This window comes from Serinus canaria, chromosome 5 (assembly GCF_022539315.1).
Source record: "Serinus canaria isolate serCan28SL12 chromosome 5, serCan2020, whole genome shotgun sequence".
NCBI classification, from domain to species: Eukaryota; Metazoa; Chordata; class Aves; order Passeriformes; family Fringillidae; genus Serinus; species Serinus canaria.
Window position 1 is genome coordinate 44,642,119 of NC_066319.1, and position 267,704 is coordinate 44,909,822.

The window sequence follows — 267,704 nt, forward strand, 5'->3', positions numbered from 1 at the left end:
CATTTGTAGCCCCTAAGGTAGGCTGCTCCATTGTGGTGACAGCACAGTTTCTAACCAACAAGATGCTCTAATAATGTCCTTTGATGCACAACTTCTGGTGTCTGAGCACCAGGGAGAGGCAGCAGCCCCAGGCCACAGCCTGGAATAAGTAGAAATAGCAATGGAGAATGAATGTTAAAGAGAATACAGGAAGAAAGGACTGGCAAAAGGGAAATTGTTACTAATTCCATCATTTAAAGTGAGACCTATTATTGGCTAGAGCACAGGTGCAGTGTAGAGATTCAGGTGCCACTTGTTAACATTGGCCTTCAAATGTATTTTACCTTTCAATGTGTACCTAATGCATAATACCACCTTTGTATCATAGCACTTGTATTTGAGGCCTAAAAATTTATGCAAAGGGGAAAAAAATACAAAATTGGAACTCAAGGTCTACTTCAGAAAGCTATGGGAAAGTCCGGTATCCCACTTTAATTTCTGACCATCCAAGACAGGACCATACACTGATATGCAACTGCAGGGCACTGCAGCTGTATGATGTCTCCAAAGCATCATTTTTTCTCTGGCACTTCCCAGGCACTTTCCCTGCTGTTCTCAAGAGCTGACACCTGGTATGTACACAGATTACAAGGAACAGAACAGCAACGAGCGATTTTATAAAAATTCTTTCTCACTCTCCAAGACAACCAAACCAGATAAAAGTAATCCAATCTTCCTGTTTCCTTTAGTGAAATCTGCTTAATTCAGAAACAACCACCTTCAGTTTGTATTCCACTAGTAAAGCGAGTGATATGCAAACAGGTGAGCAGTAAATAAATCTGCCCCAGCCATTGCCCCAGCACGGGTCAGAGCCAGTCAAAGGATCCAGTTTCAAAACCTGTAGCAGGTCGTGGGCCAGCAGAAGTTGAACATGTCACAGGGATGAAGCATCACTGGGAAGGGAAAAAGAAGAAACAGCAGTTGCCACTGGCTCGACAAATCATCCATAGATTATCTCCATTTTAAAGCCTAGGAGAAATCCAATGTGTCAGGCAGTTGAGGAGTAGCTACATTAATTCAAGTGAAGGGTACCAAAATTAAGGATGAAGTACTGTGCATGGGACTTTCTGTTCTCTGTAGAAAGTCTCCAGAATAGCTGGGTTCCTAATGGTACCTTTTAGCTCGCCCACTAAGCTAATTCTAGCTGACAGCAAAGGCCAGGAGGTGTGCCCAACAGCCAGGTGACAACACACAAAACTTCACTTGCATTCATCTTTGAAGCCGTGACACTGGCCTGCAAAAAGCACAGGCTCTCAACCCAGCACCATGTTTTAGGCTGGAGGAACGCCAGACATCCCCACAGGCACCAGCCCAGGCTGCTGCTGTGCCCTTGCTGCTCTTGTAGATCACAGGCTTTAGCACACACAGGTTCCCCTGCAATCTTTCCAGCCCTACTGCATTGGGGGAATGAAAGTGGACCTTGAGAAGGGCAAGGAAAGGCTACACAAATGGAGTAGGGAGCCCTCTGAAACGTGAGAGAGAGACTCCAACAGAGCCTCAGGCTGGCAGGCAACAGGGCTGTGCTGTCCCATTCTCATAGAGGACAGGCAGCATGATCTGTAGCACGAGGTGCAGAGCTCTCTGCAGCTATCCCAAGAATTCAGCAAGCCTGTAGGACTCCCCTTACAGTATCTGTGTGAGGGCTGCAGCATAGCTTTCATCTCACAGCAGCCAGAGACTGGTTGCAGATGAGTAACACATCTATGAGGTGACCCCAGCTCTTCCCAGTATCCATTTCTCTCACTCATAAGCATGCTCACATGCCAAAGAAGTGAAGCAACGTGTTAAAGGCCATCAGCTCTCCTGTCAGCCTGAGAATTCGTTGCAGGACCTCAGAGGTGCAGCCTCTCCAATCAGAAATTCAGCTCAGAGGCATTTGGCATCCTGCTTTTTCCCAGTGTTTGACACAAGTGAAACCAGAGATCCCACAGACAGCACCTTCCCTTCCCCAGACACAAGCTTACATAATGGCTACTCCCATCCCACGCTGACAGCCTGTAGCCTTATACAGGGAGTTCCAGCCTAAGCATCAGTCTATAAAGGCCCTTGCTATGGCTTTCTCTAGGATGTGTTTTCCCCATGGCTCCTCCTCACTATTTGAACAGCCTAGAGTCTCTGTTCAATCCACTTTACAGTCCTATCTGATCTCCCCAAAGGATTCCTGGGCACATCTCCCCAGCCAGCTCCTTGTTCCTCCCTGTAGCTGAGGAAGCAGCTGGCAAGTGGGAGCACAGCCCTGCCATGAGACACCCGTGTTGCAGTCTCAGGTACACTCCAGTAACAGTGCTGAGGGGCAGGTGAGTGGTAGGCTGGGCCAAAGTTACCTTCCCAAATAGCAGAAAATTCAACCTGTAGTATTTGTGAAGCATTTCCAAAATGTCCATTACTCTCAGCTCTGCTTATTTGTCATTATTTAAACACCAGCCCTGTGCAGAAGGATAAGGCTGAGCTTTTGTCCTGGAAACAGGCTCAAATGGAGCGTTGTATTTCCAGCTTGATGGCATATATATACTGAAATGCTAAACTCACAATGGCAGCCCTCCTAACACCATGGCACGAGGGACAAATTTGCTCTGACTGCAGGGAGTGCATACACTCAGCAATGCTCCTTTTTTGGGTAGATTGAATTTTTCTGCAGTGCATCAAAGCTACTGCATCTGATACCTGTCATACCTAGTGTTCTTCAGGTGTTCTTCTAGAAACTTCTCTCATCAGCTCCCTTAAGTTTCTCTTGTAGCAAGTCCTGGAGCTCTTGCCCAAGAAAGCTTCTGAAGTGCCAGATGTGCCAAATCCAAGCATCTAGTCACGTCCCTGTCAACCAACTCTGACTGCCAGAAGTCTCTAATGGGGATTTTACAGTGGCTGGAAAATAACAACTGCAGTTTAAAACCATCTGGATTTAGAGGAAATTTAGGTTTCTGAAGATACCTTTGCCAGAGGTCTAAAACCAGTATAAATAATAAGTGTGATAAAACTGCTGAATGCTTCACTATGAGGCATTCATAGCATTCATCCTCAGGTCCTAGGAAGTCTCATTTCCCTCTTCTGATTTTGAATCCAGGTCTAATAAAAGAGCTTCGCTTACAATGAGCATCACACAGGACATTGCCCAGGACTTGGGAACTGCTCTGACAATTACAGATGTATCTATGGTTTGTAACTGTCTTACCTTAAGCTGATTAATGCCTTCAAACTGAGTGCACCTAGGAGACAAAATTTAGTTAAAAGCTTGATTGTTTCAGATGGAGCTAGGCAGACAACACCCTAGACATTTAGCAAAGACAAGGGAAATGCACTTGTCCAGTGTGGAGCTATAATATCCAGTGTGCAATTCTTGTATTCACCTCACAAAGCCTCATGCTGTACCAGGTGTGTAGAGCAAGCTGCTGCATCATCTCCCTTTTTAACTCAATGCCCATTCTAGAATGAAAAAAACTTCAGTGCTTGTTGTTGGCAGCAGCTCCAACCATAGTAAGCATACAATCAACTGTTTCTTCTCTCACATGCTTTTGGAAAGGGTTCTCCAACCTTCAAAAGTTTTTAATCCCTCCTACACTTAAGTGTTAGAGGGAAACTGGAAGTTCAGTACCAAAAACAGCTTTAGAAAATGCAAAACATTGTGAAAAAATATGACAGAGAAGCAAGCACAAGATTTTCCTGCCACAAAGAGGACACCAATTAGTACTTGACACAAATTTTATACCCAGTACTTGCAGCACATAGAAGAGGGATCACACCTTTGTGAACTAAAGGCAAAGTCCCAGCTTAGGATTACAGTAAGTTCTTATATTTTTCCTTTAATAATTGAACTATAAAAACTCATGATTGCTTCAAATATTTATTTCCATGGCAAAAATAGACTATAATATATTCATTTCACATATATTACATTCAGTAATACAAGCTTTTTTGTCTATGAAATACAATTTATACATTGTTTTACAAACCAATTTCAGTTTTACAAGAATTAAAGCTGGTTCGATTATACATTTTTACAGTATTGGTGGCAAGACAGCAAAAAATAAACATGTTAACCACTAGCTTAGTACTAGAAAATAATACTTCATGTTTGCTACTTTTAAACAAAGTCCCATTTAAACCCTTGCACACTGGCTCAAGTGAAAACCAAAGGAAATGGAGCCAGATCCTGTGTTCCTCTGACACTAAGGACTCAATCCTACAAAACTGCGGATGGGATTTCAAACACCCGTTTGCTTTTAATGAATGAAGATCTCAGCAGTGTGCAGGAGTGTACATACTTGCTGATTTGCCAGGTAAAGCCTCTTGAATTTCCATCCAAGTGCCCCCCAAAAAGCCACAGAGGACAGATAACTTGGGTATTTCAAAGCAACTCAAGCAAGTATCTTTGTAAAGAGCATACACACCTTGCCTGTCAGAATTATCCAGCAAGGTGACAGACTGGAGGATTTTACAGAGGTGTTCTCCATCAAATTTCCTACCATTCTAAAAATTAATGGCATTTGCAATGTCTTTAAAGTATTAAAGTATTAAAAGAAAGCCTCCTAATTTTACCTAAGTATTTCCAAATGGAAAAACAGCATTTAATTCCCTTTGTAAAAGTTAGGCACCTTCTGAAACTGCTCATAAAATTAATTATTTGGTAGTTTTGATTGCTGCATATCTGAACCAAAAGAGCATTACAGTATCCGCAGTTTTGCTCTTTGACTTGCCACAGGCTGAATGTGTCGTAAACTCTGTTCATTAGAGTCTTTACATTTGATTTCTATCTTCGTTCCCTAATTAAAGCTGAAGAATAGACTTCAACAAAACAAACACCCTGGAGGTTATTCTTCACCACTGAACACAGCATGATGTGGAAAATAGCAAAGAATAGAACCAAAGGCTATTTAGCAACAGTTTTTTGAAATGCTCATTGAAGTTAACAAACCCTTTTTTTTCAGCCCAGTTAGACCTTAAAGTAACATGTGATGCCAACAGAGTGCACCAAGTTAGCTGGTCCCAAGCAAGATCATAGTAAGAATATTTTTTTTCTTTAACTTCTCTTTTTACAGACTCATTTGCAACAGCAGTTTAAGATTTTTTCCCCTTACCTTAGCACAGTGTTACAGTGTTTTAATGTCACTGCGTTGCAAATGCTGCACTGCAACAGAACTAAGAACATGGTAAATTCCACATTTCAAGAGTTTCATTGCTAGCCCAGCCTTAACTTGGTGCAACTCACACCAACTGTAAACACCTGGCTTCATTCAAAACATAGTTAGAATTTTGAATCATCTTACCTGCATCCATTAGAAATTATCACTGCAAAATTGCAAGTATGCCTATTCCCCCTGCATTTTGTATCTGTAAAACCAGAGACTGTAGTTTGAAAAATCTGACCTTTAATAAGTAAACAGAAATTAAGCTGACAAATTGCATCAATACATTTGGAAAGGAAGATATGTAAAAATAACAGAGCCTCTGAAAAAGTATTTGGAGTTTAAAAAATCACATTTTAAAAAGCCAGTAAAAATAACACCTATGACTACATTCACTTACCCTACCATGCCATGAAAAACATACCATATGACTCAAACCCTGCTAGCAGCTCTACTTTGGATACAAAACATTCCAAATCTTCCTCCAAATGCCTTCTGCAATGCCTCACATCCTCCCTCTCTATATCCAAAATTTTTTACTTGCACAAGAGAATTTCTTTTGAACTCTCATCTACTTTTCCTTTGCATGCTGTACTTTCCTGTATGCACATTCCTGCTGCATTCTTTTGGTTAATTCTTGTAATCTGTATTTAAATTTAAAGCAGACATGTGTATTCATGCTTCAAGGGCTCAAGCTTTCATTGGCAGTAAGCTCATGTTAATTCCTACAGAATCATGAAGAACTGCAGGAATTTTGCATCTTGCAGGGCTGGACTCTGGCTTTCCACGACTTTGCACTATCAGAAAAAACCAACCCTAAACACTAAAGCACTGAGTTCTTAGCAACTGAAGCACTGATTCTTTTAAATTGATAATTTGAACTATTGAAATAGAGTGATGTTTTTAAATCCCAGGGATTTAGTAATGCTATTGATATTAAAACTGAGGTTTCATTACACAGCTATGATAAACAACCCTGCAGTTTCCATGTTTGGTCCAGAAGCCATCCAGATCTATGAGCCACTCAACTTTAACAGCTGCTCCAACACAAAATATGCAGCAGCAGCTGGAGCAGCAGCCTCAGTCTTACTTATTAAATTTAAAGGAGCCATTTTGGAGAAAATTGCTCCAAGTGTTGCCCACTTCAAAAAGAGATACAAAGGATTCCAAAAGAAGCCAAATATAAAATGTCAAGAATCTTTTCCACTTCAGTAAAAATTTATTTTACCATTATTTGTTATTACTGTATATTACTTTTTTTCTAGATGTTGGTGATAACTTAGAGCAGCTTTTCATCCATGGAAATACAGGAACACCGCCTTGGTCATCTTATTTTAATTCCAAGTATTTCTACAAATAAACCATAGCATCCTGCATGTTGTGTGAAAGGTATTCCAAATATAAGGCATAAAACTTTTCCTGCTCTTCCTGGGGGACAGCAGAAAAGGAGAGCATTGCTGTGCAGGCTGCAGAGGCTGTGCAGAACTCCCCTGTGCACCTCAGAGCTCCTCCCTCACCACAGAGGGCCAGGAGGGACTGCAGCCTAAAGCTAACCCAGCTAAGTCAGTGACATCTTTGTATTGGACAGGGCTCTGCCAGCTTCTTAGAGAAGAGGTTTTAGCCCAAGACTACAAAGATTCACTGGCCAAAAAGAAAAAATCTCATCAGAGCAACAAGAAAGAAACCAAGTATGCAGATGTCCTTACTACAGTTTGTGTGTTCTTCTCCTGTCTCTTCATATAATTTGATCCTAGAAAGCATCTTCTACCTAGTCAACAAAAGACCATCAAGTCTGTCTCCTGACAGTATATAGCACCTTTATTTGTCCCTGAGAGCTCTGACATCCCTAGAGATAATCATCTTTGCCATTTGCTGCAAGAATTCTTCCTACAACTTTTCTTACTAAACAAACTCTGTTCAAATCTTGCTTAATCATCTGATTTCATCCCCACAAAAACAGATATACATTTGGCAAAACTGGACAGGCTTTTAGAGAAATTTTAAGTTTTTTGACAAATACATCCACCTCTGACTCACACTGTGACTGGATTTGGACAGTGGATATTGTTATAACATCCAAAACTTCATGAAGCACCCAGCACCACTACATGTAAAAATGTATCCCTTTTCAAGGCTCAGAACAAAAGTGCTAAAAACTGAATTGTCTTTTATAAGTTAACTGAAAATCTAAACAATGGTTTAAAAATCATTTTTTTAAGAAGGTTGTGAAGTTTAATTTCATTTGGTATCTAGAAGAGAAACTGCTCATTTTCAATGCCCACTCAGAGCCATGTGCTCACAAACAAAAGCAATCCTACGGTGCTCAGTAGAAAAACTCACATAAAGTCAAGTCTAATAAGGCCAAGTCTATCGCTGCAAAAACAGACTGCTGATGGACAGAACTGGAGGCTGAAGGGGAGGAGGTAGCAGTGATACACTGAGAAAACCAAGACTGTGACTACCAGGTTTGAGCAGAACCACCTCTAAAAGTGAACACAATTTCTTTTAGCTAAACAGAAAAATAAGCCAAAAGACAAACATTTCCTCACCCACTTCAGATACATCCCATAAACACTGGATTAAATTGCTTGTTATTACTGTTCCTTTTAGTGCCTCACAGCTGATGTTCTGCCTCAGAAACTGCTGCTTGAGGTTCTGGCTGTCCATTGTGTCATTAAAACTGCATCTATCAGGTGATGAAAATCACAGTGCTAAGTTAAGAAATAGAAAAGGTACAAGCTACATTTTAGAGCCTGCCCTCCCATTCCATAACATTTCTGCAGTGAGAAGTGAACTGCAAAAGTTAACAATGTTTTTAAAACCAAGTATGTTAAAAATAGCTAACTATGTTTGTTTCTTTCAATACTTCTGTCAACATAGATATGTCAATTTGGTATGTTTGCAAGGTTTATGTATAAAGAATCTGTCTTCAGCAACTGGTTTCCTCTGGACTTCCAGTTTTATGTCTGGCAATTAACAATTCCTAGGCATTCTATATTTCTTTTCCCTAGTCTGAAATATTCCATCTGACTTATACTGAGAGTACAACAAATCAGACTGCTTCCAAGCAGACCTGGAAGCACCAGATCAATATTGTGTACCTAAAAGTAATATCTTTTGTATAAAATGACATATTATCTCAATGTCATTTGGACCATATGTTTTACTTCATGGAAGCAGCTCATTACAAAGGAAATTGAGACAACCTATTTATAATTCTTAATTCATGTTCTGGGACACGACTATTGTTTTGAAGGGGGTTCAGTAGTTTCAAACCCTTGTTAGAGCTCAGAAAAACAACAATTCAGCACTAATAAACCTGACTTTTACTTTCATTTCATTTCACTGAGTAGGTATCAAGGAAAATGTACACTTAACCATGCCTGCAGACTGGTCTACTATACAGGGTTTTTTTTTTAAATTAAACCAGATATCCAAAAAATATAGCTCAATTTGGAATAGGGATTTTCAACTCAGCATCTCAAAACACTTGGAAAGGCAGCTAAAACCACACTGTCCCCACGGAAAACCACAGAGGATTATTTAGGGATATCATCATTTGACCAGTAGGCTGTACCTGTAACTACTTCAGGTCCACACCACAGCCACTGACTCAGCCACTCACACAGCTACTAAATTACCCCCATCTCCAGTGCTTCCTCTAAGAGCTCTTTTTCTGCAATTTCTCAGTTGTTCTTCATTGCAACGCTGCACAGCATTAGTAAAATTTGCCCTAGCACTAACAAAATCATCTGGAGGATTCTACAGAAACTTCCAGTGCTATTGGCTTTCTTGGCTGGGAACATTAACATTTTTTTAAGGTCATCTTTGCACTGTGTAAACCAGCAATCATAGCTGCCACACCTCCTCCATTACGCTTCAGACAATCATTTCCACTTCACCACTCTGCACCTTCCTACTCCCATTTTGGTTCTCTCACTTCACCAACTTAAAAAGCTCTTCTTAAAATAACAGGTTAGTAATGGTATATTACCAAATGAAACAATGCATGATTATAGTCTCTATATTTAGCTACATAAATAACAGAGCAAAAAAAAGTGCTTAAAACATTTGCATCCACTTTGATTTCAGCCAGTAAAATCAAACTGTCTTCTAAATATATGAATAATACTGAATATGTATTTTCTCTCATCTATTTGTTTCCAATAACCTCACAGATACTTAAAATATTTTTCTCCTGCCCATTGCAGGTAAACATGCCTCCTCTCAAATGAAAGTTATCAGCAGTTACCATTATCTTTCACTTGTCTGTTCTAGTACATGGCACTACAGCTAACTACCAACAGCTTCCTTAGGACTTTCTGCATGATTTTTGAAAAGTTGGTTCAAACATTGTCAGTCTTCTCCTCTGAAAATATCGTTATGTTTAAAAAGTTTTCTGTTGTGGTCATTTGTTTTCTTTTAAATTTAAAAATCCAGAATATAAAAATAACAGTTCTTAAAGCAACAGCTTAAAATATCTTTAAGAGCTGCTAATTTTGCTAAGTAAGCCAGAGGAAACCAAATGTTCATTTTAAATAATACAGATGTATTGTTCTAAATATAAAATTGAAAGCAGAATCAAACTGCATAAGACCTTGACATTCCCAAGGGGCAGGTTTCTGACCCCATGTGCACCTACAGATTTTAGCTTTTGCACAGTCAACAATTATGTTTCAAAACATAATGTCAGTAAAATTGTACTATATACCTCCATTCTATAAGATGCTCCTTTTTCTCAGAGTAACACCACTCTAAAGAACATGTGCAAGTACCACAAACCAGGACAAGTAAAATCATTCCTTAATGTGACTGTGGCTGAATGTGGGAAGAATTCAGTCCAGCAAAGATCCTGCTGTGCAGAGACTGTTACACTGACTCACATTTAACAGTCCCATGGCAGCCCTAAATGGTAACTCTGGGATTCATCAAATGAGGAAAACACCAGTGAGAGCAGGTCTGGACAACTCCAATTTTCTTTCTGTCAACTCTTTCAGGGTCTCTTAGGAAGTGGCAGGGGTTAGATAAGTCTAGAACTTTTGAGAAACTGAATGAGAACTCCATAGACGAAAGTGTACTGCGAAAGAGTCTGCACCATCATCATTCTCTGCTGCCTCAACATATCCAGCACTCGTGGGATGTCCAGCATCTGGAAAAAAGGAACAAAACATTACAAGTGACTGGTGAGCAAGGAAACTGGCTTGCATTTTCCCAGCAAGAGGTTCAGAGCAGTACCTTAGTGATCTAAGGACAGAGTCAGCTGTTCTGATTTCAGCTCTGACTATTCATTGCCCCTGAGTGCAGTATGGACTGAGCTACACCACTGATCATTTGGGAAATATGCATAATGGTAAAGTTACCTATCTCATGGGGTATTGGTCTTCACAAATCTAATGGCTGAAAAAGTCTGTTATAGTGTTAGGAGAGGGATGCACAATGAACTAAGAAGTTTGTTGAGTTTCAGTTGACATATTATATTATTAATGAACATTTTACAGCCGTCCGCTTCTGGCTAGAAGTCGATAGGACTGATATTATTCTATTAAACTACCACTTTGTCCTCTACTGAGACTGATACTGCAAATACACTGCACTTAGGAACAAAATAATAACAAGAACAGAGACTGGCTACAAAGGCAAAGAGCAGTAAAGTCAGGATGAAATCCTGACATATGCTCAGTGGCCTAGGGCATACCTTGCTCCACTCAATGACTCAACATCTTAGGGAGTCAAGAATCCAAATGAGCATTCTAGTGCCTGATGTGCATGTGGGCAGCTCTAGAAGATTATTAACTTCTGTTGAATTCCCAAGAGCCATTTCAAGCACAGCTGTAATGAACAGCCATAACACATTCTAGGCAGGTTATTGCCTCCTCCAGTACCTAACAAGATTCAAACCCAAGAAGAAGAAGAGCTCACCTCATTGTGTTCCAAGCAGGCGATCATGATCTCTGCCAGTATGACCACGCCGGTGCGCCCCACGCCGGCGCTGCAGTGCACCAGCAGCGGGGGGTTGGCGCTCCTGGGCTCGGCCGTGCTGTTGGTGTGGCGCCGCACCGACTGGATCTCCTCCAGGTACGCTGCCGCGTTCAACAGGACAAGAAGCGTTCATTCAGGAGATGAAGCCACATAAGCCACATGCTATTATGCCATACGACCACCAGAAAGTAGCAATTTAACAGTGGGCATGCCACGGAAAAAGGATACATTGTACAAATCACAAACCCTCACCCCAGTTCTATCGTCAGCCATTTGAAGATGCACAAAATGAAAAGAGACTGCAACACCACAGAAGTAGGAGCTCATTGTGAGTTACATCTCCCCCATATTAGATGCAGAAGTCATACCCCAACCACAGCAATACCGATCTACAAGGATCATCTAGCTTTTGTAAGGATTTCCTTTCCTTGTTCTCCTATTCCTACTAAAGACAGCTACTGTTGCAACATACTCAAATGCCTAGTATGTGGTGCAATTGTGTTTTATTCTATATGGACTTCTGGTAAATTATTTGCTTTAGACAGAAGGAGTCACTTTAATAAACTGGTATATTCCTGCAAAAGATATAATTCAGTATCTCTTGCTGGTGTGAAGAAACCTTTTACAATGGAATGCTTGGCTTACTTGTCAAAAGTTACTTCATATATAGCAGCCATTTCAGAAGGTATTAATAGAACACCACAAACCACACCCCAAAACAAAGCTATTAAATACAACTTACATAAAAATCCCTTTAAATCTTCTGGACAGCCATGCTCTGGCCAGTCAGTGTACTGCAAATGCCAAACCGTTCTCTCCTGTCCTGTGAGAAGATGTTTAATCTTCAAACCTGTAGTTGCATAGCAGCCTGAGTCGGTACGGAATCGCGTGGTAATCTTAAATCTTCCATATGTCACAGTGTTGTGTCTTGAACCAAGACGTGGCCAGTATCTGAAGCTTTTTTCTCTCCCACTTTCCTTAAAAGCAGAACACTTGCTTAACAAGAAACCTAAGAACATTCATACATAACTAATGTTCCTGTAGTAACAACTGTATCTCTCCTCTGCTAAGCAGTACTAGCATGTTACAGCCTCTTACTGGGAAAACCAAGTTTTCAACAAAAAGAGTTTGCAAATCCATTTTTCTGCCAAAGGAATCGAGACAGAAAGGGGTCACCAGAAACTTATCTTCAATCAGTCTAGTTGTTAAAGCAAATATCCCCCTCCTCTAACAGATTATAAAAAAATCATTGTGGAATTTCTGAGAGGAATCTGACTCCATTTATACTCACTTCCTCTGCCGTCACCATAGCTATGATGGCAATCCCTTGTTCCCAGATCATCTGCCAGAAATCCTGACATGTGTTTTGCAAAGGGCCCTGCGTGGCAATGTAATCCCACTCTATGCCGCCAACAGAGATCTGTAAAAACAAAGACATTAGATTAGTAATTACTGGAAACCCTCTCTCCAGTTCTAACATCAGACATTTGAAGGTGCACAAAATGAAAAAAGACTGCAACACCACAGAAGTAGGAGTCCATTGTGAGTCACATCTCCCCCATTTTTTAGCTGCATCTTGTCACATTAGATACAGAAGAGACACAATTGTACAGACTCATAGCTAAAAAAATGTATTTTATATCACAAGCATCACGTAAAACTGAGAAAACAAAATTGTATTTCTCCTTTGTGAATTTAAGGTATTTTAGCAAATTCAAGTTTCAAGAAGATTTCACATTCTGGTGATGTAAATATTATAGCACTAGTTGTTATTTCCTGAAAAAATATTATCTTGCTTGAGAAGGGTCAACATTTGTGAATAAAGCAGAGAAACTATGATACCATATCAGTATACAAACAGCTTTATTAAAAAAAGACAGCAACAAAAGACCTGCTTTGACAATCTCAACTCTTTTCAGAAAAAACATGAAGCCAACTGTAGTCGCACTTAGAGCAGATAAATGTACTGAAAAATGAACTGCCTTCAAGGTTCTTGAAGGCATTCTTCAAATTCTTTTAAACAGAGCTCAAAGAGTTAAGGATGGGGAAAGAAGGCAGCTGAAGGGTTTGAAAAAGTCAGTTTCCCCCTGGCTCTGGCTCTAACCATCCAAAAAAGCTTAATCTAGGAGCTAGCTTACTGCCCATTGTGAATACAGTCTGAGAGTACAGAAAAGGAAGAAACAATGATTGTCACTGCAACTCAGAAACATCACAGTCATTGCAGAGATCCCAGTTTGCTTTAAACCTATTTGCCTCCTTAGCTCTGGGCAGAATGGACATGCCTTCTGTTAGCAGCAATCCCCACAGGGGGAACACAGAAAAGCAACAGTAGATCAAATCAACACAGAAGCAAAATGCAGAAGATCCCTCCAATAATTAACCCTCCTTTATTCTAGGTGATTAGGAAAACAGGTTCCTGCTTTCCCCAAAGAAACCTCTGGAGAAGAAAAGAAAGAGAGAGAGACAGAGGGATTGTCACTGATCTCACCATACCAAAAACTGATAGCCAAAAGCATTTTCACTTAGCACGTGAACTGGGAAACTTTTCTCCGAGAGCATTTCTCTCACCTTGATATGAGATGCATTGATGTAACCTGTGTTATTTTCTTTGGTTGGGACCAGCTCCACTCTGGTATCATCATAAGGAAGGACATCCTGGAAGCGGTTCCGCTCGGCGTTCTCCGGCAGCCGAGCTATGGAGCACTCACCATCCAGCAGCCTTTTCTTCTGGATGCGCTCGTACTCCGTGAACACCATCCCCTGCTCCAGCCGCTGCTCCAGGGCTCTGCACTGCAACACAGGACACAGACAGCCTGCAAAGTCACATTCTGACCTTAAATTAAATTGTCTGTTTAAACAGAGAACTCATGAAGGATGAAATGTATGTATTTTCTTCTTTTCCATACTTCTTCAATCCTAACCAGCAGGAATTTTGTTCAAGTGAATACTAAGCAGCCTGTTATACTTCACTAGGTCACAAAGATTTATTTGGATACTGCTGGTAAAGGAAAAATTACTTCACAGTTTCTGTAAAGACAGCCCATCTAGGGAGAAAAAAATTGGCCAACCAGCCAGCTATGCCATACTGCATACTGCTTCAAATACCTTTGATTCACCTGCTCAATATAGCAGCTAGATGACATCATTTGAAAGGTCTCTTTTAACCTTATAATAAACCCCAAAATAATAATAAAAAACCTCACAAACTTGGTTGTTCGGATGGAGAAAAACTAAATTTTGCTTACAGCAGGAAAGCTGCCTTAGAAACTTGTTGCAGTTAAAGCACAAACACAGAATTTTTTCTAATAGTATAATTCAATCTTTTTTATTTCATAAACTACTCCCTCCTCCCCTTAATTCTTTTGAAACCAAGTTGTTTCTAAATCATAAGACACTTCTGGAATTTCTGCATCGCTTTGCCAACAATAAGGAGGAATAATACGTAAGATTTCAGCCAGAAAATTTCATCTATGTCACATGTCCCCAAATTCTTACAGCAACTGCTCTGTGGTATCAGGTCATAGAAGTGTCTTATATCAAGTAAGTATGCCAAATGTTACAGAGGAAGGTGTAAACTTCCCTCATATGCAATTTGCACGACAATACATCAACTGCACAAACTCATTTATTATCTTTAGGCTAAACTCACATATTTAAACTGACAATAGCATAAAGCTGAGCAATGAAACAGGCACTGAATCAACACTAAACTTATCTTCTAAAATACCTGCACTCTGGGCTTCCTTTTATGTCACATGCCTACTTTGCATTGGCTCTTCTCAGCTGTTTTAGGAACTACTCCTGTTTCACGGTATTCATTCTACCTCTGCCTGAAGAGAAAGTGTAGTGACACGACTTTGTCATAACTTGACTTCATGGTTTCTTCTTTGCCACGACACTTTGGGCAGAGCTAGATGAATATAAACACAGCTGAATCCAGTAAGGGTCAACCCAGAACAAGATGATGGCTCTAGGTAAGAGGAAATAACCAGCACAGGATTCTAAACCTGTATCTCAGTAGCACAATTTTTGTCCCTTAGCGTCTTAAGCAATGCTCAACACATATTTAGCAAGAGTTCAACACATTTATTACCGAGTGATTTGCAATTAATTTTCTTGGTCTGTTCATTTAAACTGCACCCGGTGAGAGCAGGACTATTCCTTCAGGTTCTAATCTCTAGATTAGATTCTGAGTCACTAGAAACAAAACTGAGCTGAGGGTGCCCAAGCATGCTCAGAATCAGATTCTATAGAGACCACCGGTTGCAGAATGGGCAATAATCACTGTGGAATTTGGTGTATCTAGTTGCTCCCTGGTCAGATGTGTGATGGCAGCACTGTTCTTCATAGCCTGTCACAGCCTGAATATTGACTGTACTTCACTTTCCTGCACTTCTTTAATGGTACATGAGACAGGCTGAAGCAGATTTACTCGTGCTTTTTATCCTGACACAAGCTGGATGGAGTCTTATATTTCTCAAAGAATGAGAAATTCTCAGACTCTAGAACCTGATGTCCTCTCATTGATCTGACATCCTTTACAGAGTTAAAAATTTCAGCAGATCAAACAAGTTCCATCTATATTTTATGGGCTCTACCTGAACAAAACAGATAAATACAATCTGCATAAGTTGTATTCTGGGGATGCAATTTAACTGCAAAACTTACTCTAAACACCATATGAATTACTAATAATTGCAAATAAAATCAGTCTCACACTCAGAATTTTAAATTCGACATTTTTTCACTCTGGAAAACCCAAACCTGAGAGAAAACAGTATGAGTTGCACAAAAATATATCAGTAGGTAGTAGTTAATTCACTTCCTGTATGTTCAAAGGGTAAACTATAGCTGAATCACTGTCATGCTAAAGAAAAATCTGAGCTACACCCAGTACTTCTAGCAATGACTAGTCAATCTGGAATCTTTTTATTTTGTTTCCATTCTCAGCATTTGAGTTGCCTTAATCTGAAGCATTTTCCAGTCAATAAAATGTACCATTCATAATCATGTAATTTTGAAAAATTGCTTGTGTAAATCAAAGATTAAAAAACTTCAACATACTCGTTCATCATTTGTTGCTCTTGTTGATTCTTCCTTCCCCTCATCTGGCAGAGGCATCCTCGTCAATGCCAGTCCATTTAGGGCAGCTAGCTTCAGAGGCCCCATTTTTTTTGCATCATTTTTATTCTTTTTCATACCCTGCAAAAGAAAAGTTAAAACTTGTAATTATTCTTAAATATCTGATGAAGTTATAAAGCAGAAACCAGATGAGTTCAACTAAGCAACAGATACTTCTCTGGCCCCTTCTGTGAACAGCTCTGACCTTTTTCTTTGATAAGCTCTGCAGTGAGAGATTAGGGTGGTGGGACTACATTCCTCCAAGGACAAAACACAGGTCTGTCTTCATTCCAGACAGGTTAATGAAACTGCATGAGAATGACAAATATTGTTCTCTACAAAGCTCACCACGAGGGTGTGAGGTGGCAACTGCAGATACTTAACATTCTTGAACAGGCCAGGGATCATTTCCCAAACCCAGAAATACATAACAATGATTCCTTACTAGACTATTCAGATTGCAGGCACTTTTCTTCCCTGCAATCAGGCAATGACCATATACCTTTAAGATATTTGGATACAGTTAAATGTTTTACTACGGTTGCACAAACTTGACATACAAAACATGAACACAGAACTGCAGACAGATTTGAGTCTTGGACTAAGCCATGAATCTAAATTATGGAATTACCATCCATTATTTGATGCAAAAAGTGAAAGGGGGATTTCTATGAAAGAATTAATTCAAATTATTCTTTTAAAAAGGGTAAGAGGAAACTTCGTCATTCCTGAAATTGCTAAGTTTAATTGTTAACAAAAATACACTCAAAAAATGAGCACATATGCTGCTTAAATGATAATCAATGCTTTCAAAAGTTAAATGGTGGTAACAAATTGGAAGACAAAGCTAGGAGGATGAGACTGCATTTAAAAGTGAAGTGAACACAAACACAACAATAAAAGTTCATTGAAAAGCAAAATGTGCAAGCATTGGTTGGGGCCAGCTTTGTAACTGGGATATTCACTTCAATTGTGAATACAGAAAGGTGATGTTCTGTATTATGCAACAACACTTAAATGTTTCTGAACCAGAAACTATGTTACAAACACTTCCAATGAAAAAGTTGTAATATTAATTTAATTTAAAGGTTGACAGGAAAATGTCATAACTAAGGTCAAAAGGAAAAGGAGGGTATGATTTTGATAGATACATTACTGTCTGAAAATGTATCTTTTGGAGAACAAATAGTAACTATTTCAATACATAGCTTTTGCACAGCTTAGTTTTTGCAGTATCTGCTGTTACCATAGCAGTACAAGTTATATAGCAGTTCCCTTACTGTTTAATTTGTGCAGAGAGCTATTTGACACTAACTCAGGTATCAACCAATTTTAAAAGGCAAAATAATAATATAAAATGGTTTTCCTCTATTAGCACCTGAAATCTGCCACTACATAAAACTGAACAAAATTTTAAAGCAAAGTGGGCACTAAGAAGTGCCAGTGATATTATGCATTCTACACAGACCTTGATGTTTCTATGAGGTGGGAATTATGGGAAAGGTGAAACTTGCAGTTTTCCACGATTTACAGTGTCCTAAGATCGGAGTAGGAGAAAGAGATATGGCGAGAAAGAAATACCTTCAGTGAGATAAAAACAGTTTGGAAAAGAAGGCAAAAGGGAGAGGATATGAAAAAAGGAAGGCATGAAGTAAAGAAGAAAATGCAAGGAAAGAATTTATTCCTTAAGATGTCAAGTTCCCTCTTAGGTCAGAAGAAGCAGGTAAACAATTTTTTTTTAAAGTAAACATTTCAGCTATATATCATTTTTCAGTGAGAGAAAGATAAGAAAGTTGAATGGAAAGAGTTGCTTCTGCTCCAGATAAGAAGTAGGGCAGAATAGGTATCTAGACCTGATTTTAAATTAGCTCCTTCTAAAGTTCCTACCAGGTTAGGTTTTCAGATGGATGGACACTTCACAGATGGATTTGTGTGGGTAGACTGAACAAACAGAACTCAGACATGGCAGAGAAGGGGATAAAAGATAGCTAAGCAAAGTTAACCAGGGAAATGTAGAAATATAAAGGTCAAGCTTAAGGTAGCTTTAATTCAAATATTTTAAAAGCATCTCAGACTGACAAAAAGAACACCAACCTCAAACAAAAACAAAAATCAACTGCTACAGACAACCCAAAACAAGACAAATAGTATCCACTTACACCTAGAGGGGGAAGGCCTTCCACAATATTCTTCTTCCCAGACAAAAGATCAGACACAGGTCTCTTCTTTACTGAATCTTTCCTTACTCTGTATCTCCCTGATGTTGTAAGATCAGATTCTGACATAGATGGAGTAAGCAGTCCTTCCCCTCTTCTCTGTACCTGGCTTTCTACTAGCAAATGAACAGGGCTCATATCTTTCATTCTCTTTTCTGCCTCTGTGATATGTAATTTAGGCTCAAGAATATGCAAAGGGCCAGCAGATGAAGCAACAGAGCTATAAGGGTAGTTTAGTACTGAATCATGAGAATAACCTCCCATAACAGATGAAAGCTGGGTTTGATCTTCAGGGAGAGGAGAGAGACTTGTACTGGCCTTATTCTCTTCTTCAAATTCTTCTTCTTCCTCACTACTGTGAATCAGCATAGTGGCATCTGAAAGGGTTTTCTTGTGATCACAGTTCATGCATTCTTCTTGCTCACCTTCTTTTTGCTTCGTTCTCTCCATCAGAATGTTGGGCTGCGATCCTTCTGAGATAACTCTTGGAGGAGCCACATCTGCTGCAGAAGCTGACATAGTCCTCTCTTTAATTCTTATTCCTTCAAAGCTGGGAGCCAAGCCTGCTATTTCAATACTGTTCCTTTTCTGCAGCTGAGCATGGCGTGCCAATGTCAGAGGTTCACTGACCTCCTGAAGAGAATGAGCCACAGGCAGGCTGTCTTCCTGAAACGTCTGGACAGAGTGGTGCACTCGCCTCGTGATGAGATCTGGGTTGCTGCTGCTGATGTAGATGTGCCGGGAAAGGTCTGGAGTACTGTTGGCAGGCCTGGGGTACGGGTATGGGGGAGGCGGTCGGTAGACTTGAGTCTTCATTATATTGGGTGCTGGGTAATCCTGAGACTGGAGCTGCACATTTGTCAGCTCAGGCACACTGACTGCCCCAACAACTGGGCGCTTTTCAGCAGGATAGGGGTAGGGGGATTGGCTATGGAAGCTGTAGTTCAGGTTAAATGGATAATGGTTGGACTGCGGGGCAGCAAAGTGAGCATGCTCTCGAATTTCAGGCTGACTGTAAACTAAGGCATCAGGCCTGCTGTAAGCATATGTGTTGCTGATGTTAAGATTTCTCATTGAATGACTCTGCCTATCTGTGTGCACCATCCCCCTGTTGAGCTGTCTCATCACAGTCTCATAGTCTGGTGTGGGACGATAAGAAGGAGGTATTAGTGCACTATGTCTGTGTGATGGGACATAATCAGTTCTGAGCACATCACTTCCAGTAATGCTTGGGTTAGAGGACATGGGGGATGGCTGCAAGTAATGCTGTGGATTGTTCAAGGAGTTTGTGCTGTGTGCACTATAGACACTCCCATTGCGGATCCGACCACTGTAGTCATGAGGGGCTCTATCCAAGCTAGTCTGAGAGTGACAGTAGTATCCGTTCTGATTGCTCACAAAGAGGTTATCTGAAAGCAAAGTTTAAGAACAATCTTTATGTCCAGGACATCAAACAAAGTTATCCTCTATTAAGATATAGCTAAGGCAATGTTTGAGATTTTTAAAACCTCCATTATTTTTAGCTATGTATTGAAATGGGAAGGAAAAAACCCCAAACCTAAATCCCAGCTTTTCAGTTGTTGTTGATACCCAAGGTATATACACCTGAATAATGTATTATATTTATTTCAGTCATATAAATCCCTATGAGAAAACACCATCTGTTTATGAACTACTTTCTTCTCTTTAGGATAGGCTTCCTAAGTTTCAGTCCAAGATAAACAAAGTCCATATCAATCTTAAGCTACGCCACTGAAAAAAATTAATGTCTACACTAGGATTTGCACTAATGTAATCAGTTTGAACAGCAAAGAAAGAAAAAAAAACACAACAAAAAACCAAACCAAACCAAAAATACCACCAAAACCCTAAGAACAGCCCCATAACAAGCAAACAAAACCCCTTGCTCTTCTCTCTTCTACTCCTTCAGGACATATGAAGATATAGCATCACAAGACCTCAAAAAAATTAACTTTTCTCCAGAAATTTTGGAGGCAGTTTAAACTACCACCATATATTGTTCACATGTATATATATACCTACACTGTAAAGAAAATGTTCCAACTGTTTATACATCCAAGACATATTTAATCATTTTAATTACTACTTCATTGGATGTACAATTTGCCAGATTCCAGATTCAGTCATTGCTGATGATGTCTTCATGATTTAACTGTTTGGCTTCACCAAAATAATTGCCACACATATGTTAATGAATTCGCTGAAAACCAAAAATTGTTTTATGAAAAAATGTTCAAAAATAGAACACTTGCAGTAGCAAGCACCCAGCTTGAAGGTATTTACAATACTAAACTGCAAAGAATTCAGTTACTTTCTGAATGTACCTGAATACCTGTATTTCATTCAGATCTGTGTAACTCTGTTTTGATAGAAAATGTGCTTATTCTCTTTCTTTTCTTAGTACTATAAAAGGCCAGTGAGCTGGCCTTTTACAGTACTATTTATCCAGCAGATTTGTAGGTCTAGAAAGTTCCTACCAAACTTGAGGAGACTTTGCATAAGATTAGATTCAGCCCTTCGGGGCAGCAACTTTGTTAATTAAAGACACAATGTGCAACAATCAAAATAATGAGAGCAAGCAGCCATGACTCCACTGTAAAGTGCTAAGATAAGGAGTCTACATTGCTTGAGAATATTAGTTAGGGTTTGCTTGGGTTTTTTTCTTTCTTTGTTTCAATCAAATATATACCAAGTCCATAATCTGCAAACTTCTTTATCCTTTGAATTCCTCAACACTTTGTAGTTGAGGAATTCAAAGGGTAAAGACAACTTAGACAAATGTCTCTCTTCCTGCATTCTGGATTTTTTTTTTTTTTTCTTTGTGAATAGTCTTGGGGCAATCTCTTTGCAGCTATTAAGCCCAATATTGACAAGGATCTCACAATGCCTTAACAGACCAGTTTGATACACGGACCAAGAAAAGCAATGGTCAGCTTAAACTCACACAAGACACCTCAGTCTACAGTTGCTGTACATGCTATCCTAACTAGAATTGCTCATCTCCCATAGGAGAGGATATGGAGGAGGAACAGTGGAGGAAACTGGGGTTGTTTAGCCTGGACAAAAAGAGGCTCAGGGAGAACCCTACTGCTCTCTACAGCTATCTGAAAGGAGGTTGCACTGAGGTGTGTTTGTCCTCCCAGGTAACAAGCGGCAGGACAAGAAGAATGGCCTCAGGGAAGTTGCATCAGGGGAGGTTTAGATTGGATATTAGGAAATTTCTTCTTGGAAAGAGTGGTGAAGCATTGGAACAGGCTTGTCCAGGGAAGAGGTGGAGTCACCATCCCTGGAGGAATTTAACAGACCTGTAGATGTGGCACCTGGGGACATGATTTAGTGATGGATTTGAGAGTGCTGTGTTGATGGCTGGAACTTGGTGATCCTAAAGGTCCTTTCCAACCCAAACAATTCTGTAATTCCATGGTACAGGTATTTCACATCACCTGTATTTCACCTAGAGTGTCTAGAGTAGCAGCAAGCACTTCAATGACTGTTCTGGTACAAGCCTACCCGGTGTTTACCTATTAATTTATTCAGCTATAGCTAAAGTAGCTACACATATAAATTAAGTTTTTACCTTTGAAAATTGTGTAGTGTGGCCATAGATTTAATGAGCTTACCTTGGGAAGTTGCATATGGTTCACTATAATGACCATTGTAATGCAGCTGAGGTGGTGGAGGCATCATATAAGGCTGAGGCTTGGGCTAAGAAAGTAAATATCTTAATGTTAATTAAAAACTGATTATTCATTTTAAAAATAGTTATTGAAGTTTTAGTGTTCAAACTGAAACCAGAAGTGTTTAAAATATTTTTCACTGCAGTTGTTTTAATTTCACTATTTAGATATTACATAGCAGCTCTCCTTCAAGTTAAAAACAGTTCCTCACATACTAGACTCATCTTTTTCACTGCTCATTTCATTTCACTGAAGGGCAGTTATATTTGATTCAAAGTCACCTGAAGTCCATAAAAATGCAAACTTAAAATCTATTTGCTTTCCTTACCATGGACATCCTGGATGAAGATCGTCTTCTAACAGGATTCACTGTAACTGGCTGAGTTTGACTACAGAAGGAATTTAATGACAAGAAATTATTCTCAAAAATAGCATGACCTATTTCAAAAATCAGAAAGCACTCCCAAGTTCAATTAAAAATCACTCTTAAATCACATTTCCAGGGGCCAGGCCTGTGTTAGTCTTCCACACGAGCCTCAAAAGGAAAGAGCTCTGTGCATTAGCCACCATCAGAAAGCAAAACCAAAAACCCAAGATCAAAATATTTCAGTTAATCTCCGGTTCTACAGTTGCCTGTTCTAAAAGTCAGACATTAAACTTTTCGGGAACTGTAACATTACAGATGTTCCAGGATCTGTAAAGCATTACTATAATGTGTTAGCATTTATGTGTTCTAATATTGATCCAATGGTAATGAATTTTCATAATTTGTTCGATTGGCTCCAGGACATAAAGTTCAGAAGTCTTAAGCTCCTCTTCCCACCACCCTGTGCTCTGCATCTCATAGCAAGACAAGTCAAAAGACAGCATGATACAAATGCAGGAACAGGTATTTTTTAGTGAGAAAGATGTTTTTAAGCTCACCCTTTGGGAAGTGAAGGACGAGAAAGGATTGGAAAGCGTGGAAGGGAAAGAATGAGGGAAGATTTCTGAGAGCCCTCCTCAGGTGGAGAGTCCAAGGAGTCTCTAAAGACAAGGTATGTACAGATTTAGGAAAAAATCTCTTGAAGTTGATACAGGCATGCAAAAGGCAGTTTTCAGCTACAGGACCAGATGACAAGAAATCTTAAGTGAAGAAATAACCAGAAAAGTTTTTTTGAGGACTTAACCTGATGGAAAACCATATTGTGGTTACAATACGTAATCCTAGGGACAGACATTTAATATGGAACTACAGATCTGACGTTATTTAGATAGAAATGCACAAGTCCCATGAACACACTACTTCTACCAATGCTTCTTATCACTCTCAAAAGACAGACAAGTTTACAAGCTTTGAGGTATGAGGTTTACTCTATTTCAAATTTATCTTACTTCTCAAATAAATAAGCATTAAACACGCTAATGAGTCACCTGTGGCACAAAATGCTTAATTATCTTTTCACTGGCCTCAGCAGATATCAAACATCTATCTTCTCATATAGGAAGAGGAGTGAAACACATGGGAATCATGCATTTCCAATGATAGACTATTCACTGTGTCTAATTCTCTATTCTTTGACTGAAGAAACTTAACTGAAGGAAAGCTGTTCCAGTAAAGTAGCTCAAATTCCAGCCATTGATTTACAAGTTGGAGACCAGCCCATTTAAATTTAATTTGATGAATTGTATTAAATTTGCTCTGCACTGGTGCTACTTGAGCTATACAGATTCCATGGATATCTAAAGAACCACATACCTCTTAGCTGTCAATCCAGCACATTTCAGGAGTGCTTCACATACACTGCCCGCCCTTTTAAAGCCTCTAGTGTCCTTTCAGAGCAGTTCACCCAAACACAGGCCAAAACCCTGCTGGTTCCAGTAGCTCACAAGCTATAGCAATATTAGACCCCAAAGCAACTGTAGTCTCCCACAGCACTGTGATCCAGAAGCAAAGGCCAAACATTATCAGTTATGGTAAGATTTCAGCACTTAATATTGTCCTCTGTTATAAAGCAGTATGTACCTCAAAAACTGGTGGTAACTATTTTCTCAAAAAAGATTAAGAAAATTAACCCAAGTCATCTAAAAAGGACAGTAAAGACTTTACAGAGGGAGTGGGAGGTTTCACTTCCCAATGGAAGCTGCAAGGGCACCAAGAGTTTTGCCAATGTACTCTACTTACAGGCTGCATTTATTTAGTCTGTAAAATTTGTGTCTAGCCACACACATCCTCCACACGTATTTTGCTGTTTCCATATCTTCCTGCCAAAAAAACAAAACCCAATATTTGCATTAAGTCAAACATTCATACCTTTCACTTGCTTTCAGACAAGCCACTGAAATTTTTAAGATTAAATTACCATTGACCGATTTAATTTTAACTTTAAATTTTTTAACTGTAACTTTATTAATGTCACCAGGTTTTCCCTAAAACTCAACTTTGCAGACTCAAATATACACTCTAGTCTATCAATTTTCTTAGACTTATGAAATTTGAAAGTAGAAGCCTTTTGCTCAAGACACTTATCAGCTGTAACACAATTACAGATAAGATCACCATAAGATTGTCAACAGCTGCCTTTTGACAAAAGCAACTGGTAGATGCTGAATAAAACGAATTCTGCAAGGAATGCAATGGCTCACTCTAGCAAAGCTCTAAGGCTATATTTATATTTAATTGCCACTGATTCAAGTCAAAAAAACATGCTAGAAATTTTACTGGAATGGATGAAAATTTTTATGACCACATAACCAAATACTTCAATGTACTCAACATAAAAGGTCCAATTTTTAATGCCTTCCCATGGAAAGCTGGCCAAAGACAGCATTATTACATTTGACTCACTCATGCAGCTCAAAGCTGCTAAATATATAGATAGTAGGTTTTAACCTTTGAGTTAAATTATCAGTCTTAATTTGTTTTTATTTACTGATGACTTAGTGAAAAAAATAAAAATGTACTCACAGTTTGGAACTGAATTGTCTCTTCTTTGTTTGCCAATTCTAATGCGAAAAAGGATTTATTGTGGGACATGTTGGCAATATCATGCCACCTGCAGGCAAAAGGGACAGGATATAACTGGACAAGCTCTGATTTTCAAACCTCAAAAAATGCAACTGTAAACCAGAACCACCATCAAGAATGTGGATAAAGAATATCTCCATGAGGGGAAGAGGAGGGGCAGACACTGATCTCTCCCATCCCCTGACCAGTGACTGGACTGAGGGAATGCCCTACAGCTGAGTCAGGGGAGGTTTAAGTTGGATATCAGGAAAAAGTGCTTCACCCAGAGGGTGGCTGGGCACAGGGACAGACTCCCCAGGGAAGTGGGCACAGCACCAGCCTGACAGAGCTCAAGAAGCATTTGGACAATGCTCTAGGACACAGGGTGTGACTCCTGGCATGTCCTGTGCAGGGCCAGGAGTTGAACTCCATGGCCCTGATGGGTCCCTCTCAAGACAGTATGTGCTATAAGTTTATGATTTTGTTAAATACTATTTTGTGATTCTATGAAAAAGTTCATTAATCTATCTGAACAAGTTGTAGACCATCACTTCCCTACCATTAATGGCTGCTGAAAAGAAAACATGTATGCGACTAACTCTTGGGAAGATGTACAATATGTACAGTAAGATGATTACTTGTCTTCCATTTGAAATTCTTCCAATTATTGAAAAAAAAATCAAATTTATACAAATTTAGTCATCAGTAAATTATAACATCCCATCTGCCCGAAAGCAAACCCTACATTCCAGGGAAAAAAAATTAAACCTCCACCAAACAAAGCCTTTCAGGCATTATTATGCATATTTTCTAGAACTCTAACACATTGACAGATGAAAAAAATTTAGATTGCATAAAATATATTTATTCATCTTCTTTTTAAATACAAATTTGAATCATTAGTATTATGCTAGTGTAAATAAAGCCTGTATCATAGATTTATTAAAAGAATATTCTGCAGTACACAAACACATGGAAAAAGGCATGACGTGAATACAGGGCTGTCTCTAAAGGTGTTTATATGACTCCCATTTTCATTACACAGAGGTGTCTGTTAGCATTTTGCACAGCTATTGCCCCATGTATATGAGGTAGAGAAGCATTAATGTCCCATTCTGATATAGAACAAAAATCCCTCAAATTTAAGGCCCTGGTTCATAAGCCTTTGTGGGCGCAACTATGAAATTACCTGAACCAATCTCAAGCATAATCCAGTCTTTATAATCATATAAATCATACCAATGGGTCATTTGTCTATGCTTTATTGCCACCCAAATAACATGATATTACTATCCATGATGGAATTGCCCATAGTCATACAACAAACAAGCAAAAGAGCAGAAAACTGGATCCTGAAATTGGAATATAAATACTTTCTGATGCTTCCCAATGTGCAACCTTTTTCCTATGTTTACAGACACTGCATGCACAATTCCTTGAGAATTTATGTGAAATGCATGTACAAAGCTTTATTCCTCTCCCTTTAGTAAGTACAGCTGTTGTTTAATGCTGTAGGAAAGCAGAACAGGGCCCTTTGATGGCACCAGACAATCAAAAGAGCGCAGCATCAGCTCTCCTATCACAACTAAGACAGAAATTTTTAAGAAGGACATTTAATAGTTGTGTATTTCTAAATCCTGTTAAACAAAACTACTGATAGAAAGAAGCAAAGCTGGCTACTTTCTCTAGTCCCAGAAAATCACCAGCAGTGAAGTTTCAGTAACTGCTGGACCACAGGACTTCATGATTTCTGTTCATATTCAGACAAAAATTCAATTCTAGAAGATTAAAGTTCACTAAGAATAAACTCTTACTTGCTTTAATAAAAACGAAATTGCTGAGACTCATTTTATAAAAAAACTCAATTTTTTTTTTTAATTTATTCTGAATTCTGCCCAAAGATGCCCAAGCAACATATCCTAAAGTCAGAGGGAAGCCATTTCATGTGAAGACTGAATTTTAAGTGTTTAGGTAAGTCAGAGCTCAGTCTACAATTTATAAGAACATTCAATAATAAACTAAAACAAAAAAATAATAAAACATTATCATGTAACTCTCCACATATAATATACAAAAGGAACTTCTGGACAATCTTACAAGTGAATATTTCTGTATGAATTGATGCGACAGTCTCAGGATTTAAGATGCCCTCTGTGCAGAGAGTTGCTCCTTTTTGATTCAATAAATATTTTGCAATGCAACTGTATATTAAATATTCATGTCTTATAATTAATCTGTCTTAAAGAGATTCATTCTGAAGTTACTGCATTGAGAGATTTTCACTGGCTTCAGTATTCACTGTGCCATGGTGACTACAAGACTATGTTCAGGTTTATCAAATGCAGAAATGCAAATCGTATCTAAGAGTCATTGATGCTTGTGAGAAACAGACCTAAAATGTGAAGTTCATTAAGATGTTTTATGGAAGAACAATACTAACCTAAATACAACAGGAGGGCGACCATTTTTGTGTTTCACAAAGATACCATCAAGACATGCTCCAATGAATATGTCACTTCCTTGGCTGTCCTGTAAAAAGTTGCAAAAAATTTCGCAAGTAAAGGAAAAAGTCTTCAAAAGCAAAGTTACCTGAGAAACAACTGCTTTTATAAATTCTGGAGCAGAAAATTATGGGTGGTTTGGGGTTTGGGTTTTATTTACTTTTGGCAGGATGTAGCCAGTCTAAGCAGGGAAAAAAGGGCAATTAGACAAAGATCAAAACCTCATTTACCTTTGCAGGATAGGTCTCTTCACCATAGCCCTCCATTCTTTCCACTTCTTGCATATATAACATTTCTGCATCAGGAGGAGTAAGGCCTCTACAAATAAAACAACAATCAGCTAATACTGCCAATAAAAAAAAGTCATCTTTGTTCTACTCTGAAGGACACTGTCAAAGCTTGAAAAGCATCCCCAGGACACCCAGGCAACCATCAAATCATGGTGTTTCTATCTGTGTTAATGGCTGATACATTTGGCTCAGCCTTTACACTTTGATTCTAATAACTTCTTTCTCTCTGGCATCTTTAGGGGTAAATGGCAACAAAGACTAGTTAATATTACCATCTCTACTAATGGCAGACAATTATCACATTCTTGATAAAATCCAGCACTGTCTCCACATCTCCTCACTTTACCAGAGGCACACATGTTCAAGACATGAATGTCTTCTATATTGCTATAGGGGAAATAGGAAGTTGCATTTTTCATTTCAGAAAAGACAGTTTCATTCTAAATTATGTCAATTTTACTGTAATACTTTGAAAGCATGAGGACAAGATCTGTAGGTAAAGGTAGAATTCTTTATAATTAGACCAACTGACAAAGGCAGCTTTCTCACAGACTTGCAGCAATATCACAGAGCTTAAAATCTTGTGTTTACCCACCCACCAACATACTTCAGTTACCTCATAAAAGACATTATTTCTACCTGAAAAATCCTGTCATGCTGATTTTTATGACTCTCAATACTTTTTTAATCATGAATCTCCCAATTTCTTCACGTTTTCCTAATGTCATGAAGATTAAGTTTTCTTTGCTGAACTGGAACCATGCAATCTTGTTACAAGTGCACTTCAAAGATAAGTGCAACTGCAATTTTAAAAGTGTTGTTTTAAAACAATACAGGGGAAAATATTCAGTATTACTCACATAGTCACAAACAATTTTCACTAATGAACTGATACAGAAAACACAACTTTCTTTTGCCCTGGACTATTGCACCTTAGCCCCCTTCTACCTAAGGTCATAAGAATTCTGGCACAGTTACTGTCTCTGCATTTCTCCTGCCTTTAATACCTCCCAATGTTGTTTATCAAGAAACATCCTTACTGGGGTCAGAACTTCACATGAACAAGAGTCAGAAACATGATACAGGTGAAGTCACACTATTTAATTGTGTCCCATATTCTTTTCAAGCTGAATCCTCTAATTTATTTTACTGAATATTCTGTTCTCTTTTTCACTTTCATTCAGCAAAAGCACTTGTAACTTTAATACAGATGTACTAGAGAAAAGACTCATTTAAATGAGAAGTGAAATTAGTCCAACTGCATTTCAAGATTTACAACTTTCTGAGCTACAGAAGCTACTGAAGACCAAAATTAAACATTGAAGAGTTTTAGACATGTTACCTGTACTTCTGATGTAGCAAGGCAACTTTCTGTGTTGCTTCTTCCAATATTTTTTCTTCTTGTAGCCAACCCTTAAGGTAAAATAGCATTTGTGGAATGAAATGCAAAAAAAATCTACAAAATCAAATGTTTATAGTCTCTTTACACATGCAAATCAACCCTTGACTCTAGCCTTGGAGCTTAAATGCTGTAATATGCACAAATAAACCCCAAAAGCATAAACACTGTTTTGAAGTGGTTTTACTTACTCTCCCATTTGTACCTCAACCTTCTTTTCAGTGTAATATAAAATAAAATTGAAAAGATCTTACTAAATCTTTGTTTCTGTGTAATATAAGGTGTCATTTCTCACTCCAATCTCAAAGAAAACGTTTAGTTAAATTTGACAGCCTAGGGAGCAGTAAGAAAAATGGATCATAGAAGTTTCCTAAAAATTATCTGCATTTACCAATTTTAAGAAGGATTTAAATTTGTCAATTTAGTAATTTAAATGCACCAATTTAAAGTTAGTACTTACCACTGGAAATAAAGCAAATCTTTGCAGAAACTCCTGAGATTCATACTGATCATAGTCTCCAAAATCCGCTAAAAAATACAAAAAAATCTTGGATTCAAACACTTTTAACAAAATTATTCAAAACCTAATTAATTGAAGCAGGATCTCCAAGTAGCAAATCTCCATCCTACTGAACTACAAACATAAAGCAAAACAACAGAGCAAACCAACCTATTACTAATGCTTATAAAGAGAAAAGGTAAAAAACTCCCATATTTTTACCTTGTTCAGAATGACTGGTAACACTCCTTGTGGATTGAGAAGAAGAAATTATAAAATACTTAATATGGAAGTTATTCCTATGAAAGGAGAGCATGTCTGACACACTACACCAATACAGCTCTTGAGATAAAGCAGTGTTTAGAATTAACCTATTCTACTGATTTTAAATACAGATCATCCTTGAAACCAGTTGACTTGAAAGAGCAAGCACTGCTTCTGCTCATTCACCTGCTAAAATTACTAACCTACCTGGTATAAGCTACTTTAGTCATTGGAGCATATCAATTTAGAACCTGTGCTTTTTTTGAGGGTTTTTTTCACTGTGTTATCAACATATACAGTTCATCTCTTATACAGGAATAAGAAATGAAGGTGAAAGCTAAAAGGATGAATATTTTCCATCTGGAAAGGAGGTTATATTGAAAGATTTCTATAAACAACTCACTTGAGCAGAGAGATGTTTACACTGTCCAAATACATACAAATAACAAAACAAGATTTTTTTGTTGAAGGCCATTAGAACCCGGCTTGGATTAAACAGATTCACTGTTATATAAACAAGTTATTAATACAATTTATCCTACTCCACTGGTAACCACATTTTCAAGAAAACATAATAATCATCTTTATTGTGATACAACCAATGTATATAACTAAATAATTTTTTTTTTAATCCTTGTATATATGTTGTATATACTGCCAGTGATTTTAAGTCCTGTTCAATTTTGGCAGATTTACAATTGCTGTTAGATGTACTGAAGTGGCATTCACTGTGAATGATATACAAATAACAATATGCAAACACAGCTGTTGCCATTACAAACTTTTGAGAGATTTAGTATCAGACAAGCACGTTGCAAGGAACATGGAACATGATCAGTGCACAGAGCCTCAGGACTGGTGTATACTCTATCCCATCTGGCCCTAGCTAGGAAAAAATAAGCTACCTTTTCATACAGGTATCACAGACACATGTTTTCCGGAGTGATTTGAACACAAGAACTGCTAACAGTCTTGTGCACTAACTTGAAATAATCTTATGTGATGGGAAATTTTGGATAAACAGTGGAAATATAAGTACATTCAAAGTTGCTTATTTATGAAGATATGTCAGAATAAAGAGTCTTCATTAACAGAAACAGAGGAAGGGTCTGTTGATGTAGGCAGACAACTGAAGCCTTTACCCCCAAAGGAACTCCAATGTCTAATTCAAATCCAGCTCCTGAACTATGTGTTAGATTCCCAGGTACACCTCTGAGGACTGCACAGAAGTTCAAGGCCACTGATCCAATCGCTGCTCTCCTCAGCCCATATGGCAAAGCCCCTTTCATAACTTAATGAATTGGGTCTCTTGAGTGACATAAAGAAAACAGGCAATAAAAAATATATCATCGAAGTTTCTGATGTAACATTAGCTACATTAGTTTGGTACAGTTTCCTACTTACCCTGAACTGCCAAACCAGCCAGATGTATTGCTTGTTCCAGTGTGCAAGGAATGTTGCCCTCCAAGATATCTTTCTTTAATTGCAAGTAATACTGATACCTACAGGGAAAAAAAAAAAAAGAAAGAAAAAGCTAACATGGGCTTGTTAATTTTTAAGAGAGAGTAGAAGACTATGCCTGCATTTCCTATTCCTCTCTGCATTCCCCAGTCTGACTAGAGGGTAGTATTCCTCATCATTTGGACCCACTAATTCAAGGCCTTTTAAAACTTCTGCCTCCGTTAACTTTCACATATCATTCTAGAATCAGTGATCTTAAAGAACTTCTACAATTTCTATCCACTACCAAACCTTCTTTTCTGTTTTTTTTTTCCTTCCTTCCTTACAATTGTTGTTATTGCCTCTTTACAACATTCAGTAAACTGCTGCTGGTTGCTGCATTCTCTTCCAATAAAACTAACAATGTACATTCCCTCAATCCCAGTAGGGATTTTCATTTCTGCATTACAACTTATGAGTACATTTTGTTCTCACTTTCAAAGCACCTTTGTTTTTTAATCTATGCTTTTCCTGCATCGTCTCTTGTACATGCAGCCACAACTTCCTGTACTGTTTGTCTACAGTCTGAGCCATTATGTGGCTGAATTCCTCTGCCCCTTTCAGCCACCCACAGAACTTTCTATCTGGAGCCCAAAACACCTCAAAATTGCCAGTACAGCTACACCAATTTGGCCACAGAGGACATTTGTCTTCTATAAATCTAGTTTCAAAAACTTCTTCCTCAAATTGTGTGTTAACTCTGGTGAACTAAGGTTATTAATACTGAGGCCATGGAAGTATGTGCTGTAATTCATCCAGTGATTAGAAAGGTCAGGTAAAATCCATATAAATTTTATTCATGTTAATGGACAGGTCTCTTCCATCACTGTTACTGCCCTGTTAAATACACTGATAATTTATAAATATTGTTTAGACTCTTGGAGATCCTACTACAAAAACCCAGTATATCATATGACAGTACACAACATCCCTATACAACACACACAAGAACAGCTGGGACTAAACTCAGACCTTCAAAAAATGGAAAAGTAAAAGACCAAGGCATTTGGGGAATGAGTCCTCCCAGTCAAGAAGCAGAAGGTAAGCTCGTTCTATAGAACTGCTATTGAAAGTAAACTTATAGAGAAAGAATCTTAACACTACCTCAACAGAGCACATCTCTTTTCACCTATAGCATTTCCTGGTGTACATTATACATACAATTTGCTTGAACATGTTCAGTCTCATTTACATCAAACAGGCATGAAAAAAATCCACAGATTTCTGAGACTAACCCAGACTCTTACTATCAAAGTAAGTACCATCTTCTAAGACACAAGCATAAGACTGGCACAATAATTCCTGCTTTCTATCAGGCAGCACACTGCCAAATTTTTTTAAAGCTCCAGCATAAACACCATATTCTTTAAATAAATGCCAGAAATGACTATTTAAAGTTTTTCAGGCAATTTAGCTTCCCAATGCAACACCTCGATACTTATCTTATTCTAATGTATACTACTACACAACACAGAAGCAGAACCAGAGATTTTTGAGCCACTAAAATTACCAAGAAATAGCAAAAAACTTCAGAGTTTAAAAAAAAATCCTTTAGAAATTATACATAAGCCCAAAAACTAAAGCTGCCAAGCATTGAGCAGTACACAACAATACCAGTGTCTGCACCAAGAGGTCTCTACCTGGTGACCCTGAAAATCTTTCACATCACAATTAGCAGGAAAGGTGTCTGGCAGGGTATTTTAGGAACAGAGACAGTTTCATGTAACCACAGATTAAATTAAGATGAAAAGGACCTCTGAGTGATCATCTGCTTCAACTCCCCACTCAAAGCAGAGCCAACTTAAAGTTTTTAGCTTAAATGGGTTAGCTAATACAAGTACATATTTTTGAAATAACAATACATGTTTGTAATCCAGCTATGGGTTTTGTACCCAATTGCCAATTTAAAATAATCATTAAATCAGAACTCTACACATTAAGCCATTAGAAGCCAATATACAGGCCCATAGGAATAACTGGCTAGTATCTATGCTCAATTTTACTTTTCCCCCTGCAGTCAGCAACGATTATGTGATGTTCCACAGTTTCACAGTAGAAATATACACAAAATAGCAGAACTAACATCTATATTTATAGCTCAGTGATAAAAAAAAAAAAAAAGAAAGAAATCACAAGCCAAAGTAGTCTGTAGCTTGCCAATGTATTGTACTAAAAGAACAGAAAGTACTGAAAGCAAAACAAAGAAAGCATAGCTTAAGAAAATCTGCAAGTGCTTTGTGCAGGATAGATGTCCATGAAAGCAACACATGGATCTTCAAAACAAACAAACAAAAACAAACAAACAAATTTAAAAGTCAAGCAAATTCAAAACAAATTCAAAAATCCAAAAAGGAACTAAAACAATCAAAAGACTGACCATGCAGTTATACCTGTTACTTAAAACAGGTTTCAGCAGATTCCTAAGATCACAAAAAAGTTAGTTGCTTGCTTAGTTTATCACATATTTAATTATTCCAAAGATAAATTAGCATATAGTTTGAACATAAATTCTGCCTAAAATAGTTTTCAGTTCTATAAAGGTAGGGGAGTGGAAAGCAGACAACTTTTAAATAAACTATACATTTCAGAATGCTGAGAGCAAATTTATAAACACATAGAAGTTTATACTATGAGGTTTACCTGGTAATCTCCTGCTGAAGCTGAGAAACAGTAGGCACATAGAACACTACTCCAAAATACACAGTTGGCTCCAAGGCATATTTGTCCAGCTGCTTTTTCAGAGGCTTGTCCAAATCTACCCATCTGCGCTGATTCTGCTTATTATAATACCAGAGACTGAAATATGTAATCTGAAAAAGAAGTGTTTCAATTATGAAAAAAGTTAATATTGTGATATTAGATAAAATATACTGTATGAAAGTCTTGCTGCTTAGAAATAAACATTTTAAAGCACTGAGTAAGGCTATGGGTTATTGAAAACTTCAGGAACTGCAGAGACATTTACCATAAAAAGCAGACATTACATCCACATAACCAACTCAGGTACATAAGGTCCCCCAACTAAAACTGTACCAGAACTACTCTTTATTTGGAAACAGTTCATAACTCATAACTCTGTTGTGGCCATTCACAGATGCTAGCAGTAGGCATTCATGTGTGACAGGAAATCTAAGGGAAGTGGGGAAGGCAAATGGAAAATGACATGGGACAGTAGTAGGGCAAAGCTTGGCTCCTCTGGGGACCTGGTAGGCAGGATCACAGGGGATGCTGAAGGACAAAAGAGCACAGGACAGCTGCCTAGCAAAAGCTGAGCTCATTAAGCATATGCATTGCTCACTGCATGAGCAGGAAAAGGAGCAGATACAGCAAAGTAGGAAGATATCTTGCCTGAGTGGGCCACTCCTGACCAAGCCAAAACACAAAATACAGCGTGTACTGGAACAGACCACCTAGAGAGAGGCTCAGGGATGTCACCCTTGGAAGGTCAAAATCCCACTGGAGAGCATCTTGAGCAACACAATCTCATTTTTATTAGATCCTCTCCCAGAAGGAGTCTGGATCAGAGTATTTTTCTATTGCTCCACAGTACAGTTCTAAATCCATACTGCAGAGTCACCCACAAAAATTTAAATTTCTCCACTATGTTTAAACTGACTAAAATCTGCTCCCACAGTACTTATTTTGTTCAGTTCTGGATCAGCAAACAGATATAGACTGGAAAATATTCACATCATTAGCATAGCCAAACCAGACATAGTAAATAAAAGTGTTTTAACCAAAGGAGAGAGATAAGTGAGTGTTAAAAATTACTAATTCTTAGGTAATTGTATAAGGTAAATCTGTAGGTATTTATATGAAAATTCTCCAAGTCCTTGCTACATAAAATTTATGTACTGAAATTGTAGAAATGCCAACACCTTTAATCCAATATTTTTCCTTCCATATTTTCAGACATTTCAAAGTTACACAAAATAAAGCTTTTAAAGTTGGAGTTTTATAAAGCAGAGGGAATATTTATCATTTCTCTAAATCAATACTTTCTGAGAACATCTCATGGAAAAATTGTCCCCCTAGTAAAAAAAAAGTATTTACTGTTGTTTTCTCAAAAGCTCTAGCATTTTGATATTGTGGAGAACAGATTTGAAATTCATTGGGGAGCAACAGCTCTTAGGAGAAAAAGGCCACTTCAGTACATTCATGCAAAAACTAGCCCCTATACACATTTGAAAATTCTTATACACACATCTTGGTTTCCAGTCTAAACAGGATGAAGAGTCCACTCATGGGATTCCAGATTTTCCTTACAGGTCTGACAGGGTGACTGTGTGTGCAACAACCACAGCACGGGCACATACACCCCATCCCAAACTTCCTGGGACTGCACCAGTGCTCTATATCAGCACAGACCATCAAGTAATTCAAGGCACAAAAGTCAAGGTGCAGCATTAAATTAATAAAACTATCTATTTCATAAAACCATTTTGTCTGGGATATTAGCAAAAATAGGAAATTAGAGCCCAGTTCTAAGGCATAGTGTTCCTTTGGCATTGCATACTGGTAAAAAGTACTTCTTTGCTCCTCTCTAAATGGGCAAAAACACAGTGTTAAGTGATTATTGGTGGTTTTGGTGTTTGGGGGCTTTTTAACCACACAGTTTAAAGAAAATTATTGAAGTTAAAATTAGTGCTAGCTGCCATGTATTTGCAAAATTAGTATTAATAAGATAAAAAAAATCAGACAAAATCTGCCTAGTTAACCTTTCTATAAATTTTAAAACAACTCTGGCCCTCTGATAAAAAGACAGCCTATAGTACAGAAAGTCAATTGAATTAGAACACTTCATAGAAGAAAAAAGCAGTTTTTTCTGTATAGAGGAAGATATCTAGAGCAAGTGAAAAATGGGAAAGTTTAAAAATCACAATATAAAACCAGACTATTCCCAAATCAGAAAGAGGGTTCTCTGTAAAGCAAATCCTACAAACCAAATTTTTCTCAGGTGGACACTGTGTGCTCATGACTTCTAAAGTCTGAAAGCCAAGAGTCAAATTTAGAAAGTCATTAATAGTTTGAGTTTCAAGAGGAAAAAAGAATTATGGCTTTGAATATAAGTAATATAAACAACATATTTGTCATTTCCCAGTCCAGGCACACAAAGTTTGCTGATACCTTAAACAACATTGTATTTCTATTCTTCAATCCCCCAATCATAAAGTGACCACCACCACACCACAAGGATATTGTGAAGATAGTATCTTAAATTCCATAAGGTGCTAGGGAAAAAATCCCCCAGAGCAGTACGACAGAAACACCATTACAAAAGAAAGATCATGTTCACTGCAATATCACATGCTAAAAAGGATAAAATGTACTGAATGACTGACTCCTCCTTAATCCTTCCTGCAGCCTGAGTAAGGAAAGGAATGTGTGTAAAAAGGTGTGTTTCTCTTTCATCCCAAGACTGTAACAGCATTCATGCAGTCACAGGAACCAAAGTCAGACCATGATGCTGACATTCTGCTCTGACCCAGCCCAATTCTCTGACAGGACAACCACATCAGCCTCGGGCTGAGCACTAAAATGTGGAACCACAACATTCTGGGCAAGGGCAATGGCCATGGCAGAGACTGAAAGCAAAGGGTAAGAGCTACAGCTGAAAGATTTCTATAAATCATATCACACAAACACATTTGTAAATCAACTGAAAATACACCCAAAAACAAGTACAGTGATTGTTTGAATAAACTCACTTGCAGCCTTGGTGGACTTAAACCTCCGCACAGATGTATAACAGAGATGATGCAAAGAGACCACAAACACTGCCACTCTTTCAAACTCTCAGATGTAAAACACTCCTGGCTCTAAACCCTTAATTTAAACTGAATGTATAGACTGTTTTTAAGGCATGAGGATCACTTGAGTAGATCTATTTCTTGGAAACACTGACCACTTTTGCTTGCCTACACACAACTGAGCATAACAGACTAAAAAAAAATGTTTCCACACTTTAAAATATCCTCTGGAATCCAGCACATCTTTAAACAAGCCATGCAAAATACTACAGACCAAAGCTGGTCTTCTGACTTCTATGCAAACCTTCCACTTCACTTCAAGGGCAGAATTTGATCCTGTGAGTTTTCAGAGGAGCTTATGCACCCTGGAATATTCGCACTGATTAAAATAGAACCCACTTTTATTCATTGCTAAAACATTTTATTATTAGCAGCTCAGGACAACATCCAGTGCTAAAAAGAATGTCATGACATAATTCTTAAAATATGTTAAGCTGTTAAGATTAACACTACTTTGAGGTTCGTTTATTTTAGTGACTTATTCATGACCCAACCTCTCTGAAGAAAATCAAATAGAAATAAAAGGAACATATAATTTCTGCACAGTTAATTTCTACCTACTTGCTTTCTGACACTGGAGAGAGTAAATATTTTTGCCTAAAATTTCAAGAGCTATCAAGAACACAAAAGTACCAAAAGCCCCATGCATTATTTACACCTCACAAGCTGGTGGGAGTGACTTCATCATTGAAGTCATCGAGACTTCCTAAGCGAAGCAGAGGAGTTTCACCAGGTATGAGTGCCACAAAACTACATTACTGCAGGTGACTGTGTTAGATCCTCTGGCATGACGTACAGCAAAAGTCAGAGAAGTGGGGCTGATCAGCCTGAGAAGAGACAAAGTAAAATCTTACTGTGGACTTCAATTGCTTAAGAGCAGGACACAGACAGAGAAGATAGAGCCAGAGTCTTCTTGGAAGCAACCACGGCAAGTATGAGAAGCACTGGGGACAAACTGCAATGTGGGAAATTCCAATTAGATCAGGAAAAAAATTTCACAACAAGACTAGCCAAACACTGGAACAGATAGCCCAAAGAGGTGTCAAATCTCTATCTTTGGAGGCACCTGGGTGGTAAACCCAGGCAGCCCCTGAAGCACCTGATTCTCCTGAGCAGAGTGTAGGACCACGCAATTTTCCAGTTAATTTCCATATCCTGTACTATAAATCTTACAAAATATGTCATAGATTACAAAGAGGCTGGAAAGGAAAATTGTTTTCTAATGGTTAATACAGTGCCTTCTAATTAAAGCATTTGGCTACCTCCCTCAAGGGTACCTGAGGAATTCCCATCCTAAGATCTGAGGCAAAAAATCAGAAAAGATAAAACAATAGCAGAAGAATGCAGTCAAAATATATTTTCAGGCTTTTCCTCTTTTACACTGGTACATACAAATAAAACAAACTGTAATACATCCCTGATCAGAATGCTGAAAACTCCTTTTCTTATTGAAGGATAAGCACTGCAGTCAAACTCATGAAATCCCAGCTAGCCCAAGGGCTCCACCACATCTAGCTTTATTATATGCTTGGATACAGAACAGCTCCTGTTATCAGGATAGCACAGTTGAAATAAACCACATGCAGGAGAACTGGGTCAATAATCTTGTACTAAGCACAACTGGCAGATACCAAATGAAAGTTTTTCCCTACGCCCAGTGTTAAGAGCTACAGTAGGAGACAGCAGGCCTTGAAAATTCTCCAGAAAATCCATTCTTATCACAAGAGACAACCTCCTCCACAAAACTTCCCAATCTCTAGCTGAGAAAGGACTTTAAGCAGCCTGGACTAGCCAGTGTACAATATCCAAGACTTCCTGGAAGTGGTGGAGGAAAAAACCTCCCATCATGTACCAGCCACCAAGTAGAAAGTTGCACTTCTCTATTTACTACCATGACCAATTCTTGCAGAAATAGGAGGATCACTGACATAAATCCCTCCCTTTCCCCCCATGGTGAAGCTATTTACTGTAGGTACTTTTGTCTATGCTTTTTTTTGTTGTTCTAGCCCTGAGAAGCTCTTCAACTGTAGTAGCAGGAAGGAATATTTAGCAGAGTAGCTACATGAACAAAGAGACAATTTATTCTTAAATCTTAGTCATTTCATAATGGAAACATTTTTTTCCAACACTCTCACAATTATTTTCTCCTAACTACTCTAATATGGATTTCACAAATGCTATTTAAACAAATTGCCAACTATAGTTTAAAGCAAAACAGAAGGGATAAAAAAAAAAAAGCAAATCAATATGTTGCAAGGTAATCTGATGTATTCTAATTTATTTGAATGAAACACTGTGCAAATCACAGTGCACTGTGTTTCACACCCTTCAAATATCTTGAATAAACAATCCTCTAACAGGCAAGGAAGATTCTACTCATCAGGACATTTGACAAAGGTAAGCTGACTAATTTGCAAGCTAAAGATCCATACCTTCATATTGCACAGAAAACATTATGTCCAAGATATATTTTAACCTCTGGCAGAGATAGGTCAGTTATCAACATGATCCAGAAATGCAGAAATATACTTTTTTTGAAAAAAATCATGTTACTTTTTCCCACCGCTGATCAAGGCTCTGAGAAGGATGAACTCACATAACTGCTTTTGACTTCACCTTACACATCACTGACACTAAAAGAAGAATCATGTTCCCATTCAGCAGAGGCTTAAGTTCTGATTGCTTTACTAAAGGGAAAAAATTCAAAGTCTAAAATACTAAACAATAAGCTAATGCCTTCTCTTCAGAAGTAAAGAAAACCTCTTCTGTCAAAATTGGTATAAAACTGTACAGCAATTCACTGACATGATGGTAAACAAAATGCAATTAAGTGGTATTAAATTGTGACTTAACTTTATAAAAATGCAAAATAAATCAGGTGCAGGGCTTCCTAATTGCCACTATTGTTTTCATGGAAAAACCTTTATTTTGTGCTGCTCAGTATGAGACTGACTGAAAACCCTTTACCAGGATGTATATCCTTTTTTCTTCAGAGGAAGGAAGAGCTACAAGAATTGAACTGAGGCAGTTACTGATTTTTGCCTAATGCTCTACCCTTCCATTTACCTTGGTTCCTAAATTAGAATTATCACACTCTTATAATTAATATTTATTTTAGATGGATTCAAATTTGCTTTTCAATAAAGCAACATCTTTTAAGCTAATCAGATTACACATGGAAGACTGGCATTCTTTTACACATTCCTCCATGTCAATTACTCCTTTCCTAATTATAAGGAAAATTTGGTTGAGAGAGCCAACCACAGAAGTTCAACTACGAGCACTGCTTCTCCTCTAATTTCTACAAGCATCAGCCAAAATGTTGTCAGACTTTTACACAAGACATAAACATAATTAATGATCCCTCTGTCATGATGTGGCCCTACTCTTATTTGTCAGTCAATATGGTTACTGATACATACAGACATAAGAATATTTATGGTTCACTTGGTCTGATTTTAAAAACACTCTTTTCATATGCAAAACACATTTAAGAAACGACCACAATGAATTAAAGGTATTTTTTTGTGTTTTCTCCAAAGAAGAGCTGATGTTTTAGAATGCAGAGCAAAGTTTTACAGCATAGTTCAAGCATTTCCAAGGCATGTTTCAGAACTTTGAAGTTATTCAGGATCCAGATAACCTTGGTTCCTTTTCCTCTGCGTATCCAAAACAAACACAGGAACTTCCATATGCACAACACATACACTCCACAGAAGTTCCCTGCCATTGGTTCTTATTCTTGTGCTCTACCACATATCTGCAGTTAAGTCAGACTCTACTTGTACACAGTAGCAGAATTTGCCCCTTCTCTCTGGTTTAGAAGTGCTGTGTATAAAACAACAACATCAACAAATCGACAAGAGGAAGACACCAGTTTTAACATCTCCTGCCAAACCTAGCTAGCTAATGTACTAATGTACCTTGTAGCTATATTACAATGTTTTAAAAAATCTCTATATTTTCAAGGATTTCATTTGCATACTCGTGCCTCAGATGCAAGATTAGCACTGTTGTACATAATTTTTAAGGTAGTTAACCAGCAGAGATCTCAGCATTTTTTCAAAATTTGTGATTCCAGATTGGTTTTCTGTATCACCTTTTAGCATAAATCATGTTTGGTTATAGTTCTCTCATGGGATAAAAGACAGACTGTTCTACAAAGGTAAGTAACTTATGTTCACTATTCCCTTTGGCTTCTTTCCCCAGTTCCTCAGTTTAAGAGAGCTGGATTACATACTCATGCCAGATGAGTCACATTCTAGGAATACCAGAAGATACTCAGTTTAATGAATTCATTTCACTTTTCTAAAAGTTTACCATTCTGTAAAAAAATTAAATTGTCAACATATGTAAATCTTCCTAAATGCTAACTATGTGTTCATACTAGTATACAACTTGGAAATTGAGAAGTACTAACTGGAAAATCAAAAGAAAAACAGTGTTTAGCCATGCAATACATAATTTGAAGGTTACTCATTTAGATAAAGATCTGTTAAAACAAATATCTTAAAAGATGGCACACCATTAAAAATAGTTCAGTTCAACTGTCCAAATTCAGTAATTCCAAACCACACCAGGGAGAAAGAGGTATTTACAAATGTTACCACTGAATGTGTAAAAAATGGTAGAGATTCCCCTAATGCCTCATGCAGTAAACTGTTTTGAAGATGCTTGGGAACTGCTTGTCCTAGCTTGTAGGCCATATACAGTAATCTGAAACTGATACCTTGGATGTGAGAATGGTCCCCAGTCTCAGTATTTAAATCAACAGTCATACTTTCATGTTGAACACTTAGAATTTAACTTCATGCTATAAGGCTGCTCAGTGAAATAAAAATAGGCAACTTTCTAGAGAAATACTTTGTATTTTACTGTATCAAAGACTAAAGTAGTTTTTGCAGGTTTAATGAAAGTGCTGAACACATTTTTCTTTCTGAAAACTTTCTACTAAGCAAGCCACCAGGACTGATTCAGTATCTGCTTGGCAAATCTGACTATTTAAAGGCAGAACAAGCTTTTCTGAATGCAAGCTCTGGAAAGTAATTTATATCCCTATTTTCCATTCCCTTTTATTGCAACACATTTTCCTGCCAAAATAATCCATGCAAGAATGCATGACTGAAGGAATCTGCTCAGAGTTCAATAGTGTACTGTCAACTCCCTTATTCTGATATATGACCCTTAATCGAGGGAATTACATTTCTTGCTCCCCTTTTTTTTTTTTTTTTTTTTTTGGTTTTGTTTTTAAAAAGATATTTAGGAGTGGTTCCAAAGAACGAGATAATGAAGAATAGCTGGAAAAACTGCATTTCCAGCACTCTGTTACTGGTTCAATAGAAGCTAGTAGTCATCATTCAGGAAGACAAAGACTTTGCATTATGCAAACAGTAAAAATTCTAGACTTTCTATGACTAAGAAGTTACATCTGAAAGTAGACAGATATAATTGACAAACTCCATTCACACAACAATAACTGAATTCTAAATATATGATATCTGATGTGTTCTAAGGAAACACTAAGGCTACAAGCATAGCTAGATTCTCCTTTTGTTAGAAGGAGAAAGATTAAAAAAAGAAGGCATATCCTTGCAAAGAATTGCATTTTCCAAAATAACTGTACACTAAAAAATACTTGGAGACTCTACAAGAATGCATATTGCAAGTGAAAACAACCACAATAAACAAACCCTTACGGCTTCATGTCTATTTCATTTTTTATTATTCTTTAAACAGAAATAATAAAAAAGCATTTTTGAAAATAAATTACTATATATAACATTTCCCACTGAGGAATCTTACAGTAATGCATGCTTGTAAAGTAATAATGTTTGCAGGATTGAGTTCTAAATATATTTGCTCAATATTTGAGCAAAGTTACCAACAGTTACCATTGCTTGACAATAAAAAGATATTTCAAAAGATCATAGTTACAAATGCAAATATTTATTACTAATTATTTTCCCAATTACTTATATTTTGGTTACCTAAATCCAGGGTTTTCATCCTTTATTTGAATTCCATAATCAAAAGGTCATTCTATGGCAGACCACATAACAGAACAAAAGGGTACTTTTCAGAACAATGTTAGCAACCCTAGACTTGTATCACTAGTTTCTCTCTCCTGCCCACCAGAAGTGCACATGCTGTCATTGTTCAATGACTCCAAAATCAACTAAAGTAAACCTTTCAGACTCTAGGGGAAATGTCAGTTCACCCAGGACTGAGAGCATCAAAAAACTGCATTCAAATCACCTGTGCTCAACAATTTTTTTAAAATAATGACATTGGTTCATATGTTGGTCATCTATGTAGATTTCTATTAACATTTCAAAGATTAGCATTTCAGAAGGAATTCACTCAACACAGAAGATGTAGAAATAAATTACTAAATGTGTAGAAGACCAAATTTCAGTTCCAAAAGAATCCTTCAAAATACCAAGTAAGGAGATTTTGGGGGAAAACCAGGTTGAACAGATATTTACATATTCAACTAGCACAAACCAAGTCTCTCCATAAGGCCAGCGCTCAATCTATATGACTAAGTAAGAACTCCAAGACAATGTCTGCAAATATATTTGTGGTATGTAAACAAGCAAGACAAACAGTTGGTAACTGGTACACTTATCACATTTTGTGCTTTAGATTCTTTTTACAGCACTAATCCATCAGAAAAAAAAAATACACACACACAAATAAAATACTGTCATATGACTGAAGTCTTGCTGTAGTTTTTAACCATGTTGCTTAGGTTGCTTAGGTAGAAATTATTTTCTTCCTTTGTGGGTTTTTTTAAGTAGAATTTTCAGCAATGTCATGCTTAAAAAACATTTACTTTGTTTTTGCTGCATTCTAAGCTTTTATTCACTGATACTTCTGACATTTCCTCCCCCTGGACATTCCCTAAACTCTGTAACAAGTTTAGAAACTGTTTAGGAGCAATCCAAATCCCCATAAAGACCAGAAGGTGAAGAAACAATGGGAAGACAGGATAGCTGCTCCAGTAGCTGATCACCCTCCATGGCAAGGAGTTACCACATAGGTCATCTAGCACCAAAAACTAAAGTTACACCTTCATTTGACGACTCACCTCCCGCAATTCAAGCCTCTGAGCCACTGCTTCCAGACTTTCCTGGCCTGTGCTTTCCACTGACAGTGTGAACTCCACAAATTCATTGTTGAGCAGCTGGATACGAGCCACCAAGCAACTCTTGCTGGATACTGTGTAACGTCGAGTTCGTTTCAATTTTAACCCAAAAGGTAGAGGCATCTTCTTTTTCCCCCGGAGATGGCTAGTGATAAATAGCTACTACCACTGAGACCTTGAGAGGTGACCAGAAGGCACCTTCTCTCAAAAGGTAAGGAGCTGTAAAGTCTCCAGAGATCAACCAGCAGCAGCAGTATCCATTAAAGCCAAGCAAGTTTTCCACCACGAGACAAGAAGAGACATCCACTGGAGTCCTAGTAAAGGAACGAAAGAGAAGAAATACAAGAATCAGAAGTATTTTGACTGAAAAGGGAATGGTAACATGGGAAAAAACACATGTATCTTTTTTTCTAAATCTAAATAATCAGTCTACCTCTCCATAATGCAGGGCTGTTATGTATTCAAATAATGAAACAAGTACCAGAGTTTCTGGTTTTTCCACAAATGACATTGGGTTTTGGCAAGTTGCTCTTTTTTTTAAACTCACAAGTGAATAATGAATCTTAATCATGTGTGACTGCAGTGTCTTAAAATAAGTATTTATAAACTAAATTGGTATTTAAATAAAATATGTTTATGAAATCTAAGTTGCCTAAGGTATTTGTAATACGAAAAAAGATGTTTTGTTTATGAGCAAATCCAGCAACCTGGCTTGTTTTTCAGAGCCTTCTGCAGCCTCAGCCACTATCTGCTGTTGGATTGAACACTAAACCAAGCCCCATAAATGATAAAGGGGAAAAAAAGAAAGGCAAAGAAGGCCCTAAAACTCACACCTTAGCCATTTCCTACCAGACAATTAAAGTGCAATTCCTTTAATCTTCCATAGATTACAGCAAGTCGTACCATTATTCCTTATGCTAAATCGCTGTATGATGCTTCAGGTTATGCTTTGCCTCACCAAGAGAATATGCAAATTCTGAGAACCATTTATTTTCTAATTTTTCCTTGAAAAACATACTCTTACCCAGACTACAGGTAGCCACCCATCTCCCCACTTTTTGCAAACACCTTCACGCCTCTTCTCCTGTCAACTCTATTCCATGCTTTGCCTTCCTCCTTTTCCAAATGTTTTCTTAGCGCACGCACCCCAGTCTGTGAAATTTGTCACAGAGTCACGGAAAGGCCTGGGCTGCAAGGTTCCTTAGAGATCCCCCCCTTGCACGCCGCTGCCCTGGCTCAGGAATGCCATTCCCTAGGCGAGGTTGCTCTGCCTGGGCTGGGCTGGGCTGCGCGGGGCGGCGGCGGGAGCGCCCCCGGAGCCGCGCCCGGGCCGGGCAGCGCTGCCCGGCCCCGCCGCGCTGCTGCCTCCGGCCGCGGGCAGGAGCTCTGCCCCTGCACCTCTAGCGGCAGGGCCACCCCGACGGAAGGGGAAAGAAAACAAACGCCTACTTTTCTTCTTGATTTTTTTTTTCCCCAGGCTGGCATGTATTAGTAGCATATATTAAAAAGGCACAATTTGATTTCTGAGGAGTCTTAGGATGACCAGACAGGAGGAACGCGAGGATATGAGTTTCTTTGGAATGGAGGAACCAGAAGAAGCAGTCTTCCTAGCACATCTGCTTTTAAACTCAAAGGTATAGCTGGAAACAAACAAATACCACACTCTCCTCGGACATTGATATACCCACCTAGAAACTTATCCAACATAACCACAAACTCTTTAAGCTAAAAACCCCATATCACACTCCTACTCCGCAGCAACAGCACTGCAAAGAAGGAAGGTGGAAAGACATGAAAGGCCTACAATGGGGAGAAAAAGGAGGTGCCACGGCATTTTTTCTCAATGACATCTTTGCAGCCCTACTCCAAAGAATGACCAGAAGCATATTTCATGACCTTGTCTGTGATAATCTTGAAGCAGTTCTACCATTCTACAAAATCACCATCCTCAACATCTACCACCTAAAAGCTGAATGAGAAAACAATCCTCACCCAAACACCAACAAATTTGGTTTTGGTGTAGCTGTAGAATAAGTAACAACAAATAGCAACAGGTTTCCCTGAAAAATTTAGGGATACAGAGGGAATCCTCAAGTTATTACTCCCTCTGCACTTTGATCCTCCAAATCCAGCCCTGCTTGAACAGCATGCAGGGAATGCTCTACAGACAGAAGCTTTTAGTCCCCTGTCCACTGCCAGCAGAATCTTGCACTGAGTTTATTCTGGACAGAGTAACTTTTAGCTGGCTGACCTTAGCTCCTCTCCCTGAGGTCCATTTTCCAATACATTCTTTGCACAGTTAGGTGTCTTTGGTGCTACAGCAACAAGAGAAACCAATTTACTCCTCTCTGAAAGCTAAAGTCAGAAATGCAGAAGTGTTTTAATCTCAGGTTTTATGGAGTACCACTGAGTATGAAAGACTTTCAATATTTTATGTCCATATCAAGGGTTAGAAAAATATTCTAAGAGCATGGGGAAAAAAAAACCAGAAAAAAATCACTAACCAGATGCTAACCTGACAGGTGAAATTTCCAAACCATCTAATGCTGACATGAGGCAGCTTCAGACTCTCAGTTATTTCACTATGCAAACAGGTAGCAATGCAAACATAGGAAGGAATTTTAGAGCTGAATTTTCAGAATGTGCCAGTCAGGAACATTCTCCAGGTTATGATCTGTTGTTTACACTGAATGCTCCACTGAGCCTTTACCCTAAATTATTTCATTTTTGTATGCCTGACATAATCTTCACGACTTCTGAAACCCATCTATAACAAGAAAAACTCAAATAATTAACTTCCAGACCATGTCACAAAAGACCAACTAAAAAAAGATTCCTAACATATAATATGTATTGTAGAATTAAGGCAAGTTGGCTGAGTAACAACAGGGTATCATTCAGTATCTTCTACTGCTAGCCATGTGTAGTTCTCGCAAACATCGCTGTGCTGGTTTTATTCAGCAGCTGTGCACTCTGCAGTCCTAGGTGCTCTCAAATTTGCCTACTACATTGCTTTAAATTCAGACGTACCTGAATTGTTTTAAGCTACTTTAGCAAAACTCATGGCTACATAGTGCCAGGAGTTAAAAATCCAACTGATGACCTTTACAATAACAAGTCTTTATTTACCAAGCCTGGAATTTTCATGCAATAGCTAACAATATCTTTAGTGGCCAAACTTTGTACCTTTATACTTCAACAGCAACCTGTAGCTTCAAAAATGCTATATGAGAATTTCAGCAACATGGCCATTACTAATGTGTGATTACTGAGCACTGTGGTATCTTTCTCCTTTACCTTCACCTCCTACTCCCCCCTCAATTATTTGCATTTGACTTTACTTTCTCTTTTTTTTTTTTTTTTCCTTAAATAAAACATCAATATATCATGGTGAAAAAGGGCTCCTATTACTTCACATTCTTGAAATACATATATTTTTATTTCAGAAATATTTGGGCAGCCAAAAAAGTAATCAAAATACTCCACCCTCTCCTTGTTTTACCAGTTAATCTTTGACATAACTCTCCGACTGAGAGAGCAGCAGTAAGTGCATATCTCAAACTTAGTCCACTTCCAGAAGCACAGTCCCACAACCATTTACTTTTCAAAACGTAAGTGGTTTAAACTCCTCAGCCTTACAGTACACAGCAGAGAAGATCACCCGCTATGTGTTTACTGTGCCCGCTGTTTTCCCCTTACCTTGCACAGCGATCCAGAGACACCGGGTCTCCTTTCACATACGTGTAGCCGAAAGAAACCCCGAGCGCTCCAAGGCTTCTTCTCCCGGAGCCATCTCATCTGTATTCCTCGGGAACTGACTTACTGTGTTCCTCTCGTCCGAAACAGCTGCTATCTCGGCTAACCCACCTTCTTCTCAGATCACTCATAGTGAAAACATTCCTCACTTCCTGTCTCAAAAAACTTGCTCTGGATATCATTCCACTGGGTAAAGAGCTGGGGGGTGGAAGAAAATACTACAACAAAATAAACCTGTGCCAGCCAGCTCTTCAGGCGGCCTCTCTCATGTGACGCTGTGCCGCATGAGCGCAAATTGCGTTCTCAGAAATATTTTCGAATCGGCCGTCCCTGTGTACCTCTGTGTGTGTGCATTTAATTTCTTTTCCTGGAGGCGTTCCCCTCGCTCTATCCATGCGGAAGGATACGCTGAAAGAATTAAAGCGAAGGCCCGTATGCTTGTAGCCCATTACCTCAGAGAGTTGGAATGCCTGGCAGGGAGAATGTCAGCAATGAACAGCTGCTTCTCTGGCTACAGGGGCACTACAGAAATAGGGGTTACAACAAATAGCAGGCAATCCTTGCTTTTTTAATCATATGATCATTTATTTTAAGCCTTTCCAATTAAGGCAAATACCTTACCAAAATTCTGTTGGTCTTGTTTTCATGCAGCTTGGAAATGTTTTCAAGGTTTAATCCCTATGTGCTTTACCAAATGACCTATGCACGCACATTTATGTCCTTGCAAAGTTTCAGCTGTTAGCGAGATACACAGAAAAAAAATGCAGACTAAAGGCTGATCTTTCAGCCTGTCTGGACTTAAAAACTTCCAAAGGTGTCACTAGAAATTATACCCTTAATAACAACTGTCATAGCAAGCTTTAAATGCATATAAAATCAGGAATATTTAAAGTGTTTAACTAATGCAAACACAAGAGGGGCTGTGCTCCAGTCTCGCAAGTATATGAAGATCTCCATGTGTTTGTGTGCATGTGAAATCAACAATTGTTGTGTGCAATTTGGAATATTGGCTCTCCACATTGAGTGAACCGGGCAAAAATTTATACAAACTTGGAACCAGTCAGGGATGAGGAAAAAGGTAAGTGAGTATGTGAACACTGACTAATAACTGTAAAACCTAGAAAGTGTTTTGGTAATGTGAAGTGCACAAACATGCTACTGTCTGAGCAGGTTTAACCTGCATGTCAACTATGCAAACAGCAAGTTGCTCATGAGGACACTAATCTTAGCTGAAATATGTAGGTAACTTTGTACTAGAATGAATTTTTTCTGAGATATTTCTTCTAGACACAATCATCTTCCCTGAGATCAGAGTATCTCTTTTTTATTCCCCTCCATACATCAGTCATAATTATTGTGAGCAGTCCATAAGCAATGTACAAAACCTTAGTTGGGGGAATCTTCTGTTGAGTAAAATAAAATAAGCTTGAACTAGCCTAAAGAGATACTCTTTTCTAAAGGTGTCTGCTGGAAGACAGAACTGCAGTTACTTGCTGGAAAAAACTGACTGATACAATGTATGAAAAATCCAAGCCATGAAAATTCAGGTTTACAGAGGCAACCCCGCCTATTTCTAAACAATTCACACTGGAAAAAAATTCTCAATTCACTTATCTGTCACATTTCCTATTCTAATTTTTCATCACACCCTTTTCCTGCCAGATTCCCTGCCTAGAAATTGCATTTATTAGACTTTCCTTGCTTTCCATAGTTAGTTCTTGCTGCATTTTCCTTATTTTCATTTACATTGAAGACACCTCATCTGAAATGAGACAGCTATGACATTGTCTATATGTTCCTTTGCAGCTTACATCTCCTTTTGAATCTCATCACATTTGTATTCACAAATAATTTTTTTCTTCTGCTTTTTCCTTCTTATAACCCCAGTTTGTGCCCAAACTTTGTGGTTTTCCACACTTTCTCCAGATTGCCCCACCTCATTTGTTTTTATCTCACCACCCCTATGTTACTTGCTTGCTCCAACTCTCAACCCTAATAAAAGGGACAGAGACAAAGGCATCCATGAACATGTGATGGACTCTGGTAAAGACACATCGGTAAGAGGTAGAGTGATTGCCTGAGGGCACAGTACTGAGCTTCTGCTTCCCTCTTTAAGCCCTGGCCAACACTCACAACATTCAGGGTTCTTGACCTCATCTTCGCCGTACTCTTTATTCTGTTTTTGAAGTTTATGTGAGGAAATTAATAATATCCCAGAGCTGAATTTTGCACCCTTTGTTCTATAGATACAAGGGAAGTTTCTGTCCACTGGATTAAATATGGCCTGCCCATAGTGGAATAGGGATAAACCTTTTTTTTTTTTTTCTCAGAAAAAGGGAGACCACTTCTGAGACAGGTTTTTGGAGGGTTGGTTTGGTTTGGTTTTTTTTTCATCTTCGTTTAACTTTGTGATTGCAGTTTGAATGTATCAGCCAATCAGTGGAAGCTGATGCAAATATTCACCTTATTTCAATTCCACAGGAACTCTCCAGCATCTGGTCTTTGTATTGACTAAAGCTAAAACAGAAAGTTGGAAGCAAGCCAAACGGGAGGAAGATTTAGGCACCCTCCAGGCAGAAAAGTGATATGCAAGTATATACTTCTCAGCCTAGTGGAAAGTTACCCATCTGTGATAAAATAACAGGCAGAATAACTTGGAAACTGCTAGTTAAAGGGGCTTTCCCACAGTGCTGAAACAATCAAGAAGTCATGTGGAAAAATATCTTAACTTTTACACCATGCAAAATAGTAATGTCATGAACTGAAAAGTCAGAATACCTCTAATTCTAAATCTGAAAGCTGTTCTCTATACAAATTCACTTTATTCATCATGTTTTGGCTCTGAAGCCTTCCTCTTTTTTCATCATTCTATTTCTTATTTGCGAGAAAGGAAGAGATGGCTGTGTCTTTATGCATCATTATATATTATTGATGGTAGTAGAGAGGACTGCTAGAAAAATGACCATACCATATGTCTATTACATGCTCGAGACCTGCAATTTCATGTGTACAAGATTCATTTTTACTTAGAAGGCACTGTAAAGTGTTAAACATGTTCTACTAAGTAACTAATTAATTTATAGATTTTTCCTATTAGAAGAAAACAGTCAGTTTTCATACTCAGAATATAGTGCTGAACGTGACAAAATGAGGTCCTGCTATTATTCACAAAGAAGCTTTTTCTAAAGTAAGTCCTTTACTTATGAAATAAATTTAATTCTTGTTTATGTACTGCAATTATTTTTAAGAATTATTTTTCTTTTTCCAATACTACAACACAGTACAACATAATTGAAATCTTAAGAAAGCAAAATGTGTCTCTTAAAGGTTAAAATGGAATGTAATTAAACTGATTTGTTATTGGTTCTCTCTCACTGTAACAGCAATATATTATAAGCGGAATCAGGCAAACAGCTCAGATCATTAGCAATAATTAGTCTAAGCTATCTCTGTATGATGTTTGATTTATATTAGGAACAGTGATTCAGAAAGGGATTAATACAGCTGTTAACTACAATGCCTAGAGTTTATTTTAATCAGTGGCATTTATTGGAAAAGACCCTTTATCTGTAGGCTGGGCTTTCTATAATATGACTATTCACTAAAGCAGCTGAAGTGAATCCAGGGCATTGGTGCAAAAGATAAACTGTTTGCCTCAAACATTACTTTTTTTTTGCTTACTATTATGCTTACCTTGTCATCACATCATTCTTCCTCCCTCTGCAACTAATCCCTTGTAGCAGTAAGAGATGCTTGTACTGGGTGTAGATGCTTGTACTGGGTGTGTGTGGCCGGTTTTGGCAGTGGAGGGGCTTCAGGGATGACTTCTGTGAGAAGCTCCTGGAAGCTTCCTCTGTGTCTGATAAGGAAAATGCCATCCAGCTCCAGGATGGACCCTCTGCTGGCCAAGGCCAAGCCCATCACTGGCCCTGGTAGCGCCTCTGGGATGACATTTTTAAGAAGGGTAGAAAAGTTGTTGCACACAAGCGAATTTCAGCCCGAGAGAGGAATGAAAATATGCAATAGGAACAGCTCTGCAGGAGCCAAGGTCAGTGCAGAAGGAGGGGCAGGAGCTGCTCCAGAGACTGGAGCTGAGATTCCCCTGCAGCCCGTGGTGAAGACCATGGTGAGGCGGCCGTGCCCCTGCACCCTTTGCAGGCCAACAGGAGAGCAGAGATCCACCTGCAGCCCGCTGAAGACCCCACGCTGGAGCACATGGATGCCTGGAGACTGTGGATGTGTGGGAAACCCGTGCTGGAGCTGGCTCCTAGCAGGACCCATGGCCTCGTGAGAGATGAGCCCACGCTGGAGCAGGTTTGCCACTGGGACTAGTGACCCTGTGGGGACCTGCACTGGGACAGCCTGTTCCTGAAGGACAGACTGACTGTAGCCCATGGAAGGGACCTGTGGCAAGGCAGTTTGTGAGGAACTGCAGCCCGTGAAGAGGATTCACATTGCCGCAGTGAGTATGCAGTCTGTGTGGCAGTCTGCTTCTGCTGGGAGCGGGGAGAAGGAAACAGCATCAGAGAAAAGAGGTGATGAGCTGATGGTAACCTCCATTCCCTGGTCTTGGGGGGAGACAGGCAGGGAATCAGGAATAAAATTAAACCCAGGAAGAAGGAAGGGGTGTGGGGAAGGTGCTTTAAGATTTGGGTTTATTTCTCATTGTCCTACTCTGATTTCATTGTTAATTAAACTAATTGCCCCAACTCTGTTTTATCCATGACAGTAATCAGTGAGTGAGGTCTCCTGTTCCTGTTCTCAACACATGAGGCTTTTTGTTATATTTTTCGTCTCCTACCCTGATGAGAAAAGGAGGTGACAAAGAGGTTGTGGTGGGCACCAGGAAACCTATATAGCTGCAGTGTGGCATTAAAAGTTACTTGAGTACTTTGTGTACAGCTGTATCATAATTTTTTTTTTAACAGATAGCAGAGTATTCAATTTGTGTAGTTCCCGAGAAAGAGCATTAACACTGAAATAACCCCGCAGTTGTGGTTCTAGCATTCAGAGTTACGCGGTTCCGCGACAGGCGGCCAGGAGCAGGCCGTGCGTCCCACGTCCCTCAGCCACGGGCCCGCCCGCCGCTCCTCCCTCGGCCCCGCTCGCTGTGGCGGTGCGGCCGCCGCCCGGCAGGGGGCGGTGCGGGCGGAGGCCGCGCGCTGAGCCCGAGCGGCGCTCGGTACCCGCGCGGGCGGCGGTGGGAGCCGGGCCCAGGGCCGCGGGGAACGGGCCGGGACGGGGGAGGCTCGGCGCGGCCATGGAGATCGGCACCGAGATCAGCCGCAAGATCCGGGTGAGACAGAAGCAGCCGGGTCGCTCCCTCCGCCCGCGGCAGGAGGCCGGGCCCGCATGTGGGGGCAGGCCCAGCCGGCGGCTGAGGCACCGGGCTCCGGCCGGCCCCCCCGCCACAGCAGCCGGCGGCGGGGTCCTTCGGCCTCGGGACTCCCCGGGGAGGGCGGGAGCAGGAGAGACGTTTTTGTGGGAAGCGGAGTCGGGGCATCCCTGTTCCCCCACGGGCAGCTGCCAGGTGCCGTCTGTGTCCCGGGGCTGCCACTGTCGCCCTGCAGAGCCCACCCGGCCCGGGGGCTGCTCGGGGGGCCCGCAGTTTGGCCGGGTGGGAGCCCTCGGTACCGGCAGGGCCTGTCAGCCGCTCCCACTCGGCGGTCACAGTTTGGAAATCCCGGCAGGTTTCTGTTTCCTGTTGAGCTAGGAATTACCTTTTATCAAACTATCTTAGCTTCGTTTTCTTTGCACCTTATGAGTCCGGGTGGTCTCTGCTTTTAAAAGGACAGCTGGGACTTGGAAGTTGGATGGTGGCGCAGGAACTGGTCTATCGGAAATACGGTAGAGAGAGTGAGATTCCGTTAGTCTGCTGTCAGCCCCTCGCTATTAGAACGTTCCTATCCTGAGAGTAGGAGAAGTTTAACATGTTAAATCAATGTGCTCAAAGAGTAAATGAGAGAAACTTTGCTCCCACCTCTTTGCAGTTAGAAATACTTTGTTGATCCATCCCTTAAATAATATTTCATTATTTTTTAGGGTGCTATTAAAGGAAAGTTACAGGAGCTGGGGGCTTATGTTGGTAAGTTTTGCCATGTGTTCAGCAATCTTCTCTAGATAATTTTTGTTATTTAGAAAAAAACCCAGCTTAGCTAATGGAACTTACTGTTACCTGTGTTATTGCATACAGAAGCTGTAAGCATGAGAAGAAATACCTGAAGTGCTGGACTATTAAAAAAGAAAGAGATATACCTCACAAAATATTATAGTAAGGATAAGAGGAAGTAGTATGTGAACATCTGTAAATGAAGAGCTAAAAGAAAACAGCTAAGAAATCAGTCTAATAGTCTTCCCCTTTAGAAATGGTGGCAAGGGATTTGAAAGAAAAACAAACCATGATGGAAAGGAAATTTCTTTAAAGCATTAGGAGAAACATTATATAAAGCAAGAGCCTTGGAAATACAGCAGCAGTTAGCTGTGACCACTCTGAGATGGAATCAGTCTTTCTTACACATATTTTTAACAGCTCTTGAATTCAGGGTGAGGCATCTGTCAAAATTAGGAGAGAGGACAAAAATGAGTGAGTGGCTTAGGAAATTAAAAGGCCAGGTCAGAAACTTTATGTGGGACAAACCTTTAAAATGAAAGAGCTACATTGAGCTAATGATCATGAAATACATGTGTCTGAATCTTGGAGGCAGGGGGAGATCTTATTTTCGTTTGTGGCAGGAGGGTGAGCCATGTGAACATCTGTGGTTTATGGATTTGTTTGTTTTTTCTGAACCCAGGAAGAAATGGGTATTGCACTTCAGACTAGCTCTTTTCTGCAGCAGTAGAAGTTGGTAACTTAACACAGCATTCTGCTGGAAACAAAATACCTCAGTCCTGAAACTGCATTGTTGTTGTCTGTGATGCTTCTTGGATTTCAGGTGAAGAAAAGGAATTGAAAGCATAATTTAGTGATCCTGTGAGTTGCAGGGCCAAGTTCAAAGTTTGTTTGAGCCCAAATTCGTCTTCTTTCCTATTTCAAGGGAAGCATTGTATTTATGGAAAACTGTATTGGCTCCATAGAAGGGAGTTACCTATGAGCTGACATTCTGAACTCAGTTGTTGCCTAGGAGCCATGTTTAGAACTTTTTAATTGTAAAATCATCTTTTTCACCATCTCAAAGCTTGTCTTTTTAAGTAACTCATTTTGTGTTGTTTGTTTGGTTGGGGGTTTTACCATCATTCCAGGTTTCAGTTTCTCAGTCCTTGATTCTTTGCTTTCTCCTGTGCTTCTGAAATAAAAGTCTTTCTTGTCTCTAATAGTCAGATTATGGTAGAATACTGGCCATCTTTGATTCCAGCTATGACTGTTCTTTCTTTGTTTGCCTTCTGTCTCTGTATTTAGAAGACAGGTTTCCTGTATGCCCAGGATCAGCAGACAGTGTATACAGTTTCTTCTCTGTCAGCTTCTGAACTTTAAATAACTTTGTATTCTTTATTGCTAAGTCTATCTTGCCTTGGCCTCCTTTTTCTTTTTAAACCACCATTTCCAAATTTCTGTGATTTTTCAGGTTTCTTTTCTTGACTAGAGTATTTTGGGCAACTTTTAAAGTAATCTCTTTCAAAAATTCTCCCTTTCTTCTTTCAGGTAACTAGTAAAAAATTGGTTCTTCCTCGTTCTAGCCTCTGCACAAGAACTTTTCTTTCTGTAACTGCTAATTCTTTTCTCTTGAAAACTTTTTTACAAGAAGATATTTTGAAACTAACTTGTTGTGTAGAGCTTACAAAGGAAATACTCATATATTTGAAGCAAGATGAAGTCAGTTACTTATTCATCAGCTAGGAAATTTTTCAAAAGGCTGTAGTTCCACATGCAGTTTAAGTTGGTATAAGCCAACTAAGTTACTAAGAAAGTTTCTACAGTTACTAAGAAAGTTTCTTTCCTTCTTCTATCCTGCTGTTACAGGTAATTGTGCTAACTTATGCTTTTATCTGTACTTAAAATATCTTCTTTACTTTATCATATGTTAACCAAGAGCTTATCATGTTTCAAAGCCGGGCTGATAAATAAAATTCATTCTAAAGTCCTAGGTCTGAATATTGGTCCATCTTGTGCAGCTTGTAGTTTGCAGTGAAAAAGAAACCCAAACACAAAGCAGCAACAACAAAAACTGAAACAAACAAAAAGCCACCAAAAAGAAATGAGGGTTTAAATTCGGAATGGGTTATGTTCAGCCAGTTGAGTAGTGGTAGTGCTGGTACAATGTGTGAATGGTATTTTTGTAGTCTAGGGGAGAGAGAACTTATTTACAGTGTACATAGGTGTAGAAGAAAGGCAGTTGCTTTCATTTGGATTTTGATTTGCGTTTTTCATTTTTTAGGTCTTTTTAGTGTTGTGTACTATCTTAGCTTGATTAAATAAGCACAGCTGTATCAGTATCTTGATTCAGATTCATAATTTGAGGCATTTCCCAGCTCTTTGCACTTATTGTTTTTATGTTCATGTCATGCCATGCAGTGGGATTGGAGAACATGAGGTGTTTGATTAAGCTACATTGAAGTCAGTGCTCAAGAAGCACAACTAATGCCTTTGAGCAACAATCGTGCCAGTCAGTCCTTCAGCAGAGGCCAGAGCTAGGCGAAAGCGAAATGCCAAACACCAAACTCCCCAAACCATAATGTGGTTATGTTGGGCTCTAAGCATCTTCCTATGCATTCTGAGGAGTGGGAGTACCTTTATGCAAGGGAATGGGTTTCTCTGTGTGTGAAATTGCATGCATTGCAGTATAGAAATTCAGTCAGGAGGTTGCTGGGATTTGTTTTATTTTTGTAGGTAGAAAATCTGGACGTTGATACAGTTTTGATTTGTTCAGTGCACATATCAGAAATATATTTTATTTATCTGTTTAGTTTTTGTAACTAAGGAACTTTACCAAGGATAAGGTGCTGTATTTGGCAATATTTGAGGTGATGAATATTGTAGATGTTTGCTAGTATTCAAGAAAAAGAATATAGGCAGCAGAGTGGCTTTCTTTTATTTTGTCCTTCTTTCCGTTCTGTTTACTCTCCTTATAAATACACTGATCTTCAGCTTGTGCTCTTGTGAAGTTGAGGATCTTTTATTCCTTGCTTGTAGATGAGACTTGTATTGAACCTCAAAGGAAATGGAAGTCTTTGTTAATTTGCTTACCTAATCCTTTGCCTGCACAGTCTTTATAGTAAGAGAAAAAAAAAATTGGTTACTTGTTTAAAGATGTTTGCTATGTCTTCCATGATTTATTATACTTTAAAACAACGTATTTCTCTTTCTATTAGATGAAGAGCTCCCTGATTATATTATGGTTATGGTGGCCAATAAGAAGAGTCAAGAGCAGATGACAGAAGACCTTTCCCTTTTCCTTGGAAACAATACTGTCAGGTTTACTGTCTGGTATGTTTGCAAGCTACTTATCACACTTCTTATTAGTTGTGCAGGACTGCTTTCTATAAGTGACACCTGACATTTAAAAAAAGTTATTTATGTTCCTATTATGTAATTTGCATTAATAAAAACTTCTAGTTTGCATGCCTAATAAGTACATTAGTTTTAGTCTGTCAGCAGTTAGGCTTTCAAGGTGACAGATGGCAAAGGACTGGAGGACGTATTTGTTTATAAGCCAGTCAAATTTGTAAATAAAGTGCTCAGAGAGTGGGGGCTGTATCTTGACATAAAATTACTCCTGCAAAAGCCCCTGTGAGCATGAGAGCATTGTTCACTGCAGTTAGGTGTGAAGGACCAATCTGTTTGCTTTTATGCTAGCAGTGCTTTAGGTTGCTGTGCATGGGAATTACTATATCAGGGCAGATGAGCAGTGGATCTAATTCTGTGTACTGTCTTTGACAAGGCTTAGCACCAAATGCTTAGGTATTCCCACCTCTCAGGCTATTTATTTATTACCACCACCCAACTCCAAAAATCAAAAGTAGAACCTCAGAATTATTGTGAACAGGACAAGTTAGCAACACTTAACTCTGCTGTCAGCAACTTAGAATGTGGATTCATTTATTCCATGCTGCATGACAAATTTAGCCATTTCTCATGCATTTTCTAATACTGAATTTGTTTTACAGTAGAAACCTGTAAGTAAATCCACATTTTAGACATTTGACTCTTAGAGATTTTGTTGCTTTCAGAGTTGTGTCGTTTTCAAGTTAACCTTATTTCTGAATCTCCTATCTAATAGAGCTTTAAAGAACATTATTTTGTTTTGTATAGATGAGAAAAATACTACCATTTTTTCTCTTTTTCAGTTTGCTTTCTTTGACATTTTTATACTGACAGTTTACATTCATTTCCAATATTTCTTCTATGTAATTATTTCCTAGGAGCTTTTCTGTTATTGAATAGCAGAGAGAAACATTTTAGAAGTTGGCTATGTTATGAAATCGTTAATACTGACAAAAAATGAAAAATAGTTCCAGCTATTACAACTCACTGTATTAGCTATTTAAACTGATGGATTTCCAGGTGATAATGTAACTTGTGTGGATATAGTTTGATTTTACTTAGACAGGTTTCATTTTTCTCCTGGCATTTGTCAAAAAAATAGTAGAGGACTACAATTAAGCATAGACCTCTTTTTTGAAAACTGCACAGGCATTTCTTTGCTGCCTCTTGTGGCCTGCCTAGGTGAAGCTTTTGGGTTTCAGTGTATCAGAAAATCATGCAGTTGTCTTTCTGTTAGTAGTTTTGGGAATCAGACAAATCAGTGAAATTTACAAGTGGATGAGGATGTAGCTCCTGTACTACAGTTTTGCCTGAATCCTGATATACAGTAAAAAACAGTGTAGCAGAAAACACTTTCAGGGCTTTGTAAATGAAATGAAAACTGTATTGAAAAAATAATAAATATGTAGAGAAAGCAAATTCATCAAATCAAGATAATTTTATATATTTATATTTAAAATTATGTATTGACTATATGCACATATTATATCACCAGCTGGTTTTGACACCTGCTTAAATCTTAAACATGGTGACTGTTTTAACCCTAAGTCAGTATTCTCATTTATATATATATATTTTATATATATATACACACATATATATATGTGTACACACACACACACACACACACACACACACATACACACACACACATATATATAAATACAAACTCAATGTTACAAGTGTTCTATCAGAAACCAAGGTTTCAACTTTTCTTCTTTACCAGAAGAAAAGTTGAAACCAAGTGAACAAGCTGTAAGAGAGCTGGTGGAAAAGTATTATATAGCATTGTAGCTGGGAGTTTTATGTGCTTTTACTTCTTCTAAAGACAATGCAGAATGTATGTGTTCTTAAATGTTGGTTAAATGCAGTACTCAGCAAGATCTGCCTTCCTTGGTTTGTCTCTGTAGCTGGTAATTTTGGGCCTTCTGACAAAAGTTTTGCAGCAATTGTGACAAACCTGGCAATCCTGCTGGTTGGCCACCACTTCTTACTCTGAACCAAGCATCATATCAGTTATTCTGAGGTCAGTGTGAAAACTGATCTGCATCACCACAGCTCAGCTGACAAGTGTTCTAGTGAAAGCTCACAAGGAGAACAAGTATAAGCCTTCGTTATATTCACATGCAGTCTTTCCAATATTTTCTTGTCCCTTAGCTCATTTCTAATATTCAGCCAAAATTGTGGACTTGCCCATTATCAGGTTTGAATTCCAAGATATGAGTTTGAGTGTTGGCGTTTTTTTCTTTCTTCTCTCTGTAATATGTGTTTATTTTTGAGCAGCCTTATTGTATTAAAGCCACATAATTTTCTGTGTTACTTCAGCTTAGTGCCTTTTTCACAGGCAAAGGGCAAGTTTTGTACTTCACTGAGATATTTTTGCTCACCAGCACATCTCAGAGAGTATTGTTGGTATATACAAAGCATGCTGGAAGAATCCTGAGAAGCCTACATACTATGACTTATATACTGTTTGAATTTATACTTACAATTATGTCTAACTCTACTGTTTAATTAAAGTTTCATATATCAAGTAAAATTTTAGGCTTCTAACTTAGGTTTTTTGAATCAATCTTTTTCATACTTAACTCCATTGTTTGTAGTGAAATGTGGATAGTATTGGCTTTGATGATGTAAACAACTAAATGCCAAAAGTAGATGATGAATACTCTGCCTGCATGTGCAAGACATGTTGGAGGCAAGGTACTTTAAGCCTCCCTTTTGAGGTTAAACATACTCTGGTTGATGGAAAGTGAAGTCTTAAGGGTGAAAAGGCAATGGGTTTCTGAAAAATGATTAGTTTCAATCTATCTCTAGAGAGATATCTCTGTCTTTGTTAGTCTGAATGTAAGTTGAACTTTTTTATTTCTCCTTTTTCTCTTTTGCTTCCTTCCCTGTCTGCTGTCTATTTCAGGCTCCATGGTGTTTTGGATAAACTGCGATCTGTGACTACTGGTAAGTAAGAAAATTTAATTTTGAGTGAAGGGAGGCTTATTTTTTCTGTGTAGTGTTACATGTCTGAGTTGTAAAAATATCTTGTCTGTTTCATTAATTTTTTGTTTATGTGGTTTAATGTAAAAGTGAAAAGTACCTGTCTCCACAGAACCAACCAGCGTAAAATCTTCAGAATCTAATATCTTTGAGAGCAACCTGCCTTCCAGCAAAAGCAGTTCATGTGTGAGTGATGAGAGGAGGCGAGAGGATGTCTTGCCGCCTCTTGCAGTGTCAAGCACTCGGACTGAAAGAAATGACTCCAGAGTTTCAACCAGCTCACAGGAGCAGAGGAACACTGCTTCCAGGTAAGGTGCTACCTACTTCCTAACACACCTTCAGACATCAGTAGTTGTGTGAGTGTAGTAGCCATTCTAAAGAATACTGACACTTGGAAAGATACAAGTACTTTTGAAGAGTAAAGCATTGCTACAGTTTGTTGTACAAAAAACATTAAATCAGAATTCAGTTCTTTAAGCAACATAGCTTAAAGATTAGATTAGGGCTTAGAATAATTAACCAAACTGAAAAATATCAGTGTGTTAAATTTGTATAAACAGTAATACCTTAATGATTCTTCCCTCCTGGCTTTGATTAAAAGAGAATTCTCAGTTTCCAGGACTTGACTTGCAGATAATATTTGGTGATTTCTTTTTTTATCAGGCAGTCTTGTGAAGATGGTTCTGCATCGCGCTTAACGTCAACGGTCAAGCCTTTGAGGGAATTGTCACCTTCTGAAGCTGTAATTGACATTAAGCCTGAACCAGATGATCTAATTGATGAAGACCTAAACTTTGTGCAGGAGAATCCTTTGTCACGGAAGAAACCTATTGTGACTGTAACTTACAGTTCCTCTCGTCCCTCGGCCGAGATCTACCGGCCACCAGCTGTCAGGAGTGCAGATGGCAGCGTTCACGTGCCCAGATTGTCACAACAGGGCAGCTTGCAGGGGAGCCGCCAGTTAGACACACAAGGCTGCAGGTCTTTGGAAACAGGCCAGCTGTGCAATCCAGAAGCATTTGGCAGCTTAGCAGAAGGTCACAGACCCACCTCCAAACTCGGTGCTGATAAAGTGGGCAGTGAGGTTGGTACAACCTAAACTATTGCAAAAGTTTATTCTTCCTAGGAACCTAAATTGCCATGTATGCTTCAGTAAAATCTTGACCTCAGAGAAATCAGAAGACTTCTGTCACTGGTACCAGTAGGTTTGAGATTTCATCCTTTGAGTCCACTGATAAAAACAGATTGCGTAATTTGACATCATTATCTGAGAGCTTACTGCATCTCAGAGTTAATTGCCATATACATCTTCATGTCATATTGACTTGGAGTAACAGGTTAGCACATTATTGAGCTGCATATGATGAATCAGGAATTACAATTCTGATCTTAAGATCATTGAATCAGCGTGATTTTCCCTAAGTGCTATGTATTCCCCCAGCTTTACACAGTCCTGTAAATCAGGATTTTTGGCATGCTGTTTATTAGCCCAGATACATTGATGATGATGAGGATTATTGTTACTATTCTATTTAAAACCATGTCAGTTAGGAATTCTTTGGGATGGATGTTGGACAAGGACAAACTAAAAGATGATTGCTGCCCTAAGTACTTTGGAGGCCAAAATAAGCCAGGCAGAGTGGCAGTCCTAGCTGATAGACTATCCATATGAATGAAGAACCTGTTTTGAGAGGAATGAAGATAGTTATGGCTGCTAATTTTGCAATGAAGCAAGGCTTTTACGTATCTTGTATTGCAAGTGCATCTGTGTTTATTGCAGCTCATAAAGTTCTCTGCCCTTGCCACTACTTAATTCTCTATAAAGGATAATGAATTTTACTTGGAAATCTAGATTGCTCTACAAAGATAGATGCTGGTGTCTTAGTTTTTGAGAATGGAGAAGTGCAAATGAGAATATAATGATTTATTTAATGTACATAAATCACTGATGAATGTCAGGAACATCTCTCCTTGGTAATGTTCAAAAAAGGTCTTGTGATACTTTTCTTCTGTTACTGTTTCATGAATAATGTCCAAAAGAGACAACAGGGACCTTGCACCATCCCGACTGCGTGTAACAATTAAAATCCTTTGAAATATGTTGTTTCCTTGCTAGCAGTGAATCCTTACACCTATCTGAAATTAGAATTGATACAGAGGGAGAAAGTAATTTGTGCTGATTTTACTTTTCTCTCTTAGTCTTTCAACATACTCATCTTGAAGAATACTATAAAATTCTTTGAAAATCCTGATTTTCTGTAGGCGTGGGATAATTTTTCTGTACTGGAGAGATTTTTTTCTTATTTTTTTCCTTAGTGTTGTTTACAGTTACATTTCCAGTGAGATGTTTCACTGTAAATGTGTCTGATTTTCATATTATCCAGAGCAGTCACTTGTCCAACTGAATGGAAGTTCTCCATCTCCTGGCTCCAGGTTGGATTGCAGTGCTTTCTTTGCCGGCATGGTTAATGCTAAGTGAGCTGTTTTGCCTGCTCTGTACGTTGTAGGAGGAAAGCTCCAGGAAGAGACGGCTGCCCATTGTCAGCTCAGTAGTCAAGGTGAAAAAGTTCTGTAATGATGGAGAAGATGAAGAGGAAGAGGAAGACTATGGATTGCGAACAGGAAGCATCTCGAGCAGTGTGTCTGTACCGGCAAAGCCAGAAAGAAGGTACTGAGGATCTCAGTGTTTCTGAGTTTTCAAGAATTAATATAATGATTGAAAACTTTGGAAGTGGGAAAAATCAGTTTGCACTTTTGAAATTTGGCAGACAAAATTTAGTGAACAATTTTAATATTTTTTGTACTATCTCATAACTTTGTGGATGAGATGCCTGTTTATGCCACCCTTTTGCCTTTGATTTTCTAACCCTCTTTTCATTATTGCATGTAAGATGCAATGGAATGTGAATTTTTACATTATTTGGGTGAAGCTTACTGGCAAAAGAACATTAATGTTGACATGTTTCAGACCAGGTATTTATTGTGGTAAAATAATTTTTCAGTAATTTGATTTATTTTCAGGAATTGTTTTCAAAGCAGTTACTACTTGTTCTTTAAAGTGATTTCGCCTTTTCAAACAGTCTTCAGAGGATTTTCCTTTTTTCTGCTCCCTAATGCTGTCCAAGTGTCGTGCATTAGTCAAAATACACATCTTTTGTATCTGATTTTTAACAATAGAGTAAGAACATATAAACTAGAGAAGAGATGGTTCTACTGACCTACAGTGCTATCTTATATAAGATTTATTTTAAGCTAATACACTGTATTTAATTTACCTTCAGTATCACAGCACATTGGTCTGATTTAAGCTTCCTTATTGCTGATGTTAAACACAAGCAGAAAGCCTTTTTAGCAAATAATATGTTTTTGATAGAGTCATTCTAATTATGCAACTGGATCATATTTCTCAGGGTGGCTGCATAATTATTGGTGCCAGCACAAACATAGCAAGACATAAGTGGTGGGCAGAGGTGGGAAGAAATTAATGTCAGATAGTGCCTTTCATATGTAGCATGGTTTTACAGCAGCTTGAGAGGTGAAATCACACATCTGGGCTTCCATTTTTAGAGCATTTTGTGGATCTCCATCCACCAAGAGAACAGATTAACTGAAAGCTGTTTTGGATAAAATAATTGTGAATGATGATTTCTGTTAATATTATTCCTGTGTAACAGGAAACAACTGTCTTTAGCATGGACATGGTTGCTGTGCAATCCATGTACAATTAATTTTTTTTTGTCTTTCCTTTAGACCTTCATTGCCGCCTTCAAAACAGGCCAATAAGAATTTAATACTGAAAGCAATCTCTGAAGCACAGGAATCAGTTACAAAAACAACCAATTATTCCACTGGTAATTAGCATTTATTTTGCTTGTGTTAATCTGTAATATTTCCAAATTCTTTTGTATAAATCCAAGCTGAAGAAATTGCTTAGAGATAAGACAGAATGTTAAATAGCAAGTTATTTATACTTGATGGGTTTACTGTGTCCTGTTTCGTTACATTGATGTTCAGTGATGAATTATGAAAACATAAATGAAAGAGAGGGTCTTTTTGAACCTAAGTGATTCTATGAATCTTCTGCCATTTTTTTGTACTCTATTTGCAAGCACTTTAGCAAAGGGTACCTAGCATCATATGAAGAAACATGTTGATGATCCATGATTATTTATATGAAAGATGGAATGAAAAGTGATTTCAAAATGATCAGAAAGTACCACAATAATTATATGTAGAAGTGGAGGAATGAGTATTTTGCTGTTGTCACTCTAATCCTTCTCATGCTGTTTTGTCTTACAAGTAGGTGTTCCGAGGTGCCAGTCAGGGTGCTCTGTGCACATGCACAAATACACTTGAACAATAAGAATTTTACAGGTAGCTAAAGATGCTTTTTGTGGAGACAGATGCTTGGGATTTTTTTTTGTGTATGTGTAGGAATTTGTGAGTTATTTTAGCACAATATATCTAAAAACAGTACTGTTGTGTGATTGGGTAGTATGTAAATGATTTGCCATTGTTTCTCTGTTTAAAGTTCCGCAGAAACAGACTGTTCCAGTTGCACCAAGAACTCGAATTAGCCCAGAAGAATCACACTTAGAAGTAATTCATGTGCAAAACAGACTGCCTGTTCTGAGTTCTCAGCTTCAAGTAGAAGAGTCTAAGGAGCAGACAGTTGAAGAAATTCAAGGTCATCTGATAATACTCTTCAAGAATTTATACTAGGGAATATCATTTTACAAGCTGAGCAGAGAAAAGGAAAGGAATGCTTTTAATTTTTAAGTCTGCATCAGAAGTTGCATGCAGAACTGCCCTGAAGACCATGCAGCTTTCAAAAGCATGGCTGTCAGATAGTCATGTATCCAAACACACACACAGACAACCTCAGAGGAATCAATCAATAAGCAAAGAATGTTACATTTTTTGCTTATTGATTGATTCCTCTGAGGTTGTGGCATGTCACTGAAGAATAATTTTGCATAAGCACTTATATTTGGATAGTTTCTCTTTTCCCCATCCTTTGCATTTTTCCATAGTATCTTGTAGTAGTAATTCTGTCACAAAGCTTAAGTGAGAGTGAAGATGCTCTAGAGTATTTAGAACAATTTTCCAGTGTATGAAGTATTAAAATATTCTTTCAACATGGTTTCCACACAAATGGTTATAGTGTTTATTTTTCAGTTTAAACATTAGAATACTCTATTTGCTCTTACAGGACAGCTGATACCAGGCTAACTGTGTCAGCTTTGGACTGTGTCAGCTTTGGTTTTTACATCTGTTTTGAATCTCCTAAAGGGCATAATATTTAAAGGCAATCAAAGTGCCTTTTCAGCATGGTTTTCTTATAGAGGATGGGGGGTTGTCTTTGTTTGCCACAAGGAATCATAGAAGAAAGGCAGGAGAAAAAATATTTCCATAACAAGTACTTAGTTTATACTTGCTAAGTGTTTAAATATTTGGATAATGAATAAAATTTGGTTTTGAGTAAGATTTTTGTAACGTCATCCTATGGTCATTGTAAAGGAATGGTAAACATTCATTATTTTAAAAAGATTTTTGCAGTTGCTTATTCCTAATGTAGATGTATTTGGAATCTTTCTACCACCCTAAAGTAGTTGAAACTGTATCTGTAAAGTATGTGAGAAAAAGCTTTATCAGCCTTTGAATTAATGCACAGAAAATAATTACGCTAAATATTTTCGCTCTTTCGCCATTGAAATGGAAATGATAGCTTGCTTAGGAAATCTACAGAAAGCAAAAATTATTTTTTTAAACCATATCTTAAATGTAGAACAATGTTGCTCTGATTTGCTTCAGCTCTTTTAAGAAGACTGTAAAGTAGTCCCTTGTTAGTTGCTTTCCTCTGTGTGTGTTCTCTGACTGGCCAGCTCCTCTACAAATGAGGAGGAAGAACTTGGCCTTCATCAGTTGCTGTGCCCACTGACCTCATTTATACTGAGCAGCGATTATGGGAATGAGCAGTGTCCTACAGTACTCAGATTTTGCCATGTTACTGTTCCTGAAACACTGAGAAAAGTGTTCATAATAATGAGAATGGCTTTAACAAATATTAAAAGTGTGAATGTTTTTGTTGTTGATTTTTTTAATCAAAAGAATTAGTGTGCCTTAGTTCTCAAATTATAGTTTCATGTTGACATGCTGTAAAATATGCTTCTTACTGCTGTTTTGTAGGAATTGAACAAAAGGAGCTCTCTTGTCGACTTCAGATTGATCCTATGATTGAAGATGCCTTGCAAGTGTCTCAGGGTTAAGTCTTGTGATCTTTTATTTTCTAATCTAATATTAATGTCGAATGAATGTTAAGATACTCCTTTTCAATTAATTATACTGATTTCTACAGTTATCTAATTTCTACATCTCTAAGGAATGAATGCATTACATTAGTATCTGTTCAGAGGATGAGAGATTTGGAGGGGGAGGGGGGTTGCACCCCCTTCAATGCTGTTTCAGCATAGCCATTCCACTTATAAAATTTCGTAATGTGACCTAATATGGCTTATGACTTCTGATGATCCACCTCTGTGGAATTAACAGGGAAGTAAAAATATTTACTGGAAACTACTAGGAAGAAATTAAAACAAAATAAGATTAGCTTAGTGACCATGTAAATTGATAGTAGAAGTATTCTATAAGTTAAGAGTACAAGTGCCACCTTATTTTACTCTTTTCTATGTAATTTTTCTCCCAATGCAGATTACTGTGACCCAGAGTCTCTGGTTCACTCAGATACTCGGTCGTTTATCCTGAAGAAGCCCAGGTTATCAGAGGAGATGGTGCCACAGAATCAGCAACTGGGAAAGAAGGGTACAGAGGCAGTGCGAGTTCACTCAGGACGTCTAATACAGACACGGTGAAAAGCTACTGCATTTAGGACAGTTGCTAGTCAAATTGCTTGTTTGTGGTTTAGATGGAGCCATTTGGTCAGACTTGTGCTTTGTCAGTTCAGTCAGGAGGTGGTAAATCATTTAAAATGGACTGACTTTGAATAGCAGAAGAAAAAAAGCAGGGGCAAAAATTCTCACAGGAATCCTTTTCTAGGAAAATATCCTAGGGTCAACCGTAGTTTGAGCAAGTCTTTGATTTGCAAGAAAGAGGAAGGAACTGAAAAGTAGTGCTCTTCTCTTCTGATCTCTGAAATCTTAGTCAAGTAATAATCATTTTGCTTAAATTGCCTTTAGTGTTATACCTGTTTCACCCTTGGATTACATTTCTTAAGAAACATCTTTTAATGTAGTATTGAGTGTGGTGAATCCTGGACAATGATTTAATGATTTAACTCTCCTTACTGGAGAGTTTGACCAGGAGAAGCTTAAAGTTCATGTCAGCTTCAAAGTTCCAGGTAACAAATAGTCCTACCTGTTTTACAAGTTTGAACCATTCTGAACTTCATCACCTGGGCTGCTGTGCTTGAGAATCTTCTGGTGTTTTCTTTGTGTGAGTGGCTTTCAGCAGCCTGTGTTAATTGAAAACAAAACCAACAGTGAGCAAACAAACCCAGAAGGATAACCTGACAATATCACAGTTGAAGGCTGTGACTGTGCTGTAGGAGAGAGGTAAATTTTTGTATGTGAAGAGTCAGTTTCTGACTGCTTCAATCTGAAAGTTTTAGTTCATGATGTTTTCATGTTCTGGTTTCTGTCCTCTTAAAGGCATACTACAGTGTGGTTGCTTTTAGCCTCACTTCATAAGGAAGCAAAGTTTATCCCATTGCTATTTGTCTAAGATGAGATCTCCACAGTTCTCCAAATACTTAGAATCATTTGTCATTCAGGAAATCCCTCAGGTGAAATGGATAGGATGGTGAAAGGCTGGAGAAAATGTATGTGTTCCCTGTTTTAATGCTCCTTCTTGTCCATGCTGACTATGGTCAGATACAGGACACTAGGCTATCTGTGTCTAACCTTTTAGTCTGGCTGAGTGTCAGAGTTATTTGTATCACTATTGCAATTCTCTCATCCTAGTTCTAAAAACTTTTACACCACTTGTTTCATAATGTGTTTTCAGTAATTTTGAGGAGACATATGTTCAGTGTGTTAAAAGGTTTGTAATTCCAAGAATGATATTGGCTCTCATTTTCTGCCTCAAAACTGCAAATTCCACTGGATTGACTGTTTATAAATAGCTTTTGGATCCACAGCTTTTGAATATGTCTGTTGAGCAGAATGCAACAAGCTGAACTTGTACCTGAGAGTTGTAGTTCTTATTAGTGCCTCAAGGGAGACTAGAAGTCTAACTGCTAACTGGAGTGCAGTACCAGTAATTGTTAAAAGGAGGTCTGTTACTGCTTGACTCTCCATTGATTAACTTGTAGTACTTTCACTCACGACCACAGCTCACATTCACTCAAACCTCTTGAGTCAGACAATGTAAATTTACTACATTTTTTTGTTTGATAGAGACCAACTTGCACAGCCAGAGAAACCTGCTAGTCCCAAGTTCATTGTGACACTGGATGGCGTGCCCAGTCCACCAGGATACCTCTCTGATCAGGAAGAGGAAGACATATGTCTAATGGAAGGATTAAAGCCAGTTGTCCAGCACATGTGTGCTGGCAAAGGATTGAAAGGTCTTCGAGCACAGCAGATGCAGATTGTAACCAGGCAGCTGGAGAACTGTGATGGTAATTATACTGACCAACAGGATCTTACCTTGCTGTGCTGCTCCTTGAGCATGGCTACACCTCCTGGATATATCATTCTTAAGAAACTAAAGTGGTGGTGTTTATTCTTCAAATTAGAGCATTTTTTAGACAAATGAAATCTGGGAGTTCAGTGGGGCCATCTCTTCAGAAACCTTTGTCTTGGTGTACTAGAACGATGTGGCACATGGTAGTTCTCCACATATCTTAGTATTAAAATTTGATTGGGTTTTTTAGATTATTTTTTTTGTTTGGTTGGTTTTTGTGGTTTTTTTTTCCTGGTTGTTACATAGAAGTGGTTCTTCTTCAGTATATGCCCCCATAATAATAAATCTGATGATCATAAGAATTGATTTTTAGCTTTCACCTCTTGAAATAATTTCCTAGAGTAAATATATCTTGGAGAAGGAAACATGGCTATAATTAACTCATGGCTCAGCAGAACAGTCATAACGCAGGTTCAGTTGGGATCACTGCCTGTCTGTTCAAGTCTTTAAATCAAAATTCAGATTGAAAAAGAAAATTTATTTATTTTGCTTGTAAACAGTGCAAATTTGATATTTTATGATGAAGCTGCCAAAAGGCAGCTGTCAGTCTAGTATTATGACTTTCTACTTTATAGTTTTGGAAATTTTCTTCAGAAAATATGATGCACATAAACTTTTACTGTCATAACTTTTTTGATTAAGAGACAATAGAAGTACAGTGAATTTTGATTGTTAGATTGTTTACACCAAGTTGCATATAGAATCATAAAGGTCCCAGCTTGGGGTTGTTTTTTTTCTTCTTTCTTACCATCCAGTGGAAATGGAAGACTTAAGTATGCTACAAAAGCAGGAGAAGGTGCTGGAGCGCTGCAAGTACTGGCCTGCCTGTAAAAATGGAGATGAATGTGTGTACCATCACCCCACACTACCTTGCAAGTGAGTAGTACAGAGCTCATCCACGACATGCTATTTTGATTTTCATTCCAGTACTGCAAACTTCTGCTTTGTGTCATTAAATATTCCAAGGCAGCACAAACCTTTCAGGGCAGGATCAGAGCTAGATTATCACACTGTTATTCCTTCTGTTTTCCACCCCTATCCCAAGTGTCAGAACACTGGGATGGCTGCTGCATCCTTGCAGAAGAAAGCTTTAGTTTAGAGTACAGGCTGGTGTTCCTGAGTTGCTTAAAGATGCCAATTAGTATCTTAAAAGAATAGGCCCTCTTCTGCCAGCTGATAGAGTGCTTTTGAAGGCTAGGTTATCTTAAGTAGTAATGCAGTGATTGTGGGATTTAAATTTGAAAGAGAAGGCGAACTCTTGAACGTCCCTGTGCCTTTGACTTCTCTTCCATAAGCAGGAACAGTGTCTGTTTTGAGGTAACTCTTACCAGAGTGGATAACTTCAGTTGGACATTTGAATTATCTTATAAAATCTGGTGTAACTAAAATCAAAATAAAACTCTTCAGAGAAAACCATGTTACCAGTGAACACTGCACCCCTCTTTGGGGAACGTCTGATTTCACATTGCCTTTGCCACTCTGTGCCACATAGTAGGAGGGACATGTCCTGGCTTGCACCAAGGAGTTTGGGACCATGCTGCCCTGAGAGTGTGGTTGTTCAGTTGTTCACTGCATGGAGGGAGGGTCTACAGGAAGGGCAGCTGAGTGCAGGTGTGTGGGTGCACAGCTCGTGCACTAAACTATGTGCCCCGCTTGGGAGGGAAGTACCCTGAGCCTTCCCCAGCCCTGCTGCACCTCTGGCTTTCGTGTGCAACAGATGTTTGGGGATTTTGCTCCAAGTATGAGCTTTTGACTTAATGTCTTTTCCCTCAGAGCTTTTCCTAACTGCAAATTTGCTGATAAATGTCTGTTCATCCATCCAAACTGTAAATACGATGCGAAGTGCACTAAGCCAGACTGTCCTTACACTCACGCCAGTCGACGAACCCCCCATCCATCTCCTAAACTAGGTGAGCACATCTTGTTTTCTGCGCTTTTAATGAAAGGGCTAAAGGGACAACAGTATTTTTGGAAACAGAAACTGACAGTGATTAAAAATTTTTTTGTTTGCTTGAGTTTTGCTAATTTTCTTACAACTGTTAATGCAAGATGAGGAATAGCAATCCAGTGTTACTGCAAAAATTATTACCAGAAAAATCCTCCAATCTCTTATGCAGGAGTCCATGTGAGGGCTGTACAAGGCCAAAGTGGTGACTTGCACAAGTTGTCTCTTTCTCTGAAGGGATTAGCCAGCACTGCAGTTTTGCTCAGATTTTTTTCTTAAATTGGATGCATGTTGTACCAGGGGCTTGTGACACACACTGAAAACTGAGGCTCCTACCTTTGAACATTTTTTTCTTTAATGGCAGTGTAGGATTGAAGTTGGTGTAGTGATGAGATGACTTTTGGGGTGAGGTTACTCGGTGAAGGCAGTAGCTGTGTTTGATATGGGTTGGTGTTGCTGAGCCTTTGAATCAATGCCGAGGTGCAGGGCCTTTACTGCATGATCTTTTGGAAGTAATTTAGCCCCTAGTCACAGTTAATGCAGTTTTGTTACCTTGCCAGACCCCAAGTACAATGTACTTGTCTCCTGTATAATTTCCAGCAGCTCCTCTGTATTCCTGGAAAGTGCAATGGCTGTGCTTGTCAGTCTGGTCAGTTAAAACTCTTAACAGGCTTCCTGCTGTCTAAATTTAACATCTGAGATTCTCTGCCTACCAGAATCTCTGTGTAATTTGTTGGAAGTTTTGCCTTGACCATGCTACTTCCTGTCCTGAAATGGTGAAGAACCAAGTTAAATGATTACCTGATAGCCTTGTTTTACTCCAGGATCTACCTACTGCATTGGGAAATGCTGCCTATTTTTCTCGCTGAATTTTGGTGTATTATAAAATGGAAATTCTAGCAGAAAGATTGATACATTTAAGGTTGTGTGGAGCTGTCTTAAAAAGGCAATATATTCTGATCCAGACTCACTTTCTGTTCTTTTTGTTTCTACTATTAGCACCTGTGCCCATATTGTCCATATTCTCCAGTAGTCCACTGTGCAAGTTTTTTCCAGCTTGTAAGAAAATGGAGTGTCCATTTTACCACCCAAAAGTAAGATATATCCTATCTTCCTTCTTTTTTAGAAAGAGACTTAAAACATGCTACTTTAGGACAGGAAATGTTACTAGGATTTAGCTCTTTTTGCTTTTACTGTTCACATTTTAACTTTGCCTTGTAAGCAGAATATGCAAAAGTTGTGACTTAAGGAATTGGGAAAATTATACTTTTAAATTATCTTTCTACCAAATGCTGCTGGGGAGTTTCAAACAGTCCATATCTCTTCAAAATATACCCAGCCAGGATGCTGGGGGCAGAGAGGAGCCTTTTGGGAAGGAATATGTCTCAAGACTCTTGAATCTTCCTTCACATAGCTGCAACATGCAAAAACTTTAAAGATTGCCCAGTTACCCTAAAATTTATTAATGTAATCTTTATACTACAGGAGTCTATTATTTGGGTACTTCTATAGAATTGTGTCCCTGCATCTAGTGCCAGCAAGTGTAGTGCTTTTTCCAGCCCTAATGCCAAAATACCCGTGCTCAGATACTATTAGCCAGATACTCTGGCTTTTCTCCCCCTTCAGGTAATGCTGTGTCATGCTCCCAGCTTGTACACAGAGATCAATTCAAGCTGAACTCTGTAAACTCTTGCAAGCAAAGGAATTTCCACCAGTCAGTGCAGTGGCAGTTTTGGAGCATGAAATTCATAGTTGGTCCTTCTTGAAAAGGATTGTTTGTCACTGGGTTGAGCTGGTTGCACTGGTGGAGGCGGGTGTTGGCTCAGTTGCAGGTGGGATGTGTCACACAGCAATACCAGGGTCATAGTGCAGCTCAGCATGTGCAGGAGTTCAGCCAGCCAGCACCGAGCAGCCTCTTCTGAAATACTTTTGGTTTTAGCATTGTAGGTTTAATACACAGTGTACAAGACCAGACTGCACTTTCTACCATCCCACTGTTGCTGTACCTCCACGCCACGCCTTGAAATGGACTCGAACTCAAGCCAGGTGAGAAATACTTTAAACCTAACCAAGAAAAATAAAAGGTATGTTATGACATTACTAATGTAGTTTTACTCACAGGAGTAATGTGTATGTGAGAATCAACAAAGATGTATGAAGAAAGATACCCCTTATGGGCAGCTTTCTTTTAAAGACAGCCCTGTGCTGTTTGGTAGTAGTTGTATAAAATTAACTAATGTGATGCAAGCCTGATAAACAAGTGCCCTGCAGCTGAGACAGCAGTCACTGGAATCCTGACCTGGACAGGTGGTGTTTTCTGAGTTGTATTTGAATAAAGCTGAAAATCCTTTTACCATTATTTTATCTTATGTCTAAGCTGTCTTTTCCACAATAGGTTCAGCTGTTTTCTTTGAGTGTTTCTGGCAGAGCAGCTTCTTCCTGTCATCTACCTGTGATTCCATAAACCAGTAGCAGACTTCCCAAAGCTGCAGCTATGGGTCTGCCATAAGGCTCACGTGATTTAATGAGCCAATCCCCTCTGCAAAGGTTTTAACCATTACAGGGGCAGAGAACAGAGCAGTTCTCAAATCATCTTTACAGAGGGGTAGAATTGCTCTTATGGAATTGTTTTTTTCTTCCTCCTCAGTGAATGAATATGATACAACCTGGGACTGAGCTTTGTCTCTTCCGGACAGTGGAGGACAGGAGGATCAACCACCAGGACACAGGATGCTAGGAAAGACTCATACATTTTGGACTTTGAATATACATTGTTTTCATAAAACGAGGTTGATTGCATACTTGAAATGTCTCTAATTTTCCAAGTTTGTAAGTTTGGACAATTTTACATTTTTTTTACGCTGTAAGAAAAAAAACATCCGTGTAAGAAAAATTCTACTTTAAGTTCCATTAAAAACCTTCAAAGCACATTTTGTGTTCTGTTTGGGTCATGTTCCTTGTTTAAGGGTTGGTGTTTTGAAGAATAAAGTATGGCAGCAGAAGCACTTAGAAAACTTATTCCTGTGTTGGGATCATATTTGGAAGTACTTTTTGTCCAAGTGTTTGGTACAGTGCACATGGCTGCACTGCTGTCCCAGCACCCAGGGACTGGGTAAAGACAAATGTTTTGTTCTTTGGGTGTTGTTCAGTGCAGTGGTTGTCATAGTCCTTCTGCTCTTTAAAATGGGGACAAAAAGACAAGGGAAACAAGCAGCTTCATAAGCCAGAACAATTAAAGAACTACTGATATTGTTCTCCACTTAAAAAGCCTATGAATTGCCACTTCACTTGAAAATAGATACTCTGAGATGTCTTCATTTATACCCAGAAGAAAGTACCACTGAACTTCTAAGGAATTCTTTTTTCCTACTGAGCACACTGTGGTTTTCTCCTTCTAGAAAGTTGTGACTTATATGGCAAAAAAAAAAAAAAAAGCATACACGTGCCCACAAATACAGTTAAGGAATATTAAAATGATCAAAAGGGTTGAACAGTAACATAAATGCACTTTTTTATTAAATCTTTTTTTATATTTTGGGGAACTACATTTTCACAAAAATATACAAAAGAATTTCTTTTTACAAATATTTACATTCAATATCAGAAAACAATGATAGCTACATATTTTAAACTTAAATTTGACAAATATAGTCTTGAATTCCGAAACTTAACACTCCAGGAAAAGTATTTTTAATTTTTTAAATAAAGTACTCAAAGTTCATATTCAAATTTTAAAAAATCTTAATTAATGCAAAAATCTGACAATTTATATATATATATTTATACTTTAAATAAACATACAACATTGTTACAGGAATTAGATGTTCATGGTGGAAATCAAAATGGAGTACACTTAAACCCATGATCCATATAATATATGACCATACCTTTGGACTAGTTTAAAATACTTGTTTTTTTCTTTTTTGTTTTTCTTATTAAAGCAAGAGGGATTATCCGACACACTCCATAATGAAACAACAAATCTGAACAGACAACTGCATTTTAAGCTTAAAGAACTACAGTAAAATATTTTTGTAAGGTGACCTGACAGGGGACTGGAGAGGCGAGGAGAGGATGTGCTCTGGTGTTGCACAGAGCACTGCTGGAATAGGTTTCCAGATAAAAGACTGCAAAGAACATTATTTTTCTACAGAATTTCCCAATGCCTTCATTAGCTGTCCCTTGGAGAAATAGCTGCCACCATGAAGCTATTTTCCATGTGAGATGAGGAGACAAGAATTTGTAAGGGCAGCAGAAGACCAGGACCATCTCCATTGCTGCATTTCCACTGCTGTGCTGGGCTGTCACCAACCCAAAGTGTTCAGTGTGAGAAAAGTTTTTCCTCTGCTAAAAACAGTGAACAAACCAAGCTACAAAGCTAAAGCTGCATTTAAAAAAAAAAAAAAAAGAAAGAAATGGTTCTAATGCATTTACTTAGTTATATTTTCAAGTTATCATTTTGGGCTGGAGTGTATTCTAATATGGATTTTTATATTAAAATGCCTTAGCTTGCTTCACAAATCAGTAATGCAGCTTTTCCCTTACTTTATTCTGTATACCTATAACTGAACTAAAAATCAGAAATTAAGCTAATTACCAGATACTGCTTTTAAAAAAAAAAAAAATCAAGCTATTTTGCACCTGAAACCACAACACCAGGGTACATAGTAGCAAGAAAAGGAAAAACAGACCAGAAACGTGTAAAGTACTACCCAACAGCACCAACGTGTCACAAAAGTACAGGAAACCATTTTTATTTCATGCAATGTGTGTCTGTGTTCATGCCTGGAGTTCCTTTAGAAAGGATATTTACTGTATTCCAAAAGAATACAGTGTCACACTTGTCCTGGGTACAACTGGTGGTTGAAAAAATCATGGTGTTATGGCAGTACCACTTCCAGCTCCATTGCATGGAAAGATCCACCCCCTCCTTGTCGCCCATCTCAAGAATTTGCAATCAAGTAAATAGAAAATTAAATTTCAGCAACAGAATGCTTGGGATTGGCTTTGGCCATTACAAATGACCACAGTAATAGCAAATCTGTGGTTAAAGTTTGGCCTCTCAGCCACTACATTGGAAAAATAAACTCATTTGGTGGCTGAGAGAGAGGAGCTGGGATAGGGGCTTCTGTGGGAAAGAGGCAGAGTAATAAGAGCCAAAGCTAAGGAAGGAATAATGGAGGATATTACATAAACATGTCTTTTTTTACCCTAAAGGCTTACAATCCAGCAGAGGACTGAAACTAAAATACCCCTCTACTACAGCCCTTTTTCAGAGCCCATCAATGCAACGCTCATTGCAATAATTTATATTTTATTCTTATGGCCTCATCTTTGTCCTCAGCCCCACTGAGAGCAGCTGAAGGCAGCACCAGCTTTATGAGCACCACACACAATGGGACAGTGGCAATTGTCCCTTCATCTTAGAAAACAGGTAAAGCACAACTGGCCTTAACGCTCTGGTTTCACACACACATTATGTGGGTGCCACTTAGTAGTTAAGTGGATACAACCTGCTTTCCTTTACAAACAGTGTGAGTCACATGGATCTTCACATCACTGGAAAAAACATGACAATACTTTGGGGGATAGCATTAAAAAACATCTGAGGTTTTGGTTTCTTTCTGTGTTTCAATAAGCTCTCACATGACATCAGTGCCCAAACTATGTGCTGCAAAGGGCAAAATCACTTTGTAGGGTCTTGAAGGTATCCCACAAACAGCAACAGAAACTAAGGAAACACCTGTGTTGGCTTCTGGAAGAGAAATCCAAACATACCAAGCAATAGGAACATCCTGCCTCTCATGTCCCAAACTCAACTGCCCTCTTGCAAGTGGAGAAGGACCAGTCCTGCTATTCATGCACAAATTTTGTGTTTCTTACAAAGAGTTGGTACAAGTCCAGTTGTCTAACCAGCACCTATAATGGGTTTGGATTTTTTTTTACATAAAGTTTACCATAATTATTTCCCTTTTTAGTAATGGTTTGCTATGGTATAAAATAAAGAATTTTATACTGATTTCTTTCTCTGATATATGCTGATTTATATACTCAGAGGTATTGGTTGGGTCTAATTACATTCACCTGACTACCTATTCATTTGAAAGCCCATGGCATGGAACCACCAAAGGGAAATTTGGCTCAAGTAGGATCTGAACCACCCGCTGCAGATTCCTCTGGCTGTCACAGCTTGAATTAAATGTAGAGCCCACAGCTTTCATGTCTGTCTTTTTAAGTGTTGTGAATGCCTGGGAACAGAATCAAGAACTGCTGAATAGGAAAGAAATGAGAGGCAGTAATTGCGACAGCTTGGTTAAGAAGACTTTTCTGAAGTATAATATTTCTTTGGTTTAATATTTTTTGTTTGAAAAACATTTCCAGAAGAGGCCAATAAAACAATCCATGTTTGGTTTAGGTGGAAAGATAAGTAGCCTTTTAAAATACATCCTTCAACTCTTTTGCCTGAGCTCTTAGTACTAGAGAGCAGGTCTGTCTTTATAGCACTTTCTTTATTCCACTGCATCCACTGCAGCTGTGGGTAACCTGCAGTTTGCTGCTGCACCTCAGCTCTGAACAGGTGCCCCACAGGTACAGGAGTGGAGACAGAAGTGAGTGGGAGTGGCTGCATCTTCCCAAAAACAGAGCAACCAAAGTTGCCTGCAGCCTTTCCTTGAGCACTCGGATGCTGTCCAGTCCTTACACTTCCCAAGTAGCCACTGAATTCTTCCCACCTGAAACAAGATGTTTGCCACTCACCACCACCCATGTCAGTTCTTTTGTCTCGTCTTTGCCTATTTTTGAGTGCTCCTTTCTCTGCTTTCCTTTATTCTGCCTTTTCTCCTTGTTTGTTTACTGGTTTCCTGTTACTCCTTCTTCCACCCTATGTTCCATAATTCCAAAAAGCAGAGGAAATGATAAGCATTATGGAAATTAGAAGAACTGCCTCGTGTCATCATGCTAAGACCTTACACCTTTTGTTGCTTTGTTTTAAACAGAGGGGTGGAGAGGAGGACACACATTCCATGCTTTTTCTACTTCCTTTCCAAAGGGGTTGGATTGCTGATCTTACACTGAACAAAAAAGCAGATCAAGGTACCAAGATTTTGACTGGTTTACTGATAGTAAACTGAGAAAAGTATGGTGAGTATTTACCTGTTCTAGCATCAAATAGACTGAGAAAATAATCTAATACTTCTTAGATGCAAATGATTTTGGCAAGGAAACCTATTGTGGCTTTTATGCATATTAGACACCTAAACCTAGACACTATCCTGTATTTCTAAAAGGAGACATGTAGAGTTTAAGTCTGCAGTCAAAGGTAAGTGAAGAGCAGAGGGCAGGGCCAACAAAATAAATGGGCTTGGTGTAATCACCCAACAGTGAATGGCATGAAGAATGACAGCAGGCTTTGGCAAGCACATGGATCTATCCACATGAGGAGAAATCAAATCTACTAAAACTTTTAGAAAAACAGAGCCAGTTGCAAGGAAGCATAAAAACCAGTCAGAACAAAAAAAGCACACAAATGCAATGCAACTAGGGGTGTTTACATCACTGATGTGGCAATTCATTTTGTGATTTGCAGTCTTATTTCCCCTTCTGTAGAGTCTACAGGATGCTCCACTTTGTCCAGCACATTGACAAGATGACACCTCTCTATAGCTTATGTTAACAGAATTTTTTAAAAAAAACACTTTCAGGATTAAGGCTGGTCACATCCCTGACACTGATAATGAAACAGGGAACATGTCCCCTTGCCCAATTAAATGGTGTATTTGAAGCCAAGATGCTTTGCTGGTGACACTCTTACACCTTGCCCAGCACATCCAGCCCGGGCTGGGGAGGTGCTGCCTGGCTGTGCTCAGGGCCGCTCCAGGGCTCTGGGTCTCATGGCAAACTGGCAGCTCAAACAGGGGGCTCAGGTGCTTAAGGCAGCAGCTGAGAGAATGGGGTCATGTTTTTAAACTAAGTCACTCCTGAATGCTATCAAAGTCCTGGTCTTGGTACTGAAGTCCTTTGTTTTGGTCTTGTTTTAGACTGAGGAGATGTCTCACCTGCAATGGACCTGCTTTCTGATGGCACAAGTCCAGGTTAGCATTAACCTGACTGCACTATGGCAACTTTCAGTTCTAAATGTGTTTATTTTTTATATTTCCTTGCTCCTAGGAGCTGGATTTTCCTTATTCTCTCTTTTTTTTTTTTTTCTATTTATGTTTATTAGCTTTCAAGGGCATATTTATTTATTTTATGAACTGAAATGTTATTTTATTTTTACTCACTTCTCCAGTTAATTTCTTTTATTACCAAAAATATTGCTGACTAAAGATTCCAAAGATGCATGCTTGTTGCTAACCAAAAAGACAAGCTACAGTAAAAAATCATCCACTGTAAGTTATTAAATTATACAAAGACCTTTTGCCTCCCCTTCCCTGGTGCAGAAGAGGTTTTCTCCAGCTTCAGGCAAAGCCCTCCTGCTCTCAGTTCTCTCTGATGCTTCCAGATGAAAGGCTGTCACTAGCCCCTCCACATTCCAGCTTCTTCCCTGACCTATCCTACAGGGTTCTGTCCTCCTCTGACTTCTCTGTGGAGCATCCAGCCTCGAGCTCCCACTGCCTATCAGAACAGGCAGCCTGTCCCCATGTACACATGCTTCAAGCATGGGTGGCAACAATTAGCAAGTTACTACAGTAGCATTTAATGTAAACAGCAAATGAGGCACACAGTAGCAAGCACCATCACAGACAAAAAGACCAAAAACACCATAAAGCTGCCAGCTGGGACCATGCTGACAGCCAGCTCTTCCCTTCAGCTGAGAATCACAGCTACATTATGCTCCAAACTGCGACTGAGGCTCTGCTCACTCTTCTCCTCAACATTTGTGATCATTCCCAGCTGGCTGCCCCATTTTTACCTGGGAAACCACAGAGCAGTTTCACCAGGGAAAACACTGGCTACCAAGACAGGCTGCAGGAGGAGGAACAATGCTGGCAGTTTAGTTTTTAAAGAGCTCCTCAGCTTCCAGCTCCCATGCCAGCCCTTTACAGCAGGTGAGGTTTGGAAGAGAGTGAGGAAGCAGGGAGACCTGGAGGCTGCAGCCATCAGCCCGGTCCCTCCCACCCCTTTCTGCTCATCCTTCAGCTCTGGTGTGGCCTTTGGGATTCCTCAGGGGAAAAGCACCAATGGACAAATTATCAGTGGAGAGGCACAGCATTGATGAAGGGCATAGAGGGAGGAGGAGAAGATGATCAGTGACAGGGATTCAAGGAACAAACCCTCTTGATCCACATACCTCCTTCACTGGGCGAAGGCCTACAGAAGAGCTCGTAGAGCCTAGGAATTTGTGGGGAAAACTCAGAGACAGAAAAATATGGACTTTGATCTGGCAGTCCAAGTAGGACAGACTATGAGTGAGCTCTTAAAAGTCATCCATCTTGATCCAACAAAAGGCAACTTTAAAACGGAGGCAGGACAAATCTTACTTCAAGTCCAAAAGCCCTGCAGAGATGTGTGTAATAAGGGATGGAATCACAGCCATAAAAGAGCACACTGCAAACCATTTCCCTGGTAAAGAGAAGATATAAACACCAGAGACTGATTTTCATGTACAACAGACAGACAGGAGACAAGGTTATGAAATACATCAAGTCCAATCACAATTCTCATATGCAATTCACCTAAACTCAAAAACATTACTGCCAAAATCTCCCTGTACACTCATGACCAAATCCTCAGAGTTTTGCTCCTGTAGAATAGCAGCTGCATGACTGGCAAGGCTTTGCTAAGAACCACCATGCTGAGAAACCTGATAACTGTTTAGTTCATCAACTTCTTTAAAATAAATATTCATTATAGATTGATATATAAAATATATTAGCTGAGACAGTTGGGTAAGTAGGCTTTGTATAGCACATAACAAGGAGAGCTCAAAAGTTTGGCTCTGTAACTTTTCTCCTCCTTCTCTTCTACCTGCAAGCCCTCCCCTTGCCTCTGTAACCAACACGCACACAAGATGATTACAAGAAGAGATGAGGTTTATTTCTTTTTCATCTGCCATAAGAAAATGCAAGAGATGAAAAACACCAAAGCCTCTTGACTGACCTAAACAAGTGCCACTGTCAAAGCAAGGCTGGCTTACACAGAAAGAGAGCTTTCTGCTCACAGCAGAATGCCACAATGGGAGCAGTGCTGATAACTTGTGATTTTTGATCCCTGCTATATTGCATGAAAATTAACTATCTGTAATGCTTTTCTATGGCATGATTTAGACAAACAGCTGATGAAACCTTCCTCACTTGTACCCAAAACACAGCTTTGTTCAGGATTTTATTATCACTGAAATGTTTCTCCAACTTAGAATCTCAGTTATGTTGCAGGATAGAATAAATGCCCGAGGTGACAGCAGGTCCATTCAAAGAAGCAGATGATCAGACATGTTTTACAGTCAGAAGAGAAATCTGAATAGAGACATCTCCCAGCTAGTCCTAACTCTATTAAAAAGTTCAAATGTATAAAATATAACACTTGGAAAGTTCTCTCTGAATCTCCCCTATGATGCTGAGAAAATAAAATCAAGTCATATTGCTCTGAAATTCTATTTTTGCCACTGCTGACATCCCAAACTTTATCAACAAGAAGACTACAAAATCCTCACCCTGGTCCTCATTTCCAGCAGACAGGCTCACAGCCCAGTCAAGTAACACAGCAATAATCTCTCTTCCACTGAGAATACTTTTATTCACAAGGCAAAAACTGGAGTTAGACTTTTAGGTAGTGGGCAAGGCACTCGCAAAGTGAGCAAATCTATTTTTGCTCATAGAACTAATTTAATGTTTAAGTGCAACAAAAACACTAAATTAGCCATGAAGATCATGCATATCCAACGGCTTTCACCAGACATGACTGTGACCCAGGCCTCTAAATACAGAAATATTTCAGTCATAAGGAATCAACTCTATTATTTTCTGCTTCATCAGATATGATGTTTCCTTTTGACCAGCCATAGAAATATAATTTCTATTATAATAATTAAACATTTATTAAAATACTATATATTTAAGTGTTAATATATGGTCTCTCTCAGTAATAAAATATGGAATACTCTTTTTATCTATGCTATTTAGATCTCAAAACTTAAAGGAAAAACATTCATGCTCAAAATAGATCAATGTACAGCACTAGGTCAGAAATAGCATCTCTTAAGACCCCAAGAACTTGCTGTGAAACTGTACATTGATTAACAATTCACTTTTTCCTTTCATCCACATATTTTGTTTTCAACATCTGGCAGTGAGTGGAATACAAACCCAGATTATCTGACACTGAAGCAAAACTAGCAGCCTCAGTGTGTCCATCCTTCTGGCAGACTCCAGGTCCTGTCTGTCAGAGACAGATTGCTCTGTGTCTTGGGTCATTTCTTACGCATGCAGGGCACAGTAGAATGTCACGTTGCAATCCTGGGTGTTTCATGCCTGGTACTTCATGCAGTTTCCTCTTTGCAAGTCTCCATGTCTCTCTCAATGAGGCATATGCACACACTTCCAAACAAATAAGCTGTGTTTTCAAGAAGATATTAAATATGAGATGTAGAAGACTACAGTGTTGTTAAAAGAAATGGCTAACACAGCCAAAAGAAATTCCCATTAAAAGTATGATGTTCTGAATTTTCATGAGAACATTTTAAGTTATTAAATATTAGCTGTTCACGGTAACATTTGGAATATTTATTTAGCCACAAATATGTTTTTCTCTGTGTACCAACTGGAAATCAAGCACATGGACAAAAGGCTGAAGGCTGAACTTGAGTTTTGCACTGCTGTGGGCTGCCCATGTGCAGGGCTGTGCAGATTGTGGCAGAAATGGCAGGAACACCTACCTGCAGTCGTCCCCTCCAGCACTGACCACGTATCTGTCTCCACTTGTGAATCGAATGTTCGTTAAGTGGGCAGAGTGACCTAAAAATCGTTTGTGTTTTGCCTGAAAAAAAACCCAGACAACAACAGAATGAGAGAGTCTAAATATTCTGTACCCTCCTAAATCAGAAAAGGCATGCATACTTTTATCTACCTTTTTATTGCATCACATATTTATAATGTTCAAAAGGTATATAGGTTATCAAATGTGAAAGATCTCCTGAAGGAGAACCACTACTGAGCTGTAATGCAGATTACACTGTCAGCCAATAAGAGAGCACTTGCAAACTGGAAAGAATGCTCAAGCTAACACAATAAATTAATTACATCTTGTCACATGACTAACTTCCAAGTTTTGTGTAAAATTCTTGACACTGAAAACCAATTATTTTCATTGCAACTGCGTGAGCAGTTTACCCTGTGCAGTCTCAAATTCTGAAAATTAACAGTGAAAACGAATAAAAAAGTACATTGTAAATTAAAATTATAAAAAACAGTGAAACAATTCAACAGTATTAGTGAAAAATCTGTAAATTTTATCCCTGAAGATCCACAGATGGGACTAAAATCACCATCTATCTTCCTCATCTGTCAAATGGATCAGAGATGTGGAAATTACTAAGGGCTTTGAGATTTTTCATTAGGCAGGCACTATGCTAAAGCAGACTGGCAGACAATATTAACACCTTCAAGAGGTTATAGCAAGAGCTCCTGCACAAAATGGTAGGGGAACTCTGACGTGGAGCATGCCATGAGACTATGGAGCTAAGGAGGTACTAAAAAGCTACAAATTTAGAGAAGAAAATATTTCCATCATATGTCTTCTAGAGAAACAAGACAAGATCCTAAAATCAACAGTACTTGTTGTAACCATGCAAAAACAAGTTCTTACAAATTTTTCAGGACATGGAAAGTCAAACAGTTTGACCATGCCAAAATCATCGCCTGTTACGAGATTGATTCCCGAGTGAGAGACACAAGCACAGTTCACATCAGCTTTTTCAGCATGCCTGGACCAGATTCCAATTACTTCATCCCCTAGAACACTGAAACAGAAGACCAAGAAATTCTTTTGAAAACCACAGTAAAAAAAGAAAAAAAAAAAGAGTCAGGTAATAGAAATCAGCTCTCATATTCTAACTGGTTCTACAAAAATGCAATGTTTACATTTTATTTTTACACATGCACACCTTATATAGTTTTTATTCTGTAATTAATTTTTTTATCATCCCATAATTGTGTACTGAGGGAATCTGCTCTGTACTGCCTTTTGCTGTGCTGCATTTAGGGGAGCTGCTGCCAGAGCAGATGGGTGTGTTAAAAGAAAATATCTGACTGAAGGGATTAAATATACTTTTAAATAGTAGGTGCTTCTCCTGGAAGTTCCAGGTGTTTAAACAGGTGTAAATACATGAATCATTTACCTTGTCCAAGTAGCCCATGTTATTCTGTCAATCACAGCCTGGTCCACAAGCTGCTTTCCTGAAGGCACTTCATACACTTGCCTCTTGTAAGACCCCGTAGAGACCTTTGAGGTGACCACAGAGAATTTACAATACATTAACTTGTTTCAAAAGATGAAAATACAATTCCAGAGGGCTTTGAAAAGCATTTTTGTGACAGTTATTTTTTACTCCATAGAGTAACAGCTATCAAGAAAATTTAGTCAATGAGTTGAAAATTCTCAAAAATCTATACAAGCATAAAGCAATAGTGAGAAAGCACAAGAGATCTTAACATTTAAATGTCTAATTAGTAAAAAATAACTGAAACAACTCACATTCTGCATGTATGTGTTAGTGCATCAGTATATACAAATAAGGCAACATAAAGTCCTATCTTTAAAAACTGACACACAGGCGTCCCTCTTGGGCTGTAAATCTTGATTTGATAAGGAGAGAAGTGTATTCCTCCTTTCAGATGCAAATAAAATATAGAAAGCATTTTGTATTTATTTTTATTTTTAGAAATGTTTTCAGCCCACCTGTAGCTGGCAGTTGCAACACCATGATTTTGGTGCTGCTCCACAAAGTCTAGCACTAAAAGGACCTGCAATGCCATCATGCTGGTCAGAGAGACAAAAAAATTTATAGATCCCCAGGCAGAATTGACAGACTGTACTCCTTTCTCTTTTAAGACAGCCCATTAGCATCAGAGGTAAAAAGGCAGGGAGACACATCACAGGAGGTTTGAAATCTCTCTCTCTCATTTCTTTAATCCTTTTCTGTATTTGATCTCCAGGAAAACTATTCAAAACTAAAGGCATCCACTTACCACTACAGCAAAGTAAGTCTGATGTCAGCAACACACTCCAACACTCAGCTACAAAACTTAGAAGTTGTCAAAGGAGAATACTTGCAGAGTATCTGTCACGAGTATGTTTCCCACTCAGTCCCTTGAACAATTAATGACTGATACCTGGAGATAAGAGCTATCAGCAGAGAAGTCCATCTGGATCACAAAGCTTGGGATGTCCTTGCAATAGCTGATTCGATTTAGGGTGGGACCCAAAGTCAGATCATAAAAATCCACTGCATTCTCACTGGAACCAACTGCTAGGTAACGAGAATCTGGGCTAAACCTGAACAGATAAAAGGGTTGCATGAGCACAGGTTGGCACTTGCAACAGATTATAATATTTGAGAAGTGCAGAAATTTGCATTTCAAGTGTCTGCTATCCAGAACTGGAAGGATGCAAGTATTCAGTCTGCTAAGCAAAATAACATTTGAAATTAAATTTTTAGGGAGCGCATATCCAGCAGAAGGTGGCAATAATTTTGGTACAGATTACAAATATAAGTGAACTGGTAACATCTCTAGAAATACTCTGTTCATTATCTGATTTCATGAACCCCTCGTGGTCTAACAACTTGTGACATCCCCCTGATGATACAATGACTCCCTTATGCTATACTTACAAGGTTAAAAGCTGGAAAACTGAAGTGCTCTAACTGAAGAAAAGCCAGAACTTCTAGATGAAATGTACTGAATAAAAAGATGTAAATTCAACCTTTTGTTTCCCCAATGTATCTCTGCACACTGGTTCTTTCTTCCAGTTTTCCTTTCTAGCCTTGAAACTCAGTAGCTTCCTGAGCTGAACAAGTCCCTCACAGCCACTTCTGTGTTACTGGGGAAGTTTCTTTATTTCTGTTGTCTCTGAAACATACCTTGGGACAGCTTTCCAGCTCCCACAACTCCTAGCAGAGCTCTTCTGCAAGGTCTCCCTTTGCTTGTATTTCTCTCCCATCACACTTTGCTCTCCAAAACTTTCCTTAGCTGATTATAACCAACTTATCTCACAGAAGAAACAGTCTGTTCCTTCACTCAGGAAACAGAAACAAAATTTTACTTCTAACTGCTGTCTAACAAACACTAACAAAGAGCAAACTGACAGACTGGCATTTCCACTATCTCTCACAATCCAGTCTTCATCTCCAGGTGTCTGATCTCATTTTACCTCCTAGCAGTCCCTTCCCTCAAGCATGTGGACCACACCACACCCTTGGTGTCACTGGCAAACCTTGTGAGGGACTCCATCCCCCTGTCCCTGCTGCCACCAGGATGTCCAACAGTGCCCACTCACCCTGGGGAACACCTCTGCTCACTGGGGTCCACACCCCCTGCAGCTTTGATGCTATCTCTTATCTCCATGCACCTCCTCCTCTTTCTTTTTTATTCCTGGTATAATCATACAAACTCCACAATTCACTCACTGGTTCCAGCTCTCTGCAATATCATTGCAATGTTTCCCAGAACACAGAGTTTTATTTTTAAAAAGAAAAATTTTAGAGATTTCTAGCATACTACAATAGACCAGGAATAACATTTTCTGACCTGATATCTTGAATTGCTGATCTTCTGTCCCTTTTCTTCCCCCAAATTTTTAGAGAGGTCACAAGCAGGATAATAAATTCTCCATTCTTCATGCCAATAGCTACCATATCACCTTCTGGGCTGTAACACACAGTACGAGCTGCATGTCCTAAGCTGACTTTGTTCAGCATCTTCTGTGAAGAAATAAAAACCCAGAATAGTAACTGTTACTATTTGTCCATATTTAAAAAGCAATTCATGCTAATAGCTTGTTAACTTGCTAACAGCATTACATGGATTATTTTCAGAATACAATAAAAAACAAGTTTCAAATCTGCAACACCATCACAAGTCTATTTTTTTTCTCTTAACAAGTATTCTCTAACACCTACCTTTTCAGCAATATCCCAGAGTCTTACTGTGCCATCTTCTGCAGCAGAAAGGAAAAAGTCTCTGGATGGATGTGTTGCTAGGCCCCAGATGGGGCCATCCATATGACCATTAATTAGAATGTTACATGCAGCATTCTTCTCTCCAACTTCAATTATTTCAGCATTTCTTGTCCCAACAAGAATTTTGCCCTTAAACAACAGTGAAAGAATTATCTCTGATAAAATACATTCACCTCTCATGATGAACAGTAATTAAAACATTATCTAGAGCTATAGTTCTGTCAAGAAAGTTTGCTTAGGTCAAGTTATTAAATAATAAAAAAAAATTTATTTTTTAAACTCCTCTGAGTTATTAAAGTACAAAGCTCTGTAGATATCATGATGCTGGTTGAGCTGCTGCTTTTCATTTGATATTTGATATCAAAGTGTGAAAAGAAAATAGAAAACAAATCCTTAATTAGTCTTCAATAAAAATATATATGGAATATTATCCTATGAAAGACTGAGATCTCACAAACCAGATGTTTTTCTGCCGCAATACCAGTTGCACACACCTTCTAGCTTAGCCTTAAATTTCAAATACAAGCTAGGAGAGAAAGCAGAGCTAATTGATTTGATATTCAGAAATCAGCCCCAAGTGATGAGCTGTGTTTTCCAGTCAGGCAGCTTTGTTTACCTTGCCTCTGCAAACAGAGCGCACGCAGTCTGTCATCTGTCCTGTCTCCAGCCTGAAGGCACGACATCTTTTCAGCTCCTGGTCCCACAGCTTGACTGCTCCTCCTTCCTTTGAACTGTGGAGGCATCAGGAAGAACCATGACTACAACAGCTGCCACAAAAAGGGCAACTAATGGATGAAAGAACTCCATTATTTAATGTGCTGTACTGCAAATGAGGCATTTTAGTAGGTTGGAAATTGTTTAAGATTCTGTTTGCCTGAACAGCTGATGTTAACATGCTGAGCCTCACAGCCCAGCAAGAAACAAAAGATCCCAAGTCCTCACTGTTCTACTTTACAGAAAGATGGGTGCTGCTAAGCTTAGTCTGAATGAGTAGCTCTGAGGGAATCTAGTCAGAACAGTTAAGCAGTTATCTTGTTGTCAGAGAGGCAGAGATTTTCAAATTAGAGTTGAAAGAAACAGAAAAGGTATGTATTTTACTTCTGTGAAATAAATAACAGAATATTTTCACTTCTGTGAAAATGTCACTATTTTCACTGCTGTAAAATAAATTACACAGATACAGCAGAAAAACCAAACAGTTAATAGGTATTAATTATGCAAACACTAAGTATTTCCCTCCCACTTGCAAAAAACCCCTGGTATTTCAGTATAGAACACATTGAAATAAAATAAAAGTTTCTAAAAAGAAGATCATGTTTATTGAAACAGTGATAAATCTGGCATCTCCAGTTGAGCTGGGACGTGTCTTATCTGTCTTCATCCTCCCCTAACAGAAACAGAAAAGCAATGTTCCACAATATCCAGCTGCTTGTGTTACAGCTTTGATTACTGAATAATCTTACTAAGAACTTCAGAATGTTTAATCACAATTACTGATTTGTACTATTATTATTATTATTATTATTATTATTATTATTAAAAGAACTATAATGAATTATAAATTGATACTCCTTGCAATAATATATTCTTTGCTTCCCACTAGCACTGTTTTGACATATGATTGATCATTATACTCAGCAAGAAGATTTTACCAAAAAAGGCTGGTGCACTGCAACTAAGGCAGAAAAAAGCATGCAGTCTTCCTAAATGAAAATTTGTTTTGCATACTGTCAATACTTTCCCACAGGAGATGAATTCTGGGTTCTTATTGTTATTCAATATTATTTGTTTCAGGCCAAATACCAACAATTAAGAGCTTCTGAAGCTAAGTGGTAGAGAGAACATCTTCCAAATAAAATCACAACAACATTTATAAATAGTAGAAGGAAATATTTCAAGCACAGAAGTAAGTAAGTTTTCAGTTCAGTCTGAAATAAGTGGCCTGTGTCCTGGCAAATATGGCACTATCATGTCATCAGAGGGACTATATTACAGCTGAAGCATTTTCTGATCACTAGGAAGGCATCAAAAAAATTAAAATGCTTGAGGAGATATTTTGCTTGCAACCCCAGGAATAAAGAATCTTGCTGTACCTTAGATTTGAGAAAAGACAGCTTGCCTCTGCCATCATAAGTAAGCAGATCTTTCCTTTGAAAGAAGTTGTGCATCAAACTGCTAGAAAATTTACCATTCATGTATTCAATCACTTCTATGCAAATCCCTTGGGTTAACAACCTCAATACATCTTCAGTGAAAGAATTAACCCACAGGACTAGGGAACTTTCTAGTGCTTAAAGCCAAATGGGTGTTGGAGCTAGAAAATCTCTAAGGCCCCTTCCAACCCTAACCATTCTATGATTCTACATTTCAGACTAAATACTTTCTCTTATAATACATGGGAAAAATAACTGAGTTGAAGCTCATATGGGGTTACCTGAGCTTTGGAGGTAACCACCACTTTTTCTTAATACCTATCAAGGATCTGAAAGGGACTACTCTTCTACCTTTAATGTCTCAAATATAATTGATGGGATGAATCCAAACCATTTCTAAAGAGTAAACATGCATGCAGAAAAATAAGGAAAAAGAAGACTCACGGCCTTTCTTTGCCTCCTGTAACAATCAAGCCATCCCTTAGTGTGGTGTACATGGTGAAAACAGGTCCATTGTGAGCCTTGGCCACAATTCGTATCAACACATGATCTTTCCAAACACAAACATCTCCACTGATAGTACCTGTAAATGTCAAGTTATTCTGAAAAGGGGAAAAACATACTCATCATCTGATTCTGAGTGAGGCAGGAAGAAAAACAGTCAGAAATAACCACCATTTACATTTAGAGGCTAAATTGCTTTTGTTTGCTGCTGCAGAAGAGGAAACTGTGGAAGAGGCAATAAGGACCTCCAGGGATGAAACACTGATCTACCACACTCCTTCTTGAAGTCTGAAAGATGCTTTCTTGTATCTTGAAGAAAATCACTGCATTTCTTTTTGCAAGAAAAAATGCAATGACTTTAGCTTCAGTCATACGGTTATCTATGCTTTCAGCCTATCAGGTGTGCAACATGTGGCAAAAATAGTAGAATACCACAGTAAGTACTGACATTGCACACAAGCACACCAGCAGGCAATTTGCACCCCCTTGCTATGTACATTGTGCTTGCAGTAACTATTGTGTTTAGGTGAAGAGACTCACACAATCACAGTAACCTTTAGCTCAGGAAGAAAACATGTTGACTTAACTTAGAATCAAAAGCTGCCTGCTCTTTACTTCTGCTTCCTGCTCTTGAAAGGTAATAAAAATAAATTTAATTACCTTTGAAATTAAAGTACTATTTATTAGGATTCCAACAGCAACTGGTTATTGAGCAAAACTGGTTTTGAATCCTCAAATTCAGTATCATGTGTAGCATTATGACGTTTCAGGAGTATCAGTACACATGTGGCACACTTTCCTTGACTGAAATGGGTTGATGCTCTACACACTTTTTTTAAGGGTGCGTGTGTGTGGCTCTAATAAAGTAAAAGAGGACTGGAAATGAAGATGAGAGCAGATCCTCAGACAACCCTCACAGCATTACTGTTGGGTTGTTTCCATCTTCTGTTTAAGGATAGCTGAACGAGCTCCTTCTGAGACAAAATCAAGAAGGGCACTCCCAGAACTGCTACCTACAGAAGTATGGAGAACACCCCAGGTTTGGCTTAATTCACTTTGCAGCTTTTCAGAAAACCCCTGGAAGCTCTGCATCCTCAAACCTCACACCAAACTTCGGTCCACGCAGCATACAGCCTGATTCTCACACTAAGAACCTGTCTCTTCCTAAGAAAGTTTACAGAGGTTTCCCAAACCCCTGACTAATGCCTGGGCTGGGAAGCAATAACAGTTATCATTTGGAAAATATCTTGATGCTCTTTAAGACCTTCATATAAATCAGAGAGAGAGTTCTGTGTAAAAGAGATACTGTAGCAAAAAAAGGCAACCACAGCCCAGTTAGAGTTTCAAAAATCAAAATCAGTTTAAATTCAGTCTGGACCAAACAGTCAATGCAGGCAATCAGAGAAATGGACCACTTCACAAAAGGTATCTGTGGCTTTCTGCCCAGCTGAAGATATGACTACTGCTCATGCAGAGCAACTCCAGACCCAGCAGTGCTGTGGTACTTAGCAAGATGGCCTGCTCATGTCCAAAACCCACAAAGCAAAAGAAACCCCTAATGCAGTTGACAAACAGCGTCTGACATTAACCAGTGCCCCAGGACAACGCTGCTCTCTGATCACCCATGAACAGTACCACACAGAAATGACAAAACAATCACTTTCAGGTGGGCATAAAATCAGCCTCGTTTCTACTGTTTGGTTCTTGTTATCTTTGAACTGATAACACACTGCTTGTTATTTAATCCAGGCAAAACAAAACTGAGTTTTGTTTTGCCTGGATTAAATAACAAGCAGTGTGTTATCAGTTCAAGGCATCTGTGTTTGTTTTTCCAGAAAACATACAAACCCATAGTCTTTTCTACTCCAAAGAAAGCTGGTACTAGTTTTAACTAGCAGGTAAGTATTAGGAATGCTAAACTGAGTTTAGTAAAATAATTTATACCTCATTATATAATAATAATAATTACATAATAAATAATAATAACCACATTAGCAGGTTATAAAAGTCTCACTGAACTGAATAAAGGCAGAAGGGTAAAGAAAGTTTGTTTTTATGCATTTTCAGGTGGTTTGTTGAAGTACATACCGCTCCAAAAGCTACAGAAAGCATCGTCTGCATGCGGGCATCTTCTATGGAGCTCAGCAGCCCTTTTTTACTGAGGAGAGCTCTTCCAGCCAGTGTCCAGAACCTTACATGTTTTACTCCCACAGAAACAAACTGTGTATCTGAATCTGGCCTGAATTCTGCTACAAATATACGCTGGTTATGACCAGCTCGGCTGGCAATTTTGGCACCTGGCAGAAAGAAAATGGACATTTTGACTTTGCTGAGAAAAATGCACATTTCTGGTTAAAAAATGTTAGAATAATTTTGACCCATGTGAAGATTCCTCAGTTGGAATCTTCAGCTGCCATTCTGAGTGTGCACTGACCCTTAAGATGAACACAGGCATTTTCTGAACACACATCTTTCATCCTACCTAGGATTGTATAAATACACACCTGACATTGCATCCACCCCCACAGGATCTATCAGACAAGCTATGAAAGATCACTTGTTATTAACTTAATAGCAGATATTTAAAATTCTGAGAGTCACTGGTTATCAACAGCAATTCCCAAAGAGAGAGGAAGTAAACCTCTAAGACTAGAGAATCAGATCCATAATCTGGGCACGGCTTTGTCAGGCGAAAGGAGACAAGGAAAGGAGCTGAAATCTCTTTAGTCTAAATCAAAAATGCAGATCTGAAAAGATGTAGCATAGCTTAAGGCAACAATTATATAAGATGCACAGAGGAGTTATCCTGGCACCCTATTTCTGCAATTTGCAACTTTTGGGAATAATTTCAGGAGTATGACAACCTAGTCAGTAATCACTTTAGAGAAGAATAAAGTAATAATAATAGTAATAATAGTAATAATGATGATGACAATTTTTAGGAAAAGAAATCCCTACATTATTCTTACTGGAAATCAGTGAACTATCTTGATCTTTACACAATAGTTTCAAAGGAGATCTATTCAGCAGTCACTAGAATGGGTAAACACATCTATTTTAGATCTTGTACAGAGCCTAGTGCGCAGCATTTATTGTAATCATTTTTGATCAGCTGATGCTTTAAAGTTACACCTGCTCTTGACTCAAGCCAACATATCTCTAACAAAACCAGTCTCTTTCCTACCTTCCTGCCACTTCCAAATGGTGATGGTGTGTTCGGGATCCAGCCCTACGGACAGCAGCAGTTTGCCAGTGGCACTGAAACTGACGGAGCAAACGCCCTTGGAATGGTAGCACCGCAGCACCGACAGCGTCTGCTTGTTCATTGCATCCCACACGTGAATAGATGGAGCTGTAGCTACACAAAGATAAAAACCTGCCATCAGCAGTCATTGTGGAAATGTGTAGTGATTGAAGCAGTTAATACTCTTTTATAAGACAAAATTGCTTTGATCAGATGAGGGGAAAAAAAGGAAAGGAAAGAGATTTTGGCCTCCATTTGGAAAACAATTTATGACAAACAGGATCATTAGGTAGGATGAACAAGATGGCCACATTACATTACCAGAGGCATTAATTTGTTACTTAACTTGTTATGGGACTTGTGAAGCACAGCAGAAGTTCTAAAAGCAAAAACTGTCTTCTCCATTTTTTCTCTTACTAAAACATAGAGCAGCATGCTAACTCAAAAACCTTCATAAATAAAGCTGCTCATCAAGAATGTAACTTCTCCACAGCGCTTTTGGACAACTGATGGCTACAGAGAAATCGGTTTACAGTGCAGGGCCAAAATCTCCTTTCTACAAAACGGCCACCTGTCTGAAATGCTTGCCCTCTTAGGAGAACATCAGCCAGATCATCTGCATTGTTTAGACTGCAAGAACTGCAGCAAAAAATGTCTTTCCATGCTACTAATGTATGTGATTATCTCTAATGTGATGACAGCTGGTTTTTTCCCAAATGCAATGCCTTCTCACAAGATCTTGCCATCCATATATAGTTTACAATCTCTGAGCAGCATCTAAGGCATTTCCAGCACAGTAAGATTCTCAAACTTCTTCCCTTCTGATCTCTAATAAATTTGCCTGCAGAGTCCTAAGGTTACTTGTTCTTGTCATAGATCCAGATTAACACAAACTAAATTCTGTTTAGGATTCATGCTTTGTGTTTCTAATAGATAAATCTAGGCCCTCAAAGGCATGCATGTGATGGGAAACAGTAGGCACAGGGACTTAGGCAAAATTTCAGCCACATGAAACTCTGTTTTTGAGCACAATTCCACAGCTGTACCGAAACAGTCTTCAGAACATAATTCCTCATTTCTTTTATTTCCCATTTGAATTTCCTCTCAGGGCAGCAATAAGATGTCATCATTACCTTTTGAGAGGTAGCACAGCATAGTATGGTCATGCCATTAAAACAGAAAGGGCAGGAGTAGACAGCAACTAGCACTTCCCAAAAATTGTCAGCAAACTCCTTGCTGTTCTTATGGGAAGCTGAGGGAAGGGAAAGCTTTATTATGGCTCTGAACTGTTTTTCACCCTCCTCTTGGTAAAAACTCTGTACTACCCTTGAATAGTGCACCTGCCCTACAACCTTGGCCAAAAGTTTTCGTTTGGGTGGCAGACAAATTCTCACCAAGTTTTCCTGAATAAGAACTGAGAAAATCATTCAGAGCAAGATCTGCAAGACGGAGAACATGGACTCTTAGATCCTCCTGTGTGATGGAGTCCTTCTGAAAGCCTCTGTCCTGACACTGAATCCTGCCTGTGTACTCAACACTTTCACAAGAGAGATGTTCTAAGGCATCCTCTCCTTCTGGGAGCAGTTAGATAAAGCTACCATGGGCTGGCAGGACAAAAGAAAAACTTTAGTAAGGTGGACCAAATCTACACCCAGTCATTAAGAAACTTTAATTGCCATTCCAGCCTAGTACAAACATTGCTGCTACAAGAACACCTACATCACTGTAGATGACTGAAAATTGGAACTAGAAAAGCAAAAGTTGTTGGCAAGGATGCCAAAAGGCATCAATAAATTTTAAGTAAAACTATTCAATTTTCTAATGAAAGCAGGAAGCAGCTTGGATTGCAGACTAATGGTTCCAGAAAGAAGAAAAAGGTTAAGAGTGCTCATTTCAGGCAGTGACAACAGAATTTAGTAATATACACAAGCTCAAACTGAAGTTGCAGTAGGAAGAAGGCATGTGAGACAGGGAAAGTGTCCAGCCACCATAGAGATGGTGAACATCATATAGACTATAGATGTTCTTTCACATGAATATCATTGTTTTTTTAAAATACAGGCTAGAAGTGTGGGCAAAGGTACCTATATTCTTCCTCCCATCCTTAGAGCAAGCACCACTGGCCATATTTCAGAGAAGTCAACACACATTAAAGATGTCAATGTACATTTGTTCTTACAGAACAGGCTTTAGATCCACATGAAGATTATTACACTTTCTATTACACATGACCACATTTATGCATCTCTGAAGATTCTTCACAAGACAATTATGGCTGCTCAACAATGAATTCATTCACACATGATGGTGATGAGTTTTTGCAATTACAGTAGAAAAAAAAGCATATTAATAAAAATATCTCAGTCAAGACTGTCAAAATGTCAAAGACCCAAAATGATAGAGGAAAAATTAAACTAACATCATAAAAAGCATTTTGGATCAATGGTAATAACTGCATGACAATTGTACATAAATGTGAAAGGTGATTCGTTTTTTCACTCAGTCACCTAGGCCTCCTCAATAGAATTTACTTTAGAAATGCATGTTTAAAATGACACTCAATTGAAGGTCTAAACCAAATGTTGTCAGCCCCAACGTGTCTACAAAACTGGCAAGCATACCCAGGAATGCTACAGCAGCAGTATGCATTAGAACTCACTAATCACTAAGCAAGAAGGGAATATGCTTCAACAAGAATAGTTTTCAACTGTGTTCTAACATTTTAAATTTTTATATATTTACAGTATGCTGAGCTGTTTTGACTTTTATTCAGTGCTGACAGTAATATGATTGACACACAGGGTTTAGTAAGCTAAAAATGAATTCACATCACTTATGGCTCTGTAAAGCTGCAGATGGCTACTAGATAGACTAACTACACCTGAAGATGTTAAAATTTTGTTTCCCTTACCTGACATATCTGCTGAGTCTCCTGTAATGGAAAAGCAGCAGAAAAATAATTAGATTAGAAATAGGATAAGTGCTAAAGAAAATATATGCCACATTCAGGGTAATTTCTTAACACACACCTTGATGTCATCTTTTTGCACTGCAGCAGCACCAATACTGCTGTTGAAGATGAGTAATTACTGATAAAAGGAGGTCCCATCAGAAATAAATCATAGAATGAATATATTGAATGAATGAATATCTTTTGATTTCCATTTTGAGCTACAACACAAAAATCCAGTTTTGGTGTATGTAAGGTCGCTCTCAGCCAAAATAAATGAAAAACATATTTTTTCATGTCATTGATATTTTAACAAAATAAGTGAGAAAAAATGCTAAGAAGTAGCATGTGAGTACCTGAAGATTCAATAAATCTTGTTAAATCATGATGGTGACACTATTTGTGCCAACCATATCAGTAGGAAAAGTAGCAGCAGTTCTTTATAGAGTATATACACTCCTCCACATCACTTCAAAATCAGAAAATAAGTGCTGTTTTAACATATTTCACTTCCAGCTTATTTTTAATTCTCTGCTTAAAAGTATATGCAATTTTTAAGTGTCATCTGCCTCTGGTATGCCTTAATCCAGATTACAAAACAGTTCATAATTGTCCTACAGCTAGTTGATGTAGAAATGATTATGAAAATAAAAAAAGAATGAATTCCTGTGTTTTGTTTTGGGTAAGATGAACACTGTAGAAGAAAAACTTTCACATTCCTCCACTACAGTAAGGCAAACAGGACCAGATTAAGAAATATGATGAAAAAGCAAATTCTTAAAGGCAATAAAGGGTTTGTAATTCCTGCAAATGTTCAAACCATAGACAAATATCTGCTGATGATTTTTTCCATTTAAATAATTTCCATTAAAAATTTGTTTTAAATTATGTGAGGCAAGAAACTGCCCAAGAAAGGAAGCTATTTTAGCAAAGAGGCTACTATTATCAATGAGTCAATTTTAATGAAACAGGCACCTAAAAATCCAAAAGACACAGGAAAGCAGGTAATAAACTCTGCAGAACTGATTTTAGATATATCAAACTTCTAAAACAGGAAAGGAAATAAAAAGCTATTTTGGCTGAAATCAAATAAGCTGGTTTTTTTGCATTCTATGCCCTGAAGAGAATAATGTGGGTTTGAATCTGCTGAGAACCAAGGGAAAATCTGAGAACTACAGCCAGATTGTAGGGCTACAAAAATTACTTCTAAAAAATCTAGAAGCAGCAATTTCTTCCAGCTATGCCAATGCAAAACATGGGGTTTTTTTCCTTTTTTTTTAACCTGGTTAGACCATAGATCTTAATGTCACTATGAAATATATATATGTTTTCCTTCTAAATCTCAGTTTATCTGTAGGCAACACCATTAGGGTTTTGGTTCTGCCTAGAATATTACAACTATATCATATCCAACCACCAATTAGGTATTATAAATCTACCTGATGAGGTAAAACCTACATAAGACTGACATGTATTTTAAGAAATGAAGGTTTGCTCTATTCAGCTTCTTTGGAAGGGCAATGACTCTTTGGAAGGTCTAACACCAGCTGATAGTTCAATATAACCAGACTAAGTTAATGGGGCTTAAGATTTCTGAAAAAATAGTTTGGATAATACTCCAAGTAAAAGATAAGTTTAATCTTTCATGCCTCAATATTTTTTGTCAACTTTACTCAATCACACTCCAAATATAAAGAGGACAGGTAACTGAGTAACACTCATACAAACGGAGATAGCATAATCAAATATTTTTATGATTTATCATGAGTTTACAAGGTCCTGATTGCATGCTGTTAATTCTTTTTACAAAAATACAAACATACCTACTTGGCCAGTTGCCACTATGTTGGTAAACTTGGGGTGCTGATTCACAGTGAGGCACAAAATATCATCATTGTGTTCCTGGTAAAATGACTGAGAGCCTAAAAATAAGGAAAAAAAAAATCAAACCCTAGTTCAACTTCAATTATACACACATAGACATGGCTAATGTTTGAAAATTTTATAGCATTTGTTAGAAAACAGCATTGTGATCATGTTGCATTTTGAAGCTTAAAACCAGAAAGCTGAAACTACTAATTCTTTATCTGGACTTCAACACACAGCACTCAGTAACTCCAAACATTCCCTCAAGTTTTCCCCATGAAGTTGCTTAACTATCTCAGAAGCAAATGACAGTGTGTACTTTTTTAAAGGTCTAAGTTATCTAAACTAACTGGGTAATTGTGAAAGAATGCATGCAATACAGATGACTGAAAAGTAAACCAAATAAAAATATTAACTTATTCTTAGAAAAAAAAAATTAAATTACCATTACCTCATTGTTCAGCTCTTTTAGTTTCTGTGATCACTTCAACACACAAATTTCAGAAAGCTAAACCAAAAAACCCAAATCTTCCCTTCCTTTAAAGCTCAGCCTCCAGGAACATTCCAGTACACTGTTTGCTTATGCAAATATTATGAATATTCTCTACAGATTGAAATTTTAGGAACAAATAGCATTTTTTGCACTTACTTTACAATATTTAAAGTATATTAATTACTTTATAAAGTGCTACTCCATGTGTGCAAAGAAACATTTTCCCTCCAGTGGGTTTTCTCCTACCTGTTGCCACATTATACAAGATGCCAACAGATGCAGTGTGATAAATTACATCAGCACCATCGTTCAAATAGTGCACGTTGTTTCTGCAGTCCTTGCCTCGGTACCCAAACACCAGCTCCAAAATTAGGTCCTAAAAAAGATATTCACATCAGTAGATTTACCAAACCTTCTTTGAAAGCAGTTATGAACTTCACCTCCCTCTGTAGGATTTTATTTTTTTAATTATGTCCTTATGTAGTAAGTGACATATCAAGGCAACGGAAACTGGGCTCCTGCCTCCCCTGTGAGTTTACACAGCTGCTCATTCTTGTCACACACAGCTGTGTCACCCTCTTCACCTCTCAGGGGGATGCTGCAGAATGTGCACATAATACACATAGACATATATATATATACACTGGAAGAGATACTCATACACATGAACATAAATAAATAAAACGCAGTGAAGAATAAAGTTTTTTTAATGCAGAAGACACTAAGAAACAAATAATGGCAAACACTGGTCCACAATTTCATTCCAGCCAGCAACTAAAAACCCAAATTACAGGCTAAAACTTCTAGAGCACTGATGTCAAAAAAGCTGTTTATTATGCTACACCAAATATTTTGCAGAATCAACAATATATGGGTTGGGAAAGAACTGCATTTTCCAAGGTTAGATGAAATTTTCACTTCAGATTAACCAAAAATTGGTATATTTATCTGCAATTCCCATGTAATAAAAAAACAGGTGCCAAAGCTAAACTTATCATTAATAGAATTTTAAAATTACTTTAAACTCCTATCAGTGATGAACTTAAACTGAAGCTATAAAATAAATCCTAAGATGACTGGAATTTAAAAAATGCTTAGTTTTATTAGCAACAATACACCCTTTAACAATCCAGTTATCTATACAAGGCATCCTGCTTTCTACAGCCAGTTCTAAGGTTTCATGATTACTAAGAATCGAGTTATACTCCATTTTATTTGCAAGAAAAAGAAATATAGTCTTTTTTTTATTCACAAGAAAAAATTCTCTCCCACTTTTTCTACTCTTTGCCTACCATTCAGTATTTCCAACCTTTGATACATTTAGAATTTATTGTGTTCATAGGTGTGTCAGTTTCTGGCAAAACAAAATCCTAAAGGAAGAGGAGAAGAGCACCATTTTTCTTACCTCTATGGGTCTCTTTTTTTTCCCCACATTATTTGTCTGAAGTTTCTCCGGCTGTGGCAATGCCCTACTAACTGGTGGTCTGAAACAAAGAACTGTGAATAAGAGAAGGCTGTCCGTCACCCATTCCATGCTAACAGCAACCTTCCAACCTGCTCATGTTTGGGAAATCTTACAGCCTGTCCTACTCATACGCATATTCATCTTCAAAATAAATACCTCTGTCAAAGGAGAGGGACAAAACCTAAAAATCCTTTGTTCAGCATGCTAGGCTCTCTAATTCTTCAACAATCCACGGGGTTAATGCAAAAGCTTGTTTTAAAATAACTGAGAACTTTTAAAATGTTGTTTGCTTTTCCAAGCTATGTTTTTAAGGAACTTTCATCTTCTCTGCAGCAATTTTACTGAAGAGAGGCTTACCTGATTAATCTAATAATGCCAGTTCCCACATGCCTTCAGCAGACCCCTAAGTTTTCCTATTTTTGTAATAGTTTGTAAAGAACTCCAGGTGCACCTGCCCATTCACTCCTACATCAATGATGTGTGAAATGTGATGTTGGTCAAAGCTTACATGGAAGAAAACCAAGACCATGCAAATGCAGGAGTGACAGCCACAACCTATGTTCCACTGTTCTGAACAGTCCAGATTTAATTAAGAACTCTCAATTAGATTTGTTTAACAAATATCCATAACATCTCTCCCACTACATTCAACTGTACCTATACAAAGAAACACCAACAAATAAGCTTTATTTATTAAATATATGCAACTATTCCTAGTAATTTGCAGGAACAATGATTATTGATCCCATAGATACAGCATTTGTGGCTGTGATAACAATTCTCTAAGCTTGATCTTTAAGAGGAACAATTCATTTTAAAATAAATTCTATGTATAAATTCAGTGATATCCAGATTATTTAATCCAGTAGGCAGTGTAATACACTAATATCAATCATGAAGCAACAGGTTGCTTTCATATTCCTTTTTAGTATGAAGTACTTCTAATTCTCTCTCTTGAGTGATGACTTTGAATCAAAACAATAACTGTATTTTCTCAGAACAAAAGAATATGATTTGTTTGTACTGTGTAGTTTGAAGGACAGGTGAAAAGCAGTTTTTCAGTTATTCAAATAAAATACCTTTTTTTTTCTTATTTATTTCTTCATTGTTCTTGCCTAAATTTAGAACAAAACAGATCACTCCAGAATGTTGCAAAAGACTTTATGTTTTTAATTTCTCATTTGTCATGGACAATTCTGCAACAGTCTCATTACTATTCCTCTAGAAATTACCAAAACACAGCATAAAAAGCCCTTCTTCCACTTGTCAGCCTCATATTTGACACAGAGCACTAAACCTCATCTCTTTTCTCTTCTCCTACCCTGGCCCTAATTAACTTATGTCCCTGAAACACAGAGGGAAAAAGGAGTTGGAAGGAAAAAAATGCAGAAAAATTAAATATAACAGAAGAACATAGTTGAAGTTTGATGAAAGCAGTAAAAACTGAAAGGACATGATTCTTTTAGAGGTTTACTTTACTGGAAATGAATATTTCTCTGCTGCTTGGTTCTAAAATGTGGCATTTTTTTAATATTTGCTGCTGGTAAATCCCTTGTGATAGAAAGGGAGAAGAAGTAAAACAATCTCACATTTTACAACTGCTTGAGAAGACCATCTATACTTAAAGGCTCTACAAATACAAATAAACACAAAAATATCATTCTTAAGTAATCATGAGAGTACATTCATACACTACCACACAACAGAATAAAGTGAATGTATATTGGTCAGGAAAACTTGAGAACTTTTACTCAGCTGCATTATCTCCCAGGTCACCTAAACAATTTCTCAAAGTATCTGTCCAGGAAAGGGTAATTCTATATATTGATCCAGAGCAGTGGAACTGGAATGCAAATTACAAGCACATATGGACTCCCTTCCCAATTAAGTTTCAAGATAACAGCTTCAGGATTTAGAAAAAACAGAAATGCTGAAGGATATGAGAATACATTTTCCAAGTCCTTTTTTAAAGGTGTGAGAGCTGAAAATATTTTTAATTTGCTGTGTAATGTGCAGCAAAGTGACTGATGGCATATGCAACAAACAGTGGTCATTTACCTGCATGCACAACTATCTGCACGCTCAAAAACTGTGTGGAAAAGATGGGAAAGAGAGCATGAATAACGTGTTGGGGTGAATTCAGGTATGGATAGGGTCAGCTTTAGCATGGGGAAGGACAGTTCCAGCCATCTATCATAAGGGAAATAAATATCTCAATATTGGCACTTTATTTTCAAAATTAATATATATTTGGTATATGTATTTTAATATTTCTTGTTATGAAACCATAAAAATCAAGTACAAGCATTTTGAAGTAGTTTCTGAAACAAAAAAGTACCTTGTTCACAGTTTTAGACATAGCTTAAATATCATTATCCATTTTTGTATGATGTATTTCATTCCATATTTTCCTCACTGTTGCTGAGTATCTAAAGTTACTAACAGAACAAGGAATGATTTTCTGTTATATAGCATACCTAAATTACCACCAATTCTTTTAGTTCTGTGGTAATTTATAACAGTGTTTCTGTTTTAAAAATACAAGTATTATTTTGGGCACGACTCGATAGAGCAAATTACAGTAGCTGGTACAAAGGAAAAAAAAGTCCCTTCCTGTGTGGGGCACCAGCGTTGCACTTCATACTTAGGGGGACTTGCAGAGAACTCAGCAATTGATTTTGCACTACTCTTCAGCATCAAGTGTCTTGCTCTGCCCTCCCCAAGAGGTGTTGGCAAGCATGAAGTAGAGAATGAATTTTAAAAGTATGGAGGACTTCTTTCCATTTACTCTTGGCAAGTTCTTCAAAGTCATTTCTGAAACTTCACAGAGGTCTGGCTTCCATTAGAAGATAATGAAGGCTGGTAGTTTTTAAGTACTGCTTCTGGACAAAAATGACCTATAATTATTTCATGTGTTCTGTGAACAGTAAGAGCCAGTTTAAACTCACTAATGCAGATACAGGAAATCTGATGCTCAAATAATTCAGAAACATATCTGCCTTGGCATGTCAGGTGAGACTGTCAAATCACCATTTGTAAAACAGCTGTTCACTAGGGTGCTGGAGAAAGTGCTAATCTTTGTACTTGAATAAATGTTACTGAAGAATACTACTTGTGAAACATAGGAGAGCATAATAGTTCATGGAGTTGGAGTTCATATTGGTAGGTAAAACAGCATCTGGCTCATTGTATGAAACAGAACTGCAATGCATATATATAAATTTTCGATTTTTCATACAGCAATATACTGAGAAGTGATAGGTGCGTGGTATGGCACCCAACATGACAGATGGCTTTTTAAGGAAAATGGGAGGTGGCAGTAAAAGATGGACTAGATAAGAAAAGAAAAGCATTACCTGGAACCTCTTTTCAGCAGCAGATGGGAAAGAGAAAAGGATTACTTATACAAGTTTGGCTAAAAGTTAGGTGCCAGTGAATTATTCATATAGGTAATTATTGCTGACTTCCTGGTTTCTATACTTCTTTTTACAAGGGGATTATTCACTTCATAGACTATGTAAATCTATTATTTGTATAGAAAACTCCCATTCACTTAAATGGGAATTATGAACATGTGTTGGCATGAGAATATAATTCTTTGGAATAACTCCACTGTAAACAGAGTAAAAAAGCAGAAGCAGAAAAAAATAAAACAAACCCACTGAACTATACCAAACCATACTAGTGTTCTACTACTCTGAACCATACTAGTGTTCAGAGTCAGCAAACACAACACCTGAATAACTCAAAGAAAGGTTGTGCAGGTTTAACTTCCTGAAATAAGCTGATGGATGGAACAGTCAACTCGCTATTAAAGACAGATATTCAAGTTTAGTCACAAAAATACATTCATTTATACTAAAATTATCTCAGCTAACCAGCATGTGTGGGGTACTGAGCACTACTGATATGTACTATTTTTTCATGACTACTTAATTCAGTTTATGTTGATTGAAGACACTTTGCACTGGTTTCCTCAGTCATCTATGATGGAATACTCCTATAATTTGGCTAGCCAAAAACACTCATTAGTAATTAAAACATATGAGCATGTACAGATTATTTCCTAATATTAGCAGTATGCATGGGCAATTTACAAGGGTTTGATTAGCTGGTACCCTTCCACTGACTTGATAAGCTCTTTTTTAAAGAGCCACTAAACAACTTCACTAGGTGAACACTAGTTAGTTTTCCTCACTTTTAAGTTAAGCAAAATAATTTAGGGAATAACTTAGGAAAAAAAATCCTGAAAATTAAGAACACAATGTTTCAACTCACCAATTTACAGACTGATTTTTTTTCCCATACTCTAAACAATGGATTTTACTGGATGTCTTCTAATTAGTTTTAACTTTATTTTTCAGTGCAAGACTCATGCACTATTTACTCATATAGGAAACAGCTAAACCTCTCCCACAATAAAATCCAAATGCAGCTTGAACAGGTTTTGCAGTCAATAGCATGCAATTCTTCCAGGAGTACAAAATTCAAATACCTCCAGATATTTTTCACAGTTAAACAGGGAAAAATTTTAACTGAAATTCCTGTTTGTTTATTTTGAGATCTCTTGGTACAGCCATTTGTCTGTAAGGTACATTAATCACAGCACTGCCCCTTTCACAGCCACAAACAGCCAACTTCAGGGAGTACAAGAACAGAGTAAAAATGGAGCATTATTCTCCAGAGGCATCTCCCAAACATCAGTGCTGTGCAATTCAGGGAGTAGCAGAGTCAGAAGCATTTTCAAAATCAACCATGATAGACTTTTTCCTGAGTAATTTACCTAGCACAAAAACATACTAGGAAAGAACTCTTAGTAAAGGATAGAAACAGTTTTCAAATGCATTTTGTGTTGCTGAGTATCCATAATGTTATTGCACAACCAAACGAGACACACAGTACACATCTTTTCACATAAAAATATTACCTATAAACATTATTATTCAGAAATGATAAATAATTCAAATTACCAACCTAAGTGCTGCCTCACAGCAGTGCCATTTTGTGTTTCCAGTAGAAGTTAAAATAAGTATTGCAATTTCAATGATATAGCATGGTAATTTCACTGCTAGAGACTACAATATCATTAGCAGAGCTAGCAGTTAACACTGCAAGCAAACCTTAGACCAACTGAATCTGAGTGAAATTGGTGTTCCAGTCATGGAGGCAGCTCAGTCTGCGAGTCTGAAGGGTGGCCTGACAGCCCAAGGATTTGGGGTGCTGCATGCTGCATTTGACAGCATGTCTTTCATGTGCACATATTCTAAACAGAGCAGGTGCAGAAGTCCACAACCCAATGCAGGCACCTACACCAGAGGCTGCTGTGTGAGCACCAGGTGGACCCAGCAGCTCAGGTCCTCGAGGAGCACAGGAGCACTGGCAGAATGCTGCAGCCAAGGCAGGAGGGCTCCCTTTACCCCTGAGGCTTCATTAGCTGTGGCATGGAGCTGCTCACAGAGCCACCTCAGGCACCCTGCAATGTGCTCACTGCACTGCTCCCGGCTGGAGCTCCAAGTGGGTGCTGCTGACAGCCACAAGCACCTGGGCAAGAGCTCTGGCTCAGACAGTGAAGTCTGTTCCTTAGCCCCCCCAAAGTATTGAGGAAAGTAGGATGAGCTTTGATCACCTCCTCCTAGAACACTCTCATATTCGCTCACTAGTGTCAACTCAGAGTGAGAGCTGCACTTATGTTTTGTCCCTTAACCCTTTTCTACCTATTAACATGCTACTATTTAACAGTAAAGAGGTAAATCCCTCACTTCTGTTGCAAATTGTAACTTCTTTTCCAAGCAGCTGAAGTTATTAAAATGCATTAATCCTGGACTTCAAGTACACAAACTTACCTTACTACCCCCTGCCTTCATAGGAAGCAAAAATAGAGAGTAATCAAAACAAAATAAAAATTAGTATCTATGACAGTAGGCTAAAGCATTTCTAAAACATTTACCAATCCTATACAATATTAACATCAGAACCAAAGTCAAAATACATACAGTAACCATAGTCTGGTTTTATTCTTCACAAAAAAAAAAAAGTCTTTGAAGTTTTAGGGGCCCAAGCTTTTAAACAATGCAGGTAATAGAATTCTTTCATCATCTTTTTTTGCATTCTGAATCACAATTTAATTACCTTACTACAGAATTAATTCTCTTAGTAATTTATCTGAAACTTAAAACCACAATTCACTCAGCTTCCAGACACAGCTTTTGAAAGAAACACAAGAGGCTTACAATTTCACTTAAAAAAAAAAAAATCTTTAATCAAAGCTTTCATGCCATGCACATTATTTCTTTTTGATTTCCACATCAAATACATCTAATTAAAAAAGAGAAAGACCATTTCTTATAAATGCAAGACAGGGAACCACAGCTTTATACACAGGCATCCCACTCTCTCCTACAGCAACACAACTTGAAACCAAAAGATATGAAACTCCCACCAAAATCACACTGCATTTCTCAACAAGAGTTATCACAGACCTGTCCAGCTTCACTGTGGAAAGAGGCATGAGCATTGCCACAGAACTCCTCACATTCCTGCAAAACTTCCTACTCTCCCATTTCCCCAGATCCCTACACCCCCTCACACCCTGCTGTTTTCCTCACTTCCCCATCTTCAGTATTAGCATTCCCCAATTGCTGTATCAGGAATCCCTCCTTCCTTTTCCCTCACATATACTGTCCTCATCAATTTGGTGGACAACAAACAACTTTCAGGGTCCCATGCTCAGCTGCAGATTCTTCAACAGATAATGTTCTAGAGGTTATAAATTGTTTCTGTTATTTTACATTTACTTTATTTTCTGGGTTGACTGTAGTCTTCTCCCTACCCTGTTCTCTTCTAAAGAGAACAACAGTGAATCAAGGTCTAAAACTAACACTGCCAAGCAATGAACTCCATTTTCCAAGATTCATTAACAAAAACTGCAGAACCACTGTGGACAGAATTTTTCAAAGAAAGGTAGAAGTTAAGTGGAAACTGAAGCAATGCAAGGAGCATTTAGAATTTAACTCATCAGAGCAGTGTGTTGGCAGAACCAAAAACCTGAGAGCTGTCCTTCACTAAAAAAATAGTACAGGCTCATGCCTGTAATGCCATCACTAACTACCAGTCAGTATTTCAGTTTCAAAAAAACCATATCATTAAGCACCAGCAAATGATTCAATCATCTCAAGGAACTCCCCACACATAAAAATATGCATATATAGTTTTTAGTCTTTTGTGCTCTCTGAAAATAGGTACAGCCTAGTCCTTTGGGTTGCCTTTTATTTTTCTTCAAAGAAGTATTTAGATTATTTTTATACATATCCTTTTAAGTTAAGAATCATATTTTCCAATATAATTTTGTTCTACTATTGTCTTTTCAGCTTGATTTTTTGGCTAGAATTGTAATTTAGTAATTACCTTTCATCTAAAGTTGGCTCCTTTTGTTGCAGATGAGGCTTAATTCCAAACATTGGTCTAATGTTTGTTGATAAGGCTTTGATGGTGTAATTAATTTCATTTTCCCTTGTCACATCACTGTCATAACCTAACAAAAACAGAGGGAAGTTTATCAAAACAAAATAAGGTACAAAAACAACAATTTATTCTTAATTTGTGCAAATTTCAACAATGCACTAGATTACAAAAACAATTACAGCATGGATTATTAGTAACATAAATACACAATAAAAAGAAAGTAGCTGGGAATCATGAACATTGTTAATAAAAGACATTTAAAGAAAAAGAATTCCCTACAAGATCTTTGTGGAAAAAAATTATTTACGAGTCAAGGGACTTTAAGAGCTACCCCATTTCTGCTTGGTTGGCCTTAACTACAACCACTAACAAAGAACCTCTCTACCTGACACCTGCTCTTAAGACCTGCAAGATTCTGTGCCTGGTTGTTGTCAGTTTCAGGATCCATCCATTACCATGGAATCTATAGGTCTGCCCAAGGTTCCTACACAAAGCTTAGGGCCAGCAAGACACATCAGGATGATGTTCACTATAGAAAAATAAACATGTTGGAAAAGCTAACTTGTGACAGGGACTCTCCATTATTTTGTTTTTTCAAAGATCAAAACTACTAATGCCAACAATGTGATGGTGAATACTTCTGAACTCTAACTGAAATTAATAGGACCTGACCTAGAGAAACTTTTGTGGATAAAGATGTCAATGTCTTTTCTTCCAAATATTCACATACCTCACTCTCTTTTAGAGTAGTTTTGAACTCACAGCTTAAGAGGGTTCTGTGTAAAGCAGCAGAAGCTAGGGAAGATACAAAGCCTAAAATGTTCTAACAGGTCTCAAGCAGAGACTGAACAGAAACTCTGAAGATGGCAATTTTTGACTAACAAAGTTAAAGGCTGACTAGTCCTCCTGTAGGCAATTAAATTACTCTGTGTATTCTTCAGTACTTTTGAGAAGAAAGACAGGGATAAAAATTATTTTCCAATGAATCTTTAATATGTCTTTAATATTTAATGTATTTCTTTGGTCATTTAGCTCGTTTTAGTGACAGCTGAAGTTAATTTATTACACAGAACTATTTAATGAGTAGCAGTCATAGTTTAAAAATCCTTGAACAGTGAGAAATTGAGAAGGAGGAAAAAACACATTTGGGAGAAGAGAAAACAAGTCTGGAGGCCATAAACCCTTGGAATTATAACATGAAAAGGAAAACCAGTAAATATGGAAAAACCAGCAGAAGTTAATGCTACAAAACAAAATTAACACTTTATAACTACTGATATTGTGACCTTGAAATAGGTACATAAAAATCAGTCTACTTCAGTGTCCTATGTCTCCATGTTATGGAAGCAGATGCTACAACACCAAGATAACTATGATCTCACATTATACAGATTTCAATATCATTTCTTAAGAATTAGTGACCAAACTCCAACTGTGATGATTTCTATTTTAAACATAGATTTTGGGTAGCTACGTATAATTGATACTTAGTATTTTTCATTTAGAAGATATCAAGTGTCTCTTTATGTGCTCTGACTAAAAGCAGTAACTCAAACATTTCATTATCATTTTCTTCACAGCAGTTTATCAGTCCTTTCCCCAAAACCAACTTTTATTTAACATTTTTGAAGAGCATTTGCTACTTAAGATAGAAACAATCCACAAATTATTTCTAGATTTTCAGTTTTCCACTAATAAAGTCTTTTTGAAATAGCACAATCCAGCCAGCTGTATAAATTACTACTGACCTCCATCTTCTTCAGAATCTAGATCAGACTCCTCACTGTCACACTGCCTGCTGTCCCGATGTCCTTCCATCTCATAAGTCCACAGCATTAGGGAGGTGTCTGCTCCCCCAACAGTGACCAACAAACTGTCATCGTACGTCCAACGCACGTTTGTCACATGGGTGCTGTGAGCAACATACCTCTTAAATTTTCCAAACTTTCCCTGAGAAGCGGAAAAAGAAGGCAAAGATCAAATTTACCCACTCTGCTGGACAAAACTGAAATATGTTGCCAGCACAATGATGTCATCTTAACTTCCTTACAGTTCATGCTTCAGCTGTTTTGTATTTCATAAGATTTTAACACATGATTTGCCAAGTGCCCCTCCCACAGCAACTTCATGAAATGTTAACCTAATCTTCATATCAAGCATGAAAGACTTAGTCTATAAACATATTCCAGCAATAAACACTGAATCACTTTTTCTAAGAGAGACAACAATCTAACTGAGTTGGAATAAAATTCACATAGAATATTTAGTCAGTACTTGGGCACTGTTACTATCCTCAGGATGGCAACATTTCAAAACTGAAGACATGTTTATCACCAAACATATAGGAAAACTAGAGGTACTTGAAGAGCAGTAAAAACACAATGGTGTTTCTGTAATGGCTTTTCTATGATGTGTGATTAAATACTATTAAATGTCTTCATCTTAGAAAAAAAGTTACTAATATTGGACAGAATGGAGGTCCTTAAAATCATGAACGCAATATAAGTGAAAAAGACATGTTCATTGTCTTCCAAAGCATTCTCATTCTTAAAGTTGTTCCTATTTATTTGCCACAGTGAGCAGCAAGACACTGCACAAGATGGCTCTAGAGTCTGACCTGGAATGATCATTCTTACTCATTGGAAGTTTAATGCACTGCAAACTGCAATGTAATACTAAATGCTTTCTTTGATCAAAATGAGAAAAATATAAAAGCATCATTTTCTTCTGAGTGACGAATTTTCACAGTTTTGAAAAGGCAGATTTATTAACAAATACTTTCCATAAACAGCTAAAAATTACTTACTTTAGCAGGGTATCGAAACAGCTTCACAAATCCAAAATCATCTCCTGTGGCTAATACTTTACTATCACTAGTGAGGCAAGAAGCAGTTACATCTGTGACTTCACCAATTATTGGCCAGATCCCTTCACAGCAAGAGCCCAAAACACTTGTCCATGATGCCCAGCCAATCTTTTCTACCTACAAAACCAACACATTTGAGACAGAGAATACTTCTTAGGCATTTTTCTTCCATATCCAATTTCAAGAAAAATTCCTTGCACTGAAAGATACAGCACATCTAAAAGATATATTTTAATATATTAATCACTTATTTTTTTACCATCCAGAATTTCATTTGAGACTTGTAATTTTACCTCTATGAACTTTCAATTCCAAAACTTAAAGAAGTATTTTGAAAATTTTTACCTTAGCTGCCCTTTCAGGCTAAAGAAAACAAATTATGTTTTCCAACAACACCTTTCAATACCATGGAAAATATAATTTGGAAATTATACATTTTTACTCTCTGCCCCATGACAATACTCTATATCCGAGAAAACAAAACAACTACAATATATTATTGCCTATATGTATTATGCAAACTGTATTTCATTGTTCTATAGAGACAAACATGAGGTTTTCCAGGGCAAGGTTAGGCCTAAGTAATCTGCAATAGGTTTTCAAAGGTGTTCAAGTACCAGAGGAGACACACAGAAGACTAGTGAGATTTTCAATACAAAATCAACCAAATGTCTGTTTCTTAATAGAAGAGAAAAATGTGAAATCCCCTAGATATTATATTATTTTAAAAGTTTAAAATTACAGTTTTATACATCATTCCCTCTCATGGCTGCATCATAACTCTAATTTGTAAGCATTTAAGAAGGCAGTACAGTTCCTCACCTCCAAACTTGGGATAGTCTGTTTTTTCCCCCGAGGAGCTTCAAAAAACAACTGCTCTTTAGCACCAGTGTTGACTTGCAAAAGTTTTCCTATAAAACATATGACATAGATCTTGTATGTTAACAGAGAAGATTGCATTTTACAGAAGGAAAAAATAAAGGTTAGCTTGAATTTTTTATTGCTAACAGCATTGCATGAATTATTTGTTTCTATGGGAAAAAACTCCATACATAAATAATGGATCTGGAAGTATGGTCTTCCAAGGAAATCCAAGTGCTTTGACCCCTTAAACTCACAACCCTTTCTCCTCTCTTTGAAAACTGTACTAATGCATCACTTTTCTCTCCCTACTATGGCTGTCCCATCAGATGGTAGACAAAATGTAACCCAAAGCTTGTTTATGATTACTGGCTGTTGATGCATGTGCTTTTGGGATGGAGGAGCACAGTTCTGCCTGGCCACCAGCTGATCCCAAGCAGGTGACTTCTTTACACCTTTAGACTACTTCATTTCTGAGGGAAATTCTCCCCAGTGTTTCTGTCCTCTTTCTTTTCAAAATCCTCAAAGGAAGCTAACTTACACACTCTTTCAAAATAAATCAGACTGTTTCAAAAGTGATTATGTAGGGGAATAAGAACATGAACAAATAGATTGCACAATTGCACAACCTTGCTTTTTAATGAAACAGGATTAAATTGAGTATTTCAGTTAATCATATATTAATACCCTGGAACACAGGAAATCCAGTCTTTCTGCTATGTGTGACAAGGATTTGTATTCCTGAGCTGTAGATACAACCAGGGTGTGCAGTATATTATTAAAGGAGTAGAAACATAGAATCATAGAATGTTTGGGGTTGGAAGGGACCTTAGAGACCATCTAGTTCCACCCCCCTGCCACTAGACCAGGTTGCTCAGAGTCCCATCCAGCCTGGCCTTGACCACCTTCAAGGATGGGGCATTCACCACCTCTCTGAGCAGCTGTTTCCAGTGCCTCACCAGACTTACAGTAAAGAATTTCTTCCTAAAATCTAATCTAAACATACCTTCCTTCAGCTTAAGGCCCTTCTCCCTTGTTTTATCACTAACTGCCCTTGGGAAGTCAAATGATAAACAGGAATGATTTTTTTAAAAAAATCCAAACAAACCAATAAATAGAGACAAACCATTTTACTTCAAATTGCACAACTTCTAAATATGTATGTGACAGTAAAAATAATGGGTTTAATATTAATTCAGATGCTGTGAGAGCATATTCATAAGCTGAAGAACCAAATCTGCCAGTGATACCACAAATCCATACTATACATGTTTTTAATTAGTCTATAATGTAATCAATCTTCCAGTATCTTTTTAAATGAATGCTGCTTACCTCTTATGTCCCAGTCCATGTGTGTGATATAGCTGGAGGCTCCCTTGCAGATTCCTACTCTTTTACTGCTCATTACATTGTAAATATCCACAAAGTTGTCACAGGATGCCACAGCTAAGTACTTTCCAGCCCCTAAAACACATCAGTACAAACACAAAATATTTTCAAAAAATTTCAGTGCTCTTTGTATTAAACACAATTAAATTCTGGTATTTAGCCATATACAACTTTGAAGTATTTGACATCAGCTTGCTAATCTATACATATCCCCTGACAAACTGATTTTCATATCACATAATAAGCATGAAACATAAAACTATGGCATCATTACATTTCCAAACAATAAAAACCATTTGCTGAAATTTTAAGCATTTATGGTATTCAGAGAATGATAAGGCTTAGGGAACCAGAAACTAATGTTGTATGGGAATTGGTATCAGTAATTTGCATCAAATTTCTCCAACAGATGAGTATTTTAAATAAAGTAGGCTATGCATTTTGGGTTCCTAAAATATGAGTTATAATGTTGGGAAAAAAACCTAGCCTCACTGAGAATGCTAAGGGGGAAAAATAAGAAAAAAAAAAGTTGCAAGACATTTCTGACACATCAGTTTCAAGTATTCTTATTAGATAAGAGCAACATCAGTGATGTGCCAAATTTATGCAGGTCATAAAGTACAACCCTAGGGAGCTGCTGGATATTCACAATTTCAAACTGGCTGTTGTACTCAGGAGGTCACTATAGGCAAACATATTCCAATAATCTCATCCTTAAACAAGCAACACAGGACTTCACACCATGGTCTTCCAAAATGTTAGTATTGGTTTTACTGACCTATTTTTTACATCTGAAAGTACTACAGATCTTCACTACTTTTATCTCTTAAATGTGATAAGTCTTACTTGAACAACCTTGGTATTAAAATGTTCATTTAAAAAAGAAATCACTCACCAGGAGAAAATCTGATTTCTGAAATAACATCTTTCCTGTGCTGGAAAGAGACCAAATCCTCCAGGGTATCTGCATTAACTATCAAAAAACTTCCATCATTGAGACCAACAGCTAATGCTTTTCCATCAGGAGAAAAGCAGCAACATCTGCCTCCTATGAGAAATAAAGAAATTGCATTCAGATACCTTTACAGTGCATTATCCTTCTTTCAGATCTATTTCTCCATTAGTAAAGGAAAGCTATTCTTATTCTAGAAAACTTCCAAGGAAGTTTTCCAGATGCCAAAATAATGAACAGGTACACAGGCCCAGAATCTTGGAATTTGCATATTAATTGGTATCTGCTCTATATTAGTAATACAGATTAATCACTATTGTCTGTATATTTCTAACTTGATCTCTTTCTTTGAATCTGGTGCTGCCTGGTTGTTACCATTTGCTCTGATAAGGGGAACACAGCTGGAAAAGACCCTCTGGATTCACAGAACTCAGTCATTTGCTATCACAAACAATAAGACACTAAATAATAGAATCCCTCCAATAAACATGCCAGTGTTGTTTGAAAAACAGTTTAATTTCCAATTTAAATTTATGCATGGTCAACTTATTTAGATTTATTTTCATGCCAGAATTTTCTGTTAACATACATATTTCCCCCTACTATTTGTTCCTCTGATTAACCTGTAGACAGCAATCCTTTACTTAGATGACTTCACCACAAGACTTTGCACTCATTATCCTGTAGTTCCTTTCTCCATTCTCAACTTTTAGTTTAATTGTATTCAGCTGAAAAGAGATGAGAACTGCACACCAAAAATATCCTGATTTTTGTCCTGTAATTTACATGAATACTGCACTGTGTCTTGGGGAAAATACCTCATTATCACATGTAATTGTCATTCAGCAACATCCTGAGACTTCTGCTCTTTAAGCTACTCCTGACCTATGCAGACATTTTTCTTACAGTCACTGGATCTGCCTTTTATCATTAACAAGTTTTATTTAAATTCCATTACTCAGCCTGAAGAAGCATACATCTTTTTCTGTACAGTACACAGGAACTTTTTAAGATTGCCAAAGCATCTCAAAATTTGTCTCATCAGCAAATAGTCATCAGAGGCTTTTTTTGCCAAAAGTACTCTTAAACATATTAATAAATGTCAGCTTTAAGACTTGAGCAGAGTTCGCCAACTAGAAACTTTCTTGTTTAATCCCTGCTTATGTGGGCTTGTAACTCTTCTACATTTACTTTGTCAATCTAAACAATCTTCAATTAAGTTTCCATTATGTTTGAATCAAACTGCATTGCTGAATGCCAAACAGATAAAGCCAACTGTATTCCTTTATCTAGCAAAGCATACATGGAATTAGAAGCTTGTCAGGGCTGGTCTCATCTAATCCTGAAAAAAATCACCTTATATGATGTCACTTAAACAGATTTTCCATCTGTCAAAATAGATTTTATTTATATCCTTAACAACAAGGAAAAATTTTATGATTTATCTTTTTTTGACATTGCAGATCCTTCAAACATTCACAAAGAAAATTACAACATTTCTTCTAAGATTTCTTCCAAAAAATTCTAGATTCAAAGCCTCAAACAAGCCTTGGAATATTATAAGCAACACGGCATTTATGTAATTGAATCAACTTTTCTTATTAATTCACTGACTTAAATAAGTTACAATTGCAAATAATCTTCAGAACAGCACTACACAGAATTTTCTGTGCAGATTCATTAGCTTAAGGGCTACATAACTAGTGAACATAGCATTATGCAAAGAAAGGAATTTATTCTGCTTTCAAGTCCTGCTCTCAAAACATTCATGCAGCTTGTAAATGTCAATTTCATCAGTAAATATTTTTCCATACTAAGCATCTTACCCTTTTTCAATTTGCGAACTGCTAACATACAATGGCTAGGAGATAAATCCCATATTCTTAAGGTTTTGTCATCACTTACAGTGGCACAAATAGGTAAATGAGGATGAGTAGCTAGACCCCAAACTTCCCCCTCCATGTGACCCTGAAAAAACACAATGAATCGGATTTCTTTTTATTTTAAATTGCAATATGAAATAATACATTTATGAAAATATAAAAAAAGAGAAAGAATATGCATTATTTAGAGGATAATAAATATCTGAATAAAAACACAGAACGCCTGGAAAAATTCACTCCGCTACTTGTGCAAAATTATAGTAATTTGTACTACAGAAAGCTTCTGCAAAATAATCCTCACACACATGTCAATGCCTTGGACAGTGGGACTGGGTGCACCCTCAGCAAGTTTGCAGATGGCATTAGACTGAGTGGTGTGCCCAGCAGGCTGGAGGGAGGGCATCCCAGGCAGAGGGGCCTGGGCAGGCTGGCAGCTGGACCCATGCCATGAAGCTCAACAAGGCCACGTGCAAGGTCCTGCATGTGGGTCAGGGCAACCCCAAGCACAAACACAGGCTGGGCAGAAAAAGGACTTAGAGCAGCCCTGATGAGAACTTTGAGGTTTTGGTGGACAACAAACTGGACATGAGCTGGCACTGTGCACTTGCAACCCAGAAAGCAAACTGGATCCAGGGCTGCACCAAAAGAAACGTGAGCAGCAGCTCAAGGGAGGTGATTCTGCCCCTCTATTCCACTCTGGTCAGACTCCAGTACTGTGTCTGTCTCTGGAGTCCTCAGCACAGGAGAAAATGGATCTGTTGGAATGGCTCCAGAAGAGGGCCACAGAAAGGGTCAAAGGGCTGGAGCACCTCTCCTATGAAGTCAGGCTGAGAGAGGAGGTGGTGCTCAGTCTAGAGAAGAGAAGAGAGGTCTTGTTGCAGCCTCTTAAAGGGGGCTTATGAGAAATATAGGGACACTTTTTAGTAAGGTTTATAGTGACAGGACAAGGGGTAATGGGTTTAAAGTGGAGAGGTAGATTCAGACTAGATAGAAGAAACCAATTTTTTATGACAAGGGCAGTAAAACTGGAAGTGCTTCCCCTGAGATGCTGAAGATGCCCCACGCCCAGAAACATCCAAGGTCAGATTGGATGGGGCTCTGAACAATCTGCTCTATTTGAAGATGTCCTTGCTGACTGCAGGGAGTTTGGACAAGATGACCTTTAAAGGTCCCTTCCAAGCCAAACTATTCTGTGAACTAGGTTTTTTCTTTACCTTGGGTTCTAATATTTTCTTTTAAAAATACAGTTCTTTATGTATTGCACTGGCCACTCAGAAAGGAGAGAGTCCAAAGATTTTTACTTTACACAGAATCACAGAATAATAAGGTTGGAAGTGACGTCTAAGATCGTTGAGTCCAACCTATGCCCTAACACTTCAACTAGACTATAGCATCAAGTGCCATGTCCAGTCTTTTTTTTAAACACTTAAACTATGAAAGAAAATACTATGTTGATGCAATGTAAAAATCTGTTCAGTAATCAAGCTTTAAAAAAATGCAGTTGTTTGGTATGGCAATTTTTTTTTAATAACAAGTAAAATCTCAAATGACAAGGAGACAACTTTTATTTAGTACTCAAGAGAAGTTAATGAGGAATTTGGAGGAGGAGCCACTATTTCAGACACTTTTCTTATTTTTTCAAAACAGATCTATGATCTTGGTCTGTTTGGAAGGATAAACCCATTGGACAAACTAGTAAGGAAATTCTGTGTTCTATCTTGCACATCAAGGAGTCATACTGGTCTAGTCTAACTAAAAGTGATAGTAACTCACTAACTTCATTTGTAGTTAAAGTGCTTCTTACTGCACAAGTCTTTACTTGAGAAATAAAATCATGGTAGTGGTATGACATATTGGACTGCTATTTAAGACATACCTGAACCAGCAGAGTTATTGGTCCACTTTTATCCACCTCCAATATTTCACCGTTCTTTGTGCCCACTAGAATATGACCATGTCCTAACGATATGGCACGTATAGAAGGATTATCTTCCAAGAGGAGACCTAGAACATGAAAATGTTAGAAGATAGGATTCTCAACTATGGCTTAAAGAGGATTTTTCACACTTAGGCACATTACATTCTCACTGTAGAAAAATCTACTCTCTTACTGTAGAAAACATTCCTGCACAAAACAACACGTCTGGATTCATTTGTGAGGAATCAGCAATACATCAAGAAGTTTAATAGGCCTGACTCTGTGCATGCTAGTTATCAACTATCACACTATATTGCCTCCAATTATGGTACCTCCAATTCTAGCTTCTTGTAAACAAGCCATGAGAATGAGACACTCTAGAGTACAATGTTTTCATTAATGAGTATTTACATTCATCACGTCTGAAAATCAAATCATCCACTTTGGAACACAGCAAACATAATTTTAAGGGAAGGAGATGGAAGAGAAAAACTATCCAGAAGGAAAATACAGGGAAGTGTAAATTAGCATTAAGATCAAGAATAAGTGGTAGAAATGGGAAAAATAGGAATGAAAACGTTCTTTAATTATTTCAAAAGACATATGCATTTACAGAAAATTACCTACTAATACCTTACAAAACTAAACACAATTCTGAATTCCTTCCTTTCTCCAAAACAAAAAAAAAGATCAGGTAAGATACTTCATCATCAGAAATATAAGAGGCTTTTTGCTTACCACTTTAATAAAAACAAAACGTAGCAAGCAAACACCTGCATGATAAGAAACTTATAGCTAGATCAACTAATTTAGGCTCATAATAAACTAAATATTATGACCTGAACCCACCAAGTGTGCAAACAACACACTCTGCAACACACAACTCCAATCCCAACAGAAAAATTACTTATTTCAAATCAATAAATCTTTTAAAAAATTTATTTTAGTATTCATTATGTCAAATGTGGATTCCCTCTTACTGAGGAAATTTTGCAAAGATTTCTAAAGAAAGTACTTTAAAAATAGACAAAGCATAGGATAAAGTCTCTGTAACCTTTGGATCCAGGAGCCAGAGCAGCCCTTTTGATGGCATAGGTTTTGAGACAACGTTCAAAGGTATCATCCCAGAGAGCCACCACCCCATCCTTTCCTCCAGTGACAAATCCCTGGGGAAAAAGAAATAAAGATCACTAGTTACATTTGATTATTACCTTTCCTTACTTTTTCAGTGATTTCTGCCAATACTGAAAAATGGACTCTATACAACACTGTAATGCACAGAGCTACAGATGTTAGAGATGAAAAGAACAGGAGCAACAGAATGAGTGATTTCTCCTCCTGATGAAGGCAGAACAGTTCTGTACAGTGCATGTACATGGGCTGGATTTAGAAGTTCTAACCTATATGCTTCTACCATTCTAGAAAAATAAGAACCAACATATTAGAGTGTTTTTCCTCAATATTTAGCTTCCATATCCCTTTGGCATTTCTTCTCATTACTCAAAACAAGACTTAGTACTGCGAATATTTGATTAGTGTTTATATTTTGGAAAGACATGAGCATTTGTGTCATTCTGTCTTTAAAAACTATACACAGGTATTTAAAGAAGCAACAGCTATGGTTAATACTGAAATCATTAGTTCTCTCCTTTGGAGCACTCAGTTCTTCTAATATGAAAAATACATGTTGTCCAATGCTACTTTTCTGAAATGCAAATATTGGGAGTGGAGTGACTTGGTCTAACACAGCGAAACACCAACACATACATAATATTAAAGACAAAAGTAATCTAACTGGAACACTCATCCATATTTAAGCACATGCTTTAAGGCTTTCCTGGGCTAAAAAGAAGCCACGAATCTGGAGAAAGTACTTAATGACTTACAGATTGAATTTATCTATTGGTAGACAGTAATTACCCTACAAAACAGAACAAGTATGATCTTCCCCTCTCACAAGCTCACATATTCCATTGGACACACTGATGCTTAAATCAATTCCTTATGAAAATTACTGAATAAGATGTCACCGACCACAAGGGTTTGAAAAACAGCATGCTACATCACAAGAATAAGAGACTGCATAAACACTATTCTGCACTAATGCATAAACACTATTTTGAATCTGGACCACACAAGGCTTTTCTGTAATGAAAATAAGAACATACATTCCTGAGTCAGGGAAAGGTTTGGCTTTATCATAGACTTTTTTGTCCAGACATAAAAAAAGCAATGAGCAGTTTATTTACTTTTTCCAATGCGTGCATGCTGAACACAGGACCATCATGTGCTTTGACAGTTTTTATGAGAAACACATCTCTCCAAATACACACATCCCCCGTGGAGGTTCCAGAGAAGGCCATCTCTTCTGTCCAGCCATACACTGCACACATCATTGTGTCAGTTCTTCCCAATGCACCTATGCAGCCCTTTCTCCCAATTAGTCCTCCTCCTGGTTCAGACCAAAAACAAGTCATTAGACATCTGCTTGGAGCTACAGTACAAGAACTAGATAACCATACCCAGAGCAACAAGTTCTTTTCTTTTAGTCCACCCATGTTCCCCAAAAAAATGAGTTTGAGAAGAGATCTCACAAATAAATTTTATTATTTGTCAACTTTCACTACAATGAAAACCAAAACCAACCAAACAAAAACAAACCAAACCCAAGCAACCAAAAAAAAAAACCAAAACCCAAAAGACCCAGCTTTACTTTTAACTAAGCTACTTTTTTTTCTTCAAAATAATAATCTTCAAGCTTTTATCATAGTTAAGATTTCTTTCTAAATACTTTATAGTAGCTCTTTTAGTCAGTATTCTGAGACACTTTTTTCTTTGTATAGATAGCAAGCTCAGTTTTGAAAATTAATAATTTACATAGACATCAACACCTTGGTCTCAGGCCGTCTTGGCTAATTTCTGCTGGAGCTAGAACTGAGAAAAACAGTGTAATTTTTTTCAGCCCACAGTTTTCTCTACACAACTAATCTTTATCAGGACTCATGGAGTTCAAGTACATAAATTCTGCATGAATAATTAGAACATTCTTAGCAGATAAGCAAGTCTTCTGTAGCACATGTGTCTTTATATATGATTTGAGGTGTGAAACAATCACATTCACACAAGTATCAGGGAATGGGTTTTTCACTGTTCAAAATTTCTCAAGCAGAATTAACCTTGGTTTTTAATTCTCAAGATCAATAGAGGTATCTAGACAAAGAGCTCTCAACTGGCAGATGTGTCCTCTTCAAGTACTTTGTCTTAATTTTGTATGCAAATTTTTTATAACCTTAATATTATTTATACCGTAACATTATTTATACCTTTTTACAGCATATGTGCTATAAAGATTCTTCTTCCAAAAACTGTTCTATGATTTTAGAGCAGCACTGTAAAAATTTTATATCATTACTAGATATAAAAACAGACTTTAGAAAATGCAGTCTTTCTGCTTACGTAGCTCTAGCTCCATGGCAGATTGCTCTTAAAAAGAATTTCCACTACTGCCATAACACCAATTAACATTATTACTGCTAGGGCAACACTAATTAAGAGATAGACAAAGAAAACATTTGCCTTTCATGCACAAAACACAGAGCAAGAGATGCAATAGTTATACTGTCAGAAACAGAATATGCTCTAATTCTGCAAAGTGTTCTTACCTGCTCTCCGCCAGAATTTCATGTGTTTAATTCCAACTGTAATCAATTTATCAGGCATGTAGGGATTAATCTTAACAACAAAAATCTTATCTTTGCTTCCCCTGAAATGCAAAGCAAAATCTTCTAAATACAAGTTTAACTCTTAATATTTTTAAATAGGGTTGAGAAGGATTTTTTATTTTTATGTACACCTGCTCTATCTTGCTTACATTTACTTTAAAATCATTACTAATAGTTTATAATGAAGAAGTAAAAAACTAAGGAAGCAGCATACTGTGTCCTGTTCTATTTTCATTACCTTTCAGTTTCCAAGGCAGGTGAGTAAGTATGTTACTTCAAAGAGACACAAGGAGGCATTTTCTTTGCAAAAGAAAATGTATTTGCACTACATTTGGGTATATGGCATTTATATCTTTGATAGCTCACAATGACACTTAAAGGAGTAAAGTCAAAAATCTTAAGTTTGCTTATCTTGAAAACAAACTGCCATTGTCATTCACCATTTAGCTGATTTTTCTGGTTTTGTTAGAAAAAAAATTATGCTGCTATTACATCTTTGATGGAAATTAGAGTTGGTTCTAAAAACAACTGTAAACCTTTTGAGCTTTGAATTTCTTACTATGCTTCTATAAAAATAATGCTTTGCTTCAGTCCTACAGTTTGAAAAGCAGCTTTCAATTATGTTTGCCATCTATGCAAAGCAATGCTTATAGATTATTTTTCTTTACTTAAAATGCAGAAGAGGCCCCAGTGCCTAATTTTTGCTCCTTGTTTAAAAGTGGCAATAATCTTTTATTTTCTGTCCTTTCACTAGATGAACTATTGGCTGAATGCACGAAACAGTTTCTTTCCAAACTCACAGTCATCATCAAATGCTGCTCTCAAAAATTCTAATAAATTCCTTTGATTTGTGGGTGGGAGAATTGGAAAAAAAAATAGGTGAAAGGCAGATAAATGTCTTCAGAGCAGCCAAGCCAAGCTACCTGGGCTTTTGTCAAGTAACTGGGAACAGAGTACCCTTCTTTAACTACATCATCTATTCAGAATTTTCATTCTTTAGTGAATAAGAAATTAAACATGTGTTTAAAAATAAAATGAGAGTCAATTAAATTGAAGAGCAATATGGATGAAAGGGAAGCTGACACTTTTTAAACTGTACTGCAAAGAGTATAATAAATTTTTTTTAAATCTAACTAGAACAATGTTTAGAATATAAGCACTGAGTCCAGACAGAATGGGACAAAACCCACTCACACTACTGCTTTATTTAAAGCAAGAAAAAAAGTAAAAGGTTTAAATAATATTACTCAACATTAAAAATAGGATTCTATCTTGTAGATTAAAACAATTTAATAAACATGTATTAAATAATCTGCACAGACACAAAGAATCTTTCAAAATATTTAACCTTTGGATGTTACCTAGACCAGTTTCCTGTTCAAAGCAGAGCTGACTTCAAAGTCAGATTAGGCTGGTCAGGACCCAGAACGAAAAAGGAAAGAACCCTGAAGAAAAAAGAACTCTGCAAAGCAACTGCAAATGACTATTCCATGAAAGGTGTGACCTCTGATGAAAAAGATCTGAACAAACCATATATCACCATCTTTAGGAGGGCAAACACAAGCGCAAAGAGTTTTAAAGAAAATATTTCAGAACACAGCAATGTCTTCTATGCCATCTTTCTTCACCAGTTGAGCAGTCACTGTAATAGTTCTTGTGGACTAGCAGACCTTCATTTACTTCTTCCACAGAAAGTTTTTAACATGACATAAATGTTATTGCCTGCATCACTTATGCAACAGAAAATATTAATTTATTAGAGAACTCATATTTTTAATGAATATATTTGTCTCAGTGACATTTGATAGTAAATCTAGGTAGATTTTAAAATGTAGTTAAATTCCTACCTTACTGCTGAAAGCTTTTCTCCTTTCTTCCAATCCCAGAGTACAATAGTGTGATTATCATCTATTCCAACAGAAGCCAATCGTTTCCCATCCGCTAGAATAATACATTTATTATTAAGAGAGTAGATAGATAACTATGTTGTAATAATAAGAAATCATATTAAAAATATTATAACTTCACGAATATTATAAGAATGTACAAACAAGTAAATTGTTTGTACCTCTAAAATTGTTTTTAGAGGTATGCTTTTTCATCTATTTGCTTTTAAACTGGGATGAAATGTAGCACTTCAAATTATCTTGTCTCAACTTTGAACTTGGAAGCTCTCTGTTCACATTAAATCCCTTGTTCTGTTAGCTGCTGACATAGTTGCACAAAAACATTCACTACAGGCCGTTCTTGTGAAAATTTTATGTTCACTCTGAAAATCTCTGTTCATTTCTGAACAGGAAAGCACTGAAGCCACACCATGAAATTTGCAAAATGCCCTCAAACTTAGTACTATGAAGTCTTGGAAAAGTTTTGACACATATTCCACATAAACCTTCAATAAACAAGCTGTTTGTGCTCACTCTAGATCAGTGACTTTCTGACATGTATCCATTTTTGGAACTGCTATATATCCACGTCAGAATTTGAGAAATGAGATTCATATCTTGAAAAAGGAGAAACCAAAGTAAGAGGCATCAAAACCCTCAAACCATTCATCTTTGTGATCACACATCGTCACTGTGAGTTCAGAGATTTTATCCAGGAAATACAAACAATTAAGAATGAGTAGAAGCTATTGGAGCAGAGGAAATTTAATATTGGTACAGGAATTCAATGTAGGGGGTGTAAAAATCTCAAGGGATTTAACTGATAGTCTTATGTTTGTTTAAGGTGGAGACAGAGCCTGTGTTTCTGACCAGAATTCCCTGACTGGACTTCCTGAATGTATCAGTGTGCTTTCCACATGGCTTTCAGGATTTCATTTAACAAAGAAAACATTGCACACCTGATCAATTTGCTCAAAAAAAAGCTTTTTACACAGTTGTAAAGCAGACACAAAACTCCAGATCTGTGCACCTGCCTTGTGCATCCAAAACAAATTCTGAGCTCAGCTGTTAAACAGGACAGTGGCTGTTCTTGCATTTCCTATGTGCAAGACTCCAAATGAGGTTTAGATTATAATGAACATTCATTAGGTTTATCTAATGAATGTTCATTATAAGGCAGCATCTCTCATTTGACACTGAACACTGGAGAATATTTTTAATACAAAATTTGCAGTGTAAAGGAACCTCCAGCTTCTCAGTAGAACTGATTATCTTGTATTTTCACAGAGAAAGAAAAAGTGTAAATAAATAAATAAATAAATACTTATTACCTGAAAAATCAACAGCACAAACACCATACTGGTGATAGCCCTTTAATACTGAGAGTGGCTTTATTGTTTCTGTATCCCAAATGTGTATTGAGGAATCTCGACCAACCTGAAAGTAGACATATTCATAGCCATTTTTTTTCATTTCTCAGTTATTTTACACAGCTGTTTAAAAAGTATTCTTAATACCTCAAAAAGCATTTGAAAATAAATTACAGTGATAGAATTTTCCTAGTATTATTGTTGTCTGGCTAGCAGAATATTATTCCTTTTGCTGCTTCCCAAAAACCATTTCCCAGCTGACTTAGGCACATTAATCACAATTAACTAAAGTCCTCCTGTGGGGGTGGGGCAGAAAAAAAGCCCTTCATTGATTGCACTGTAGCATATTTATTCCATCAATTTTTCATCAATCATTCCCTGTCTAAAAATAAAAGGCTATTTTTACTGCTAGTATGTCAGCTTCTCTACATTTCAGAAATCAAGGTGACTTCTGCTGCTCTCTGGTGTCATTACAAGGCAGATTCTAATACACTGATACCTGTGGCACAAAGATGCACTAGTGTAGGCAAGAAACCTGGTAGAAATGGAATACAGCTTATTCTTTTCAACTATGTACAAAAGCACTATTAGTCAGCACTTAAAAGATTATTTGCTATTCCAAGGGTTTTGCTCCACACTGCACAAATAAAAGGGTTGCAAAACCAGAACAAAAGTCTCTTGCATTTAAGGCTCAGAAAAAACTAGGATCTCTTTCTGGTTTTGTCACAAACTTAACAAGAAATATTCATAAAGCTTTTCAGAACATCCACTATCAGGAAGATCTGAACCAGGGTGGTATAAGAAATTTGATTACTGCATTACGTAGTTTCCTCATGTAACATAGTATACAACAATATGCAATGTGTATGTATAAAACAGCATATAATGGAGTGTATCTTTCCCTGACAGCAGAGGTTATTGCAAATTCAGGGACATTTTTATTCACAGCCTTTACTACTCCAAAATTAAATCAATTCAATTCTTATGTTTAGGGCTAATTTCTTAATTGACCCACAGTTACGTTAATCTCAACATTTTTTTAGAAATCAGAAGCATAGTAAACAAAAGTTTATTTCTAGTTAAAAATTCAGTTCACATGTTTTCAAGTTTATTATAAAATTACAAGAGCAAAAATGATAAAAACGATAAGCATTAATAAAAACCATGAAATATCACCTCAAGCCTTCAAGTCCTAGTGTATAAATATTTTACTGGAAGAACTGTTTGTTTGAATACATGAGTGAAAGTAATTTATCCAAAATAATTATCTGGCAAAAGATAAAATTAACTATTGTTAGTATTATAAAATGAACTCAAGCAACATCCATCCCTTTGTTGTATGCACAATCAGTACACAGTTTTTGTAAAGGTGATAATGAAAAACATAATGCATTAAAATGGAATGCCAGACTAACAACAACTGCTCACTTCATACTGTAAAATAGGAAATGAATGCAATGCTAACACAGATAACTTCACCAAGCAGATGTTAAAAAAAATATATTTTATCTGCACATTTCCTCCACCTGTTATCAAGAAGCTGCAACATAATGCCGAATAAAAAATATTAATCTATTCTTAGTTTTAAATCATGTTCAGAAAAACTATGGAGAATATACTCTTACCATAATACACATAAATGTAAAAAACACTTCTGTGTCAGTTTTTTACCACTATCCCATCTGCAACAGAAATGCAGTCCTTCATCTGAATAAATCTAGACTGCAGACTGTAAATGTAGACATCTTGGGGGATGCTCTTCCCCCAGGACCTTTCTAAATTCAGTAGCAACAACCTCAGATTGTTATTGCAGACAAAGATGAAGGCTACCTGGCCCGTTGCCACGTAGTCCTTTAAGGGATGGATAGCAAGGCAAAGGATGTCATCATCATGGCCCAGGTAGAAGCGCTGCGTGTTCTGCTGCCGGTTGTACACCACTCCCACCGCCGCCACGTGGTACACGATCTCACCCGTCTGCGTGTAGAACAGATTGCTCCGGCAGTCATAACCCCTGTAACTGAGCCAACAGAAAAGGTTTGTTCACCAAAGCCACACACATGTACACTGAAACTGACATAAAGTTATGCTGGGGAATTTTGTGCGTGTAAAACTCACCTTACTTACCAATTACTGTTTTGGGAGTTTAAAATTGTGAATATGCTTTCCCATTCTTAAAGGAACATCAATTTATCAATCTAATTTACTACGTAGCCATTAGTACTACAAGCACTAGTTTAAAAGTGGCACTTAATTGTTGCTTTCCACAGCTAGTTTAGAAGACAAAGTAAGAGCTGGTAATTTTTTCAGACCATGTGGAGAAGTTAGGCATGCAACACGTAGTTAAGTAAGTAGAGAATGTCCAAAGTATTAGCTTTGACTATTTCCTACTGCTCAAAAATCAGGCAGCAAAGCATGACAGTTACTGGAAACTTGATAAGAGAAAAAAAAAGCTTTTTTTTATAGAACAGTTTCTTTTTCTAAAGGAAGACCTTTCTGCTTTCATAGTGATACTGGAACTGGCATGAGCAGGCCAATTACCAACTAAGGTCTGTATACACTATCTCAGTACACTCATTTCTTCCTAGGTGTGACTAAGATCAAGAAGTTACATCCATCTTTCCTTATGTACAAAGTGCAACCATATGCACTGGGGAAGCAATGAATCTGTAAGGCAGCTGATCAACTTCAGTTTAATGAATATTCCAAACGCCATGGCTCCATGTTCGTAAACACTAGGTCTGTGCATTGCTGTAAAACAACAGAGCACATACTTGGAACAGATTTAAATAGAAAGAATTTCAGCTGGCTCACATACATCACACACAATGGTATTTATGTCGTTGTATGTGATTAGAGAAAAATTACTAAAATCACTGCACAGTTTTTAAACAGACCAGCAGATAACCCAGGTCCACTGCTCCCCAGAAGAAGAATATTGTATTTCATGAACTTGCATCTCAAACTTTTGGAAGATCATTAAATTCCTCCCTGCCCAGTTCTCTAACCTGTTCAGGTCCCTCCAGATGGCAGCACAGCCATTGGGTCTGCCAGCCTCTCCTCCCAGCTTTGTACTGTCTGCCATACGGGGAAGTCGAAAGCTGGGTCTCATTAAATCACAAAAAAAGAGAAGCGAACTTCTTAAACCAGTAAAAATTGTGATAGCACAGAAATAAAGCTTTTAAATAAGGCTCCCTTCAATTCACTGTTTAGGATGGTGATTGGTATTCACAAGCAGAGTCTTAACTTCAGATTTGGTCCTAGTCCAGCAACTTTTCAGCGTCTGCTGAGTTGTGTCCCTTCAAGGTCTCTAACTGAATCTCTCCTCAGATTTGATCTGAGTCTCAGCTATATCTCCCTACTCTTTTCAAAGTCACCAACAACCTAGACTCAGAATACAACTGCAGGCTCTTCAGTCCTGTTCTGCTCTCCCTCCACCCACATCCTTCACTAACAACCTTCCCCTGGAGCAGCACGTGCAGATGTTTGGAAGCTGATTTCTGCCTAACACAGAGTGCTGTCTGCTCACAGCCTTCTTAGATGTACAGCCACTAGGTTTTTAAGGAACAGAATATACAATGACCTACAGAAACTATGAAGAAAGGAAAGGAAAATAACCTATCACAGTATGTAACATCACCATTTTAAGGACATGACAACACTCAGTGAGGGGCAGGGATTATAAAGGCAGGCACAGTGCCAAAGAAGATACCTGAACCTATTGTTGCTCAGACATCATTTTCCTGTGCTTCACTCTGCACTGTACTCAGCTAAACATACTAGATTGTCTTTGCAAGCACAAAGTAATAGAAAAAAAAAAAAAGCCAAATATTCACCCTAAAGGAGAATATTAAAAACACAAACAAACAAAAAACCAAACAAAACCCTAATATCTGTGAAAATATGCATGCTGAAAGAAATACTGGACATTGAGGAATTTCTTGCAAGCTTAGCAGTCACCTATAAATGTAAAAGGTGTGAAGACAGTAAAAGGGTTTCAGGTCCTCCTACACACAACCCAGAAACTCAGAATTTTCCCAGCTCATCATAACAATTGCCTATATACCCTAAATTAAACCTAGTGGAACTGAGTACATCACTGCCATGTATCACAGGACTACTCAAAATACCCAAAATGTATCTAGGATGCAGGAAAACAGTTAACTTCTTCTGACAGAAGTGAATTTTAGTTAGTTTCCTCTAGTTATTACAAAAACTTGTACAATTAATTGTTTACAATTAAAATACAAAATATTTTGCCAAAATATCAAGTATTGCCAACAAAGACCCTGTCACCACATTAAACACATTTGGTCTTTCCCATGGGCCAGTTTACTAACTCCTTGACAATAAAGGTACTTTTTACCAGAGGGAAAGTGATGGGCCCAAGTTAAACAGCAATGAAAAGAAGCATATTTCAATGTAGATCATTCTCTAAGAATATTCTACACTGTTCCAAAATACTTACATCTCCATATTATTAAACTAATTTAGAACTGACATTACTAGCTAATCTCTGAAAAAGCATTAAGAGAAATAATTTATTCACATGCAGAAAACAAACCAAAGAAATTTACAAGGCATCTTTATTAGCAACTATAAATTAAGTAATAATGAAAGCAAGCTCTGTATTATAGTTACTGAATAATATATAACAAGGCACAATGAAAATAAGAATGCATTCTACCATAGTTATTTATCCAGGATTGACTCAAGTTAATGTGACAGTAACTATCAGAAGAAGATGGAGCTTCCTAAGTGCTACACAGGGAAAAGAAACTGCCATTACCAATGTCATGAATAGCAGGGGCTGCATTCAATTTGAGATTAAGACATGTAAACATAGGTGTCCACATGTTTATTAGATACATTAACTCCTACATTTTAATCAACACTGTTGTAGTCAACAGAGCCCGTTGAGCCTGCAGGGCTGCTCAGCTGGCCAACCATCAGCCTTTCATTTTACCTGAGCCAAATCCCTCCTTGTACTCCACTGATTACTGACTGAATCTCCAATGACTGTGATGGAAGTTTAGACATACACATAAAACCATTTCCTTATGGGCACATCACTGTGAATTCTGTAACCTGAAGCTGAACCCTACCCACATTTGCAAGTTACACATCTATATCCAGCTAACAGGAAACTTCCCAAGTACTCTCCTCTCTGGGAAAAGAGTCAATGTCCATCGCTTGTCTAATGCTATAAGAGTTTCAAAATTTGCTTGTTACTCTTCCAAATATATGTGGGAAGCTTCCACATGTAGCCCAAGCCTCCCCCAAAATCTGTAGAAGAACCAAATGTCAAAATGAACACGATTGAGAACAGAGTCTTTAGAAAAAAGGTGGAGACTTAATTAAAAAAAAAATATTCTGCATAGCAGTACTTTTCTCAAGAGGACCCACTCATAGGCTATTCCGTTAAGATGCTATTTGTAGGAACTTTTAGGAATCCATGCAAGATGTTATAAGGCTCTCCTCACAGAGCATTCCCATGTCATCTTGAAACTGCTACCAAATTTGATCTTGTGGTAAGGTTATTTTATTGAATATCCTGAAATTCAAACTAGATTGTGCTTAAATACATTGAACACTGAAAAATCATTCTATGATTCTACAAATATTCAAAAATATAAAAAATCATTCTTGTGAAATCAACAGCATAGCTCTGAGAGAATACAGGGCATGAGTATTACATGTGCATCCTTATTTCCTGCCAGCAAAAAAAAAGCATAATAAGCATCGAGTCCAAGAAAAAGGTTCTTCTGAATAGTTCATGGTTCTGAACCACCACCCTGCCAAATACATGGCAGAATTAAAATACAGGAATAATCAAAAAGAGGCCAAATTTGTACACCAATTTAACAAAGTGTTTCTGATCATGACTGAACCAGATCTCTTAGAGAAAGGCAAAATTGAACCTCTTATTAGAAGTTCTTTCCTCATCCACGTTAGTCAGAAGCTGGCTCACATACTCTGAATTTTATTACCTTCCAAAACAGGAAGTAACCAGAGGTTTAAGAGATTTCTTACAGGTTATCAAGAGATTTTTAAAAGTTCTTCTTTCACAGCAGTTGACAAATTCAAAACACAACATCAACAAGCTCAAAACCAAAGAAAGGAAAAAGCTTCCGATTCCCCTAATTTAAAAAAAGCACCACTTCTCACATTTTCAAGGAACATCCAAGACATTTCCATTGCAGCTAAAGAAAGATGAAGCAAAGCAGACTTCCTGAATCAGAGAATATGCCTATTACTCACTTGGATGTGGGTCACTTTAAAGTTAACAGCCTGGACATTGAGAAAAATCTGTTGTTCAGCATGGATTCTTCATTAGTTTCCTTGATGCCCATAGGGTAACCAGACAGAACTCAACAGGACATTCTACTTCTGGTCATTCCTGGATATTCTGGTCAAGCTTCACTTCTGTTGTGAAGGAAATAACAATAATACCAAAGATCCAGGGCCCTTGCTTGTGCTACATCTTCTTGGGGATCATTTGGTTTTATTCTTAGACCAACTTTTAAAGACTACATACAGCAGCTACCCACCTTAATGCATTCTCTATACAGATATAAAAATCTTCAACTGAGAATTTGGGAGCACCAAAAGGAGAAATAAAAAACTCCAGCTCTGTACCAAGCTTCCCAGTTGTCACAATTTTCAGAGCTACTATATGTCTTCTGCAGACAAAATTTCTGATTTGAATATTAACTACTCTTAGCCAATGAATTTATTAAGCATTGCATGTGGAGCCTACTACAATTGTTTAAGTGCCATTATAAAGACAGTATCAATAACTTCTCTCTGCATTTAGTTACATCTGAAAAGAAGCTGTATTCCTGCAAAGACTTGACTTATCTTTTGAAAGGAAAACTTAACTCGCAACATCTTACTTGAATAAACGCTTTGGTTTTGGTTTATATCAAGAGAATTTATATTTCTAATCATCATTCTAATGTAATGACATCTAGTACCAGTTTGCTTTAAAACACCACAACATTTTTCTGATAAAATTCTTCACTTATGAAGAATTATGGGAAACTACTAATCCTAAAGATGAAATGGTAAGATTTCAAGGATGCATCCAAAAGTCATTCTGCTACTCAAAATAGCACCAAAAAAAGAACTCATTTTTAACAAACTTACAAGACCTATTAAGAAGTACATGTAATTCCTAAATTAAGAAAGGAACATGTAAATTGTTTCAGACTAGGTACAAATATCTTATACTTTTTTTTTAATAAATCATTGCTACAAACACCACTTTGTCCAGAACCCAGTCATCTTCAACTACACAAAGTTTCTGTTCCAGCTATCAAAATCATACACCAAAGAGAACTACTGCTTTCCAGATATTGAAAATATGGGTGAGATTACTGAATACTTTATTTAGTCACTTGCATTCAAACAATAAGTACCAGCTAAAGTTTGAGTGCAAATTCATTTCAGAATTCATGTGTAGAATTAGTATGCTGGCATCAAAGCTTTCTATTTATTTAATGTCAATTTATTTCTACAGATATATAAAAAAAAGCAAATCATAAAGCAACAGGCATGGAAGTCTTTAATCAGATGATTCAACACCAGTCCACAAAATCAGTCTGCTTGTATATTTTAAAGAATGCTAGTTTGCATACCCATGAACAAAATGTAGTCTTATACTGTTCCCTGGGGCTCGCTCACGTCTCTTAGAAGCTGCACTTTTTCTTTTTTCTTTGCATTGCTCTTTAAGTTGAGGTAGATCTTCTTTGTAAACCTTGAAGAAAAAGCATACTTAAAAATTAAAAGACTCATTTGAAAAACATGTTTCTGAGAATTCAGCTGCTGTTCTCACTCATGAAAATGTTATTCTGACATAACTGAAAAAAACCCTCCAATACCTGTAGCTGGTGACTATATAGTGCAACTTGGTTGTAAATTGCAATCTAGATTGCATGTAATAATATTTATATCTGTTAATATTAATATTATTTAATATCTTAGTTGCAATTATTAATTAATCATTGTATTTTAATAAGCTTGTTCTTTTGAATGCATCAGGTAACAAAAATTCTAAAGTTTTTGGTCAGTTCCTGTGCAGTCTCCCCAGTTCTGAGATTTCAACAGTCTTCATAAATGACCAACTTAAACCCTAGGAAGCTTCCAACTGCCATTAAAACTAAAATCGTTACCTGTCGACGATAGGTGATCTGTGTCTCTTGTTCAATTTCAGAGTCCAGCTCTGGAACATCAGACTGATCTGAATCTGATTCATCACTATTAGAATCAACCAGACTCTCTGTCACCAAGAAAACAGAAATAAAAAATTAAGCAACCTAAATTACAAGCCAGAAAGTTAAAACTAACTGCTTAAAGTTTCTGGTTTGATAATCAATGCTTATGTTAACTACAACATAAAATGCTAATAATTGACAGGAACAATTCTGCTGCTACACAGGAAATAAGCCATAAATATGATAATTTTGGGTGCTGGAGTGAGTTAGTTTTCATTAACTAAAATAATTTCATGAGCTTTATTGACAGGAGGAAAGGATAAAGAAGATAATTAAATAATGAGTATAAAGCAGAAACTAAGACTTGCACAAAATTAACAAAGGCTCCAAAGAGAAACTTATGTTAAAGTGAGCCACTGATGCAAGTAGAAATTCTTCAAGTAGGTTAGGGGGAGGGAAAAAATTATAGATGGGAAGAAAGAGGAAAAATGTATTGTGACTGCAGAGAAAAAGGGTAGTCATGAAAAGATTGACATGTGGGAAGAGCATATTATTGTTTCTTTGTGCATTTGTCACTGAGAAGGTCAGCACTGAATCTGTATTTATTCACCTGTTTGCTAAATCCACACTGATACATATTCATCTGATCTGAGCAATTAAATGGTGAAACAGCCTATTTTATTGTAACTCTATATTCTCATTTCCCCAGAGGATTCTCTAAATTCCTTTAGGAATTTTCAAGGGAGACAGTGAGTTAACTGTTTTGATTTTAGGAACCTCATGAGAATAACTGTTTAATTAGTCACTAGTGGAAACATGATCTTCATTTTTTCCCAAACACTGGACATCTATATTCTGCTTTAAAAAAATAAAATTATCAGTTATAATACTTAAATTATCATCTAAATACTTCAAAATTTTAAACAAATTAGTATAAAACCGTTATTTTTCCAGTGACACTTGAGCATGCAGCTGTTGTCAATTTAGTAAAGGGTGATATATACAAAATTCAGAAATTCATACCTGTGTTTGAACTTTTAAAATTTTTCTTGGTAAAAGAGTCACAGCAGTGAAGGTTTTTCATACCCTTGCTAGCCTGAACACACAGATGTGATGGTTTGACCATTGGCCAAAGATCAATTAATGCCAAACCAAGACAACAGGGTAGTGGCAAATATTAGAGGTACTGGCAACTCTATCAGGCGCTTCAGGCACATCCAAAGTTTAAAGAACAACAACTGTTGTAATTGTGCAGACTGAAAATTTTGAGTATTTATTTCAATACTGTCACCAAAGAATTTTCCTTCTCTTTTAGCCTTCTGTTGTGTTTTTTTCAGTGAGTTCCCTACCTTGGGGTGCTATATGAAGAGTGTCCTTCAACTTGCGGTCGGGGACAAACTTCCACTGAAAGACAGAATGATCAGCTCCCCCGATGGAGACAACCCACTGGTGATCGTGCGACCATCTGACGTTCGTCACGTGAGCAGAATGACCAAGATATTTTTTAAACTTTGCTCCTAGAACAAGAATAAAAGAAAAAAAATTAAAATAATAAAAATAGCTCTCAATATTTGTGAAATAAATGTTTCAGAAGCCCCTCAGAAAATCATAATAAAGAACCCATAGAAAAAGTAGTGTTTAATAAACATATTCTAATTTCTACTGGTATTTTAATCAACTGCCATAACTTTTTGCAGTTTTTGCAAATTTTAACGTGTAAGATACATTTTTTAGTTTAGGTTCCAAAATATAATACCCTAATCAAGTCAAACACAAGAACAGAAGACATATGATAATGCTGTATGAGGTGTACCAGAGATTTAAAAAATTTCACTGTATTAATTTTATTTTACTTTTTACAAAGTAAAATTATTACTTCTCCTTTGAAAAAGGACAGTTATTTAAATCATGTGGATTTAAGTCTGTGAAAACACCCCCTTATACATGTACATGCATGCAGCACAGGTTCCTGATGTACAATGTCAGTGCTAGCACTTCTAGCAATTAATCTCCTCCCACGTTTAGCAGTAGAACTGGTGGTAGCAGTACAGCTACATCCAGTCAACATTTTCATGGATACATAACCACAACACAATCATTGGATGAGTTACTGAAATTAAGTTCCTAACAGCACTCCATTATAGGTAATCTTTTTAGATCAGAAAGGCTTCATTGCTTCAGAGCTGTTTGAAGAACTTCATTCTACACATCATTCAATTTTAATGCTGGCTACAACTGCATGGATAGGTCTTAGGATTTGTCTTCAATATTTATGTATTTAAATGAATGTTTTGGGTGCTGTTTTTAAAGTTTGGTATTCCCCCATTTTTTTAAACTCTTTTTGAACAAAGTGATATTAAAAGCCATTTAATTTTCCAGTCTTCTAATACATTTTCTTGAATAGTCACAACTTAAAAATATGCATTTAATTGAATTTAAAAGGCACTACCTTTTCTTAGACATGGGTATCGAAAGAGCTTTACTATTCCATAATCATCAGCTGTAACCATAACTTGACCAATAAAATTCGCATCCACAGAATTTATATCATTTATATCAGAATATTTGGGCCAGATTCCATTAACTTCAAGGCCAGAAACACAGGTCCATGATGCCCACTGAATGCCTTTTAATTCTTCTTTGTTTGTTACTTCTTTTCCACCTAAGCAAAAAATAAAGAGCCATTTCTCAATATTCACTCATGCAATTTTAAGGAATGCAACATTTTTAAAAACTCTCTAAAAAATGAAACCAAGTGAAACAGAATTAAAAACCTACTTCTGAAATGGTCCTAATCTAGTACTGCCTCTTATGACCAACAGTATCAGTAAGAAAACTTCTCAAGACTATTTAACCGAAGATCATAGGTTTGGTACTTCATAGTTTTTGTTATTTCTTGGTATCTACTTGAGGCTGTAGAGTAAGATTTTTAAATGTGTATCAAAACACTGATAAACATTTACCATTTTTAAATGTTTATCAAAAAAACATTTAATCATTCTAAGATATAGTTCATAAAAAATTCTGTTGCTGAATGATTGCAGAAACTTGGATTATTTAGAGCAAGAACTGAAGAACTCACATCTGGCCACTGCAAATTACTAAAGCCACCTATTTTGTGCTTAGATCCTTGTTCCATTATTTCACCAGCTCTATCTCTAATGAAATTGATCCAATCCCACAAGGTAAGAGCTGAGGAACTGAGTCAGACCAAAGGCCCATCAAATAAGTACTGTGTCTTCTGGAAGGGCCAGAAGCCAAGGGCTGGAGGAATGCAAGAACAGCGCAAGCAAAGGTGAAAGCTGAGTCAGACTGAACACACACCTGCAGAAGGTGAGCAGGACAACAATCCACTTCCCAGCCTTTCAGTCACTAATCCACGTAAACTATGATTAACAATACTGTTTATATCCATACCTAAGTCCTGCAGGTCTTCTGCCAGACAACTGTAAGTTCCTTAAATCCTTGTTGAATTTCAAGTGTTACACAATTTGATCATTACTTTAAAATGTATGGGAGATTCCTCTAACTCTACCAACTTCAATAAAGTTTTTTTATAAACAAGGTCTCACAATCCCACATTCTAACATATGAAGAAACTCCAAGCTGAAAGCTATCTTACAACTTCAAATTGCTCCTCCTGTGTCTGTTTGTTACTGTCTAATTAAATTCTCACAATCTTTTCTTACACATCTTCTGTTGCATTCAGTGCACAGAATTAAAGTTGTGCATAGAATAATGGCATGCTTCAGTAGAGAATCATAAAAAGCTCCAAGAACCTGTGAATAATGTACACTGCAAACCATGAATCTTTATAAATCTGTGTAAGAATGAAGGAACAATATAAAAAGTGGTGATAATACACAGTTACTACAAATAAAAATACCACAAAAATGAGTGGGAAGAATACAGAATATTATGTAAATAGTGTATGCAACAGACAGAAGTCAGGCCTTGTGATAAATACTGTCATTGGCATATTATAAAAGGGACTACTTAAATTTCAAGGTTTAAGATATGTGCATATGTCCTCTACAGAGGGAACTACCTTAATAGAAATAATTTCAAGACTGTGGGACACTTCAGTCAGGTTTTCAAGAAAAATGTCTTGAAAATACTTGCAATAGTAGGGTTATCACAAAGTTCCTCACTGTAAAAGCTCTTTTAAGTTGAATTTCTCAATCTGCTGCATAGTTTTAGACAACCAAATGCCTCTTCTGAGCTGCAACATACCTATTATTCCACACATTTTAAAAAACATTCAGTGCAATAAAATAATAATTTATTTATTATCCAAGCTCTATAAGAACAAAGCTGTTATGCTATTGCAAAATTTAATTTAAATGCTGCATTTTAATTCTTCTAAAAAAAGTGGGAGCAAAAATTTATTTTTAGAAACAAAATAAATTCTAAGGCAGCATCTATAGTATAAAAACGTACACTGGAAAGAAGACTAAACATATAGGATTAAAAATATTTCAGGAACGTTGCCAGAAAAATGCTGTACTTACTCAAATGTGGCAAATAATCTTATGAACTTATAAAACCCTTCATCTATACCCCCATACTTGGAACCAGGATTTACATCTGGGTTCTTTTTTTACAAAACTACTATATGTTATTTCTGTTATAAGTACCAAACAGCACGGAGGCAACCCAGAACCTTACCTGGCATTCTGTAAAAAAGTCTCTTTCCATTGCCATCATTGGTCTGTAAGTATTTACTGTCTGAAGACCAATCCATATGTGTGATGAAGCTTAAGGATCCAACACATTCCCCAACTTTCTTATATCGCTGAACAACACCATATATATCCACAGAGCTGTCATTGGAGCCAACAGCTAGGAAATTCCCATCTGGAGAATATTTGAGCTCATGAATAGCTTCTTTCCTGTCTTTGATATGAACAACCTCAGTCATATCTCTGTAGTATGAAAGAAAGCATGTCATAAGTAGAGAAGAGTCTCAGCACACTGTCAAGTTCCCAGTCTAAAAAGCAAACAAGATTGTGAAATTATATATTGAACCTAACTATGAAGTGTGTAAACACAACACTGCTGTTTTTAGAGTTGGTTAGGGTTTCATGGAGGAAAAAAAAGAAGAAAACAGTGACACAAGAAGGTGCTTCACTGGGCTGAAGGACAGTGAACAAAAGGAGGTGTTCAAGCTGGGTCCACAAGAAAATTTCATCAAGTAGATGATGAGATCTTTATTCACCCATGGAAGGAAACTTCACTGACATGAGACAATCTCATTTTTCCTTTAAAACCATGGGATCACAGCAGCACAAGGCAGGACTTGTTTTGTATGCATGATGTGCTGACAGCAGAATTCCAACACATGGGAGCAATTTACAAAGTAATAAAAATTTATTTCTTAGTAATTCAACGATAATTCATAAATATAAAACCTAAAGCAAAACATTTCCTAGAGCACTGCCACTCTCTGCAAATAGACCAGTACACTTTTTTAAATGGGTTGTTATAGAACAGCACGAACATATGTAGCAAACATTTAAAAAACCAAAGCACCCTCCACAATTTAAAACAAAATCACAAGAGACCACATGCCTGTCCCCAAGAGATCAAAACATTAATAACATATCTACATTGAAGTTTTGTACCACACCTGACTCGAAGCACAGTGAAAGAGCCGTCCTTCATTCCAAGGGCAAGATGGATTCCATCGGTGCTGACGGCGGCGCAGCGAATGGGCTCCTCCATGTTGCACCGGGCAATCAGAGCATGGTCTATTAAACTCCAGATCCTAAAGTAAAGTCATTATTGCTAATGTAAAATGGCTGTGCACCTTTGTCACAGAGAAGATGAAGCCCTCAGTTTCTGCACAGCGCTGGACATGGCAGTGTCCCTATTTTAAAATAATTTTCCACAAGGAAAATCTAAGACATAGGTGTGAATTATGCATACAGCAAAAAAAAAAATTATATTTTAAAAAGTGGGAATATCTCTGAGAAAATGTGGGGAGAGATTGATTTTGATTTGTTGAATATAAAAATTATAACATATGAGAATACATGCTTTTAGATCACTCTTGCAAAAATTCCACTATTTTGCTAATCATTTTAGTCAGAAACATTAAATAACAATTAAAGACTTTGATCAGTATAAACAACTTTTCCTCTTAAAAAGTCATTATTGATAACTCCTTATAGCTAACAATATTCAAATATGCGAGTTTTTTATAACAAGGTAGATTATCTATTATTTACAATCATATCTGGAATTTGAGAGTAATAATAATAATAATAATAGAATTATTGATTTGCTTAACTGTGTTGCACTTAAGATATTTAACAAAAATGCTAATACATTTACTCATAAGAAAAGGAGGTTTTGACCAAAAAAAACCCAGAGATGAACATGTAGGAGGGAGAAATTTGGTGGGCTTTCTGAGCATTTATATTCTGTTTACAAGGCATGGACTGAGTTTGATGAAATTCACACATTAAAAGTTAATTTGCAGGATTTGGAAAAGTAAATATGGTAAGAGTAAAATGTATAAGTTTTTATCGCAGTCTTTTTTCATCACAAGCTGTGCATGCTTAACATACCTCCTAAAAAAGGAAAGACTTAAAAGATACTTGTCTATGAGTGCTCAATGTTAGCCTAAACAAGTTTTCAAATTTCATATATAGGGGGGTTTTAGGAAATACATCCTTCCACTGCATTTTATTACTGGAGAGCACTCATTTCCTGCGTAATTTAACTGTAGTAGTACATCAATGCCACATTTTACTAACTTTAAAGTGCGTACATTTCGACCAGGTTACCTACAAAATGAGTGGATTGCCTAAAACCGTATGCAGTTTAACAAAGAAACAAAATTTAACCTGACTGATCGATCATCGCTTCCAGTCATGGCCAGGGGTTTTGTAGGATGGACAGCCAAAGCCCAGAGCTCTCCTTCACAGTGCCCCTGCATTATCAGGAAAGGCTTGTTACGCTCATGCACCACAATTTCAAAAATTTCACTATCTTGTGTCCCAACGAGTATATGGTCTCCTCTCCAGCAAACACTTCTTACAGAGAGACCTGCAGAAGAGATTGTTACTGAGAGACACATCCTCAGAACTTGTAAAACAAAAGTAAACTAGCAAAAGACAAAGCATAAAAGCAAGAAAATGTCAAGAAGTCCCAATATCCCTTCTCTTATTCCTGGATTTACTTCTTTACTCTTTTTATCTATTGCATAGATAGTGGCATACTTGCCCTCAGAACACAAACTTTTTCATGACTACTTGGAGGATATATATAGGCTACACCAAGATGTAAGACAGTGAAGTAGCAGAAAACACAATTAAGAAAACGAGCAAGAGGACAGGCCATAGAAACAACCTCAGAAGTATATATTTAAAAAAAAAAAAAGAGTGGAGGGAAAAGAGTCAGAAAACTGATTTTATTCAATGTAAGATTTTTTTAAAACTGCTTGCTCTGTCATGGGCATTTGACAAGCCAAAAGTTTATGGTAAGAGTCTGTTACATCAGAAGTACAGGAGACAACTGGTTGTGAGAATAAGTCTGAAAGAATGAAACTGAATGAAACAGCTTTCAGCAACATGCATCAAAATTGAGATGCAGCAGCTGAATAAATTTAAATTTAAAACAGAGCTACTCTACTGCATGCCATATTTAAAATGAAATGTGTTCCATCTTGCTGCAATACTTCATAGTCTTGGTGGGAATGCCATGTCAATTACACCATACAAAGACTTCACTTGTAATCAGTTATGTATTGACCCTGAGTATCTCATTGCTATCAGACATTCTAACACATTTTCAAATTCTTGGCAAGATATTAGAAGATAACAAAAGTGACTGGGGGTTAAGAAAACCAAATGCCAACAAAAGCAATATTGTAAGTGGCGCTAGTGCTTCAGTACGTGTTTGTATTCTTATCCTAAGTCATTACAGCAACAGTATCTGAAACACTCCATGTAAAGTTTTAGCATGACATGAACTGTAACTGAAGTCATAATTACAAGTAAGCACTGTTCTAAGATTCACAAAACTGTAGATAACATCCAAATAGTTTTAATGAATATTTGGATAACTAGCAAATGAAATTGTTTTACTCCATCATTTCACACTGGAGATCTCACTGCCTAAAGTTCTCTTAAAGCATTACTGTTCCTTGTAAAAAACTGCTATGCTCTAGAAACAATATGCATTAAAAAATTAAATCTGTGTCTAGATCCTCATCATATGTACTGTTTGTAAAAGTAACTGTGACCTTCATACTAGTGGGCATGATCTATTCTATTTCTAGCAAATAGCTCATGGTAATGTACATAAAACAACACTTTGGGTTTCAAAGTCTTTTCTTGTTCAAAACACTGATAAATTTCCTGTCTTATTGGTATAATGACAGCAACAAATTTCTCTTTACCTTTATACCCCTGGTCTGTTTCCCTGAGATCAATCACAGTAATTGGTTTAAAATTTAAGTCCCACAAGCGAACGCAGCCATCCCTGCCACCAGTGGCAAACCCCTCTTCACATGCATTCATGCTGAAAATTCCTGCCTAAAGAGAGAAGAAAGTCACTTTTAGCAACATACATAGATTGGAGAAAACCAGTATGCAACTAATACAAGCTTCAAATACAAGAAAGTCAGAAATGGAAACAAACTCCAAAAAAGCAGAATTAACAACAAGTGATAAATAGAAAGCGAATTGCTGCAAGAATGCTTTCCTGCTGATGATCTTCATCACGGTGATGCTGCTTCTCATCCCTAGGAAGGGCTTGGTTTCTTATTCTCTTGCCTTAGGACCTGGTCCAACTCTAATAAAGGTCAGCATGAAGATTTCCCATGATCTCTATTAGGCTTGCTTTAGGGCTTTGTTGCTAATACCCAGCTGCTACACAACAATGCAAAAAACATCTGGGATTTTTTTATTTTTTGATTTAAAATTCAAACTTAGAAATAAAACTTAAGAAACACAATGATTATGCTACACTGTTGAAAACTTAATAGAGATTATTATTTCAAAGGCAAACATCAGGAAACAAAGCCTAACCCATTTTCTTCAATTCACTTGATACATGTTTTCTTCAGGATAACAAAGATGCAAAGATGATACATATACTATTAAAATAAAGATACTATAGCCACATAGCCACTATATTTGATTTAACATCATATATGGCATACACACTATTGGTCTTTTTTTAATTACCTACATAACTCACTAGCCTTATGCTCAGAAAAAACTCACACATTTCAGTAAGCAAAGCTACTGAAAGGGCAACTTTAGCTGATAAGCCTATGAGAAGTTTAAAAAATTGTTTTATATTTATTTTAAGTATATAATATTCAGCTATGACAAAAGTAAACAAGAGAGCATTAGAAACAATGGAAGTGAAAATCTGTCTCTAATTCCTGTCCAAAAGAAAGTAGACCAGCCAATAATATACACATCTTCTAAAATATTGGTCTGAAATTTCAGTTTTGTAAAGAAATAAAGGTAAAGTTCCAACAGTTCTTCGGATAGGGTCTAGATTTTATAGTAATGAGTTTAACTGCAAAGATCAAAGCAATCCGCAAGGAGAGATGGGCTCTTGGGGGAAAAAAGAGCTGAACACTTGCAGAACAAATTAGGATACAATGTGACTTGTGAGAATTCTGGAGTACTCATGACTATTATCTCCTACCAATATGCTTTTTCTTCTTAAATTATAACTAAGAAAAATATCATCAGGGACTGTTCATAATGGAATATGGATTGTATTTGCTTCTCTAGCATCAGGATAAAATTTTTCATGTTACAAAAAAAGAAATCTCACAAAAAAAAAAAAGAAGCCTACTGGAATGCCAAATGACAATGAAAAATGAAAGACTTGGGTGACAGAACTTCAAATTTTTTGGCATGTCATGTCCACACTCAAGAAAGAGACTTTTATGACAAGCCACAAGTTCAGGAGCAGTAGGTGTATGAACAGAAATGTAGTGTAATTTTTAAGTCATAAGCAGATTAGAAGTCTAATTCTCATTATCTCTAACATCTTGAAAATCTTCTGTTTCTTTAAGAGCCTAGAGATTTTTGAAAATACAGCACAAACTGTATTTGTTTTTCTCCATGTGTGTCCATCTGTTTTACTGTATTAACCTTTACTATTGTGAGCAGAAGTCTTATGAGGAGCAGCTGAGGGAGCTGGGGGTGTTTAGCCGGGAGAAAAGGAGGCTCAGGGGAGACCTTATCATTCCCTATAAATGCCTGATAGGAGGCTGTAGCCAGGTGGGGGTTGGTCTCTTCTTCCAGGTAACAAGTGACAGGATGAGAGGAAATGGCCTCAAGCTGCACCAGTAAAGGTTTAGATTGGATATTAGCAAACATTTCTTCACCAAAAAGGTTGCCAGGTATTGGAACAGGCTGCCCAGGGAAGTCCTAGAGGGATAATCCCTGGAAGTGTTCAAAAACAGGTGGAATGTGATAGTTGTGGGTAGGGTTTAGTGGTGAACATAGCAGTGCCAGGTTAACAACTGGACTCTAATCTTGGAGGCCTTTTCCAACCTCAGTGATTCCGTGATTCTAGGTGCCATGGAATAAATGTAAGTCTAGAGGAATTTCAGCTCATTTTGTAGCTTATGCTGAATTCTGTTCAAGTTTAAGTCTTTTAAAGCTCTTTTTGGAATGCAATCTTGATAATAGAATTATTTTATTTTCTCTAATTAACTCTTTCCAAAATCCATTATTTAATTAGTCAGCATTAAAAAAATAATCAGACATTTGGCAATGTGGGAGCTGGCGGAATGCTCAGAAGATAAAATCAAGTGGATCCAGCATTAATCTGTTTTCCATTCCACAGAATATCCTTATCTTGAAAAGGACATAGTGGTTGTCAAGGAGATTTGGCAGATGTGCTTGCTCAATCTCTTGAAATGCAATAGGACATTCTCATTGCAGTCTTTGTGCCACTGGAATTAGAGAACGAGATGAAAACTATAAAAATGCCCCTCATTAATGGGGACTGTAATATCTAATGGGAAATCTGATCTTTGCCACATTTCATATAATTGTTAGGCTCATACTTAAAGGGGAAAAGACAGATTCTTTACTGGGGTAGCTTGGCCAGTAAATCCTCCTCTAAATCCTTCCTTTTAAAAACTGACAAGATTGTTAATGCAAATCAACTTTGCAGTCTTCGTGCTTCTTTAATCCTTCAGCCTGAAATTGTAATCAACATAATTTATTTCTTGATGTTTAAAAACCCCCTAGCAGTAATGAAAGGCAAACAATTGGACTGACTTTGCTGGATCCAATTGAATGTGAGCCACTAAGACTGTGCTTCTGAATGAAAATAAAAGGTGTAAATCAAAGACTTCCATCTTGAAACTTATGAAGCTTGGCTTACAGCCTGCATTCTTCATTTACAAATTCTTCATTGAACGTGAAAATTCTGGAAATAATAGCTCAAATCGATCAACATTTTCTCAGAATGCTGAATATTTCCTGTTTTTCCAGTATAACCAGCTGGTATCACATCGGTGTTCCCTCAAATTTAAGGAAAAAAAGTAGTTGAATGAGAGCAAATAAAAAAATAAATGTCCAGATCTACCAGAATTTATAGTGGAAAGCTGGAGAAGTACAGAAGAATTTGACAAAGATGATTCCTCCTGCAAGAATACTTAGCCACGACTTGAATCCAAGAAGTTTCCAATACTGAAGCAGTTTATGGTTTTTTACTGCTGCTGGACCTATCTTGCCCCCAGTGTGCAAAAATCAAGTGTAAGTTTATCTAAATGCAGTTATTTGTATAAAATCCACCCCTCTAACTCTGACTATGCAATTCCTAAAACACATGACGACTGCAGCTAGCTATAATTAGAACCAAGCTTGGAAGATCAGATGGAAACTTAGGAGCAACTGACTACTACTGAGCAACAAGGAGAACAGAGACACTATGCCAACACAAAAACAACTCCAGTGCTTCCTTTTTACTCCCAGGTACCCTACAGGACACAGAAACGTAAAGCCACACCCATGCTGGGCACTCACCCTGACACATTGTCACTCCCAGCACATACGGCACAGTAAGGAAACAGATTGCAAACATTGAAGATAGGTGTCAGTGAGTTTGCAGAGGAGAGACACTGCTGGGAAATGTGATCTTCCTGTCCAACAAATCATCCAGAAAACAACTTAAAAATGTGCATATTACTATAAAAAATTAAAATACTTGTCCTCCAATTGGCTAGAAGTGGACAGTTTCCTTTGAAACCAATGACTAGTCTAAGCAGCAGGAGAAAATACTGCATGACTTAATGGTCATGGTGTTGGTACATGACACCAGTTTAAAACCATTCATTTAAGTTCATTATATTGCTTCCATCTATATTTAATTAGTATCCAGCACACTGACATAGGCGTGCAATGGTTTTAACAGAGTGCCTGTTATTTAACCTCAAGCTTGTTATTTAACCTCAGTTTCTGACATCAATCCACACAACTTTAATGTGTACCTCTGAAAGACTATCTCAAAATTAATTATTCATCTGCTGAGAAAGCGTCTTATGTACATTTACTGTGCAAGGCAAAAGCATGGCACACAAGAATCTTTAAAACATACAGTGTTTTAACTAAGCATACAATTTTGTTTTAATATCCAAGTAACATCTTGTACATATCTTAATAGTCATGGAATACCTTGAATTTAAAACATATAAGACGGTAAGTGGAAGATTCTATAATCAGTTCTTTGCACTGGTACACAAATGAGACAACTATTAATTTTATTTTTTATTAGTCAAGGTATTTATTAACTTTCCAAAGCCAGATCCATCACCTACAAGTAACCTCATGGAGCATTACCATTGCCAGTGAATTTACACATGCTTTCATGTTATTGTTTTCTTTCTCCCCTTTAAAATTTTCATTACTAAGATTATTATTTAGGAGGCAAATCTAGAATTGAATTTTCCCATTGTTATCCATTGTCTCCTGCACATGAACTCTGTGCCTTTACTCCTAAACCCTGCTTATTTCCATCTTTTCCTACTTTTCATTCCTATTTCTAGTTTAAGTGAACTCCTGATCCTCTTCCAACTCTTAACTTATGTGCTTTCAACTTCTTGTTTCTACTCAAATTCAGATGGAAATCTGCAGGAAACTCTACTTTCCTCTCTGTTAGTATTGCTATGACAGAAAACAGATAATCTGTCTGAATTAAGAATTCTTATTTTGTTTGTTAATGCTAAAGTTGCTGTTTCGTTCGTTGCTCCTACTGGGAGACCATGCCTTATTTTTCACATTGAATTATTCTTAAAATGAAAAATGCTTTTTCAGCTAAGGCAACCACAACAAAGAGAACCAACCTTTGAAAAGAACAGGTTTTCTATATTAATGCAGACAATGTCTTAATAATAACTTAATAAATCTGTGGCTGGACTATTTCTCCACATCACTAACATGCTTTAGAAACTGTTTTCCAGTATCTCAAATATCTGCTGGCTATGCTGCAAGAAAAGAATGGTATTTTTGAAAATAATGAGACATCTTCCTTCAGTGAGATTGCAGTTTATGTCACACCTGTTGAGGAGTAATGATGCAGGATGATGAACAGGTATGCAGGGATGACAATTCTATCACTAGCACACTGAAGAGAAATTTGTATCAATGCCCTACCACAGTGCACAGTCCCTCCAACAATAGACATACACCATAAATCTTGTTGTTTACACATGCATTTCCTTTGGACAAGAAGGACATAATTTATCCTTTATAAAATTAAGTACATTAATTGATTAAATTAATTAGCCACAAAATATATCATGATAATATTTTAGTATGGCTGAAGAGATACTGTCATTCCAAGTTTCCATATGTTGGGCTTAGATTAGTCTGTCAATATTATCCTTTAAGGTAATTTTTAATTGAAAAACAAGGCTTCATTTTGTTGGAAAGAAGTTTCCATATTTTATTGGGGTTTTTTTTCCCCTAAAATCTGTGAGATTTGTAGTGACTCTAATCTCTTGTAAAAATGAATTTCAAATACATGAACTAGTGTTCCTACTTAATTTTCAGAACTGCAAAGTACAATTCCATTGAGCCTAGATGACAGAGCCAAAAATAGAAGGCTAGATGAGACCTACTCCAAGGTCACCTGAGCTCTGTCCATTGATGTTACTGAAGATAAGGATGTTACTGCACTTCAAATTTGATCTTATGGTCAACTCAGAACTGACACAGCACATAATGGAATGGAGCAACAAGCTCTCATCATCTTACATTTATCAGTTGTCATTTCATACTCAAACAGCTGAAAAGCACAGCATTATTCTGAGAAATAAACTGTTGTAAGTCTAAATAGTCCAAGTAACAAGTATGTTAATATGCAGGACAGCTGTTTCCTACAGCACCAACAGAGAATATTTTGGCATCAGTTTTCAGCAGGAGACTGAAAGAGGTACACTCTTTCCTCTGGGAATTGAGATCTGCATATGCAATGTCCAATCATCTCAGGAAAACACAGAAAAGAACAGAACACTATTGAACACTTATTATGAAGATTGAAACCAGATCTGAAGTTATAGAGGAAGAATAACTCCACACTGTAAATACCCCCTCATACTTCCTGATTCATAATTTGGGCCCTCTTGAATACATTTTATATTTCCACAGATGCATACAGGACAATATGATTGTCTGGGTAAATCTATATTTTTTTTTTATTTATATACATACACTTCGTTGTAGATAAAGAAATTTCAAATGTAAAATATAGTCTAGGATCCATTTCACACACAGATGTTCTTCATAACTTTATCTTTGCTCATAACCAGAGACAGTGTCATTATACAACTGACAGAACAAGCACTCCAATCACTTTTGAATTATTAGTTCATTCAACAAGCTGCAATCATCCTGAATGTGTATTTCTGAATCTTTGGTAAACCAAGAGTCTGCTTACCACAACTGACTGCAACCTCTCCCACACACATAACATTCATCACTTCATCCCCTCCACTCCACCTAATTGAATCAAACAGTGATTCTTCTACTTCATTCACAAACACCAGGCCACCCAGCCCAACAGGCCAGTTAAAACAAACACATTCTTACAAGCAAAAACCATTAACTGTTATTAATTTATATCTAGAATTTTGAAGCTGCAATATCAGAACTCATATGCTTGGTTTTTGTGAAAGATTGGAACTTCAAATATTATCAAGAAGGTACAATGCTTTTCAAAACAAAAATTAACATTCAACCAGAAAATCATGTAGCTTAATAAACTGACCTTAGCAGTTTCATGCTTCATAAGTTAAACCAACCAGAACCTGGCTGGCTTTGTTTTTAAGTGATACTTGGACAATTAGAAGTCAAATACTGCATAATATCAAATGAGAAGTAATGAGGATTTTCACAGTTTTGCATGCACAAATCAGAATGCAAACCAAAAAGTGGGGATTTTTGCTGCCTATTTTAATCACAAACCCATATGCTTTAAAGTAACATGGAAAATGTAATTAAAACCTGAATAGCAAAATTATAATCATTTTATATTCATATTAAACAATCACTTTATATTCATATTAAAGTTTTCAATTAAAACAGGATATTACCAAGCACTTTGGAAAATTTTTCTTAAACTTTCACTGGCATGTCTTCACTTTTCAAATCTGTATACTGTTCCAAAAACATATTCCAGTGTGACATCCTGAGTATCATTGAAACCATTTAGGGGCACAGGCAAGGTGACCTCACATTGCTCTTTCTGGCTTTTCAGAAATCTATTTAACATTCAGCAATAATTTAGGAAGGGTTACTTACAGCATGGGCTCCCTGTATTGTCCTGACGAGGTTGATTCCCTTCCACACATAAATATCTCCGTTCAGCGCACCCGAATACGTCACCTCGTCCCTCGCACAGGCCAGGCACAAGATAGTCTGGAGATCACCAGTCTTGCCAAAGACACCACGTTTTGGTGTCAAGGAATTGCCACACAAGCTCCAGAACTGCAACATGAAGTGATTTAGAAATGGCTATTTTGCTAATACCTTATAATTTAATACGTACATCTGAAAGAGAAGTACCTTGCCTGCAAAAGGCATCACCATCCACCCCCTTTTCCATGCCTTTGTTCTCCAGTTTAACAGTGTTTTATGTTATTAACCAACTTTATCTTCCCATAAAATCATCATAGCAGAGTAGTCAGGAAGCAATTTTGGGATATCAATATTAAATTAAACTAAAATTCTTTCAAATAATAATTTGTGTCAGTTGTATTTTCAGTTATTTTCAAAAAGCATTTCATAATAGAATTCTCTTATCTTTCTTTGATGTAAGACTTTTATGCTCACAATGGTGTATTTGTACTTTATGTTACTTTTTACATTTAAAGATGCCACCTAAGCATGTGATTTCTGATAAGACTCTATTTGCTCTGTTTGAAGGCAGCTGGGTTTTTTGCAGATGTATTTCTCATCAGAACCATGGATCACACAGAGTAGCCATCTGAGGCAGAGATTTTTAAGAACTTTCTAATAAACCATTTGTGTGTTAATTGCAGCAATCCCACAAGTGTGAATTCCCTCCTAGGTCACCCAACATCTACCAATGAATCCTGGATTAAAGACAGGCAAAATCTCTTGTCAGAAAACGATACTTGCCAGCTAAGTCTCCAGACAAACACTGTAGTCTCTGAGATCTCTGCAAACAAGAAGCACTTGCTTTCAAACCCTCCTGTTCAAACATGTAAATGTGCACTGGAAAGTGAAGCTGCTGAAGTAATCCAATGTAAAACATGAAAACATCACTGCTGGCAGGTTACTCTTACATTGTCTCAGCATACAGAGTTTCCTGCATATGTGTTTAGGGAACTGTATTTCACAGCAAGGCATTGTTACCAATAATCAATTCAAAATTCTGAACAGACTCCAATAATTATGGGATAATGTAAGACATTACCATTAATAGATTTTGTACCTGCAATACTGTAATTCAGAAATAAGCAGAATTTACCAGTACTGATTAGACAAATCCCAGCATCTTGACTAGTTGTGCTGGTTTGGGCTGGGATAGTTAATTTTCTCCACAATGTCTGGTATGGAGCTGTGTTTTGGATTTGGCTGAACACAATGCTGATAATACAGAGATGGTTTTGTTACTGCTGAGCAGGGCTTGCACAGCCAGGGGCTCTTCTGCTTACCTACTGCAGTACTGGTGAGGAGCTGGGGGTGCATGGGAGGTTGGGAAGAGACACAGCTGGGAGAGATGACCCCAAGTGACCAAAGGCTTGTTCCAGATCAAAAGGCATCATGCTCAGAGCAAAGTGAGGGGAAGAAGTGGGGGAGTATTTGAGGGGGAGTATTTGCTCACATGTGCAGGTTTTGCTTTCTCTATTAAACTGTCTTTACCTCAACCCAGGAGCTTTCCAGCTTTTACCCTTCAATTCTCTCCCTAGTCCTGCTAGTGGTGGAGTAAGGGAGCACCTGGTTTAGGCTTAGCTGTTGGCTAGGGTGAAGCCATGACAGTATATTTTTTAACTAAAGTACAGATTTCAGGACATAGACCCTGTTGCTGCAGAAGCAACTACACAGTCACTGCATAAATCGAACACCTAGCTCCAATGTGAAAGTGGATGATGTATCTAACAAAAGTAATTCCTCAATATCAGCTCACATGGAATTAGCTACATAACTTGATTAAATACTATTACAATTTGCATAAAATATCATCTGAGAAAAATACATTAGTATGAAAAACATGAAAGTAATTCTTGATATCCGAAAGAACAAGAAGGTGTGGTTTAAAAAAACCACACACATCAACAACAATCTCTTGCCTGATCCAAATGTTTAAATACCTCTTAGAATTCTGATTTTCCATACTGGTTTCCCAGAGTTATTTTAAAAATAATGCTTCTATTTAGAAAGGCTTTGTAGAGCTTTAAAAGTTGCTCAAAGTTTTGCTTATCTAGATAGATATGTTTTGACATCATAAAGCCATCTTAAATATACTAAATCACTGCTGGCAAATACTAGCTCACTATTGGCATAAAGGTCCTCTTAGATAAGTAGAAAAAAAAAGATCATTATTGAACAAATTCATGGAATTCTGTAATTGACATGCTAAACACTTGCACGCCAAATCAGACTTATGCAATCTAGCCAAGAGATTTAAGACTTTTTCCTGTAGGCCATTAGCACATATTACTCTACAAGTTCATTGTATAAAATGCAACATATTTTCCTCACCATGGGAACCTCCACACAACAGCAATACAGAACTTTCAAGCTGCCATCTGCTGCTCTGATGTGGTAACACAGAAAACCGTGCATGGGAGAAGACAGAGATGTTTGACTGATGTGAAACACAGTTCCTGATCACTGATAATCCTGCTGACAAAGTTACACCTGAAAAAAAATTTCTTTCTGCACAGAAGTTGCTACATGGATCAAATAGAGCATGCTTGAAAAGTACATGAATTGTCCAAATTATGAATCCTGTAAGAGGTACAGAATGCTCCAAATGACAAAGGTATGAATACCAGCAGGGAAAATAATTAAAAGGAAAGAAAACGCTGCTTCTCTTCCTTTCTCTTTCACTGTCTCCCCATGCCGTCTCTAAATGGCAAAAAATGGTTTTTCAATTCATTTCACCTCTGTAGTGCAGCAATTCATTCATTCATTGTCCAAGATTCAGAAACTTGAGTATCTGGAGTCACCTTAAAAGTGTGCATCCTGTCTTACACCACTCTGAATTTCAAGCATGTTTTAGAGAACCTAAATTTTAAATTATATTACAGTCATTACATACAATGCTACTGACAACTGTTGCATTCCTACCACATTACTTCTGCCAGGGCAGGAAGTCTTGGAGCAGAGAGGGTCTGTTTTTCACTATTCAGATCTTTTAACGTATCTAGTGTAGTCAGGGGTGATTCATGATTGCAGTTCTAAGAACTAATATTGTTCTTACACAAGACCTTCCATATTATCATTCTATATTCCTTTTAGATTCTATTTTTATGCATTTTATAGAGCATACATTACTGCAGCTTAAATATTTTATAAATGAAGAGTTATTTCATTACCTTGATGTGTTTTACACCACAGCTGACGAGCTTGTTTGGCTGGTATAAATCCCAAGAAATATCAAATATCTGCACAAAAAAAGCCCAAAGGATGTTAGCAGAGACAGCCTTTCTAGCACAGGACAGTAAAAGCAGTAAAAACTTCTAGCAAATTAACAGGGAATCTGAAATGCTTTAAATGGATCTATTGGAAAGACATTTTTATCCTCTCATTCCACACTGAAATTTCAATATATACCCAATATAGTTCTGGGTTTTTTTTTCCCCTAGAGTAATTAAATCATATGATAAAACAACATTAAGGTTCATTTACAGACTAGAAAAATTTAAGCAATTATTTGCATTTTGATTTCCCATATGGGGATTAGGGTCTAAGAAGTGCATTAATTATGCACTTCTCCTACATGTTTTCAGTCCCAACAAACCATATACAAATAAATATTGAGTTACACATTTTATTCTAGAAATAAATGCACACATCTTAAATGTCTTCAGGTCTTTATGCATATCAACCTCGAGGCAAATTCAGTTTCTAAAACCAAATGGGTTTTTTTCAGACATAGGTCTAGCACATATATACAGCCATGGTTTAACAAACTAAAATGACACTGATGCTCAGACAATTTAGTTGTACTTACTCTGTCTGTATGGCCAGGAGCCATTGATAACAATTTTCCTTTTCTCCAGTCCCATACACAAACTGTGTTTTTCGAATCCAAACCAACCGAGACCAAACGCTAAAAGTGTCCAAATTAAACAAATAAAAATAACTCAGTATATTACTGAAATCTAAAGTAATTATTTTGAATGAGTATCAAAAAATGTGTAACATATTTGAGATAGAAGCAATAGCTCCATTTTGATATAGAAGAAAACACAAGCTGTATCTTACACCAAAGCTTATATAAGATGGACCTTTTCAGGTACAACATCATGACCATAAAGTTCTTCTCATATAACAAAATATTTCTGATTTATAAAGATTAATATATATATAATTATATATAGCACACATGGCAAGCTGTGGTCAGGAGACATTTGCAAAAAAAGGAATAATCACTGAACTTAATGAAACTGTATGTGTTTACCTTTAATTACACGTAACTTGCAGAATTTAGGATTTATTTTCTAAGTTCAAGAGACACAAAGAAAATATATTTTCTGCAATCTCCTTGAAAACAAAAAAAAAAATCAAAAACAATTAAATGCTTTAAAAGTCTTTTGCTTGATTCTTCCAGACACATAGGATTTGAAAGAAATATTTACTCATTTCTCAAACCAGAATTAAAAAGGCCCTAAATGTAATTTTATGAAGTCTTTATTATTCAGAAAGAGCTTGAAGCCATTTACACTGCTAAAATAGGATAGACAAAAAGATTATTCCGAAAAATCAGGAAAAATAAAACTTTGAGATCTTCCTCTGCTTTGTAGCCTGTCTTGTCTTGACTGTGAAGACACCTTGCACAGATTTCTTGACAAATAAATGTTTGACTAAATCAGCCACTCATATTGTATCTGTTAACCAGTCAAAATGCTATTTTTCCTATAGAAATTCTCAATAGAAAGACTAAGAGGATTGAATTATTTTAAAAAAACAAAGAAGCTAAGTGATTTGGCTTAATTTTTAAAGAAAATTAGTAATTTTGTTTCATTTTTGCATGAATTGTGCTATCTTTATGTTGATAGATGAAATTTTTTCAAATCTTTTGGGCAAAGCTTTTTTCACTCTTCAGCAGTTAGTACTTACAAACATTAAATACAAATTCAGCTTCAATTTCTACATAGATTATCTAAGTGAGTTTATAAAAGCAAAAACAAACTCCAAACTTGAGTCAGAATCTCTTTTCCCAAAGACAGAAACCTATTCCAAATAACACAATTCCTTTACTGTCTGAAAAACTCCAGGATTATGAGAAGAAAAATAAACAAGTTAAATAAAATTTCTATCCATGCTTCCAATTTATTAATACTTCAAAATCTAACCTTTCTATTCCATCTTTGAAAACTCAGGGTATTTCAATCCTAATTTGATGTATCTTAACCTTAAATTGTGAAGACCATTCACGTGAGGGAGTGACACAACAAGAACAATGAAGAGAAAAGATATTGCTGTGAAGTAGAAATGATGTTCTAGAAAGAAGCTGACTGCCCAAACAGTGAGAGGTCATTTCAACAGTCTCAGAACTTTTCTACAACAATTACAACATGTTTTAACAGAAACAAGCTACAGGTAGGCTATCCTCTTGTGTTCAACACAGCTCCATTTGATATTCTCCCAATGGTCTCTGCAATACATCCTCACTTAGGAAACAGCAGTATCTAACAGACATTGTCCTTTTTAGCAAGCCAAAGGAGCTGAGGGTACAGCTAAATCTGAGTGTCACATTGCAAGGCTGAGTGGGAAGGAAAGAAGTGTTTCACAGACCAGGAAAGCACATCTCCAGAAAGGATTTTCTCAGCTAATACCTTTTCAGCTGCTACCTAACACGTAAATATAACCATTACATTTTCCATTTCCAATGCATCAGTCAAGAAAGCCTCTTTACTCAGAGGAGCTAGTGTCTGGTAAAAACAAATCTCCCTTATAGGTAGCAGCTCTGAGAACCAATTTACTACTCAGAAAATGTTCAAAAGCAGCAAAATTATAATCCAATGAAACCTTTTTCTTGACTCAGATACAGGATACATGAGTCTGAACAAACAATCAAAATGTGGGGAGCCACCAGTGAATGCAAAATGCATGGCAGAGAAGGCGATGCTGCCTGAAGGAGTCCAAGGTGAGTAGCACAACAGGACTACCACACTCTAGGCACAAGACATACCCCTGCACAGGGGAAGTCCACAGTCTCCAGTCATTTGGTCTAACTCTGAACTCTGGCTCACAGACCACAAGAACCTCCCTACCACCTCATCTCCATTCAAAAAGATTTTGAAGTTATCATTTTCTTGCCAAATGTAAATATTTGTCATTCATTAGTAACGCAACTTGATCTTCCTCAACTTGAGGATAAGCAGATAGAACCTGAGACAATAACCTGCCTTTTTTAAAGAAAAACTATGTGACAAGATTTCTAATAGATAAACAATTTAATCGAGTGTTTGAAAAAAGAATATTAATTACATACCTGACCATCTAAATCAAAGGCCAAGCAAGCTATGCCATGGGTGTGAATGTCTTTCAGGACAGAAACAGTTTGCACAGTGTATGAATCCCACACACAGATGTATGGCTCCTTCCCAACTTGACCTGTTGCCACCAACACACGTTCGGGGTGCAAAGCAAGGCTGCCAAAAAAAAAAAAAAAAAGATATAAAATATTTCTGCATGAAACTTTGGTATTTGCCTAGTTAGTTGCATTATTTTTTTTCCTTAAAAATTCTTTTACAATATTTTCCTACACTAGATAATAAAAAGTCATTTTATATCACAGATTCCACAGTAGATGTGAAATTCTAAATATAATACATACCAACATCTTTCTTGAATTTAGCCTTCAAAAGCCTTCTACGTTTAAATTAGCTTCAAAATAGTCAATAATCCTCTGTTACAAAAGTATTTACTACATTTGGCCAGATTTTCATGCACTGAAAGAAATACTTCTTTTCCTCTCTTTATACTTCTTAAAAGTCAAAACCACAAACAATGGAAAACAGAAGTTGGTGTTTAACTATCTACACATCAATCATCAACGCAGAGAGATGCACATCTCCAGAAGTTCTTTATTCCACACAGCATTTGATGTCCTTTTTATGGGAGGACAGCTTTCTGGAGCTGTCTCTCTGCTAATTACACAGGCACCCAAAGCCCAACTAGCTTGGGCTAGAGGCAATGACTGCACTTCAGATGACTGAACTTCAGAGCAATTAAGATTATCTTAAATGTCTTCATTTTAATATAGAACAATCAGGAATAGCTGGGTTTGAATAATTATTAACCCTCCACATTTCTAGTACTGTACAGAATTTTATTACAGATTGTATTTCAGTCTTCCAGAGTGCACTTGAGGTTCATCAGAACTGTTTTGCTAAATCTGGGACCGAGCTAGAAAACATCCTAGTCAGCAAGGATGACACATTTCTTTGTTTTGTTTATCCCAGCAAGCTGTATGGGAGAACATGGGGTCTGAGGACTCAGATTTCATAATACAGAAAAGTAAGAATATATTCTAACAGAAAACCAGACAAACTACTTGATCACACTTCACACATAGTAGGTACAGCAGTCCACAATGATGTAGAAATGCCACACAGAAGTCAGGAAGACAATTTCCAAAGCTGGCTGTTTAATTTGGCTAAAATATTTCCTAGCCTGGGTATGCCAGGTTAATGAATGATCTTGAGAGAGTGGTGGACAGAATCACTAACAACACACAGTATGTATATTTATCTTCTCAAAATTATTTGGGAGGGAGAAAGGTTGAGCACTTTGCAAAGGTAAGATGACCTTTAACTTGAAGACAGGTTTTGATGAGTAAATTTCATAGGGTGGAGACAGGGAATTCCATAAATATAAACAAAAACAGCAAGGGTAAAGCTAACCAGGAAATTACCAGAAAAATCTTCTGATTCAAAAGATGTATGCATTTTCTATATACAGAAAGAGCAAGAGGAAATCACATTAGAAGACACTTAATATTTTATGAAGTTAAATACAGTACACAATACACTTCCATATTTTTCTGTTTTAAAATAGCACTTCAGTTTGTTGATATTACTTGATGAAATCCACATGCAAAACTGAGCAGAATTCCTAACTTCAAGGGTGAAAAGGTAAAAAACCCTGAACCTTTCCATTTTGCTATGGGAATATCTGCTCTTGGCTACTCCCTGTTACCCTCAGCACCAGAATAAAGTAACCAATATTTCCCCACTTTGCTTCACAGCACTTCGAGATGTTTCTTTAGCTCTTCCCTTTTCGTTTTTTTGACAGGGCAACTTCACAACTGAAAAACATTGCAGAAAGGAGCTGGCAGCAAAACTTAACCACATTTCAATTCAGTTCTGCCACCTAATCCTGACTAACACCTGCACATCTCCCAGGGCACACAAAGGCAGACGGTGTACTCACAGGACAAAGGAAAAGCATCTGGAGGGAGAGAAAATGCTGCATCCAAAATGATCTATTTTTTTAGAATGGCACCACAGAAAGGGAGCAATTAGACCAAATGGACAATAAAGAAATTTGGAAAAGCAAGTGAAAAGAATAAGCAAGAAAAAAGAGAAAAATAGGAAAAACCCAGCAGTTCTGTGCTATAAGTTGCATTTTTAGACAAGCAAAAACCACACCACAAGTACAACAAAACATTCACTGTATGTGTATGGACACACATTCATGCAAAAGCACCCCCACACCACACCTGACAGAACAATTTATAGCAATCAAAAATTAGTTCTGTATATTTTTAACTGAAGCTCAGAGTCTTTAGAGAAACAAGACACCAGAGATGGTAGGGACAATGCTGAAGGCACTATCAAGGGAAACGAGAACATTGTCCTCAGCCCAAGCACTCCAACTAATTTCATTCAAAGAATATTAGGTGAATTCAGAGAAGATTTCCTCTATTTCTAATTAATAAATGGCAAATAACAATAGCAGCAGTATCACAGTATTAGTTCTTTCTACATCATAATACAAAATACTGGCTTAAACAACTGAGCTAAAATTCTGCCTTGATATGGGATATAGTAAACTGCTAATAACTTTTCTAGACATTCATTGAAAGAAGAAGAAAATAAATGTACAACAAATATTTTAAGACAGCAAGCTCTTTAAAGAAATGCAAATATGGTGAGTTTCAGGGAAACTATTTAGCAAAGCTGTTAGCAGTGGCTGAAGAAACACCTATTTAAAAATACCTTTCCACATCTTTTCTTAGAGACCAAGGAGTGAAGGACAAATTTAAGTGTTACCTGTAGGTATTCTATCTCCCAGGCTATCAGAGCAGATTAAAAAGAGAAGCATGGAAAAAGTCAAGGGACTACTATTTCTGTTACCAACACTAACCAAAGTAACTACTACACATATTTACATTATTTTGATATGAGACATGAATGATAAGACAATGTTTTTCCTTAATAACCAAGTCTTGGCTAGTATTAATCCCATGGGGAACCATGCAGAATTACGGATTTGAAAATTTTGGGTCCTCATGAAAAGCCAAGGATTAGATTCCAATTTTACACAATATGACGACTCTTTTCAGTTCTTTCATTGGACTGTGAGTGATCAAGCAATCCCTATAAGCATAGCAATCAATACAAAAACTCAGTATCTTGATCTAAGCTCTAGAGCAGAAGCATCAATACAAGTCTCATACTTGAGAATGCTCACTGCTAGAACAGTCCTGAGCAAAACACTTTAAATAGCTTCCTAGTGCAGACAGAAAGAGCTTAGCTGGAATGGGTGCCCAGAAATAAATAACAATAAATACTTTCCATACACAGACCATAGGAACTTGTGGTGTGATGCAGCTAACAGGATCAAACAATGAGTTCAAGCTCTCTCTGGATACTCTGGGTATGATCTCCAACACACCTCTATTGAGGTGTCAAAATCATACAACTATTGGGATGGTGTCTGCAATAGCTGCCTGCCATTCACCCACTCAGTTCCTGAGATCAGGCAGAAAAGTATGGGTATGGCTCAGCTCTAAAGGCAGCTTTCAAATCTCTTAGTGAGGGACTTGTGGGCTTAGGTACTTTCCCTCACAAATATTCTCTTGCATTTTTTTTTCTTAGGGAGAGTGAGATTGCTTAGTGGCATAAGAAGCTCTGCACTCAGAAGAAAAGGACACATATTCCCTTTACAGCACTCAGAAGGAGAGAATTCCCTTTACTATCCCGGTGATGAGAGCTGGTATGACCTATCCAGGTTGGACTGCTGGAACTGTGCTTGCATCTAGCCCACACTGCTAGACTGTAAACTGGAGCTTGATTTCTGTCCTCCTCCTTGGAGGATGACTAAGCTGATGAATGAGATACTGCTGCTAGTCCAGAAAAGGAAACAGATATTCCTAATGAGAAGTTCCTCAGGCCTTCTTGTCTGCCTCTGGCCTTTCTGACCCAGGCTCTTCCACAACAGATGTTAGATCTAAAGTAGCAACATGTAACATATGTAAGAACATGTCCAAATGCAAACTTTATAGTGAAAAAAAAGCAGGTATTGAGCTAACAAACTGCTAAGTCAAATGAATTTTTAAATTGACTCTAGAACTTGGCACTTCTCAGAAGAGTTCAGAAATAGAAAATTAAAAAAAACTTGTCTGTAACTATTGCAACAAACCAAACAGCTGGACTTGTAGTGAACTGAGGCTCCCACCACTATGTCTGAATGACAGGTCTTTCCCTAGCCAGACACTCAAACTGGGCTGAAATGCAGAAGTGGAGTTCTAACAGCCTACTGAAAAGGCATGTATTTCTCACTTTAGTGCATTCAAGCTCCTCTTTTTAATGCATTCAGGAAAGGTTCCTTCTCCCTTTCAGAGCAATATATAAGCATCCCCCAACATTCCCCAACCCATGCACTGCACAAGACCAATGTTAGATTATTATATTAAATACTAATGGCAGCCAATGAAAAAAATAAAACCTGTCCATGTTGTGTCTGCATGGATTGAGACAAGAGACATGAACAAGACCCTCCAATTTGTGTGAGGTTTGAAGCACCAGGGGATCCTGAAGGAGAATAGTCAATAATAAATTATTTGATAATAAAAGAAATTAAGATTCTTTTCCATCTTTCCTTGGTTTGTGCTGAGCATTAGCAGGCATTGATTAATACAGACAAGCTGCAGACAAGGATACAGTATTAAAGATGATGTTTCCTTAGCAACAATATTGGATGAAAATCCAAGAATATATTCATGTGACTACTCCTGAGCTTCATAAAACTAGGGCGCCAGTAAAAATGCACAAAAGAATACTGCAGTAAAATAACAGCATCTCAGACATCTATTAATTAAGAGTTAATTTTAAGTGTGAAATTGTTTCTATGCTTAAATAAAGCAAAATATTTTCATGTTTACATACACTCAAGAATATTTTCTTATTTGCTGCAATTTATCCATATTTTCCAGAAAGAATAACAGGGGAAGCTACAAACCATTTCTGTCATACTATTTAAGATCTTAAAGCAGAAAGAGCTGCAATCAGCAAACATCTCTCATCAAAGTTTAAACAGATCAAGTCAGAGCACACTTATTTTCCATAGACAGAACAAAGCAGTGCTCATCATGGAGCACCACTACCAGCCTTTCATATAGTTACTGCCCCAGAGCCAATAATGTCAAACAGAGCTTTCTGAAGCCTCCTTACATTGCACAAGCATCCAACTTCAAAGTAAGAGAGGCAGGGACACTGAACTCAAACTGTACCTTGGTCATTCCCAGCTGCAGTTTATCTCACTACAATCCATATTTACTCCTATTGGATCTGAATGGTTTTAGATTAACAAGAAGCATTTATAAACAACCCAGAGACTCCTAGATTGCTTTGAGCTTCTATTTGCTCCTGAACTCCAAGGACGGGGCAAAAATAAAAAGCCAGATGTACTTCAAAGAGAAGGAAAAAGTCAGAGAGTGACTAAAGCAACATTGATGGAAAGTTCCCAAATCATCAAATATAAGAACTGATTAAAATATTCTGTGAACCTTATGCTCCTATATGAAGATGTCCATTTTTGCCTTCCTTTGTCATATCCTCCACTGCTGAGAAAGGGATTGGCTTCAGCTTTCTGATAAGTCACCATCTCTAGAAAACTGATTAAAAATAAAGATACTCCCCTTCTTTTCAAATATGAATGATTTTGTCAATGCCAACAGGAGAACTCATGCATTGACTGAGTGGGGTTCCTGGATTTTTACAAATTCTACATGATTGTGACAATTTAATCACCAGGTTTTCATAATCTGAGGAACAAAATTATTTTCTAATATGCCCCTTGAAAAAGAAGAGAGCAAAATAACTTACATGTTCCTAGCTAAAAAATCTTCTCACATGAAAGTTACAAATATCATATACTCCAGATTCATTTGGAGATAAATTTGCTAAGATAATGTCCTGTTATTCTTTAATAGCTATTCATATTAAAGAACTGGTGGTACAATAATGGGACATACTGGACCCTGAAGATAAGTAAGAATCCCACCTAAAAAAATAACCAACTGCCTTCTTTCCTTACAAGACAATGCAGACTTGACCAATTATTTAAACCATTATTACAAATGAAGTGTCAAGCATGACTCCCCTAGAACTAGCAGCAAGGGAAAAAAAACCAAAAGAGAGAGTTAAAAAAAGGAAATAGGAAACCAGAAGTGAAAGCTCTGTGGAGAGGAGACAGTGCAATCAGCTGCCAGGAACTTAGGAGGCAGTGCAGCTGTTCAGCTCCTTTGGATCTCTAGATTTGAGGACCCAAAAGAGATCTCTTAACAAATCAGGAAGTACTAATAAATGATTTGGTTAGGATTTGTCAGCCACCAAGTTAGAAAGCAGTCCTTTGCTCCTGAACACATGTGGTGAAAAGCATACAAACCTACAAAATAATCACAGATAAAAAAAAAAAAAAAAGTTTAAAGTGGAAACGTCTGTTTCCCATTCTAGCCAGTCAATAACAAACTACTTTACTAAAAATTACAATGCCATAGCCACTTAATAATGGGGAAACTGAGACAAACATGTCTATAAAATATGAACAGAATTAATTTCAAATAAATTTTGTACTGAAATACAGTCTAGAAAGTGAAACTAAATAGCAAAAGTTTTTATCACAATCAAAATTACTCATTTTTCAGTGCACATTCCATTGCTGAGTTAGAAATCTACTGAATAAATTATTTAAGGTCAAAGAAGCATTTACTCCAAATTTTTTAGCCAAGACCATTTCAAAAGTTACTTTTCAAAGGAAGATATGCTTCTGACTGTAATTTAAATAAATATACTTGCTTTACATACAAATTTTTCTTGTTTCTAAATCTTCCACTACTACTAAAACCTTTTGAGCATCCCTTTACCCAGTCATTATGATTTGCTTCTTCTCTACAAGATTTAGAACAGTTTTTAACCACTGGATTAACCTTCCATCTATTACTTTTAAAATTTATACTAGATCTTCCAGTATGACACAGAAAAAAAAATCACAGAATGTATTATTTTCTTTCATATTTCTGAACAAGTATATTAAACAGCAGTTCAGTCTTTTCTCCTATGGGAGAAAATGAAAAATTAATGAAAATCTCTCAACGTGCAAGAACTTATCATCTGAATATTTGAGTGGAGTCACAGAACAACTAGTGACAATTTTTGAAAAGTTCTTCTTTTATATATAAAGACTATCCTGACAAAATTAGCAGTTGGCTTAATGTAAGGACTGGTGAGAAGAAGGCAGTGGCAGAGCTGCTACTGAAAAAAGCTGAGATAAGCACAACATTCATTCTGTGCTTCAATTGGCTGCACTTCATTACCAACCAAAGGAGCTTCAGAGCAGAAGAAAACAGTATCTTGCCAGCCCTGGACACTGCAGATATTCCCAAGAAATCCTGAAGAAATCTGGTGTTTTTGAGGCCTACAGGTGTTCTGCAGGTGTTTGACAGAGGTGTTTTCCTACAGAAAAAAGTCAAGGATTTCTCTAACACTCATCACAAATTGACCATCTAACTTTCTGGGTGCATCTAACTTGGCACCAGAAAAGTGAAAGGAACCAGGATACCGCTTAAAATTGGGACAGCATCTGAACTCTTGTTTAGAAAAAAACTATAAATATGCTATAGAGGCCACAAAAGTATTTACACCAAAGACCATCTCCTAAAACAAACAAAATCCCCACAGGTACCAGAACCAGAAATAAAACAGGAAAGAAGCACAGGAAATCTAGAAAATATTAAAAGGACTCGGAAGTCAACGTGTAGCTGGTAGGCAATGAAAGATGTCACCCATGTAGGCTCACAAACCTAATTACTGAAAACCAAGAAAAAGGAGTAGATGGATAAAGAGCATTCATGTGTAACACTTTCAAGAAAATACAAATCTTCTGCTTGAAAGTTGCTCAAGAATACTGATCCATTGACTAATCCTAATGAGGAATGTAACATAATGTAACACTCATAAACATATGTTGTAACCTCCAAAAGACAAAATCATGATTATTTATAAATTATCATCACTGAATAATGTTTCAAAGGCTATTAATTTTTGTGGTATTAATTCATATGGCAGAAGAAACAGCAATTGAAAAAACAGTAAGCAAAAGAGGAACCTGTAACTAAAAAACACAAATATCATCAAACGTGCAACCTTGATCTAAAAAAAAAACTCAAACAAAACATTTACCAGTTCTTCAAATATTTATTTTATTTTCTCAAGTACTACAGAAGGCTTTTTCACTTAAAATGTCACACTCACCACAATAAATGTTCAGTCAATTTCCAAATGCTGTCAGATGCCTAGTCTTGATCTAAGCTAAAGCATCATTCACCTTGCTTGCTCTTGTAGAGGGATTATAAGCAGGGAACAGGGATTAGCATAGTTCTAAAAGTCAGGAGAAGGTTTATACTGCTGTCAGCTAACCAAAACATAGAATTAATCCACTCATTCTGCATGCAAGCTGTCTTGATAAAATGGAGACATCTCACCACCACAACTAAAATGCATAGTTTCTTTAAAGTGAAATTCACATTTAAATACATTTTGGGGTTTTTCCCCTCAGTGGCATGTATATATAATATTTGTATGCACCTTTATCACAGTCTGACATTTAGAGGAGCTTTGCTCTTGAAACAAGTTACCCTATGGTTCAGGAAATTGAAGGATCACTGTTATTTTTAAAATATCCAACTAGACTTAGTCACAAGAAATGTACCACATAAATAGAAAGAATCAAAGTAGTAAAACACTCTTTTAGAACATTGTCATAAAAATATGTCATATCTACAAATTTCATTCTCAGTTGGGGTAAAGTAAAAAACACATTAAGTAATCAGGAGTGAAATGTATGAACATTGTGAGAACACAATGACTTTAACGCAACTATGAGCAATTTCTAAATGTAATTTTCAGCTTGGACACATTTTCTTTATTATTAGGTCTGGTCCTTTGCCTCAGTTTAGTTTCTTTTCTTTTCACTTAAACTTTTCCCCTGAATCAAGCATTTTATTTACATTTAATTTCATGCCAAATATCTTATCTATATACTTCATATGAAGCCAAAGAAAGTTTAAGGTGTAGTATTTTCTATAGTCAACACTGTAAAAGGCAAATGAAAGATTTCCCTTCATGTAACCTGTCACCAAGGTGCTAAACCATCAGTGGAAGCACTACTGCAGGTACCTCTAGAGCTGATCATTTTGTTCACACTGACATTACTCTCTTCAGTTATGCCACTCACTCTCTGGACACATTTCTTCCAATTCTTGAATTCAAATCCCAAAAAGGAGCCTCTAAAAATATTTATCAAAGATGACCCCATGAATATTTGAACAATTAGAAGACGGATGTTGCTGTTAGACCAGAAGATTCAGTTTTGGGATGGGTTTTAGGGTGTTTTTTGGAACTTTTGGGGTTTTTTGCTTAAGGGACATGTGCTTTTAAAGCAAAGTAATCAAACTGACCTTTGCAGTCAGTTATGAGTCTTGATCCATCCTGTCTGCAGGCCAAAGCAACAGGCACTACAAAGGAATTCCTCTGAAAAAGCTTGGAAGATCAAGCAGTGAAATGAAATTAGAAACCTATGAAGAATGGTTGGAAGGATTGTTCACTGTATTTTCTGAAGTAATATCTGAATACCCAGGGCTTTCATGGGAAAATAAGCATCAGGCACCATCTTCCAGAACTTATTCAAAAGAAAAGGAGTCCAGCAGGAAGTTTCTCAACAGTAATGAGGATTCCCAGTTAAAGGAAAGTCTTTTGCAACTGGGCTGTGGACAGCTACTCTGAAGAAAAGCTATAGTATTTCTTTGGAGATTTAATGATGCAGGTATCCTCTAGCAGCTAGGTAAAATAACAAGGAACACTGTTTTTCAAACTGAAGTCTCACAAAGACATCTTGCTTTAAATGCAGGGTAGCAGGGGTGTTATCAGATGGTGCACACACTGGAATCCTTTGTGGATTCTATCTTGTGCAATACAAAAGATAGGCATCATAAACCTGACTTAAAAATTCAATCCTAGCTTTTGCTCCCAAGAGTTAAGGCAATCTTGGCTGATTCTGACCTTTTTTGTGCAAACCAAGCTCTGCATTTTCAAAGCACTGCATTTACCTATTACTATGGTAATAGCTACCAGCTATTACTATTACTATGTAATAGCTAACAGCAGTGCAAATAATGATACTGGGTATTGCTTGTAGAAGTGGAAGTCTTTTGTAGCCAGTGGAGTAATCAGAGCAATCTGTGCCCTAATGAAGGTGATTTGTATGTATCCATAACATTCTGTGAAGTGCTTCATTGTTACACCAGGGGAAATTCATACCACACCAGAATCTCATTGGGCAAAATATCTTCACTACATGTATTTTGAAGAGAACATTCAATACCATCTAGGTCAAACATTCAAGCAAATTATTAGGATGGTTATGGGAGCTTTCACACTCTGCTACCTAAGTTCAAGGAAAATTACAGCTTTATTTTTCTTTTCAAGGTATTTCAAGTGCCCAGTTGCTTTGCTTACCATGTAAATGTAGCAAAACCAATAGTTTATGTCAAGTAAAAAAAATATTGTGAATAAACCAATTTCCTTGGTCATAATATAACAGCATTATAATTTAGGTGTATCTTAACAAATCTAAATTTTAATGTGAGCATATGCCCAATCTTTATCAGTACGGATTAGACACCTTTGCCACTTTTATGAATAACAAATTACTTTTCCTTTAAAGTCTTTAATGCTAAACAAAAGTGTTGCCTTAAATCACAAATACAACTATCTAAGTTGTGTAATAATATTTTGAAAAACTAGGTAAACTACATCTTGAAATAAAAAAACCCCTTGATATATTATAAAAGGTACGACTAAATCCAATGGATTTTTTAGCTTAATGTCAGTGTCAGTTTAAACTTCAAAAACCCCAAAATGTAGATGACATAAAACTAGAAACATCTTTTTGCAGTTATTTCATGTTCTGTTTCAAGTACACATCTTTTTTAAAAAGCTTACAATGTTTGTGTTATTAATTACAATTAATTGTGTTATTAGTAAAGGCTAAACCAATTTTTTTGATATGTCATACAGAACATGTACACTACGGCTTGCAATCTAAAAAATTAGAGGGATAAAAAAATCCAGAGTTCAAAATTATTGAAACATGCTAAGTTACTGCCCTAAAAGATTAGGGCAGACCTCAACATTTCTGCAGAAATATTCCAAGATTTTTAGGAATCAAACATTATTAAGCTTTTGGGTACATTTTCTGTTCTTCTCAGACATGGTCCTAGAGCCTCATGTTGTTGCAATAGTTCTGAGAAAAAGACCCAACTACCAAATCAAGAGAAGCATTTTCTACAGCACCAAGACATTTTCCCATTTGAGTATTGACCTGACCTGACCTTGCCTGTGAGTGCTGACAGAATCAGATCAGAAGGTGATGTGACTGCTGGCTATGAAAAGCACAATGCATGAAAGCAAGCTCCTAAGCCCAGCTCCTTGCTGTGTTGATCTACTTTAATCAACTTCTAGTATGTTTTAAACGTTCAGTTCTGGTTGGATATTTTTGGTATTTCTATTTGTGTAGTTTTAATTAGGAAAAGTAAAGTTTTCAATGGTATGCAGGTGTATTAAAGTCTCACTTCAACTGAATCCAGGAATGTTTTTATTCTGCATTCCCAAAATATTTTCATTTTATCAAACCAAATCCAAGAAAAATATTTTTTAAAGATGATGTACAAAACTGTAGGTAAAAAAAAAAATTAATGAAGTTTCAACACTAAATCCCTCAAAAAACATCTTTCAGACAGTATAACATGTTCCAGACCATGTCTAGAACTACTGAGAAAACTTGGTTTTCCTGATGGAGAAGGCACATAATTGTCTTTCATCTCTCCCCCTGATCTGTTCCCTTCAGACTTGTAAACATTTGACAATTTGAGACCACTTAGCACGAAAAGCTGGAAAGAGCTTAACTGGGACTTTACCCTTGTTAATGACAGTATAAAATGGTCAGCAGGGTAATCATCTCACCCTGTCCTAGCAATTGCTTCTGCTGTAAGAAATGCCATTTTGACGGTGATAGACAAAAGATACTGAAGCTGGAGGCTTATAGGAGGAGTGCTTAGTTTAATTATGGCACAATTTATGTTTTAAGTAATGACTTCTTTCATGGAGGGAAATAAACTGAGTATGCTCAAAAAGATCATCTGGAATTGGTAAAGTGAGTTAATTGAGTTATCTTTAGTATAAACAAGTAAACATGACACCACATAGACCCAAAGAAGAAGCTAAGGAGAATACATGATTTTTCAGCTGGAAATAGAAACTTTCTGGGGGAAAAGATAAATCATTTCCTCAAAATACATTCAGAAAATAAAAATGTCTTAATGGCTTATTAACAAAGTACAATAGCTTGGTGATTTAACCTGCTCAAGTGATTTGGGTGCCTGTATTTGACCTCTCAGAATGGTACATCACATGACTTCAGCATTACATTGCTATCATCCTTTGAAGCAAGAATTCCTCATCAAGTGCAAATGGAGAATGAACCCCAGGTACCAGATTTCAGCAGGAGCCTACCAGCACACACCCCAAAGCCCATTCTTTGTTACAGAAAATACTATGAAAGGTATTTTGTTTCACAGTAAACATTCTATTGCATACCAAACCCCATGATCTATAGTTCATATCTAATTTTCTTCAAGAAAAAAATAATCTGAAAATTTATTTCCTTAACTAGATTTACATAAAATGATTTTTATTTGAGTTTGCACTTGGGAAGAAAATAACAAATAATGTTTGTAGTCAAAACACTGAAGCTTTCAAACTGAAGCGCCAATTCTAGAAACTCCTACTGCTCAGCATGGGCCTACAGGATTTATTTTTGGATGGAAATTCACTTGACTTGTCACTGAGCACCACTGAAAAGAGCTTGGATCCACCTATCTTCTTCAGCTATTTATTATATACATGGATCAGATGCATTCGGAGCCTTCTCCTGTCTGGGCCAAATGGTCCCAGCTCTCCCAGCCTCTCATCAGGAGAGCTGGCCAAGATCCTTAATCATCTTTAGTCCTTCAATGGATTCTCTTGAGCAGTTCCTCATGGCTCTTGTCCTGAGGAGCCCAGAATGGCACACAGTTCTCCAGGGGCAGCCTCACCAGCACTGGGTCAAGGGGAAATACTCCTACCAAGAACCTTCCTCGGGACTTGAGAACAAAGACTGGTTTCCCAATACCATAACTAATAATCCAGGCTGTATGCACCTTGTATGTTTCCTAAGTATTAGACAAGCTACACTTTGAGGTGTTTCTATGCATGATCCATTTCACATTTAAAGCATAAAATGGATTTTCCTCCTGTTTTCCTCCAGTTATTAGAGGCTACAATGGGGGATAATTGGCCTTCTTCAATGGCTATAATTATTGATTAGAAAGAAAGATATGGACTGTATAGAATACAAGTGCATACAAAGAATTCCTCACCAGAACATGCTTAAGCTTTTTTCCTCTGTCACATTCATAACTCAAAAGACAAGATGTTACACATGATAATTAGAAATTTTTCTTCATGTGGCAACCTAGTATTCATTCTGTTACATTCCCTGAAATCCAAAACACACAACTAATCATTAAATTCCTAGTGAAAATTTACAGATCTGCTGCCAAACCAATTAATAGAATTTCACCTGACAAAATTCTGTAGCTGTGATTAGTATCCATTCCTTAATATTTGTGCTTGACCGTCATCTGGAGTTAGGTCAGAAATATACACCATTTATTCCAGACAAGAACAAGACAATAAACCTGACAGCAGATACCCCAACATTCAACTGCTTCAACTGTTTGTTGAGGTTTCTTGAGAACTCTTAAGGTGTCGGACTACTGGGGGAACACAAAACATGGAAAGAAAACAACTTCCCTCTATGTTCTTGTGAAACCTGTTTGGCTCTTTTTCTGAGAAAACAGTCTCTTTTGTTCATATTGTTTTTAATGACTAGAATCTAATGAAAAGGGATCAAAGAGAGGCAGAATGATACAATGAGGTGGTAGAAATTCACAGCATCTTTACTAAAAAAGTCCAACAGCAGGTCATCCAAAGTCATAACACTGCATAGTTAATGAAAAGGGAGGGGGAAGAAAAGATCTGCTGCCATTCAAAACTAGGATGTGACTAATCACTGCACTGCTAGAATTTCTGCTTGCAAACCACAGCTGACAGGCACACAGAGGAAGGCAGGACCTGCCTCCCAGAGAGCATTATCTAGGAGCAGTCTTAGAAAGCAGCTGCCAGAGTCCAACAATTCCTTAGATGTTGATGGTTAGACTAACACTCAGAGTGTGACAATAAATAGATAAATCAGAGTTGGCAGACAGCACTAACACCAGAGAGAAGAGATGATTTTAGTGGTTTTGATTCACAGTAGAAGCTAAGAAATGTTGACACTAAAATGAAATGGTTTATTCTGCCTTGGAATACAAGAACAAAATCATAGTATCTCAGGAAGGAGATTGAGTTGAAATTTGAAATATAAAAAGATGACAATCTTAAATCAAGTGCCTGAAAAGATCACAGTTTAGTGGCCAGAGGTTTGGCTGCTTATATTTTTTCCTTGGGAAACAATGTTCAGGTAATCTCCAGAGTTCACAGCAACAAGAAAAATTGCCCTAAGAAAAGCCATGATTTAGACAAGCAAATTAATTTGCTGGAATCAGCCAAACCCTGTCTCTGTGAGAACAGAGACAAATGCTTTGCCATTCTTTCTACCTGTCTTGCATATACCTCTGCTCTCTGTAAACATGCAATTTACCTCTCCACAGTCTTGGATACAGAGGGGCACAAAGGGGAAAACTATCAAGGTTTAACTAAGCAGAAAGTACAACCATTTATTTCTCCTCTGTCTTTGAAGCATGGTATTGGCTAGTTTCTGGTACTAGAACTCCTAATAGTAAAGAATTTCAATGTTTTCTGAATAATTGTTTAAGTTATGTTTGCCCTAAAAGCAGAACACTGCATGAGTCCTGGGGCAAATGATACATGATTTCTTTCCCCCAACTTAGTCCAAGACAAGGAAAAATGTGCAGACTTCAGACAAGAAGGGAAATTAACTTCTTTGAAACAGCTTAGAGTTGCTCAAAGGAGAGCCATAAATGCCATTATCAGCAGATATTCAAGAGTTCTTACTAGCATTAAATGTGCCAGCTACTACCTTAAGCAATAAAACCTAAATGTACCACAAACATCTTAATCAAATGGTCACAGTGATTAAGTTCTAGGAAGAATATACAAAAGCACTATTATTTGCTGGCTAGCTCACATAATGGATATTTAAAAAGTAGGACAGATAACAATTCTTCCTCATTTGTTTCCTTATGTCAGAGAAACATCATTCTTCTTTCTGTGGCTGGCACAGTTGTGTGGTTGTTTTGTGTCAGAATAAAGATAATGGTGCAAAAAGAGAATTTCCAATAAGTGCTAAAGTTTGAAATCAAGAACAGACTTCATGGAAAGCAGAATATAAATTTTTCCCAAGTCTACTAAAGGTCTCAAAAAGATGCAGTGGTTTAACTTTATGTTTTGGTTTTATTTAAGAACAGAAAAAAAAAGAGAGGAAGGAAGGAGAGGAAGGAGAGGAAGGAGAGGAAGGAGAGGAAGGAGAGGAAGGAGAGGAAGGAACAAAAAAATCAAAAGGAAAAATTATTCTACAAGTCACCTTGGAGCATGTCAGTGGTCTCCATGGAGCACATCAGCATAGAGAATTATTCTAGTGACATCAAAGGCTTTTGCCAGTAGAAAGCCATTTAAAAAGGTGGATAAGTTCAGGATTTCCAATCTTCTCATATAAAAAAAAAAATAAAATACATAAATATGGTTTAGGTAGCCCAGACAAATAAGAAGCCTCAATGTGAGCATGAGTTTTACAGTATGACAAGCTAAAACTCTGAGGGGGCATCGTCTGAAATCTTGATTCAGATCAGATTTAAATACAATCCCCTTTGGGTGTCTCTGAAATGGGAAGATCAGCCAGCATTAAAAACCCCATGATCCTCTAAACCAATAAAATTATGGAGAGAACAAAGACCTAACCTGAACACACCAAGATACTGTTTCTTCCTCAGCTACCAGAAAGCAAACCATTCTACAGATCGCAAACTAGTTTGGTGATGCATGAAATCCTAGAGAACACACACTTGAAACCAGTAGCTGTGTAGGAATAACTTGCATTTTCATTCAGTATTAGTATCTCCTACACATACACAGCCATGGCTGGACAGGGGAACTTTTCCACAAACACAGCAGACATCCAAGTTATGCTGCTGGCAACAGATCAAAGCCAGTCACCTGAGATTTCATGTACAAGATCTTTCTCCTTATTTACTCCTGAAAAATATGAGAAACTCAGTTAACTGCACTCCTGAAAGATGCAAATTTCCAAAGTATTTCTGCAGCTGATATTTTCCACAAGTGTTTGCACACATTCCTGGACCTCAACCATAAAAATATGCAAATGAGTAAGAAATGGGAGACAAATAAGATTGAAAACATATAACTGTATCCTCCAGAACAGTGAGTTGATTTCTGGAAAATAATTCTCAGATGAGATTAAAAAAAAATCCATAGAGAGCAAAAGCTCACCAGCAAGCAAGAAAAGTACTTTTAAAAATGGATTACAACTGAGATTGTTCAAATTTAAAAACATTTAAAAAATAAAAAAATCAAAAAAACCCAAACACCAAAAAAAAAAAAAAAACCAAAAAAAAAACAACCAAACCACCAAAACAGACTAATAAAAGATGTTTGAAATTATCCTTATTATCCTCTTCTAGTCCAAAAGAGTTTTCAATAGATCTGAGGGTCTGAGGGACAAAACACTGAAAGAGAGCTCTCTTACTTTTACTATTCAGTTAACTGAGGCTGAGGAGTTTGGGGTGTGGACACCATGATTAAAATTAAGATTAGACACTCATATTGAAAACAAAACATGTTAAAATCATATAAAAATCTTACAGTGTGTTTACAGGGTTTCCTTTAACAAAAGCAGGTAAAACTTCAAAGCAGAACAAAAACTAACTGCTAGTGTTAGAATTTTCCAATGGAAAATCTCCTATGACTGTCCATTTCTCCAATACTGTTTTCTACTACTAAAGAAATGGTCTCTAACTTAAGAACTGCAGTTCCTCCCTCCTGATTGATGTTTACAATTACAATGTCATCCAAAGAATGCTAGCAATATAAAAGTTCTCATAATGAAGAGTACTAATAATATCACCATGTAGTGAGCAATATTTATGCTTAGTCCTTGTAGCTATGGAGCTAGGCTCATGAAAGTTTGATTCTTTAAATATATAAGATTTTCAGACTCCAGAACTGCTTTCACAAATTAGATCCCATACTTGTAAAAAGACACTTAATCCTCCCATTGCTTTCACTAAAAAATCCCAAATATCTCAGCATGCACAGTACTTGCTAAGGCTGTTAGAGCACAAAATATATCCATTCTTTTCCAATACAACAAGTTGAGTTTTTCTTCAGAGAGAAAATTTAGTAACACTGATTACTATATTATATAATCCAATTTTTGCACTTGCTTTTGGGCTTGGGGTTTTGTTGGTTTTTTGTTTGTTTGTTTTTTGAATATTTGACCTTCCTATGTCTCCTTTAAATATTAAGAACTAACATGTTTAGATACCCAAGTTTAGTCATAAAAAGTGTGAGATGGCATTTAAATGGTACCACATTGCATTTTAGAGAAAGTAGCAAGTGAAGGACTTTTCAATGCAAGTCTAATTATACTATTAGAAATAGCCACACTGCTTTTAAATCAAGCATTCCTTTTTATGCATACTAATATTTCTGTACAGCTTTTGCATTTAAGAACCATGCAAAATTCTAACTGCATACTTACCCTACTTAGAGTTATATTCTCGCATCAATACAATTCAGAGCAGAAGAAACTGCTATATTTGAATGGGCCATGTTATCGTTCAAATCAAAGTACATACAAAAACCAGATACATTTTCTCTCCAGTTAGATGACTTAGAGCAGATTTTTGTTTGTTTGTTTGTTGGGTTATGTTGGATTTTTTTTGTTTAGTACTATTCTAAACAATTCTGTCACATTTTAGCCAAGTGTAGCACACTGTACCAAAACTGAGAGAGACTGAGCAAGAAACTGTTACCACATGCAAACAAAAAACTTGCCAGGTCTTAGCTCAAACCATTTAATTCTTATGCTACACAAAGTACTGCTGAAACAAACAGAGTCACTCGGAAGCCTTCCTGAATAGATGGTATTAAATGTGTAATATTACACTGCCATGACCTTAGAACGAGCAGGAGCCACCGCTTCCGTAGCACAACAGCAAGGTGCAGATCTGGATTTCCTGCAGCACCTGACATCACAGGTGGCTAGTAGTTCTTAAGAAAACAGTTTTTCCTGGATTTAAGTGAGAATGTTAAAATATTAAGCAATGCAAATAATAGTGATTCAAACTCCTGACTCAACACCCCTGGTATGACACTCTACCGTGGTACAATGACTAAGTTTTCTTCACATATCTAGCACCAAGGAGAAATGTACTGTGGAAGTGACACCCTTCTTAGGAACATTCACAGCCATACTTCAGAGCTATTTAAATTCCTTCCAAAAGATTTAAACAAAGAGGGAGAAGTGGCCGTGATGACCAAGTTTTCTAGTGTGTCTAAAAGCTTAAATGAAAGACATGGCATCTATTCTGCTCTCTACAGGCAATACCTGTTACTCATGAGTAACACATACAGAGGTATGCCTTGGAGCACTAAGCATCATAAAAACAAATTTTGTGCTATTAAACATACAAAAGACCTACAAAAGTATCTACTGCCAGCTCTTACCTCAACAGGAAGACCAAAGAAAATCAGAATTTAAAATCCATCTGCAATGACACCTACTGTAAGGGAAAAGATTGATGACTCAGGCTCACATCTGCCCTTCATACTACTCAAATTCTCTTACTGATCTCACAACACCACTAGGCTTACAAAAGCATCCTTGGAGTGGAAAGACATATAAGAAATCATACCAGCACACTTCTTTTGCAACATCAGTTTGTAATTAATTTTTTTAATAGACTCTGCACCTGGTAACATTCCCTGTCAAATGAACTACTGAGCTATAGAAGAAGCCGCAACTTCTCAAGAAGGGCTGTTCTTTTACGATTACCCTAAAAGTTGCGTGAGTTACAGGCAGGCCACTAATTCCTCATGTAATCGTCGCCTTTTAAACACCAGACAAAGGTCTACCTGCTACAGATTAACCTCCTCCGCAGCCCAAGTGCTCCGGGAACACACGCGATTAATGCTTCTCCTCCCGCCGGCCCTCTGACTTTCAGGGGCGGCCGAGGACCGAGTGGAGACCCTCGGGCTGCCGCGCTGGGCACAGGCGCCCGTACGAGTTTCGGCACCGCACACCGGCGGCAGTGGGGGACACACAGCACGGCTGATTAAATCCGACAGCTAAAAGCCATTTCCAGGCTGTTTCTACCCACGGCGAAGCCCGGGCGGGGGGGAGGGGGGGGCGGTGAGGAAGCGCTGACTGTCCTTGTATTTCGGTCCGACCCCCGGATCCGCACAGCACCGGCAGGACGCGCATCACCGGCGCTGCCCGGGACGGCACCTGGGGCAGGCGGCGGCTGGGGGACACTCGCGCCCCGCTCCAGGGGGAAGGGAGGAGCGAGCGGGGGACGAGCCGGGCTGTGGGGCCGGGACGGCCGGAGCGGGTGGGAGCCCGCGGCGGGATGCGCGCGGCGCCAGCGGTACCTGATGATGTCGTCCTGGTGCCCCAGGTAGAATTTCTGCCGGTGCTCCCGGGGGCTGTACACAACGCCGACCCCCGCCACGAAGTAGACGATCTCTTTGGCGGCCGTGTAGTAGAGGTTGTTGCGGCACTGATGACCCCGGTAGCCGTAGACCCACTCCAGCCGCAGGTGGCAGCTCGGCGCGCTCCGGTCAGCCATGTCCACCCGCCCCCGCCAGCCGGGTACGGCTCGCTCCCGCCGGAGACCCCGCGGGAAGGGGGCGACGGGCCGGCCGCCCCCTCCGCTCGCCTGGGTGCCCGCCGCGCTAATCCCTGCCCGCCGACATGGATGCCCGCCGCCGCCGCTCGTCCGCCGCCGCCGCCTCACAGAGGGCGCCGCCGCCCGAGCGCGCCTCGCCGCCCCGCGCCGCCAGACATGGCTGCGCTGAGACACCGCCCGGGACGCGGAGCGAGGGCGCGGCGCCGCTCCGGCCCCCCCGCGCCCCGGATGCGCCTGCGCCGAGGGCGGCGCCGTCAGCGGCCGGGCGGGCCCGGCGGGCGGCGGGGGGCGCGGGCGGCGGGGGCGACGGGGGGACCGAGCGGGGACCGGCCACCGAGCGGTGGCTGCGAGCGGGCGGGAGGGAAAGCGCTTCACCACGGCGCGTTGTGGCGTGTCTCGAGGCTTTTCTATATTTACCTTTTCTCTTTTTTTTCTTTTTCCCTTCTCAAGCAAGGCTCTGTCTTCTCCCCTTTCCCCAAGCTGAGGGGGGTTTTCGTTTTTACTGTCCCTTCGGGGAACATCTCCGTCCCCTGCCTTTCCCCCGACGCACCACCGCCGGCTCTCGGCAGCCGCTGGGGCTGGAAGAGTCCCAGCCCCTTCTCGGCCGTGCGTGCAAGCCACCCCCCGCTCTCACTGGGGACCGGCGGCACGCCAGCTCCCTGCCATCCGAGAAGAAAATGTCAACTGTAATTTTTAATGACGATTAGTTAACCCTTTCAGCCCACCGTCTGAGTCATGCACCGCACAAAAATGACTTCCCCTTCAAGCCTTAATTTCCCCATACAGAACTTTTTCTCAACACGTTTGACACGGTAAAGTCACCGCTTTCCGACCTCACCGACATGGAAGCGACTTCTCCGTGCCGCATGAGGCAGCAGCGCCCGGGAACCCCCTCGCCACGTCCAGAGTTTTGGTCAGAAAAATGTGCTCCCCCCCAGCTTTGTCACTCTATAGAGCACCGTGCTGGCTAAATAAATGCACAGGACACGATCATGCCAACAGCTTTGTGCTATAGAGTTGAATTCTGTTCTAAAAGCTCCTGGGTACCGTCCGGTTTGACAATTTAAAATAAACCGAATATTTTCCCTATTACTTTCAGCACAGGTTTGGCTTTCCAAGTGCATTTAGTTTATTAGGATTTATTTTTAAATCTACATTTCTTTATCTTCTTTTGCTCTTTTACTATATTATTGCTCATATTGACTGTTCTCCCACAAAATATTTACTTTTAACTAGTTAGTTTGTACTGGAGACATTTTCTGTGCTACTTTATTTTTATTTTAATTAGAGGGAGTTTTTTTCTCTTAAATCTCTCTTGCATAAACTTAATATTTTATTATTCCTTTCATTGTTTTAGAAAAATATAATTCTTTTGTAAAAATGCATGCATGTAAGCATTCCAGTCGATTACCTTTATATTAACATAGTTTCACAGTGTAAAACACTGAGACAATATTTTTCTCAGTGACAATGTTTGTGACATCAGGCTCAGATGCAGCTTTCAGTCCCACACTGAAATGGAAACAACACAGCATGGAAGGGAAATTTGCAGAGAAATTCATGTAGCCTGAAACTTACACACAAGGAAACTTACTTACCCTTCCAGGAAACATACAATTTTACAAATTAAAGAAAAGGACTGAAATCCCTAATCAGGACAAAAATGTATATTAACTGAAGTAAATCTTACTCTCAGAAAATCATAAACAGTTTTTTCTCCTTCTATTTGCTTCCTAAACAGCTGGAGCATCTTGGAACTTGGGGAGCCATAGTTTCCCTAGAAGTTTCAGGAGGGGTAAGTAGCCAGAGAAATGGACTGGACAATTCCCAGCTACCTTGTCTGAGAACTGCCAAATGTATTAGTCTTTCTAATCAGATGTTAACTCTGTATGGCTGCTCTGTGCTGCTATCCCATGGGAAAGGTGCTTAGAGAAAAAGTCTATAATGATGCCTAATCTCATTCTGGAAATTGGATTGATTATCAGCAGGCATAGGCATCTGATGTACTTTACTTCTAATGTTGCAAAAGCTCACTTGAAAGTGGGAATATTTTTATGGTACAAGTTAAGAATATATTCCTTTTCTATTTACTGCCTATATAACATATATTTAAACATGAATGTACAAAACCCGTAATTATAGTTATCATCTTTACTTTCTTCTAATGTATAAATACATATTCTTCTTAGATTATTGCTTAAAATGAAATTCTGAATTTCCTGAGATCAGTACTAATGTGCAGTATTAACTTCAGTGAAACTAAATTTGTTAATCTTATTGTCTTACTTGTAACTCAGAAAATAGAACAAGAGAGTATTTGGTAGGGGAAAGTAAATAGGCTGTTTTCAGTCACCTGATCCAAAACTAAAACTGAAGAGAGAGAAAAAAAAAACCAGGAAGAAAATTTAATATGTAACAACACTGTCTCTAACTGGAAGTTGCAGATCATATAGTGTGTGATGAACAGAAGAACTCACATCCATACTCAGAAAAACTACATATGTGCAGTGTGAGGAGGGCAACAGCTGCACATCACATGCCCCACACTAACTGCCAGCATTTTCTTTAGATTTTTCAGGAATTTACTACCATCTCTAAAATGGGGCAATGCCTGAGAGAAAATTACAAGAGGAAAACTATTCATTCCCATAGTTTATTAACCTTATGCTGATGCACAAGGGAATTTTACGCACTTGGCATCTATTCTTGACAGGAATCGGAAGCAGCGTAGTGTAACAGCCTCTTCCTCTCTCTTTGCTCTGTCCAGCGTTCCCACTCGGACACAAATCATTCCCTTGGCCTCTGGATGTCTCCACCCATATCACTCACAGCGAGCACTCAACACTTTGGGAGCCACAAGGCCCCGAAGTATCCCTCCATCAGTGTGACATCCTTGTATGCGCTGCACATTTACCCCAGGACTCCGACACCAGACGCTGCCGTTTCTCCTTCTCGGTAGTTGCAGAAAGTGAGCACAGCCAGACCTTTCCGAGCTGTTCTGGAGCAGGGAGCATCCCCCGCTCGCTCGCCGCAGCCCGGGACGCGCGGCCGTGCCGGCGGGACAGGCACTGCGCTGTCCGAGGTGCTGAGAGCGGCTGGCAGAGCACACCGGGCCTCCTGGCGGGGTTCGCAGGGAAAGGAAATGTCACAGATTGCACTGAGAATTCAGCGTGGGAAGGGACCCACAAGGTCACCGAGTCCAGCTCTTATATGGATAGCCCATACAGGTTTTAAGCCCACGACCTTGGTGTTATCAACACCATGGTCTGACGGCTGAGCCAATGGCAGGGTCAGGTATGCCTTATTGCAGCTATCGCTGTACTAGGAAACCAATGACCTTTTAGATAAATAAGACATTTCATGTTCTTCCAGCAAGGTATTTCACAAGAGTTTGGCTGTTTTGCCTGTGGTGGGGTTTATATTTTTCTTATTATGTTCTATATATTCCTATATACACATCACTGCAAATGATGTTTCATTAGTATACAGCGACACAGGTACATCACCTCCCTAAATGAAATCCCATAAGTGGCATTTTTATGTCTCACCGTGCATACCTATAAGAAAACATACTTCTTAGCATATTACAAATATATTTACAATGTATCTCATGTTCTGCTAAATGTAACAAGACTTAGAGAAGCGATTTCTTAAACAAATGCTCTTGGAACAGCTAATTCCAGAGCACACAAGATGAGGGATTATTCACTGTTAAATCCTAAGTAATACAGAGTAGCTAGTTCAAGTAGTAATTATATAATATGAAAGTGATGAACAACAGTGACAACATTAATTTCAACATTCTTGGAGATTAAAAGGTCCCAGTCTATTATGGGAACACAATGTCTGAAAATAATATTCTTCAAAACTAAGAAACCTACTTAAGAGAGAGAATAAGAATTACCTGATACCATTTAACAGCACTAAAGCAAACATGTAGGATCACAGAGGCCTGCTCACTATTGGATAAAAATAAGAAGTTGACAAAAAAAGACAGCATTGCAAGCTCAAACACTAGGTGAGTTAATTCTCCTTCAGAAAATGAAAGCACAATGAGGTATATATATATATATATATATATATATATATATATATATATATATATATATATATACCATGTCAGCAACATACCAGATGTCAATTAATAAAATTTTTAAAGAACTAAGATATTTTATTAAATTAACAACAGAGATATTTTTGTAAGAATAACATTAGAAACAAGAAGGCTTGACATAATCAGTAGGTCTACTGCATCATCAAAAAGCGAGGGAATTAATTAAGGATAAGAAAATAGCACAGCAAAAGTTACTAATTTCTTCACATCTCATCTCAACACAGAAGAGTCTGGGAAATACAGGATGGGAAATGTACAGGGTATGGTCATATAAGGAGGATTCTTTATAACAAGGTGTTGGAAAATGATGAGCTAAAGAGCAATAAGCCATGAGCACATTATACTGTACTTCCAAAAATTCTGACAATTTCAAAATGGTGTAGCTGACATGCTTTGAAGAGAAAAATACAACTGCTTTTTAATTATAGGAATTGTATTAATTTGGAAAACATTCATGCTATGCACTGGTAGAAAGAGGCAACCTTTTGAAAATACAATGAACATGTCACAATACAGACAGCAACCAAGGCCACAATACATTTATTCAGAGAAAATTTATTTGGAAATTTCATCAGGTAATGGTTTCCCAACTTAGGTCTGACAAAGGGATGAATAAGATAGAAACATTACCGAAATTAAATTAATCCACAATTAGTATAGAAAGCAATAATTTCTGGACATTTGGAAGTGATGCAAGTACATCAGTAAATAACATCAGCTGAAACTTCTTTTTAGTCTGCAGATAATGAAAAAAACTACTGTGTTTCTGACTGCCAACAAACTGACACCAAGATGCATTCTGATGCCCCTCAGTGGAGCACTTAGTTTCTTTCAGAAATGACACTGTTTATACACCATGGGTCTAATCAACACACACACAGCTTGGGTCTACACAACTTTTTTCAGTGTGCATTTTAGGTAAAATTATGTGTGTACTGAAATTATTCATCTAGGTGATTAGAAGAACTTGTATCAAGACCAGCACTTGACATAGCATAGGACAACCTCAACAAGGTTTAAAGGTTTACATGCAGCACAAGGTTTAAATGCAGCACATAAAGGGATGGTAGTTAAATCCCAAGGCATTTTCTATCAATAGACTTATGATAAAAATCTGATTCTGAACTCTTAAAATAAATTTCAACTGTTGACTAATGACTAAATATAGAATGCAATTTACTCTAAATTCTACTTATGTGACAGCTATCTTAGGCTCCATTTTATGATAGGATCAAAACCAATGTGAAGCAACACCTTTGCACATAGTCATGACTTTTATACCTGTTTTAAATCCTTTCTTTACAACTAGGATAGTGTAGGATGATCAACCCCCTAACATGTTGTTAATACTGTTTGGGGAATGGATCAAAATTTCAGCTAGCTGATGATAATTATTAGATTAAAATTGTGGGGTCAAGCTGACCTCCTTTTACACAGTAGTTGACAAGGTTTTCAAAATACAGTGCACAGTACTGACTTTGCAAAAGGTCTCAAAAAGCTAAGCTGTCAAAAGGAATCATGAAACATCTTAACCATAAGTCCATATAGCATCTACATAGCATCAACATACAATACTGCAGGTTTATTAAATATGACATAATTTACTAGCAATGATTCAAACTTTCAGAAGACCTGAAGGAAATAAGATATTTAAACATTAAATAAAGTAACAGTATTAACACTCATAATGGCAAGAAACTTAAAAAGTAACATAATACTATTAAGCAGTGGAATGCAGACCTTGAATTAATTAATTTCATTTTATGACTTCATACTACCAGATCTAGCTAAGCTCTGGAACAGATCAGTTAAGGACTGGAATAGAGTCACACTGCACTTCTGTCAGTCTGCCAACTGAAGTAAAGTAAACCTACTTTTAGGAGAGTAAATAGTTCTTTTCAAGTGCTTCCCATTGTAAAAGAAAATAGGGGCCATAAACTTACATGATGTAATTTTCTAGCATAACCCACTGTGCACAAGCCTATATAAAGACTTTATAAAACAGCCACTCCTCATAAAACTCCACTCATCCTCAAAATAGATATTTTCTCCACATTTTTGCCCTAAAAATGTTAAATTAATAATAAAACAGACTAAGACTCCTAAAAGGAAGAAAGTAGATTTGTAGGGCACCTAATTTTATTTTTTTATTTGGGGAGCTAACAGGTATATAACAAATGATGATGCTGGAATGGTTTTGTAATCAATATATGAGGCTGAGTAACAGGAGATCTGTAATCTCTCCCCACTGCATTTATATATACAGATATGTATGGCCAAAACTATTTATATCAAAATTTCCAGGTATGACTGCTAAGTAGTATTAGTATTATTATCAGGTTTCCTACTTTGATATTTGGGATCCACTGAAAATAAGAGTGTTAGTCTAGCTGCTCTAAACTTGAAAAGGAAGAAAAATAGTAAAGTCCAAGTATTTTTAAGCTCAACATCCAGTTAGTCAGTGGATCCTTTACAATCTCTTGCAACCTATATTTCAATGGAAATAACATGCCAGCCTTTTCATAGGCCACTGTTTGGGCTTTTATACCTGCATTGATTTCTTCTAGTGTTATGAACACCAATCTATATTCAGCACAGCATACAGAGCATCTGCATCAAACAAGAAATAGTGCCTCATTTAAAGCACTACAGATAAAAAAGAAAGGAAATAATCTCACTTGAAAAGCATCCCATTCATCTTGTACACTGAAGGTGGGTGTGATTACAAAGACTGGGTTCAGTCAATGTATAAAAAACAGAGTCCTATGGAGGAAGGTTGATGTTCTGCTATCAACTGCTGGATGGTCCTTTTTCAGCTAGTCCATGGTAACCATGTTATGGTTAACATGTATGGTAAGAAAGAAACAGCAGAATTCTTATTTATGATTGCAATAATTGCTATTGATGCATGTTGTTGTTTTGGCTGGCCACAGAATGAAACCTCAAGCTGTTACTACAAATTACTTTTCCAGACTGAATCCATGCATCAGAACAAAACTCTACTCTTAATGCAATTTCATTTGCATGACATCTCCTAATTTTCTACAGTCAGCAAGAAATGGGTTCTACAAGCAAATATGTGAACTCAGCTTGAGATGTCAAAGTCCTGGCTGAAAATAGCACATATAGAGAGAACTTCTTCTTTGTGCCCTTCTGCAACATCTGTGTGCCTTCCCCAGGCACGGCCTAACCTGCAGTCCCGTTTGGGGCCCTTCAAGGAACACAAAACAAAACCTGCTCTATGCTCTGTTGTTCTCAATTCTCCTGATACCAAAGGTATCTGATTCATCAGAATGAACCTTTTTGGCATGTCAACTTTCAATATGCCAACTCTTACTCAAAGGTGAGCAAGACATTTCCAGCTGAGGCAATCTGCAGGTAGATGTGTCACAACTTCAATATTAGTTTTCAAGCCCTTGTTAATTGTATTGAGCTGCAAACTACATCTTTGTTCTGCAATCTTCTATCTCAAGAGAGATGAAAAACTGACAGAAGCAGTAGCCTGCATCTAAATGAGTTAGCTGCTAAGGGATACAGGACATTTCTCCTCAGAGCTGCCTAAGAAATTTCAAGATATCAACTGAATTTTAGGATCTATTTTTAGGTTCTATTTCTGGTTTTATTGTAAGAATGCACATTCATGAGGAGAGATAAGGCTGAGTGTTATCATTACTTATTCAAGAAATAAGTATGATTGATTGGTGCACAGAAGACTCCCATGGGAGACTTACAGTCATGGGAGACAAAGCCAACCCATAGCATCTATGTTTTTAAAATGAAAGGTGTATTAAGTGTTCATGGGCCCTGTCCTACTCGCTTCTGTACATACTTTGTAAGAAGCTAATTAATGTATCTCATGATAAATGAGCTAATATTTAAACTCTGAGTTTAAATATTAAGAGACTGGCAAAGAAAAGTTATAAAAACATCTGGAAAATGAAAAGCATTTTAGGGATCTCAATCATTTATTCTAGAGGAGTGTGTAAAGATGAAAAACACTGAAGACATCTATCCATCCAGAGCCAGTATTCAGTATCAGTTTAAAGTGTCCTTCTTGGCAAAAAAGGAAAAAACTCTTCAAATAAAAGGTGAAAATGTGAAGCACATTTAAATCTCTAAGCAACATTTAATCATGACAAGGTATCGAACAGTTAATTGAAACATGACTAAAATCCAGTACACAGTTATAGTTGTCACAAAACCTATGTTTTTAAAAAAGCAATTATACAAACCCATGTGTTTTCTGAATAAAAATATATAATAACTCATTCTGTTCAGTAGAGCTCCCTTATATTTTCATCTATAAATAACTATAGTGAGAGTTTTTATTGCAGCCTATCTCAGGGACAACTAGTCTTCAAATTAAGAATAAATAATAGACAGAAGAGGAACTGACCCTTCTGAATTTTTTGCTCTTGGTTCAAATAAATGAAGCTGAGGTTCAAATTACCTATGTGACAGTGATATCATCACAATACTCAAGCTGCAAATAAAGCAGCACCACTAAATTTCCTGTCCATTCACAGAGGATGACATCCCAGCTAAGGTCAGGTCACCTCTAACACAATGAATGTGCATAGTTATACAAAACAAGCACATGACTTTTCTTTAATAAACCCTGGTGATTTGTGTACTTATGTCACATACCTATCATTGTCCCAATATAGCACTGACTCAATAAACATGGAGGAATTCATTACAGTTGGAGAACATTTGACTATTATGATCAATTAAGCATTTTTATCTAAGGTAATGGAAAGGACTAACCACCAGGCTACAAAACTTTTGGTAAAAAAATGCAGACAAGCCTATATTGCACTAAAGCCAGGCAAATTCCATCTTTCATAATATCACACAATCAGACACTACTTGTAACATTTTGTATGGCAAAACGTTTTTTCCACCTGGACAATCTCTCCCAGGATGCTGCTATTGCCAAATACTGATTTTTTTTTCTGTCAATGTTAAATGGAAAAATTAAAATTTGTTCTTCTCCTACAAATCAGGTACATCTCAGGTGTAATTCCCCAAATTAATTTTGTTGAACTTCCCAAAAAATTAGCCACTGAAAAGCTATCTTGTGATAGATAACACTTCCAGCCACATGACAAACCTGTGATGGAACAGGCTCCTTGCAAGACCTGTGGCCTCCTGGAGAAAGAAGCTGGAACAGGTTCATGTTAGGACGTGGGACCCCATGGGGGCCCACACTGGAGCAGCTTGCTCCAGAAGGGCCTGAATATAATTCCTGGCTGTTTAGCTTCCATGCAGTTACACTGGGGGGGGGGACTGACATACAGGGATCTGCAAAGAACACAAAGACAGCTACAGGGACTCTCTGTGTTGTATAACAGGATTTTAGTAAATTAGAGAAGTGGAATGTGGCCACTGGCAGAGATTAATATTTGGAGAAAATACTGGTTAAAAGTTCAAATTTGGGGATTTCAATGATCAATATAATTAAGAATCCCCATATTAGAAAGCTCAGAATATTCTACCACAGAAGAAATTAAAAGCAGTATTACAGACTTCAGAGATGATATGCATAGGATGACCTGTGTGCCAATACCAGAGAAAAATTTTCTGGCTTCATATATCATGTAGAAACTGAAAAAAACCCTCCTTATTTGCAACCAAACAGAGAACAAAAACACCTTGCAGGGGGTGGTTGGAAAGAAGGAAAATTGATTTTCTTGTCATTTGCAACACTGCAAAATCTCATTGTACAAAAGCTGAAGATGCATCTTGACCTAATTACTACCACAGGACAACATTAGTTCAGCTTGGTCACTAAGTGCAATGAATACCCTTCCCAGCAGCGTAACAAACAAAAATTGCTGCAGAACCATCTTCCTTTTCCTTTTGCTGAGAAGCTACACAGCAGTATCTGCCCATGTGACTTTGGAAGACTGTGACCTTTCCACGGGGTCACAGCTTCCTTTGAGCAGCCACCTGCTTCCTTCAGCATCCTCTGCTCCCCCGTGGTCCCCCATGGGCTGCAGAGGCACAGCTGCCTCACCATGGTCTTCACCACGGGCTGCAGGATCTCTGCTCTGGTGCCTGCAGCGCTGCTTCCCCTTCTTCTTTACTGACCTTGATGCCTTCATAGCTGTTTCACATATTCTCAGTCCTGACTTGAGCTGCAGTTGTGCAGGCTTTTTCTCCCCTTTTTAAACTGTTACCCCAGAGGTGCTACCATCATTGGCCTTGGCCAACTGGACATAGGGGAAGCTTCCAGCAGCTTGTCACAGAAGCCACTTGTATGGGCTCTAACCCAAAGCCTTGCCATGCAGACCCAAAAGACCTGTGCACCGCTCACAGGACACCCAAAGCAAAGCTCTCTATAACTGCTGCTTCAGTTCAAGCCACTTGGTCCCATATTTTAATAAGTGGTAGTCCTGGGACTGCCACTTCTGCTTCTCCATCTTTATACCTGACATTGATCTTGCTAGCCTAGGTATTAATTTCATGCATCTTGGACAAATTGGTAGTTTAGTGAGACAAAAGCAATAAAACTAGAATGATCTCTTTAAATGGCAACAATATGATTTTAGCAATATTGTTAGTGTTCATCCCTCTAAGATTTTCACACCACAAGTGCCATTACTGGTCCAAGCATCCCTAGGCTTTTTTAATTTTACTTCAGTTGATAGTTGCAATCACCATTTTATAGCATATATAACCTAGCAGCAATTGTATTCTTACTTTTAAACCTCTAAATATCTCAGTCTGATAATTTCCCTGCAAAAACTAATGAACTAAAGGAGCTGACAGAGTCTGCAAGACTGAAAAGTGTTGTTCACAGATATCTGTACTTTTCTCAGCCAGGACTCCATGACTCTCAAGAACATTTTACCCAAATACGGATTAGTAGACTGTATTATTCTGGTTCAGGCATTTATTCTAACTCCTCTAGATAACAAGACAGAAAATGACAACAGTCAAGAACAGTGGGGTTACTGGAAGTCTACTGATCCCACTATCACAGATCAAACTCGGCTTTCAGTCACCAGTGTAATAAGCGCACGAGAGGCGCTGGCAGGGAGGGGCTCGGCCAAGAGCGGGGCCGCACTCCGTGTCCGGGGTCGCGGGGCAGCCGGCCGGGACGGGCAGGGCCCCGGAGGCCGCCCAGAGCCGCCTCCCCCGCGGCCCCGGCGCTCCGCCCCAGCCGGCCGAGGCGGGGCCCGGCGGCTCCGCGGCGGCACCAGCGCGGCCCCGCTCGGCGGCAACGCGGCGGGAGGCGCCGGGGCCCGGCCGGAGCTCCCGCGGTGCTCCCGCCGGCGAGATGGGGCTGGAGCCGCTGTTCCAGGCCTGGAGCTACTTCAGGCGGAGGAAGTTCCGGGAGTGCGCGGATGTCTGCTCACAGCTGCTGGAGAGGCCGCCCGGCGAGCAGGTAGCGGGGCCGGGCCGAGGCGGGAGGCGGCGGTGAGGGGCGGCAGCGGCCGCATCCCGGCTGCCTCGGCACCACGGGAGCCCGCTGTGCCTGCTGCAGCCGCCGGAGGGGCCGGGTGCGACCCCGGCAGCGAGGCAGCGAGCGCTGGGCCGCGCCGAGTCCCGGAGCAGGCGCCGCCCCTCCGCGCCCCCCCTCTCCGGAGCCGGCGCTGCGGCTCCTCCTCAGACACGCCCCGGGGGAGCGGCCCCGGCCCGGCCCGGTCCCGGCGCTGGGAGGGGGAGCGGTGCTGCGGGTGCTGCCGGAGAGCTGCCGTGACAGCTGGGGCGGCCAAGCTCGTCCAAACGGGAACTTTAACACTCTCAAGATTTTGCGGAGTTAAAGAGAGAAAAGCTGAGAGTAAAAAACAGGTCTGCTAGGGATGTTCCTGTTGATTTGATACTGATGCTTAGATATCATAGCTGCTGTATGGACCGAATCACATAAGATTAAGAGATACCATTTTAGCTTAGCTCACCTACAAGCACTACCTTGGGACAGGAGGCATTTGCCTACCTCTCTCTGCTCTTTTTCCAGCTGCAGAGTCTCTGGAAACGTAGGACATGTTTTTCAATACCTACATATTTTCTCACTCTTCTGTAATAGCAAAGGATTTGGGAAAGTTGTTTCTGGATTAATGTTTACAAACATGTAAACATTTTTTATGCCATATTTTAAAAGCAGTAATTGAACAGTTTTCATCTTAAACACTTTTCAGTAAATTTGTAAGTCTCAAAGCATCTATAGACAGATGTTTTAAGAATCTTGAATACAGGTCTTTTTATCACAAAGGACAAGTCTTTAAAGAAAGCTGCATGGTCACACAATAGTGTAAATATAAAGCACAGTAATTGTTTGAACTGATTTAGGATAGATATTTAAAAGATCCTCTTTTTATGTTTTATACTGTGAGGCACCACCAAGGAGCCATCAGCAGAGACATTTTTAGTGGAGAAGGTATTCCAAGAACATTATTCCTGACCCCTGAATGGGACTCAGTATTAGTTCCATGCTAGTGCTGTATTATTTATATGTATTTACATTATTGGGTCTTTTTATATGTGATCTGTACATATGGAAGGACAACACTTGATTTGTGAAATAAACTCTTCAAATTACACAGATAATAGTAAATAAAAGTTGTAAAGATCATGATTCTTCCATTGCTCTTAATTTATAAAGTTTTTAATGAGCAAAACATTTTTTTAATCTGTGATCTCAACATGGGAATGTAAAGACAACTGCATTTCTGCTCTGTGCTTAAGCTCAAGTATAAAATGGTATTGTATGTCATGTTGGGCACCAGGAAAGCAGACAGACAAATGACAACACTTGCAGAAAGTTTGGATTAAGTGAGCTGCTGTGCAGCATGAGGCATAGTCAGTGCCTTTAATCACTGTGCCATCTGTTCTTATCCTCTTGTCCCATATTCTGCTAAGCATGTGCTTCCCAACCTCTGCAACCAGGCAAAGAGGGATCTTGTGGCAACAGTAGCCTCTGTCACTGTTCAGGGACTCACTTCTTTGAACAGCATGCATTAGGATATAATTTAAGCTACAGGAGCTGCTGTCCTTTGAAGACATGCCCAGGTTGAGTTTAACAGTGACTCTTACAGGTCAGGGCTTTTTCATGCTCAAGCAACTGGCCTTCTCCCTTCTAAGACATGTAATGTAACAGCAGGTAGCTGAAGTAAGAGACTAACACTGCCCAACTGGAGAGTGTTTTCATGCCTGAAACGGATGGTCTTTCCTGTGAAAGCCTGCACTTTTTTCCCATCTTGTCTGCTAAGTGATAGCGCCATTCCTGCTCCATTGCATCTGCAGCAGTGTCCTAGAGCTATGGGCTGCTGAAACCAGCTTTTTACAATAGCCTTAGAAGTAGGTGCATTTTTGCCACCACACTTAAAAACGTAGTAAGGAATTTTCTTGACCAGTATATCTTGACCTATGCCTTGATGTACCACTCCCTGTACATACAGCTTAGTGTTTGGGATATGTTTGTATCACAAGTATAATGACAAGAAGTTCTCCTTTAAGAACATGGCAAATGAAGATATAAAGATCTTAAAAATAAGTCTACTGATGATCCAGTCAATAGTCACATATGCATACATTTGTAGGCTATCTTAATTGGTGCAGAACTCTCTTTGAACCCTGTCACCAGATGCAGCAAGCCCTAGGAGGTTTTTTAAGTACTTTGTTGACCTTTCAGCTAACTAGGCATGAATCAGAAATTTTCTTACATAGCAGTATCAAATACTGTGCCATTATAAGTCTTGAATTCTTAAAGGGCACAAAAACAAAATTAAAATGTTTTAAAATCAATGAAGTTTTCCTGAAGAGTTCTTAAAAAATAACATTGTGGTAGAAGAATAATTAGCTGCTACTGGGTTACATCTTATGGAAGATTAAATTTTTTTTCTGTAAAATATCCTGTGCATTTCTTCATTTAAGAATTAGAAATATAAATGGTATTGGTGGAATTCACATCTATGTTCTCTCAGGATAAATAAAAACTGTATTTTGTGTGACTGGAATTTGGTCATAGAAACACGTAAAATACTATTGTTCAGTTTAATTATTCCCTATTGTAAGCAAACAGGCCTTGTCTTCTGTGTTTATAGTAATAGCATGACCTAGAGGAAATACAGTCCAGGACTGTCTCTGTTGATCATCCTGATTAGTCACCTAATCTGATTACTCTTTGTGTTCCATATGTAGGATTCAAGGCAATAAACAGAACCCATGTATGAGGCCTGCTCTAGTTTAACAATAGAAAATAAATTGTCCAATATAATTTATAGACATATAGTGGATGTCCTTCCTTTAACTGATTGATGGTCTGCTATGCGGATTTGCTTTTGTTCATTCATCCTTTCATCTCCCATATTGAACTTTTAGCTGCTATAATTTGCATACTTGTTTTTGTAAGGTCATAATAAAGTTATCACAGTTATGTTTATGGGCATTGAACTTGATTTGGAAAAGCATCTTCAACTGAAATCACTTACTGGTGCAAGAGACTGTAATGAAGTCATTGTTCCTGGGTAAAGGTCTAGGGATTTTTTTCTGTGTTTCTGCTCTTAATCATTTGAAGAGCATTTTCCGAATATAATAATTTTAATATTTTGCATGTATTAAATTATACTCACCTGAAACTAATTGTAGACTGAAGACTTATTATAATATAAAGTATGTAATAATTTCCCTCTTCCAGGCTATAAGCATCAAAAAATTTAATTATTCTAAGTATTGGTATTCAAATAAACTGACTTTGCATTTTAATATTAAAGTGCCCTCAGTGGATTTAGGGATCTGGATTAAATAGTTCCTTCATTGGTTTTACAATCTTTTGACTTTCAAGAGAGCTTTATATGTGTAAATGAATAATAAATTTGAGATTTTGTTTTGAGAGACAAGCTTACAGGACAATGCTGTTTATTAATCCTCTCAAATAACTCTTTATTTGAAATCTAGTTCCTGTGGATTACTTGCATGTGTAGCAACTGCTGGATCCACCCATGTCAAAGTATGCTATATTCTAATGTAATTTTTGTTATTCCATACTTTTGTTTAATCTGAAGATCCTGTTACCTGCTTGAGAGTTATTTAAAATCTAAAGTTATTTCTTGTCAAAAACTGAAACAATGTTAGTATGTATGAACAATGCATACTCTACAATTATGAGAGTGCAGTGGTTTTAGTAGTATTGATCAACTCTACTTTTTTGCCAAAATGACGAGGGATGTAATTTCTGTATTTTATAGTAATATAAGTGCTCCTACATAAGCAAATTTGTTTGATTTTTTAAATATTTTTTTAGAGTAATGAAGAGTGCCTAAAGTAAGATACACATCTGTAACATCAAGGTGTTTTTGTATTGGTGTTGATACAATATTCTGAACTTGTCCTCATTAGTTACTGTAGCACATATGGTATGGAAGACCGCCTACTGTTCTTAAAACCATCTTCATATGTGCTGTAATACTAAGACACAATGGGGTGAACAAAATGTAAGCTAAAATATCTCAATGTCCTTTATTACTTAGAAAGCTGAATAGTTAATTTTATTTAGATACAACTGCTATACATAAAAGAATTTAAGTAGTTAATTGAATCATTCAACTGAAATGTAAAGCCAGTTTCAGTGCCTTAGTCAGGCCCCTGGTACATCACAGGAAACTGAGATTAATCCCTGAATTAATGTTTTGTTCCATAGAATACTAAATGTGTAAGATGTGTTATTCATTCTAACACCAGTGAACAACTTTTTTTGCTCCAAATACAATCCTTTAAAGGCCACAAATTCCAGTACACTACAGAAGGAAGATGTCCTTCACCTGAATTCCAGGTCCCTGCTATCATAGAATTTACTGAGTAAAAAGGTTCAAATTGAAAGTAGACCATGCTTCATACTACAGAGGGGTGATCTTGACATTGCCATTCTCCTGGTGGAACAGAAGCCAGCTTTGCATCTTGACTGCAAAGCAAGCCAGCAGCATGACAGTGCTTGAGGTGGGAGAAGACATTGGTGTGATCTAATAGCAGCCTCTGATACATTCAAAGAGGTTATCAAGAAAATGGAGCCAGGGACAACTTGCAATGGTGCAGGGAAGTAAAGGAGTCCAATTGGACAAGACTTTGAGCAGCCTCAGCTGACCTCATAACTGACCTTGCTTTGAGGGCTTTGGATTAGAGACCTTCAGAAGTCCCTTTATAATCTAAATTACTTGAAGGTTGTGTATTCAGGCTGATGCAGTTGGTTTAACTGTGATAGATTTACACAATGTCAGATATGCAAGAAATTTTTCACTACCTCTAGAAGCAGAAAGGATCTGACACTACAAAAGACTCATAGTGATCTAGAGAAAGTAACATTTATCTCCCACCTTCCTAGTCCAAAGCTAAAGTAATACATTTGGAAAAACTCATACCCAGTCCCTGGAAGTGAAGGGTAGTTTAGATATTATGTAAACATGAAAATTACACATTAATTTGTGATAAACCTACTTTTTTTCCTGTCAGTATTTACTCAATTTTTAGCAGAAGTTTTTAAGTAGATGCAAATTCCAGCTTTTTCACTTACAGTAAACTCCATCTGGTAGTTTTTCTTTTGGGTTTTTTTGGGTAGTGAAATAGACTGTTAGTTTGACATTTATTACACTTGGAATATTACTGTACAAGTGCAACAAATTCACCATTTTCATCATAAAAGTACCATGAAAAAGCCACAAAATTTTATTTTGTCTTCTTGAGTGGAATCATTGTTATCACCAGCAGCAGCTAAAAAAAGTGTGCAAAAATGGATTTTATTAAGTAGGCATGCTAAAGACCATGGTGTGATAATCTGGTTAATTTTTAGGAGATGTACATGCATTTTCCAAGTTTATTTTGTTTTAATCTATAATTTTTCAGCTTCATAATGATTGCATGGTAATCTAAGATTTGGTTAGATTCAGCAGAAGCAAGAAAGCAAAGGTATCAGAAAGATACACTTACTGCAAATTTACTTTCATTGTGCAAAACATTGATTAGCTTCATAATGTGTGTAAGTTGAGATAATGTAATAAAATGAAAATTTGGATATATGTGTCAGGAGAAAATGTTTGTGCAAAATGAGGTCATCACAGAGTATAAACACGCTTGTATTGTTGTTTTTATTGTTTGGCATTTCCATTCCTTACTTTCTATTTTCTCTCTTTTCAGGAGCTTGATTCTGAATACACTGTGTTTCAGGTAAAGTTCTTTCCATAAATACAATCATTAGATGCAATCATTGGGAAGAATTTCTGATACACTGAATAATACTTCTTTTGTAGTTAAGTCCTCAATAGCTTTTTTGTTGTTGTTGCTATTGGTAAGGCATTACTTTTGATAAGGGGAAGATTTTTGATATTTTGAACAGGCAGCTTTTTTATTTGATAGAATTTTATTTCTCTTATATTTTCCCTACATCTTTTTTCAGCAGTTCTGTGCTTTCTAGAAGCTAAATTGAATCTACCTTGAACTGAATGACCTTTATCTGCAGATGAGATTAGGAAGAAAACAACATGTTTTCACAGACAGAACAATGTTTGTGCTCTTAGGGCTCACTTTCATGTTTTATTTAATGCATGTAATGGTGGGCTCTTACCCATGCTCCTCCTCCTCTTGCAGCTTAGGCTCACTGCCTACCTTGTGCAGAGTCTAGTAGCCTTGTAGGTGCATGATGATGATTTGCATAAGTGATGGAGCACTGAAAGTAATTAATTAATTTTCCCTCTGCCCACATTAGCTCTCAATTGTTGCAATGGCAAGAATAGTATTGGGCAGGTGATGGCATCTTTTGGCTCCAGCCTACAGTCAGAAGAGATTAAATGCAATGTGAAATGGTAGCTTTAAATACACTCCATAACATTTTACAGGTCCTTAATTACACTCCATGAATTCATGCAAGTTGTTTACATAAAGAATGGTTTCACTGAAACACTGCTGGATATCTTCTTGAGTGTAATTATTACCCTTCACAATGTAGTTGTGTTCTGGGGTTTTCATTGTGTCTGGAATAAAATTTATACTAGAAAGGTTTATTGGAGAATACAAGCTCTTGGAAAAGTATGTTACCATGTTCAGAGAAAATAAAGTTTATATTTTTAATTTGGTTTTTGGAATTTTCAGGAAGAATAAGAAAATACCTGATTCAGTTACAAATTTCTCATAAGCGGAGTGAAAAACACTTTGTCGCTTCCCTTTCTGGAGTTTAGATTTATGCTGTATACTGTATACTTATGTACTGCATCATCACGTTTCTGTACCTCTTTAATTGCTATTAGGTATTGTAAATTTTGTTCTGATTCTGAGTTAAGCAAGTTGAATTTGTTATGTTATGAATATGTGGGTTGTCTGAAATGAGCTTCCCTTTCTTTTTCCTACCATATAAAGGCTGTTTCATGAAAATGCAGTTTATCTTCATAAGCTCCAGACATGGTGCTTATCACAAACCAAAATTATCAGTCCCACAAAGAGAAAGCAGATAATCCGTAATCTACAAACAGATGTTTAATTAAGGAATACTGTGTGATATATGAATATTTTTGTTGGCTGTGAAGCCTAGGACTAGGAGCTTTACACTGGAAGAGATGCCTAAGGAATCTATTTTTATGACAGATATTTGCCCAGTAATGACAAAGAGACATGTTGATTTTAAAAACACATTTTCACGTGTTAGTTAGTGGAAAAATCACAATAATACACTTATGTCTTTGTAAAGACCTGACCTCAGTTTTAGCAGTTAGTGTAGAGGAGTTACTACTTCCAATTTCCATGAAAAGATCATTACTATGGGCAGATTTTCTTACTTCTAGTAAGAAATTAGCCTGTGCTTGGCTATGCAAGAGCTCTAATTGGAGAATATTCCCCGTGTAGACATAGTCATGTTGACTGCAGATATACATGTCTTTGAAAAGAGCAGAGTAGCATCAAGGTATTAAAACTTCAGCAAACTAAATACTTCATAGAATAATGAAAAACTGTTAAAGGTGTTGAACATCTAACAGAAATTTCAAAATTAATTAAAGGCTGTCATCCTACTACATAAGAATAAACTAAAAGAAAATAAAATAGATATGGATTATGACTGGCCTAGATTCAGATCATCCTGCTTAATTCCCTTTTCTTCATTCTTGAACAAAAATTTCTAGTTGTGGTTGAATCAGCTTGGCTGAAGTCTCCTGCTTGGAAGAAAGCACTTTTTAAAAGAATAGTTGAATATTTCAGCATCTTGAGATACACTTTCTTTTTGATTGGCACAGATTTGCATAGAAGTATAAGGAAAGTCTAGAGGAAAAGACAGGGTGAATGAGAAGTGTCTCATTAACTGATTACTTCTATTATTAAATAAGCCTGAGTTTCAGATCTTCTCATACCTCTTCCTTAAGGAACAAACATTTCCATGTTTGAAACATGGAAATGTTTCAAACATGGAAACATTTCCATGTTTCTATTAAGATAGTCTGTTTCTATTTTGAAAGGTCTCCTTAGCCAGTATTAAATATGCTTTTCCACCAGATTGCTGTACTCTGTGTTAGAAAGGAAGCAAATCTAGTTATTTTGGCAGTGATTTTTACTCTGGAAAATTTATGATTATTTGTTCAATATCTGATGGAAGATCAGGGATTGGTCTTGTGACTTCCTGTATCATGCCAGTTCTATGAGTACATTACAAGCATATCAAATTATCAAAGTGGTTGGACCTGCACTTACTTTGTTGGTATTTCTATATGGCTGCTATTGATTTTTCTTGTTTTCTTTTTTCTCCCCACTGATTAGGTGTCTTCACAGTCTACACAGAGCTTGTCACATAGGCTAGAGTTATGCTTGTGTTTCCACTCTGCTCAGATTATCCTCCAAGACATCCAGTGTAGCAATTTGTCAGTTCAGGTCACTAAAATGGATTCCAATGCTCTCATAATCTGAAATGCCTGGAGTATATATTTATACAGTGCTTTACTTTGCTTTGAACAATGGACTTCGTCCCCTTTTATACTTCCATCAGACAAATAGATATACTCAGCTGTTTTAAGTCAGTACCTTCCTTATTCAAACCTAAAAAAGCTGTGAAGTGAATTATAAAGAAATGATAAAATTGCTGATTAGATTAGATTATTTACTTAATGTCTTGAAGACATTTTACTTTTTACTTATCCTTATTCAGGCTGCCTGGAACCTGAAAACACGAGCTTTGACAGAAATGGTGTATGTGGATGAAATTGATCTGGATCAAGAAGGAATTGCAGAGATCCTCCTGGATGAAAATGCCATTGCTCAAGTTGCCCGTAAGATTGACTTTCACTTAAATACATTGACTCAACAAAAGTTCTTTTGACCATCTCTTATGCCATCTAGAATAGTACAAACTGAGGTGACCTGATACAGCAGTTGGTATTTGTAAAAAAAGCATTTTAGATTGTTTTGTGGTTGCATGGCAATGTTGAGATTCACCATGAGTTCTTGATGTAGTTCTTAAGCTTGTCAGACGAGAGTTTCGACTGTGCTCAATCGTGTTTTGTCAGCTTTTCCTCTGCATTTGAGGAAATGTAGTGAGCATTCAAGTGGTCACTTGCTTTTTCCATCAGTATTTTTTTACTGGTTACTCCTTTCTGGCTTCTTTAGGCATTGTGGTAAACTAGAGAAAAAATCTGCCCTCGGTGTACTGTGAATTTTATCCATATGCCTGTAGTGTAGACAACATTCAGATACCACCTTTTGGTATCATGTCCTGCAAACATTATCGGAACTGATTTTCTTTCTTCTGCTTTTCTCTACTTCATTCTTCTCTTCCTTCACAGAACAGGTCTTCAGCTCTGTCATTGTTCCTTCTATGCAATTATTTTTCAGCTTCATCAATTCCCTTTCAAGTGGACAATAATTAGCTGTCTTCCACTACTTTTTTAGCATTATTTGTATTTTTCTCTGTTTCTTAAGTACAGTTCACAGGGAAATTTTTATATAACTTATTAAGCATGGCTCTCAACCACGTACTGTGTCAAGGAATTCAAGGGAAGAACTGGACATAGACCAAACTGACACTTGAAGTGTTAAAAGTTTTTCTTGTCTGTATAGATGTAGGCAATTGCATATCTATCTTCTCACACTTTTTAAAATTTTCATTACATGCTTAGTCACAGTCAAGCAGTACTGGAGATGTGTTTATACATTGTGATCAACTAATTATGGATATCTGTCTGAAAATACCATAGTAATAAAATCTGGAGTTTAATTTGATTTTGTGCTCCCTGTGGTAGAGATTATCTTCCAAGAAAAATAATTTGATGGATGCTATTTAGAAATAAGGCATTCTGGAAAAATATATTCATGCTATGTTGAAACTGAAAAAAAAGTGACTTTCTGGATAGTGTGTCACAGATTTCAAAACCAAAGAAAATTATTACAATAGTGTAGCTTGCACTTCTATATCATTGAGATAAGCCTTTGCTATTCATGCTTCAAATCTGCTAGGTGTGCCTGAGCTAGTATATATTTTTTCAGAATGTACAAGAACTTTCCAAAGATAGAGAACTCCCTGCAGTCTTTTGTAAATTATTACATTTAATAGCTTTTATCAGTGTGCCATATCTTTAGTGGGAATTATTACTGTAACTCCACCTGTTGCATCTTTTTGAACATAGTATGCCTGATATAAAGTTATTTTCAAAGGTATATTTCCCAAGTTAGTAGTTAAATCTGTCATTAAATCATCCAGTGGTTTGTCTTTGGTAAGCTAAACAATCTCATTCTGAGCTATATCTTTTAATTTTGAGTTGAGTCTTGAAAGTATTTTCTTAAACCTTTCTAGTTATCCACTTGTGTTTTATAGTCACCAAACCAGACAATGACCCACTAATACACAGAAAACATTTTTTTCTTCTACACCTTGATTTTACTTTCTTTATACATCTGAAGTGTTCTAATATTACACATTTGTGTAAAAGGTAAGCATAGAAATCACTAAACAGAGTGCAAGGATGACAGAATCAGTGGCATTTAGTGACAGGATCAGAGGCAGTGGGCACAAACTTAAGCTCAGGAGATTTCTTCTGAACATCAGGAAACATTTATTTTTAACTGTGAGGGTGACTGAGAACTGCCACAGGCTCCCTACAGAGACTGTGGAGTCTACCTCCTTAGAGCTATCCAGAAACCATCTGTGTCGGGTCCTGGGCAACCGGGTCCTTGGCTTCAGGTGTCCCTGCTTAAACATCATTGGACCATATGACCTCCAGCAGTCACTTCAAACCTCATCCATTCTTTTTTTCTGTGATTACACCACTTGTACACATGACTTAATAAAAATGGGTGATGACTGACTATGGGCTTTTCCTTTTGCTGTTAAAGTGTGTTAGCCATAGTTGGTCTTGACTCGGGTCTTTCGCTGTGGCACATCTTTCAGAATATTACACTCTCATATTACAACTGGTATTGTCTATACTTTGCCCACTAAACAGTTTAAATCCTTCTGCATCAATTACATATCCATTTCAGTTTTACATCTGCCCTTATCTTAGTTTCCAGATTAAACTCTTAAAAATGACTTTGCTGTCAGTTGTGAGTTATTAAATAATTACAAAAGTGTATAGGATCCATGGGAAAAAACTACTTTTCTGTGATTCTTCTTCACACATATGTAATGATATCTTTCTTCTTATAATTTTGCTGTGGTAATTTTCCATCAATCTTGTTTATTAACGAAAATGTTCTAGAGCGCTGTTTTACAGAAAATCCATTATGTTACTTTTGGACTATTAACACTATTAATTTTCTCAGGTAATATTCTAATCTTGTTTAAAAGTGTTACCTTGACAGCATATTTTTCATAAAGTTGTACTAATTGGCATTATGGATAATCACAGCTATTTCATTAACTGGGGAGTTAAAGGAGTCATCTGCAGTCATCACTAACTACTGAAATTTCACTCTTAAATTTTGACACTTCTAGTGGCAGCTTGCACTGCTGTAGCCTTTTACATCTATTCATAGCTAGTTGCCTTGGGAATTCCCCAAGTAAGGACTGAGTTGCCTGGTGTGAGGTCAAAGGAACTGTAAGCATTCTCCCAGTACACCAAAAACTCAAAACAATTGTAGTTATTAAAAAACATGTCTGAAAAAAGGAGTTTTAATGTCTTGCCTCTTTTATATTACAGCAATAGTTTTAAAAATAGTCCAGAAAGTGGAAGAGTAATACATTTGTCTGCTAGCCTAAAAAGTTGAAAGCCACTTTCCCCATTTCACTGAAGAGTGCCCTAGTTACCAGGTTAGAAACTCTGCTGAATGAACTTTCCATTATGAGGTAAAAATGTCAAGATTCACAGGACTATAGAAGGCAAGTGAGCAATAGACATCCCGAGGGTGTCCAGTGAAAAGAGAGAGAATCCTAGGGTTTTGTATTTATTTTAGCACCAATTGCATATTTAGTTGGTTTTACCAAGGAAATCATGGTTAATAACTTCTTTTGTATTATTTGACTTTAAATACAGCTGTAGTCAGGTGGCTGCTTACGATTTTGGGGAAAAAAGAAGGAAGGAAACTGTCGACCTACCAGTTTATCTTCAGTTCTTGGAAATATTTACAATAAAAGCAGTTCATAAGTGTAAACAAAATGCATAGATGAGTAACAGTGATTTGTCAGTAATTGCCTTTGTCAACTTAAATCTCATTTCTTTCTATACATAGTAACAAGCAGTGAAGAGACTGTAAGGTATAGATGTCATGTTGCTTTTAACCGAGTGTTTAAAACCATCTCATAGGCATTCACTTAGCAGATTAGAAGAACTGCCCAATCAAATGCCAGTGAATGAAAATCTACCTGCAGGATCTAATAATTCTTAATTATGCACTGTCAAAACAGAAATATGTGAAAAGGGGAACCCTTCATAAGTTCATCTGGGCTCAAGTTGGTTGTGTTTTCATTGATGACCTTTGGGTATGGATGAGTTCACACTCTACAGTGCTCTAAATTGTAGATGGGATCTTACCAGGGTCTAATGTCATGAGATAACATTCTCCATCTGCTCTGTAGGTGAAGGTTTAGATTTACTTACTCAAGTCAAGGTGCCAGATAGAAAATATACCATTTCAAGTTAGTCTGGTCTCATTGTTTCAGTAACCTTTTACCTTTAGCACTGTGTGGTGTTTCTAAGATGTTCTTGACAATTGTTTGGGTCAATCCCAGTAGGCATCCACACAGGCACTTGTTCGCTCCCCCCAGGTGGGATGGGGAAGAGAATGGAGAGGGTGATAGAAAGAAAAACTGCCAAACAACATTCATTGTTTGGCAGGTTTCTTGTAAGAGTCTTTCAAATACTCAGTCTTTCAAATTATTCTACTGAATGCAATATTTGGGGTTTGTCTTTGTCCCCTCAGTTTGAATAAAGAAATTTCTGGCTTACTATTTATCATAAAACACAATCATATTTGAAGTCCTCTGGACAAGGGAGTAATATCTCAAAGTGAAATGAGAAATGCTCTTATTTTATAGGACCAGGAACATCTTTGAAACTTCCTGGAACGGGCCAAGGTGGAGGCCCCAGCCCAGCTGTTAGGTATGTGATAGTTTATTTTTTAAAATACAACTAGTTCAAAATGAACAAATCATTCTGAGAATGAAATGCTTTGGGTATAGCTGTTTAAATTCTCTATCAGTAAATACTACCTAACGTAAGGATAATGTACTTGACATCTTCAGGCCTGTAACTCAGTCAGGAAGGCCCATCACAGGGTTTGTGAGACCCAGCACGCAGAGCGGACGGCCCAGTACCATGGAGCAGGCCATACGAACGCCTCGAACAGCTCTCACGGCTCGGCCCATCACCAGTGCCTCCGGGGGATATGTCAGGCCGGGCACGGTGAGTTGCTTACCTCTCTTCCCAGAGTGAAGATTTCTTGGTCACAGTATCTGGCACACTGACACTGTAGTTTACTTAAAAGCTGCCTCTAAACTCAAGTTTGAAGGAGGCAAGTGTTTTTAATTTTTTAAATTTTTTCAAAATAGAGCTTGAAAATATAACTTCTTGGGCATTTGATAGTCTGGTTATGTAAAAAAATGTACATAAATTCACAAGGATTCATATAATTTCCTGATGGGGTCTCTAGTGTCGAGATGACCCTGAGCTGTTAGAAAGTCTCTTTTTCCCAGCCCCAAGACCAAAGAAGAAGACAGAATTCCTTGGCTCTCGTTCTCAAGGTTGTTTATTTTTTCTTATCTATAACATTCTTTCTCTGACCCGCTGAGGTCTGTCTGGCAAGTTAGGCTGAGGCCCACTGATCACCCTGGGGCGGTGTTATCTTTTTTATACTAAAAACTACATCTATTTTATTTGCAATAATGTTCCGATACCTATCACCTATGTTAGGCAGTTTGTCTCTACTCTAAACCGATCCAAAAAGTGCCACCATCACAGCAGAAGATGGGGGCTAAGAAGAAGAAGAAGAAAGACTGGACACGCTCTGTCTTGCCTCCTGAACCCCCATTCTAAAACCTCCAAAATTCCACATTTTCACCCAGTGATAAATTCACTACCATTCTCTTCAAACCCTTGTGGCTTGTACATCTTCATACAAAGTTGGTAGGTTTTTTTCCCCTGGACTAAAATCGAAGGCACAGGTGTTTTTGACTCCGTGCCAAGGTCTCCGAGCCCCCGTCAAGGTCTCGAGTCCTCCAGGGCAGCCAGAGGAATTTCCGGCGTTCTGACAAATCCCAAATTCACAGGCTCCTTGAGACAAGTTTTTATTAATGGAAGACTCTGTAAACACTGTGACATGATTTCACCATGAGTGTCTACTACAAAACAATTGATAAGCATTCAGTGTCTGTCACTTCAAAAGATAAAGAGAATAGTTTATACTAATTTATTCCATTTTATTGGCATAATTAATAAACTGCAACCAGCATGAGTATGTAATACATAATAAAATCACAATAATGGCAAAATGTGGCATCCTCTCACTACTGCAGGTAAGAACTAATCTTCCTAAGTATTTTTTGAAGATTTTTTTGGTTATGTATCCCAACTTCCAAGCTACATGCTTAGGCAGTGTATGGAAATAGTGGGGATAGACAGAGAATAAAAAGGAAGAGTTGGTACTGCACAGGAGAGCAGTGAATCTACAAATGTTTTGTTTGGAATTTTGGTGGTTTTTTGTATACTAATAATATTTTGAAAATCTTCAGGAAAAGTGTAGGGGATCTTCCCACTTAAAAAGCTTCTTTTTCCCCCTCAGGCTTCAATGATAACAAATCCAGATGGCCCTTTCATAAATCTGTCTCGATTGAATTTAACAAAATATGCTCAGAAACCCAAACTGGCAAAGGTATGTAACAATTTTAGTAAGTGTTGTGATATCTTTTTCTTGTTTTCTGGTGTCAATCTGATTAACTGTACATGGGATTTGGGATAAAAACAATGATGAACAGTGGGTTAGATATTAGCTCCAGAAAAATAGTGTGTTACTCACCTTTTGACAGTGTCTACCAGACTTGGAATTGAAGCTATGTCTAAAGAGGTTATGGTGAAAGTATAATTTAATAAGAACATTCTTATAGGAAAAAATGTTCCACTGGTAAATAATTTTGAGCTGTACATCTAGGAGTGATGAAGGCCAGCTAAAAGAAGCAAAAAGAAGCCAGGAGCAAAAAACCAGCAGAACCTTCTTTAATGTCTGGAAATGTGATTCTGTGTACAAATAGGTGGCAATCCTGGCCTAAAAATGTTCACAATGTTTGGATTTTTCTTTGCTTTTATGGCATGAGTTGAAACTTTTTATGTAAAAGGTACCATTCTTTGTTTAGAATACTTCTTAATTTTCAGTTAAGATCATCTGATGGTCAATGAAACTATCTGACAATAGAACAGGTTTTTGCAGGTTATCCACCCAACTTACAGGTTTCAGCTCCGAGTGGCAGGGAGCTGAAAGTTGTGAGATTTATCTTGCCTTTCAGTTGAATCTTTCCCCAACACAACCAGTTAGCTGTATGGTTGAACACGTTTTCTGTCTATAGTGTGTTCATAAAAAACAACTGTTGGGCTGAGGCCAACAGCTCATTTTGCACAACGAATTATCTCTAGGGAGCACGAGGTATCAAACACACTCTAGGGAGTTATATTTGGCTCTTAGCCTAAAGGTGAACAAACCAGTATGAATTTAGTCTATTTTGGGAAACATAATGGTGAACACTGTTAAGAAAACTGGCAGTATCTGATAATGTGCTGGTGGAAATAGCTCTTCCAGTCCAAAACTTTGGTTAGTAATTTTTCATAAGCAACCAGGAAATTTCTTTGCTTATTGAAGCCTGATCTAGACTGATGTAGGGCATTGCATTTTAGTGTGGTTTTCAAAGGAAACAAAGCTCATGTAATTGCACCATGTCCTTCCCCCACTGCTTGCATCATGGTCCCTTGGCCTCTTAACCAAACTAGGCATAAGAATAGATATCAAATATAGTAAGTTCTAGTCTGGTGAGGCAATCAAAGACTTCCAGACTAACATCTGAGGGCAGTTACAAATCAGTTCATTATCAGTGCTGAAAAAAATACTGCATGCTTTTGTCCAATTATGTCCTTGCCGGCAATCAGCCAGCAGACACATTTTTATAAATCCATTACAGTCTAGAAAACAGAGGGAATGTAAGAAACCTGGGAAGGATTAAGAAGCACAAAACACATCCATAAAAACTAAGCTTAGTTCTTCTGCTTGAAGACAGCTAGGTTTTAATTGTGATTGCTAACTGCATGCTATTTAAATAGGTAGGTTAGCTTTCAGAGGAAATATTCTCAACAACGGCTCTCAGGAATGAGAAAGATTCCTATTTTTAACAATTTTGGGTTTTAATTAGCATTTTCTGTGGCAGATTTGTCTTCCTTCAGTTTCATATGAGAAGAAGCTTAAGCCAGAAAATGTAAATCAACAGTCATAGAAACATCCATAGGCAGCAAGTGTACTTGTCAGTATTATGAAGGTAATACATTATGACATTAACATTTCACACAGAATGTGAGATCTAAGTTTAAATTCAGAGCTACATGGATTTATAACATTTTTTTTAAAAAGAGCAGTAAGGCTAAAGCCAAAGCAGGAGGTGACAATGCAGACTGCACTCTCCTTTAAGAATAATTGATTAAAGTTTCAAAACTTTTGAGCTGTTACCTCTCCCAGTGCATAAAGGTGCAGCTATTGAATTCACATAATTAGCCAGTCTATTCATGTTTGTATATGAATACCTCCTCCATACTTCCTCTTTATGTGTTTGAAAAGTAGCCTCACTGTGTCTTTTTTTAAGTTATATTATCTGTCTGAGGTTTTCCAATGTTTTGAAGTATACGGAAATGTGGCTTCTCTTTGACTAACATTAACCATGTTAAAGACTATCCCAGGAAACACCAGAGTAGATGTATAAGGTATCACCTGTCACCAGAAAAAGCCACTGGTAAATCCCAGTTAGCAACTGTTTTCTGGCATGAAACATAAAGTTTTATCTTTTTTAGCTTGTGGATTTTTAATAGACTTATTAAGATAACTCTAGATATTTTTATCCAAGTGAATGTTCAGCCACTTAAATCATTTTCAAGGTCAGAGTCTGTGCATAACAACAGTAAATTCCTCATGCCAGCCGTGCAAGAAAATATCTTTCTTGTCACTTTAGATTTGCACACTTTTGCTCAATGCTTCTCTGTTATTGAACTAGAGGAGAAAATGTTCCACTACTTCTTAATTGTCTATTCTTTTCTTATCTACCTATTCTAAGCTCCTTAAAATCTGTTACTATTTATAATCCTTTAATGTCCTTTAATCATCTGTTTGGAGTCTTTTCTGACCAAAACTAGAATAAAAGTAGGTTGTAGTTTATTTTCCTCACAAGATATGACAATTCATTAGTAATTCTCTAGTTTCCTGAAGGTAAATATTTTAATAATTTTGTCTAAGAAAATCTGGCAGAAGGGTCTTGAAAGCCCTTAGGAGGCTGAGGTCTTGTTCTGTATTTCTTTCCTCTTGGGGCAGTATTTTCTCCTGGTGTTTTAGAATTAATTAAATGAATTTAGAAAAAATGTTCTGTTCTTTTGAAGCAATTAAGACCTGGGATTTGGATGCAGAAGGTCAAAGTTCAACTCAATTGAACCTTGAGTTACTAGCACCCATAATACATTTTTGGGAACAGAGGCTTTCAGTCTTTATTTAGTTATCCAGTATCTTTCAATGTCATTTTGTTCACTGAAAATGCCACCCCCATTATCTGATATATACTCATCTAAGATTCTAGTGCAGAACAACTACAAGGTACTATGACTTAATTAGCTGTATCCAGGAGGAAACAAAGCTGCAGTTATTTTGCTGGGTAATTGTTGTGGCCTTATAAACAGTTAACCACAGCACAGTTGATGAATGTGAGTTCTTTAAACTTTGTTATTATGATGGTTTGTTTCAGAAGCATAATATAATTAGCATTTATGTATCATTTACAAACAATTTTTTAAAATAATTTTTTTCCTTTGTAGATCCCAAAATATTGTAGAGCTTAACAAATTTTTTCTCCGAAGGCAAAATTTGCTCAGCTTGCATTCTTAATAAACCTGTGTTTAATTTAAGTAAGTTTACCACTACATAAACACCTGAGTGTCCATTAAACAAAAAGCAAAAAGCTTTTTTAAGATCGCCAGTTGATTTTACAGTTAAGAAGTCATTAAAATTGTACCAGATTCTCAAATATATATTCACTTTCAGGTTACAGCTGCCTTTTCTATTTTAAAGTGAAGTTAAGCACCAAAGATAAGCAATTCCACTATTCTTTTGGAACAAATGAGGAATTAAGATGCTTTCCTGTGATGACAATATAGCACATCTATAGTTTTTGTCTATATTGTCTTAAATGAATGTAAATGTCAGCATTTGTTATGTGTGCATGTGATTGTTTTCCCAAAGAATTAATTTCTGCTTAGCATAATCAAGATTCTATATTCCTCTGAAGGAATATTATCAATTTTGCTCTTCAAATATGACAGTGTTTTAAATATTCTTCTGGCAGGCATTGTTTGAATATATCTTTCACCATGAAAATGACATAAAAAATGTAAGTAACTCATATGTTCCTTATTCAGATTTTATTATGTATTATTCTGTTACTTCTGTCAGAATTCTGCTAAACTAAGGGTTCAGGTAGAACATCACAAGTACAGGTAAAGCATTAATAATTGTTTAAGAGGGAGAAATCCTTTCTTACGGGGGTGATATCAGGAATGATAATTAGCAAATACCAAGATATGGATTGGTATCTTTTTTGAGAAGTGAAACATTCTAATTCTAAAAACTGGGTCCCTCAGCGATCAATATGACAAGGTCTCTGAATCTAAGGAATTCGTGTTAATGGAATTTTTTGGAGCCTGGAAAGTTTAGAGTTCTGAGGCTTGAGTATAAGTTACAAAAGACTGTCTATTAACAGAGGAAGGTGAAAATACCTGACAAAACAGGTATTGTTGAAAATCGCTTGACATTTTTTACTCCTGAGATGATTGCTTGTGCATTTGGGTGAATAAAAAGAAAATGTATTTGGTGAAACTACATAAAGATAAAATATCAATAGGATTTTGGATACTTTTTCTAGAAATGTAAATCTGTAATGATGAGGTGTTATGTGATATCAAGAGACAGATTATATTGTCTGTAACATTTATTCTTCAAATATCTTCCTAATTATAGTTTCCCTCTTAACATATCCAAAATTTTTCTTCTGTGGTTCTTATGTTACCTTTCCTACTGAATAGGAAAGGTCAAGTTTGGGTACATGTTGTTTAAGCTTTCAGAGAGAGATAACTGTTGCAGAGGTATTTTGGCAGTTTACCCGGGGAAAGGATCTCTTTATGAAATTAAAGTGTCAGTATCTTTCATTGCTATCTTAGATATGTGCACCCAGTTGAAATGGAATCAAAATGTTAAGTTTTTTTGAAAGATATTTATGTCAATAATGCATAATTGACTAAATAGTTATTGAACTTTTTGCAACATTACTAGCTGGTATGCAATTAGATCTGGAGTTAAACTCTCCAGTTTATCAATAACAACACCAAAAATATATTGCTGTTGTTGACATAGCTCCTAATAATTTCCAAATGTACTGCTATATGAAGCTTTTTAATCTAGTATCAAATGACTAAAGTTGTACACTGTCAATTTATTGCATAGCATTCTTTCAAGAGGATTGAATTGTAATGCACTATTAATCCAAAATATCATTGAAACAGTAAGTGCAAGTGTCAGAAATGTCAGGGAGAAATGGAAATTAACATTTACATAATCCCATACTGAATATGAAGGAGGTACCTGGGTTTTAGCCCACTAGTTACTGAGAATTTGTGTTTGTTGCTGAAAATCCAGTTCCCTAAGAATAAAAGGGGCACTTGATATGATGCTACATGTGTCTACACGTTAACAACATGCAGCATCTGTAGGCTACACATAGATTCACATAATGCAAGTAATTTTTTCAAGAACTGCAGAAAAAAATGGAAGATGTTTCTGCACTGCACTTCATGTATTTTGAAATCCTTGCTGAGAATCCCAAATCACTGTCTTGCAGGAAGAGTTCTGTCTATTTTTTTTTACCCACCTGAGCCATTTGAATAAATACTTGCAAGCAAGGAGGTGTCAGCTTAATGGCCACCATTACTGTGTAATGAGAGATCAGTGCTTGGTTAATGATTACATCTTATTGGAAGAAACTATTGTTGGGAATTGAATTCACACATCACAAAATGAGGTGTCTTTATAATGTAATGTATATCTCTGAAAATATATTTTTTAGCTGTTCAATTTGATTTCTCTCATTTACTTTCTCTCATTTGCTTTCACTGACTCTTTTCTTATGTGCTTTCTACACCATTTGCAATATAACTCAATTCTCCAAACTGTTCTCCCTTCCTTTTGAAACTCATCTGCATTAATTTTTCTTAAAAAGAAAAGAAGAAACACCTTAATGTCTGCTAAAATGTGGCTGCGTCACTGTTTATTCACCTCTCCTAGCAATGGCATTTCACAAATTCAGTATCTTACATCTCCCTGAAAATAATTTGGTCACACAGGGGTCATCAGAGAAACAGCACATATGTTAACTTTTTAAAGTTTATCTGGCTCTTGCTAGATCACTTGTTAGAACTTTCACTGACATCTCTCACATCTTTGTCTTTCCTGCTGCTGTGTGATAGTGGACATTCCTAAAACCCAACACTTTTCTCCCTGAGATGAGATGAAAGCACTTGAAAGACTTGGAAGCCTGGGAAATTGACTTACGTTTGGAAAGTCTTTACTTTGGGCTTTCTGCATGGATAGAATACTACTTCCTGCAGTTTTGAAAATAAAACACATAGCAGTATTGACAATATCCTTTCCTTGTCACTGTGCTGAACTGGAACAGTCTGTACTGTTCTCATTTGCATTATTTGAGAAACAAAGACAGTTTTATTATTTATCTTCTGTTTCATATTCAACCAGTATATAGAAAGAAAAAAAAGACTCAGCAATTTCAGTTGAGAAATGCCATTAATCAGTGTGCATTCAACTGGATAAATAGTGCGAGGAAATTGGTTCAAACTGAAACTAAATATATCTGTAATCTATCAATTATCAGAAATATGGGGATGCAAGAAGAACAGAGAAGCAGTGAGCTTTTCAGCACTTGAAAATATCTTCAAAAGTCTTTTGTCTTATGTAATGAAAAATTAAACACTTGTCAGAAGTAAATACTATTTCTGTATCTGTTATTGTTCTTGACTTGTTTCCTTTTGAACACATGTACTTAATAACTGACTTTCTGTACTCCTTGAGCTATTTCTAAAAGCCATTTTATGGGCTAAATGCTGGAAGAGCAGTGCAGTTTCAAAGACTTGTCCAGAAACAGTTCAGCTGCTACTTTTTTCAGTAGACCATGACATTGTATTTTGCCATTTTTCACAGGTGGGTAGTGATGACAAAACCCTTTGTCCTGAAGAAGGACAAAGATTGTACACTATATACTTGTGGCCAGAAGTCACAACCTCTCATTTTTCCTCAGGTCTTCTCAATACTTTGTGTTTATACTCTCTGATAGAAATTTATTTAAAATGGAATTATGTTAGATCTACAAAATATAGAAATCCAGACTACATTCACCAAAATAAATTGTGCTTCATTGACTATGACTAATGTAATTTACTCAGCTATTTTATAGACTATCTGATGCTGATTTGTCTACAAATAAGACTTTAGTCAATAATTGTTGCTGAGAAAATTACTGCCATTCAACAGCACATGAAAGAAACAGCAGATGCTCACTATTGTTTCCAGCTATCTAATTTCTAGGTGCATACAATACTCTGTATGAAATTACTGTTTCATACAACTGTACATTTACCAATTTAATTTTGCAATATAATAGTAAATTTCCACAAGCCTACAGGCTGTTTAATACTGCGTTACAGCTGGTAGATAATTTGGGAGTCTTAGTTATAATACTAAGGAAAGTAATGTTAAAAAAAAAGAAACTCAGAACCATGCTAAATACAATTAAAGAATCTGCACTAATTTTCATTCTTTAAAAAAAACTTTTTTTAAAAAGAAACCAAAAATCCACCAAGTATCAGGGGTTTTTTAACATTTTTATTTTCACAAACATAAGAACTGTGGATAAAATAAATTTGTTCTGAAAAGCTTCTCAGGGTTAAGACTGTTGTTGAAATGGGCTCTGTATTCTTGATTATGCTAAGTGTTCTAGACATTAACAACTTCAGCTCATCACTAGGTCCAGATGATGAGTTATATCCTAAAGTTTAATAAAACTTTCAGGACAAGCATTGTAGGTTTTGAACTGATATACATATTGCAATCACAAATCCTTAAAGGACATATTAATATCTGCCAATTTCAAATCCATCCTTTTTTTCCCTTTCAGTTATTAACATGACTACACCAATGTCCAGCAACACACAGGAGTGCAGGACAGGCATATCACTACTGCTGATTTTAAATTAACATGTTGTGCAGATTGAACATTGTTTTGTAGTCAAACTGTACAATTAAAAACTCAAAGTTTGCAGCAAACTGAAATTTAAATATGCTAGCAGTTCGTATTGGCATGGCAAGTTGAAAGGTTTTACTTTTAAAAAGTAATAAACAAAAAGTGGACTTTTGCTCAACATTTCCTCTTTACAAACATCTTTACTGTGTTTTCTTTGTGTAAACATTAATTTTAAGATGATGGGTTTATTTTGGAAGGCTCTAGATTTGGCAGCCCTTGCCACTGAGTACGCACAGTTCAAGGACTGGTGGTGGAAGGTCCAAATTGGAAAGTGCTACTATAGGTAAGCCATTGTGCATTTCTTTTGTGGTGAGTGATTGTGAGTGCAGGACCTGTACTGCTGAGTGTGTTGGGCAATGCTGAACACTGAGAAATAGCTCAGAAAGTGTTTTGTAGGAAAGTGCTGTGCTTATAGTTAAATCTCCTTTAATGTACAAGGAGACCACTGATAAAGATAAAGGCATCCATAGTGAGTAACTGAATTAGTTGCAATTTCGCCTTTGTTAATAGATTTTAAAGTAATTATTTGAAAAGTTGGTCAATAAATGCAAAGAACTATTGTTAAAACAGACCACATATAATAAATATTACAATATTAGTTTGAGAAATAATCTGTCAATGAGGGCTTCAGATTGATGAAATAATACAGAGTAAAATATTCATTTTAGACATTTTCTGCCAGAATTACATTGCCCAAGAAGTACCAGTTAAAAATATGCTGAGGCCTAAAGCTGTCACCCCATACACAAGCATCAAATCAGAGTAGGATAATGAGAAGTATTAGCAATTCTTAAAACAACTACCCATCCTTTCTTCTTCCTGGGCTCAACTCCACTCTCTGTTTTTCCTACCTCCTCCCTTCCCAGCAGCACAGGGGGACAGGGAATGGAGGTGGCAGTCAGTTTGTCTCTGCTGCTCCTTCCTCCCTGGGGAAGGACTCCTCACACTCTTCCCTACTCCAGCATGAGTCCTCCCCAGGGTCACAAGTCCTGCTAGTAGACCTTCTCCAGTGTGGGCTCATTTCTCCACGGGGCCACAGGTCTTGCCAGGAGTATGTTCCAGCATGGGCATCCTGTGGGATCACAGCCCCCTTTGGGCATCCACCTGCTCCAGCATGGGTTCCTTCACAGGCTGCAGGTGGATCTCTGTGTCCTCTTAGTCCTCCATGGGCTGCAGGGCAGGAGCACAGCTGCCTCGCCATGGTCTTCACCAAGGGTTGCAGAGGAACTTCTGGAGCACCTCCTCCTGCTCCTTCTGCACTGACCTTGGTGTATGTAGAGCTCTTCCAACAAATTCTTACTCCTCTCTCTGCCTACCATTGTACTGTTTTTTCCTCCTCCTTAAATGTATTCTCCCTGCATGTTACATTATTCCTATGCTGATTATGGAGGCACCACCACTATCATGGGTGGGCTCAGCCTTGGCCAGCCATGATTCCATCTTGGAGCCCTCTGGTATTGGCTCTGTTGCACATCAGAGACATGTCAGCTTCTCATAGAAGCCATTCCTGAATCTGCCAGCTACCAAAACCTTCTCATGCAAACCCAGTACATGAGCTTAGAGGTCATTCATTACTTTCAGGATTTTTATGAATCATGTTATAGAGACTAATGTATCCAAGCAGGTACATGGACTTCCAGGATCCCAAACTACCTTATGTCCCCATTGGCTGTGCTTCTTTGTTTTAGCTGGCTTATTCTGTTTGTGTTTTGTGTTTCTTCAGCACGTATGTGCTCTTTGGCTGAAGGAAACAAAAAGCAATTCATGTATGAGAAAGTGTACAATTTTCTGTTGTTAAAATTGCACAGTCCTTTTAATTTGTAGTTATGTAGCTTTTATAGATTAGTGCAAAACATTTGACTTTAATTATGCAAAATAAATGCCTTAGAGATGAAATAGACTCCTGTGATGTTCATTCACAGTGGAGGTTATCTGTGTGATCTTTGCCATGGGTGGGGAAATTCTGGTCTGAAACAGTTTCGGTAGAGTTGAGACATTAATTGCTCATTTTCTACTGTCTGTTTTAAGAGTAGGAGGAATTCCTGTTGATACAAGTACTTCATTATTCACCATTCAGCCATTCCAGAAGGCTGCATATGTAAGAGGGGGACCAAATTTCATGGATTTTTCTTTTTTATAGTTTTGAATGGTTGTTTTGTTATCTTTAAAAAATGACATGTTTATGGTTTTTGTTAACATGCACACAAATATGTGGTCATAAAATGTGCTTTCAGGCAGGTTATGTTTGGTTTAGTTTGAACTGCTTCATTACTTAATAAACTTTAAAAAATTCTTTAAAAACCCCTAGTAAACAAGTACCTTCTATTTGTATCTGTTGTCTCTTTAGGTTGGGATTATATCGTGAAGCTGAAAAGCAATTTATGTCAGCCCTTAAACAGCAGGACATGGTTGATACCTTCTTGTACTTGGCAAAAGTAAGTCATAGATACATCATTGTGTTGAAAAGTGTGTGGTCTCCATGCCTGAGGCAATACATGCTATCAGTTGCAGTGGAAGTCAATAGTTTACAAAATTATTTTAGAGCTCCCAGATTTCACAAACAAGATTTTAAAAAATGTTCTATGTTACTGGATTCTTTGTTCTAAATTCCAATGAGGATGATGTAGCTAAAAAAAATTATTGGAGTTCCAGTATGAAGAACAATGTGGCGATATATGGTCTCCTAGGAAACAAATGCAATAAATCTGTAAATAAAGAGCAAAGCTCAAAATCCTAGTTTCACAAGCAAAATCAAAACAAAGTGAGCTTAAAGGAAGCAATCAGAGACCTTGAAACAGGGAATGTTCTGTCAAAATAAAGGCATTAAAAGCTTTAAAAGAACAAGTGGCACAGCTGAGTCTCAGAACTAGTTGTTTACCAGGATACACGTTCGATTCAAAACGTTTTCTAAGACATACAAGAAAAGGTGACCTGTGAGAAACTAAAACTGCATTTTTCTTCATCATGCCCTAGAAGGAGATGAAGCCAGTTGCTCTTTATCAGTTCCCCTTAGGCTGGTTGTCACAGGCCTGTCCAAAAGTCATCAGTGCTAGTGGATAATTCAGGAATTCATATGTGCTTTACATTTCCTGAGCAATTTATGTTTTGTATTTAAATGATCATCATTGCTATCTAGAGCCATGTCTTGAGTACTGTGTTTGAAGGTCATTGAAGCTTAATAATTTTCCTGTCTCTATTACAAGTCATTCTACAAAATACATAGGATCACAAAATAGTTTGGGTTGGAAGGGATGCCGAAGATCATCCAGTTCCAATACCCCCCTCCCTCCCCCATGGACAGGGGTACCTTCCACTAGACCAGGTTGCTCAGAGCCCCATCCAACCTGACCTTGAACACTGTCATGGATGGGGCTTCCATAGCTTCTCTGGGCAACCTGTTCCAATGCCTCACCACGCTCATAGTGAAGAATGTCATCTTAGTATGTAATATAAACATACAAACTTTCAGGTCAAAGCCATTCCCCTTCTCCTGTCACTACATGTCCCTGTAAAAAGTCTCTCTTCAGCTTTTTTGTAGGGTCCTGTCAAGTACTGGAAAGCTGCAATTAGGTGACCCCACATCCTTCTGTTTTCCAGGCTGACTGAACTCTCTCAGCCTTTCCTCCCAGGAGAGGTGTTCCATCCCCTAATCATCTTGCTGGTTTTTCTCTGGACTCACTCCATGAACTACGCAGAATTATTCAATTGGCAGAGTAATTGGATTAACAAACAGTGATTCATTACAGGAGATTTGCATCCCCATACATCAGTACTAGCTCAGGCAGGAGCTGCATTTGAACTTCCACCTCCCACTCTATAGACCAGCTTGCTCAAGTATAAAACATTGCACAGCATAATTTAGTGAGTGTCAATGACAGGCAATAGAGTAAGACACAGAGATATGGCTCAAATTAACAGAAGTGAAAAAATCAGGCTTGAATTAAGCAGCCATTAAAAAAATAATAAGATTGCATAAAGTTCTGTGGAAATATACTGATACTATGATCCTAGTTAGTTTTGTTTGCATTCATTATTGCAACAGCTATCTGGGTTTTTAGTAATGTTTTCTTGAAAGTGATCTCTCCCTTGAAATGTAGTTTACAAAAATATAAAAGACCAAAAGAAGAAAAAAAAAAAAGTTGACTGCTTTAAAGTCTCTTTAAAGCAGTCAGGACCTGCTGTGAAGTTACAAACTATTTCATGACCTAGAAGAGCTAGAAATGGGATATTTTTACAGGAGATAAGCAAGAGACCAAAAAGAGAATGGAGCTATTCTGCTTTTAGCATATAGACCATAATTAACTGTAGTACTTCTAAAGAGTAGGTCTCCCCAAAGCAACTGTGAATAGATGGAAATTGCCCCACCTGGTTTTAAATTTCTTTTGCTACTTATCTAGAGAGCAGCTCTACTGTCTACAGAGGTGTTGGATAGTGTGATATCACACTGGATGTGGGAATTACACAGTAGAGTACTGTAGCTGTGTGGTTTTAGCATCTGAAGCGAGTGCATCTTTGGAGTCAGCCTCTAGATAAATCAATAGAGCAGATTTAAGTCATTAATGCTCAGAAAACATACTTCGTAAAGATAAAAATATAAAAAAGGGGCAGATCTAGGGGACTTTCACACTGTCCATTTTTTAAATTGGATGCATCATTCATGGTTAATAATGTAGTTAGTGCAGTTCTAGTCTACTAAGTACCATGCCCTCCAAAACCCTTGCTCTTCTATAGGTTTTCTGAAGAAGACATTAATTTTCTAGCTTAATGCAGGAAATGTGAGTGACATTAGCAGAACAAGTGTAAAAAATGCCTGTATTTTAGCATTTTGCCAATGACCAACTTAGAATGGCAGTTCCTTTCTTGGAAGACACTCACAGTTGTCAGCTCTTTGATAATTAAGAATGTCTTTGAGTGGTCATAGGAAAGAATTCTTTGCAAATGTCTACAGCAGTATATATCTATGAGATTGCAAAAAAAAAATGTACAGTTGTAATTGTTGGCAGTCAGAAGTCCATGAAGTTTAAGGGCAAAAGTACAAATTGGAGGTTTCTCAGGTGTTCAGCTAACACTGATATTTGTTTTACATTTCATCACAAAAAAGGTTGTATCAGGATAGCAGCCACAGATTCTTTCTCTTCTTTAGTAGTATCAAATATTAGTGCTGATTAATATACTATTTCTCCAACAAAATCCTTTTCCACTCAGTGGGACATAGATAAATCATTCTAGCCATCTAGTTTCCCAAAGCATGTGTGCAGGGCTTTTTCCTTTGCTGTAGATGTGTTTACCATACCTTTGCAGTTGTACTCTCAGAGAGCTGCTGAGGTGGTCCCTATCAACACTGGACATGTCCAGTTCCAACTGAATGTCCAGTTCTCACACAATTATCTACATTGCACATTTTCACAATCAACACAGAAGCCAAACTCACAGAGGCAAAACTGCCCTCTTTCCATAGGATTTTATTGTTTGTGACAGGGGAGGTTGGTTGAGCAGTAAGGAAACTTGATAGTGTCGCTGCTCCGTGCAGTGCAGTCTTATTCAACTAAGTAAAACATTTTGATATTCCAGCATTATCAACCTGAAGATCCTGTTCTTTCAAGCCAAAACACAAGTTTTTGAAAATACATTAAACAGGGTGATTTTTTTTTTTTAAATTCAACATGATGCCTTCACCTCAGTGTCAAACTCCATTATACATGATAATAAATAACAAGATATTTTAAATTAGTAATATTCAAATTAATCATGTATAGGTAAATTTAATTATCGTAAGTAGCGTATTTTATCTTCATTAAACAGATTTATTCAGTATTCACTCCATTATTTTCCCTGTATTATTCATCATCTCAGCTAATGGTTTCCTGTGTAAATGGAGGTGTCATCCCTTTTATTTATCTCCCTTGTTAAACAGCAGAACATGTATAAAAGTCAGACATTTGACATCTATATACACGTTTTATTTGCTTAGGTGTATTTGCGCTTGGATCAGCCTGTAACAGCTTTGAACCTTTTCAAGCAAGGGTTAGAGCGATTTCCTGGAGAAGTGACTCTTATTTGTGGAATTGCCAGAATCTATGAGGTATGCACCCAACTATGCAATCCTTATAGGAGCCAAATTTAGCTGCTTGAGCAAGAAAAGAGGCAATAGTTGAATATCACTAAGGTCAAAAAAAAAAACAACTGTGCTGATTTTCAGTGTCACTAGTGCAAAACAGGTAACTTTCCACAAAGGTAACAAGGTAATGTCAGGGGAGCCCTGCAGGCTTATTTGTTTCAGCAATTAATCATACCAGTGAGATCCCATTTGCCCTTGGCATGCAGAAGCAAGTCCATATTAAGTCAAGTTGTCCAGATGTTGTTCTTGCTAGTTTATATGTATTTCGTCATACTAAAACTGCTCAAATCATCAACCAGCAAAATTAAGCAGCAAAATAATTTATTTGTCTGTGTTGTTTTTATTAGCACTATGTGTTGTCATTGGTCTCTTAATGCTCTGAGAGCAGTTAGAATGTGAATGTTTCTTAGTTAGGAAGTAAATGTTGTATTAAGAAGAATTAAAGCAGTTTCACCTTAGCATGGTAACCATGTATTTTGTATTTTAAAATTGTGTCTTTTCATGTCAAACGGTGGATTTCATATTGTTTTTGCACTGAAAGTTGGTAAAGTGCTATTCCAGAACAAATGTTAAAAACAAAGTAATGTGGTATTTTTGTGTGTCTGTATTCATGCTTGGCATTCTATCCTGTTCTTGTCATTCTCATCTAACCCCTAAGCCTTAATCCATTTTCATATTAAATCCTTTTTGTCCTTCAGCAAGAAAAAAACAGCTGCATAATTTTTGGAGGCTTTTCTTTCTGAATTGTTGAATAGTTTTTAATATAGATGTTATTTAGCAGAACCATACATAACATTGCATAACCCTTTAAGGAACTATTAAAGAGCAGAATATATTGGACAGGATCTAATTTTGCACTGACACTTGAGTGAAGGATTATAGCTTCATTAGCAAAGATTTGCACTGCAGCATAGGGCTGCTTTCATTATATAGACTCACAGGTGGAATATATGTCTCAGACATCTTAATCAGAGCTTTTCTTCTCAGTCACTAACTTTTGACAGAACTGAGAGTTGTAGAGCATTTTTAGTTTAAAAAAACTACGTAATTTTTAAAGGGACTGCTTTACTGCTTTATTATCTTTTCCTTGAATTAGTCCTTTTTTTTTTTTTTTTTTTGTAGCTAAATACATTGTTGAGGTTATATAAAGGCTTATTCTTTAGTTGTGTTGGGAGCACATTGTATCTACAGCACACAGGTAGAAATTATTCCTGTATAAACACAGAAGCAAGTTTGATCTTCTAATTTTTTTTTTTTTTTGGGGGGGGATAGGTTCTCAGGGCCTTGCAACCCTCAGAAACAGTGCACTGTCATTTATAGCAGTGAGTTTACCCTAAATCATCTTCCAAGTAGCATACATCCAAGCATATATTTATATACAGTACAGTTCTCTTAAGTGTCATACTCTAGGTAGTACAAGTTTTGGTAAATTCACAATTCCTGTTTTCAAAGGCACATAATAGATTTTCATATGTAATTATATTCTCTTTTGTATTCAGAGCAATCAATGACTTGAATTAAAAAACCCTGAAAATAGTTGAGACATTGTCTGGGGAAGTCAGTCAGTTCTGTGTTACCAGGCTGGAAACTGACTGCACAGTTCTGGGAGTCACAAGATATTGTGCAAGAAGGGGCAAATGTCTATTGCACGTGGTGCTGCTCCAGCAGGGGTCCCCCAGGTCACAAGGGTCACAAGTCCTGTCAGTGAACCTGATCCAGTGTGGGCTCCTCTCCTCATGGGGTCACAGGTCCTGCCAGGAGCCTGCTCCAGCACGGATTTGCCACAGGCACAGCTGCCTCACGGTGGTCTTCACCATGGGCTGCAGGGGAATCTCAGCTCCAGTGCCTGGAGCAGCTCCTGCCCCTCCTTCTGCACTGACCTTGGTGTCTGCAGAGTTGTTTCTCTCACATATTCTCACTCCTCTCTTCCTGGTCACAACTACATCTTTTCCTTTTTAAATATGTTATATGTTATCACAGAGTTTTAACTACCTTCTCTGATGAGCTCAGCCTTGAGGACAGTGGTGGGCTCATTCCAGAACTGGCTGGCATTGGCTCTGTTGATGTGGAGGAAGCTCTGGAGGCTTCTCACAGAAGTCACCTCTGTAGTCCCACTTCAACTTCCAAACTCAAAACAACAGGCTGTCTCTTTTTCTAAAAAATAAAAACCAAATAAATTTCTTTTTGTAGCTGTGGCATAGAGTTAATTTCAGGTAAAGATATTACTAATAAATCAATCTGTATTCCTCTCATGGATATGTGTGTTGCTCGTGAAGATGCCAGACAGTGGTGTTGAATGGTACTATCAGAGAGCTTTAGGAGTATATATAATTAATTATATACAATTAATCTCAATTGGGTACTTTACAGGGCATAGATGAAGCACTCAGTAGATTAACATTTTAATGAGTTCCACATTAAAAATAGGTGATAAACAGTAGAGGTAATTGGAATTTTTGTCCAATTGTATAGGAAATGAACAATATCTCCTCAGCTGCAGAGTACTACAAGGAGGTGTTAAAACAAGACAATACTCACGTGGAAGCCATTGCATGCATTGGCAGTAACCATTTTTATTCAGACCAACCTGAGATAGCTCTGCGCTTTTACAGGTATCTGTACTTATGGAGAGGGAGGGAGGGGGAACAGAATATGTGGGAAGGTAATCTAAGGGTTGATCTTTGTAATGCAGGAAAAAAATTCATTAGCAGATTGGCATAGGAGTATGAATGAGCATTTGGACAAATATTACCGTAGAATCAGTTTACCAACTTTTGTATCTTTTTATACAGTGATAAGTACATCACAACAAACTTGTAATCATTAGATGAGGAGTATGTAGAAGTATCAACATGGATTATCATTCAACCAATAAACAAGGAAAGTTCTTTCACAGCATGAGGCAGTCTGAGAACAGTGGATCTTACCCTCAACTGCAATTGCATTCAGAAGGCACAAGGACTTCCTCTGTAGCCCTTACTCCACCTGAAGTGACCAGGTGTTTTGACCACAAAATCCCTGACTTGGAATGTGGGCTGGGCTTCCTGCGTGTTTTACTGAAAGCAGTGAAAAGATAGTGTTAACACTGCTGCTTGATTTTTGTTTCACTACAGTCAGAGTGCAAAGGAGCCTGGCATTCCCTCCCTAAGAGCAGATTAAGTCAGCAAGAGCACTATCATCACATTTCTGTTGGACTTGTTCTCTTTCATGCTTTAAGTTCAGAAACTCCCAGTCATGCTGCAGACAGCAGCCCTCTTTTTCCCTGGCCCTCATAGCATTTCTGTTTATTCCTATAAATATGAATAAATAGAACTTTTATAATACATCTCCATTTAAAAAGACACATTAAACAATATCAATGTGAATCAAAATCTGAGTTATGCTTGATGTAAGATTAATATACATTCACTAAATATACTATTACTAATTAGAGCAGTACTAAAGGATGGGAATCAAGCAAAAAATTGAAGTATTAAGAATTATATAAAGTAACTGCAACAAACTACAGCTTGATTGATGTGGAGGGATTGGAAAGAGGAAACACAAAGTCTGGTACATCTCTGTCTTACATTAAAGTCAGACCATGTAACCCAGTAAAGAAGGCAGAAGTTACTAATTTACACAGGCTTTTGCACAGTTGTTACTCTAATAAAAAATACCTTGCATTGTCCTTCCTGAAACTAACAAGTGTAAGACTGTAACATTTGGTTTTTATACCCTCCCAGAATAGGGAGAAAGGAGAGAACTTTGTCTTTTAGAGTAGAACTCCTAATTGAAATTAATATTTAAAAAAAACCAAAAACAAATGTTTTCTTTCAATCTAGACGGCTCCTGCAGATGGGTGTTTATAACTGCCAGCTCTTTAACAATCTGGGCCTCTGTTGCTTCTATGCCCAGCAATATGATATGACACTATCTTCATTTGAAAGAGCACTGTTTTTGGCTGAAAATGAGGAGGAGACAGCAGATGTGTGGTACAACTTGGGACATGTGGCTGTGGTATGAAAAATATTAACCATCTTTCTGAATAAGTAAAATTTATTAAAAATGTAAAAAAATACCTAGGAAAGAGTAGTTTCCCTTCTTGGAAATACAAAACCTGATAGTGTACAGGATAAAGTTCAGTACAGATGGAATGTTTATTTTTAACTGATGTATTTTTCAGTATTTGTCACTTTTGATGTTTAACCTGATGCTGTTTCAGTGTCAGTCTTAACACTACAGTAGTATTAGTCAGCTGTTTCATCTGAGGAGTGAATCTTCCTTAACTTAAATATGTGTAAAGACAGAGAAGCAAGATGACTTCCTCTCTGGAGACATCTCAGCTTTTCTTACCCTGCTATAGACAGTGGCAGATAGCATAATCTTTAGATGCCACTTTAATCATCCAAAAGTTAAATTAGATGAAGTGAACATCACTTGAAGCATGGAAGTTTCTGCTAGAGAGAAATTATTCTGTCTAGAGAAAGAATAAGGAAAAAATGAGAGGATCTGGGAAGAAAGCACATGATTCTGATCAGCATGTTTTTATTGTAATTTGCATGCCATTGTAGTACTTATGGGTGAAAAGACACTCCAAAAACCAAAGCAGATGCATGTAGTTTCCAATCTTTTCACAAATGAAAACAAAGTCTTTCTTTTAGGGCATAGGAGACCTGAATCTGGCTTACCAGTGTTTCAAGCTGACGTTAGTCAACAATAACGACTACGCAGAAGCTTACAACAACCTGGCTGTGCTGGAAATGAGAAAAGGTCACACTGAGCAGGTCAGTGCTCAATCCCAGCCTAAGGAGAATGCTTCATTTAGGCATTTTGTATTTAACAAACATGTCATTTCTCTGAGGTGGAGGCATCACATGAATGTCTAACTTACTTTGGCAGAGAACATGGATGACTGTTATACGTGTGTCAGTGTAAGCTCTGCATTGTCATGCCATCTCCCATTAAACTGCTGATTCTTTGGCATATCCAAATGAGTCATCAAAGACAAGCAAGGTTTCCAATAACTTTGCAGTTGTTGAGATGTTTGTTGGGTTTTTTTTAATTGATACCCAAAGCAAAAGCAGACCCCATGATTTTGAAATCTTCACTTAAAAGACAACTTTGACTGTATATTCAGTTTATAAATGTAGATAACATACTTTTGGTGGGTGTCAGAAAAGAGCAATCAGAATATCTCTTGAAAGTTGGTGCTTTTTAGCAAGGAGATCACATTAGAATTTTGTCAGAAACCAACAGGTTCTTGATAAACACCTTTGCATCAATAAGCTTGGTGGTTCATCTTACCTATTGTGAGTATACTGAGTGTATTTTACTTGGATATATAATTGACATGCATGGTGGAATAAATGTGACCATTTTTAGACACATGCAGAGAAAATTATTATGTGGTTTTTGGACAGTTTTGGACAGAACTACTGTGGGCTTGTTTTACACCTCATGAGAACAAGCTAATTTGATGGATTCATGTATACATCATAGAGCTAAAATAAATAATAAATACCTTTTTTAACTGCAGATTTTCTTAGACAGAAATTACCTTAAATCAGATAACCTAGCCATTACCATGGAACACTGAAATGAACCTAGAACTGGATGTTTCCAGTGACAGATAAACTTTGGGTTTAGTTTCAGTTTCATAACCAATAAATTTTTATACTTTTGATTCCCTAGCAGAGCATACCCTCAATTGTGGAAGTTGTGGTTGCTCATAACTCTCACTGCAGAGTCTTTCCATTAGAATAGCTTCCTGTCTACTTTAGTTTTTAGTTTAAAATTTTCAGTTTTCTTCTTGTATCACATGTATAATTTAAAATTGGGATAATTTTGGCAATAAAAATATGCACAGAAGAATAAAAAGGGGATGATCTTTTGCTTATCTTGGATTTTATTTCATAATGTTCTTTCATGAGTACTGTTGCGTGAACTCAGATTTTTCAGATGTAGGAAGTTTTAATAAGTTCCTAGCTCAGTCTTGCCACAGTTTATAGTTACTTTTGTTTTTAAACATTTTGGAATTTTCCCCATTAAGTTCTGCATTTTTTTTAGTAAAATCTTTTACAAGTGGACCTTAATCTGCATTGGATTTACAGCATGAAGCTACAGACTCTGATACTTAGTTTGTTTTACCTTTTTATGCCTCTATTTTGCTAGTGAGAAAAAAAACCCTAATTTTATTTAAATGTTTGAGTGTGAAAACTGTCATTTATATGAGAAAATTTATGGTTTCAGGGATCCTTAAGATAGAGCTGTCAGAGACAACAGATAAATACAGTGGGGTGTTCTGTAAATACTTTGAGTTTTATTTAATTTATGTGATGTATTGTCCTCAGGGCTTGAATTTGAATTGCTTAATTTAGTATATCCCAATAATTTTTTTTCTGACTCAACCAAAAGTCTTTATTCATTCAATGTTATTTGGCTCTGTTATGCCTACACCATTGATGTAACCTTTTTGAAAATGGCTTTCTTAGTAATGACTTAGTAAACATAGGATGATTTCTTTTAAGGATTATGCATATTGCATTAGATTCTTGTTACTCTCCCTCCCAGATGTCACTATATATTATTTTTTTCATTTCTCTGAATAGGCAAGAGCTTTGCTGCAGACTGCTTCATCTTTAGCACCTCACATGTATGAGCCCCATTTCAATGTTGCCATACTCTCAGAGAAGGTAATGCATTATCCTGTTCTTGTAATCTAAAAACTGAGCCTTGGTGAGGCAACTGGTTTTTTATTGTTATTACTAAGAATTCCAGATAGATAAGACAAAAGCATACAGAGTGCATAAACTCAAAGAAAACGCTAAATTACATTTGCATTTTAATACCTAGAAGTGTGTCAAAGCAGCCATTCCAATGTTTGCTTTTGAGAAAAAATGAGGCCAGGTGGCTATGAAGTAACTTTATAATTGTCCAAATGCCTGGAAGATGAACAATTCTATCTACAATCCTTATAATCATAAGCTTTTTCAGAATGTGATGTGTAATAATATCATATGATTTACTAGTAATGATAGAAAGATTATTCTTTACTGATAGTATCTTACTGATCTCAAAAGGAAAATATGTTATTCAGATTTACAGCCTCTGATTTTTTTGTGTTAATAATCTATTTCATCCGGAGTGTCTGATAAGACACTGTATTAACAGTGTCCAGCATTCCTGTTAATAAGAGAAACTTGTACAAATTTTTTTCTTTGTTTCTTCAAAAGAAAAACAATTGCTTCTTTGCTTGTGCCTACACCTTCATGATTCTGTTATGATTCTGTGTTGTGTGGGCAGCTCCACTCCTACAGATGCTGAAGTACACACATTAAGAAGAGAATAACCCATTAATTTGTAAGTGTATCCTCTCCGTGGTGAAACACAAGAGGGTGTTGAATAATTGCATTTTTACTTACTGTTTGGGGAGTAAATCCTAGTCTGCAAATGTCTTGTTACATAGATTGTGCACAAAGGACTCTCATAGGTTATGGGAAAAGACAGCCACATCAGCCAGGTGTTGGTGCAGCAGAGTAATGCAATCCTTCAATTCAGTGTAAGGCCATAGTTTACAAAACATGACTTCTCTGGCCAGGACTTTGGCTTTTTCTCCTTCAGAGAATTCTTGGCACACTGAAGCTCTGTGTTGAGTGATGCACAAGTGAAAAAGGCCTCCTGGCTGTCCATAGCTCCTCCTTTCCCATTAGGAGTAATCACTTTTAGTAGATGTGTTCCCAAATGTTTGGGTTCTTTTTTGCTGAACCCACTTTCTGAGATGCTGTCCTTTTAATCCTTCCAAAAAAAATTAAGACTATTAGGAAAAAAATGAAATTCTCTAAGTAGGGAACAATTTCTTATAAAAGCAACAGAGGAGCACCTTTAGTTCTCCAACATTGTTGTGCATCTCTGTGAGGAAGCAGAAAATCACAGTTGGTTTTTTTTACAGAAGCCTGATGGGTTGTGTTTTGCTTGTTTATACAAGAGCACTTCTATTGAGTTTAAAAGCAAAACTTCTATTTTTTATTCCTTCATACTTCAAGCACTGGGCATGGTGTGTACCTTGTCCATTCTCCAAGAAGTTGGGTGAAATGGAATATGTTAAGTTGATGTCTTGAAGCATCCATTAAAATGACATTTCTGTCTTTCTCATCCCTTGATGTAAGCGTGACATAATCCTGCCTCCAAATGTCCTTACTCTGACTGTTCGCTCTTTGGACCAGCTGTGCTTAAAATTTGCGAGCACCAGAAATGTACTGCACAGAATGCAGAGAGTACAAACACTGCAGTGCTTGGATTTTCTAAATCAGTTTGGGTGTTTTGACAGGTTGGAGATCTTCAGAGAAGTTACACAGCGGCTCAGAAGTCTGAAGAAGCATTTCCAGGCCATGTTGATACACAGCAGCTCATGAAACAGTTAAAGGAGCACTTTGCTATGCTCTGATGAGCAAATCTTTTATTATGTAAAAAGCTAGCCGGAGCAAATGTCCCATAAACATTTTGAGAGCATCAGCTCAAAGTAGATGAACTATACTTTATACATTCCTGTGGCAAAGTTTGTGTTACTTTGAGTAGCAAGAAAAGATTGATTTTCAATTTCTTATCATCTTAAAAGATAACACTTATTCAAATGCAGCTAGAAAACTTTGCAGAAATTACAGAAAAGGAGTTTCTTCCTGACTTTTATGCAGAAAAAACTTAGTTTTAAACATTCCCATGTGACAGTCTGTGAAGAAACAGAGTAAAAATACTTCCTAACTGGTTTTCAAGGTGGCTTTTGATAGTATACTTTCTAACTGAATGTTAGGTTTTAAAATTCAAATACTTTAAAAGAATTTTAAATACATATGCAAAGCAAAAGTTCTGATATTCCTTGTACTGTATGAGTTAAATAAATTCAGTTTGTATGGTTTGTCTCATTTGTGTATGTAAGTTAAATTACATTCTTATTTCCATGAAGATCTGGGTTGGTAGTCTTAACATTTTGAAAGACTCCACAGAATTGGTACAAAATCACATAAATGCATGTGTTCCTCTCTGCCCAGGAGGGAATTTATTCTGGATCTCAGTGAGAGGGAGGGGCATTTAGAAACTTGCAGAATTAAGAACTAATAGTTGAGAACAAGGCATTGATGGGGTGATTATACATGCTACCACATAAGCACTGTTGCTAAATAAATATTTGGATCAATGTAACTACAGGAATACTACTACTAACAACAAATGAAGACTTTCTGTCATACTTTGTGTTTTAGTTAAAAGGAATAAATTTGCATGAATTCCAAACCTGACCTTTTTAAAAGACCTTTAAGAAATGTGGGATGTTAAGGCAGTCTGAAATGGCACATCCTGAAACCTTTGAAGACCTTTGAAATCTTTTCATGTTTCTCTGATGTCTTGGGGGAATAGTTTAGCTTAAGAGGCAACCCTAAACATGCTTATGAACCTTATGTCTTTTATTTTTAGTATTTGTTATTTGTCCACCCTCATCTTTGATGGTTGTAACTGGTGAAGGTGGATGCTGGGGAAGTGTGCCCACAGGTTCCCCCACAGAGCATTCTGTAGGGGACAGAAACACTCATTAATTGCTGTCACATGGTGTGAAGTGCAAAAGCATTATTGGCTGAATAGATGCAGCATCTTTTATGGAATTTTGTTTTGTCCATTTTCATTTTATATTATGGGAAATTCATTGCAATCTATTTAAAAGGGAATCTTAGTTACCAGTAATTCTCATTAGTTAAGATTTTACTTGCTGCCAAAATGCAAGAAATTAGAGGAAAGTTCCATCCTTTGATCCGTGGTATTTATGTCTTTCCAGCTGTCATTGCTAAACTTAGAGAGGTACCAGAAAAGCAAATTGTCTTAGCAATTTAAACACAACTGTTGGGAATTTTTGAATGTCATACTATTAGCTCAAATTAATTTTCAAACTGCATGGTAAATAAGCCTATTTCTACATGAACTGGAACAGAAATGAGTAATGCAACTCCAGTCTCTAATCCATTGTGGCTGCTTGGTAGTTCCTCATAGGTACTTACAAGATGGCACTTACTGTGTTCACTGCTCAGGTTAATGATCTGAGTAACTGTCTTCTAGCAAACAGTGCCCCTTACAACATGGATCCAAATTCATCATTCTTATTGGGGAATGTATGAAGATCCTAGGGGAAAAGGATTATGTGTGTTAAGGAATCTTTCACACAATATGCTTGTGCCAGTCAGATGTTAAAAAAACTTCACCTTAACTCCCCCACCCGTTGCCAAAAAAATTTACAAAGGTCTAAACAAGGATTAAAACCTTTTTAGTTCCCTACTCTGCAGCTTCTGAAAGCCATTCCAAATTTATCTTAGGTGGTGTATTTTGATTGACCTAAAAGGCAGCAGCAATTTGCTTTGTTGATCTTTCCTGCCCCAAAGCAAGGGTCTGACAGTATATTTTTCACAATTAGCACGGTACAAATGAAATCAAATGTGGTAATGAGTACAGCAGCGCAGAGCAACAACAGATGAATCAGCAGGCCGTTCATGCTGGAAGAATCTTTCGATTTCATTGTGTGTTAATTCGGTGTGAGCCGCAGCAAACAGATGAACCGGCAGCCCCGGGGGCAAAGAGCCTGCGGTTCACTGGGGGCGGCAGCGCACAGCACAACGCCCCGGAGCCCTGCTCATTCCTGCAGCAGCGTCCTGGCGAGCACAGTGACCTTAGCATTGCAAGCAGCACTCCTGGAACACAGAAACCATCCTTCCTCCAACCTGTAGCACAGCTCCATGTATGGCTGGCCGGCATTTACAAAGCCTCTTCAGAGTAGAGAAGAGAATACAGTCTAAAAAACACACAATTTTTTTTAATCTACAGTGCTTGCTAATTGTTCCACAGCAAAGCTGCCTAGAAGGAAGCTCGAAGCATATATCTGGGGGTCTTGAAGTTTCTGTGTCCCTGCAGGAAAGGTCTGTATAGTTTATGGCTCTTGCCATCAGTTTTATCCTTCTTCGTGACCATCCCTCTTGCTGGGGTATTTTTAATGGATGATTCCAATTAAAAAGTGATAATGTAGGGTTGGGTTATTAAAGGAGTTTGATTCTTCTGCCAGATGTTATAGTCACAGCTGTTATAGCTACAAAACCATGGCTGAAATTAATCACAATTCACACTTAAGGGTTGTGCTTGGTTTTGGCTGCAAAAAGCAGCTTCAGAAGTTGTACAGGACAAAGTTGTACAGAGACAGTTTGCCATTAGGTACCAGTTCAGTCAGTGTATGGCTGGATAATTATCCAATTTTGTTATTGCTCCTGCTGGTGGGTTTTTTCTTTGATTGCTTCCTGTCTTTGTAGGCTGGAGGGAGAGATTTTTGGGTCATTCAGTCTTATCTCTGGTATGACATAAGTCAAGCTTTTTAAGCTAGGAGGTTCTTCTCGTGAATTTATTTTGTACTAGAGTAGCCATTTCCTGCTGGATCAGCATCAAGTTTTGTGAAAGATTTTGTATTTAGTAGCTCTCACTACCTACCATATGTTTCTCTTCTTTCTGATGGATGCTTTCAAGCTCATTCATGTCTTTCCAGGCTTGACACATCCTCAATCCTTGGGTACTCAGAGTGGGTCACAGATTAGTACTGTACTGCTATCCCACCATCACAGGGAACAAGAGAGCACATGGCAAGTGTAGAATGAAAAATGCCCCTTTCTCTGCAAATGAGAAGAAAATTAAGTTTCTCTTTGTGCCTCAGAAGATGAATAAAGCAAAAGCTAAGAGAATTTGATATTCAAGTCATTTACAAACTTGTATCTCCAGTCACCCTCCATTAACATTTGAATTCCTGTGCTGGTAAGATGGTGTTACTAGTTTCCCTGAGTAGCAAAGTTTTTAGAGTTAATGAGTGCTCAGAAACTGCATATACTCAGAAGTGTCTGTAAACAGGTTAAATCTGGAAGATACACCATGAAAGCAATTTCTGTTGCAAAATTATCAAGTACACATGCCCTGAGTTATGCTGAGTAACTGAAGGAGCTGTACAGGTACTATATGTACTTTCATTCTGTTGATTACTTACAGCAATTGCTTAGTGCACAGCTTCTCCTTGTGTTTAGTTTACTAAAAGGTCATGAAGATTTAGCTGAATAAGATTTCCTATTTAGATACTAAATCTGAATAAAATGCATTAAAAAAATCAAGTCAATGAGTTCATTGAAAAAACTTTTCCCAATACATAGTGCATTTTGTTAATTGTGTATAAGACTATATAAGCCCATACAAATGTGGGAGTTTCACTCATTTCCTGCTTGCTTTTTGACAGGTATTTCCAGTGAAACCAATTATAGCATGACAAAGATTAGTCTTGAAGCCATTAAAAATGAGACACAAGAAGAAACAGCAGGATGCAAACCTTGCTCAGCACTATGGAAAGGGCAAAGTCATTAAGAGCCAGGAAGCTTGGTTCCAGCAAGTAGACCACCCCAGCAGTTTCATCTAATTTTCATCTAATTATTCAGTTCACATAACCATAAACTAATTGCCAAGATTCTGCATTTTAGTTTTGATACAATTTTATACTACTATCAGTTCCATATTTTTCTAAGTCTATATACTTTAATAATACCAAGCACCTTTAAAGGCATTACACATATTAACTAATTATCCTTTCCAGCAATAAATTTAGATCATGGTAACCAAGGGTCATCCATCAAGAGACTGGACTAATGGTACATGAGAAACCACCCAAAAGCAAATTTAAAAGCAGCCCTGGACTATTTTTATTCCTGTGAATTGCCATGAACCAACAGTTCAGTGTTCAGAAAAAAACAGTGTTGTGACTCTCTTTTTAATTGGTAGAACAAACAGATGCACACATCTTTCCTAGTTTTCAAGGATGTAGTTGTTAGTACTTCCAGAGATACTGATGGGGGAGGCCCAGTAGAAAAACTTTGAAAGCCCCTGACTTCTGCCTGCAGTCCTGCAATGTCTGATGGATAGGCTTAACATGCTGTCTACTAAGCATTAATTTATTAAGGTATTCAATGGCAGCTACCTGAATGAATGTGAGATTTGAAATTCCATATAAATCCTGGGAAGGTAGGTTAATAAGCAGACAACCACATTTAACAAAAATCTCAGTAGTGCGGACATGGCTGTCATTATTGCATATGTGGAAGGCATCCACAAATAGCCTGTGTCTTTAAGTGAGGGAGTTACTGTAGACAGTGAAGGAAATAATTGTCCAAGAGGACCTTGGACCCCAGTCTAACAGGACACTTGGAAGAGTGGGTGGAATGGGAGATCCTGTTTGCAGGGGTATATGTATATTAGCAAAAATAATTAAAATAATAGCAAATAAATTGTGGCTACTTATAAATGACTGATATTCTTCACACTTTTCAGCCACACCCCTGACAGTCTTTATAATCTTTATTAGCCAATGTGTATGCATTTCTCAAACATGAACTTTTAAACAATTACAAGCGAAGTTCACAGATTTTCAAACCACTGGCATTATGTGACAAATCTCATACAGTCTACCAGAATACAACCTCCTCTTAAGGAAAAAAATAGACATACTCAGCCATCTCAGAAAGTGACTCTAATTAAGCTGGAGCTTCAGATGCTCCAATGCCTTTAAAATGAAAAAACAAAATCACTACCAGAATAGACACCTTTCCAGTTAGATCAAAACTTAAAATTCTTAGAAAAAAATCTGAGTAATGATGGATGATTCTGAAGGGTAAAGAGAGTTGGTTCTTGGGATATTCATGTCACATCATCACCTGGAACTTCATGGCATGTTATCTTGGTGAGCACTACTGTGCTGCAACATAAGCCAATGACACATTGTAAAGTAACAGAAGTTGTAAGCAAAATGCCTTCAGGCTAAATATCTGTCATTTCTGGGGAAACATGGTGATTCAGGGACAAATCTCTCAAATGAGAAAGAATAAGAGGAAGCTGGAAAAGTGTTACTTAGATCGGACACAATATTTTCCTGTAATACTAAAAGGTACCTTTGGGCTTCTTGGAGTTTATCCCATAGCAACATAGCCAGCTTTGTCAAGATTAGGTTCTGTTGCAACTCAATATCATTTATAACAATGTGCGAACAGACAAACTTTACCCATGCCGGTCTGTGCTCAAGCACCCTGAGGAAAAACAAACACTCTTGTTATGTAGGATTCTAAGATGTACATACTATAAATAAATTCTCCTTTCTCCTCTGGAAGTTAACTTTAGTTAAGGTTCAGAGCAGCACAGCAGGTAGTTTGACAGGCTTCAAATAGATTTGTGGTGTACCACAAATCTATTTGTCTTTAATGGATCCTCAGAGTGCCATGCTCCTGGGAGCTGTGCCATCCTTGTCTTTGTGACCATGGATGTTTGAATGTCAGTGCTAGACAGGGTCACAACATTTTTCTGCCCCTTCAGGAGTTCATATCACCAGATGTGGTGAATATGGCAAATCTGTTTTAACAGTAGCAAAGGAGCTAAATACAAGAAAGATGAGGGCTTCTTTCATGCTCTTTTCTCCATGCATATCCATAGCAGGTACCAGTGGTGTGCTTCCCATCGCTTGATTATACCTGTATAGTGGAACAATTTTCTTTCATCAATCCTGTTTTCAGGAGTTTGTACTAATGTTTTCATCTCTACTTAGATGACAAAACTGCTTCCAGCAGAGAAACCATAGATATAATAGCCCCTCATAGCTGCTGAGAAACACAAGCACTCTCAGGCTGAGTGCATCTCACCAGGCAAAAAGTCAACCACCCTGTGGTGCTCCCAGCTGCAGTCAGATCTGCTCTCTTACATGGATAAGCTTCAAGGCAGATTTTGATTAAGCCTTAAGCAGCTAAAGGTACACATGATATAAACCTCAACAGACAGCCAGGATTTTGTTTCAAGACTTGTCTTACCCTTGAAATAAAGTTGTTAAGAGATGTAGGTGCCCCAACTCTTGGCGTATCTCCCAGTGGCTTGGAGGCTGCCACTTCCCTTGGTGGGCACACTGCTGCTACTGAGGAGAGAAGAGAGCTGTCCCCCTCTCCTGGGAGTTACAGCCCAGCTGTGTGGCTACACCAGGCTGACACAGGACAGACAGCTAGTGTAAGAAATTCCTTCAGTTTCTGGAGTAATACTTGCAAAATTTGAGTTTTCTTTAAAAGTGAGATGAAAATGGAAACCATTCTGTTCTCTGTGAAATCCATCCTTGAACCAGACACTTGATCTAAGATGCCAAGTAACCTGGGAATTGCTAATGAATGATAAGTGTGGTTTCTCCTCTTTTCTCAGATTTTATGACCTAGTTTCATTTTTTCTCTTGGGATGTGTTCATCCTGCCTTGCTGCACTTGCACTCTCTGTGACTTCATGTTCTGTTTTCAGGCAATTTGGTCAATATGACCCCAAAATATTCTCTTCCAGCTACTGAATGTATAAGCCTGGCTTTTCCCAAAGAAATGCACTCCTCAGAAATGCACTTCATCTCCATCCACTGAAGCTGTCACCATGCCAAGGCCAGCTTTGCAACACAACTACCAACAACTCTGGAAGTTGTTCAGATTTGCCATTTACTTGAAGAGAAATGAGAACAATCCATTTTGTCTGGGCTTGTCATCTGGAGGCTTTGGGTTTGTCCTGTGGATACATTTGGAAAGCAAATTAAATTTCATTTAATTGATCATGCTAATTAACAGGAATTTCATCATTTTTCAGCTTGATAACCTGTATTTAATCTGATGTCCTTTCCCTGTGTTCTGGAGGTTGAGAAGACCACAGCTGTAAACATGAGGAACATTAACTTTTATCTGTCTCAACTGCCTCCTGTTCTAACACACTGGAAACTCCAGAACACTGAAAATGTCTGCAGTTTCTAAAATGTATGGTGAGGATAGAGACTGCTTAGAGGAATTGTCGCTGAGTTCACAGCAGCCCTGTCAAATCACCCCTGCTATGCATGAGACCTGCTATCTGGGCACCTTCCAGCCCCATCTCCTCCACAGTGCAGGTTCACTGCAGCAGAGCAGCTGCCCAGCCTGGAAGCCCCCACACCTCATATGAGCAGCAGACCCTGGGGCTTCAACATGTGGTTCAGATTTACAGCCATGGGGCAGTATTTTCCACAGGGCTTATTGGTATGTAGGACTTACACAGGGCTTCTTCCATGCCGCTCCACTTTCTGGTTGACAGCTCTCATGTCTCCTTACATTGTAGCATATTGAGATTGTATCCTTTTGTCACCCTCCTCCCTACTGTTGGACTGTCCAAAAGGAACTAAAACACTGGTACAGGGTGGAGTTCAGTAGCCTTAGAACTTGCTAATGGGATGTGAAACAGGGCTCCTGTGAGCTAAGTGATGAAATCACAGCCACTGAGCTGCCGGGGAGGAGTGCTCCTCCAACCTGCCTGATGCTTCTCAAGAGGTGGCACAAATACTGCTGAGGGTCACTGGGGACTCCTGAACCTTGCAGAGCTGCGTGAGGCTCCCCTAACAAGTTTTAGTCATATTTGATAAAGAATACTGGGGAGCAGTCACGTGTTGGGATCACAGAATTTGGTCTAGTCATTAGGATAGAGACCTAGAAAGGGGAGGACGGACATCTGGGGCCCAGCCAGTGCTCCCAGCTTCAGCACATTGTGCTTTTCTACGTCTCCATTTCCATACATGTAAAATAAGGCTAATGGAATGGTTGTTGCTAATTATCATTATTATAAATGAATGCATTTTCTGTCAGCTGACCCCATTTTTCAATGCTTCCACCCAGTGACCACTGATGTTTTCCCATGAATAGTCCTCCCTAAGCAATGGTGAGAGGCAGTGTGCAGGGGGGTGACAGGACAGAATTGTTACAGGATTTTGTCTTTGATTTCCCTCAGTAACACTCACAAGCACTGAGAATAAAATCTGTGCATGAAGCTGGAGTGCTGCAGGCACACTGAGCTCTCAGAGCTTCTCCTCCTCTTGGACAAAGGCAACATCTTCCCTCGCCTGCCGTCACCTCCCATTAATGTCAGGAAAGTTCACTTGCTGCAGCTTTTGGAAGTGCAAAACTAATGTGCTCTTGAGGAGGGAAATGAGGCCATTCATTTGTCTAATAAGATAATGCTAACAGCGCAAATAGCAAGTCTGGGTTCAGAAAATAGCATTTATTTTTGAATCGTGCAGGAGGTCCTCTTCATTCTATTTATTCACAGGGCCTGAATCAACAGCTGCCCAGACAAAGATATTTAACAAGAGCAAACACAAAGGAGGTTGTTCACCCTGGGCTCCAGATACAAATAGAGAAGAAAGAAGAAAATGTCAAATCTGCATAAACCCTGTACGGCTACCTCGTGGGTATAAAAATACCTCTTTTGAATACCATCTTATAATTCCAAAAAGTTGAAGTAACCTTTTCTTATTTTCAGCAAATATTTCCCTTCTAATCTTGATGTCGTGTTTCACTTGCTCAAACAACAATCAAATTCCTAACCCATACCTTATTCTCATTATTTATTCAAAAAACATAAATGTTTTCTTACCATATCTTTATTACAAAATACAAAAAATATAGGCTTTTGTTCACTCTAAAAATATGTAGTGCAGGATGGCAAAATACTTGCTGATGGAGTCAGAAAACTTCTAAGAAGTGATTATAAATGCCTGATAAAATAAATAAGAAACAAATATAGGAAAAGAGCATACTGCCCCAGAGGGGAAATGTGCTCCCTGGGTAACTTCTGCTTTCATAGGGATACAAGATTTTGTAAAGAAACAAAATAGTTTTGTGTCAAATAAATTATTCATATGGCCATTACTTTGCACAGACTCCTCTGCATGCTCTTCCACGTACACACAGAGAAAAGAGTTGGCTGTTCACCAAATTATGAAGAATATCAGAATATTCATCAAGTCTTCAGAGAACTTAGGCTGGAGAGATAAAGATAAAGAGAGATAAAGAGAGTGTATCACCTCTGGAAGGAGAGGCAGGTAACCTGAGAGGGACTACAAGGTTATTGTGAGGTTATTGGGGAGAAAATTAGAAGGGCCAAAACCAAATTGTTACTTAATTTGGCTACTTCTGTTAAAGACAAGAAAACAAAGTTCCTCCTGATACACTGGCAGCAAAAAAATGGATGAGGGGCTTTTCTATTTTTTGCTGGATGCAGGGGATAGCAGAGTGTCTGGGGATGAGGGAAACACTAAGGTACTGATGCCTTCTTGCCCCAGTCTTCAATACAAACCCAGCTGTCCTCAGGATACCCTGGGGGAAGTCAGTGGAGGGGAGCTGGAGGAAGCTCCCATAATCCAGGAGGAAAGGGTTAGTGACCTGCTATGCCAATGAGACACTCACAAGTCCATGGGCCCAGGCAGAATGCAACCAAGAGGAATGAGGGAGCTGGCAAAAGAGCTTGCCAAGCCACTTTCCATCATTTGCCAGCAGTCCTGGTGAAAGAAACAACTGTGAGAAGACTCAGTTGACTGAAAGTTGGCAAAGGTGATGCCCATCTATAAGAAGGGTGGAAGGAGGATCTGGGGATCTACAGGCCTGTCAGCCTGACCACAGTGCCAGGGAAAGTTATGGAGCAGATCATCTTGAGTGCCATCACAAAGGCATGTGCAGGACAATCAAGGGATCAGGTCCAGCCAGTATGGATTTATGAAAGACAGGTCCTGCTCGACCAACCTGATCTCCTGTGACAGGGTGACCCACTCAGTAGGTGAGGGAAAGGCTGTGGATGTTTCAGTAAAGCCTTTGACACTTTCCCTCAGAAGATCAAGTGCACCCTCAGTCAGTTTGCAGATGACACTAATCCACATTGGTGTTGATGAACAGGAGTGTTCATCTGCTGGAGGGTAGGAAGGCTCTGCAGAGGGATTTATAGAGGCTGGACTGGTGGGCTGAGGACAGCAGGTGAGATTCAATAAGCCAAAGTGCCAGGCTCTGCACTTGGGTCACAACAACCCCGTGCAGCACTACAGACTGGGGGAAGAGTGGCTTGAAAGCTGCTCAAGAGAAAGGGCCTTGGGGTTTCTGGTTAAGAGCAGCTGAGCATGAGCCAGCAGTGCCCAGGTGGCAAGAAGGCCAATGGCATCCTGACCTGTATCAGCAATGGTGTGGCCAGCAGGACAGTGATTGTTCCCCTGTATTTGGCACCAGTGGGTCTGAGTGAGGACTGCTGTGCGCAGTTCTGGGCCCTGCACAACAAGACAATGGGAGAGAAGGGCACTGGAGCTGGTGAAGGGTCTAGAAAATGTTTTCTGAGGAGTGGCTCAATTCCTTACGGGAGTGTTTAGTCTGGAGAAAAAGAGACTCAGGGGAGACCTTAATGCTCTCTATAACTATCAGAAAGAAGGTTGTATGAGTTGGGGGGTAGTTTCTTCTGCCATGTTTCAAGTGAAATAACAAGAGGAAATCACCTTAAGCTGCACCAGGGGAGGCTCAGATTAGATATTAAAAAAAAAAAAAAAAAATTGTCACTGAAGGTGGTTAGCATTGGAATATGTTGCCCAGGGAGGTGGTGAGGTCACCATCTCTGGAAGTGTTCAAGAAGCCTCTGGGTATTTAGGTATGTGGTTTAGCAGTGGTTATGGTGGTGCTGTGTTGATGGTTGGACTCAATGATCTTGAAGGTATCTTCCAACCTTGATGGTTCTGTGATTCATATAATTCATTTTATGGGCAGGTTTTGCAGCATTATAACATTCAAGTCAACAGAAGGCTGCAGAACAAGAGCCAACAAAAATTTCCTGTGAAAATGATAGTGGTTTGAGAAAGAGAACTGTTTGTTTAGTGTAGCTATAACTTATGGTCAGAAAACAGGAAACCCCTTGTGAGAACTGGAGTTTCATCCATCAGCAACTGGAGTCCTGACAGCTTTTGTAGTGCTATATGAATAGCAAATCACCTGTTGTCCCCATCTGGATCTCAGTTTTCCTGCTGGCCCCAGGAGAAGGTGGGCATTCATCATGATCATCTTCTCCCTGACACCTCCTGGGCCTCTCACAGACCAATGCTGGAAACAACTTCTGTGCATCTCCTGCTGAACAGAGCCAGAACAAGCCTCTGGGACAGCTTAAATACCAGCAACATGAGAAGGAAGCAACATAATTTGACAGAGAGATTTAAAATAGAACAGGTTCTTCCTACCTGCCTCTTTATCAAGAAAGCCCACTACTTTCTGGGGAAGTGTTTTAAATGCAGAAATTCATTGCCTCTTTGAAACGTGATCTGATAATAAACACAATTTTGGGAGAAGGAGGAAAAGCTCCCAGTTAAAGTGCAGAACCAAAAATAGCCTTCTCTGCCTTCAGGATCTCACTGCTGCTCCCTGTGTGATGCAGTGAGCAGATGCAGAAGGTACCAACCACAGAATACCTTCATCTGGGCCAGGACAGTGATGCAGGCAGAGGTTGAGATGTGTTTTTTCACAGAAGGATTGCTACTGCCCAGTAAGGAGCACAGTCATAGGATACCACAGGTACAGTGCAACTTGATTCAATTGCCCATGAGATATAAAATAAGGCTGGAAGCTGGGAAAAGGAAATGTCTGCCATTTGCAAACCCAAGCAGTGCAGGGGAAAGGAGGGCAAGTCACGTTCTCCTGCATTCACGGGGCTCAGATTATCTTCTCATTATGCTTCCCAAAATACTGCTTCCCACAGCACTCTGCAATGCAGCCTACAAAAGTGGAAGTAATCTGGGCTGCACAGTTGACTTCAGCTCTGCTAGAACACTTGGTTGTGTTATGTGCTCATGTTATTGTCAGTGTGCCAGTAAATGTCATTGCTTTTTCTGGGAATATACCATGTCAGAAAATCATTTGGGGTAGGATTTTAATTTTCCATTGGATTCAGCAGCAGCTGAATGTTTTCCTCAACATGTGCTAGCAGATCAGACGAGTCCATCCTTCTGCTTCCCATCAGCACATGGCAAAACAGCCTCCAGTCTCAGCAGTTGCAGCTCCCCCATCCATGAGTTAAATCAGCATTTGTGTTATGGCATTTTTTTGCCCCCACTGTGCAGCACTATGATTTTTCTGGTTTCAGCAGCATTAACAGGAGTCCTCAGCATCCAGTCACAGCACTGCACTGTGAAATGTCTTTTTGGCAACTCCAAGTTTCAGGATGATGAGTTTGACAGCCCTGTCCCATGGAGTTAGAGGTGCTGGCTCAGTACCCCACTGAGCAAATCCGAAGATCTCACTGTACCAGACTCCAACCAACTCCAGGACAGACAGACACATGATCCCAGCTACAGAAGCTAAAACTTGGAAAACCAACCCAGCCTGCCTACCTCACTTACCTGTTGGAATATCCTCTGGGGAAAATTCCCTGGCATTATGTAATTTTTCAACATGTCACATTTCAAAGTCTCAGCTCTTTGCTCATAAAACCAACATGGCATAGTTCCTTCACCTACATGGAGTTGTGAAATGAATAATAAATGGATTTGAGTTCATTATCTGAGAGGAGCTATAGAAGTGTGACTTATTTTTAATAATGCATAAGTAATAATTTATTTAACATTTCTCTGTATTCCTCATCAGGTTCCTGAACCTGACTGTGCTTTCCTGCTCTATCTGCAAGTTCTCTCATGAAAGCTGACAATAAGCTTCAAACTTCTTTGTTGATTTTTTTTTTTAGGGTAATGAGATACCATATCATAATCATTAAAGTTGTGGCACCTGTTCTGTTAAAAAATAGGATATCAAGTTTACATGGAACAGGATATGACAAGAAATTAACAGAATCAAACAATTACTTTGTAAACACCATTTGTTCAACCCAGTAACTAGAATTAGTCTTATTTCTCCACAGTGAGTTTGTGCTGTCATGTGTCACATTCGTTTCAAGGCTATGGAGTCCGGATGGAGTAAAATAGATAATTCAAACACTGAATGCTGTGTGCTGCTCTTTCTGCAGAATCAGCCTGTGTTTCAGAATGACACAAAAATACAACAAATGTTTATTTAGTTGCCATTCCACTATACTAAAGCAAATTTTTTTTTCCTGGAAAGAAGAAATAAGTAACAGTGTGTCCTCTCTATAATCTGCATTGCAGGAATACATGTCTGAAGTGAAGCAGGCAAATATTCAGAGGCTGAGGCTGGTGCAAGCTGGTGGGCTTTGCCAAGTCAAGCACACAAAGTCCTGAGTTAGTCTCACCTCCAAAATCAAGCAACTGTGAATAGAAACCTGTTTGAATCTGTGATATTCTGGGTAATCTGGAGACTTCTACCTTCTGTAATAGCAAGAAACATCCTGTAGATTTGGCTTCAAATGAAATCTGAGCTTGTTCTCTCACTGATGGCAAACGGCAGCCCCTTGGGAACACCAAGATCCCATTGGGTTTGAGGGAACTATGGCTTGCTGTTCCTGACACAAGTACAGGAGAGACTGGTGGCCACCTAGGCTTTAAATCCAGGTGAGGAGAGGCATGGGTGCCATTTCTTGGTTTAGTCTCCCTCAAGAAGGGGTACTTGTATCTCCACACACTAGGGGTGTTTATATCTCCATGATTTTTGCTGGGCAGCACTCACAATAGCTAAGAAGCTGCAGCTTTTAAGGGAAGCAGCACCAGAGCCCAAGAAAGAAGCAACTAAAAGAGGTTTCTGTTACTGGGAGACATGTATTCAGACTGCTGTTTACAGGAGGGGTATCTCACAATCCTCTGTCAAATACTTGGAAGCAGAAAGACAACTTACATTGGCTTTATCCTCCCCATTAATGCTCTGATTAAACAGGAAAAAGGAACAAGGAGAGGAGGATAAAGAGGCACAGCCAAACTTCGTGAGATTATTCAAATTGGTGTGAGAAGCTGTTCAAAGGAGTCACTTACTGAGGTTGATGTAATAATGTGACAGGAGCTGTTAGGAAAATGATTGTGTTACAAATATATTCTGTGAAAGGATAATGCTTAGAAAATATTTTCTAAGCAAGGCTTTGAGGCTTATAAATTGTTTACAGCACAACTGCAGTGCTGGAAATAGGAAAAACAAACCACTGACTGAAGCACTGAAGGTTGCACTGGAACTCACTGGAAAGTAATTTTTATCTATTTACTAGTAGGAGCAAAGCAATGGACAGTGTTCTGTGTAGCTTTCAACTGGAGAGGGATTTTTCTTCTGCTGGACTCAGGGAAGGCATAATTTCTGACATTAAATCTCCAGGTTAGACATATGGGCAGGCTGCTTCTGCCTTTTATCCTCTTCCCTAAAAGGACTGCAACCACCTTTCTCTGTTTCTATGCTCTTCCTTGCCTTTATCCATAACAGGGACTTCTTACACAGCTCAGGAAGCACCATGCTGTATTTCTCACGGGACAGAGCCTTTCACACCTGGCTCCTCAGTAGCAATCAAATGACAAATGAAAAAATGATAATATTTTTTTTTAAAGGAAAAGAAAAAAAAAAAAAAGAGAGAGAGAAACAGCCTAAGTTGAAAAAAAAAAGAAAAAGAAAAAAGAAAATAGCAGCTGTTGCCTTAAGAGTATTTCTCTTCCATGTAAGTGTAATCAGAGCTGCTACTCTGTTCCCTGGCAGTCTCCAGAGGCTGGTAACTAAACCCAGGCGTATAACCGCGCCCGTGGTTCTGCCAGGGATGGCAGAGGACTAAGCAAGGGTCAAAAGTTTATGGGAGGCTGTGGCTGTGCTGACACGTGGAGGGGAGCATGTTCCCGGAGCACACTCGGCGCTCCAGGCGCTCCAAAGGTCACGGAGCCGCCAGGCTGAGCCCAGCCCGCGGCAGCGGCGGAGCGGGAGCGGCACCGGGAACGGAGAGCGGGAAAGCAGCGAGCCCAGATGGGGCTGGGAAACGGGCGGTGGGAGACGGGAACGGAGAGAGGGAGAGGGGCCAGCAGAGGGCACGGATGGGGCTGGGAAACGGGCGGTGGGAGACGGGAACGGAGAGCGGGAGAGGGGCGAGCAGAGGGCACGGATGGGGCTGGGAAACGGGCGGTGGGAGACGGGAGGAGACGGAGGTGGGGAGTGGAGAGCCGTGATAATGGCAGAGGAGCATCGCGGGCTGGGTAGAGAAGAGACTGGTCTCACACAGGCAGATGTTGAGCTTGGCAGGGCCGAGCAGGAGGCTTGATAGGTGTCGCAAGACTGGGAGAAGGTCAGTAGCACAGAGATTATCCTACTGACAGTATCTCTTGAGTAATTGCTTCCTGTCTACAGTCATTTTGGGAAGGAATAAAGAGGGTATGACGCAGGGAAGCAAGCTGCACAGTAGCTGCTGTACCATGAGAAGGGAATCTCTGCTCTTGGCTGCTTTTGGTCCAGAGAGAAACACCCCACACCAAAGGGAGCACCTGTTTAAATGCCAAGATAAGCCAGGCAGCTGGGCCTCTGTGAGCCCCAGGAGGCATCTCCAGCTGTGCCAGACATTCTCGTCACACTTGACACCACTGATTGCAATGGTGAGATGAAGCCAACATGCATTTGGGAAGGCATTCCCCTCTCCTGTAAAGAGACAATACAGAAATGCCCAGTTTTATCCCACCCTTGGTTTTATACTTCCTTACCTCCAAGCAAATGCAGTGCAAGCTGGTGGTGCCAGCCCATGACACTGAAATCTCCCTTTCTTTGTGTTTTAAGACTTAAGTATAAGAGACTTCCAGAAGAATCAAAGTCTTCACTATGTTGAAATGAATTTCAGTCTCATCTTTGGCTTAATTTCCTGGGGTATTAAATAAATCTTCCTACTAATGCCAGAGGAGCAATGGAAGTCAGAATCTGCATTATCTGTATCTGAGAGAGGAAAAGGAAGATTAGTTATGGACCAGATTGATCTCAGAGTTATTGTTTCACAGCTAGCAGGCTCCACCAGCACATTATTGCCTTCAATATGGGAGAGCCCTTGACTCAGCTGAGGCTGGTACTCCCTGTGCTAGGCATGAGACACTCCTTGTCCTCATGAGTCATCTAAGTGGATAAAACGGTTCAGAAAGACAGGGAACAAGCAGATCCCTGAGCACCAGTCATAGACAGACTTTATTTCCCAAGGACACTCTTTTCTAATGTGACTGGTTTTTTGTCACCTTCTGCAAGGTGACCTTGTAGACAAAAGTGCATCCACACTGTATAAAGCTATTACAAAAAAACCCTTTGAAAAGGCTGACAGCTTACTGCATAGACACCAAAAGCAGTCTTTGCAGAGCAGGACAGAATAGAAGGTAGAGTGCTAAACTCTTTCAGTTACAGATCATTAAATTTGAAGGAAAAATTAAGGGGAAAAAAGGACAAAACACAAACTCCAAATCCTCTTCAGCTCTAGGGAAGGGAACTATCACTCACTGAAAACTGATCTTTTAATCTTTACTTTGTCCAAGTCCAGGAAAATAATTCTAGAGTTGCTGAAAGTGCAAAAAATACAATACAGACTCAGACAAAAGCACTGGAACTTGGTGATAACTAATTTCACTTAGTCATTGCTATGGGCTTCCCTTGCTGAAATGGTGTAGGCTGCACCCAGTAAAAGAGCCACTTCCATGAAAATTTATAATTTAATTTTTTTATAAATATATCATAATATTTACAAATACAAAAAAACATGATTTGTTATAAATACTCAATACTAGACTCTCCAGCATTCAGTAGCAAACATTAATCTCTTATAGACCACAGTCTAATGCTGGTAAATGTGTCATCACCAGTTATCAGTTTTAGCTGCTAGAGATTTCAGTTTGGGTATCACGTGGGGTATTTAAGTGATTCTCAAGTACCAGTGTGAGGACCACACAGTACAAATGCTTGTGATCAGATCAGGGATCTCAGTGAAAGAAGAGAGAAAGAAAGGTCTTTGGCTTAATCACAGCAGCACTAAGCAGAGCTGCAGTGCTGGGGCTGGAGTGCAAGCCCAGGCTTTAGCACGTGCCAGCAATGCTGCACAGTGTCTCCAAGGGCAAACACAGCTGGGTGGGATTAATGGTGAAACCCCCTGAGCCAGGGACCTGTGTCCCACCCACACAGCCAAAAAAGGTCCCTGGGATCTCCCATGCTTGCAGCCCTCATGGTGACATCTAGGGTAAAATATAGGATACACCACGATGAGTGATGGTAAATCTTGGCCATTACTAAATATCTAAACCTGAAGAATACCTGCTTTCTGACATTTTTACACCAGGTAGGTCCCTTTCTGTTTGTGAGACCATTTTGAGATTTTTTGCATGATTAAAACAATGAAATAGCACTTTCTGTACCTTGTAATGACCAGGGGTGCAGCCTGTAGTTCACAGATCCCGTGACATTGAAGTCTCGGTGATCTCCTGCATGCCTCAATTTCTCTGTCTGTGAAACAGAGCTGAATATAGTTGTGTCCATTCAGAAATGTAATGCCTTTTAACTAAAATTACTTGAAGATTTTTCAAGCAAGCCTTACAAGTATCAAAGTTTTGAAAATTCGGATTTAAAAAAAAATAAAATAAAATAAAATAAAATGAACCAAATCCTCAGCTTCCTTTTGTCAGCATGTCAAGTTTAATAATGAAGCATCAGCAGCATTTTGCCATACTTACATAACAATGTGTTTATTAATTTATCCGGCAGGCTAACTCATGTTCCCACTGAGGAATACATAATCCTTAGCTATTTAGAACCTTTCATCCACAGATGTCAAAATACGTTACAAATGCTGCAGTGCCCTTTGTCAATGCATAACTTTTATTAACATCAGTGGAAAAAGGATTAAGCCAAAGACGTTTCCATGAAATAAATATTTATTAAGAAATTACCTCGCTTGTTCCACATGACTGTCTTTCAAAGGTGAGTGCCATCATAGCATTCACTGTTTGCCCTTGGGCAGTGACTCCTCCCTGCTCCGAAGGCGCTCCCAGGGACCAGCGGTCATCTCGGTGCGGCACGGGGAGCGCTGGGGCGGCGGCCGCGCCTGCTGCCATCTCCGCTGGGCGCAGACGGAAATTAATCACACAATTGCATTAGTGCCCTCTGAACCAGCGCACTCAGCCAGTCCTCCCCTGAACTCTGCTGTACTGAAAAGACCTTCAGCTGGATTACGCTTAAGCAAAGCATTAACACGGAGTGCCAAGCAGCACCCTGATCCCTCCCGGCAGCCTGACATTGCTGCAGAGCCTCTGCTGTGATGGCAGCGCCTGTGAATGCTGCAGCATGAAATAGTTTGGGGTTCATATGCCTTCCTGTAGATCAGTGTCTGTGAGCCAACAGGCAGCCCACTGGCTGAGAGGACAGGTCAGTGGCGAGCAGCTGACCCAGCAGCAAGAATCCCCTGCCCCAGAGCAGCACTGCTGTGCAATCACTCGGTGCTGCTATTTCTGCCCAGCAGGTGAAAATACACCTTGCAGCCTCATGAAGCCCAGAGCATTATCCTCTTGCCCTGTCTTGGTGTCAGGGAGAGGGCAGCTGGCCCTCAGGTACTCTGTTGGGAATTCCCACATGGTATTTTTGCTGCTATCTTCCCATTCTCTGGATGCAAGACCTGGCTGGCTTTACCAGGTGGGCTCTGCTGCGGGGCACTGGGACTCTGAAACACCTGCCAACAGCATTCCTGCTAGACAGCAGGCTGAGGAGGAGAGCCCTCCTAGACAGAAAGGTTGAGAAGGGGTAACAGGAATCTAGTTTTCACCCTTGAAAGGCATTTCAATGCAAACCCTGTATTCAAAGCTCAGCACCCACTTTGGACTTTAACATCTGAGCCATCCCTTTCAGAACAGGCAGTGGACTTGTTCTTTTAAAGCACAGACAATACCGAAATTGTTGTTACAGTCTCTAGAAAATGTGGATGATTCTTCACTCAGTAAAACTGTTACTGATTTGAAATTTAATCAAACTAAATTTTATCCTGCCCTCAGGGCAGCAGTTATCTGTACTAGCTCTGCCAGGCAGTGGATGCATGGTTCATGGGGATTAAACTGAAGAGATTCTGATTTCTAATCCAAGTGCAGAAGTGAGATAAGCATGGAGATGCACAGCCATGTACCAAGGCAGGTATTTTAGGCATGGGCAGTGGCTGAACATCAAAAACCTCAGTAGCAAGAGCTTAGGGGCTTGTGATTTCTGCATGTGCAGGACAGAGGCAATGGATATGGGGCTCTTGAACTTGGATGCTGCTGTCATTGTGACAGTCTGGGCTGGGTTACTGGGCTGCAGCTCAGCAATGCAGACTCTGAGGAGCTCAGCTCTGGTGTGAAGCACAGGGTTGTCTTTTTGAGCCATACTGAATCACAGAAGTTGCTGTGTAAACTTATTTGATGGAGCAAGAGTTCTGTTTAATTACAGGGTTTTTTGCTATATCTCTATTGTGAAGGGAAGACTGATCTCTGAAGACCTCATGTCACAAGGGGTGCCTGGTGTCAGCCACAGCAGAATGAGATTTGATTCAATTCTAAAACTTTCTTTGCACTGCAGATTTTGAAGGTGCAATATAGAAAGTGCAACACAAGTCAGCAGTTAGTCAAATGCTTTTGTTCCCTATTTAAATGCAGTTTCAGCCTATATCAATGGTGATATACAAAAGGTGGTTCATTTCAGCAACAGGTTTATCTGTTTATTAATAGATAAACTGACAACTGAGGCAAGCAAATGTAGCTCCAGTGAGACCAAGGCAGTCACTTTTACTCTTGGTGTTGTGTGTTGCCTTTGTAAGATTTCAAAGCAGTGTAACTGGGCCTCTGGAGCTTGCCAGCTCTCATTAACCTTGATCAGCAGGCAGGCAGGCAGGCAGAACTAAGAGGCCCTCATGATTCAACGTGGCAGAATTTGACCTCTGTGTCTGCCTCCTGTGCAAATTCATGCAGAACAAATTAATGCTTGAATGCTGCATCTCCACCAGAGACACGGAATTCCAAACACAGCCAATTCTCCCTGGGCTGTTCCCAGAGGCCAAGGCCCAGAGCAGGAATAGACAAACCAAGAATGCAAACCCCAGCTGAGCCAGGCACCCTGGGTCTGTAGGAAACTTGTGGTCAATGGGGACTGATTGATTTCACCAGGAAGGGCTGTATGGATCTGGAAGCAAGAGGAATTTCTTGTGCTGCCCACAGTGCTGTGGCCAAAGGGGGCTTGGCTGCAGCTCCACAGCAGCAGAGATGGACACACATGGGGTGTCAGAGGTGTGTGCAAAGGGCAGAGGGTGGTTGCAGGAGGGATGGAGAGGGCTGAAGCACCTCTCTTTGCAGGGAGGGCAGAGGGACACACACGGGGAAGCGCCTGACACCATCCCCACCATCCCTGAAGGGGCCCAGAGGAGGTGCCTGAAACAGCTGGTGTCTGGAAAAGAGACATTTAAGCTCCATGAATTAATGAGAGGGTGCAGTGGCACAGGCTGGCCCGTGGCACAGCCATGGTGCCTGGTGCTGTGGGGTGGGAGCCAGTTTGCAAGGAGGCAGCAGCAGCCACAGCAGCAGCACAGAACGGGAGTCCTGCCTGCCCTGACAAATCTCCAGAGAGAAGTGAATAAAACAAAATAAAAAGTGACTCCCTGTGATTCAGTCCTTGACTTGTCCTAAAATAAACAATTCTCTAAGGCTCACATATCACACATTAGAAAAGCCCCTGCCAAACAAAAAAGCATATATTTGTCTCCCTTGAACTCTGTACTATGTTTTCAACAACTAAAACCCGGAATAAATTTTCTCTGCTTTTCTTTTGTGAACAATAAATCCCTTCCTAAAATATGTACGAACACAAAATGGGCAGCACTCTTTAGAAAAGGATTTTTAAACAAAATTATTATTAATTGTATTTTCTGTATTGTATTTCACATGATATTATCATCTTAAATTCAGTCCCATGGGAAACTGGCATTTCATAATTACCTCTAGGGTGTGCCTGCTTATTTTAAATCAACTATTTTTTAGGTTTTAATGTTAAGGTGGGAGCTAAGGTTTGCTTTGATTGACTGACTTTTATGACTGAGCATATTAATGCTCCAGATTGACCTAAGGATTAAGAAGTAATATATAATTGTTTTTCTGGAACTATGAAACATCTTTGCTCATTGCACAGTTTTTAATGTTTTATACAGAAAGGCATAAACCTGTAATTTTTTCTAATTAATCATTGTTTCTGCTATATATATTTTCATTATAAAACATGTCAGAGAGATGATCTTAAGATATAAACAGAGAGGAAAAAAATCTTTTTGTCTTTAATTAAGAACATTTTTTAAAAATTTATACAATGTTAATTCCAAGGGTTCCACATTTGTACTTGATGATACCAGAAGCTGTTCAAATAACAAGGTAGAATCAACCCCTGTACAGAAAGAAGATTTAAAAAATAAGGCTTATTAAGAAGCAGGAGGGACATGGAGTTGTTTTTGAAATTGTGACCTTCCCACTTTCCAACATGCCTCACTTTTTCCACCCCTAAGGGTGTGACTGTAGCTCCCAATCAGCTTAGGTTTTGGGGAGAATTAACACCTGCACAGGAGCCTCTGCAAAGGCAGGAACATGTGCAGAAAACTTACAGTCACTATTTTTCAACTTTACAGCTGAAAAATAGGACAAGCTGGGTAATATATTCACCATCTGTGGTACAAATAGAAAAGACTGAAGACCACATCTAAATTTTCTGCCTGAAAATGACCGTGGGTGAGGATTTGGCTCACGTTTAAATGCAGTACCATGAGCTTTCTTCCTCCTCCTCCTCCCTCTCTTCTTTCTCCCCAGGTAAAAGCTACCAGCTGGTGCTGCTGGTTATCTGTGCTGCCCCCAGATCCCAGTCAGTGACCTCCACAGGATCAGGCTGTCTTCACTTTTCACCATGCACTTGCGTTTCACCCCTCCTTACCTTTGCCTGGGACATGGTGCCAGTGGGCTGGAGCACCTGCACAGGGCCAGCAGACAGACCTTGGGATCTCTGGGAGACCAAGGGACATCCTCTAAAACATCATGGCCAACACTGGGTCCCTGAATTTGAGCAATGATTGCCACGATGTCTTGAAACAGCTGTGCAATTTCCTGTTCCTTCTTATCCAGATGCCATGTTTTATCCAGAGATGGCTGCAGCTTGGTTCTGGATGGACTGAATCCCAGCACCTCACAGACAAGTATCTGCCAAACTCTTCTTTCTCATTTGTCTGCAAGCTGGCACAGCACCTGCATCCCTGAGTTGGTGTCTCCATTTGAAAATCAGAGTGTCCAGCTTCCACAGAGATATATGTTAGAAATACTTGTTTATTGATTATTCTCTTATTTATCTGATATTCTTTGTAATTATCTCATGCTATACTTATTTATTTAATTTTTCTTTAGTTGTAAGTGTAATTAGCAACAAAGCTGCTAGCAACACCTTAATATTTCTCTGGGTGTTGGGAAGAATAAAATGCTCTCAATTCCTCAAGAAATCCTGGCACCACTTATGTAACTGCTACTACAGATGGCAATATATATAACTTGCCAAGAGCACCAGTAACTTAATTTTTTTAAATTAGTAATTCTAGCATGGGTCTGAGCTGTCATGCCTGACTGGCAGATTGTAGCCTATTGCTTTCCAGTAGAGGATGACTGGGTTTCTGATGTTTATTGGGGACACTACCTTATGTCTGTCCAAACTTTTCATAGCTGGTCTTCAAAGCAGTAAGAGCAGTTCAGGGTTCTGAGAGTGATGCCACATGCTCTGGAATATCCCTTTGGTCAGTGTGGGTCACCTGTCCCAGCTCTGTCTCCTCCCAACCTCCCAGGCACCTCCAACTATCTTGCCAGCATTGTAGTAGGAAAGCAGAAAAGGCCTTGGCCCTGCTCAACAATAACAAAAACATCTCTGTATTATCAGCCAAATCCAAAACATAGCTCCATATTAGCTACTGTGGAGAAAATTAACTGCACCCCAGCCAAAAGCTGCACATTCCACCCCTTATTCCATACCATTTATGTCCTACTCAGGTCCCACACTATTCAATACAACCTCATTAGCCATCCCCACCCTTGCCATTCTTTGACAGTCAACAACTTTGACAACTTTTCAGCAGCTCTCATAAGATTATTGTGAATTTTCTCAACAGAGGATGAAGTCAGGTGGGGACATAGATCACAACTGGTATTCATTAGAGAATCTTTTCTCAATCAAGCTGTTATGCTGAATGGAATCCAGCTGTTATTATGGAGACCAGACAGCCATCACTGAGGACATTCACTTGCTCCCTTGGGTGTTCACCCTTGCTCCCAGTTACCTGGGAGCAGCATCTTCAGACACAAAGGCACATACTGAGACACTAGTGGGTGCAGCAGAGCGCCTGGGGTCCCTTGTTTCATTAGGTGTCTCTTTAAACCTGTAGGTTTTGTCTGCAAACAGCAGCCACTGCCTTTTCAGGTGTGCTCTGAGTTATACACCATGGTGAACACTGTTGGCTTCAGACTGATTCAGCAGCTCTTTTGTGCCCTGAGTTGGTTGGTAGTGTAGCCAGTCATGATAAGAAGCTTTCCTATCTACATGCCCACAGAGTTTCAGGGTTTTCAGATGTTAGCAATTGAAAGTTGCCATAATCCAGATGTATGAGGAAGTAGAGATCATGTTCCTTCTGTAATCTCAATATTTCCTTGATTTTGCCTGCCTAAAATCAAAATCCTTCTGTTCTCCTAACTGAAGGAGTGAGTGTATTTTGGCAGGGAATGTAAATTGCATTTTTGTCTTTGGTTGGGCAGGCTTAAAATAACTGTCAGCCTTAGTTCTTTGGGAGACTGGATAGCGTGGGTATTTATAGTAAAACTGATTTGATGGGTTAAGACTGAAAAATTAGAATCTATATTACATTTCAAAATATTACTGTACAATTCTGAGATGCTGCCATGGAGACTGCATCATTACTCTGCTTTACATGTGCATTCAGTCACTAGGTCTCCTCAGGCTCCCAGAGCAATTCTGCCGCAACCCTCTTCCAGCTTCCAACTATGAAGCCTCAATTTGTTCTTCAATGTAAAATAGTCATCAGAGCCATTGCTCTATGCCCAGCATTACCTCTCCAATAACTCCCTCCTTTGTTCTTCCCCTGCTCTGAACCTGGTGGTCTTGATTAGAAATACCAGCTTCCTTTCGTGACCTCCAGAGCACAGAACAAGGGCTGGCAGCCGGAGGTGCGCAGCGAGTCACGCACGCTGCCTGGAGAGGACAGCAGGGCACCCTTTTTTTGTACTTTCCAATCTCACCACAACTTCTCCAGAGTTTCCAGACTTTGAAATCTTACAGTCTGGAAATAACTTCATGTGATAAGGGCAGGTACAATCTTCTTTGAGCAATATTCACCCTTGATTTCTGGTGAGGTCTTACGCACCATCAAGCAAGAGTAAGACATAACATAAAAACATACAACCTTGAAGTTACTGAAATAAAAAAAACTACACAATGATCTAAATCAATGGGATTATGGCTCTAATACTGCTGGTGACCTCAACAGTGATTGGGTTAATCACCTACAGATCATTATCTCAATGAGTTTCCCAAGCTTTTTATTTTTGAAAGGTGACTCTTAGCCCAGTTTTCAGAAAATTTATTTTCTGCAATGGTTTAGCATGATGGTTTAAGAAGTTAGTGCAAATCTCTCGCTATCTGTGGATAGTCATGAAGCTTTTGGTTTTACACCTGCAATGTTAATATTTTTGTGGGGGACTATAACTGCCTAAATCAGTGGGAATGGCCTTGCACACTCTGCAGTGTGTGAGTGCTCCCCACACTCACTGCTGGGCTGTCTCTGCAGCACTCAGCTCTGCATCAGCCCTCAACAGCCCAACGGGAGTTTCTGATGCAACGGCAGTGGAGGCGTCCTGCAAGAAAACCTGTCCTCAAGCCAGCACAAAAAAAACAATTTGCTATTAAATGAAAATTCTTCAGAGAATTTGGTAATTTGCTATACTGCAGGGAACAGAGAGGATTTAATAACTGCACCAGTTGTTGCCTGAGCATCCAGTGCAGTCTCTGTGCTGGGGAGAGGCAATGCTGTGTCAGGGGCTTTCACGCTGTGCCACACCACGTCAGGCAGCACACACTGATGTGACCTGATGCAGCAGGTAATGAGATCTATGCCAAGCTACTGAATAGAATGAGATTATTTTAACACACTGAATGCTGTTGTCATGTTGGGCATGTTCCTAAATGCTTTTTGTCTTCAAACAAAGCATTGCCTAAATGTATGGTTTCTTCCACAAAAAAAAAAGAAAAAAGAAAAAAGAAAAAAATAAGCTGCTGGCAATTACTGCCATGGCACTGGAGATTATCACCTCTCCTTATGGGGTCAGCTGTCCAAATGCCTGTATTTACTGCATTTATGGTTTTGTCTGGAACCCCTAGATTAGAACTGCACCACCAAGAGAAACCTCATGAACCGTCACAAGTGAAGCTCAAGGCAGTGAGAGCTGCAGTGAGCAATCACATTCCATCTTCCTTCTTCATTCCTAGCCTGTGGATGTGCAGGGGACATGAGACAGGAACCCCAGTGTATTCAGTTGCCTTTTGTGAGTGAAAATCCCAAAGGAGCCACCTGCTACAGCACAGTTAGGAGATGGAAACTCTTGCTCTTTGGGTGTGTCTTGCACATATGTTGCTTTTGAACAAGGACTGCAGAACAAGCACATGTAACATGTTCGAAAAGGGAAATTATGAAAATGTGGAATTATTTCCTCTTTGTTCATTACCAATCTGGAGTAGAGTTTAATTCTGGAGAGGACAGAGTGCCTGGGCTTCCAGCTTTTGGAGATGTTGATCCTCTGCTCCACCACAGCTGCCTTGTCTATGCAGTATCTCACTGGCATTGAACAACTTCATTGTCCCACTGCAAAGAGATTTCATAAATATTTTTAGAAGCCATTTGAACAGCTTCAGTATGACTAACAAAACCAATACCCAAGAAAAAATCTGCTTCTAGCTGCTTCTTGGCAGAAGAAGGAGCATGCTGGGCAGTATTCAGAGCATGAATGCACATGTGGTCATGTTCCAAATGCAACCACATGCACCCCAACACACTCAATGTGCAGTGCAGTTTTCTTTTTTTTTGGCTTTGACACAGTTTTTACACAAACAAAAAAACCTGAGCCTCTCTCATGACCAGATGAGAAAAAGAATAAATTCTGCTTAGATGAAGTGCATTGACATGATGAACTCATTGCTGTCAGTCCTGTAACTCTGGGGACTGGGGGGGGATTCCTCACTTGTACTCTTTGTCTAGAATTTACTAGTCATTCTTAGCACAAACAGTCTATCACAGTTCAGAGACTCAGCAAATTTCACAAGATATCAGCTCCAGAGCAGCTGGGAGGAAATCCACCCACAAAACTCTGGCCCAGCATCTCTCCTAGCTGTCCAGATGCATTAATTTGTTCTGAAACCCCAGAGGGCAGAGTAGGAGGACATCAAAGTGGACAGCGCTGCTGTCCTGACCCAACAGCACAAGCCCTGATGCAAACCCCATCAAATCAACTCTAGCAAAATACATATCTGTTTATAGAAGGTACAAGGTCTGTCCCACATTCTGAAAATAAGTCCCTGTCTGCAGACACATCCAGAAATTGTGCCTATTTACCTGGGTAGAAGAGTGACTGTGGAATCACAGGGATGCAGTGTTATTACTGATAAGTATCAAAATAATGTACATCCTATATATGTCAAAAAAAGCTATAAAAATGTATCTCTTTTATTCCCTTTAATGCTATCTCGCAGATGGACACAGCTGATGTTTCTTCTCTTGGACTGTGTTGCACGGTCAGGGAAATCACCAAACACAAGGAGCTCAGGACATGACACCTTTCTTGATTTCCTGCTCAAAATAAAGCTCTAGGGCATCTAAGAGCTCCTGCTCCTGCGAAGCTTTTGCTGCTGTTGTCAGATAGTCTAAAAAAACTCTTTGTATCTTTGAATTATGTTCATCAAGAAAAAAGTACTGCCTAAAGCTGCAGCTTTATGGTGATGGGTACTGGTGCTGCAATGAAGTGCCTTCCACATGCTTCAAGAAGTACACTTAAACTCACCTTCTCTTCTGGGCAAGGTATATTAAAATAATAAATATATAATATAGGTATAATAAAGAATATTCAGTATTTATTGCTGGAACTTCCATCTACACCAGTGCCTTTTTCCACCATAGCATCATACTTCAACTGTGCTGCAAAGGAAGAGGAAGCTTTTGTGTAGCAGCTGTGAGGTACCCAACATATGCACATTACTGTGCATGTTCCATAGGTTCAGAATGAGCAAGACATTTTCTCCACAGCTTCAAACACGAGGAAAACTGGTCAAAATTTTCTGCTGATAAAGTATATGTGAAAGCTGGTATGGCTTCTCCAGGTTAGCACATCATGCTCAATGTCCCTTTAAAGCACAGAAAACAACAGTCCCCACTGCCAACCTCTTCACCTCCTGGAGAGCAACAGGGCTGAAAGGTGACTGCAGCCAGCCACTAGTGCAGCTAACTCCTTGCTTCTTCCTTCTTTCATGGGTAGTTTCCCTTAAAAAGCACAGGAGGATTTTACAACTGATCATCCTCATGAGACAGTCTTTGAAATAAGGAATAATATTTTTCTGAATGTGATTGTGTAACATTATCATGACTTGAATATTTTTTGACAGTGAAATAAGCTTACCTAATAAAGTGGGTTCTATGTTGACTCTTCTTTCCTCCTTTCCTCAAAGGAAGGAGTGTGCACAGTACAGAGAGAAGGTACTTGCTGCTTTTCTTGGTTTTCAGAAATACAGTGCTTAAAAAGACCTAGCCACTCATGCAGTCTTGTTTGTCTCATCCGACAGATAACCACGACATACCACCTTATTCAGTGTTGCAAGGATAGTAGGCAAAGCAAGATCAAAGAAATAAGTTCAGCCTCTTCAGTTTTCAGGATGAAGTCTGATACCTGGTAGAATTCATCCCTTGCCAGCAGAACTCACATCAAGAAATGTTCCTGAGAAACAGAGGCTTATTGGGGCATTTGAGTTCCTCAGCAGTGCCCATGGCCATCAAAATACACCAAAAAGCACCAACCACCAAGCTTCTATGCTGTTTATCTCTCTATCCTGGAACAAGGGTGCAGGTCTGAAGACCTCAGTTAATGCCAGTTTTTCCCTAGTTTCTTTCCCTATCTATTTGACAAGTCATTTTGGTGTCATCTAGTCAAGTAGCAGCCAGTAACAACTGACTTTGAAGAACTTAGACACACAGCCTAGCTTTCATAATCCTACTGTAGTTTCTGGTTTGCTAAAGGAAGCTTATGCAGGGGTGGTTTCAGGCACACTTTTAAATATTCTAAACATTTTTATCGATGATTCATCCCATTTGCCTTGGAGTGTTGTTTTTTTGCCAGAGGGCATGGTTTCAAGTTTGTACATTATTCATCCAGTGTTGGTTGGCAGTGCTCCCAGCCAGGTAAGCAAAGTGTAGGAACTCACTGCCATATGAACCACAATGCTTAGGCAGGATCATTTCAGCATGGGAAGATTCAGACATGACATAAGCAGTAAATAGTATGTCTGAGTGCTCCTTACTTTCAAGAACTTGAATGTCTCAGCATGTCCCATCTCTAAAGAAAAAAATGAAATTTTTTGTTTGTCCAGAATTAATTTCCTGACCTGTCATTCAGTAACTATTCTTATTTCCATGACACTTTAGCATGACAAACACACCAGAAAATGTGATTTTTGAGGTGTACAGCTCTGGTTGGATGATAAGCACTGAATAAGAACTTTCTTATTCAAAGAATCAGAGAGAAAGTGACAAAGCTTTGGTCCAGGCACCAGAGAGGACATACATCTTCATGAAATATAAAATTAGTACTTGGATAACCCAGCCTATCTGTTACAGTCAGAGTTTGTACTTCTCCTAGAAATCCAGATGGACATCCAGATGAGGAATTAACTCAGACCATGTTTGCTGATCAGTTTAAAGCTGTTCCCCCTCATCCTTATCCCTACATGCCCTTGTAAAACATCCCTCTCTGTCTCTCTTTCAGGCCTCTTTAAGTACTGGAAGGTGCTATAAGGTGTCCCCACAACCTTCTCTTCTCCAGGCTGATCAATCCCAACTCTCAGTCTGTCTCCAGACAAGAGGTGCTCAAGACCTCTGATCACCTTTGTGGTCCTCCTCTGGACCTGCTCCAGCAGGACCAAATCCTTCCTGTGCTGGGAGTCCCAAAGCTGGATACAGAACTCTGTACCCAGGGTCTCCCCAGAGAGACTGGGGGGGAAAATAACCTGCACTGACCTGCTGGCCAGGCTGCTTTTGATGCAGCCCAGAATGTGGCTGGCTTTCTGCTCTAGAGCAAGGATCAGAAGTGCTCTGACACAACTGTTCCACAAATTGACAGCCACAACTAAACCTGGGAGTTGAATTTCCATGCCCTAGCTTTTAACTCCTGAATCCCAAAGACAGGATAACACTTTAATGCTAGTGGGGTGCATCAGAATCCGCATTAAAATTGCTGGAAATGTATGTGGTCAAAATACAAGACTAAGTCTGTCTTTCTCTTCAGACTTAAGTTGCATGGCCCTCCTGCTCCTCAGTTTCTCTCCTTTCAGAGTAACTGGCAAAAGCAGCCTACCTTGAAGATCTTTTATGAAGATTCAACACTTCCTTTTCTTAAAGCAATTTGAAATTCTGTGCTCACAGATACTAACAAGCCCTCATATATGTTAATATACTTGATCTTAAACCAGAAGACAATTTATGCCTTTTCAGAACTCTCATAGCAACACAATTCATTAGAATAACTAATAAATTACATGCATTTTTATTGGTCAACATTTCTGAAGTGCATTTTTTTCTTGTTCACATGAAGATACGTAGTGAAATAGTCAATAACTTTTATTGCATCCTCATCTTCAATTTATGATAGGGTTGTAGAAGAATGGCAGGAATAGAAATGCATCATCATTAAAAATTTTGAGGCAAATAAGTCTTAAATACTTTTCTCAGGTCCTCCCAGCTACTACAATGGGCATTCTCCAGTGCCTTCCCAAGAGCCTGTCTTGCCTATCAGAGAGCACAGATCTTCCAACATCAGGAACTTTACAGTCCATTGGGTGGGACACAAGTGGTGAACCTGAAATGGCATCACAGTATACATTGCAAAGGGTGTTAAAAATGATTAATCATGGTTATGCCCTAAACTTGGAGAATGAGTCATAGGGTATTGCTACATCTCTCCTCCAAATTCATTTAAATATTGTGGGGGTGTCCAACATCATAAGGAATCACACCTATAGATTTTCAAAATCTAGAAGTAGAGATGGACAAATACCACAGTGCACCTCACAACCAAACCTCTGCCCTTGCAGGCTTAGCTTTTTGATGACATATTTTGACCTCTAGCAATTTTTCACCACTGAAGTATAGCCTAGGAAGAGCTGGCAGAACCTTCCTTGTGCAGCAGCAGCAGCACGAACACTGCCAACCACAACTCATTTATAAGGGCTCCCCTTCCTCTGCCCTTCTATTACCTCCCCTATGGAAACTGAGCAGATTAGTTCCTTTGCCCTTTTTTTCACTTTTGATTTTCCAGGTTTGGGGCACAGAACAGCAAGGAAGAGGGCTGACAAGCAGCTGTGTGGGCCTGAGCTTCTGTGCCTGAGGACTGGGAAACTGGGGAGGGCTACAAGAGGAGCATGATTGTCTCCTTACTTGAAGCTGTTCCTGGAGTGAAGTATGTAATTCAGTGAAATGTATAATTTTTGAGAATTCCTCTGAGACATGGATTTTGGTTATGGCTATAGGCAATGCATTTGCACTGCTCCTTGCACTATCCCAAGGATGTTGAAACCTTAGTATATCACTGGAAAATTCTATTAGCAAATCACCCCTGAGAATCACAGCAGAGAAACAAAAGAAGCTCTTGGTTGATGTCTGTTACTGCTATGACCCTGGGATATGGGGCTCTCGAGATGTCCATCCCATGTTTAGCAAAACAGAGCAGAGCATCCTGTCTTCTGCAGGATGGAGAGGGCAATATTAGCAAGGCAAGGTGGATCACAAAGCACATGAAGAATCTATCCCACCTCTGCAAATGTCCCCCTGTTTCTCATCCCCTTCCTGTGCTCCCAGGATGCTGGCTGTCACTCAGAGCATTGGTCAAGGTAGTAATTTATCTGATGAAGGGGATTTTTGTTGATGAGAAAAGTCAGACTGCAATTTTTTATAGCTGTTTTACAGAGACATGAAGGAGCCTGAGGCATAAAGCGGCTGTCATGTAACTAAGATAAAAAGAACAAATTGGAAATGGGAAAAAAGAAGGAGGGAAAAAAAAAAAAAGATAAGACTTCTGTGTCTTTCCAAACCCCTGAAGTCAGAAGTTTTAACTTCTGTTTAAGAGACAAATGATGACTCATTATTTCTTTCTACCATCTTAGGAAAGAGAAGACATTTTGGTTTACTTTTATATACACCAGCAAGTTCCCATACCTAGACAGAACTTGAAACTGAATTATACAAAAGAAATTATTCCTGAAATGGCAAGACAATTAACATGTGCAGGTAAGACAGCAAAGACAGAAAGAGAGCTCACCTAAGAAACCAGTGCTTTATTGTCAGCTCCTTCTTGTTGAGGAGCCTTAGGGCTCACTGAGGCTTGAAAGACAGTCTGCTGAGATGAGCATGTGATAATATCTCCTCTGAGGAAAGCTCTCCCTGTTCAGAAGTACAGCAGAGTTATCCAGAAACAGCAGTTTCCTCTAGCCTCTAGCCTACACCCTCTGTACTGTTAATATGGCCAAGAGCAATACATGCACCACTTGACAAGACAGAGAGATTATTTAGTTATTTATGCACAGTTACATACTACAGACATCAGTACTGCATTTAGGTACAGCCTTCCTATGTATCAGCACCTTGAAGATGTACTTATTGCCTCTGGTTCATGACACAGGTACTTAGTTTGCAAAAAACCCAAACCCTTTGGAATATTCAGTTGGTCTCCTTGACTGTTTTTCCAAGCATTGTCCTGTCCTGCGTGTCTGGATCAGTCTGAAAGTTTTTTCTCAGAGTAATATTCCTCATTGGTTCCTGTGCAGTTCAACAACACAGAGACACTCATTGGCCCATTGTTTGTAGTGGTTTTTTTCCACCTCTCTCCTTCTGAATACTTCATCACAAATGGTCTTCCATAGGGAGCATGAAAGTTTCCCTCATTCTTGGTATGTCTCAGACATGGCAATTCTCACAAAAGACAAAGAATTATTAGTGAAATAAGATATATTTTATCTAAAGCAGAAGATGCTGAGAAACTGCATCATTGCAATGAAAATAAACCCTCTGTCAAATTAGACAAGTAAAGCAGAAGATGCAAAGCCATTAGCAATACTGGATTTTGTGCAGATTTCTAGCTAACCCCAAGACATTTTGCTTACTGCAGTTGTAGCTCCACTTAGGAAAGGGTTATGTTTCATACTCCATAAATAATCTTGGTTCAATAGTCTTGGTTATTTATCAGTACGAGAATTGATGAGTTTTAAATAAAAATACCAGCAATTAGTCAATGAGCAGGTACTTCTAATTAAGGCTACCAAATCAAAGGTCTTTTGGGGAAATTGTATAAACACTGAACATACAGGGACATGGTAGATAATTCTGTAGCATATACCTTCTATGCAAATATCACACTTCTCTGCTGCACCATGTGGTGCAATCCATGGCTCAAATGCTACACAGTGGTCTGAGGTCTCATTTCTCATATTCTCATATACTGTTCTTTTTTAACTCTAACTGTAGGTGAGGGGCAGAAATATTCCCACTTAAGCTTTTTATTATTATTTTGGTAAGGCATAATTAGGCTGTCGCTCATTGAGATCCATCTGGCAATCTGAATATCTGTGTTTATTACAGGAAGGAGTGATTACCATTTGTTCCAAATAACTGCTGTTTGAATTAACTGAGATGACAGATAAATGCAGATTTCCTCTGCATCAGAGGCCCTAGGGGACGTTTAGGGTGCAGAGGCTGTTTTTGGAGATACTTCCTCTACACTTAGCAGAGAAGGCACAGTCCTCTAATGGGTACGTTCCACAAATATTTACTGCTAATTCAGTATCAACTGAAAGGTGTACCTACTCTTGTCTTTAAGTTCAGATCAGGAGGGCACTTTGGAAGGGAACTCTTAGTAATGCTCACTTTACTGCGGTTTTGGTCACACCAGAAATTTGTCTTGGCACACACAGCCTGGAATCTGGAAGATCAATGAATGAGCCTCCAACACCAACTCAGTTCTCAAGACTGATCTAGAAACAGACTGTAGTGAAAGGCCTTGAAAGCTGTGTAGTGTGGGCAGCTGATCCATGGCATCAGCAGTTTTGTTCTCAACTTCCACTGTCATCATGCTGCACTATTTGGTAAGGCAATCATTCTCTAAAATGCTAGGTTACTGTCATTTGAAAAAACATTAGCACAAAAGGCACTAGATAAATCTGATGTGGCTTACCTACACCTGATTCCTTCTGCCATGAGCACAAAGATAATTTCTAGCTATTAAAGTCTTAGCTAGACTTTAATAGAGGGAATTTATCAGTTCCCAAATATACTAGAGGGAGTTTATCAGTTTTAAAACAATTTTCCCTTGTATTTTCCCTAAAGGAAGAGCCAAAATATTAAACAGAACATAAAATGAAGGCTATTTTAAAACAAAAGGTTCATGCAGACTACTTCACCAGACACGCTGTTTGAGTAAATAATCTGTTCTCATTCTGAGCAAAGCCTGGTCATAATGATTTTCAAGAAGCTGCACTGTATTATGCCCTTATTCACAGGATGATAATTATTAAGAATAACCTGCAGTATTCAAATGGTTTTGTTGCTCAACATCACACATGAAGCCAGTGGCTGAACCAGTAGCAGAGCAGAGAAATTTTGACAGAGTTCTTGATTGCTTTGACCATAAATGTTATTTTTTAAAGTTGCTAGCTAGTGAAAAGAAAACCAAAAACCCAACAAAAGCCTCCAAACCTCTCTTGCTTTAAAAACTTTTCTTAAATTATTCAGCAATTAGTGTGGGAAAGAAGAGAACTGATCACATTCTGGCTTAAATTACTCTTTGCCCTATTACTTTTCTTCCCATTTTCTACAGAATCGATGAGTATCTAGTAGGATTCACCTTCCTCTCTGCCAGCACTACACCTTCATTCCAGATGGCCCCTCTGGCTGCAGTCTTGTAGCACATATTGTTTGACAGAGTTCCTGGCCTCCACAGCACAGACAGTGTAGCCCTGGGAATGAAGCAAGGTGGGCAAGTTCCTCCATTTTCCCAAGGGAAAAAAAAAAAAATCTTAATTTTAGTAGGTTTTATCAAAGGGCTCCTTCTCTTTGAAAGAGCTTTCTAGCCTGAACAAGTTCAAAGGCACAGTTTGAAGACACTGCTGTGTCACTATCAATTACCTGTGAAGCTCCACTGGGACAGGAGGAGTGTCTGAGGTGCCAAAAGTGGATAGGTTTGTTATGCTATCCCATTAGCTCATTACAGGGAATTAATAAAACAGTAACTTGAACTAAGCAGGGTGCTATATCAGTAACTGGTCTTGATACATCTTTCTTTTAAACAGGAATGTTTAAGAACAGGGATTGCAGCATGATGAGAAACACTGCTCTCAATTTAGTATCCCATGACACTGACTTTTACATTCGGATATCTGGGAGCAATTCTCTTGCTACCCAGAATCCAGATTTGGCCCCATTAAACTTGACAGGTTATTTACCAGAATACAAGGAAAGTATTTCAGAATTACTGATTGCTTTCTCTCTGTTTGCTTTCTTGTTTCTCTGCCTTGCCTTCTTGCCCTGCAAAGAGCTTTGATCCAGCTGCAGAAAGACAGGTGGTTACCTTGGAAAGTGAGTACACTTGGGAGGGTTTTGTCCATCCAATGTCAAGTACTGCTGCAGGAGCTGCTGCTGACACCGAGCTACTGCAACCTCTGATCACTGGGCTTGCAAAACTCAACCTCACACTCCAATGGAGAGATAATTTGTGTCATTTAAACAACCTCATCCTTCACTGCTTACACTGCAGGGACTGAGATAAGAGTTTCCATGGTGCAGAGCAGCTCTGCGCATGCCTCAGTGAAATCAGAAACACCCCCTCTTTTCCCTGTTGGGTAAGTCCCACTCTGCAGATGTACCTGCTGATCCATTAGAACATTGCCTCAGATCTTCAGAGATCACTTTTAAGGTGCATATCTTATTCCTCTTTTTTTTTTTTTTTCTGCAGAACAGAAGGATGTGGGTTTAATACAGAACTTAGGGTAAGTATATTGTAACTAGCACAGTGAATTATGCTGATGGAGAAAGTGACAATGATGGGGAAAAAGATAATGGAAAATGTTTATATAAATGGAAAACTTTCCTGTTAGCCAACATGACATGTTCCCAAGACTGGAGGAGAAAAAAAGGAAAATATGAGTTTCTCTGTCCACCATGACCTCTCTTTCCATACACTCTTAGCACCAGTTTCTGCACTATTTCCTCAGGAACCAAACAGAAGAAGAAAACTGACCCAAAATTCCACTGAATCAGTGCAACAAATTTTTGATATCACAGAAAAATGCAATTTAAACCAAAACCCCATAGTTTGATCAAATAACCATGAGCAAATATTTTTTGTTCACCGTAGCAATCAAATGGAATACTTCACAAAATCAACTACCATTTGATTCAGGAAACACATCTGTAGCTTTGATTCTTCCCAAGACTACTTGGGCAGCTCTCTGTAAAGATCTGAATGTTGCAGAACATGGCATTTCCATAGGCTTAGGGAGACAGACCATGGAGATAAAAAGGAAATCCTCTAGTAAGAAACATCAGAGGACAAGGTTGCTGTGCTCCTTAAGTATCAGTATGTTTAAAAAAGAAACTTAAGGAACTGAATGGTGCATTAGGCTGACTGTGCCTCAGAGAGCCAGGCTGGAGATGAACATGCTTTTTTCTAGACCTCTTCTGTGTACCAAGTGGTAAATCAGAGTCTTGCCTACATTATACCCATGACACCATCACTGCTCATGAATCTGCTCCTTTGGGAGATTTTTTTCTTTCAGAATTCCCAGCAAAGAAGCACCTTCAAGACATTAAAGTCCATCAGTGTGCAGGAGAGAAATCATTGCACATGAGGACATTTTGCTGTGAATCATGCTCTTTGTGTGGGAGAGATAAGTAAAGATTAAAGAAAGGTTTGAGGCATTTTTCTCTGCAGTATTGCACCTGGCCAATTTCCAGAGAGAAATAAACCATGAGATCTAGGAGACAGAATGAAGGCTTCTCAAAGACAAAAATGAAAAGTTACATTCTGCTCCTTTAGAAAAATGACACCATATTTGAAAAAAGACAGAATATATATCTGGTTGGAATGAACTTAGGGCCTGACTAAGGGATAAATTTCTCTTGTAGATTTTGTGGCTTTGTACTTCTATCACCACATTTCATCTTCAGCATTAACATAGGAAATACAACGTTTGATGCCCGGTCTAAAAAAGATTTAAAGTTTTTGAGCAATGCTTTTCCAGTAATCTATATTACAGTATCTGCAGATTTTAAACACTGTCCATTAGACATACAGTTCCCCAAAATGTTCTTTTTTTCAGACAGACTAATACTTCAGCTGCCTCACAAAATCTTCTCTTCTAGGATTTCTAGTGGAAAGATTTCCTTTTTTATCACAATGATGTCACAGATTAGTGAGGGTGGCTACTTCCTCCCACCCCCGCTACCCAAGATTTTGTTGTATGTATTTAGTTTCATTTTTCATCCTCCGCTTTCAAAATTAACTCAGCTGTGGATGAAGACATATCCTATTAGCTCTATCCCTTTGGGGAATGCCTACAACAGCTGCAGCTGCCATTTCATTTCTCCTTAATACCCTTGTGTCCTAGAATACAAATAAAACAAATGTTGGGATCTTGTCCCCTGCACACCCCACATCACATTTTTTTAAACATACTGTACAGCTACACAAAATATCCCTCATAAGACATTGTTAGTCACTTGCAATGAAGTCATTAGAATTACAGTTTGTGCCTCCATAATCCAGCCTGGAATAATGCAATTCCACACTGAATACTGATAAATGATCCAAGATCTCAGAAGCCTTCTTAACTTTGAACAGTGAAGTATGAAAATACTGCAGAAACCATGGCAGCTGACAGGTAGAGTCATTAGAAAAATGTATGCAAATCCAGCAGCAAATGACACTGCATAAAGTAAAGGAGTTTAGAGCTAATGGCTTGTACTGATGCACAGTCCCTTATTCTGAAAAGAAAATGCCTGATGTTCACATCAATGACAAGCAAAACACTTGACAGATATTTATATTTAATATATAATATATTTAGATTGGATTCCTTTTGTCCTGCACTGAACTCAAACTTGGGAGATAGACTTAACAACCTAATAATAGCAGTCTCATATCTTGCTTACACTTACATTTTGACAGGCCAGTTTATGTATTTAAAATTCAGCTGAGGATAAGAATACAGCATATCCCCAGCACTGAATTTCCGTCTGCAAGATACCTTTACTGACTAAAACAAGGCTGTGTCTTGCCCCTGTGCAGTCAAGTAGCAATATAAAACTTGGAGTCTTTGGCAGATACTGTCTCAGATTTGCTACTTCCCTCCCCTCCCTAGCAGTGGTATCCTGCACCAGAAAAGGAGCTGATGGTAACCAGTAAATTAGCAGGGAATGTAAGGGCACACTAATGAAGCAGTTTAGACCCATGCCTGCAAGAACAGAGTTCAGTGAGCTGCATTTCCTCTGCTGCAAATGGGAGTGAAGACTGGGAGTGAAGACTGGGATTCACAACCAAGCACTCCTGCAGGGAAAGGATGATGAGGAAGAACAGACAAGTCCAGCTGAGAGGACAGATCTGGAACCACATCCTGCCTAAGAGAGCACAAAACTCCTCATGCACAGTACCAAACACCACGAATCCCTGAGCATGGCTGTGGCAAGGGCTGCATTTCTGTAGCACCTCCAGCCCAAGTGCAATGAATGTTAAGGAATTTATTTTTGTAACACTGAAATAAAGGAAAGCTATCATTCTCAAACTACAGCTAAGGAAAAGTGCTGCTCTAAAGTGGGTCCTAAAGTGAGCATATTCAGCCTCTGGCAAAACCAGGAGTGGGGCAGTTTTAAAGTTTCAGCAAATATCTAGTTCCAACTGCAAAGCATGGAACAGTGACTGAAAAAGGAGAGAAGCAGAGGTCTATCAATTATCTTTCTACTAAAGGTGAGTTGTATTTGTATTATCTGGAACTTCCAGATCAAAAATCTAGCCTCTTTCAACTGCTTTGAAACTATGGTACTGATTATAAGATCCTGCTGAAAAGGGTAGAACTGAATCTGAGTTTCCAGTATCTTGGCAGGAAATACTCACCACACAGATACTGGCTTGAAGGCTTCTGTCTCCAAGATTGCAACAGTAATTCATCACCTTTTTCAGCCAAGCACTTCCACAAACTGTATTTTAGAAAAGATTCAGTGGAACACCCCATGCAGAAATAGAACTGTGATTTCAATGTGAAACAACTCCATTTCAAAATTTTGAAGTCCTATTTTTTGGTCCATTTTCATGGATTTATTTGGTGATTGAGAAGTAAATAATCACTTGGTCATTCATAACGTAATAAACCTCCAAATTAACTGCAAATCTTTCTTAAAAAGGAATTTTGCAAGAGGAATAAATAGGCAGATAAACCAGAACTGTTATGTCTTTATCTTATAGAATATACCAGACACCTGAAAATGTAGACCAGAGGAACAAAATTATTCTTTTCAGCAACTGCTTTGAAGACTATTCTTTCTAATCTGCTAACAAAGGATCTGTATTGCTCTTTGGGTTTGCAGAATTCTTCTGGGTATCATAATAGCAGATCAATCTCAGAAACATAACCTTCAATTTTACATTAAATGAGGATATGGCATCATTTCCCCTCTTGGTTGTGCTGATAGCATCCATCCATAATCAGCAAAGTGATTCCCAAAGAGAACAGAAGGCAGGGAGCTTGCAAAGAGAAACATGCAGAAAACACAGATAAAAACAAGCAATGAATGGGCAATGTGTGTGGTGAAATATGCCTGGGTCTCAAGCAATGATGTATGATGTACTTGAGAAATGACATATGGCACTTGCCTGCAACCCTGGCTGGCTAAACGCCCAGTGCAATGTGGATTATACATAATTGCTTCACACCACAGAAAAGCCCCTTCTGCACATTATAAACATATCCATATTAACTTCTTACTAATGAGACAGGAGATAGTGATGAGAAAAAAATCATTTCAGAGAGGAGTCCTGTGGATTGCAGTGCAACTGGTGCAACATTTTATGCAGTATAGTACATTGTCTGTCTACATAACATATCTCGAGATGCATCCAAATAACAGTTTCTAGTTTCATGCTCTCCATATAAATATGTATTATCAAATAAACAAAAACACCTCCTATACATTGTTCAGGAGCAAGTGATTGTTAAAATATTTCTTACTTGACACAAGACAAGAGCCCATAGCACCTGTGCAGGCCCACCTCAAATTTTCCTTAGTGTGAAAAGAAGAAAACAACTCAGTACCTATATTACCAATTTAAACCAGAACTGCTGTAGCAAAAAAAAAAAAAAAAAAGAAAGAAAGAAAGAAAAGGAAAAACCCCTGTATCTCTCTACTTCTTACTGATTTTTATTTCATTTTCCCAAAGTAATCTATTCAGAGCTACTTACTTTGCAGAGGGCTGCAGCCATCTGCCAGCCTTGAGCTCCAATCAGAGGACTCCTGACCATATTTTTTAAGCTAATTATGGGCCAGGCACATTCAAATTCCATTTTATGTTACCTGCTTTTGTGCAGGATGTATTCATTAAGTTTTGTAAGTTTTGAAGGTTTCCTTCAATGGCTTTGGGGGACATTGTGGTGCTCCTGCAGCAGGAGGATGCAAGCTCTCAGCTCTGCTTGTTTACTGAAAAACACTTCCATCATCTCCTCCCAACACCACCACTTCCTTACCTATAATTATGTCATTCAGTTCTTACTATAAAGTGCTAGAATTATAGAAACAACTCATTTGAAATGTGCAGACTGTTTCCTTGTAAAACATTTGGCTCTGGCCTTGCAGGAATAAAGCTGTTTCATGCTCTAAATAAAGAGTAGGTTGCAATGCCACAAGGTTGCTCATTATCCCTACATGAAACTAGCTGTAATAAAATACACATGCCCCATGAGGTAACTCCTAAATGGATTGGGCTGAAATTCCCTGACACTTCCATTTCTACAGCTCAACACATTTGTGAGACATGCAGCAAGGTGGCAGGAGGCATGGACTGATGTCTGCCACTGGTCTAAAGGAACCAATGGCAGGAAGGTCACTGGATTTTCATCCAAATATCATCAGTTGCTTTCATGAACTGTATCCTCTGACTTTCATTCTATATTCACTTGCAGCCTTTGCTGCTCGTCTGCTGTTCCTGGTATACATCTGGGTGTTGTCAGGGTCCATAAATCTGTCTGAGTACTGCCAACTGTTACCCATATGAATTTCAAAACCCAACATCACTAGATTTAGATTCATCAGGAAAATAATCTGATCCTATTTCCAGAACAGTCTATCTAATTTCTGTCATGGATATCAAGGGGAACAAATCACCTGGAGGAGCCAATAACAGTTTTGTAAATATGCATGCATTTGAAGACTCTTTTTTCAAAGGAAGTCTCAGTTCCTTACTGCCATCTTATTGTGACTGTAAAAAAACCCAAATAGATGATAATCAATTTTTTTTACATCTTTGACATACAGGGTAGCTATGATTGAATTCTCACTGCTTAATAGGGAAGTCATTAATTTCTTTAATCCCATTCTGCAGACGAAGAAACTGAGGTGCAAAGCCAGTCAACTTTATCATGCATATTTAACTTTTTAAATTCCTCAAGATTTGCTCATTCTTGAGACTTTAGTCCTTTGTTAAATTTTGCAACATCAACATATTCAGAAATATTTTGAGGGTTTTTAATTAGTTCTTGCACAGAAATAATCTCACAAATGCACCAGTGCATCTGCATCTGATTAATCCATTTCCCAAATGTCCATGAGCAGCAGGCAGCAAACAAGAGATGTTAAATAAAACTTTCCATTGATGGACCAAATTTAGTTGATGTAATAAAATACTTTACAAATATGGACAAGTGAAATGTTCCTCTATTTTGAGATGGAGAAACCAAGGCATACAGAGATTTTAAAAAATCAGACAAGCAAACAGCAAAATGGGGATGAAAGCCCAGATTTCCTGATTTTCATCCCATTAGTCATTCAAGGCATTAAGTCAGAAGAGCCAGATAGAATTCTGATCTGACTCTTAAAAGTTAATACATATGCAGAGGCATTGAAATTTTCAGGCCTTTTAAATAAATTTGAATAAAAATGGAGCATAAGAAATCTACCTTTTATAGTGATATACCTAATACTGCTCTCTGTAACAGATCAGATTTCAGAATTTCTATCAGTATTATGTCAGATGAGCAAACAGTGAGAGGGCCATTTTAAGCAGTGTACACCACGCTGTGAGGCTTTTAAGCCATGATTTACCTCTTTATTCTTCATGGTCCCAAATTAATAATCTCAGAATTGAGAAACGCTGGCAAATGCTTCATCAGCTGCATGTACAACACTGCAGATGCACTGTGCACATGTGGGCATAAACAGACACAAAGCTGAGACCCATGCCAATTTCCAGATGAAGAACTACCACGTTGATGAACTCACACTCATACAGAAGCTGCATGTGTCCTGGATGCTTTCAGGTAACTGAGATCAATAAATACATTAACCAGGTCTTTACAATGCCATTTGAATTTTTTTCCCACTGAATGGTGAACAAAACAGATGGGTCAGGCAAGTGAGTGACTGCTGCTGGTTCTGGCTTCCCTTGCCATTGAAAGACCCAACTCTCTGAATTTTGTGCAGGACTGTGAGAAATGGGGATGGCTGCTTCTGTGTGGGAAGGACTTCTCGGTCACAGTTTGTATCAGACCAGCAGATGTTTGACTGCTTTCTTTATATTAATTCTGTGAATCTCTGCCATTTTGAGAAACAGAACATAATAGACAGAACAACACTGAGAGTTTTTAATCATGGACACTCCAAATGTCCAGCTTTCAAGAGGATTACTGATAATCACAAAGCCCACTTGCTGTATCTTGCACATAGGCACTGCATATTCTAAAAATCTTGGCTGAAGGGTAAGAATCTTAGGAAATCTAAGAAGCCTTTTTTCACACTTGCCTGTTGTTGCAAGTGCAAATAAAATTTTATTTTTTTATGGCCAATTAATATGCAAGCAGCAGCTGAATGTGAATCCTCTTCATCCTTTCTAACACTACATTTGGATTTATAGCTGTATGAAAAGCAGTTAGCTGCTCTATTTTTTAAATTCTGTTAACCTAACACAACTCTGGGACATTGAGAAAAAATCTAGGAAATAGCTAGGTCTCACATACTGATAAAATGGGACAAAATGCCACCAAAAAAGCTGCAAAAAAGACCAAGAAAATCAGTAACTCCAGCTCCGGTTCCTTCACTGTCAGCAGAAGCCTGATATGTCTTACTCCTTGGGGATTAAAAGTTCAAACTTTTGTAGATGTCATAAACTTAGGAAAAACTTAAATTAAAGATCACTGAAATAAAAAGTATATGGAGGAATGGTCTGGGTTGGGGATTCTGCAATAAGGACATTGACATATTTTATACGGAAACACAAATTGAGACTGGGACCAGCACCACAGGACAAACAGGTTTTTCCATCCTAGAGGGAGATCTCTCTGCAGGTAATGAGTGAAAGAGTATTCCCAAATGTGCTCTATGCTTACCTTCTGGTAAAAAAAACACCCAGTCACATTTCACATTTTTAAAGAAAACCCAGTGAGAGCTGGAGGTGGGCTGACAGCAGATAGTGGGGTGCAGCCATAGCTGACATCTGCCTGTGGTGTGGGGTGTCCTGGGGCAGCAGGGCAGAGCCTGGCAGCCAGGGCTGATCCCACTGCCCTGGACAGAGGCAGGACACTGGGGACACCAGGAGCAGCCCTGGGCCAGCAGGACCCATGGCTGAGCAGAGCAGGGCTGTGCCATCACAGGGACGGGGGCTGATGGCCCCAGGGGACTGACATGGGCTGATGGTGGGATGAGAGAGACCCCAAATTGGGTAGATTGGGGCCTGTAAGACACATTAATGCCCAGATAAAGAGCTCCTCATCCATGTTTGCCTGCTGCTAAATTTAGCAGTCCACATTTGGGAGCAGGAAATGCAGGGCAGTGTGTGCTTTACTGAGAGTCCAGACACTGGGAGCCTGAATCTGGGTCAATGAGGGCTCCATCCAACCCTTTCCTGTATCAGGTAAACATCAGGCAGTTCCAGTTCAAATCATGGTAACGACAAAAGCAACCGAGTTGGGATCTCAACAAGGTCACTGAAATAACCAAAACAAGGTTGGGGTGGAGTGAGTTGCTGCATAATGTCTATCAAATACATTGGTGCCTTCCTCACAGCAAGGAGATTTCCACCTCACCATGACCC

General features: G+C 38.2%; 4 protein-coding genes across 5 annotated transcripts; 2 read left to right on the forward strand and 2 right to left on the reverse strand.

The window, feature by feature from the left end:
• Positions 1-3,863: 3,863 nt before the first annotated feature.
• On the reverse strand, positions 3,864-48,712 carry PTPN21 (protein tyrosine phosphatase non-receptor type 21). Its single transcript, XM_009101826.4, has 19 exons — positions 48,269-48,712; positions 44,513-44,883; positions 34,253-34,422; positions 31,517-31,614; positions 29,810-29,877; positions 29,293-29,363; positions 27,891-27,978; positions 27,600-27,688; positions 25,121-25,208; positions 24,338-24,417; positions 22,502-22,562; positions 22,117-22,201; positions 18,419-19,884; positions 16,203-16,340; positions 13,707-13,928; positions 12,430-12,558; positions 11,881-12,115; positions 11,079-11,239; positions 3,864-10,308 (listed from the first exon to the last, which is right to left on the reverse strand). Exons 2-19 carry the CDS (start codon positions 44,690-44,692, stop codon positions 10,180-10,182), a joined length of 3,558 nt encoding a protein of 1,185 aa, XP_009100074.3. The 5' UTR covers positions 44,693-44,883; positions 48,269-48,712; the 3' UTR covers positions 3,864-10,179.
• Positions 48,713-53,474: 4,762 nt separating this feature from the next.
• On the forward strand, positions 53,475-74,372 carry ZC3H14 (zinc finger CCCH-type containing 14). Of its 2 annotated transcripts, XM_050975273.1 has the most exons (17): positions 53,479-53,621; positions 54,368-54,410; positions 57,632-57,746; positions 60,718-60,758; positions 60,907-61,102; positions 61,458-61,878; positions 63,302-63,462; positions 64,545-64,645; positions 65,326-65,481; positions 66,984-67,058; positions 67,506-67,662; positions 69,209-69,432; positions 70,253-70,373; positions 71,271-71,407; positions 72,442-72,536; positions 73,382-73,488; positions 74,090-74,372. In XM_050975273.1, the coding sequence occupies exons 1-17, from the start codon at positions 53,586-53,588 to the stop codon at positions 74,094-74,096; spliced, it is 2,193 nt and encodes a 730-aa protein (XP_050831230.1). In that variant the 5' UTR covers positions 53,479-53,585; the 3' UTR covers positions 74,097-74,372. The 2 variants fall into 2 exon arrangements, with proteins under 2 accessions (XP_050831231.1, XP_050831230.1); XM_050975274.1 differs by lacking the exon at positions 54,368-54,410 and having other exon boundaries at positions 53,475-53,621.
• An 8,341-nt stretch (positions 74,373-82,713) lies between these two features.
• Positions 82,714-174,995, reverse strand: EML5 (EMAP like 5). The gene is made up of 42 exons (XM_030240564.2): positions 174,799-174,995; positions 154,995-155,154; positions 152,508-152,606; positions 151,870-151,938; positions 148,604-148,789; positions 141,220-141,355; positions 139,664-139,865; positions 138,442-138,579; positions 137,481-137,737; positions 135,262-135,474; positions 134,162-134,329; positions 132,771-132,877; positions 132,237-132,355; positions 126,430-126,616; positions 124,561-124,666; positions 123,191-123,284; positions 121,284-121,384; positions 119,871-120,073; positions 118,676-118,787; positions 117,580-117,707; positions 115,647-115,788; positions 113,764-113,916; positions 112,812-112,943; positions 111,441-111,529; positions 110,559-110,735; positions 109,501-109,702; positions 107,696-107,822; positions 100,232-100,310; positions 99,073-99,202; positions 98,291-98,389; positions 96,429-96,449; positions 93,458-93,631; positions 92,362-92,570; positions 90,214-90,371; positions 88,233-88,347; positions 87,557-87,745; positions 87,186-87,358; positions 85,770-85,932; positions 84,776-84,879; positions 84,244-84,397; positions 83,315-83,415; positions 82,714-82,992 (listed from the first exon to the last, which is right to left on the reverse strand). The coding sequence occupies exons 1-42, from the start codon at positions 174,993-174,995 to the stop codon at positions 82,956-82,958; spliced, it is 5,910 nt and encodes a 1,969-aa protein (XP_030096424.1). The 3' UTR covers positions 82,714-82,955.
• Positions 174,996-186,383: 11,388 nt separating this feature from the next.
• Positions 186,384-224,185, forward strand: TTC8 (tetratricopeptide repeat domain 8). Its single transcript, XM_030240511.2, has 15 exons — positions 186,384-186,562; positions 192,304-192,333; positions 195,290-195,410; positions 199,610-199,673; positions 199,817-199,976; positions 201,352-201,441; positions 205,148-205,192; positions 209,365-209,450; positions 211,515-211,602; positions 215,139-215,249; positions 217,758-217,897; positions 219,110-219,284; positions 219,929-220,051; positions 221,876-221,959; positions 223,594-224,185. The coding sequence occupies exons 1-15, from the start codon at positions 186,455-186,457 to the stop codon at positions 223,708-223,710; spliced, it is 1,542 nt and encodes a 513-aa protein (XP_030096371.1). The 5' UTR covers positions 186,384-186,454; the 3' UTR covers positions 223,711-224,185.
• The last annotated feature ends 43,519 nt before the right edge of the window (positions 224,186-267,704 follow it).

Excerpts from the sequence above, each read along its gene's own strand:
- PTPN21 (XM_009101826.4), bottom strand. The coding sequence starts at position 44,692 with ATGCCTCTACCTTTTGGGTTAAAATTGAAACGAACTCGACGTTACACA. Across the intron at positions 27,689-27,890 it reads AAGAGACCTATCCTGCAAAG|GACAGCCAAGGAAGTGACAT; the intron begins GTAAATGAGGTT and ends AACTTTTTACAG. Across the intron at positions 12,559-13,706 it reads TCAATGCATCTCATATCAAG|ATCTCTGTTGGCGGCATAGA; the intron begins GTGAGAGAAATG and ends TTGTTTTTACAG.
- ZC3H14 (XM_050975273.1), top strand. The coding sequence starts at position 53,586 with ATGGAGATCGGCACCGAGATCAGCCGCAAGATCCGG. Across the intron at positions 60,759-60,906 it reads ACTGCGATCTGTGACTACTG|AACCAACCAGCGTAAAATCT; the intron begins GTAAGTAAGAAA and ends CTGTCTCCACAG. Across the intron at positions 72,537-73,381 it reads GTCCATTTTACCACCCAAAA|CATTGTAGGTTTAATACACA; the intron begins GTAAGATATATC and ends TTTTGGTTTTAG.
- EML5 (XM_030240564.2), bottom strand. The coding sequence starts at position 174,995 with ATGGCTGACCGGAGCGCGCCGAGCTGCCACCTGCGGCTGGAGTGGGTC. Across the intron at positions 99,203-100,231 it reads AAAAAAAGAGACCCATAGAG|GACCTAATTTTGGAGCTGGT; the intron begins GTAAGAAAAATG and ends TATCTTTTTTAG. Across the intron at positions 87,746-88,232 it reads GCTCTGTTTGCAGAGGCAAG|GGCAAAATTCTTGTTGGGAC; the intron begins GTAAACAAAGCT and ends CTGTTGTTTAAG.
- TTC8 (XM_030240511.2), top strand. The coding sequence starts at position 186,455 with ATGGGGCTGGAGCCGCTGTTCCAGGCCTGGAGCTACTTCAGGCGGAGG. Across the intron at positions 186,563-192,303 it reads AGAGGCCGCCCGGCGAGCAG|GAGCTTGATTCTGAATACAC; the intron begins GTAGCGGGGCCG and ends CTCTCTTTTCAG. Across the intron at positions 209,451-211,514 it reads ATTGGAAAGTGCTACTATAG|GTTGGGATTATATCGTGAAG; the intron begins GTAAGCCATTGT and ends TTGTCTCTTTAG.